Below are 236713 nucleotides of genomic sequence, written 5' to 3' on the forward strand. Positions count from 1 at the left end.
TTGGGAACAATTAAAGGTAGGGTTCATGGAGAGTAGAAAGGCAAAAGGAGGTTGCACGCAGGTCTCCCTGTGCAGAGAAAAGGAACAGTTAGTACTATCATGTTTCCCTACGTCGAGGAGGGAGCACTCAGTTGCATTCCCAACTGCGTCCGTGGAAGTGTTGGCGATGGTGCCATTCAGAAGGTTGAGATACCGCAGGTCGACACATGCCCCTAGGGGATTACAAATCATTTGTTGTGCCCAAATCTGGACCTTGGAGGTGAAGGGGTTAGTAAAGGCGTGACGACATTGGACGAGGTCAGCCCACTGAGCTCCCTCTGAGTAGTTCAGCAAGGGCTTGATGGAGTAGGCGTGAGGGTCGGTGGACCAAACCCACCAGTCATCACCTAGGCGGCGCGGGCGAGGCGAGGACATGCACCGGTGCCACTGAAACTCCTGCATCGTGGTTACCTGAAAAAGGTCATGCTCACATGGGGGGAAGAGGGGGTCGGGAGCGTCCCAGTCTTCAGCACACGAACACACGACGGGTCGGAACCCTGTAAGATTGAGGCATCGCTTTGTCTCGTTTTTTTCCAGTAAGCCTTGACAAGAAAGGGAAAGATCGGTCGCATTGAGGAACTCAAGCAGCACACCTGAAGGCACACGACCACAACCTGTAGGACAAGTCTGGTTAGACCGAGTGGAACAGTTAGCAATGGAGAGGTTGGCAAAAGAGAAAATGAGTGTATCATCGGTAAGCGGAAAGGTCTCATTAAAGGTGAAAATTGACACGTTTCGACTAAAACCCATATGAGTAAGACCGGGCGTATAGGTGCGTGTATAGAATCGGAGGGACATGGGGGAACCCTGTCTGATTCTGGGCGTGGGCGCCCTTGCCCAGTAACATGTCGGCATTCCATCCACCACGCCTTACTGCCGCGTTTCTTGCTGCCTGCTCTTCTGCTAATTCCTCAAACCACGCCTTCCAGTCGATATATCGACCTGGGGGCAAGCAGGCGCGAGCAAGCTGATATATGTCTGCAGGCGTATGGTGTAGGGCAGAGAGGTTCTCGACCATGTTTAGGGTAAAAGGGGCATTTGGGCCGTATTGGTGAACAGCCTGTCTTAATTCTTTCAGAACCTTATAATCATAACCCTCATATTGATTATTACCGGAGGGATTGATAATGACTGGGTACATGGCGGCTGGCTGACTAGCGCTCAGTGCGCTAAAGGGATTCCATTTCCAGAAATGCCTCCTTCTGCTAACCAACGGTGGATGATCTTGGGGGCCTGCGTACGCGGGCGGCGGAGGTAGGCAGAGCGGCCCCTCCTCCGACCAGCACTCGGGGAATTCCGGGTTCCCTTCCGGGTTTTGTAACCGAGGGTCATGGAGGTTACCCGAGCCGGCCACTAGGGGGAGTCCGCTGCAGGGATCAAAGGCGGAGGCATTAAAACTCCTCCCCGGAAGCTTTCGCGCGGTTGTGGGCGCTGGTGGGGCAGAGGGCTGTGAGGGCTTCTCTAGATCAATCAGTGGGGGCTCATCTGGTCCTTCGCTCTCACAATGCTCTGACTCTGAGTCAGAAGTATCTGAGCTAGCATCCGGCTCCAGTGGCTTGCCCTTACACGAGCCGCTCGTGGAGGATGCTGACCGGGACTCTCGTAATGCTTCTCGGGCTTGTTCTAAGACAAGGGTCGGACCGAGGCCCGTCGCGGCCTCTGCCTCAAGACACGCGCGGACGGTTTCCCATATGGGGACTAAGATTGGGTCCATGCATAAGCCCGTCCTACGCGCCCGATCGATATCGTGACCGAGCTTTATCCAACAAGACAAGGTAAGACCTCCGGTGTGCTTAAACCAGGGAGCAAAGGTGGCTACATCCTCAAGAAATCGCAGGAGGGAGCTTTTTCACACTAAAATGCCTCTCTGCTTCAACAGTGTCTTCAAGGGAGATAATAGGGGTGAACTTTCAGACTGCCCTATTCTTGCAGTCGGCGCTAGCTTCAAGCGTGCTCGATGACGTCTATCGAGCCCTTTCCCCGGGGCGGCCTGAGAACCCACGGGCCCTAACCCTCACGTAATAAAAAGCACTCACCCCTTCACGGTGATCAGGCGCGAAGGCCGGCCCCCCCGGAGTCCGTGCACGGTGCTGGAAAAGGGTCCCCGTACGGGCCACCACTTGTCCGGCGCCGTCTCACTCAACTTCCCGTTCCCCGCCGGTAAGGGAGGCGCTGAAGAAACAAACGCGGACACGATACTCACAGTTGTTTGGAATGCCAAGTTTTACTGGGGTTAAGCTTCTACACTCTGTTACAGCTTCCACACAGGGAGGGAGCTCCCTGCGGGGGACAACCTCTATGTGGCCGTCAGGCACGGCTCTCTGCGGGCTGTCTCCTCTCCCCGTCCGGGTAACGCCTTTATATACAAAATCCAAACCCAATGGGCTAACGCCACGTATACAAGGGTGATTGGTAGACAGGGTTGGCGGGCGCGTACGTCATACGCGGAGGCAGGATGCGGGCGCCATCTTGGCTCACTCGATGGGCGGGGGGAACTCTAGGGCAGGCTGCGGCGTGTCCACTAGGCCAAACCCGGAAAGCGGCTCTCTACAATATAGATATCCTTTTTAGTTTGTGGTGTATTGAAGTGGCTGGAGGGAAGTCCCTGAAACTGTTGAGTTGTGTTTCAGTAGCCTTGATTCTTTAAGATGATTGTATAAAGACATAAATTTTACAATGTGACTGTGTGATTGTGAAAACCTTGTGTCTGATGCTCCTTTTAACCAAGGTATGGACAGATGAGCAAAAAAAATATGGATAAAAAATAAATAAATAATAGGGGGGACAGGGGTAAAATAAATTGGGTAGATGGAGATACTAGTGGTCAATGAGAGAGATGGGTAAGAAGTAGGGATGTATGAGTTTTTTTCTTTATTCTTTTTATTTCTTTTTCTGGAGTGATGCAAATGTTCTAAACAATGATCATGGTGATGAATGCACAACTATGTGATGCTATTGTGAACCATCGATTGTGTACCATGTATGCATCGTATGTGTATGAATATTTGTCATTAAAAATATATTTTAAAAAAATCATTCCTTCTTGTGGCTGCTCAATAGTCCTTTGCATGTTTACACCATAGTCCCCCTGTCATCGTACCCTTAGGCCACATGCATCAATTGAGGATCGCAAACAGTACGGGCCATACTCTTATGTGCTGGGTATATGTGCTTAAATGTATGTATGCACTTTAAGGAAAATACGTAATGTTTTTTGCATGTGTTTCATTTGCTTCAATTTACTTACTCAATTTCATACTTTCTTCACGCCATCACTGTTATTAATTTCTATCAGTGTTGCCGTAGGGAAGCCTTGGTGCAGTCATCATTTGCATCCTCCACATTTTATTTATCCACTCTCCTAGTCATGGACACATAGATGTCTTACTCATCCCCTTATGGACCTGTGGGAGAATTTTGTGAGAACTTGCTCTTGCTAAGAAGGCCAGGTGCTTGCAGAATGGCCGCTGCTCCAATTTCTCTCCCATCAGTTCCCCCTGTCTTCATTCACCCTTGGCATCATCCTCTGGTCTTAATTCGAGTTCTCTAGATGTAGACCCTAAACATAGATTCTAGAGAAAGTGGTTTATATGGGAGATGCAAACGCCAATAGGGGGAGGGTGAATGAGACAGGGAAAGGAGGGAAATCAATTAATGGGACGTTATCAAGAAAGTTACCATTGTGGGCGACTGGAGCTCAAACTTTCAGGGGGACTCTGGGAGACAGGATACCATACGCAATTCAGAGTTATCCCACCCGAGAGAGGAGGGAGCTGGGGTATTTATACACCAACTCCTGTCACACACAGGCTGAGAGGATGCTCCGGGAGGGTGTTGATTCCCTTGCATTTGTGGCCTGCTCCATGTATGGGCAGCAAGGGCCCCAGCCACCACAGAGAAACTTCGGGAAGAGAAATTCAGGTCCTGGTAAAGACTGAGAAGACACGGGAGGGACACTGTCAGCATCTGCTACATCTTTTCCCCAAGTTTGCCATTCTGATGGCAAAGGATCACAGATAGCTGAAACATTTCCCTGTTGTCTAATTCCTACCCCCACCCTTTGTTTTTTGCTATTAATACTACAATGAAAATCCTTATATATGTTCCCAAATTGCCTATTGATTTTATTGTGGTATAATCATCATACAATAAAGTACAACTATTATAAATGTATCATTTGATGAGTTTTGACAAAAATACGTACCTGTGTAACACCACACCAATCAAAATATGGAACATTTTCATCACTTCCGAAAGTTCTCACGCCCTAACGTAGGCAACGTCTCTTAATCTGGCTTGAAGTAATCACTGATCTGCTTTCTGTCATTATAGATTAGCTTGGTCTGTTTTTAGAAACTCACAAAAAATAAATCATATGGTATGGACCCTTGTGTATCTGACTTCTTAACTCGTATACTGCTTTTGGGATTCCCCATGTTGGTGAGTGTTCCAAAAACTTTTTCTCCTCACTGCTCAGGAATATTCCACATTACTGTACCACTATTTGTTTATCCACTCACTTGTTGATGAACATTTGGATTATTTGCAGTTTGTGGTTATAAGGATAATGCTGCTTTGGATATTTATGTACAAGATTGTGTTTTCATTTCTCCTAGGTAATTATTTATGTAATTGCTGGATGGTATAGCAAGTGTGCGTAACTTTGTTCACTGCTAAATGGGTTTTCAAAGTGATTGTACTATTTTACATACCTACTAGCAATGTATGAGTTTTAGTTGCTCTACATCTCTGCCAATATTTGGTATTATTAGTCTTTTTAACCTGTAAAATTTAAAAATATTTTCCATTTAAATCATACTTGCATCAAAGCACATGTAATCACTTACAGATTTTCTTCTACACTACCTTACTAGTCTTTGGGACGGCAAGTGTTTTGTCTGTTGGTTCATTCGTTAAGTGTCATGGGGAATATAGTTGACCATAAGAAGTGAGGCTAAATGCTACATCTTTGAAGTCAGACTAGGGTTCAGATCCTAGCACCGATATTTATCAGCTGTGTAATCTTGTACAAATCAATTCACCTCCTTGAGTCTCAGTTTCCTCATTTGTCAATTGAGGATGATAATAGCACTTACTTCAATGGGTCATTGTGAGACTTAAATGTAAGTGCTCAGTGCAATGCCTGGCCCACAGTAGGTACAACGTGATAGATAATTTCATTAGTACAATCTATGTCTGTCTCCTTAAGTCTGCACACTGTTGCTTGGGCAGAGGTTTGAGCATAATTTGGAAGTCATCTCTGATATACCCTGCCTTCTAACCCAAAGTTACAAGAAGGATCATTTGCCCTTAAAAAGAAGATACTGTCTGAGGGTAGTGGACTCTCTTGAATATGGGGTGAAGAGACCGCTGGAACGAGGATTGGACTTTTGCTGGGGAGTGTGCCTTCAGGCTGGTGAACTGAGTGAGTTCTGGGGCAGGGGATTCACCCTGGACCAGGGAGTAACTAGCCGAGATTCTAGTGCCCCTTTCACTTCAAGCTGTGTGGCCTTGAACAAGTCATTTGATCTGTCCAATACTCTCATTCAGACAATTAATTTATGACAAACATTTTTTGAACACCTGTTGGGTGATGGATCTCAAGTTGGGTGTTAGGGGTGGAATAGAGAATGAGCCAACCATAGTCGCTGACACCATGAAGTTTTCAGCTTAAGGGATGGCATGAAGCGAATAGTTACTTGATTAAGAGAATGGCTAGAATTGTTAATAAGTGCCATAAAACGGGGTGGGTGGGTGTACAGGGTCTTTGAGAGTGGCAACAGGGGAAGGTATGGAAAGCTACCAGAGGAGGCAGTTTGAGGAAAGGCCAGAAGGATGAACGTACACCAGCAAAGAAAAGAATTGGGGGGATAGGAACAGCATGTGTGCGGTCACCTGTCTCCCAGATGGCTCCTGGTATTCACGCCCTCGGGTGGTCCCCTCCCACACTGCACATGGCTGATCTGTGAAACCAACTGAATATTGTGGGAATGACGGAGTGGTCACTGAAGACATTGTAGCTTTTGCCTGGCTCTCTCTCTCGAAACATTCCCTCTGGGAGAAGCCAGCCGCCATGCTATGAGGACACTCAAGCAGCCTGTGGAGGGGTCAGCATAGTAAGGAAATGCAGTGTCCTTCCAACAATCAGAACCAACTTGTATCCATGTATGCGAGACACCTTGGAAATGGATCCTGCAACCTCCATCAAGCTTTGTGATGCCTGCAGGCAAGGCCAGCATCTTAACTGCAACCTCGTGAGAGATTCTCAGCCAGAATCACCCTGCTCAGCTACGACCAGGTTTCTGGACCACTGACACTGAGTGCGATAACAAATAATAAATGCTTGTTGTAAGTCCCTGCGTTTTGGGGTAATTAATTGTGCAGCAGTTGATGACTAATACACAGTGGAAAGGTCCTGAGTCAGGAAGGTACTTTATAGGTTCAAAGAACTTCCATGTGGCCAGAGGGTGAGGGGGCCCAAGAAAAGGTCAGGGAGGTTAGCCAGGTCAACCTCCCCATAGGCCTTGGCGAGAAGTATGGACTTTATTCCAAGATCCATAGGAAGCCTGGGTGGTTATAAATGGGAGTGATGTGATTCATTCATTCAACAGATATTTATGGAGCCCTATTATGTGCAGGACACTGTTTTTGATGCTAAGAATATAGTGAGGAACAAAATCAATATGCTGTACTCTTAGAAGTTGCATTCTAGTGGGGAAGACAGACAATAAACAGACGCTGAAATGCATCTTATAGTTGATAAGCACTAGGAGAAGAACACAGCAGGGCAAGGGGAGGGGTCGTGAGGGGCTGAGGAGGTGTGATTTGAGACAGGGTGGCCAAGGGAAGGCCTCTCTGAGGAGGTGGCATGTGAGCAGAGACGGGATGAACTGGGGAAGTGAGCCATATGGAAATGAGGGAGAAGTGTCTTCCAAACAGAAGAAACAGTAAGTGCAAATGTCCTGAGGTGTGTTTAACACAAGGTGGGCTGGGACAGAGTGGACTAGAGGGAGAGTGATAGATGATCTTGATGAAGTACCAGGGTCAGATAATGAGGGCTATGAATATTGGTGTGAATATTACATTTTGGTGTAATATTACATTTTACATTGGTGTGACTATTATATTTTGATTGACAAGCAACTGAAGGGCTCTGAGCAGAGGAATGAGATAAACTGGCTTATGTTTTAAAAGGATCCCTCCAGATGCAGCTGGAAAATGGACTGGAGGAACAAGGAGAGAGCAGGGGCCCCAGTAATCAGGCTGAGGCAGCCATGCAAGGCAAAGTGATGGTTGCTTACACTCTCACATTTAAGGTCAGGTGATTTTCGATGAGTACCTAGACAATTTAATGAGAGAAAGAATAGTCTTTTCAGCAAGTCATCAACAGAATGATGTCGGACCTCTTCCTTACACCACACACAAAAATTAACTCAAAATGGATCGTAGACCTAAATATATGAGCAAAAGCTATAAGACTCTTAGAAGAAAATGTAGAAATAAATCTTCAGGACCTTGAATTAGGCAAAGCTTTCCTAAACACAAGTGTCAAAAGAAAAAAATAGATAAATTGGACTTCAAAAAAATAAAAAAAGTTCGTGCTACATATCATACTGTCAAGAAAGTGAAAACACAACACATAGAATGGGAGAAAATATTTGCAAATTACATGTTTTATAAGGGATTTGTATCCAGACTGTATAAGGAACACTTATGACTCAACAATAAAAAGACAAATAACCTAATTAAAAAGTGGTCAAGGATCTGAACAGGCATTCACCCAAAGAAGATATACAAATGGCCAATAAGCACTAAAAATATGGTTGACATCATTAGTCATTTGAGAAATTCAAGTGTTTCAGATTGCAAATGCTGCCAGAATCCAATATACCAGAAATTGGTCAATTTTTATAAAGGGGATTTATTAAGTTGCAAGGTACAGTTCTAAGGCCCTGAAAATGTGCAAATTAAGGCATCAACGAGAGGATACCGTCTTAGAGGAAAGGCAATGGCGTCTGGTTCTTCTGTCACATGGAAAGGCACATGGCAACTTCTGCTGTCCTTTCCTGGTTTCTGGTTTCAAATGGCCCTCTCTAAGCGTCTGTGGGTCCTCACTTAGCTTCTCCAGGGAAAACTCTGGGTTTCAGCTCTTAACTTAGTATCTCCAAACGTCTGCGTCTTGCTTTCATCTCTCTGCTTTCTGTGTGGGCTCTTTTCAGGACTCCAGTAAACTAATCAAGACCCACCTTGAATGGGAGGGCCTGCATTTCCACATAATCAAAAGGTCTACTGGGTCACATCTCCGTGGAAACAACCTAATCAAAACGTCCCACCCAACATAGGTCTGTCCCCACAAAACTGGATTAGGAAAACAAGTTTTTTCTGTGGTACATAACAGTCTCAAACCAGCACAGCAAGTTAAAACCGCAATGAGATACAACTTCACATCCACTGAGATGGTTATAATTTTAAAAAGCAAATAATAAGTGTTGATGAGGATGTGGAGAAAATAGAACCCTCATGCATTGCTGGTGGGAAAGTGCAGCCACTTTCAAAAACAGTCTGGCTGTTCCTCAAAAGGTTTAAAATACTTACCATATGACCAATCAATTCTGCTAGATATGTACCCAAGAGAAATGAAATATATGTCCACACAAAAACTTGTAAAGTATGTTCATATAAGCATTAGTGATAATAGCCAAAAAAAAAAAAACAAAAAAACTGAAAAAACTCCAGCGCCCATCAACTGAGGAACAATGGGATAATATTTGGCAACAAAAATTCACCATGGATGAGTGGGTGAACAGGTGCTTCAGAGGCAGAATGCTCCCCTTCCATACAGGAGACCCGAGTTCGATTCCTGAACAATGCACCCCTCCCCCACCCCAACCCCCAAAACTCATCATGGATGAGTCTTGAAAACATCGTGCTAAGTGAAAGAAGCCACTCATTAAAGTCCACCTATTGTATAATTCCATTTATTTGAAATGTCCAGAATAAGCAAGTTAGAAAGCAGATTGATTAGTGCCTCCCTAGGGTTGGGAAGGAAACAGGGAATGACAGCGAACAGTTTCAGGTTTCTTTTCTGGGTAATGAAAATGATCTAAAATTGATTGCGGTGATGGCTGCACAACTCTGAATATACTAAAAAACACCATTGCATTGCACACATTAAATGGGGGCACTGTCCTGTATGTAAACTGCAACTCAATACAGCTGCTTTTTTTTTTTAAGTATGTAAAAGGCTATGCATACTGCCTTTTTTCCTTTTAACCTATGTACTGATTAGGGAACAAGTACCAAAATATATTAAGTGCCAAAAAAGAAAAGGCAGCGTGCATAGCAGCTTATATTGTATGCTACTATTTGTGTAGATCAGTTGAACAAATGTGTAGGTATTTGCCAGTATGCTGGGGCCAAGTCAGAAACGTTTCTTCCAGGGAGGGGAACTGCAGAGCTGGGGGACAGGGGAGAGAAGGAGACTTATTTGACACAGTATAACTTCTGTACTCTTTGTACTCTGAGTTTTGAACCGTCCTGTGCTGGTTTGAAACTATGTACTCCAGAAAAGCCACGTTCTTTTAATCATAACCCGATCTTGTGGGTGCAGACCTGTTGTTTGGATGGGTTACCCTTTGATTAAGTTGTTTCCATGGAGATGTTGATACCCAATTGTAGGTGTGGTCTTCTGATTAGATGGAGATGCGACCCCGCCCATTCAAGATATTGATTAGTTTACTGGAGTCCTTAAAAGAGCCAGCACAAAGAGCAGAGAGATCAAATGCTTGGAGACGGACGGAAGTATCTCAGAAAGGAGGCCACTGGAACCAGGAGTGAAAGCAACGAAACCCGGGAGCAAAGGGCCAGCAGATGTTGCCAGGTGCCTTCCCATGTCACAGAAAAATCCTGGATGCTGCCTTTCCTCTGGGAAGGTATCCTTTTGTTGGTGCCTTAATTTGGACATTTTCACAGCCTTAGAATTGCAACTTGTAGCTTAATAATCCCCTCTAATAAAAGCCAATCCATTTTTGGTATATTGCATTCCAGCAGCATTAGCAAATTGAAACACACCTGAATATATTAGTTATTTAAAAATAAACTAAAATCAGTTTAAAAAACAAAATCAGAGACTTCCTGGTAAAGAGGGTGGGGGAATGATAGATGCGAAGGCTCAGAAGCTGGACTGCCTGCCTCTCAGTTGCTATGACTTTGTCGCTCAACCCCTCTGTGCTCCATTTCCACATCTGCAAAGTGGAATGACAAGAGCACCTACGTTACTGAGTCATTGAATTAATGAATATAAAGCTCTTGCTATTGTGTCCTCACATTATCTCCTCTAAGACCCTTGCCCAAGGTCATAACAGCCAGTTATTGGCAGAGCTGGGATCCCAACCCAGATCTCAGTGCCTCCCGGTAACCCAGGCCATTTGCCTCCAGTGTGCCTCAAAGGCTGTTCTCATAATCTCAACGCAAATTGCAGCAGATGTGCCCTGCAGATTGAGGAGCGTAGAGACCCCAAGTGGAGGACATAACTTTGGGCTCAGTCCCAGAGGGAGGTAGGAGGTAGGAAACAATGCAGGCTTCACTTCACAGTGGGTCAGATGCGGGCTCTCTCAATGCTTATTTCCAAAGGCATTTGCATTTCATACATAAAATTCTTTGGGACCACTGCTTATTGTTCTGTATTCAAAACAGGACCACGAAGTGTTTGTGTGTTTGTGTGGGAGAACCACGGTCATTCACCGCCAGTGTTCATTTTCACAGCCACCCTCCCTGGCACAAGGTCACTGCAGGCCCCATTTTCTAGGAGAGGCAAACGAAAATTCGAGAAGACCAGCCCTGGAGGAACTCCTAAAAGACCTTAGCACTTCCCTGAGCCCCCTTTTTAGAAAGTTTTTCCATCCTCCAACCTTTTCTAGTTCCTTGCCCTGCCTTATTATTTTCTGGAGAACTTGTCAACATCAGGCATTATAGTATATACTTATATCTTAACCTGCTTGTTGTCCGTCTCCTGTACATTTTTGCAAGTTCCAGGTAGGTTTTATTTATATGCTCATTTTACAAACACGGAAATCGATGCCCAAAATTATGAATAGCCAGTGAGTGGTAGCACTGGGATCCAGTCTTTCATTCATGCAAGGGGCTGAGAGCACAAAAATGGAAAACATGGTCTTGGCCTGAAAACAACTTCCAATCCAATCAGGGAGACAAATGCTTAAACCAATAACTGAGATACAGAAGGTAGCATCCTGAGATGCTGCAATAGAGAGAGAGGCCTGTGAGAGCTCAGGGCCAAGCAGGAGGGGTATTGAATCCAGCCTGGGATGCACTGAAGAGGACTTCTTAGAAGAAATGATATCTGAGTTAAAACTTAAATGACTCTAGGTGAAGAGCAGGACCAAGGGCATTCCAAGCAGAAAGGACAGGCTGATAAAGGCCCGGAGGGAGGATCAGACTGGCCTGTTTTAGGAATTACAGTTCCAAGTTGTTGGTGTAGAAACCTCAGCCAAGGACAGGGGAAGAAGTTGGAGAAGGTGGCAGCAGCTGATCAAGGAGCTGGTGCTTTATCATGTGGGTGTTGGGGAGACTGGCCAATGGGTATCTTTGAAGCTTACCTATCCCAGGTACCCTCCTAGAAGCAGTTAACTTCTTGCTCAGGGGCAGGACAGACAAGAAGGGTGGGGGTTGCTGGAGATGCCTACGAAGTTGTTTTTCTGGTCCCAGCTGTTCGGCTGCCTCCAGCTGATGGGTCCTCCTCAGGGGGGATGGGAGACCGTTGGTTTCACAACCCTTCCCCTGGCTTCCCCAAGTGTCCCCAGAGGCTGAGAAAAGAGGAAGCCCTTAGAGTACTTCCTCCTGAGCCTGGATGTCTGAATCCAGACTGGTCCTCTTGGGCGGGGGACAGGAGGGTCAGGGACAGACCTGCCAACCAGCATTCTGTACTGTCCAGAATCCACAAGAATAAAGGACCAGGGCCTGGGTCTGGCCCCCTATTCAGTCTGGCCATGCCCAAGCGGGGTCTTCCAGGCCTAGGAACGAGGAGACAATGGGTTAGGGTCCCAGCTCTTTTAACTTGGTGTGTGTCCTGAACAAGTCCCTCACTTTCTGAGCCTGTTCCTTGGCTGAGAAAACATATCCTTACTCAGCAATGTAAAACCAAGGTGATGTGCATATGTATCCCCAAGACATAGTTGCAGACTATGGCATAGCTGCTATCAGCCTAGTCTGCCATCATCTGAAAGCTTGACTGGGGCTGGAGGATCTGTTTCCAAGATGGCACACTTACAAGGCTGTTGACTGGAGGCCTCGGGTTCTCACCACGTGAACCTCTTCATAGAGCTGTTTGAGTGTCCTCACAACAGGGCGGCTGGCTTTCCCCAGAGTGAGTGACTGGAGAGAGCAAGGTGGAACATCCCATTGGTTACACAGGTCAGCCTTGTTCAATGTGGGAAGAGTCTATCCAAGAGCATGAATATCAGGAAGCAAGGGTAATTGCGGGTCATCTTGGAGAAGTGGTCCAATATGACTATGCATTCAAATTTCCCAAGCACGTGCTCTTCTGTGTGCCATCCTGGTGCCGTCCTGGGCTCCTGGGAGTCCAAGAGTGAGCAGAACCAGCCCTCCCCTCACAATATCTGTGTGGATGGGGAGGAAGGTCAGACATTCTTGAAAACAGATGGTGTCTATAGAGTGTGATGCATACTCTGTTAGTGATTTTTTTTCAATTTAGATATATTTATAAAGGATATATCTTCCTTCCTACCTTACATAAGACTCCATTTTCCATACTTGAGTGAGAGACTCTCCTTGCTGGCTTGCTGAAGTAAGGGCTATGTAGGAAAAGCCCCCATGCAAGGAACTATGGGTGGTCTCCTGGAACTGTAGGTGACCTCCATGACCTGAGGGCAGCCTCACCTGACAGCCAGCAAAAAGCCAGACCCTCAGACATACAGAACAAGGAAATGGATTCTCTCAACAACCTGAGTGAGTTTAGAAGTGGATTATTTCCAGGAGAGCCTCCAGATGAGACTTGTGACACCCTGAGCAGAATCCAGCTAAGCCATGCCCAGTCTACTGACCACAGAAATTTGAGATCATAAATGCCCATTCTTTCAAGCCACTCACTTTGGGGTAATTTGTTACACAGCAATAGATAAGTAATATTCCAGGCAATAACTGAACCTAGGTTAAAACCAACTTCTAGCCTACTAGTACGCTAATTCTACATCTACTAGAAAAGTCATTCAATTGAGTTGACTTAGTTTGACTTAAGCCATAATCAGAAATCTCAAATGGTGAACCTACTCTGCTTTCTTACCAGGCTGGTTTTTCAAGTTTCCATGACGTATACTAGTATTTTTAAAAAATTGTTTTGTTGTAATTAATGTTCATGCACAAAATTAAGACACATCATGGAAGGAAAATCTCCTTCCTTCTTTGTTCTACAGCCACAAAGTTCTCCAGCTCAGAGGTAACAGCTGTAACCTAGTTTGTGGATTCAGAACTGTTCAACACACGTAGATGTTTTCCTTCTTAAAGAAAAAGTTTGTACTACCTAAAGGACATGATTCTGAACCTTGTTTTTTTATTTCTCATTATTCTGTCACAGAAATACTCCCAAATCAATACATAGAGAGCTACCTAGTTATTATTCATAGTTGCATAGTATTCTATTCTCTGCACGCACACACAGTTGATTTAACCAGTCCCCTATCAATAGGAATTTGGGTTATCTCTAATTTCTTGTTACTATAGGCAAAGCTACAAAGATTTTCCTTGTACATCCGTCATTTCCACTTGTGTGAGTAAAAATGCAGGAGAAATTCATGGCAGTGGAATTGTTGCATTAAAGGGTTCATGCATTTAAAATGTTGGTAGACATGTCAAAAAGAGCTTGTATCAATTTAACCTCCCACCCTCCATGTGTGAGAATGCCTGTTTCTTCACACCTACACCCACATAGTAAGTTATCAAACTCTCCAAACTTTGCCAGTTTAGTAATTGAAAAATGGTTTTTCAGTGTAGTAGTAATTTGCATTTCTGTTATTATGAGTGAAGTTGAACATCTTGTCACTCATCTCAGAGTCATTTGTATTTTCTTTCCTGTGAACTGTCTGTATAAACAATTGGCCCATTTTTCTACTGGGCTGTGGGTCTTCATTACTTTTTGTAATCCTCCTCATACATCAAAGCCACTATTTCGTTTGCATTATAATCTTCAAAAACAATTTTTGAGGGGAACAGGTTGCTTTTAAACAGAAATGAAAAGTTTCTGCAGGTCACATCATTTTCTGCATATGACTGCAGGGCTGCCCAAAAGGGCTAAGGGAGCAGCTGTGCTAGAAGGCAATGCTAGGACCTGGCCCCATGGTGGTGGTTTGGGGGGGAAACTTGAAGGGGGGAAGGGACATTCTAAGGAGGCAGCTGCTAAATATTTCAGTCTGAACTGCCAAAGATGGAAGGTATTGTCACAGAAGACATTCATCCCTGTTCATAGGAAATGCAAGACAGACTGGCCTGGTTTTAAGGCTCCTTTCCCCTCATTTGAAATGCCTGAAGGTGGAGAATAAGTCAGAAGTTGGGAGGACCCACCAATGGGATTGCCAATTTCTGGTCTTTCGGGCCAGGCTGGGTGTTTACAGCATCTGGAGGCTCCAAGTAATATATTTAAAAATATATTTTTATAAAACTCCTTAGAATGCTTAACTCCGTGAGAGCAGTGCTCAATAAATGGTTGTGGAATGAAAAAATGAATGGATGACTGAAGGAATTAATGAGTCCAATCAAAGGTTTCTAGAGGCTCCTTCTGAGCTGCTGTTCCCCCTTAGTCCTTCCCTCTCTCTCCCTCCTTGAACTCACTCTCTTTCTTTTCATTTCTCTTGCCCCATCTGAGTCAGGCATTTCTCACCTGGTCTGAGACTGCCCCATTCCCCCTGCTTCCTGGTTCTCCTCTGCTCTCCAATCAATCTTCCTCCCAAAACCAGACTTGTTTCAAGAAAATATCAAGTCCACAAGGTCACTCCCCAGTCTCTAGCCTGGGCTGCAAGGGTTTTCTCAATCTGCCCACTTTTCCAACTTTCTCTCCTACAAGTCCTGCCCTTCTGCCTTGTCCTCCACCCCATGCAGCCCATGTGCCTCCAGCAGTAAGAATAATGGCCACGTTTATTGACCACTTTCAATATGTACTTTAACATGGATTATCTTCTTTAAGCCTCATAATAATCTATGAGATCTATGAGGGTGATGCTATTATTAACCCCATTTTACAGATGAGACCAAGACCCAGAGACATTTAGTTACTTACCCAAGGTCCCCCAGCTAGCCGTTGACACAGTTGGGATTCCAGACCCCTCAGTCTGAGTTCAGGGCCTGAGTGTCTAATCACTGCACCAGTCCTAGTTGACCACTAATTTTGGACCATGCCAGGCTCCTTCAAGCTCATGCTGAGCCCTGCCTGGTGGGTTCTCCATTCCATTGTCCACCTGCCCAAATCTTGCTCATCCTTCAAGGTCTCACTCAGTTTTCCCAGACAGAGCTGGTTTCTCACTCTGATTTTATATTTTGAGAACCTTGCATTGTGATTATCTGGGGGCTTTTCTTGGACCAGATTGTGATCCCCCCACCCACAGTGGACAGGGCCCAGGCTGCGTCTGTCTTAAGTGTGTCTAGCGTAAAGCCTGGCACACAGGGGTGCCCTCTAAACCTTTGGTGGCTGAATGACAGTGCATCTGAAGAACGCTATCCACGAGTGGTTGTGAAAGACTGCCAGGAATCTCTACTTGGAAGCTGGGGGGCAGTAAGGAGTTACAGGACCCCAAACAGAGAGGCCTCTTTGTGGAGAAAAGTTGGAGACAATTTCACTAACTTCACCACTCACCCTTGGGTTGGTCCTGTGTCCAGGAGACTGAGCTGGTGGGGAAGTTCCATCCTTGCACCACTCGAGAGGTCCCTGGGAACCAGCTGTCCTGCCCTCCAGGGGACTTCCCTCTCTAGTGATGCCAGGAACTGAACCGTGACGGGAAACAACCTCGTCAGGGTCTCTGGGCGCTGTGAGAGAAAGTGTGGCCAGAGTACCTATACTTGGTACCTGGGCCCCCCACCAGGGCCCTTTGGACCTTGGAAACTAAAGGGTTATATGGCTTTGGCAAGAGGGTAGTTCCGGGGTGGGGTGGGGACTTCCTCGGGGCGGGGCATGAGGGAAGTTGCCCCATTGCGGAGATGTGGGGTAAGAACGGCCCGGGCGCCTCTCAGCTGTGTCTTGTTACTGTGCCCTGAGTAAGGACTGGGGGCAATTTCTGGGCTTGGTCCTCTTATAAAGCCCTCCAGGTCTTTAACAGGAACTTCTATATCTTTGACCCCTGCCCATAGCCAACCAACTGGTCCCTCTAAGGCTGCCTTGTTCAGAATTTTTTTTGAAAACTCTCAATTTTGATATATTTCAAATTTACAGAACAGTTGCAAAAATAATATAAACCTTATACACACAGACACCCAGGTCCACCAATTTTCACATTTTGCAATCTTTGCCATATATTCTATCTATCTATTTATCTACTTATCTATCTTTCTAAGCATATGAGACTGCGTTACACATCATACTCCTTGAACATATAATACTTACATGTAGATTTCCTATGAACAAGGTTATTCACTTATGTACTTACCTTAAGTCAAGTGCAAGAAATTTAACATTAATGTAAAGCTTACATTCCATATTACAAGTTTCTTTTGTGTCCGATAACGTCCTTTTAAGCCCTGTTTTCCAGTATCAGGTATTGATTGCATTTAAACGTCATTATCTCTTTAGTTTCTCTTTTTTTCCTTCTTTTAATTGTAGAAATATATATACGACATAAATCTTCCCATACCAACTCCTCCCAAGCATATCATTAAGTGAGATTAATCACATTCAGTGTTGCAGTGCCCTCACCATCATCCATTGTTATAATTTTGGATTATAACCCTATAATCCAATTTAGAAACCCTAAATTCATTTTGCCTTTACTCTCCATTGCCCCTGTTCCTTACTGCGGGTAACCTGCACTCTACTTTCTGCCTCTGTGAGTTTGCACAGTCTCAGATATTTTCTTTGGGCTTATCAAGGAGCTTAAATTTAATATCCTAAATCTATAACAATATTTGTTTGCTTTGACACCCACTGAATAACTTCAACAGCATACATAAACTATGTCCTTATACCCCCCCACCCTACCCCCCACCTTTAGCTGGTTCTTGGCACAAATTACATGTTATACATTATGTATCCCCAACCATTGATTTATCATTACATTTCATGCATTTACCTTTTCTATTCTGTAGGAAGAAAAAGCGTAGTTAAAGAACAAAAATACAATAGTTTTGGAAGTCTTGCTTAGAATTACTAAGGCTCCCCAGAGCCAATGCCTCAGCTTGTGAATACTGCATTCCCCAAACTGAGAGATGGAACACCATGGGCTTGGGGAGGGGGGGTAGCTACATATATGGGGTCAAATCTCAATTAACTGTGTGACCTTGGGTCATTCACTTCTCCTTGAACTCTGGTTCTCTTTCCCCTAAAATGAAGATAAATAGGTTTGGCAGCATCAAAATTAAGGATTTGTTCATCAGAAGGCAACCATAGACCAGGGGTTCTCCAAGTGTGGTTCCTGGACCATCAGCATCATCTGGTCATTTGTTAGAATTGGAAATCATTGGTCTCACCCTTATTCTAATGAGGCAGAAACTCTGGGGGGTGGGGTCCAGCGATCTGTGTTTAAGCAAGCCCTCTGGAAGATTCTGATGCACACTAGAGTTTGAGAACCAATATCATAGGCAACATTAACAGATGGGCAATGTATTTAAAAGATATGTGAACCATCAACCACTAAGAAAGGATTAATATCTAAAACTTATAGGTTACCCCTGCAAACAAGAACAATACAGGAAACTCAACAGAAAAACATATAAACAGACAATTCACAGATGGAGAAGCCCAAATGCCTGACAAGAAGAACGTTTTGAATCTTAAGGTTAGCAGAGAAATGCAAGTTAAAACAATGAGATGCCATCTTACATTCAAACTGATGGGTGAAAATTGCAAAGTTGGAAAATAGAAAAGCTGATACAGATGTGGGGAGACAGGATCCCTCACATACTGCTGGTGGGGTCTCTCTGAAAATGAAAACATGCATATCCATGTTCTAGTAATTCCACTCATGGGCATAGAGCCCAAAGAAATTTTCACACAGGGCCATGAAGGTCATGTGCAAAATTGTTCATCATAGTGTTGCTTGTGGTAAGAGGGAATTGGAAACAACCTAGGTGTCCATCACTGGGGGAATGATAAATAAAACATAGCAGATGCTCAGCTTGGAATATTTTGCAGTAGCTTGATGCAACAAACTAGTTGTTCCCACAGCAACACGGGTAGATCTTAAAAACATTACGGAAGTGAAGAGAAGAAGCCACAGAATGAGGTCCTTAGATTAATACCATTAGTATTTGATACTACACACATGCAGTATAAAGACATACACAAATTACCATGATTTTTTGTCCTGGGACATATATTAACACATAAGGGTATGTTCCCAGAGTGGAGAAGGGAAGGGGTGGGGATGTGGGAATGAAGGAGGAAAACAGAACATCAGAGGGGCCTTGCATGGGCCAGTGATGATGAGATGTTCATCTGCCACAAACTAGACATGAGTCATAGAACTTCACGGATCTGGAGTCCTAATGACAATACTTTTAAATTGGTGATAATAGTACATACCTCAGGGTAAATACCATGTACACGTCCATGGAATGCTCTGGAAGGGTTACAAATAAATTTAGCTTTTCTATGCAAGTCTCTGGCCTGTTCCCCTTAGCCTCTGAGCCTTTGCTGAGGCTGTATCTTTTGTGGTCATATCCTACCTCACTACCTCTCCAACTGCCCTCCCCATCCCCCCCATGGCTGTGTGTGGTGTCTTGGTTTTTCCCATTTGGGCTTGATCACAGAGCTAGGCTGTAACAGAGCTCTGTGCTCTCTCAGGGTCTCCTTACACCTCACCCCTACCTCAGTCCCATCTCAGTGTACTCAGACAAGACAGGTAAACCGAGTCAGAGAATGTCTGGTGTGGAAGGGATCACCATTTATTGAGTACCCGTCACATGCTGGATGCCACAAAGGTCTTGACTTTCATTAACCCCCACAACCTACCATTGTGGGAATTAATGGGAAGTAGGATGATCCTCATTAGATGCAGATGAGGAAGTGGGAGGCACAGAGAGGCTGGGACACGAGCCAGAGGGGAGCCCTGGGTCTGCTGCCTCCAAAGCCGAGATCCACTATGGGTGAAGCACTTGTTCAGATGGGTGAGCCCAGATCACAGGTCTCTGAGTCAGTCCTCAGCTGAGGAAAAACTGGTCCACTCTGATGTCCCACCTCCTGCCACAAGCAGAGGAGGCAGCCTTAAATAACCATCCGTACTACTTAGTATGCTCAGCTCGAGGGATGTCTGAGGAAAATCAGGAGATTCCACCTCCTGATCCGCCCCCCTCTATTGAACCTCAGTTTCCCAAACTGGAAAAGAAGACTAACCGAGGCCTCTGGAGTCTAGGGATTCTTTTCTCGGTCTACCAGCAGGTGGCGCCTGCTGCGGAGTCGCGGGGTACGGGGTGGGGGGTGGGGGGAGGATGTCCTGGGGCCGGTGAGCCGGGCCAAACAGGCCCTCTACCCCTCCCCAGGCCGCCAGTAGGGCTTGCTGAGTCCCGGGGACTGGCCGATGTCATGGTCATGGCCAGGCTTCGCCCGCCCCCCGCAGGACAGTCTCGGTGTGGCAGGGCTCGCTGCCCGGGGGGTGCAGACTGAGCCCTGCTGGGAGTGGAGGCTCTGCTGGGAGTGAGGGGGGGGGGGGTCCTGGAGGTGAGGGTCCACGGGCACGAGCGCGTGAGGCTCAGAGCCAGGGTCTTCCGCATGGGGGCGGCTATAGGTAGTTGTCCTCGGGTGCCTCGCCCCTGCCCAGGGAGCCCCGGGGCTCCTCGGCGTCGCCCTCCTCGTCGTCATCGGGGGCCAGCGCCTCGATGTCGTGCGTGATGTCGGCCAGCAGGCGGTGGAAGGCCTGCGCCTCGGGCCGCTGGGCCGCGCCGCCGTAGCTGCGCACTGCCGACGCCGATGTGGAGCTCATGCTGCGCTTGATGCGGCCGAAGCTGTCGGTGAGGATGCCGCCCTCGCGGATGCCCACGCCCTCCAGGAAGCCCTGGAAGTAGCCGATGTCCTGGTCCGGGATGAAGGGCCGCATCCCTGCGGGGCGGGCGGCGTGTTCCTAGGAGCTCAGCCCCTTCCCCTCCCGCGTAGTGAGCACCCGCGCCGGACAGCGAAGTCCAAACCCCGCTCTGCCGCTCACTGGCTGTGTGGCCTCATGCAAGTTCCTTAACTTCTCTGAGCCAGATACTAATGACATAAGGCTCAGCACACAGTAAATGTCCAGTACATGTTATATGCTGATGGGGAGGATTATCATTACCTCTATTACCATTGTTATGTTTCCATTTGCTAGCTGTGTGGCTCCATCAAATACCTGCCGAGCCTCGCTTTTCTCACTTATAAAATTGAGATAATTGTACCCAATCTCCTAGTAGGAATGTGAGGGTTAAATATCAAGGTATGTGGCACACTGAGCACCCCATAAAAGTTAGCTCGTTTAATTTCCATCCCTACTTACTAGCTACAGGACTTTCCCACTTCATTTCTCTGAGCCTAAGTTTCCTCATCTACAAAATGAGGGCAAATAATGATATCTGCTTCCCAGAACTGTGAGCATTTAATGAGCTGATACTTAGCACCCTGTACCTGCCAGGTATGTGTTAGCTTATTGGTACTGTTGTTTCAGTTGTTATTATGAACCTTCCCTATCAGCTGTGTGACCCTGGATAAGTTCCTCAACCTCTCTTAGCCCCAGTACTGTATAGGGTAAAATGGGGAGAATCATCACCCTCCCCTCGCCCCCCAGCTTTGCTGTGAAGATGAAATGGCTACACCCATGCTCTGTTCTCATTAACTCTGCTTCCTGGCACTGGGACTGACTGCAGGCAAGTCCCTTCCCCTCTCCGCACCTCGGTCTCTTCATCTGCCCCACAGATTTCCCAATCCTGGCCTTATCCACAGCTGTGGGGAGGATGCAGGATAAGGAGGAAACACTCCCAACCTGGTGCCTGACCAGGACCGGCATGGAGGGTGGAGGAGCCTCGGCCGACCCCTCGGGAAGAGGGCAGGGGGCTCACCAAGGAGGAGGAACTTGCGCCGATCTCCGTAGAGCTTCAGCAGGCCTGCGCAGTAGTCTTGGATGGGCAGACCCAGCCGGTACTCCCGCAGCAGCAGGGCAAACTGCTGGATCTCGGGGGGCCCCAGCTTACTCCGCAACTGTGGGGGACACCATTCAAGGTCAGTCCCAGGGAGCAGCACCTACCCACCCTCAACCTGGACACCTCTGACCTAGCCCCCTCGGAAAACTATTCCGTGGCCTAACCTGGGAGAATCCAGACCCCTTGGGCTGTATCCTAGGAATGGAACATGAACTCAGCTGCCTGAGTTCAAATTCTGGCCCCTTCGCTAATCAGCTCTGTGATCTTGGGGAGGTGACAACCTCCCTGACCCTTGGTATCCTCATCTGCAATGAGGACAATGATGGTACCTCCCTTGTGGCATTGCTGTAAGGGTGTAAAGAGAGGATGCATGAAAGGGGCTTAGAATGGTGCTAGAGGGCATGTTGTAAGGCCTCCCACAAGCCGGCCTCAGTTTACTCTGCTAACCTCTTCTTCCATCCTGACCTCTGAGGTCTTATGCTTCAGTTATATCATTCATGATTCCTGAAACATTCCCATGTCTTCTGCAGCCTTCAGGCCTTTGCCTGGGCTGCCTCCACTGCCGGCCCCAGCTCACCGTCACCATGTAATCCTGCAGCTGCTCAAGGCCCAGGCCACTGTGGTCGCTGCTGCTGCAGTGGGAGCCATGGAAAGAGGGCGTGGATGTGCCGCTGTAACATGCTTCAAAGGTGTCCTGGGAGCCATTGCTGCAGGTGAAAAGGGGCCCTCACTCACCACCCCCCAGCTCGTTTCCCTGGGGGCAGGCTGAAGGTGGGAGGGCACAACTACGAATGCTCTGGGCCTGTGGCCTCATCCCAGCCTCTTTGGCCTTCAAGACCCTGCATGATCTGGTCCCTCACCATCTCTCAAGCCTCGGGTCTCACCATGCTCCCCCTCGCTCTTTGTGCCCTAGCCACCCTGCCTTCTCCTTTTCCCTCTATAATGCTTCATGTACCTTCTCACTTCTGGGCCAGTTCCCTTCCATGCTGTTCCCTCTGCCTGGAATGCCTCTCCCTACCTTTTGCTCAGCTCTTACTCATCACTCAATCTGAAATGTCATCTCAGGAAAGCTTTCCCTGATCACACTAGACTGAGTTAGGCCCTCTCTTAAATGTGGTCTATACATGACATTTTGAAATGCCCCCACCCCAACGTTCTTTCCAACCACTCTTTCCTTCACACTCTCTGCCACAGCCACAGTAGCCTCCTGGCTGCTCCTCAAACACACCCAGCCGTTTCCTGCTTTAGAATCCTTGCACTTGCTATACCCTCTACGGAGAAGGTTCCACTCCCTTTCACTCTCCAGGTGTCACGTCCTCTGAAAGACTCTCCTAACTCCGCAGAGGTGGTGGGGTTCCCTTTTCTCTCACAGCATCCTACACTGCTCTTTTGTGCTTATTGCCATAAAATAGTGATTTCATTGGCCCATGCTAGATTGTAAACTCTGCAAGAGCAGGCACCCTGTTTTTTTTTTTTAATCTGTGGAATGCTTACTGTGTGCCAGGAATGGTTCTTAACCTTCTGTCTTGTTCCCTACTGTACACCCAGCACTCAGCACAGTGCCTGGCACCTAGTAGGTACTCAACAAATATTGTTTAATAAATAAATAAGTCAACCTTGGGCTCTTGCTTCTTGGTCTCTAGAGTTGTTCTAGAACCTTCTTCCACTGTCACCTACAGGGAAGCGGTATAGTTTAGTGGTTAAGAGTGTGGATTCTGGTACCAGCCTGCTTGAGTTCAAACTCTTGGCCTATAATTACTAGCTGCTTGACTTTCGGCAAGCTACTTAACTTCTCCACTCCTCAGTTTCCCTAACTGTAAAGTGGGATTATTAAAATCATGAGAATTAGAGGAGTTAATATTTATAAGGCCTTAGAGCCATAAACTATAAGCAATAAATAAACAGTACCAATTGTAAAGTTGCTGTGTTGATTTTTAAAAATAATGTACACAACAGCACACAGCAAGTTCAATACAGGCGACTCCTGATGATGATGATTTTCATTTCCAGCAGATACCAGGTCCTATAAAGATTGGCCTAAAGACACACAGTATTAGGAAGGCAAATCTATTGCTACTAAAATGGAACAAATGTAGATGTAGAATAAATATCACTGGCAGAGTCTGTGAATTGCCTATCCAAAATCCTTAATAACAGAATTAGGGTGACCAACTCATCCCAGTTTGCTCAGGACATTACTGATTTTAGCACTGGAAATCTTTCATCCTGGGAAAACCTTTAATCCTGGGCAAATAGGGATTGTTGGTCACCCTGAACAGAATCCTGAAAAATGTCCCCAACTGAAAAAAAAAATGGTTAAAGCTATATTTTCTAGCCTTGCCCGCTGCTAGTTCTGGCCAAGTGACCAAGTGCTGGCCAATGAGATCTAAGCAGAAGTTGTCAGGTGTGAATTCCAGCAAAGCTCTTTAAAGAGGCCCCTGACATGTCACTGTGATAGCTGGAGCTGTAACCACCCTCTTGATCTATGAGGACTTAAGCAGGTGCCAAGGAGGGGAGGGAAGGAAATGAGAAGTCTGGGCCCTGAACAAGCTACCTCCTGGTTTATTTTACGTGAGAGTGGGGGGAGAGAAACCTTCTATCTTATTTAAGCTACTTTTCATTAGGATTTTCTGTTAAATGGAGCCAAACCTAGAGTAAACGAAAATTCTTTTTTGGCATTAGCTGTGATTTTGGTTTCTGCAGGACACTGTGCTTGGATGACAGGGAGGGAACCTCAGGTCCACATGGACCTCTTTCTGGGTTCTGGATGTCCCCTGGGTCTCTCTCAGGGATCTGAAGCCTATAAGCTCAACAAAGCCTGGAGGGCTCAGTTTATCTCTCACACCCAGTGTCCAGTATCTCAAATCAGGGTTCGGTCACTTTCTCCCATACTCTTTTGCCCAAGGAGCCCAAGAACAGTCGGAAGAAGGACCCTGTTTGTGCACGGTGGGTGGGGAAGCAAGAGTGGGGTCCCTGAGGAGGGCAGTACCCACAAGGAGCTGCAGCAGCTGAAGTCGGCGTCATAGGCATAAGTCCCATCCGTGCGGCAGCTCTCACCTGGGGCCAGCAGACAGAGGGGCTGTCAGAAGGTGGTAAAGCAGGGACCTGCATCCCTGGTTCCCCAAGGCTCCAACCTCAGCCCCACCCTGAGGTCTAGAACTGCCCTGGCACCAACACACAGCTGAACTTGGACAACTCACCTCCCCTCTACTGGTCCTCAACTCCCCGAAGTCAGGACAATACCACCTCCCTGCTTACCTCCCCGGGTCTTGCAAGAGCAGATGGGGGAACAGGTGTAGGAGTGTTTTGTAAACTGTGTGTGTTAGTGGCAAGGTAAAAAAAAAACTCTATGAGGGGGAAGGAATTCAAAATCTTAAGAAGAAAGAAGCACCATTCACAGAGAACTCGTCCTGCTCCTAGCTCTGCTCTCTATTAAGCTGAGTTATTAACCTCACTCTTCAGATCTTGGCTCACTCAGTGTCAATTTCTCATGGATATTCCCTGGACTAAGAGGCGAGTCCAGTTCCTCACTCTGTGTACTCACAGCACAGTGTGTGGGCATATATTTATTTGTATAATTATTTAATTATTGTTGACTAGCCTCAGCAGATGGAAGCTCTGTGAGGGCAAGGGCCACATCTGGCTTTGCTCACCAGTACATCCTGCTGATTAGTTCTGGATCTGATGCGCAATAGGTGCTCAATAAATATCTGTTGGATGAATGAATTTGCTGAAATATTTGCTGAATCATTTCATTTATTTGCCCATCAGCTCTTTGGGAGCTGATTAACTCTCCCAATTTCCCAACAAGCACAGCTTCCAAAAATGGCAGTGCCTCCAGCAGGAAAGAGCCAGCTCCCTGTTGCCAGAGCTAGGCAAACAGGAACTTCATGGAGGCTCTGTGGATGAGGGAATCCCTCTAATGGCCTTGAAGGCAGCACAGGGAGGAGGTTGTAGCAGACAGAAGCTTTAGAAACAAACAGACCTGGTTCTGCCACTTATCAGCTGTGTGACCTTGGGCAAGTCTATTGACTATTCTGAACCTTAATGTCCTCACATGTAAAACTGGAATCATAAGCCCTCATGGAGTTGTTCCATCCACTCAAAAAATACTTCTTAAGCATCTATGATGCACTGGATCCATTGCTAGATGTGGGAGATATGGTGGCAAATGGGACAGACAAGGTTGCTTTGAAAATTAAATATCACTTTGCACACTGCTTTTATACTTGGCACAGTCAGTGCTCAATAAATGTCTCTACTCTTCTCATTCTCACTCTAGCCCTTGACTGCATCCAAGTCCCCGTCTGGTAATTTTGGTTTTGACCCAGAGTCTGAGTGGAGCTGGATGCTCAGTAAGGAGACAATGCATGTGCTTAAGTGTCTGCAAAGCAGGGAAACCAAAAACAAAAGAGATAAAAGTTCAGCTTTGTGGGTCTCATTTTGAATTTGATAAACCGAACATCTGTGAAAAAGCTAGGTTCAAGGTTACCATGAAAATTGATGCTTTATTTTAATATATCAGGGGACTCTATTGTTGTGATAGATGTCAGGCCCCCTAAAGATGTTGGGGATGTTTCTTGGGAGGGAGGCTGGGGTTCGGGTACTCACTGCGGCTGCAGAGCCATGGCCGTTCAGGTGTGGAAGTGTAGTGGTAGCCGGCCCGGTCCACGCACTCGATGCTCTGGTCCCCATAGATGATCTGGAAGACCTGACAGATGAGGGCGCAGGACTCCTCAGCAGCATCCTGGCTCAAAGAGGGAGGAGAGAGAGCTTCAGGCTTCACCACCGACCAGGATGCCACCTGCTTTCAAACAAAGTGCGAGGAGGCTCCCAGAACCATACACACACTACAGACCCTTTAAATCTACTTTAAAGACATTTCCCATCAAAATTATATGGCCACTCTCTGAGTCTTGGGAACTTTTTGGAATCCAGTGACAACTCTGGCTCCTCTTCCTTGAAAAATGTACACATGAACCCCAAATTTTGGGGGGATTCATGTACCCTCCTGAAGCTAATCTAAAATAAATCCTTATTTAGTTCAATTTACAGGTATGGAAGCTGAATTCCAGAGAGGGCAAGTGACTATGTGGGGCTAGAATCCTGGTCTCATGATAACCAGTAGAAAGAGAAATTAAATGTACCAAAAGTTTAGATTCATTATAGTTACTGCTACCGGTTGCCGTGGGGTGCTAGCTTTAATCTGAGTGAAATGGGGAGTCATCCAAGAACTGTGATCACTGATACAGTATGACATCTGTGTTAAAAGAACTGCTCTGTATGGGACAGGACTCTCAGGGATGAGTTTGGAATTGGCATCATGGCATTGAGAAGGGCTTCTTGACCGAAGGGGGAAGAGGGAAACAAGACAAAATAAAGTTTCAGCATTTGAGAGATTTCAGACAGAGGTGAGAGGTTATCCTGGAGGTTATTTTAATCTAGTATATAGATATTCCTTTTTAGTTTATGCTGTATTGGAGTGGCTGGAGGGAAGTACCTGAAACTGTTGAACTGTGTTCCAGTAGCCTTGATTCTTGAAGACAATTGTATAACTATATAGCTTTGACAATGTGACCCTGTGATTGTGAAAACCTTCTAGTTGATGCTCGCTTTATCCAGGGTATGGACAGATGAGCAAAAAAATAAGGACAAAAATAAATAATAGGGATAAGAGGTAAAAAAAAAAATTGGGGTAGATTGCATTACTAGTGGTCAATGAGAATGAGGAATAAGGGGTATGGGATATATGTTTTTTTCTTGTTATTTCTTTTTCTGGAGTGATGCAAATATTCTAAAAATGACCATTGTGATGAATACACAATTATATGATGATATTGTGAGCCATTGATTGTATATTGTACGGCGTGTGAAGATATCTCAATAAAAATATTAAAGTAAATAAATAAAAGAGAACTTCTCTGTCTGAGCAAACTGTAAGCAAGGGGCAAGCCGGTGATGAAGTAGATTGCAGTACATCTAGATTGCATGATCTAGATGTGAGATGAGGCACGAACCTGGGTGTAGACAGAGGAAGGTGGGGAAGAAGAGGATATAAATATATGATTATATATTTTAAATAGAACCAATAGGATATGCAGAGCGGATGTGTAAGAGAGAGAGGAGCTGGAGATGATTCAAGATTTTGGCCAGAGCAGTAGAAGGACAGGGCTGCCATTGATGGAGAGGGGAGATGGAGAGAGGAGCAGGTTTTGGAGAAGATCAAGAGCTCAGCTTTGCCTACTTAAAATTAGGCCTAAGAGTCACCCCCAAGAGAATCTCTTTTGTTGCTCAGATTGGCCTCTCTCTCCAGCCAACACAACAATCAAAGTCACCACCCTCCCCCTGTCTACATGGGACATGACTCCCAGGGGTGTGGACCTTCCTGGCAACGTGGGACAGAAATCCTAGAATGAGCTGCGACTCAGCATCAAGGGATTGAGAAAAACCCTAGAATGAGCTGAGGCTGAGCATCAAGGGATTGAGAAAACCTTGTCAACCAAAAGGGGGAAGAGTGAAATGAGACAAAGTGTCAATGGCTGAGAGATTCCAAACAGAGTCGAGAGGTTATCCTGGAGGTTATTCTTACGCATTAAGTAGATATTACCTTGTTATTCAAGATGTAATGGAGAGGCTGGAGGGAACTACCTGAAAATGTAGAGCTGTGTTCCAGTAGCCATGTTCCTTGAGAATGATTGTATAATGATATGGCTTTCACAATGTGAGTGTGTGATTGTGAAAACCTTGTGTCTGATGCTCCTTTTATCTACCTTGTTAACAGACGAGTAGAACATATAGAATAAAAATAAATAATAGGGGAAACAAATGTTAAAATACATTTAGTTTGAAATGCTAGTGATCAATGAAAGGGAGGGGTAAGGGCTATGGTATGTAAAATTTTTTTTTCTGTTTTCATTTTATTTTTCTGTTGTCTTTTTATTTCTTTTTCTGAATGGATACAAATGTTCTAAGAAATGACCATGATGATGAATATGCAACTAGGTGATATTGTGAATTACTGATTATATGTGTAGAACGGAATGGTTATATGTTAAGAATGTTTGTGTTTCTTTCTTGTCACATTTTTTTTAAAAATTTAAAATTAAAAAAAAATTAATAAAAAAATAAGACAACAATAAACAAAAATCTCAGCTTTGGCACGTTGGGTTTATGGTGGTCATTAGACCTTCACATGGAGATGCTGTGTGGAAATGGATGTCTGGATGTGGCAAGAAATAAATCGTGGGAAGCACAATATTCTCAAAGCCATGAAACTAGATGAGATCACCTAGAAATGAGGGTAGATGAAGGAGAGAAGATGATCAAGCACTAAACCTGGGGTACTCCCACCTTCAGAGACTAGAGAGAAGTGAAGGAGCCAGCTCCTGAGAAGGAGCAGCCAGGGAAGTAGGCAGGAAACCAGGAGAATAAGGAGACCTGGAAGCCAAGTGAGAAGGTGTTTGGAGGAGGAGGGAGTCAGTTGCAGTGTTCGAGTTTAATTGATTGTCCATCTCTCTCTAGACAAGCACCATGTCTGTTTTGTCCACCACTCATTTTGTACAGAGGGAGGCAGTGACCGTGGGTCAGAGGAAAAGCTTAGAAGGTTTGGGCTTAAAAGTGTCTGCCAGACTGCGAGCTTCTTAAGGGAGATCACCAAATATCTTGTTTGCCTCTGCATGCATAGCACTCAGCCCAATGCCTAGCACAGGGTTGGCACTCAACAAATATTGTCAAATAAAAAAAAACAAGGATGAATGTGGAGGGTGGGGGAAGTAAAGAAGGTGAGAATGGCAGTAAGGCCTTGGGCAACTGCCACATGTACCAAGAATACAGACAGAACTCCTAGGTTCTAAATCTTGAAGTCAGCATTGCCTGCTGTGTGAGCTTGCATAAGGTACTTAACCTGTAGGACGCAGTTTCCCTCTCTATAGAACGGGGATAGTAATATCTGCCTTTTGGGACTGTTGTGGCTTAAATGAGTTCATGCTATTTCCGTGTCTGGTGGGGGGTGGCACTCCATTAGTGCCATCGTCACTGTTACTGTGGCCGTGCTAACTGACGGCGTTGCAGGCTCAGGCCTGGAGCAGGGCGTTAGATAAAGCCTGCTTTGGCCACTTGAGTTTTCGCCCCAGTGGGAGAGCCCAGGGTAAGGTGTCCAGGACTGGAATTTAGGAATGTTTGTTGTCACAGACACACAGGTAGTACCTGAAGTCTTGAATGGGGGTGAAGGAGGGAGAAGAGGTCGGGGCACCCCCAGGAACCTCGTGAATGGAGGAAGAGACCACGCCCATACTTCCCCCGAGCTCGCCTCGGGGCAATGCCAAGGCGCAGGGTGCCCTGGAGCTCACCCTGTTAGCTACAGCCAGGATGACGAGGTTGCAGTAGGCGTCGGGACTGGGGTCCTGAGGGTCCAGCGGGTTAGGGCCGGGGTGGCGCCGCTCCCAGCTGCCGCCGCCGCCGCCGCCCGCCTGCCTCCGCTCCCAGCTGCCGCCGGCGCCCGCCTGCCTCCGCTCCCAGCTGCCGCCCGGCTTCCCCGCGCCGCCGCCGCCGTGCCGCCGCTCCCAGCTCCCGCTGAACGTCTGCCGCCGCTCCCAGCTGCCCGACGCCCGCACTCCCGCGCGCTGGCGCTCCAGGCTGCCGCCACCGCCTCCGCCAGCCCGGGCCTCGGCGCCCGCGCCCCCACCCCACCCCATCCGCCAGTCCAGGCTGCAGATGGTGTGGCGCCGCTCCGTGGTGCCCACCCGCCGCCTCTCGGGCGCTGCGCCCGGCGGGCCAGGGTCGCGCCCCGCGCCGCCGGGGCTGGCGTCCACACCTGCCGGCACAGGGTCCACGCCCAGACCTAGGAGAGGCCGGGTGACCGTCAACCACAGGTGATCGGGCTAAGAGCTCTCTCCCCGAGCCCAAGGGACGGGGGCTGAACCCTCAGCCTGGAGGTCCCGCCGCACTAGGTCCCAACCCAGGCCTCAGGCCCGCCGGGGAGCAAGAGTAGCACGGCCGCATACGCCCCTAAACCGCTAACATACCTTCGGGCCCCGCCCCCGAGCCTCAGTCCCCGCCCCGAGCCTCAGGCCCCGCCCCGAGCTTCTGGACCCTCCCTGAGCTTCAGGCTCCTCCCGGAGTCTCAGGCTGTGGGACTCGGGGTTGCAGAACTGTGGGGTAGGCTCCGCGCCTAGCCTCAGGCTTCACTCCAGTCCCCAGAGTAGTGAGTCCAGCCCCCCTCTCTCCTAGCTCTTAATCTCGGGTTCCAGCCCTAATTTCAGGCCCCACGCCTACTCTCTGGGTAGCGTGGCCAGGCCCTTCCACCCACCCCACCCCGCCTCCGCTTCCCTCGCCTCAGACCCTGTCTTCTTGTCTGAGGACGGTGGTCAGGGTGTCCCTTCCCTCAGCAACCTGAACTTCCGACTCTGTCCCATTTCAGGACCCCCTCTCGGGATTCCGGCTTCCCCACCCTCCTCAACCTCGCCCCGGGCCTCAGACCCCGCCCCACGTTTGGCGCGGTCGGACCCTACCCCCAGCGCCCCCAGCCTTGAGCGCCGCCCCCTCCCCCGCCCCGGCGTAAGGTCCCCTCCCCTAGCCAGGCCCCACCTAGCTGTGTCCCTAACCTCTGAGGGGAGTGGCCTGGTTCCCTTCATCGCGCCCTTTAACTTCGGGCCCTTCTGGCCTTAGGATTCCGGCTTCACCACTCCCCCCAGGCTCGGCTACCAGGCCGCCCACTTTTCCTCCTCAATCTCGGGCTCCGACTTCTTGCATATGGCCCCGGCCGGCCTGTAGTCTGAGTATTATGGCCAGGACTTCTTCGGCAGCCCTTTCACCCACACTCAGGCGCCCCCGAAGCCTCGGGTCCCGCCCCCTCCCATCATGGAAGTGGTCCTGCCCTTTCCCCGCGCAGGCTGCTTCCCGCCAGGCCCTGCCTCCTGCCGGGCCCCGCCTCCTTCCGGGCCCCGCCTCCTGCCAGGCCCCGCCTCCTGCCAGGCCCCGCCCTCTGTACCGGTCTTGAGCACAAGCAGGTGCAGCGCGTCGTCCTGCAAGTAGGAGGCGGCGGCGATCTCATGCGTGGGGATACGCAGGATGAGCTCCTCGTTGTCGCGCCAGGTGAGCAGCAGGCAGCGGGCCGACAGGCTCAGGATGCTGTCCTGCTCCGCCGTGGTCTTCAGCGGCAGCTCCTTCAGCTGCTGCAGGGTGGGTGGGACCTCCTGAGCCCCGACAGGGCCGCGAGGCGGGAAGGGAGAAGGAGTCGAGGAGCCCCCTCCCTCCCCCTTCCCACCAGAACCTCACCCTGGCGGTGTCCAGCAGCTGCAGAAGTTCGTCCCGGCTGGAGGGGTTCAGGGAGGAGGTCACCCAGGTGAGGTGGCCTAGGAACTGCGTGGGAAACGGGTTGGGTGTGGGGGCGAGGGCAGAGAGAAATCTGAAGCCTTGGAGGAGGACCCTGGCCACCTCATTGACGCTGTATTGGTAGGTTCAGAAATATCTGAATTGATAATAACCTGAGGATAACTTATTGAGCCCTTACTAGGAGCCGGGAACAGTTCCAAGTGTTTTATGTACACAGCTTGAAGATGGGAAAACCAAGGCACAGAGAGGCTAAGCACCTTGCCCAAGATTATACATACATTCAGAAAGGGCAGAATGGACGCCCAGGTGAGTCACCCACTGTCTAGTGCTTACACTCTCAACTGCTAGGACATATTGTCTTGAGACATAGTTATTTAGTCTTGGTAGCTATGCGGTCCCTCCACGGAACAAAAGCCACTATAATTGCACAAGAGAACTGACCTGTAAATTTCCATTTGTCCTGAGTGGCTGTCTCCACCCTCAGCACCAGTGTCAACTGTCTGTGTGAATCCCTGGCCCTCTTTATCATTTTGTTGCAAAAGTCGAATGGGAAGAGGAGAATATTGTATCGAATTCACATAAAATTTTGTCAGAAAAATGATGCCAAAATCAATAAATTTATTGTTCATTCTTAAAGTTAACTAATAGTTGCAATTATAGTTTAAATGTTATTCGTTATAAGAATTAACTGTTTTTGTTATTTTTCACTTTTTATTATTTTAGGCAAAATTCCACCAACCAAGCCTTTTCTCCTCTTTTTTTTTCCAAATGAAATTTTAGTACCCAATTTTTTAGTACATTCATTTACAATTAGCTTTACATCTGCATAGGGTTGCCAGATAAAATACAGGACTCCCAGTTAAATTTGAATTTCAGAAAAACAAGTACTTATTCAGTATTTTTAGTCCCATGCAGATTTTGAATTTGTACCAAAAAAAGTATTCATTATTTATTTGAAATTCAAATTTCGTGGGCTGGCCTGTATTTTTAACATGGGCACGCACCAGGAATCGAACCCGGGTCCTAGGGCATGGCAGGCAAGCATTCTTACCTGCTGAGCCACCGTGGCCCACCCTGGCCTGTATTTTTATTTGCTAAATCTGACAGCCCTACCCCCATATCAGTCTTCCTTGGCTAAATGAGGATCCCCCATTGCTCCCTCAAGGTATCACGAAAAAGAAGGAAAGCCCTTGAGTCATTAATGTCCTTTGTGGCTTGCTGAGATGGATTCTTTTAATTTGGACAATGCCAGAGTAACAACAATGTAACTGCAGTAAAATTTCACCAGATGCTAAGTGAAAGAAGCCCGTCCGAACAGGCTATATACTGTACGATTCCAACTATGGAACATTCTGGAAAAGGGCACAACTATAGAGACAGTAAAAAGATTAGTGGTTGTCCAGGGTTCAGGAGAATGGGGGAGGGATGAAGTGATGGAGCATAGGGCACTTTTAGGGCAACACATCCATTCTGTGTGACCCTGTAACAGTGATGCGTGACCTTCTGCATTTGTGGAAACCATAGAACTGTACAACACCAAAAATGAATCCTAATGTCAACTATGGATTTTAGTTAATAACGATGTATCAGTTTTGGTTCATTTGTAACAAATGTGCTGCACCAATGCAAGATATCAATAATTGGGGAAACTGGAAGAGGGGGAAAGGGAGAATTTAGGAACTCTGTACTTTCCGTGCAATTTTTCTGCAAAGCTGAAACATCTCTAAAAAATGAAGTATTACAGAAAAAGAAGTTCTCACAGGAAGGTAGGACTTCCAATGCAGAGAACACGTTCCAGTCCATTTTCTTCTGGGGGTAGGTCTGGAGACCCCATGTTGAGATGGTACACGGAGGCCCAGTGTGTGAAGGTCACTTGCTGAGGGTATATAGCATGAGGCAGGGGCAAGGCTGACTTGAACCCAGGCCTCTATCCCATGAGCCACAGCTTCCCCTGTATCAGGCAGGGCTGGTTGGGATCGGTGAGGGGGGTAGGCAGGGGAGGTAAAGTCTCTCCTCCAAAATGTTCCACCCCGCCCCCCATCCAACACGCACCTTGACCTCTTTCTCCAGGTAGTCACACAGCAGAATCTGGGGGTCGATTAGGTAGTCGGGGGGATACAGGGGCATCGAGTGCAGTGGCCGGCGGCTCACACTGCTCCGAAAGGCTGCCCTGCGCCCGGCCTTGGGGAACACTAGCCTTCGGATGGGGGACACAAAGCCCTGGGGGGGGACAGAAGAATAACCCTGATAGCGGCAACCGACATTCTTGAGCACTTACTGTGCTTACCGTTTACTTAGATTACCTAATTTAATTCTCACAAAAACGCTGCGGAAGGCTGCTTCAGGGATCCCTGTTTTACAGATGGAGAAACTAAGCCTCAGAGAGGGAACTAGGTGGTGAGATCACCAGCTGGAAGTGGTGATGTTCCACCTGGGCAGTCTGGCTCCAAAACCGCCTTTCTGAGCATCCACGTAAAGGTGCGGCCCCTGCCAACGCCCAGGCCCAGGTTTAAGGGATGGGCCTAGACTGGGGCAAGCACAAAAAAACATTAGGATCCATGGAGGGTGGGTGCACAGGTACTTGTTAGGCTATTCTCTGTGCTTTCCTAAAAGTTGGAAATAATAAGTAAGTGCAAGTATAATCTAAGGGACGTTTGCATAAAAAATGGTCTGAAGTAAGGCTAAAAGTACAGGTTCCAGGTCCCAGCCCAAACCAGCAGAATCTAAATCTCATGGGTTCCACCGTGTCAATCAACTAGTGAGTCTCAGAGTTTACTAGGCTCACAGTTCTGTCTCGGTAGGTCTGGATGGGGGCCCAAGACTGCATTTCTAACAAACCCAGCTGCTGCTGCTGCTGCTGGTGGTCTGCACAACACACCTTGAGGAGCCTGTGTCTGGACCGGCCTGTTCTCAACGTGTGGCCCCAGGACCGCCAGCAGGAGCTGCCCCTGGGAACTGGAAGAAATGCAAATACTCAGGCCCTTCCCAGACTTTGGAATCAGAGATTCTGGGGGTGGAGCCAGTGATTATGTTTTACCAACCCTCTAGGCAATTCTGATGTTTACTCAGCTCAAGTTTGAGAACCAATGTCATGGAACCTGGGTGAGGTATGAGCAAATTCTGAGAAACGGGAGACATACTGCCTGGGGTACAGCATTAGAGGGGCCAGTGAGGATGAGCCTGGAGAAGCATTGTGCTGTCTGTGGGGCTAGGTTATGAGATGGACAAGTCATGAGGCCTTGAATGCCAGTGATGGAGCTGGGACTTTATCCTGTGCATGTGGGTGTGTGGGTGTAGGGGGGGATGGCAGGAGGGAGGGCGACAGTCTGTGGCCCTGACAAAGTGTTTGCCCTGCCCACCTCTCCAGCCTCATCTTACCCCACACTCCTGCCTTCTCCAGCCACACTGAAGCCTTTCAGTCCACCTTCCTTGTTATGTTCCTTCCGCTCACAGGTTTTTGCATATGCTGTTCTGCCTGAAACACCCTTCCCTCCTCTCTTTCCTTTCATTCTTAAAATTTCAACTCAAACTGACCAGGCTACAGCTGGGCCCTAATATACTGTTCCCCAGCACTATGGATGATGCCCTTTTTGCAATTATATGTTAATTTTTTAAAAATTAATACTTGCTTCGTCACTAGACTGTGAGTTCTCAGGGAGGAAGCAAGGACCCTGTCTGCCTTTGCTCACCGCAAAGTGCCCGGCGCATAGTAAGTACCCGATAAATATCTATCACACAAACAAAACAAGAACAAGCATGCACATTTACCTTGGCTTCCTTCTGAGCCCCCCCTGATTCACATGGGAGCCTTTTAGAACAGCCCTGACCCCAGTTCCCTCGGGGAACCATGCTCTGTGGAAATGGAAATTAGAATTTGAGGGGTTCCCTGATTGCCAAAGACAATCAGGTGAAATGTCACCCAGGACCAAACGCGGTCTCAGAGAACCCTAGACCAGAAGCCTTCTCAGAATCAGGAAGGCTGGGGAATGGGGGTGGGGGAGGTGACCCCCCCCAGGCTGAGGCCTTAGGAGCAGGGTCCTTATGTAAAGATGGAGAGGGGACAGGGGTAGACTGAAACATGGCAGGAGATAAGTTTGGATGGGCAGCTTCAGAGCAGCTGGGGAAGAGGGGAACAGAGGAAGGGATCTGTGGGTGTCTGTCCATCCCTCTGCCTTAGAAGCTGCAGGAGGGAACCACCAGGAACACCAGAGAAGCATGTCTGGAGTATCTCCCACACTAAATCTGTCTGACCAAGTTGCTTGGGAAGGTCTCTGTCCATTCCAGGGGTGGCAGAGGCTGCTAAGAGCGGGGAAACAGGTTAAGGAGTTTGGAGCCCCAAATATCTGGCTTCCTGAGAGCTAGAAGTCCTTTCAAGTGAGAAAAAAAGGCCTCAATATTCCACTTGCTGTCCCAGGGCTTCCCCCCCCCCCCCCGCCCCACCTCCACCCCCGCCCCAGGCTGCCCCCTTCCCCAGCTTCAGGGACAGCTTCTGTACCTGCGTGCCTCCCTCCTCCACACCTACCTTCTTCCCTTTCTTGACTTCATATTCCATGGCGAAGCGTCCTCTGTACTCCTGCCACCCTCCTGGCCACCCCTCCACACACCCCCGCCCCCCCCCCCCCCCCCCCCGTTCTTTTGTTCTTTTTCCTGCCTGGTCGGAAACTCCACCAGGCAGGCGGGCTGGGAGTTCCTACACCTCCGGTCTGATAGGCAGCAGAGGCCTGGGGGGTATGGAAGTCGCAGTCTTGGTACCCAACAGCTGAAGGTTGGAGCAGGCAGAGAAACTGTCTTGGCAAGAAAGCCCAGAGGCCTCAAGCCAGAAGAAGTGGTTATTGAGGGAATTTGGCGTTTGGAGTGGAGGCTACATCCCCCATATGGGAGCTGAGAATTTGGAGTCAGAAAATCTCAAGTTCCAGCCCTTCTTCTGCAGTTGACCTCTTTGTGTGATCTTAGCAAGGAAAGTCAGTTTCCCCCCCTCCGAGCCTCAGTTTCCCCCTCCCTCTATACATTGGAATAAACATTACCTCTTTCCCTGGGGCTGCTGTGGTGAGAAATAAATGAAATTGTAGATGAGAAAGTGCTTTATAAACTATAGTATATTGTGTCTAAGCAAGTTATGATTTTTAAAAATTAATAATAGCTATTAAGGTAGGAAACAGGTTGCCTGGGTTCAGATCTTGGCTTTGCCGTTTACTAGAGTTGTGACCTTGGACAAGTCTTGTAACCACTCAAGCCTTGGTTTCCCCATCTATAAAATGGGCACAATACAAGTGTGACTTCATAGTGATGTTGTAAGGATAAAATGCACATAGAAGAGTTCCTGGCACATCATTATGTGCTCAATATATCTTAACTATTTACCCACCTATGTATCTGTGAGCCTTGGGCTGTTTTACCATCTCATAGGAGAATATTAGGGAGGCAAGGCCTCTTTGTGGATCTGTGCCAAGCACTTTACAAATTTTATCTCTTAGTGTTGGAGGGTTATTCTTCTCCCTGTTATACAGATTTTAAAAACTGTGGCTCAACTACAGAGCTTTCCCCGAGGAGACACATAGTAAATACAATGGCCTGGGAATTCTGGCCCAGCTGGATCTAAAGCCCAGTATTCCTTACCTCTAGGTTCTGCGTACCCCATTCCTCCAGGCCAGGTGGCTGGAAAGGTCCTGATTAACCCATCCACGCTCCACCATGACCCCTTGGGTTCTGGAGGCCCAAGGTCTAGAGCTAATTTGCTTATGTAACTTCTCTGGGCTCTGCCCCCTCATCTTCCCAAAGGGGTCTGTCATCCCCAAAGCCCTGCCCTGCTAGTCAGGAAGACACAAGCTATGGTTGAGAAAGAGGTTGTAAATTGTAAAGGGTAGGGCTAATGCATGAAAAAAGAATTTTTTTTTTTGGTACACTGTACGGTGAGGTCACATTTCATTATTTTTCCATGTGAGTTATCCCGTGATTGCAGCACCATTTGTTGACTTTTGTTTGTTTGTTTTGCTTGTTTGTTCATTTTTGGGGGAAGTGCATGGACTGGGAATCAATCCTGAGTCTCCCACATGTCTGGTGAAAATGCTACCGCTGAACTACCCTTACACCCCCATGGAATTGTTTTAAAAGTGATTTGAAAGCATGGGTGTGCTGGGTCAGTGTCTGTGGGAGGCCTGCTCTGCTGCCTTTGGATGTAAGGGCCACAGCAGGTTCCCAGCCATCCACTTTTCCTCTCTTCCTCCTTCCCTCTCTCCAGGGGGAAATGGCCCAGGCTACTGAGTAGCAAGCTCCTCCTGCAGCCAGCTACACATCCTGACAGTTGCCTCCCAGCAGCAGGAAGTGAGATCTCCTCTCAGCCTGCAGGGCCAACAGGAAGAGGCCAGGATGTGTAAACTAATTCCCTGACCCTGCTCCCAGCATCAAAACTCCCACTTAACCCTTTGAACAAGTACAGGATTCTCACCCTCAGAGTGGCAGCAGAGTGTGAAAGGTGGTTTCTTAGCTCTGACACCTCTATGACTGCCCTATGCAAGCCTCTGGCTCTCTCTGGTCCTCAGTTTCCCCAGCTTTAAAATTGGGGCATATACTATTACTGGACTAACTCCAAACATCACTGAACTGCTGGGAATCTCAAAACAATATGTGTTCTGGATGCCATCAGAAGCAGAAGTGAACTCTGTATTCCCCACAGTGCCTCCCCGGGGTGGGGAACAGACGAAGTGCCCAGTGAACTTGAGTTGAAGTGGCTGGAGTCAGACAGACCTAGGTTCAAATGTGCATAACCTTGAACAAGTTACCTGTCTCAGCCTCAGCATCTTCATGTGTCAAGAGCCAGATAATGATGTTGCCTGTCTCAGAAAGGTGCTGCAGTGTTTAATGAGAACAGCAGCACACAGTGATAACATTATTATTTGTGAGCCGAAAAAGAAAGAGAGCGATGAATAAAACAAAGCACCTACTCTCAAAGACTTAGTTGTGGCAAATAGGATTCACCTCTTTTGAGGTGCCCCCAGTTTATTGTCAGGGGCTGCCTGAAGTGCTGTGTCAAGGATTATAAAACCAGATCTATTCCCAGCAGGACAAAGTGATTGATTATCAATGCCTGCCCTCAGGCAGGAGGAGGGGAATGGCAGCAGGTGTGCAGAGCATATGCTGACTCTGATCTGGCTAGAGAGAGAGACCACGTAAGCAAAGAACTTTGCTACAAAGCAAGCAGCTCGTTGGGGGAAGGCAGAATCAAGGAGCCATTCACCAAGCCTGCAGCGTTCAAGCAGAGCCTTGAAGGGTGAGGGGAAGGGTGGTCACTCTAGGCAGAGGGAGCAGCTTGAGAAAACACACAGAGCATGAGTGATGATGCTTTTTTGGCTGCAAGTCACAGACTACCCAACCAAAGGCAGCTTCAACAATAAGGAAAATTCATCTCCCAAGACAAGAAGTTCATAGGTAAGGGGTTTCAGGGTGGCCATGTGCCTAGTGAAAGCATCTATTATAGAAGGCTGAGGGGCATGGGGAACACATAGTAGTCCCCACTGCACCAGAACTGGGTCACAAGCCCTTCCTGCCACCAGTCTCTGGTCAGGGGAATTGTCCTAGACTGATGGTTCTCAAACTTGGGCATGCATCAGAATCATCTGGAAGGCTTTTAAAACAGATTGGTACCCACCCCCCACCCCCCACAGTGGCTGATTCAGTAGGTCTGTAAGTGGGTCTGAGAATCTGCATTCTTATCAAGTTCCCTGATGCTGCTGGACCAAGAATCACACTTTTGAGAACCACTATCTTGGGCTGTTTGAAAGCTAAGCAGGTTTGCTAAAGCTGCTGGAATGCAATATAGCAGAAATGAGTTGGCTTTTACAATGTGGATTTATTACTTATAAGTTTACAACTCTAAGGCCATGAAAATGTCCAGCTCAAGGTATCAATGGGACGATACCTGGACTCTGAAGACAGGCAGCTGGCATCTAGGACACCTCTGTCACATGGGAAGGCACATGGCTGGCATCTACAGGTCCTTCTTTCCTGGGTTTTGTTGCTTTCAGTTTCTGGTTCCAGTGGCTTCTTCTCTGAGCTTCTGTGGGTCCTCTCTTAATTTCTCTGGGGCTTTTCTCAGCTCTCTGGGCTTTTTCTGTGTATCCTTTATCCTCTTATAAAGGACTCCAGTAAGAGGAATAAGACTCACCTTGAATGGGGTGAGTCACAACTCAATTGAAACAACCACCTATTCAAGAGGCCCATCTGCTATACTTTGCACCCACAGGTATGGATTAAAAGAACATGGCCCTTCTCTCTCTCAGCCAATGCAACAAGCAAACTCACTGCCCTCCCCTCTCTATGTGGGACATGACTCCCAGGGGTGTGGACCTTCCTGGCAACATGGGACAGAAGTCCTAGAATGAGCTGGGACTCAGCACCAAGGGATTGAGAAAACCTTCTCAACCGAAAGGGGAAAGAGAGAAATGAGACCAAATAAAGTGTCAATGGCTAAGAGATTCCAAACAGAGTCAAGAGTTTATCCTGGGTTATTCTTATGCATTAAATAAATATCATCTTTTAAGTTAAGACGTAACAGAGAGGTTGGAGGGAACTGCCTGAAAATGTAGAGCTGTGTTCCAGTAGCCATGTTTCTTGAAGATGATTGTATAATGATATAGCCTTCGCAATGTGACTGTGTGATTGTGAAAACCTTATGTCTGATGCTTCTTTTATCTACCTTATGGATAGATAAATAAAACATATGGATTGAAAATAAATAAATAATGGGAACAAATGTTAAAATAAATTTAGTAGATTGAAATGCTAGTGATCAATGAAAGGGAGGCGTAAGAAGTATGGTAGTATGAATTTTTTTCTGTTTTCTTTTCCTGAATTGATGCAAGTGTTTTAAGAAATGATCATGATGATGAATATACAGCTATGTATAAAAAAAAAAGAATACAACTATGAAAAAAAAGAATGTTCATATTGTATATTGACTGGTTTTATCAATAAAAATTTTTTAAAAAAAGATCATGGCCTTATCTGGCACACCCAATTGTGGGTATTTATCTTTAATTAGAGGGAGATGTGACTCTACCCCTTCAAGGTGGGTCTTGATTAGTTTACTGGAATCCTTTAATAGAGGAAACATTTTGGAAACAGCTTCAGAGCCAGGAGAATCAGGAGAACCCACAGAGCCAGAGGCCTTTAGAGCTGAAGAAGGAAAATGCCCCCGGGGGTGCTTCATGAATCAAGAAGCCTGAAGAGAAAGCTAGCAGAGTTCACCATGTGCCTTTCCAGGTGAGAAAGAAACCCTGAACTTCTTGAGTGAAGGTAGCCTCTTGTTGGTGCCTTTATTTGGGTATTTTTATAGACTTGCTTTAATTTGGACATTTTCACAGCCTTAGAACTATAAACTTGCAACTTAGTAAACTCCCCCTTATAAAAGCTGTTCTGTTTCTGGTATATTGCATTCTAGCAGCTTGCAAACTAGAACAACCATATTTCACTTTGTCCTTAGAAATATATTGTTCACTCATTGATTCCTGAATTTGAGAAAATTCATCTAGAATATTGTCATATAAGACGCAGTCTGAGGCTTTGCAACCAGTGTCACTGTTGTCATTTAGAATCTACAGAGCTGTGAGGTATCTCTTTGCATTCATCCTCTGATTTGTTTAATAATTGTTAAACGTTTTCATTTGTCAATTTTTGTCTCTTTGCTTTATGTGCAGAAAATGAAAATGTCTTTATTCTCAATCATATTCATTAAAAACAGAAAATAAGACTAAAAAAAAAAAAGAACATGGCCTTTTCTAGGGTATGTAAGAGCTTCATTCAAACCACCACATAGGCCAATCATTATATACCTCCAGGGGCCTGAACAGTTGGGAGGGGGACCCCTGAAGGAAACTGGAGCTTTATCTGCAGGAAAGAACTGTGAGTAAAAATGGCTGTTGGATAGCAACCCGTAAAGTCTCACAGAAGCAGGAAGATGGGTTTGGCTGTGGCTGTGGCTGTGGCTGTGTCTGCTGAGTCAGCATCAAGCAAAAAGGGTTGACCTTTAGCCTGAAGGTACTGGGGAGCTATGGGAAGTTCTACAGCAAGGAAATGTCATTATCAGATTTGTGTTTCAGGAAGATCTTTATGGCACCAGATGTGGGAGGATACATTGAGGAAGTGATTGTCAAAGTGAGCTCTTCAGGGCGGGCCATGGTGGCTCAGTGGCAGAGTTCTCACCTTGCCGGGCTGGAGACCCGGGTTTGATTCACGGTGCCTGCCCATGTCAAAAAAGAAAAAAAGAAAGTGAGCTCTTCAGACCCTCTTGCAAGGTGTCCCCTGAAGAGCTTTTAAAAGGCAGATTCCCAGGTCTTCTCAGTCTCTGGTCATAGAAATGAAGATCTGCACACACACACACAAAACAAAATGAACAAAAACTCCCAACAAATTCCACCCACCTCCTATCCCCAAGCAATTTGATCTACTTGGAAATTTAAGAGCCACTAGATTGGATGGTGGAAACCCTGGAGGTAGGGAAACCTATTTAGGGGCAATACCCCCTAGACTGTAAGCTCCTTGAGGGCAGGGACCATGCTTGTTTTATATCTTTCTTGTTCACTGTGCTTAGAACAATGCTTGGCACATAGCAGGTACTCAATAAAGATTTGTTTTAATGGTGTGAGGGACTTCAGTCTCCGTTCTGATTCTGCAGTGGATTCATTCTGTGACTTACGGCAAGTCCCTTTCCCTAGAGTCTCTTCTCTATCTGAAAAATTAGGAATTTGGAGATAATCCCTAAAGCCTTTGGTGTTAGACTTCTGTTTGATTGTTTGAGGCTCTGTCCAATCAGCAAGGGAGGTTGTGTAAAATTGGGCCTTGCCCAGCTAATGCCTATCTCTCTTAAAGGAGCCACAGGGATTGTGGCAGACAGTACCCCTCCTCCCCATACCCTCCTCTGTCATCTCCTTCCTCTGGCCCAGAACAGCCGAAACAACAGGACACAAGTAGCTCATACTGAAATGACTTTTAATATTTCATGTCGCAGCAAAATTAAAAATATACAAAAAGTTTGTGGTGTACAAAAGAGTCTCAGTACGGGAAGCCCCAGCTTGGGGCCCCCTCCCCATCCTAGGGGAAGCACAGAGGGGCGAGTGGGGTAACTGGGAATGGCACAGATGTAGTAAATACAAGGAGGCAGGATTGGAAATAGAAAACAAAAATAGGGTGGGGGGCTGACTAGGAAGGGAGGGAACAGGAGGGGAAGTCACCCGGAATTGTGCTGAGGGAGGGAAAGCAGCCCCTCAGCCATGGCTAGTGGTTCCTGGAGGTGGGAGCAAAGATGAGGGGACAGGGGTGTCAGGGCTGGGGGTATTCTGGTGGAACCCCAAAACATCTGGGTTCTGTTCCCTACTCTGTCACCAACACTCAGTGTGGCCTTGGGTAGGTGGCCTTCCCACCTTGGGCCCTTTCCCTTCTGGAAAACAGGATGCTGAATGATTAGTCATTCCCAACTTGAGGCTCCAAATCTGAGGGAGGCAAGAATGGGGGCCCACAAGTGCTTTTGACAGTTTTCTGTTAAATAAGCCAACAGAATACAGGTATTTCCCACGTTCAAGCCCTAGATACTAACTCAAGGCCTTGGCAGCATTTATCTGCCCCAATTGGAAAACAGGATTGTGAGTAGTGTCACTATGAAACCCCCCTACCCTCACCCTGCCCCAATTTGGTAATTTAGCCCAATGGAAATGAGGCAAATTGAGAGGCAAATTAGGCCTTGTTTGGAGTCTGAATTTTGGGTGAGGGAGATGCAGGAATATTTTTTTCCTACCTGGTGCCTTTCTTATCCCCTCTTTGTCCCAGGGTACTTTTCACTCTGGGATTATTGCAGGTCCCTCTGGGGCCCCCACCCCTTCAGCCTGGCCTGGGGTGCCCTTACAGAGATTGTGCATAGAATAAAGGCCAGGGTTGCTGAGAGAGGGCTGCCCCCCTCCTGGATGTGAGAAGCAAAATGGACAGAACCAAAAATACCCAGGCCCAAGGGAACTGTGCCCCTGGGGAGTTTTCTATCTCTGGGAATCAGTCCACCCCTGGGCTGGGTTTTCCTCTCCCCCTGCCACAATTCCCAGCTCCAGAGTTCTCACTCGCCTTTTCTCCTCTTGCAGCAACCAAGAACCCAGGAATGTCCTTCCTTTCCCTGTGCCAACCCAACCGAAATGGCACATTACAGTTCCTCTCCCCCCAGCCCCCGGGTTTCAGGAGCCCTTCCGGATGAGAAGGTAGAATTTGAACCCATTCCCACTGCTGCCCATGCAGCTTGGAACTCCCTCAGTCCCTTCCTCTAAGACATTGCACAGCACATTAGTAACACAAGTTGATAGTTTCTCCTCCCTCAGCTTAATCTTGGAGGGAGACAGCTATCAGCCGGTGGCAGGGGCCAACACAGGGTGGGGGCATGGGTCCTGGCTTTCAGTTCTCATACCTGGACTCTCCCCTGGCCCAGTGCAGAGACCTCAGTCCCTAAACTGACTTGTAGGGGCCTCAAGCCCTTTATCCCCTGATGGTCCCCAAACCAGGGACTTAGGGGCCACCTAGCCCTCCCTCCCCTTTTCAGCAGAGAGGGCACTGGATCAACCCTCAGGTTTAGGGTTGGACTAGAAAAGTCTCAGGGATATCTAGGGCCTTTCTAGACTTTTCAGGGTTCCCTAAAACCTTCACAACATTTTGAACCAAAGATCTCAAACTGTCAGACGTGGACCAAATATGGATGTTTAGTTTAGCCAGCACAGCCTTTCAAAAATTTGAATTGTGGTACCTTTAGGCTGGGTACGTATGCTCTTGTTTGCCAGAGTCCCCACCACTCCCTATTGTCTAGTATCTCCACCACTCCCATTTTCATTACCTGAAGGCATCTGAGTTTGCCTCCCATGTACCCCAGCCCCAGAAAACTTTTTCCCCACTGCCCTGAGGCTTCAGGTCCAGGTGAGCTCCCGTGAAGGAACCATGGAATGTTGGCCCTTGGGCGGGATTGGTTCTACTAGGCAAGACCTTCTCTGGACACTCCAAGCCTCCTTTGACCTTCATCCTGAGACCTGCAGATTCCCCAGGCCTCGCCATCCCTGACCTCCGCTTTCCCTAACCTTCCTGGGTGACACACCTCTGTGGTGTGCTATATTTGCAGGGAGCTGGCTTGGGGTAAGGCAGATTTTGGAGGAGACACAGGAATGTGGCTGATGACAGGGGGACCAAGAAGGGCCCCCTTGGGGAGCCCCATACTGGGGCGGGGTTTGTGGAGGTCTGTGCTGTTTAGCTTGTGGTGACTGTTACAAGGCACATGGTACGTCAGTGCAGGGGACTGTGAGGCGGGGGTGTGGTGCCTGGAGAGGTTTGGGAAGCAGTCAGCAGCCTGGGGGGTTGCAGTTTATGGGGGCACTAGAAGGATGGGAGCTCGAGAAAACTGGGAGGCAGAAGTCCTGGAAGTGGAGATACCCAGAGCAGGGCAGGGTCTGGCATATTTGGTACCCAGAGTGTCCTCTTCTCTGCTGTTCCTGGCAAAATTGGGATGGACCCTACCATCTCTTATCCCCAGGAAAATCCTAACTCTGCCACTCTTGTGCAAGTCTTTGCCCTTCACTGGGCCTTACTTCCTCCTGTATTTTAGGTGTGGGTGGCCCAGGGGTCTCCAAAGGCCACTCTGGGCTGTGATTCTGGACTCTCTCTCTCACTGCAATGACCCTGTAGTGATGCTGAGAAGGACTAAGCATCCAAGCTAGTGTGAGGGATGGGGAATGGAGAGCAGGGGTCAGGGACCTAGGGGGTTCACTTCTGGCAGGGAAGAGAGAGACCAGCTGAGGTAGATCATGTCACAGAAAGGAAAACAAAACAAGGGCTCGAGATGGTGCTCTTCCCCCACCCCCACTCTAATTCCTCTATCCTAGTGAAACAACATGAAATATGGGTCGAGCCAGAAGAGAGGGGAACGTCAGGCCTGGAAAGAATTGGGGTCCACAGCTGCTGGGTGGGGCAACCTCAGGGGGATGAGCTCTCTCCTGAGGGTGAAAAGCAGAAGATGCCTTCAGCACCCTCTCAGACCCTTTGTCTACAACTATTTCCTGTGCTCAGATGTCCTTGCAGGCAGAGGCCCTAAGGGGAAGTTTTTCGGGTTTGAGAAGATATGGGGAGGGGTGGAATTAGGTCTAAAGATGTGGTTGAAGCTTCTCTGTAAGCCTCAAGCCAGGCCTAGTACTGCCAGCTCATTCCTGCTCACTAAGAGTCTCCTAGGACTGTAAGGTACTCCCAGCAACCAGCTGAGGATATTTTAAAATTTTCCTCTAAGATGTTGGAGAATGGGGCAGCCAGATAAGCCATGCTAGGACACTAAGGAGTAAAACAGCTTGCCAAAGGTGACCCTTGTCTGTAAGGATCCGAACCTCAATTTCCTTGTCTGGAAGATGGGCTGATGACACTTCCATTGCAGGGATGATGTGAGCCAGGCCGAGCTTAAGGAGACAGACAACCTGGGATGAAAATTCCTGGGACAAAGTCAGTCCTGGAGAAATAGGTGGATCTGAGTCCATGTCCTCAACATTCCTGTCTTAGAAAAGGCTTAGATGTATGTAACTGACCATGGCATTGGCCTCTGAAGAACAAATTTGGTTAGAGGACAAGGAGGATGGGTGAACCCATTAGAGTGGATCTGGGTCAGCTTTGGCCTCCTGCCTTTCCCCATCATGCTTGAGACCTGGGCTTGAGGCTCCTGAGAGGAGCAGGGGAGGGGAGAAAGAAGGAAAAGCATTCTTTTCGTGTAGTGGGAAGGATGTACACACCATCCAGCCTGTATGGGTATCTGTCCAGCCACCGGTGGTGCCAGGACAGTGGGGTGTGGGAGGACTGTATTACAGGTGTGATGTCTACATGTGTGTGTGGACAGTATGGCCCTCTCTGCCTTTGGGATCACCCTGCACCCTGAGTGCGGCCCTTTCCCTACATCCTCGGCAAATTCATCATCACCATTTGATGGGACCGTCAGGAGTCTGGGACTTTGTAGGGACAGTTGCCTCTCCAGACCTCAGTTTCCCACCTGTAACCCAAGGGAGGCTGAGCCAGCAAAGGCTAAGCACCCCTCTAATTTGCATAGTCTAGGATTCTCATGTTCTACCGCATCTCCCAGTCCAGGTCTGCAACTGCGATTGACATTCCTGCTGTTCCCTCCCAGTAAATGTGCCTTAGTTGGGCATGGGGAGATGGAGCGGGTGTTCCAAGCTCTGCCGAGAGCCTCTGTCCCTCGCCTAACCCCACAGAAACCGCAGACTTTCCTGCTCCCATACTCCATCACCCCACCCAGTATTGGCTGTCCCAGGTGGAGGGGAGGGCCCCTGGCTGAACTGTCCCATGGGTACCCTGGATGTTTGGGCCATGGGAATGGACCATAGGTCCGGAGTAGGGTGGGGTGTGAGTGTCTGATCTGAGGCAAAACCAGACAGCTTCTTAGATGCTGCCCCAGGGAGCCACATCTGCAGGTGACCTAGAGCCTGGGTTCATGCCATGTCTCCAGTGCTAATTTTTCCAACTGGGAAAAAGTTGGCAGCTGAAATGTCTCAGAGGTTCTGAGGACAGTTTCTTCTTGGAAAGATGGCTTCAGACCACCATAGCCTAGAACCCCAACAAGCCCCAGAAGTCTACAGCTAGAATACCCATTCCCTGAAAACTTCACTCACTCTGAGTTCTAGAGCCCCACCCCCACTATGGCAGGAGCTAGTATCCTCACAGCAGGGCAGGGGGGACCAGAGCCGTCCCCCTTCATAACAGAATCCAGATCAAAGAGTGACTCCTTAGGATATTTTATCAGTGAGGTATTCTAAAACTTAATCTGGAACTAAGCATGTCTCTCTAGAACAGTTCCTTTGCTAAATGTGCTAGAATCTTATCTATAATTGAGCCTAGACAGAGTATCTCTCTAGGACATTTTATTTTATCTGCTGAGGGTTCAAGACCTTCATCTAGAAGAAACATTCTAGATGCTCGTCAAGAACAAAGAATGGCTCCTTGAGGCATTTCACCCAAGGTGTCTAGAACCTCATCCCTAACAGAGCCCATGCAAAGGTGTCTCCTGAAGAATTCACTTTTAGAATATCCTCTGTGCTCTGGATTGCGGGTTCCCCTTCCCCCAGTCTTCGACCCCTTCATGCTCCTGCCAGTCTGAACCTCTCAGAGGTCTCAGGGTTCTTTTTCCTGTCTGTCTCCCGCACTGCCCCACCCAAATCCCTTTCCTACCCCTACTCCCTCCTTCAGTATCCCTCCCACCCACCCTTTTCCAGGCTCCAAACGTCAGACCCCATAGAAACTGTACCAACCCTGTCCATAGATACTCCAACCCCATCCCACATGTTTTTCGGCTTCCTCCATCCTTCCGAGCGATCTCCCCGCACCACAGAAGCAGCCACCCCCCACACACAAACACATAACAACCCTCTGAGGTGCACAGGACCCCAGATGGTGACTTTTCTCTGGCAGGTCCACCAGGGTGACATGTGGGCAATGCCAGGCAGGGGAGACATGGTATGGAGGCCCCCAGGAAAGTGGGGCAGCTCATGATGAGTGTAGCACCAGTTGATCCCTGGGCCCTGGTTCAGGGGGAGTTTAGGGGATAGGCCGCAGGGCTGGAAAGGGGGCCTGGGGCTTCTGCAAGGCTGTCCCCTTCCCCTGAAAGAACCTAATGATGAGGCCTCTCTATGCTTGGACCATCAGATCCACTTCCCCTCAGCCCCCTCGGGCTCAACACTGTAGTTGATTGGGGTCAGCCAAGCCCACCCCTTTCTTGGGGGAGACTGTGGCCTACACCGTGGTCTCATACTCCAGCAGCTCCTGGGAGGTGCCCATGCTCCGGTACTGCAGCCGGGGCGTGGCAGGTGAGGAGTACTCCAGCGCCAGAATGGTCTTCCGGAGCCGGCGGTCAATAAAATGAGCGTCCCACGCCGGATACTTCTTACGAGGCAAGTCAATCCGAATCACAGGCCCCTCTGTCCGCACGGTGCGGGCCACCGGCGCGGCGGGCAAGCCAGGTCGCACCTGGAAGACAGGGGGTGTGGGGGTCCCAGCACGCTCGCCCCCCACCGAGGCCCCGTCCCTCTCAGCCCCTGTAGTCCTGGGCAGGGACCTCGGGGGGCTGGTGATAGCGTCGGGGGGCGGGCCGCAGGACCCTCGGGCCTCGCGGAAGATGCAGCCAGGCGTCTGGGGGCCCAGCATGGGCCCGTTGGGGTGCAGGAGGCAATAGTAGACACACATGAAGAATATGCCCAGCGCGAAGCTGGAGGCCACCACGCAGACCAGGATGAGCGAGCGGAAGTCGGTGGCGAAGTTGCGGCTGGAGTACCAGAAGCCCGTGAGCGCCGCGTTCTCAAGCAGCACGATGCAGTAGTAGAGGGTCATGCGGCGGCGGCTGCGGCCCTCCTTGACGTTGAACCAGCAGAAGATGTAGATGACGCCCACCACCATGTTGTAGATGATCTCCTCCCACTTGGACATGCAGAAGTCCGTCTCCCCCTGGATCACCCAGAAGGTCATGATGCACCAGTGGGCCACAATGAAGATGCCAAAGTAGAGCTTGTAGACACTGGCGAAGAGCGCGAAGGCCAGGCCGCGTGCCGCGATGGTGAACAGGTGCCAGAGCACCTGGGCCACGGCCCCTTTGTAGGACAGCGGCCGCTTGTCATCCCGCGAGTCCCGCAGCACCTTCTGGTAGGAGGCCAGCGTCCAGGCCAGGGACACGAGGGAGGCGGAGGTGGAGAGGGCTGCGGAGACAGGGTGGGGGCAGGGGGGGCTGGGTTAGGGGTGGGTCTGGGTGGGGGTCTGGGGAAAGGGGGAGGGTTCTGGGTCAGGAGCTGGGTTCCGAGGTGTGGGGGGGAAGGGTCTCTGGCTCAGTGGGGTGCCGGGATGGTCTGTGTGGGATGGTTTCAAGAGCAGTGATGAGGGGGGAGCTTCTGCCAGGGGGAGGAACAGAAGGGAAACAGGAGGTGGAAGCTTTGGGTCTCCAGAAGGACCGGGTCTAGGTCACTAGAATGGGCTGTTAGGGCTCAGGGCCTGGGTGGGAGGGGGAGGGGAACCTAGGACTGGAAGAGGAAGTGAAGAGGGGGATCTCCATTAGGAGATGGAGGAGCCAGGAGGGGACTATTTGAAAATATGGGTGACCAGGAGGCAGTGGGGGGTGGAGTGGGGTATCTGAAAGCTGAGCTGAGGTGGGCGGTAGGCATGGAGAAACCATCAGGGTGGGGCCTGGAATCCTAGGCAAGAGGCCCCCGGGAAAGCTAAGGGGCAGTCTTTCTGGTTACTGAGGGTAGGTGGGGCTGGGCTTGGGGGGCTGGGGGGGGCATGGGGATGTGGTTTTTCTCTGATTCCGTGGGGTTGGCTTGGTCTGTCAGTTATGGAAGGTGCCAGATGTGTGTTGAGGAGGGCCTGGTGGGGAGGTACAAGGGTGCCAGGCCCAGGGTGGGGAGGGGTTCCAGGGGGCTGGAGATGGACACCACCCTAGGAGTGGATGGCCGGGTACTCTGGGCAAGGAGCCCTGGGGGGCGGGGCGCGGCGGGGGGAGGGGGCGGGGCTCACCCGGTAGCAGGTCGGGCTCGCCGCCGCGGTGCACCATGAGGCTGAGCTGCAGCACCAGCTGCGGCGCGCTGCGCAGGAAGGTCTCCAGCAGGCGCAGCATGCTCACGTCGGCGCTCTCGAACAGCATCTGCCAGTAGAAGTGGCGCTGCAGCTGCTCCCCGCGCCAGCGGCTCTGCAGTCCCAGGTACAGGGTCCGCAGGTACCTGCGGGGGGGGACGCGCCCTCAGGCTCCCGCGCACACGTCCCTCCCCCGCCCTGAGTCAGAACACAGGTGCTCGGCGTGCGCCCCTGGGCAAGCCACACACTGCACTGAGCCTGTTTCCTCAGCTCTGAAGTGTGTATATTGAACGGACCACCTCAAGAGGCCGTTGTTGGGGGCACTGAATGGGCTCATTACCTTAAAACTCTGGCACAAAGCAAGCCCTTAATAAGCATTACCATCATTATTTCTGTGGTGGGTTGGACCTTGCTTTCTTTGCAGGGATCCTGACACCTCACAGGACCCTGTGCTCACAGTAGCCCTATTATCCTCATTTATAAATGAAGAAACTGATACAGAGAGGGTATGTCACTTGTCCAGGGTCACAGAGCTAGGAAGTAGGAGTCAAGATGCAAAGAAGGCAGCCTTGCCTCAGGGTCCACATTCTAACCATTAGACAACACTGCCTCTTACTGTAAGCCATAAAGAGCTTTGCCCACACATGAGTCCTTGCCCCCCAGCTCCTGGTAGGATCATCCTTCAGGGGCAGTCCCTGGGGCCAACCCCAGTTCTTTTGTCACCAGCAGCTTCCTGGCCTGTTCCTGGACCATGTTTGTACTGCCCAGTTCTCATCAGGGCTCAGAGTAGCTACTCACAAATGCCTTCCCCTGGCATTTGAGACTGCCGCCTCATCTCACGCCACTCCTTCCAGCAAACTTCAGGGGCTGTAGCTACTCTGCACAGGTCTCAGACTCCAGAGCTCACAAGGCTCTCCCCTGCCACTGAGCTCTTCCCTCTGCCCGAAACATACACCTGTTCTCCAATCCCAACCCAGCAGCAATTCTTGCTTTTCTTCCAAGGCTCAGCCTACAAACATGACTTCTTCCAGGAAGCCTTCACTGACTACCCATCCAGTGGGTGGGGTAAGTGGATTTTCCCGGGCATCCTTCTAACCCACCCTGTCACAGAGGGCTATAACTGTCTAGGTCCACATCTACATTTGTTCCCCTATGAGACTGTGGACTCTGTGAGGATGACTTGGTGTGATTGTTCACTTTAGTACAACAGTAGAAGCTCAATCCATGCTGGCTGAATGAATGAATGCATGCGTGATTGCGAGTTTGGCAAATTGAATGGAACTCTGGTAACCCTGAAGGTGGTATAGCAGGGATTCTGAAGTTCCAAATTCACGTTCTGGCTTTGCTTCTAGGAGCACTAAACAATCCCTCCTAAGTGGCTTGTAGGAATAAATGGCTGAGAAGATATTTTGCAAAGTGTGAAATGCAGTGACCATGTAGGATGAGACAGCCCCTGTCTGCATAGACCTCTGTGTCTGATTTCCCTCTTTGACCTGGTCCTTGCCCAGCAGCTACACTCTTGGTTGTAGCCAGAGCTCCTTCCCCAAGCCCCCCAAACTCTCTGATTCATGGGGCAGACACACTCTTTGCTGAAACCAGAGAGGGCTTTTTCAAAAGTGATTTCCCAGGAGGGGAGAAAATCCCAACACAGACTCATAGACTCTTTTGCCTACATCTGAAATAGGGGAACCAGGGATTTGGGGCAGTCCCTCCCCAGGTGTGAAGTGCTGGCATTTCTGGGACATTATGGATATTTAACTGTGTGTTGCCAGCTCAAGGGAACAACTACAGTGTATTTGAAACCAGCCGACACCCAGAGTTTCCCCAAACAAGTACCCAGGCTTTAGCAGCTATGTGGCCCTTTCTGGGCTTCACTTTCTCCATCGGCCAGTAAGAGGGCTTGATGACTCTGGAGATCCTCTCAGAGCTAATGTTCTGGGACCCAAACTCTCCCCCCAAACATGGCCAGAAACGCCTGACTTAGGGCCCTCCACCCAGTCCCTGCGACCTCCCAGCGCCAATGGGTGGTGTAGACACACGCTCAACATGACTCACTCCTGAACTGGCTGTCGGCATGGGGAAGGGGATGTTCCCTCAGAAGCTGACTCAGGAAACACAAAGGCCTCCCAGTCCAGCTTTCCATCCAGTGCGCAAATTCCTTCAGCAATTTCCATCCCAGTGCATTTCCTCTTTCCGCTTGCAGGCTCCCAGGCACGGGGAGTTACTGCCTCCTGAGGCAGGGCCTTTGGCTATGGAGTAGCTCCAAGGCTGGTTTGGTTTTCTTCTGATGAGCAGAAAGTTGTTTCCCTGTATCTTCCCATCTTCTGGGCCTTTGCCTCAGAGGCTGGGGTTTATTCTACCTTCCCTGTCACCCTTCACTTAAGGATCCTTGCAGCTTAAGGTCAGAAGCCTTCATTCACTTAGGCAGCAGACCCTGAGCACTGCTCTGTGCCCGTCCCTGTGCTTTTAGGTATCTTGCATTCCCATGGGAGAGAGAGAGAGAGAGAGAGAGAGAGAGAGAATAAGAGCTGAAGTAGGTACTACGAGATGCTTTGGAACCTAGAGAAAGGTAAATTTACCTGGGGGAGAGGGTCAGGGAAGTCTTCCTGGAGGAAGTAGGGGGTAAGCAGGTGAAGGCACACAAAAGGTGGAAAGACATTTCAGGTGGAAGAACGAGCTGATGCAAAGACACAGAGGCATAACAGAATACAGACCTCTGGGGAAATGACCAGAGGTTAGATGGGCCTAGAGGGGAGGGTTTTAAATGGGTAGGGGCATAAGAAGGCTAGACTTGTGAAGGGCATCACATTCTGGGCTTAAAAATAAAAATCATATTTTTTTCCAATTCTGATTTTTTTTTTCCAATTCTGATTTTTTATCACAGATTCAGAGTGATGTGATGAGCTTAGTTGCTTAGAAAGCTCACTCTGGAGGCTGGCTTGGAGGAAAGCCAGGGGAGGCTGGGGTTTGATCCAGGCCCAACATGACAGGGCTGAGTAAGGCAGGGGACAGAGGAGAGGCAAAGAACAGGATTGGAGGTGACCAAATATGGGGTGGGGGTGGGGGTTTGGGAAGAGGCCAAAATGGCTCCAGAGCTTCTGAGGGGCCAGGACACAGACCATCTTTCTCAGCCTCCATCCCCCTCTCCTACTTCCCTTCAACACTCCCACCCAGGAAGGAGAGAGCAGCTGGTCCAACGTGAAGGGGCCTGGGGAGCTGGGGGAGGGTGACACCCTGGAAGTTTCTCTCAGGCTGGAAGACCATCTGTTTCCCGGCCCGGTCAGCATGAGGGAGGCCCGGCCCCGCCAGCATCCATCACCACCTGACAGGCTGCCTGCCCACCTCCCCGCCCACTCCTGCCCCCTCTTCTGCCAGCTCCCAGTCAACTACAGACAAAGGGCTCACACAGCTCAGGGTGACTGTGGCCCAGGACAGGGATGGGGTGAGAAGAGAAAGGAGGCTCGGAGTCCTGGATATAGGAGGTCAGCAGGCAGTGGGAAAAGAGAACGCTGCAGCCTGCGGAGGAGAGGCCTGGGCTCAGCCCTCACTCTGCCTCTTTTGGCCACAAGCCCCCAACAGGCTGGCCCTTCCAGTTGGCACCAATGACTCACTGCCAAGGTCCTGTGAGATTTTCATAGGCCTAGGAAAACGTTTGAGGCCTGGAAAAATAATTGGCTCCAAAACACAGAGAAAAAAAACCCTGCAGAATCAAAATTAATACATGTTTAATTAAATGTCTGCAAAGCAAAACATGATGTCAGTCAGTCAACTGCAATTTGGCTTTTATCTGATCATATACAATTTACATTTGATGCTCAATATAGCTGCATTTTAATATGCTTGATAGATATGGGGACCTCAAAGGTCTTAAAATAGCTCTCCCCAGGACAAGCAGCCTAACTTCCCTGAGCCTCAGTTTTCCCTTCTCTAAAGTGGGGCTGGCACTTACCATCCTGCCTACCTCACTGCCACTGGGGTGAAGATTAGAAAGGCAAGACTGCAATATGTGGGCTTGTGGGTTTCCCTCCCAGTCCTGCCCTGGACCTGCTGTGTGGCTTCGGGTAGTCTCTCTGCCTCTTTGAGCCTCAGTTTCTCTCTTACTGCGGGTATTGAGTAAAGTAATGGATTTGAAAATAATGTGTGAACTGTGGAGGGATGCGCACATAGAGAGGGGAGCATGTGCTGGGTGGGGCCTCTGGCTCCTTCTGACCACGAAGCAGCCTCTCTTGAAACCTTCTCCAGGAAGCATACCCCATCCCGCTGTATCTGAAAGGAAGTTGGAAGAAGTCGCTCTTCACCATGCTGGGGACCAAACACCACCCACAGAGAAGGACCCCAACCTCAGGGAAAGGAATCCGTGCTTGATAGGAGGGGGTGGGGGTGGGGTGGATCTGCTGTTCTCTGAAACACCCCCTGTCCATGCATACTCTCCACTGCCACCACCCTGGTCCAGCCGCCGTCAGCTCTTGCTGGACGGCTGTGACCTCCTCGTGCCTGAGCTCTCTGCATCCACTCCTGCCCCCTACAGTCCATCCTCCATACGGCAACCAGTGGTATGTGCTTAAAACCAGATCAGATCATGTCAGCCAAGGTTCTCCCATCATAGTTGGAAAATTCTCCCCTCTTTCTTCCAAGGTTCTCCCACCACACTTGCAAAAATCCTATACCATCTTGCCCCACCCATTTCTCTTATCTCATTTCAAACCACTTCCGACTTGTTCCCGATACTCCGGATGTACCCAGAGGCTCGTGATCATTGTTGCCAACTCAGGACCTTTGCACATGCCATTTGCTCTGGGGGAACACCCCTCTCCCAGATCTCGTGAGGCGGGCTCTTCTTCAGCTCAGACGTCATCTTAGAGAGCTCCCATCACACGCTTGCACCTCCACCCTCGCCGAATCACTCTCTAGTCTCTCACATCACCCTGCCTTATTTGCTTCTTACCATAATATATCTTATTATTAATTTATACATTTGTTTTCTATTCTGCCACTTGAGTGTGGCTCCATTAGAGCAGAGACCCTGGATGTCTCAGTCACCTCTGTGTCCCCAGCAGGTAGTAGGCACTTAACAAATATCTTGGGAATGAATAACTGTGAGTGCACGTGTCTGCCTCATGAGTCTGCAGAGAGCTAGGTCACCTTGCAGGCTCCTCCCATCCTCTCGGATGTTTTCCTGTCCTTCTTCCTCCCAGAAGCCCTCCCCAGTGCTGCCCCAGCCTGTTTAGAGCTCCCCTCTTCTGACACTCCCAGACTTCAACTGGCTGAGGTCCCGTGTGAGCCTGGCACTGCGATAAGCACTGTCAACCCAGCAGGCAGTTTCTACTGCCCCATTTCACAGGTGAGGAACGAGGCCTAATTTGGTTCTAGTCTCCTGACTCTCAGTCCTGTGCTCAGAGTAGAAGCCCATCGGGGTGTGTGTTATATAATACACACATCGGAAGTGTGTATTATTGGGGTGGGGTGGAGGAAAAGAGAGCCACACCTAGAGAGGAGGAGAGAACCCAGCAGTTAGGGTGGGGAACCCCTCCACTTGAGGACCCCAAAATCTGTCTCTTCTGGACCCCATTGCCTCTGTGAGCAATGAAGCAGATGGGCACCCATTCCCTTCTGCCCAGGCCAGTTTGCCTCTTATGACCTCCCAGGAGCTCTCAGAGCTGGGTGGCTCTCCTCTAAGACAGAAGGAGAGGAAAAAGATGAGGTGATCTCAGCTCCCTGAGAATTCAAGAAGCCTCTGGAATACTCTGTCTCTCTTATCCTGGGTCACCCTGAGTTTTGGATACCAGGTTGGGGTTTCTGGCCTGGACCTCATTCTCCACTTGGATGGTCAGATGTGGGCCTGAGCCTGGGCCTGTTTCCTTGACCTGTGATCCTGGGTCATTGTCTCTAACTGTCCATCTGTGGCTCAGATCAGCCTGTGGCTGGAGGCAGTCTGTCTGCCATGTCTAACCCTTGAATGCAGCGTCAGCCCATTCATCATTCCTCAGTTACTGTGTCAGTTGGTCAATCTATTTGTCTGTCAGTCAGCCTCCCTTTGGGATCCTGGGTCAGTCCAGCTGTCAGTCCATTGGGCTGTGGGTTAACATATTTGTCTTTCAGATGCTAGGTCCATCAGTTGGTCTTTTAGTCAGTCTGATCCTGGGACCCTGGGTTAGCCTGTCTGTCTACCCTTAGAGGCTGGAAACATCAGTCTGCCTGTGCCTTGGATGTGAGGACAGTTTATCTGTCTCCTTGGCTAATGGATTTCCTTTTCTGACTGTCCTTCTGTCTGTCTCTTGGGTACTGAATCTGCCTGTTGGTCTGCAGGTCTGCTTTTCAGGGTCTCGGCTGCTTGGTCCATCTGCTGGTCGGCTGCTCAGCTCATGGCTCGGTGTGACTGCCAGTTTTCCGGCCAGCCTCCCCTGCCTGCTCGTCCTCCCCCTGACTCTGGGTCTCTCTGTCTGTCTGCGTCTCTCACATCCTCAGCTATTCCATCTGTCGGTCTTGGCATTTCCGCGTGTGTGTTCTCGCCCCTCCCCACGCCCCCTCGCAGCTCCGGGCCCAAAACAGCAGCTTCCAGCAGCTCCTTGCTCCCCACTCCTCTCCATCCAGGAACCACCCCCTACCCTGGCTAGTTCTCTGGCCCCCAATGTGGGCTCTGCGGGGACTTCGGGAGGGTAGACACAGCGGGGCTGGGGAGGCAGCAGGGAGAGGCCGGAGGGGCAGGGCTGATGGGAAAGGGGGCAGGGCATCCCACACCGCTGGCCCCACCACGGCTCCTGAGGTCTGTAGTGGATGGTGTGCAGTGCTTAATAACAATGATAATAACTCATGTTTGCTGTGTGTCAACTGTGTGCTAGGCTGCACTAAGCCTGTTTATACATATTAACTCGTCTATTCCTCAGAACACATCCTTGAGGTGTGTGTTAGCCCCATTTCACAGATGAGGAAACTGAGACCAGAAAGGGCCTAAAGTCCCACAGCAAGCTGGTTCTAGGCATAGGGCTCAGACCTGGCTCTCCATGGCCCCCTGCACCAGAGAAAGGACAGAGGTCAACAAGTCTCATCTCTACTCCATCTTCTGATCAGCCTGGCTGCCTGTATGGCAGTTTCAAGCATCAGCCGTATGGAGAGGGGGCAGTATGGCTGCCTGGGATTAGAGAAAAGTGGGAAAGGGGGGGAAAGTGGAGAGTGAGGACGCCCAGGCTCAGGCCCTTCACTGGGTGATCACGGGCCCCTGTGGGCCTCGGTCCTTTTCTACCAAAGGGCCTAAGGAACCTTCTTACTTGCCCCAAGGAGTTTGCATCAAGCTTCCCTCTCCCTGCCCAGGATAACAGCAATTTCTGATGGCTACATCCTGAGTCCAAGGACAACACTTCATCCCAGTGTCACCATTCCGGTCCCACTCCCATCCAAGCAAGCATGGCAGCCTCTCCCGGTGCCCTTGCTCCTGTACTTGCCCTGTTAGCGTTCATTCTTCACACAGCGGCCCGAGGGAGCTATAAAATCCCGGATCAGGCCATGCTCCCAGTACTCTCAGAATAAAATCCTCACCACGGCCTTGGAAGTCCAATATGATCCCACCGTGCCCACCTCGGGGACCTCGTCTCCCTCACATACACCCCTCTGACCACATTGGTCTTGCTGCTTGACTACACCAAGCTCATCCCAGCTTCAGGGACTCCACTTGGAAAGCCCTCCACCAATGGCTGGCAAAACTCATTCTTCCCATCGCAGCTTAGTGTCACCTCCTCAGAGAAGCCTTCCCAGATTGCCCCCTTCCAAAGCACCTTCTATCCACCCCTCTGGACACCATTTTCTTTTCTTTTTTATTTGCCTTGCTCAGTGTACATGATGTGCTCATCTTTTGTTTAGAAAACGTTTAGCCCTTTTTTTTTTTTAAGCATAGCTTCTCTGCTCATTGTTTCCTTCTGGAATTCCTATTAGACATATGTTTGAGTCATTCGATCTAAATCTAACTCTAGACCTGAACTCTTCTTTCTCTTTATTGTTCTAAACTCTGTTCTGCATGAATTCTTCAACACCTCCCTTTCACTCACTTGTTCACCTTTGGTTGAACTTTGGGTCTAGAGTTAATCCCATCTACTGGTTTTCATTTCCATTTTCTTTTCTTGATAACACTTATTACATACACCCTTACATATTTATTGGATTCCTCCCTGCAGAAGCCCGTAAGCTCTGTGACTGCCAGGACTGTGTCCATCTTCCCTGTCATACACCTAATGCCTGGCACAATGCCGGGGGCATAGTTGATGCTCAATACACATTTATGTCTTCAATGAGGAAATGAGTGAACAAATGAATTAAGAGATTGAATGTGCTTGATATGCTTCCTAAGTAAAGGTGGTCAGGTTCAGAAGGAGAGAATCCAGACTTGGGAGGCAGGGATCCCTGAGTTCATATCCTGGCTTAGGTCTGTGCAGCCCTAGGCAAGTCTGTTCTCCCCTCTGAACCCCAATTACTCAATGCCCACCTTGTGGGATAGCAGTGACGTCACAAAGTGGTGCCATTTATAAAATGCCCAGCCCAGTGCTGGGTATTAGAGCAACAGGAGGTTTTAAGGAATTGTTAGAATCAGAGGGGGAGGGGTAAGGGGTATGGTATGTATGAATTTTTTTCTGTTTTCTTTTTATTTCTTTTTTCTGAATTGATGCAAATGTTCCAAGAAATGATCATGATGATGAAGATGCAACTATGTGATGATATTGTGAATTACTTAATATATATGTAGAATGGAAAGAAAAAAAAAAGAATCAGAGGGCCCAGCAGGAAGAAGGAGGACTGGTAGAGGTTTTGATTTCATTTCTAGTTGAACCAATAACCACCTCTAGAGTGGCCTGGTCCTCCTTTGGTGGTCATCAAATCTATCTCCAGGAGTCATAGTCAGAGAAGCCCCTGTGGGATGAGTTCACAGGGAAGCATCTGCTTTCGGGTCTCTCCATTCAACGAATACCTTCTGTATGTTCTTTACTAAAGCCCTCACTGCAGCCTTGTGGGGTTTCTGGGTATGATCCCCATTTTACAGATGAGGAAACTAAGTTTCAGAAAACGGAAAGTTCACCTGTCATTTATTCAGCAACATTTTTGAGTACTTACTCAGTGCCAGGAAATGTGCTAAAATGCTGGTAGATACAATGGCAAGGCAGACCCAGCCCATCTGGAACTCACAGTCTGTTGGGGGGGCCTAAGCATTAAATAAACATGCAAACATATAACAAACATGTTCCATGGGTTCCAAACATGTCTCAAACAGGGTTCCATATTCAGTACCAGAAAAGGACCTGGCTCAGCCTGGGCAGGGCATGGCTGTCAGGGAAAGCTTTCTGGAGGAGGTGATAATGAGTCATGATCTGTAGGCACAGGGTTAACCAGAAGAGGGAGGGAGGAAGAGGAAACAACATGGGCACAGGGTTGAGGTGGGGGGCAGCAGAGCACTTTCAAGGAACAGTAGGGGGGTCAGAGTAGCTACAGCTTAGAGACAGAGGGAGGGAAAGGAAGAGATGAGGTGGGCCATGGTGAAGGCTTTTGGTCTTTACCTTAAGAGTGATGGGGAGCCACAGAAAAGTTCTAAACAGGGGAGTGATGAGAGTCAAACTCCACATCTGCATTTCAGATGGAGTACTCTGGCTTTGGAGAACAAATTGGAGGGGTGCAAGGATGGAAAACATACCAGGTTGCCAGATGAGAGGAATGCCTGGATGGAAAGGGATAGATTCTGGATACATTTAGGAGGCATCTGGAGAAATGACTTGCACAAGATCAAACAGCTAGGAAGCACCAGAGTTAAATCTCACATCAGAGCTGCCAATTCCTCTGTTTCATTAGAGGACACAGATCAGGCTGAGTGCAGCCTCAGGGGCCCAGGCCTCAGAAATGGTCTGTAGGAGGGTTTTCTTGGAAACCCTGGGCCCCTTGCTATACAGTCCTTCCCCTGCAGTGGGACCCAGGACGTTCTTGGAGCAAGGGGGTGGCTCTGTGGACCCTTCCCACCTGCCCGTCCCTAGATGCTGAACGCCCCAGCAAGGAAGCAAAATAGGGCCTCCTGGGGTTGGCAACCAAAATGAGTCATAAATGTCAGTAAAGAATGTGATTTTACACGTTCGGTTCCCATTTCATGTAATGCTAGGGAGCTGGGCTATCTCCCTCCTTCTTAGCAGCCCCCTAGAGATCATGTCATCTCTTTTTACTGGGTGAGGCCAAACATTTTCCAAGCCACTATTTTAGGCTCCATCTGAAGCCAAGACCCTCTCCCACCCCACCCACTCTCATAAATTCCCAGCTAAGTGCTCCTCTTAGCCCCCAGCAGAGACACAGGCAACTCCTTTCTACCAAAAATTTAGAGCCTGTTTCTGGTATCTTCTGTCTCTCACTATATGAGTGCAGACAGCTCTCCTCCCCTCTGTTGGCCTTAGTTCCCCCATCTGTGAAATGGGTTGGTGGTAGAGAAGAAAGTAAGACCCAAAGATCCCATTCTCTAGCCTAAGGCTCTTTCTCCTCTTGATATCCCCTTGTGGAGCTGGGGCAGCATGAGCCAGTGCAGAGGTTAGAGGGTAGATTATAGTTTCCTAATGGCATCAGAAGGTACCTGGTGGTCGAGGCAGGGAGAAAGCATCACTTCTATCTCTTCCTTGTCAAGGTGTGAGATACTAAGTAGTAGAGTCAGGGTCTCAAATTCCAATGCTCAGAGGGGACAGGGCTGATAGTATGAAGGAAGGAGGCCAAGTGGAGGCACTGGGGAACTGTAGAGAGCTGCCCTTTCTAAAAGGGTGGCTGCCTCTCAGCTCCAGCTGATTGCTGTTCTGGGAGAATGTGAGCCCAGCGTGGCCGAAGTTTCCAGTTTTCCAAGAGTAGTTGGAAATTAGGTTATTTATGCAAGAAAAAAATTGGAAATGTTGGCAAGTAATTAAAAAATACCATATGAGTTTTTAAGAAGTTATTATTCCTTTTTTAAGGTGTGATAACTGTATTACATATTTTAGTCATGTTTTTAAAAAATCTATATTTAGTGATGTACTGACATATCTATGAATACAATGATATGGTGTCTGGCATTTGCTTCAAAATACAGAAGGGAAGGAAACGGAGTGGGGTCTAGACCTGTGCTGTCCATATGGTAGTTGCGAGTCACATGTGGCTATTTAAATTTAAATTAATTAAAATTAAACAAAAGTTAAAATTCAGTTACTCGGGCACACTAACCACATTTCAAGTGCTCAGTAGCCCCATATGGCTACTGGCCGCTGTCTTGGACAGTGCAGAGTCAGAGCATTTCCATCATTGCAAAACGTTCTTTGGATAGTGCTGTCCTAGATAAAGCAAGGCTGCCCAGAAGTTAGTTATTGCAGCTGGGTGATGGTGCATGGGAGACTCTTGCCCTATTCTCTCTACTTTTGTGGATGTTTCAATTTTCCCATAATAAAGGTACATCAAAAAGTAGTGAAAAATACCACACAAGCCAATTACACATACATTCCCAGGATGGACCTGGCCCTTGGGCAGCCAGTTTGCAGGCTGGTCTGGCAGTCAAGTATCATGGAATTGAGCATGGTGAAACCCCAAAGAGACTCTCAAAACTGTAAGAGGTCTAGAGATCATCTAGTTTACTCCAAACTGAAGCAGATGTCCCTGTCCCTGCTACACCATCTCTGTCAAAGCCAGCCACTAGCTACAGGTCTCTAGTGAGAGGTAGTCCACGCCCTCAGGGGCAGCCCACTGTGCTTCTGGGCAGCTTTGATTGCCAGCATGTTCTTTCTTTTATTCACACAAGCTCTGCCTCCCTTTAACCTTCACATGTCATTGGTCCTCGCAGTATCTCTGGAGTCAGAGCACAAGTCTCTTACCTCAGTAGGGGGTCAGTGATTAAGGGTTAGTGAGCATTAGGACCCCATGCCCTTTTCCTGTGTTCTACCTTGTACTAAGCACGTAGGATGGTCTCCTAATTGGGCCAATAATAATAGTAATAGTAGTTAATATTTTTGAGCATATACTATATGGCAAGCCCCACGCATTTATATTTATCTCAAGACATCTCCACAGGAACCTTAAGAGGAGGGTACTATATCATTATGCCCATTTCACAGATGAGACTGGAGTCTGGCTGGTGAAGCAACTTGTCACCCAACTGGGAAATACAGAGCCATGATCTGCGCCAATGCCCCACGCTCCCAGCTGCTCTGCTCCTTTGTCCAAACTCTAGAAAAACTCACCTACTCAAGCCTCCAGCTGGATTTTAAAGATGGTATAACTGAACCCCAGGCAGTGAAGTGACTTGCTCAAGATTCTGATATCAAAAATTCTGTCTGAAAAAAATCTATCAGTTTGCATCAGTATTCACTGAGTACCTACTATATATAAGTATACGGGAACTCTAACTTCCTTCATCTCCTAAGTCAGCCACCTCTGCATGCTCCTGGGAACCCAGCCCCAGGGTTGCTTCTGCTATATCTTCTGCATGGCCCTTAGCCTGCATTTTGTCCATTGACAGTTCGGAAGGCTGAGGATGTAGGCCTAGCAGACCTCACTGCTATGTCCACAACTCAAAGGGCTCCCACACTGCTTTAGCGCACCCCCCCGCCCCCCCCCCCCGCCTCCTGCCCCATATCAGCCATGGATCCAAAGCCTGCTTCAAAAGACTTCATGTTCCAAGGAACTGCTTTGGCCCTTGGCTGGGTGCAAGGCCACCGACAGCAACAGAAGGTCTGCTGTGGACCAGTCACATGGGGACAGAGAAAAGAAAGGACAAGGACCTAATCCCCGAGAGGCTTGTGATCTGATGGGGATGCCAGCCAGGTGGGCAGACGATCCCAACAGAATGTGATCAGGGCTGTGGGGGCTGAAGAGGGATGAGTAATTATGCCTGGGGGGAAGTCTGACAGGAAGAACTCAAAATGTTAATAGTGGATACTTTATATTAAAATAAAGCTTTAAAGATATTTCAAAATTTTTCTGCTTCTAAAAGCAATACATGACTGATTACTTTTTAAGAATCGGAAGACACAATGATTCTTCACTAGCAGAAGGCATAACTTCAAACTCTGGCTCTGTTCTTTATTAACTGGGAGGCCGTTACCTCTCTGTGCCTCAATTTCCACATCTGCAAAATGAGGCAAATAATGCTATCTAACGCTAATTGAGAACTCACTATGTGCTGAGTCCTATTGCAAATCATGTTCCGTATATTAATTCAATAAACCTTTACAACAGCCATTTGCACAGAGACTGTTATTATCCCCGTTTGGGAAATGAGGACACTCAGGCCCAGAGAGGCTAAGTTACTGTACAGGGTTGCACAGCTCATAAGTGGCGGAGCCAGGGTTTGGACCCAGGTGTCTGGCTCCAGAGTCTCATTCTTCATCTCCACCCTTCCCACCTGGCAGGATCGCCATGAGGATGAATGACCTAATCTAAACTTCAATACATGGAAACTCGTTTTCTTGATTAATTAAAAACCAGAGATACACATGTGAAAGAATGAACATGGACCCTCATCTCTCATTACATATAAAAATGAACTCAAAGTGGATCAAAGATCTAAATATAAGAGCTAATACTATAAAACTCTTATAAGAAAACATAGGGAAACATCTTCAGGACCTTGTAGTAGGCAATGGATTTTTAGGTTTTACTCCAAAAGCATGAACAACAAAAGGAAAAATAAATAAACAGGACTTCATCAAAATTGAAAACTTTTATGCATCAAAGGACATTATCAAGAAAGTAAAAAGGCAACTTAGAACGGCAGAAAATATTTGGAAATCATACAACTGTTAAGGGTTTAACATCCAGAATTATATAATCACAACAAAGACGGTCCCAATTTAAGAATGGACCAAGGATTTGAATAGACATTTCTCATAAAGAAGATACTCAAATGGCGAATAAGTGTACGAAAAGATGCTCTACATCAGTAGTCTTTAGAGAAACGCAAACTAAAGCTGCACTACATTAGGATGGCTATTAATTTTAATAAAACCAAAAATAACAAATGTGGCTCAGGATATAGAGAAATAGGAACCCTCGTACATTGTTGGTGGGAACGCAAAATGGTGTAGCCGCTGTAGAAAACAGTTTGATGTTTCTTTAGAAAGTTAAACCCAGAATTACCATATGACCTGGCAATTCTACTTTGAGGTATATACCCCATGGAACTGAGAACAGGAACTTGGACAGATTTTGTACACCAGTGTTCATCGCAGCATTATTTACAATAGCCAAAAAGCAGAAGCAACTGAAATGTCCATCCGCAGATAAATGGGTAAGCACAATGCGGTTTATCAGACAATGGAAAGAAGTGAAGCGCTGGCACCTGCTCCAACATGGCTAAACCTTGAAGACATCATGTTGAATGAAATAAGCCAGACACAAAAACACAAATATTGTATGGTGTTTCTTATATGAAATATTTAGAATGAGCAAATTCATAAAGACAGAAAGCAGAATAATGGTTTCCAGGGGTGAAAAGAGGGGAAAACAGGAGTAATTGCTAAGAGAGTAGGAGTTTTCATTTGGGATGATGAAAATAGCCTGGAAAATAGTCATGAGAATTACGTAGTATCATCAAAGTACTTAATGTCAAAGAACTGTCCACTCAAACGGCTAAAATGATAGTGATGCAGATTTATCACAACTAAAAATAATTTTAAAAACCAGTCATACAATTTTCAGACAATACAAGAAATATCTAATCAGTAAGTGGACATTTCCACCAACCCCACCCCTCTGCCCCCAAAAATAATGAGCAGAAGGACGTATTTCTTCTTTACATCTTTTCTGTACTGCCTGAGGTTTCAGCAGTGAGCGTACAGTTCTTTTATAAACAGACAAAACAACCAAGCAATTTCCATTTTAGATTTTAAAATGACTTTTGCCTGCTCGAGGAAGTGGGAGTGAGGTTCAAGGGGGGGGTGGGGGTGGGCAGCAGGTGGCATGCGTCGGATTTGTTCAGGGAAAGCTTTCAGGCGAGGTGGCATTTGAGCCTGGCCTTGAAGGGTGTGCCCGTGGGACTGCAGGCAGCCGCTAAGGGGCGAGAAGTGTGTGGCTTATTTTTGTGGGGTAGGCAGCCAGGCCACCGTTGGACTAGAGGAAAGGGCAGGGGCAGAGGGGCTTACTATGAGACTAAAGCCTTTGGATTCGCTCTAGGAGGCAGAAGGAAGTCAGGGCTGGCTCCGGAGAGGCAGGGCCAGGTCTGAGTCTTAGCCCCGTTGTTCTGGCTGCAGGTGGAGCCGGGATTGGGGTGGGTGGTGGATCCCAGAGGCTGATAGGATATCCCAGGGGAGGAATTCTGAAGCCATAAAAGAGGCTGCCGGGGGCGGTGCGGAATGGACAGGCCAGCATACATCCCAACCCCGCCTCCCTCTTCTCCCCAGGGACCCTCACTCCAGCTGCCTGGGTTCAAAGCCATTTCCTAGCAGCCCTCCTCCCCAGGCCCCATGGCCTCTCCTGTGCTCCTGTGTGGTCTTTATAGATCAAACGGGACGCTGGGCCCAACTGCCGCTGCGGTGTCCGTTAGAAGACGCGCTAATGGCCGTTGCTGCCGATGGGCAGTGGGGAGGAGGTGGGGGGCCGTGGAGAGCCTCCTGCAGAGGGGGCTCCCAGGAGGTGGGTGGTAAGGCTGGGGCTGGAACAACCCTGCAAAGTCAGAGCAGGGTGGAAGCTGAGTTCAGGGGGATGCGATGTGTCAGCTGTGGGACTAATTATTCAAAGCAGAAGCTCAGATAACGTAACCAACATTTCAAAAAAAGAAACTCAGAGATACTCAGGTTGAAATGATGGTGAGAGGGTCATGAAATACTCATTGAAAAACATTCATGGAATCTAACCCCTGACCCGTTTAATGCATAATAATACAAGTAACAATGACTAATGATAGTTACTGAGCCCTTCTGTATTTCAGGCACTAAATTCCCATATGTTATTTAGTTTGTGACTCCCCCAAGCCACATGAGATAGGGGCTATTATTAGAATGCCCCTTTTTGCAGATGAGAAAAATCAAGGCACAGACTAGTTATGCCACTTGCCTAAAATCATAGAAAGTGGCAGACAGAGGATATGGCTGATCCCAGAGCGTGGGTTCTTTTTCTTTCTTTTTCTTTTTTTGCATGGGCAGGCACCAGGAATCAAACCCGGGTCTCCGGCATGATGGGCAAGAACTCTGCCTGCTGAGCCATGGTGGCCTGCCCAAGAGCTTGGGTTCTTAACCATTAACTCTCTGGTCCAGGAGGGGAAATTGAGAACCAGAGAAGGAAAGATGCCCTGTCGGAAATAGACATCCCCTAACCCCATTGCTACTACCGGGGTCCAGCCCCATTGTCTCTTGCCTGAATCATCGTGCAGCCTCTTCTTGGGCCTCCTGGCTTACCCTGGCCTCCCGACTTACCCTGACCTCCCTCCAGGCTATTCTTCATCCAGCAGCCATAGTAGACATTCTACAACATTATGAAACATAGACAAGACCCCACCACTCCTCCGCTCAAACCCTGCCAGGGTCTTCACATTGCCCATTTCATGCAGAGTAAAAGTCCTCAGCTCAGCCTATTAGGCCCTGGGTTATCTGATCCCTGCCAACCTGCTCACCCTCACCTCCTACCACTCTCCCCCTCATTCTCTGCTTCTGCCACTCCAGCCTTCTCCTCCCTATTCTCTTTCCTTTGCCTGGAGCACCCATCCTTCCCCAGGCTTCAACAGAGCTCACCCTCACGTCATTCAGACCTCTACCCATCTGCTGCCTCTTCAGAGAGACCTGCCTGACCACCCCGTCTCAAAGAGCTACACCTCCTGCTTGGCACTCATAGCCCCCTTCCCCATTTCATCTTTTTCCATAGCACTTACCACCATCTGACCCACTATATATTGTACTTTTTAATCTGTTTATTGTCCCCCCCCATTAGACCACTAAATTTCATGAAGGTAGGGGCTTTGTCTCTCTTGTTCACTACTCTGTTCCCAGCTCTTAAAACAGTGTCTGTTATACGGCAGGTGCTACATAAATATCTACTGAATGAATGACTATGGATTAAATAAATGGCTGCCATGTCCCTATGACTTCAAGGGCCTTGAAGCCTCCTTGCTCAGTGAGCAAACCTCCTTCCACAGTTCCACAGGGGACAATTCATTGTCAACAGTTTTTGAGTGCTTAATGTTGGGTCAGCCTTTTGCTATACCCTTGGGGTACAACTTCTCATTAAACCTTGAAACAACCTAAGAGATGAGTACCGTATGATCCGTAGTTTACAAGGTAGGAAACTGAGGCACAGAGAGATTATGTGGTTTGTCAAGGTCACATATAGAAAGAGCTAGGGTCAGGATTTGAACTGAGGACATTTGAATCCAGAGTCCATGCTCTTAACTATGATGCATAGAAGATAGCTTCCCAGATGGTAGACCTGACCCCAGAGCCTGACTTTCACATCAAGTGGATCACAAACTCATTTCAGAACCTCTCTTGAATGCAGGGACTGTCAGGAGGACGAGGGAGCAGTGCTGAGGGCTTGGACATTGAGAAGGTCTTAGAGGGAGAGCCTCTGAAGCCGATTTGCTTCCCACCCCATTTAAGGATCCTCAGATCCTTACAGCCTGTGAGGAGTCCCAGGCCAAATCCTCTCCCACTAATTGGCTTAACAAATGATGCTTATCCAGGCAAAGCTGGGGCCCAGTGAGTTTAAGATTAGGGAAAACAGGATTCATGGCTTACTGCTTTGCTGCCCATGGGGTCAGAGCAGGCAGGGTAAGGGCTTTAATTGGTTTAACAACCCTGAATGGCTTAACAGCTTGAAGAACTGAGGGTTGGGGTGAAGACACAGGTGGGTGCTCAGCCCATGGCCAGCTTCATGTCCTACCCAAGGACCTGCTTGGCCTTATCTCAGTAATTCAATCTCTCTCTCTGCATGGGAACATTGCTCTGGGATCCCCCCCACACAGCCAGCAGGTGGTATAGGGATAGAGCTTGGGCTTGGAAGTTGGACAAAGCTGGGGTGGCACCTCACTTCTCCCCATTTCCTCAATGGGTGACCTTGGGCAAGTTTCTTGACTTCCCTAAGCTTCACTTTCCTTTTTGATAAATGTGTATATCAGTACCAATGCAGGGAAAGTTTCCGGGTAAAACAATTATATACTTAGAATACCTTGCATGGGGTTGGCAGGGACATGGTGGGTGTGCAGTGTCTGTGAGTTCCTTCCCCTCCTCCCTCTCCTCAGAGACTTATTTGATGTTTAAAACCATAATAACAACCCCCATCTCACAAGATTACTTGGGAAAAGAATAAGATCGGGTGTGTGAAAGGGCCATCATGAAAAGCTGAACCAGAGACTGCAAAGAGGACAGGCCCACAAATGCATTTCATTTGGTGGACATCATTAAAAAAAATCTTAGTAGTTGAAAATTGGGAAAGTGCAGACAAAAATCCCAATTTCCCATTTCTCCGAGAAGCCAAGATCCCAGACAACACCAGACCCATGACTTCTCATGGCACCCTCAGCTGGAACTGGGTAGTAGCTGTCGCTTCTCTAGGATGCTGCTTCCCCCATAATGTCATTTCTCCTAATACCGCATGTACTTTATGGTTTGTGTTATGTGCTTGACTCCTCAAAGCATTTGAGCTTTTAACTCTATACTGTACAAGCATGAAAAGTTACAAGATATCCTTATGATTCAAATTATTACTCCAGAATTGGGGGCATGGGACTAGGAGGTGACCAACTGGCCAGTTTTGACCCTGGGGGGTTCAGACACTCATCTCCTCCTCATCACTCAGGCCCCACAGGCCAGAACTTCAGCATCTAGTCCTGCTGCACAGTGAGCGTATTTACTGTGGGAAAATTTCATGTGGTAAAAAAATATGCTATGCCAACATTGCTTAATTTCTAGGAAAGCCAGCCCCAGTTGCATCTCTATAGCTTTTCTGGATTTTACCCCATTTAGCCAGACTCTCAGCAATCTTAGAATCCAAAACCAACTGACTTTTCGGACAGGACCCAGATGGAGTCCAGGGGACTTTGGCTCTGGCAACTAGACCCATAATCAGAATCTCAGAAAAAGGAGGGCTTTTAAGGTCATTAAATCTAATAGTCTCATTTCACACACAGGGAAACTGAGACCCAGAGGAGGGAAGAGCTTGCCCAAGGTCACCTAGCAAGCTAGTTTCAAACTAGGATGAAGATGTAGGGCTTCTGGCCCTACTCCATGTTTCCCAATCCAGCACTTTCCCTATGGTACACCTTGTCCCCATCCTGACCCAGGAACGTGGCTCGACTCCCTCCTCCTCCTTCCACATTCTTATCTCAGTGCAGCAGCAGCCTTGACTTTCAATCACCCTGGAATCCTGGGATCTCAGTCTCATACTTCTTTAAGCTTAGGGGATACTTTTTAGTGGCAGTATTGCAAAGTGGATAAATCAAACTCAGGCTTTGAAGGCAGAGAGTCTTGAGTTCCAGCTCTTCTACTTCCTAACTGTGTGACCTTGGGCAAGGATGCTCCCTCTCCGAGCCTCAGTCCCTCATCTGTTAATAGGAATTATAATACCAACCACATACATGATTATTAGGAGGGATATAGGAGCTAAAGCAAGTAAAAAGGCAACCACTAGGTTTGGCACAGAGTGCGTGCGTAACAGAATGTAATAATGGTTATAGAACTGTAAATTAGAGTCTCAAACTCAAATGCTTAAGGGAAATGGGCCAGGTGGGATCAAAGGGAAGGAAAAAACTGAACAAACCAGAGCATATATACCTTGTCTAAACTGTTACAGGCCTGATAATGCTGGATCCAATTATTTTTTTCAAGAGAAGCTAGAACTCTGGGTTTTTTAAATACTATGCAAGCCAAACAAAACACTTTTGCAAACCAGATTCAATCCAAGGATCATTAGTTTGTTATCTTGATAACATCATCTTATCCCAACTCCTTCATTTTACAAGTGAGGGAGAGTGGAAATAGCTAGAGATTCTGTATAACAAAATGTGAGCTCAGTGGACCCTCAGTCATCTCCAGACACGTCTCTGAGACCTGCCCCCCCCCCCCCCGCCGTGGCTATTTTTTGCCTTATCTGAGGGAAAACAGTTTAAGTTCAAGAACAGAGAGAAGTAGTAGTTTCTTGAGTGAATTCTGACATGGAAGTGGCCAGGAGAGGGGGTGGGGCTTGAGATTCCCACTGAGTTGAGGGGAAGCAGGTTCACTTTAGGCCAAAGAGAAAGGGGAATAAGGCTTTGGCTACCAAGAATAGGAAGTTACCACTTCAGAATCTAAAAATATCTTTCACCATCTGTCCACTCAGGCCCAGAATGATAAATGCAGATTAGTTCCTGGATATATACATGGATATTTTTATGTGTCAAGCTAATGAAAATAATACCACCTTGTGTGTACAGAGCTCCATTCCCTTTTTCCCCAGGGTGAGATAAGTGGAATATACACATCATCTTGGCAAATGTAGAAGGGGAAACCAAGGCAGAGAGAGATTCAGCAACACAACAAGGGTGACACAGCAAGTGAGCAGCTGGGACAAACCCTGGGAGTCCTGTTTCTAATCCTCGGCCCAGAACTGAATCTTCTGAGGTAGGCAGACTGCATTAACCAGTAGCAAAATAAATACAACAATATTCACCCTTTATAGTGACTTTTTCCATGCTTTCCCAAATCTGTTATAATCATGATAATCCATTACATTCCTATAATATGTTACAGTCTACAGGGCCCTCACGCAGACCTCCTCTCATCTGACCATCCCAAGGGTAAGAAAAATATGATGGTAGATCAATGAGATGAGAGGAGTAGGGAATCCTTCTCCTCCATTTCTCAGATGAAGAAACAAAGGTCTAGAGGGAGGAAGGGGTTTGCCCAAGATCATAGCAATAGAAAGTCCATCCTTTTATGAGATTAATGGCAGTGGACAGTAGCACCTAAGCTACTAGAGCAATTCTGATTCAAGGGGAAGGTTTAGAGTTGCCAATCTCTCGAGCATTAACTCAGCACAGCATGCATCCTCACTCCTGGCAAGGAAGAAACCTGGAAGTGGCCAGCTTGAACAAAGCCTTGGTTTTGTCTTACTCTCCTGGGATTAAAGGGCAGTTAGTGGACATCTAATCTCTGACTCAAGATCCCAAATCCCCTTAGCCCTATTGGTGTGGGATGGGGGTTGGGGGAGCCCTAGGAAGCCAAAGAAGCCAGGGAGCTTCCCAGCTGGGTTCAGCACACCTTTCCCCCAAAAGTCTGAGAAGTTTGGGTGCGATATTCATTTAGCCACCTCAAATGCCATCTCTCCAAGGAGTCTGGGAATGGGCTACAATTCAGAATTCAGAATCTATGAGAGCAGGAAAGGGCTTCTGAGATTTTTCCTAAACCCAGGCTCAGCAGTCAGGCAGAAGTAGTGGGGTCAGGGGAAGGAAGCCCTGTGTCCCTGTTTCAAGCCTCACGACTCATTTCCATCAGCTTCAGCCGGCCTCACTCTCTCACCCCTGAGAATCTCTTTCTTTCCCACCTTGCCCCCATCCCCTCTCAACCAGAGGCCCGATTAGAGAGGATGGCCCTGGCGTTGGCCAGGGTTTGAGGGCAGAAGTCTGGGAGGAGCTGGCAGAAAAGAAATCAGAGATGCAGTAGGGTGGGGCGGGGCAGAAGTCAGAACAGGATGGGGGCCAGGAGAGGTCTAAGGGAGACTGAGGCATCAGGCAAACCCCGGGAACCCCAACTCCTTGGACTCTGCTCCCTCCACTTGCGCCTCTCCTACCTCCAGACCTGGCCGAGCTGCAGGAGATGGACTAAGGTCTGCAGCAGCCAGACGCAGAGGCGGCAGCAGCGGCGGCGGTAGGCGCTGGCCGAGGAGGGCGCGGGCCGGGGGCCCAGCTCGGGGCTGCCCTCTTTGGTCCTGAAGGCGACGGCGCTGTCCTTGGTGGCGATGGCGGACCCGCCTATGCTGCTGTCCTTGGTGCTGACGGCGGGTCCCGGGGACGCTGCGGGCTCCGTGTAGTCGTAGACGAACCAGCGGAAGCTGAGGAGCTGCACCACGAGCGAGGGCAGGAGCACGAACAGCAACGTGAGGCCGAAGTAGGTGCGCTGGCCCTGCAGGTAGTAGGAGGCCGCCAGCCACAGGTCTGTGGCGCCGTCGGAGAAGAAGACAAGCAGCGCGCACAGCACCCAGCAGCAGTCCCGCAGCTCGTAGCGCGGCGCCGGGCCTCCGCTCCCGGCCGCTGCGGGGCCTCCGGCTGCCGCCGCCGCCGCCTCCCCGCGCCCGCCCGCGCCGCCCCGGGCTTCTCCGGCCGCCCCCTCCGGCCCCTGGCCGGCCGCGGCCGCCGCTCCATCCGACTTCGCGGCCATGTTGGCGGAGCAGGAGGCGGGGAGCGACTTCCGGGCGGCGGGGGGGGCGCGGGGGGGGGGAGGCCCCCGTGCAGGCGTCTCCCGCCTCCTCCTCCTCTTCCTTCTCCTCTTCTTCCTCCTCCCCTCTACTTCACTTATTCCGTCCCCTTGGCGCCGCCCCGCCCCCCACCCCACCCTGCCTGGGCTGTGGCCGGATTGGGAGGGGGGCAGGGAAGCCCCCCCGGAAAGGAAGAAGGGGCCGAGGAGGGGGGCAGCCCAGGTCACTCTCTTCCCTCCTTCCTCAGAGGCGGCCACATGCTTTCTGCCCCTCGCCCCCCTCTACTCTACTTCCTCCTTTCCTCTTTCCTTCACTGTCTTCCTCCCCATCTCCTCGTCGGTTTATTTCCTCTGTTTACCTCCCTTGGGTCTAAAGGCGTAGGGGACCAGGGACTTGGAAGTAAGGGGTCCAGGGACTGTCCCCCCAACAACCCTGTAGCAATCACTCCGTGCTAACACACGGCTTCCCAGTTTCCCAAATGCTTGATCGGTATTCCATCCCCTCCTTTGATTTTGAGAGGCCCCTCTTTTATTGTCTTCGTTTTGAAGCTGAGAAAACTGCAGCTCTCCGAGTTGCTGTCTCTACCTCACTCTCCCCTTTCCCTCCCTCAGGGACTGCCTTTGTGGGGTCACAGCCCTGGAAGAGTGGGGGGAGGGAAGGGGACCACACAGAGAGGAAAAGGAGTGAGGAAAGCACCAGGTTGAGAAAATAGGAAGTGCAAAGGCCTGGAGGCCTGAGATTGGAGGGCATGTTTTCAAGGAAGTCTGAATCACCCGAGCAGGGAGGTGGGAGGCAGGGAAAGGTGGGGCTGGGGAGATGCTAAAGGACCAGACCTGAGAAAGGTGGAATGTTACCCTGGAGACAGTGGGGAGCCACTCCACAGTTTGAGGAGGGGAATGAGGTGGACAGGTCAGGATTTGGAAAGAAGACCCTGCATTCAGACTAGAGAAATGATCACTGGGAGGCCATCTGGGGGTGTGGAGACCAGGCAGAGATTGTAAGGGTGATTCAGAAGAGGAGGTGGGGCCTTCACACAGCCAGCTCATCCCGCCACCTTTTGCTCAGATTGGACATTCTAGCCAGCCTCATCAGGCAGGGCGTTTATTTGACAAACCGTTGTAGCAACTTCTCTGCCCTACGCTGTTCCCAGCACTTTACACTTACTCACTCCTTCTAGCCTCACGACAATTTGAGAGACCAGTTTTACATTTTTTTCTCCCATTTGGCAGGTGAGGAACAGTCACAGTGAAGTGATGAGAGTAGTAAGTGCTAGAGCTGAATTCAGGCCCATCATCTGGCTCCAGAATAGGCTTTGCTACTTCCAAAAAGAGAGGAGGGGATGAAGGCAGGAGGGGAGGAAAGGGGATGAGGAGGGCAGCTGGGTGAACCACCCTGCCTCAGAGCAGCAAGAAAGGGAAGATGGAGGGAGACAGCTGCCCTGGGTCAGGAAGGAGCGGCCATCTGCAGTCCTGCAGGCCACATCCCATTTGTGTCCAGGACCTGTTTTGGCCCCAGTAATGCTCAGGAGGTTAGGGTGCCAGCTGTTACCCAAGGCTGAAAACAGAGAGGAAGAGAGGAAGAATTAAGGTTTTTATGAAGTTTTCCAAACTGGATTCAAAGCTGACAGTCCCCTATCCACAGACATACGTAGGCTAGAGGAGTTTTAGTGGGTTGGGCTGCAGGCATTCTGAATTCCAAATTGATCTAAGAAGGAGCAGCATCTCTGCCTTTTCTTTCTCTCTTATAACCCTAGGCAAGGAGACTCATGGAGTGGAAGCCCTGGAACCAATAGCCCTTATGGTTCTGGGCCAATTCCTGCATGTGTCTGGACCTCCTGCTTTCCTACAGGTGCCTGGGTGGGGCCTGGCAGAGTTAGGTTCCCGCCTTCGGGCCTTACCCTCCTCGAGGCAGTCTCTTTACCAGCCACATCTCTCCACACCTGAGGGTCAGCCTATTCAAACAGGCAGTAGGGGACAGGTTTTTACATCTGAGACTCTGGAGCTGAGAAACATGGGTTTGAAAACTACCCACTCCTTTCTGGCTGCATGGCCTTGAGCAAGTCACTCAATTTCTCTTAGTTTCAGAGAGAAGTAAAATGGGTGGTACTCAGTGCCTTCCTTCAAGGACTGTGGGGAGGATAATTAATGCTAATTAGTTGTGGGGGGTGATGCTACCTACAAGAAGCCCTCCTGGATCTCTCATTCAGCTGTGCCCTGCTCTTTATCTCTCAGAGGAGTCTCCCTCATGCTTCTCTGTTCTGAGCATTTATAATTCTCAGAAAGACTTAATACTTTCCTTCTTAACATCTGTATGCTGGTAATTTTGTTATTTTGTTTGTTCATTTGTTTGTTCATTTATTTTCTTGTGCAGGAGCTCCATGAGGGTGTGGACAACTCATCTATTTTCATCAAATCAAATCCTCAGAGCCCGGCACAGTATTTGGCACCCAACAGGTCTTCTACAGAAATCGTTGAATGACTGAATGAGTGATCAATTTTACAAAATTCGTCCCATTTTTCCTCCCATTTTACAAACGAGGTAACTGATTCAGACAAGGTCAATAACGTAGGGAATGTGCCAGGAGCTATGCTAAGTGCTTTACTGATATTACCACGTATTAGCCTCACACAAGCCATTTTCAGATGAGTTAACTGAGACTCAGGGAGGTGCTGTCACTTGCTCAAGTGGGAAGTAGCAGTTGGCAGTCAAGTCCAGCCCTCTGTGCTAGGGTTCAGGCAACTGGGGGAGGTGATGGAGAGGAAAGATTTGATGAGGAGTCTGAAATGCAGGTCAATTTAGGGGTGACCCATCTATCAGTGGTGCTATAGATGGGACTCTGCCCTGAGGGAGTTTGGACTGGTATGTGGTAAGTGTCCTGCAAGTTCAGAGATTCAGACTAGGACCAATAAGGGAGAACAGGGGCGATGCTCCAGGGTGGCAGGGGCAGAGGGGCGAAGGCTTTGCAATGGGACTGAGCCACATTGGGGCTAAGAAGAGGCTGAGTCTGGCTGGTGTGGAGGGAGGAGATAGACCACGGCTGGTCAGAACTAGACAGGGCCCTTTGAGATCTCATCCAGTTCCCTGAGCTCCTCTCCCGTTTTAAAGGAGCTACTGAGGCCCAGAGAGAAGTCTCATAGCGAGCAAGTGGCAGGAGCAAATCTGGGAGGTGGCCCTTGCTCTAGTCCCCAGTGGCTTGGTGTCTGAGCTCTGCTGGTCACCCTTGGCAATAGCCCTCATCAAATTTTCTCGCTTACCTCACTGAGGGATCTGCTGAGGGCCCAGCCCATGCCTACTGTATCCTCTTCTTGGACCAGTTTCTAATAATATTCCTTTGGTGCCAACTGAAATATTTGCACCTGTGTAAACTATGTACAAGATAATTGATACAACACTGGTTATAACTGCAAACTACTGGGAACAATCCAAATGTCCATCAATAGAGAACTGGCTAGATAAATCCTGGTTTCCTGATGATGGAATGGCCCATGCAAAGGAGGTAATGAATATCTTCATGTCTTCATGTCCTAAAATAGAAAAAGGCCTTTTTAGGAGGGAAGGGGCAGTTCAGGGGATGCAGCTGGGTGAAAACAGGGGAATAATCTATCTAGCTACATTTTGTTCTGATCTCCATTTTTTATTCCATAAACGTTGGAGCATTTTTTAAGCTATGATCCAGTGAAGAAATAAGCTTCGAGGTATCCAGCCCTTCCTTACTGGATCCACATCAAGGTGTAACTTGATTTCAGGTCTTTTAAAGTTTGAGATGTAGATTGAGCCTGGTGTCGTGGAGCATTATTATGTGTTTGCTGGGATGTATGTGGACTTTCTAAGAACAAGCCAAGATAGGTGTGGGAGGTACTGCCCTATTGGCACCTGAAGACTTGTCCATGCTCTTGACCCTGTAGAGGACACCTGTATGTATAATCTATATTTTCATTTGTATTTGTACAATATGAATATTATATTATATTATATCAATATGTAAAAAGAAACTTTGGGCATTTACATAAGGAAGTAAGAAGAGACTACTGAAGGGGGCACTGGACAGAGTGGGGACAAAGATGGGAAGCAGACTTCCTTATATACCTATGTATAACTTTTTTGAGTCATGGGAATGTACTTACCTATTAGTAAAGTGAAATAAGATAATAATGAGCAGCTGCTACTCAGGTCCAGCTGAATGTTATCATGTGGGAATGGGGGATCAGTACAGTTAGATTTTCTAATTATTTAAGAGAAGTTAGGAATCTGGATTTTAAGATAAAAATCTCTTGATTTTTAAATATTGGCTCCAATTTTTCTCCAACACTTTTCAGGCCAAATAAATAGGACAGTAGGTCAGATGTGGCCTCAGGGCCACCAGATCTGGAAAGCAGAGAGGGATTATGAACTCTCTGATAATTCCCTCCTGGGGCCCCTGCAGACAGCCAGGCCCAGCTGTCTCCTGCTGCCCACCCATCTGTCTCTGGGAGGTGGGGACAGGAGTGGGTTTGCCAGTGATTGGGGCTGAGTGGGGGTTCCTGCTCTGAGTCTCAGATCATCAGGCTCTGTTCAGACCCAGAATCTAAGAGGGAAAACCTAGAGATTGTGAGAAAAGAAAAATAGAGGACTGGTTGAACCTGGCTGGTATGTACTGAGCTAATTCACTAAATTATCAAATGCTAGAGCCAGAAGGGTTCTTAGGGACCACCTCGTCCAACCCCCTAACTGCACAGATGGGGAGATCAACTCTACTCCCAACCACTGCCCCAGGCCAAGGTCCTGTCCCCCTCCTTGGACAGCTGCACCAGCCTCCTTACCAGCCTTTCTTTTCCCTCCTAAAGGTGAATCTCCACATTCAGCCAGAGGAGCTTTTTTAAACAGGAAGTCTGATCAGGTCCCATGACTACTCAGCATCTTCTGACGGGTTCCTAACTCACTTTGAGCCAAAGTTCTCAGCCCAGCTCACAGTCTGGCGCCAGAGCAGCCCTCCAACCTCATCTCCCACTGTCTTTCCCTCACTCATCCTGTTCCATTGCATTGGTGTCTTCACTGTTCCTCAAAAACACTAAATTCCTTCCTTCCTTAGGCTTTGGTTCCTGCTGTTCCCCCAGGTAATCACATTTCTCTTCTCTGAAATGTTGCCTCTTCAAAGGGGTTTTTTCCTGATCATTTCTCCCTGACACTATTTCCTCGCCTGCTTTTATTTTTCATTCATAGCATTTATCACCACTTGACACTATAATACATAGTTATTGTTTATGATCTAGAACGTAAGGTCTGTGAAGGCAGCAAACGTGCCTGTATTGTTCACCACCGTTTCCTTGGCATCTAGTGGAGCTTGGCACAGCGCAGGCGGTCAGTGACCCTGAGCCAACTGTGGCACAAAAGGGCACAGGCCTACAATTCATGCGATGGCCAGTCCTGTCCCTGCCAACCAATGAATATTCAATAGTAAATAACATAACTATGTTTGGTTAAAGGACTTTTAGATTCTATAGGGAAGAGACATCAGGACAGAGAGGATATCCCAGGATTGTTGAGTTGGAAGATGTCTTAGTGAAATTCTAACTAGAGTAGTTAGACAAGAAAAAGAAATTAAAGGCATCCAAATAAAAAAGGAAGAATAAATTTTCACTATTTGCAGATGACATGCCCTTATATAGAGAAAGTTCTAAAAAACGAAAAAGCTACTAGAGGTAATAAATGAGATCAATACTCAAAAATCAGTAATGTTCCTATATATTTGTAATGAGCACTTTGATGAGGAAATCAAGGAAAAAATTCCATTTACGATAGCAACAAAAAGAATAAAATATCTCGGAGTAAATTAACCAAGGAAGTAAAGAACTTGTACAGAGAAGATTACAAAACATTGCTAAAAGAAATCAAAGAAGATCCAGATAAGTAGAAGGACATTCTATGTTCATGGATTGGAAGATTAAATACTGTTAACATGTCAGTTCTACCCAATTTAATTGACAGATTCAATGCAGTCCCAATCAAAATTCCAAAAAATTCCATTTCTGCAAAGTAGGCTTTTTAAAGCTAATTAACAAATTTATTTGACCAGGTAAGGGGACTAATGTCCATAGCATCATTATTTACAACACCAAAAGATGGAAACAATCCAAGTGTCCACCAACAGATGAATGAATAAGCAAAATGTGGATATACATATGACAGAATATTATGCAGCAGTAAGAAGAAATGACGCCATGACAATGTGGATGATCCCTGAGGACATAATGCTCAGACAAAAGGATAGATACTGTATGATTTCACTAATATGAGCCCTCTGAAAAATATAAACTCAGAGTCTTAAAATGTAGACTGTAGGGGACCTAGAGATAGACAGAAGTTAAAGAAGGGGAAACGGTTACTAGTATGTACAGACTAGTTAAAGAGATTGAACTAAAAAGTCTGGGAATAGATAGAGGTGATGGTAATTCATTAGTGGATTTCTAAGTAATAGTGCCATACTGAAGGTGAATATGATTGAAAGGGATTGTTTAGAGTTATGTACCTTACCAATTAGCACTGCAAATATAAATAAGTTCTTGCATGAACTACTTCAAAGGTATGACACTTGTATAAAGAGTTAATAATAAATGGGTATATGGAAAAATCTACTTATCAAATGCTAGGAATGGTCTAGGAATATGTCACTAGTACCACAACAATACTAGGGGTAATTAATTGGGAAGGGGGATAAGAGTTAAGGGAAGTTTGGGATTTTCTGTTTGGTGTGGGTGTGTCTATCTGTTATTTTTCTCTTTGGAGCAATGAAAATAGTCCAAAATTGAGGGTAATGATGATTGTACAACTAAGTGAGGATACTATAAAGCATTTATTGTTTATTTTGTATAGAATGTATGCTATATGAATGTATCTCAACAAAATCTGGAGATTCAAAAACAAATAAACAGAAAGAGTCAAGTGCTATGGAAAATGTGGAGAGAGCGATATAGTTGTTCAGTGTTGGTAGGGTAGCAGAATGGAGCAGCCCCTCCAGAGGGTAATGTACTGGATCCACAGGAAGCTAAGTATAGGGTTTCCATATGAGTAGGCAATCCCGTTACTGGAACTCTACTAGAAAGAACTGAAAGCAGGGACTCGAATAGACATTTGCACCCTGATGTTTATGGTAACATTATTCTTGATACCCAATGGATGGAGGTGTCTGAAGGGTACATTGACTGAGAAGCAGAAGGGCAAACTGTGATGCATACATATAATGGAATATTGTGCAACTACAGCAACTGTTAAAGAAGCTGAAACAGAGATCAGGCTTTAATTAGAGATTAGAACAAAACCAATCTGGTTAGGACTAAGGTAAATTCGAATAGAGGGTAAAGGAAGATATTTTCTGTATTTTAGAACTTGACATAATGTATGATACCAAAGGAAGAGAGGTTTATTTTGTCTGAAACCTAAATTTTCTGTAGTATACAATCTAACTTAACCTGTCTGGCCAGTTCAGTTAAACAACCTAATCACATGAAGCCTAGAATTGGGGATGAGGTCTTGCCATTCTGTATAGCTTAATGTAATACCCAGAAATATTCCAGAGTATGTTGGGAAGATAATTAAAATGTATTGGCAAAGTCCCTTGATGGACTAGAGAAAAAATATGAAACTATTAAACTTTACCACCAGGGAAACCCCTGATACTCTCTCAAACATTAGGGGCTCCCAAGTTAATAGGCTAAACCCTTGATCTTGAGACTTGCTCTCATGAAACTTATTTCTGTAATGAGGAAGCTAGGCCTACCTATAGTTATGCTTAAGAGTTACTTCCAGAGAAACTCTTTTGTTGCTCAGAAATGTCCAATCAAAGGCATCCATCCAGGGAAAGGTACCTTGGTTCAAGAAGGCTGATGAAGTTCAGGGTTTCTCTCTCAAGTGAGGAGGCACATGGTGAACAGTCAGGGCTTCTCTCTCAGCTGGAAGGGCACATGGCGAACACGGCATCATCTGCTAGCTTTCTCTCCTTGTTTCCTGTTTCATGAAGCTCCCCAGGAGGCGTTTTCCTTCTTCATCTCCAAAGGTCACCGGCTCATGGACTCTCTGCTTCATGGTGCTGCAGCATTCTCTGCTCTCTCTGAATCTCTCATTCTCCAAAATGTTACCTCTATTATAGGACTTCAGAAACTAATCAAGACCCACCCAAGTGGGTGGAGACACATCTCCCCTAATCCAGTTTAACAACCACTCTTGATTAGGTTACATCTCCAGGGAGATGATCTAATTACGTACAGCATTGAACAGGGATTATTCCATCTCTACGAAATGGGATTTTGATTAAGACATGGCTTTTCTAGGGTACATACATCCTTTCAAACCAGCACAGTAACCTACTCATTAGGAGAAAATATTTGGAACCACGTATCTGATAAGGGTTTAGTATTCGGAATATAAAGGAAATCCTTCAATTTAACAATAAAAAGACAACCCAATTAACAAAAAATGGGCAAAAGACTTGAACAGACATTTTTTTCAGAGGAAATACAAATGATTAAAGAGCACATGGAAAGATGCTCAACATCACTAGTTATTAGGGAAATGCAAATCAAAACCACAATGAGATACTGCTTCACACCTACTAGAATGGCCACTATTAAAGAAGAAAAACAACCACAAGGGCTAAAGAGGATGTGGAGAAATAGGAATATTCATTCACTGCTAGTGTGGATGTAAAATGGTACAGCTGCTATGGAAAACAGTTTGGCAGTTCCTCAGAAAGTTAAGTATAGAATTGCCATATGATCTGGCAATCCCGTTACAAGTTATATACCCAGAAAAACTGAAAGCAGAGACTCGAATAGACATTTGCATACCAATGTTCATAGTGGCATTTTTCACAATTGCCATGAGATGGAAGCAACCCAAGTGTCCATCAACTGATGAATGGATAAATAAAATGTACACACATATGATGGAATATTATGCAGCTGTAGGGAGAAATGAAGTTCCAATGCATGTGACAACATAGATGAATCTTGAGGACACAATGCTGAGTGAAATAAGTCAGACACAACAAATATTGTATGAGCTCATTGGCATGAACCAATTAATTGTAATAAGTAAACTAATAGAGTTAGAATCTAGAACATAAGTTACCAGGAGATAGAATGGAGGTAGAGAGTGGGGAGCTCATGCTGAATTTGTACAGAATTTCTATTTAGGTTGATTGTAAATGTTTGGAAATGGATGGTGATGATGGTAGCATGTTATTGTGAGTGAAATTCACAGCGCTAAATTATGTTTGTGACTGTGATTGAAATGAGAAGTTTTAGGTCATGTATGATACAACAAAGAAAGTTAAACAAGGGGCTGTATAACACAGTGAACCTTGTCGTGGATGATGCTGTGATTAACAGTACAAATGGAATGTTCTCTCATGAATTATAACAAATGTACATCACTATTACAAGGTGTTAATAATAGTTTAGTGCATGGTAAAATACACTTAATGTAAACTATAGACCATGGTTAACAGAATTTTAACATTCTTCATCAATTACAAAGGCAACACACCAATGAAAAATGTCAACAAGAGGAGGGAATATGGGAATGTTGTATTTTTTATGTAACTCTTATGTAATCCTACTGCTTCTCTAATTAAAAGTAAGCAACAATAAACAAACAACAACAACAAAAAAACAGTTTGCCAATATCTACTAAAATTGGACATACCCAGCAATTCAATTCCTAGGTATACACACAGTAGAAATGCATATATATATATGTGCATCCAAAAACACATACATGAATGTTCATGTGACATTATTTGTGATATTCCCAAACTGGAAACCATACACCTGTCCATCAGTGGTAGGATGGATTGTGTTGTAGTCAGAAAATGGAATATTATTGTGTATTGAAAGTAAACAATCTACAACTATACACCACCACAATTCAGATGAATCTAATGAACAAAACATTGCGTGCATTAAGTTAAAAAATGGGCAAAACTAATCTATGGTGTTATATGTCAGGATGGCGGTTACTCTTGGAGCAGTGGCTGGGCAGGGCTTGAGCGGGGTGCGGGTGGAGGCTGCCCATGTTCTTATCCCTGATCAGAGCGCAGGTTGTGAGTTTATTCAGTTTTTGAGTGTTCATGAGCCGTACACTTATGATCTGGAACTTTTCTGCTTGTGTGTTGTGTGTTTACATCAGTGAAAATACCTAAATATTTATAAAACAACATTTTGCATTTTGTAGGAAATCCCACATTTTTAGGGACATATAGCAAACACAGTAGAGAACGTTCCAACGAGGTCAGAATTAAGTGGGGTTGGCAGAAAAGGAGAAAATAATATTGAAAAGAGTGGGATCTTGCAGAGACTAAATCATGACCATGCTAGGAACCGACAGGTAGTGACGTCAGACAGCCGGGGGAGTTTTTGGAGAAATCGAGGCATCAGCCAAAGGCTGGCACCGTGAGGGTTCTTGACTCAGCCGCAGGAAAGAACCTGAGGGCTAGTCCGCATGTACAGTCTAAAACTCTGCATAGAAGTGGGTGGGCGCAGGCATTCTCCAATGAAGGAGAAGCCCTCTGAGGTCGGGATCCTTGCATTATAAGGACTTGGAGGGGCCTTTTCCCCTCTGGTCATACTAATAAGAGATTGATGAGCTGTATTTATTTATTTATTTAAAAAATTAACAACAAATGAACTAAAATATTAACATGTGATCATTCTGTTCTACATATATAATCAGTAATTCACAATATCATCACTTAGTTGCATATTCATCATTTTTAGGACATTTGCATCAAATCAGAAAAAGAAATAAAAAATAAATAAAAAGACAACAGAAAAAGAAATAAAATGAGAACAGAAAAAAAAGATTATACATACCATACCCCTTACCCCTCACTTTCATTGACCATTAGTATTTCAAACTAAATTTATTTTAACATTTGTTCCCCCTATTATTTATTTTTATTCTATATGTTCTACTCATCTGTTGACAAGGTAGATAAAAGGAGCATCAGACACAAGGTTTTCACAATCACACAGTCACACTGTGAAAGCTATACCATTATTCAATCATCATCAAGAAACATGGCTACTGGAACACAGCTCTACATTTTCAGGCAGTTCCCTCCCGCCTCTCCACTACATCTTGAACAACAAGGTGATATCTACTTAATGCGTAAGAATAACCTCCAGGATAACCTCTCGACTCTGTTTGGAATCTCTCAGCCATTGACACTTTGTCTCATTTCACTCTTCCCCCTTTTGGTCGAGAAGGTTTTCTCAATCCCTTGATGCTGAGTCTCATGATGAGCTGTATTTTTTATCATTCTTTTTGGACGACCTGAGTGAGGGCTAGGTGTGTGAAGGGTAGGTTTATGGACACCAAAAGGAGCTTCTTATTATAGGTCTTAGGGTGACTTCCCCTTCCCTTGTTCTCTATCTAATTTGCCTCAATAGGATTAATCCAACTTTGTACTTTAGTGCATAAAAAATTTAAAAATTAATTTAGAAAATAGATAGATGAATTATAGTGCTTATACACTATGGAAAATTTTGCAACTGTTAGAAAATAGAAGAGAAGTCTAAATACATAAACCAGAGATGCCCAAGAGAAAATTGGGCAAGAGAGAACAATGCATTTGCAGGCTATGACTTCCAACCCCCTTCCTATCCTGGGGCACACACAATAGTCCTCTGGGTTTGCAGCTAAATCTCTAAATCCATATCATAGTTTTAAGGACACACTCAAATTAGGACTCTGGGAGGAAGTGAGATAGGGAAGCGGGCTCTCAAAAAGGAGCTTTAGTTTTATCTGTAATGTCTTCATTTTTGGTAAGAATCTATTCATGGAATTTTAAATGAATGAATTTAGTATTAAGGGTGGTATTAGAGATGAGCTCAGGGAAGCCTGGAATGTCCTGGGATTGCATTCACTCTGGGGTCACTTACGATTTTTCAAGCCAAGCCATCGGGCCATCTGTTGCCTGGCGTCCCCATGTGGCGGCGTGACCTAGGGAGGTTCCATCCCCTTTCCGGGATTCAATGTCCTCCATCTGCCAAAGGGGAATCAGATTTCTGCCTTACCCAAGGATGTGGGAGGATGAAGTAAGGGCCATAAGGAGAATCGCATGAATGTAAGGGATTATTCTCTGGGTCAGGGGAAGAGAGGGAGTGGAGGCCTCCCCTCCACCTGACAAGCCCACAAGGGCACAAAGGAAGCAGAGGGAGGAGCGGGGGACCACCCAGGCGAGCAAAGAGCTCATCTGCTAGACAGGGGCATGTTGTCCGCAGCTGGGAAGCCCGGCCTGGACCACTCTCAGGCCAGAGCTGATGGAGCTGCCACCCAGGCTGCCCGGAGAATCTGGACATTGAGCTGGTTTCTCTTACTGCTATCAAACTCTGTGCAGCTGCAGCCCATCATCTCTCCAAGCCTCCATCATCAACCTCACCTGCTCCCCACCCCACTCCCATTCTACCAGTACAGCCAGCAGCTTTCACAAGGTGAATCAAATCATGTTTCGTGCTTGCTCGAAACCCCTCAATAGCTTCTCAACTGATGTGGGGACAAAATCCAACTCCCTTATCTTAGTGGACAAGACCCAGCCTTATCTGCCGCTACCCCCACCTCTCACTCACTGTAGCAAAAGGGTTAAGATCCTGGCCTTAGAAAGATTCTGCTTTGGTTAGAATCCTGACGCCACTCTTCACTTATTCATTCATTCAAAAATGTCTACTGAATGTCCACAGAGGGCCAGGCACTGATCTAGGTATTTAGGAGACATCAGTGAACAAAGGAAACAAAGATTCCAGCCATCTGGAGCTTCCTTTCTAGCAGAGGGAGTTTAACAATAAACATAATATGTGAGTATATTGCATCGTATATTGGAAGGTGACAAATGCTATGCAAAAAAAAGGGAAAAAAAATAGAGCAGTGGGAGGGGATCAGGAGTGTAGGAAAAGGTGGAGGTTGTGTTGGAAATAGGGCAGTCAGAGTGGGCTCATCGAGAAGGTGACATCTGAGCAGAGCCATGTAGCTATCACGGGAAAGCGCAGGAGAAGGAGTAGTCAGCGCAAAAGCTCTGGCAGAGCCACCCCTGGCTGTCAGGGAACAGCAAGGTGAGGAGATGGGAGAGAGGGGAGACCCTCCAAGAGGTTCCAGGGAGGGGCAGTTCAGGTCATACACAGCTTTTTGAGGAGTCTGACATTTTTCTAAGTGAGCCTTGGAGGGGGTCTTATCAGGAGGAGACAGAACAAGGAAGGGGAGGAAGTTGAGCAGGGCCGCAAGCTCAGGCGAGGGGCAAGCTTCAGCCTGGTTGGAAAAGGGAACTCTGGAGTGAAAGTTATGCCTCAGACCTATAGACACACATCTTGCCCCCACCTCAGCCTGGAAAGGGAGATGGGCTTTCATACTTCTGAAAAGCACCCACTCCACCACCACCACCAAAAGGCTCCAGTAGTCTAAAGGCAGTCCTCCCTAAAGAGAGGTGGAAGAGATGCAGGCTGGTCAATGAGACATACCAAAACAGGGCCACAGAAATGGTCAGAAGGAATCCAAGGGGGGTGAGTGGGAACCAGTCCCCAAACCCAAGGGCCCCGGCAGCCACATCCCTTTCAGCCCAGGTTTGGGGTGGCTAGGGATGGGAATTATGCTCCAGTGCCACCAAGTAGTCACTTCCTGTTTAGAAAAGACTTTAGGATCAGCCTCCCCAGAGCTCGAATCCCTCTGCAATGACGTGGCAGTCCAGCCTTGACGTACAGGCCTCCCATGGTGGGGAGCTAATTTCCCTTGAGTTGGCTCTGTTCATCTTTGGATACTTTGGATTTCAGAAAGTTCTGTCTCATGGTGAATCCACTCATTCATTTCATTAACATTCACCAAGTACCTACTACAGCCAGGCACTATTATAGGTTCTGAAAACACAGCAGTAAACAGACAGACAGGGTTCCTCCCTTGCAGAGCTCACAGCCGGGTAGGGAGATAAAGGAAAAAGAGATGATGTGTAAGTGTGGAGATAGAGGAAAACCAGAAAGCTGTAGGAGCCCAGAGGGGTTTCAACCCTTGGGAGGGAATGACACCAAGTTGAGAAGTGGGAGGTGTGTGGTAGTGATGCACCTGCAAAGGCCTGGGGGAAAGTTAATCCAGGCTGATAAGAAGCCTGGGCAAAAGCCCTGAGGATGGGAGCATTGCTTATCTAATCCTGTGACCGTCCTCTCTTTCCTGGATCGTTGCAGCAGCTTCCTATTGGGTCTCCCAGAGATAGGCAAGAAAGCTGGTGAGTGCATCACTAACCCCTCTCTTCGTGGTTGAGGGTCACTCCTGTGGTCATTAACTCCCATGGCGTTACCCACGTAGCCTGCATGTTTGCGCAGAGAGAAACAGGAAGCCACAGGTATTGTCTCCAGGTGACCTCCAGGGTCCTCCAGCCTATTCTACCTATGGGTATGTTCAATGCCACCTTCCTCTCTCTAACCTCATCTCTGACTCCTCTCCCCACTGCTCATTCTGTTCCACCTATATTGACTTCCTTGCTATTCTTTCAACTTGCCAAACAAAGACTCACCTTAGGACCTTTGCATTTGCTATTCCCTCCACTGGAACACTCTTTCCTCCAATATCCCCATGGCTCACCTCCTTACATTCTCCACATCTTTGCTCAAATGTCACCTTCTCAGAGAAGCCCTCTGTGACCACCTTATTTCAAAGTGATGCCCCTCCATCACTTCCTATCCACCTCGCCCTGCTTTATTTTTCTCCACAATACTTAAACTCACCTGACTTAAGATATATTTACTTGTTTATATGTTTAGTCTGTCCCTACACCGGACTGGAAACTTTTTGAGGATAGGGACAATGTCTGGTTATGTTCATGGCCGAATTTCCATCTTAGGGTCTAGGCAATCAAAAACACTTTTGAAATAAATGGTTCAGAAATATAAGTGATCTGCAAGAGTCCTCTCAGTGCTGTCTGTCTCAATGTCTTAGATATGATCCCCTCCCTAATCCTTCAAAGGCCCAGGGGTGCCCTCTAAGGGCCAGTCACAGCAAAGAAGCAGCCAGCATGGGAACCTCCCTCATTCCCTCCTTTAAGGCCATTTGGCAGGGGTCTGGGTCAACCTAATCTGGCCATCACTGGAGACCCAAGATGAAAGAGGCCCAGTCCTGTTTCCCAGCCTCCAGAGATGCCTGTTGAGCCCTGTCTCTCCTTTGGCAAATGTCCCCCTTCCTTTGCAGGGCCTCTGTCTGTGTTTCTGAACCAGAAGGTGTTTACACAAAACATCCTAGGTTTGGTTACAAATTCACCCTCAATGAGGAATCCTTAATGATCTCCCTCCCTTCCCATGCCAGGCGGCTGCAGGGAAAATAAGCTCTGCCTCTGGTGGTTGAAGGCCCGGCAGAGAGAGGAGAGAGACACTGCTGAGACTTCTGTGGCCACAGTTTGGGGGAGGGTTTTTTCCAGGGGGGCAGAGACTGCTGTAATAGGGAGCCAGAGTGATTCCAGACCCAACGAATTGTGGACGTGGTGTGTGACAAGGCACCACCTTTCTTCTGGCAGCCATAAAATAGGGCACCAATAATCCCATCCATACAAAGGTCACTGCAGGTTCAAGGTAAGGCAAGGAATGAGAACGGGGCCAAAAGGGGAGAATAAAAAGCTGGAATTAGGGAGGCAGAAGCTCAGAGCTGCAGTATCAGGATTGCTGTTGACTTTCCGATGTCCTCACCTCTGTCTTTGCCTCAGTGTTTTCAGCTGTGCAATGAGGGGGTTGGACAGGAAGACCTCTAGGGAACCTCTGGCTCTGATGGGCAGCACTTTCCATCAGCCTGCCTCCTCTGGCACGTTCTCCCAGATCCCACAGCCCTTACTGATTTCCTTTCTGGCACACAAAAACACTTCTTTCCCGAGCTGGTACTTCGTGTCTGGCTGCACATAGTTTTCCAGCTCCCGTGGGTCCAGGTCTGCTGCGTGGGCTTTAGGCCCAACTCAAGGGCTCAAGGAACACTGGCCAAACCGAATAGAAAATGATTTCTGCCTTCTTCCCATCTTGTGGATGGATGACAGGGGATTTTTTTATTCACCCCCATTTTGTAAATTGGAAACTGAAGATATCAGAGGTTAAAAAAATAAGCCACAGGAGTTCCGGGCCAAGATGGCGGCTTAGCAATGTGCGCGTTTTAGTTCGTCCTCCAGAACAACTACTAAATAACTAGAAACAGTGCAGAACAGCTCCTGGGGCCACATCAGTGACCAGACACACAGCATACCCCAGTCTGGACCAGCTGGACCGGCTGCGAGCCCCCCCAGAACCGTGAGTTCCCCAAGCCGTGGTGGCCGGCACCCCTCCCTCACAGGCTGCTTCCCAGAGGGAAAAGGAAAGAGACTTTACCAGCAGCAGGGGCTGAGCCCAACCAAACACGAATTGTGGCATTAATTAATAAATTCTGACTACTAATAATAGGCCCACAGCTCAGGTGAACCTGGTCAAAGCAGAGGTCGCTCATTTTTGCCCTGGTGCCAAGGGGGCAGGGCTGACCGAAAAAGAAAAAAAAAAAAGGAAACAGAGGTTTTTGTGGCTGTGTATCTACAAAAGCTTGACTGCCTTTGGATATAGCAGCAGGACTTCTCAGGCTGCAACTGCCCCAGCCATAGGCAGAAGTGAGCTCTTTTGGGGGCTTGTCTGGAGCCTGTGCCTTCCCCAGGGGAGGGGTGAAGCCCAACTCAGGTGGAATCCCTCCCTCAAGGAATTCAGACACCAGGGCTTGGTAATTTGAAGCCATTAAAACCAGACTCCAACCTCTCCTCTGTCTCCACCACGTCCCCAGCCAAAGTTAAAGGTACTGCATCATCTAATGGTGGTGGGACCTGCAGGCAGACAAGCATCACATACTGGGCAGGATAAGAAAAACAGAGCCCAGAGACTTCACAGAAAAGTCTTTCAACCTGCTGGGTCTCATCCTCAGGGAAAACCGATGCAGGTGACTCTTTCCTCCTGATAGGAGGCCAGTTTGGTCTGGGAAAATCCACTTGGGGTCTATAATACCTACAAAAACCCTCCTGGGGTAGGGGGGGAGGCACCATACAAGCAGGGCAAGAAACAAGAAAACAAGAACTGAAAAATTCTCCTCTTTTAAACAAAACCTAAGCTAGAGGTCCAGAAAAAGCTGAATTGAATGTCAAAGAACAGAGAGACAACAAATTCATCCAGCAAGAAAACCCTAGGTAAAAGAAGTGAAAGCAATCTCCAGAATAAACTAATTAAGGTAATTAAATGCTTAGATGCCAGCAAAAAATAACAAATCACACTAGGAAAATTGAAGATATGGCCCAGTCAAAGGAACAAACCAACAATTCAAAGGACATACAGGAGCTGACACAATTAATTCAGAATATACGAACAGACATGGAAAACCTCATCAAAAACCAAATCAATGAATTGAGGGAGGATATAAAGAAGGCAAGGAATGAACAAAAAGAAGAAATCAAAAGTCTGAAAAAACAAATCACAGAGCTTATGGGAATGAAAGGCACAGTAGAAGAGATGGAAAAAAAACAATGGAAACCTACAATGGTAGATTTCAAGAGGCAGAACATAGGATTAGTGAACTGGAGGATGGAACATCTGAAATCCGACAAGAAAAAGTAAATATAGGTAAAAAATGGAAAAATATGAGCAGGGACTCAGGGAATTGAAGGGCAATATGAAGCACACAAATATACGTGTTGTGGGTATCCCAGAAGGAGAAAAGAAGGGAAAAGGAGGAGAAAAACTAATGGAGGAAATTATCACTGAAAATTTCCCAACTCTTATGAAAGACTTAAAATTACAGATCCAAGAAGTGCAGCGTACCCCAAAGAGAATAGATCCAAATAGATGTACTCCAAGACACTTACAAATCAGAATGTCAGAGGTCAAAGAGAAAGAGAGAATCTTGAAAGCAGCAAGAGAAAAGCAATCCATCACATACAAGGGAAGCCCAATAAGACTATGCACAGATCTCTCAACAGAAACCATGGAGGTGAGAAGACAGTGGGATGATATATTTTAATTATTAAAAGAGAAAAACTGCCAACCAAGAATTCTATATTCAGAAAAATTGTCCTTCAAAAATGAGGGAGAAATTAAAACATTCTCAGACAAAAAGTCACTGAGAGAATTTGTGACCAAGAGACCAGCTCTGCAAGAAATACTAAAGGGAGCACTAGAGACAGATACGAAGACAGAAGAGAGAGGTGTGGAGAAGAGTGTGGTAAGAAAGACTATGAGTAAAGGTAAAAAGAAGGAAGATTAGATAGGACATATAAATCCAGAAGGCAAAATAGTAGAAGAAAGTACTACCTGTGCAGTAATAACACTAAATGTTAATGGATTAAACTCCCCAATCAAAAGACATAGACTGGCAGAACGGATTAAAAAACAGGACCCATCTATATGCTGTCTCTACTCAAAGGACACGAGGCCAAGGACACAAACAGACATTTACACACCAATGTTTATAGCAGCATTATTAACAATTACCAAGAGATGGAAACAGCCAAAATGTCCATCAACAGACAGGTGGCTAAACAAACTGTGGTATATACATACGATGGAATATTATGCAGCTGTAAGACAGAATAAAGTTATGAAGTATGTAACAACATGGATGCACCTTAAGGACATAATGCTGAGTGTGATTAGCCAGAAACAAAAGGACAAATACTGTATGGTCTCACTGATATGATCTGACATGATGAATAAACTTGGAGAATTTAATTGGTAACAGAGACCATCAGGAGATAGAAATAGGGTAAGATATTGGGTAATTGGAGCTGAAGGGATACAGATTGTGCAACAGGACTGAATGTAAAAACTCAGAAATGGACAGCACAATACTACCTAACTGTAATACAATTATGTTAAAACACTGAATGAAGCTGTATGTGAGAATGATAGAGAGAGGAGGGCTGGGAGCATAAATGAAATCACAAAGAAAGATAGATGATAAAGATTGAGATGGTATAATCTAGGAATGCCTAGAGTGTATAATGATAGTGACTAAATGTACAAATACTAAAAAATGTTTTTGCATGAGGAAGAACAAAGGAATGTCATTACTGCAGTGTGCTGAAAATAGATGGTAATTAATATTTTAAAATTTCAACTTATGTGTGAGACTAAAGCAAAAAATGTTTATTTGGTACAAAATTTATATTTTGACTAGTGCATTTCCTAATATAACTTATGTAGATAGCTTGGTTGAACAACATAAGTACATGGAACCTTGGGTAGGACATGAGATTTTGTTGGTTTGTCTATAGTGATGCCCTGATGAATCCCAGAGTGATTTGATCAGTGAGCGGGAAAGTATTTGCAAAGTCCCCTTTGGGGAATGGTGAGAACAGGGGAAAATTCAATCTCCTCAAGTTGAATTCTTGATATTCTCACAAGCAGTGTGGACAACCAAAGCTATCAGCTGAGCCCCCAGTCTTGGGGTTTGTTCATATGAAACTTAACCCCACAAAGGATAGGTCAAGCCTACTTAAAATTAGGCTTAAGAGTCACCCCCAAGAGAACCTCTTTTGTTGCTCAGATGTGGCCTCTCTCTCCAGCCAACACAACAAGCAAACTCACCACCCTCCCCCTGTCTACATGGGACATGACTCCCAGGGGTGTGGACCTTCCTGGCAACGTGAGACAGAAATCCTGGAATGAGCTGAGACTCAGCATCAAGGGATTGAGAAAAACCCTAGAATGAGCTGAGACCCAGCATCGAGGGATTGGTAAAACCCTCTCCACCAAAAGGGGGAAGAATGAAATGAGACAAAGTGTCAATGGCTGAGAGATTCCAAACAGAACAGAGAAGTTATCCTGGAGGTTGTTCTTCTGCATTAAGTAGATATCACCTTGTTATCCAAGAGGAAATGGAGAGGCTGGCGGGAACCACCTGAAAATGTAGAGCTGTGTTCCAGTAGCCATGTTTCTTGATGATGATTGTATAATGATATAGCTTTCCCAATGTGACTGTGTGATTGTGAAAACCTTGTGTCTGATATCTACCTTGTCGACAGATGAGTAGAACATATGGAATAAAAATAAATAATAAGGGGAACAAATGTTAAAATAAATTTGGTTTGAAATGCTAGTGATCAATGAAAGGGAGGGGTAAGGGGTATGGTATGTATAATTTTTTTTGTTTTTATTTTTCTGTTGTCTTTTTATTTCTTTTTCTGAATTGATGCAAATGTTCTAAGAAATGATCATGATGATGAATATGCAACTATGTGATGATATTGTTAATTACTGATTATATATGTAGAATGGAATGATCACACACACAAAAAAGCCACAATGCCACTCGGGGTTCCTTGGTGTTGCTCAAACAGGAGAAGAATGATTCACGTTTCTCTGAAGCCCTTATCATTGCCTGCCGTAGCATATAATTTTTGTCGGCGGCGTTTCCAAGGAGGATGAAGTTCCATGAGGGAAAGGGCTTCGTTTTGTTCACTGCTCACCCAGAATACCAGTATCTGCCACTAAAGGACGCACTTAAGAAATATCTGAAAAGAGAGAAACGGGGTCAACACCCAGCTGCGAAAGGCACTCAAGGAGCCTACGAGGCGAGCTCCAGCCCCGCCCCCACGTGATGCCCCGCCCCGCACTAGCAAGCGGGCCTACGCGCTGACGCGCGTGCGCAGAAGCGAGCCTGCGCAGGAGCCTGCGCACCGGCGACCCTCCTTTCATTGCGCCTGCGCGCTGGAAGGCCTGTCTGAGGGATCCTTAGGCCGCACATTCCGAACGGAGCCAGAAGGAGTTCACAGCTGCGTTGCTGCGGACCTGGAGATGGCGGGCGCCGTGCTGTCACCGGAGGCGGAGCGGGTGTTGCAGTACCTGGTCGAGGTGGAGGAGCTCGCCGAGGAAGTGATGGCGGACAAGCGGCAGGTGGGAGGCCCGTCCGTGGCGTTGGGACCTGGGGGAGATAATTGGGGCCTGGCGGCGAGCGCCGTATACAGAGCCGTGTGGGGCCGGCATCTAGCTCTACCACGGGTTCGCTGTGAGTTGACCTGGACTGGTGATCTAGGGTGCCCCACACCAGTCAAGGCCTTAAGGAGAGACGAGGAACAGAAGAGAGGCTTGAGTGGCCTTCTGACAAAGGGCCCTGTGGACCTGCTTAGGGAGTTCGTAAGCGGTGGGGGTAGGTCGCAACTGGATTTAGGTTTTAAAAGGAGCCCTCTGGCTGCAGTGAATATAGAATATATGGAATATAGAGGGGCAAAGGTGGAGGCAGGAAGAAGCGAGGGACCATTGCTATGGTCCAGGCAGAGGTGGGTTTGGACCAGAGTGCTGGTGATGGAGAGAAGTGAAAGGGTGGGAAATATAAATTGGAGATGGACTCAGTAGGACAGGATGGTGTTTACATATAGAGGTGAGTGAATGGGAGGCAGGGCCAAAATGACATGAGTCTCTCTCATCTCCCTTTAGAATGATTGGATGGTTGGCCATTATTTACTGAGAAGAGGAAGACTTGGGGAAGAGCCTGATAAATTAAATACTGTATCACCATGTGGATGATAATAGCAGAAGTTAAAGTTTATTAAGGGCCTACTATATATCAGGCACTGTACTAACTAACTCATTTAGTTCCTGGTTCAGTAACCTGTGAGGTTGGTACTTTCACATCTCCGTTTTTCAGAGAAGGAAACAGCACTGGTAGGGAACAGCAGGATTCAAATCCAGGTATTCTGGCTCCAGAGCCAGTGGTCACAAGCAGCCTTCTGTACTGCCTCCTCGCTTCTGTAGCAGCTCTTATGCTGTTACCGTCTCAGTGCCTCCACCCCTGTTGTCCAAGTCTGGCATTGTTGGATTTTTGCATGTTAGGTCAGAGTCAGCTATTAGAGCTTGTTCAAAAGTAGATTCTTGGACCTGCTTCATCCTAGTGTCTAGGAGACAGGTTTGTGCATGAGCATTTTAAACATGTTCCCCTAGTGATTCTGACATACAGTTTGAGAGCTGATGTTCCAGTGGATGGTACAAATTATCCATTTAGTCAGCAGACATTTCCCAGCAACTTCTCAGGGGAAGATATGTGCTTACAGTATTGTCTTTAAGAACCGGGAAGCTGAGTGGGAGAAGAAACATGTTCACACATCAGTATCACACAGGTTGTTGAAAGAAACCAAGGAATGACGTCTTACCATCTCTCTAGCCCCTGGTCTGTTGGGACGTGACAGGGTTGGAACAAGAGGTGGCTAAGTAGCCCCTTGCCCCTGCTTTTTAGATTGTGGACCTGGATACTAAAAGGAATCAGAACCGCGAAGCCCTGAGGGCCCTGCAGAAGGATCTTAGCGTCTCTGGTAAGTTGCAGTTTCCTCATTGTGGTCCTGGAGGTCAGTTCGGTTTTCCTTGTAAGGTCCTTGCCTTATCCATGATAGAGACCAGGCAGGAGGCCACAGACATATGATTCTTCAGCTTTATGGGGAATTAATACAGGCCGTGAGGATAGGGGAGAAAATGTTACAGGGTCTGACACAGACTGGAGCTCGGGATTTCAGCTGCTTTTCTTAGTGACAAGCTGTTGGCTCCTGACTCAGTGATGGCAGACACTCCCAGAAGTGCTGGGAACGTATTAAAATGATGTGGTTCCTGCCTTTGTGCACTAACACGTGAGTAAAACCACATAAAATACACAATAGACAATTGTGAGAAAGTAAAGAAAGGAATTGGACATGGGTTAGATGTTGAGAAAATCCGCAAGGGATTGAGGGTTAAAGAGATTGGGTTAGAGTGGCTGTGGTAGAATAAGCAAGGGGAAAGGGACATGAGATGAGAGACTAGACAGATGGGCGGAGGCCAGCTGTAACGAAGGGTGTTGGGGCCAAGGGAAGAAGTTTGAGTTTTGTTTAAAGTGCAGCAGAAAGTATAAAACCTTCTAGTTGTGCCTCATAAAAGTAAAGTCTAGAGTCCTGCAAGGCCTCACATAGTCCAGCCCCCAAGATCTAACATCATCTCTACACTCCCCCTCACTCATTGACTCCAACCATACTAGACTCCCTGCTGTTCCTGTTCCCTTTGCAGGTTCACTCTTCCCCCGTATGTGTGCAGGGCTCACACCCTCACTTCCTTTGGGTCTCTGGCCAGATATCACATAATCAGTGAGGCCTTCTCAGACCACACAGTATAAGTATCAAGTCCCTTCTCTACTCTGGCATTTCCTATACCTCTTACCCCGCTTCATTTTTTTCTACAGCACTTATAAGAGCCTTTTCTTTTTCCTTCACTATGACATAAGCTATTTGAGGACAAGAATGTTGTCAGGTTCTCCTGTTTTTAGCATGTAAAAAACATGGCAGGTAGTAGGTGCTCAAAAAATACTTGTTGAAGAAATGACCATTTGCCATTTCAGAAGATGTGATGGTTTGCTTCGGGAGTATGTTTATCAAGATGTCTCACCCTCAGACGAAAGAAATGATTGAGAAAGGTAAGATGTCCTGGGGATGGGTCAGGAACATAGCTGCCCTCCTGTCAGTCTTGGTTGTAGCCCAGAATTGAAGAGTCAGGCTCTGGGCAGCTTAATGGGAGGCAGCTGTGTTACAGGTTCAGCCTGATATAGGTTGCCTTTTTAAAAAACTTTTTAAACTTTTCATTTTGAAAAACTTTCAAACTTACAGGAAAATTACAAAATTAACATAAACCCCATACAGAGTACATCATACCACCACCCTCTTAGATTCCCAGATCTCCCTAACATTTTGTCAGATTTGCCATATCATTTTGTCAATTTGTCTACCAATCCATTTTCTGAACACTCAAGTGTAGATAGTATATATCATGCTCCTTGAATACTTAGTACTTCATATACATTTCCAAAGAACAAGAATATTCACTTATGCAACCACCTCAAATGCAGTTAACAAATTCAGTAAATGTAACATTGTTATAAAGCTTACAGTCTTTTTTTCATGTCTTTCATTTGTTCCAATACTGTCTTTTTGAGCCTCCTCCCCTCTCTGTTGGCTCCCATCTGGGATCACATATTGGATTTAATTGCCATTGTCTCTTTAGTTGATCCTTTTGTGTGTGTGTATGAACATATATATTACATAAAGTTTCCCATCTCAGCCACTCCCAAGCATACCATTCAGTGGGATTACTCATATTTATAATGTTGCAATACCCTCATCACTTTCTATTACTAAAACTTTCCATCTCCCCAAATAGATACCCTACATTAATTATACATTAACTCCCCTTTCCCCCTGCCCCTTGTAACTGTACACTAATTTCTGTCTCTGTTAGCTTGCATAATCTCCAGTATTTTCTTTGTTTAACATCCTAAATCTCTGACACTCTCATTTGATTAGATAACAACTTCAGTGGTTTACACAACTATGTTCCTATACCTCTCCATTCCCCCATCCTTATGTAGTTTTGCACAGATTGCATGTTTATGTATTATGAGCCTGTCTATCATTACATTTTATGCATTTGCCTCTTAGATTGTGTAGGAAATAGAAAGTGGAGTTACATAGCAGAAATACAGAAGTTTATATTTACCCATGCCCTTACCCTTACCAGAGGTCCCTATTTCTTCCTGCAGCTTCAGCTTTTGCCTGTTGTCCTTTCCTTTCAACCTGCAGAACTCTTCAGCATTCCCTTTTTTTATACAATTTTATTGAGATATATTCACATAGCATAAAAACCATCCAAAATACAGTCGTTGGTTCACAGAATCATCACATGGTTGTGCATATAGCCCCATGATCAAACTTAGAACATTATCATTACTCCAGAAAAGAAACTAAAAAAACCCCAAAAACCCTAATCCTCCCACACTCTTATCCCCAATTATTATTGTTTCTTAGTGTTGGTGTGGTACATTTGCTGCTGTTGATGAAAGAGTATTAAAATATTACTGTTGATTGTAGTCCATAGTTAGTAATAGGTACGTTCTTTAGCATCTCTTGTAGGACTAGCCTAGTAGTGACGAGCTCCCTCAGCTTTTGTTTACCTGGGAATGTCTTAATCTCCCTCATTTCAGAGAGTTTTGCCGGGTACAGAATTCTTGGTTGGCAGTTTTTGTTTTCAACACTTTAAATATATCATCCCACTGCCATCTTGCCCCCGTGGTTTCCAGTGAGCAATTAACATTTAATCTTACTGAGGCTCCCTTGTAGATGACATGTTGTTTCTCTTCTGCAGCTTTCAGAATTTTCTCTTTATCTTTGGCATTTGACAGTTGATTTATTAGAGAATACCTTGAGGCCAAAGTGTAGGGGCTGTCCTAGTCCTTTCTCTTTATGCATCTTGTCTTGTCTTAGGCATGTGTGTGTGGCCCTAGGACTTCCCCCTTTACGTGAATACAAATGTCCCCTTTTACCTAGAAACAGTCTTCTTATGGTCCTAGGCGCTGCACCATATGTCTTACAGCCAGCAGTCCCTTTACCAGGCAGCCAGCCACTTGACTGCTCTCCCAGAGTGTCATGTAGGAGAGCTCGGTGTGCTGTCTTCTACATGAAAGGCACATTCTAGACAGTGACTGTGTGATTAGTGTCCTGTTTCAGCCCCTTACGCCACCATCAGAGAAATTGGGCAGGACATACATACTCCCAGTATGTTCACAAGGTCACTCTGCTTCCTCTGGGACTGGGACCATGGCTGCTTGTTGGAAGTGAGGGCCAGCTCTGTGCTGGAGAGGGGTGGGGGCAGAGCCAGCCAGAGTGCCACATGATCCTACCACTTTTAGGTAAACTTTTTTCATGATTCAGTGCCTGCCCTATTACTACAGTCCTTTATCTGTTTTCTGGAACTTTGAGAAAGATGTTTCTGCCATTCTTGCTGGTTCTTGTTCAAAGCTTTTTTGGTGGGACAGAGCCCTAAAGCATCTCCTTCTACCATCTTGATAGTGATGGGGTCCTGATATGGGTTTTAACCCCTATTTTGCCACTGTGAGTTGTTTGTTCATCTCTAAAAGTCGGATATACCTCCGTAGCAGTTGTGAGGTTGAGACAACAGTATATGTGCCTAGCATAGTACTCGGATACCAGTGAGTAATGAATTGATAACAAACAACAGAAAAGTCAACAAATTGAGGCTTAAGAAAACAGGGTTCTATTTTTCTTATATAAGAAGTTGTCCAGACCAGATGGATCCCTGGTCCAGATAAGTCCTGAAACCTAGCCCAGCCTCTGCAGACCATCAGATAGTTCCATCTCCCTACCCCATATTAGTCATAGACCCTTCCAATATCGAAAATTTAGAATTGCCAAACAACCCTAAAGAGGTATAGAAAGATCAAAGGTAATAGTGGAATTATACACAGAAGATAGGACTTAACAAATGAATATAAATGCTGAATCATTAAATTGATATCTGTTTTAGTCACCAGTATATTAGAGCAGCTAGAAGTAAAATCATGAAATTGTAACCCATGTCAAACTCTGAAATATGTTCTACAACTAATTATGGTGCTGTGCTTTGAAATTTATAGCTTTTTTTGTATATATGTTATTGTTCACAAAAAAAAAAGAAGGAACAAAGTTGATTGTGATGATAAAAAAGATTTAAGCCCTCTAGCCTCCTATATTCTGGAGCAGCTAAAAGGAAAAATACGAAAGGATGGTATGGTAGCCCATGACAAACTCTGGGATCTATCCTATAACCACTTTTTGAAGAGTGCTTTGGAAACTATTGCTTTTTTATTTCTTTGCTTTGTATATATGTTATTCTATACAATTTAAAAAGTTATAAAAAAAAAAGAAGTTAGAATGAGCATCACCCAAATACTCCTACAGAGTGTGAGAACAATCAAAGGTGATGGTGGAGTTATACAGAGAAAGTTGGGTTTAATAAATGAGTGCTGAATCATTTTACTAATATTTCTTCTAGCTTCCAGTACCTTTGGGCAGCTAGAAATAAAAACCTAATATTGTGGAACTGTAACTCATACCAAATGGTGAAATCTGTTCTACAACTATTTGTTGTGATGTACTTTGAAATGTATTGCTTTTGGGTATATATGTTATTTAAAGAGGAGTATAACAGAGAAGATAGGATTTAACAAGTGAGTATGACTGCTGAATCAATATATTGACATTTCTGCTGGTCTCCAGTATCTTGGAGGTGCTAGAATGAAAAACCTAAAATTGTGGAACAGTAACCCATATCAAACTGTGAAATCTGTTCCATAACTACTTATTAAAATGTACATTGAAATTTATTGCTTTTTTTTTATATATTTCACAATTTAAAAAATGTTAAAAAATAAAATACAAAAAAATAATAAAAAATTTAAAAAAAGAAGTTGTCCAGAGTTGGGACAGTCTGGTGTGGATATAGTGCCCCATGGAGTCACTTTAACATATTCTCATGGCTATTCTGTAATACTCATGGCTATTCTGTTATTACAGGCCTCATGTCTTTGTGCCAGGTGAGGAAAGGCAGACGGCTCTCTCCACATGTGACCTTGCTCTCTAGAAAGGCATCCTTCCCAAAGACCTCTGCCATCATCACATTGACCAGTATAAGTCTTTGACCACCCAGAGTTGCAAGGGAGCCTGGGAAAGTGAATTTTTAGTTTTCATACCCTCTGCAGTAGAGATTGGGTTGAAAATGGAAGTTTAGGGAGAGAATTGCTAGGGTCTGCCACAGCCTGGGAATTCAACATACTCAAACTTCCACCACCATTATCTCTGAAGCTCTTTGAAGAAGCATCATAAAGGCCTAAGTTGGACTGCACATGAGTCCTTGACTGGCAAAAGGGCAAATTAGGCATATTTTCTCCTCCCTACCCTTGAAAATATGACCAAGAGGACCAGCAAGGTTGGCTCAGACTCTGAAGACAGGATTTATCCATGCCACTTGAAATAAAAATTCTAACAGAAGAAATGAGATGCTCCCAACTGTTCTGTTGAAAAATACATCATGGTTCTAAAATTAAGAGTTGCCTTTGCACTTAAGTGGTAGACTGGAGGCTGCTTGCTCCTGGTCAGGATCTGTTCTCTGCTCTGGTGGCCCACAGAGGCAGTCTTTTCGCCTTACCCAGAGGGCTTCTGGGGCACCATTAGAGTTGCTGGGATTGATGGAAGATGGATAACCTCATGAGAGGTGGGATCACTCATTTGCAGTGAAAAATAGACACACTCCCAGGTGGAAACCTTGGCTCGTGGGGGATTTTCCCCATCAGAAAGAATGTATGTCTGTGGGGAAGGGAGGCTGGTCAGATGTCACTCGTGAGCAGGTGAAACAAAGCAGGTGGGGTGGTTGGGTACTGAGTCCGTTGTATCATGAAGCTGTGATGGCTATCGTCAGGCCTCCCTCTGGTAATATGATTTGTCTTCAAGCACAGTCCATGATACTCAGGATAACTTTTTCACCATGGTTTATTGGTTAAGCTTGAGCATTGGGCTTGCCCTTGATTGTGTAGGTTACGTGTTGTCATAGTCATCCTTTTCTAAAAACCGGTCACCTAAATGGGTTTGTGAAACACCTAAGCCACCATTTCCTAACCATTTCTTAGGTTGGGCCAGGTCTGCAGGTATTTAACTTTGTTGTTACATATCACTGTGGAGAATACTCTGAAATCCTGATGTTGTCTTCCTCATTCAGTGATACCTCATGGTACTTTGCATAATAAAAAAAAGATCAGTGAACTGGGGGTCATGAGATTGGTGTGCTCAGCCTGTCCGGAGTTCACTGAGTAGTCTTGGGCAGGTCACATCCCTTCTCTAGCCCTTAGGCCCTCATTTGATCTCTGGGGGCTCCTTTTGCTTCCCAAATGCTCAGAGCCCTAGCTGTCAGGGTTGCTGGGAGAGGCTGGCATCCCTGATGCCCTTGGGTTAGTCTATCTGTGGTATAACTTCATCCTCTGCTTTTCTTCCTTCTTTTTTCAGATCAAGATAATCTGGATAAAGAAATCGAAAAACTCAGGAAACAACTTAAAGTGAAGGTCAACCGCCTTTTTGAGGCCCAAGGTATCAGCCTCGGGGGAGAACTATCAGCAGGACTTTGAAGGGCAGGGGCGGGAGGTCTCAGAGCTGGGCAGTGTTCTGGGCAGATGTGAGTGGCACTGAAGGTGGGGGCAGTGGGCAGTGGTTGTCTCTAGTCACCCAGAAATGGGAATGGGCAAGGAGGTTTGTGGGGTCTTATTCCTGCCACAGCTTCTTTTCCAGGGTATGGTGGGGAACAGATGCAATGTGCAGTCCAGAGTAGCTCTGACTGAGGGAACTCAGAAGCCTGAGTCAGGTGGTCAAAGTTGGTGCTGAATTTCTGAGTAAGCCCCAATATTCCACATTGGTCACAGGTCTGGCAAAAAATCTGGAAGTTTCTGGACAATAGAGTCATGACTTTGCAGGTTCTTAGAGTGGATATTGTCATATGTAATCCAGTGCTTTGCAGAATTTGAGGCCTATCCCTGTCAGACCTCAGGGCCAAGGGTTTGGCAGCATTAATGCAGTGTAAGCCCTTTCCTGGGCCTGACTCCAGAGCCAGCAGTAAGCTGGGTAACAGAAGGCCTGACCTGATGATGGATTGTTTTCTCTCCCTAGGCAAACCAGAGCTGAAGGGTTTTGAATTGAACCCTCTCAGCCAGGATGAGCTTAAAGCACTCAAGGTCATTTTGAAAGGATGAGGCTCAAGAACTGATATGGAGGCGGGCCTCAGACCAACATCGCCCCCACTCCCAGCCCCCCTACCCCCAGGATCGTGGAAGACCAGATCCTCCAGCTTTGTAGCATTAAAGGACAGGATCTGCCCTGTCAGGGAGACAGTCTTCTGGAGTCTGATCATGGCTGCTGTAAGAAGCGCTCTGTCTGTGACACGTGGCTGCTCTGTGAAGGCAGGAGGGGCCCCTCAGCCTGCCAGTGTCTACTGGGCCTGACCTTCAGGGCTGGGTGGACACAAGATCCATTGACCAGCTCTGGCAGTTGCCAGTGGGTGGGTTGCGGCAGGCTTGTGGGGGTGTGCAAATGACTGCAGCAGGCACTTCTCAACAATTGCCTGTTGTCCAGATGGACCCCAGGAAGGCAGGGGGAAGAGCAAGAGCTTGATTCCAGCATTCCTCTCACAAAGGGAGAGACATATTTTCAAGCAGTGTGAGAAAAGAATTGGAATAAAGCAGGAAGGCTCAAGGTGGTTTCTGAATGAAGGGCAGACATCTTGGTGCTTTGCAGTTCTCCACAGCCACCTATGGGCAGACATAACACATTTCTCTCCTACTGCTTCCCTTTTACCCTTTTTCTCTTACTTGCTCCCAGGACTGAGCTGAGAGGAAGTGCTGCTTATCAGCCCCCTCTGGCTGCTGTTTAGTCAGGAAGGCCTTATAGAGTACCGTACAAGGTGGGTGGGTGGGGATGCTAAATCTCTGCACATGTCTAAGGATGCCCTCCCCTGCCTCTGAGAGCAGGGCCTGGCCCGCACTGCTCAGAGTTCTCTGCCTTATGTGCATGTGCTGTGAGGGCAAGATGGTCTTGCCTATTCATTGAAGGCTCAAAAATATTTCCTGATGAATGAATAGCAGGTTTTCCCAGTCTTTCCCTCATTCAATCCTTAATTGAGCTCTAACACCCCAGTTAGCCACACACTGTTTTAGGATACCACTGTGAAGTGGAGCTGGCTCTTGCCTTGGTGACAGGATTTCTGTCAAGAAACACAAACTCAGATATGTACAGAAAGACCTGGGCAGTTGACAACTGGGTAGAGTGGACAGAGCAGGTGAGACAACACAAAGCAGTGGGGTCTGTGGCAAGATGCAGAGGGCACACCTCCCCTTTCCCCTTGCAGGCTTGTATGGCCAGATATTAATGTTTTTTCGAGAAGAGCTAGAAATTTGGATTTTAAGGTGAATCTCCTGACTTTTAAATATTGCCAACTAATTCAGAAAAATTTTGAAAATACCTTATTACATAAGCCAGGTTCAGTTCACACCTACAGTTTTGCATCCTCTTGAGTTTTCTTGTAGAAAGTACTGTGTTCTCCCCACTATAGCCCTAAATATTAGGGACGTGGAATCGGAAAACAAGCCTAAATGGCCATCTACAGGGGACTAGTTAAAGGAATCATTAACTCCAGATAGTAGAATAGCATGTAGCTATAATCAAGAAAAAGCATGCTCTTTGAGCACTAATTTGGAATAAGCTGCAAGATATATTAAGTGAGAAAAGCAAGGGGCAGAACAGGTGTCTAATAGCTATCATTTGTGTGTAAACTAATTACATGGGACAAAAACTGCAGGGCTGGGGCATAAGAATGGAAAGGAAAGACACATCACTATATATTTTGTATATATTGCATATTTTAAGTAAAGATTTTTAAAAGGAGTTGTGGAATTCAATTTGTTATGTGCTGTCTGGTATGAGTGCCTGGCTCACAATTGCTCAATGAATATTGCCCCTTCCTATCTAGCAGGGTGGATGCTAGGCTGAAGATGTACCAATCAGATTCTTTGTCCTAGGAATTTGGAACCTGGATCCTGTGCCAGGGGCTGTCTGGCTTTGCCTGAGTTTTGGGAATGGAGGGAAGACCCTTGTCTCAAGGCAGGAGGTCCAGAATAGCCTGGCTTTGGCCTTCCCAAGGTTGGCTGGTTCCCTTTTTGGATTTACCAAGACCCTCAGTGTTTTCCTTACTCAGATCTTTCATTTGGGCTTAGCCTAGACAGTCAGCCTGCCATTTGCAGCTGGAAGAACTGCCCTGAACACAGTAGTCAAGGGAGCTGCCTGGGGTCCCATGGTAGGTCCCTCACGGAGCAGTTAACAATCCACCAGCCCACTCTTGTTGCAACCCTTCTGGGGTTTATGAATACAGGAAGTGGAAAATGCAGAAATTTTCACTCATATCCAGTTCCTCAGATCATCTCCTTGCCTACCAGTCCAAGGTAGTCCAGCTACTTACTCAAAAGAAAGGCCTAGGGAATCCCTTGATTTGTTTAAATCACCGAGCTGACTTAGATAAAAACACCTTTGTTGGGACCCACCCTAGGCAGCTCCTTTCCTGATCCTTAACTTGTCCATCTGAGAAAAGAGGATGGTGATTTTCAATTCATGGTCAGGGGAGCCCCTGGAGTCCTCTGACATGCAAGGTCATGGTACCATAAGCAGAGGTGGGTGTTTTAGGGCTCAGCCTTTCCCCTCCGACTCCCAGTAAATACAATTTAATAACTGCTTGCTTTGCAAACACAGCTTAATGACAAATTCCCAAGCTCCAAAACTTGTTCCTGAAGGACCTTTTCAGCATTGACCTGAGAAACATCCAAGGGTCAAGAGTCAGGGGGACTGGGTTGCAGCCAACAGCATTCCCTGAGCCAGGCCCAGTGTGCAGTGACTCGCCAAGTAAGGCCTGTACTCGTTTATTAGACATGATCTCTCTGGAGTAGCAGAACTTGCTGCACTTTTCCCCTTTGGGCCAGTCTGTCAAGGTTAAAATCCATCCAGCCCCAGGGATTGGCCATCTTCTGGTGCAAAGATGCCCGGGGTGGGGGAAGAGAGGGCCCAAGCCAGGAGACCAGCAGTGGCTGCTGAGCCAGCAAAACTGCTGCCAGGCTGGAGGGAGGGAGGCAGATGCTACCAGGTTCCCTGTGTAGGAAATTGGGAGCTGGGGAGAGAACTGGTGTATCACCTCCCAGGGTCTCTTTCTTTCAGGTGGCTGAGGATTAGCTGGAAGCTTTCTTCTGGGCTTGAAGGGAGCGGAACAGCTGCCTCAGCTGTTTTTTCCGATCATTGATGCAACCTGGAAGAGAGGAGGTGTGCATGCTGGGAGTGCCTGTCCTTGATGAAGGGGGTGTGGAAGAGCTGCTGAGCCTGTGCTCCTGCTGCCTGGTGAAAGGAGGGGACAGCAGGGCTTGTGCAACCACGGATGGCTTCTAGTTTGCATCCTGGCTCCACTCCAGAACTGCCATAGCTCTCAAACAGGCTGTGTACCTCTTTTTGAGCATTAGTTTTCTCATCTGTAAAATATAGGATAATGATACCTACCCTATGGAGTAACAATAGATAACACTAATTCACTGCTTACCTCAAGGCAGGGACTGCTGAATGTGGATTAATTCCTCGAGTCCCTACATGCTTGGAGAGGTTAAGTAATTTGCCCCAAATCACACAATAAGTTGAAGTGGGATTTGAACTAGGCTTAGTTCCAGAGCTTAAGAACTTAACCACTATCCCAAACTGCTTTTCCTTGTGGTTTTTCAATGAAAATATATTTCATGCCACCACGGTGCCTGGTACATAATAAGCATTCAGTGTATGTTAGCTTTCTTTCCTTACCCAACCCTGTGTGCCAGGCATGATCTGCTAAACAACAAATCAAATATAGATCTTCTCCTCAAGTGGCCCATAGTCCCCTGGAAGTGTGTCCCAGGCGGTCCGTGCCAAGAGGCTGACATGAGTTGCTGAGATGCCTCCTCTCCCACCCTGACCAAGCATGGTGTTACCTGCTTCCTGTTTGCTCTCTAAGCTGATCTTGAGGCAACTCCGTGGGTCATTCCACCTTGTGCCAGGCACACTTGATGGCACTCACAAATACTGCCTGAATGAAGCAATCCCTGTGCCCGCAAGTATTGACCTAGAGATATTTGCCTTCTTCCTCAGCTCCCCCATACTTCATAGCTGCCTCTCTTAAACCTCATTCACCAACCATCAAGACTTCACTGAGCTGAGAGCCCACTCTATGCACTTCCAGGGTTTTCCAAAATAAGTTTCAAGGACTACTAGCTTTTAACTGTAATTGGCTCATTGATTACTCCCAAAGCTCTTGGAGTTCTACACTTGTCTCTGAGTATCTCCTCTTCTTTCCCTGGATATCCTCAGGCACCTCAAACTCAACACATCCTAACTCATTTCATCAGTACTCTTCCTATCCCAACCAGCTCCTTCTGTATTCACCATCCTCCTCCCAGACACTCAACTGGAAACTTAAAAATTATTCTAGAGAATTTGAAGGCAGGAGTTCTCCACATAGGCTACATATTAGAGTCATCTGGTAACTTAAAAAAATACCGATGCCCAGACCAACCACATCATTATCCCTGACAGCATCCATATTTTCTAAAGCTCTCCAGATGATTCCACTGTGCAGCCAATGTTGAGAACACCTATTCATTTTTGCTATTTAGACAGCATCCAGGAACCAGCAACATTGATGCCTGTGGTGGACTGTTGGCAAAGATGGCTACAACAATCCCTCTCCTTCCCATATGCATGCCTCTTTGCAAGGGGACTTTGCTGCTCCTTCCATAAAGAGGTGGAGGTTATTTCCTCACACTGAATCTGGGCTGGATGAGCAACTTCCTTTGATTAATGGAATGTGATGGAATGACAATGCGTGACTTCTGAGCCTAGGCCTCAAGAGGCTTTACAACTTCTGTTCTTGCCCTCTTGGAGCCCCGAGACTACTAGATGGAGAAGCCAGGGCTGGATCACTGGAGGACGAGAAGCCACATGGAAAGATGGGCTCAGCTAACAGCCAGCACCAACCAGCACATGTGTGAATGAGCCCTTCCTAAGCTGTCAAGCCTCAGTTAATGTGCTAGGAGCCTGCGGCCCTGAGTGATCCCAAGCAAGACCTGAAGAATCATGAGCAAATAAAATTATTTCAAGCTACCAGTTTTGGGGAAGGTTTATTACACAGCAATAGTTAACTAGTAGGTCATCACACAGGAACTTGTTAGAAATGTCAGAAATGAGGAGTCTCAGGCCCCAACCCAGACCTGCATTTTAACAAGATTCCCAGGTGACTGCATGCCTGTCCAGCTTGAAAAGCACTGTATAGTCAACCTCATCAAAGCAATGTGGCAGAAACCAGGGATCTGTTGTTGAAAGGCCATTCACAAACCCCCTCTCCTTAGCATCTCTGAAGGCCAATGAGAGGTCAGCAGAGGTCTCTGGAAGGGTTTCCCTTTTGGAATAGGGTCAAAACCTCGAAGAAAAGGCTTTAGCCCTTGGACCTTCTTGTTTCTTCCTGTCTGGGACAAGAACTCTGTCTGGAGGTGGAGGGCCATCTTATAGCCATGAGCACCAAGCATGGGCAGCAAGGTGATGCTAAGTGCGGCAGAGACTTCCTGAGGCCCAGGACAAGTCACTCCCTCTCTAATTATTTGTTGACTTTTCAGTTAATTGTAGCCAAACCTAATCATAAATCATAACAAACCCTAAAAAAAGACTTAAAGCTAATTTGCACTTAAGGCATCACAAACAAAATTTAAAAAGCAAATAAGGAAAATGTTTTGCAATAAGTTTGACAGAGAGGTAATATCCGTAATGGAGTACTATCCAAACCTTTGTAACTTTAACAAGCCATAGAAAAATGGATAAAGAGTTTAGATGGCTTACAAGAGAAGAAACATGCATTTAAAAAACTGAAACCTCACCAGTAATCAAATGAACACACATAAAAGAACGAGTTAGTGCTTTGTAAACCTACCAAGTTGGCAAAGTTTTTTTTTTAATAAAAATTCAAAGCAAAGTGGTGTAATCTTCCTGGAGAGCAATTTAACTGTAATAACTGCCATCCCTTTGACCCAGTAATCCTACTTCTAGGAGTCTGTCCCCAGTGTACGTTCATCCTGGCATTATTCATAAGAGTAAATCATTGAACTCTGCCAAATGTCCATGAAAAGAAATTGGGTTAGTAAGTTTTGGCATATATACAAGCATATATATAAAATACTTCAGCTTATGATAATTTTGTTTTTAACTCTGGGAAGGGGCAGGAGAGCCTAGTGGTTAAGTGTTCAGGTTTTGGAGTCAGACCCAAGTTCAAGTCCTGGCTTATCACTCACAACTGGGAGGTTTGGCAAATTACGTAACATGTGGATATCATTTTCTCATCTACAAACGACAATAAAGCTTCCTAAAAATGAAATGTAAAATATATACTCCAGGCCTGGCCAAAAAGTGCTTCTAAAATGGAAACTCTTATTAATGTTGAATGATATGGGAAAGCGTTACAGGGAAAAATGGAACTCAAAACTCCAGCCAGGCACCAATTTTGTAAAAGAAAAAGTACGAATATATGCATTTTTAAAAAAAAAAAACTGGAGAGAAATACAACAAATTGTTAAAGACAATTATGTCTGGATGGTTTTTTAATTTCCTTCTTTAGTTTTCAAATAATAAGTGTGAATTATTTGTATAATTGGGGAAAATTGTCACTTTTTATAACCATTTCAAGTGAAACCCTGAAGTCCTTAATTTCTCTTTTAACATATTATGTGTTTTTGTTTGTTTTCCACCCAAGCCTTTTGAAATCCACTTCACTTCCAGCTGACCGATTAATAATATCTCTTACTAAGTGCCATCACTGTTACAGGTGTATATTGCGACAGAAACTATTTAGTCTCCATTTCACAGATGAGGAAACTGAGGCGCAGAGAGGTTGCCCACAGTCACCCATGTGGTAAGCAGCAGATTGATTCACGTAGCCTAGCCGCAGGGCCGGGCTGCCCCCTGGACTAGCTAGCACCTCCCATAACGTCCCCTCACCCACTCCCCACCCAGTCCCACATACCGAGGTGGGTGTTGGTCACAAAGTTCCCCATGCCTGACAGGTCAGGGGTCCCCTCCTCTCTGCTCACGGGGCCGTCATTCCACATGAGGTCAAAACCCCCAACTCGCTTCTCTCTTCCCGTGAGCCTAGATGGGCAGGAGACACAAAGGATCAATGAAAGTACACCTGGAGGAGCCCAGAACTCAAGCCAGGTCCTTGGCCCTTTCCCCCCACACACACCTGTGCACACCCTCTCGGGATTCCCTCTTTTGTCCATTCACTGGACGTGTCCTTGGTGCCCATGCAAGTCTCACTGGGGCCATCCATTTCTGTCCCCAAGGCTCCCATATAGCAAGCACCTATTTGTGATTTCTGGTTTAAAGCCTGCTCTCCTCCCAGACCTTGTATGCCACAAAGGCAGGGACTGGGCCTGCCGTGTTCTTTACTGCATCCCCAGTGACTGGCACAGTGTCCAGCACACAGTAGGGGCTCAGGGGCTGGTTGAATGAATCAGTGACAGCAGGTGTAGTGATCACGTGAGGTTTCTGCCTGCTCAGCATCCTTTTCACCTTTCAGCCTATGGGTACCTCTGTTTTTCCTTTGAGAACCAGTCCTTCCTCCCTCACCCTCAGCCCATGTGACTCAGGTGGGGGGTGATCAATCAGAGTCCCTATGATTGGTTCAGGGATGGGCAGGTGACCAATCCACAAATGGGAATCAGCCCTATACTTTTGCTGGGATAATTGGGGAAAAGCTAATACAGAGGAAAGAAATGAAAGACAAGAGAGGGAGCACAGATAAACCAACCACCACTGATTCACCACCTGGATTCAGCTACTCCTGGCTAGGACTATCAATTTTTCATTATAATGATAAATAACCCGTCACTGTGAGCATTTACTGTGAGTGAGGCCCTTTACTAAGAAATAATCTTGCTAAATTAGCCTAATAACCCTGGGAACTAGACATGGTGGTTCCTATTTTAGATGAGGAAACTGAGGCTCAAGAGGTGAAATGACCAGTCTAGGGTCCCACAGTCAGGTAATTTCCAGGAAATCCTGCTGGGCTGAGTATGGGAAAGCTTCAGAAGGCCTCACTCTGCCCTGAACAGGCTGAGTCCTTGGGCCAAGACCTGACTCTGTGTGGACATCTCTTTTTCCAGTTGTAAAATGGTGGGGCAGCCACTTTGCAGGTGAAATCATTGCCCTCCCCGCTACGTGTGACATGACATCCAGGGGTGAAAGTCTCCCTGGCGACATGGAAGATGACTCCCAGGGATGAATCTAGACCTGGCAACTGTGGGATCAACAATCCCATTCTGACCAAAAGGGGAAAAGAAGTATAACTAATAAAGTGTCAGTGGCAGAGAGAGTTCAAATAGAGTCGAGAGGCTACTCTGGAGGTTGCTCTTATGTAAGCTTCTGTTAGAAGTTGTTATCTATCATAACCTGCCAACCCCCAACCAGGACCATTCCAGCTAATTCTAAAGAACACTAGGGCAATATGTAAGATTCTACAAGGGTTCTATGCACCAGAGTAACTTTCCAGAAACCTACATCCTTCAGATGGGTCCCTGGTCCAGATAAATCCTGAAACCTAAAGGGCCCAGGCTCTCCAGAATATCAGACAGCTCCATCTCCCTACCCCTTATTAGTGACAGAGCCTTCCAATATGTAAAAGTTAGAATTGCCATAGTCCAAACACCCCTAAAGAGAAGGATAGAAAGATCAAAGGTGATGGTGGAGTTATAGAGTGAAGATAGGATTTAAATAATGAATATGAATGCTGAGTCATTAAATAGATATCTCTTTTAGTCTCCCGTATCTTAGAGCAGGTAGAAGTAAAAACCTAACACTGTGGAATTATAACCTGTGTCAAACTCTGAAATATGTTCTACAACTAATTGTGGTGCTGTGCTTTGAAATTCATCACTTTTTTGTATGTATGTTATTTTTCACCAAAAAAAAGGGAAAAAAGTCTACTGTGATGATAAAAACGACTTAAGCTTTCTAGCCTCTTATATTTTGGAGCAGCTAGAAGGAAAAACCTGAGAGGATCGTATGGTAACCCATGACAAACTCTGGGATCTGTCCTGTAACTACTGGTTGAAGAGTGCTTTGAAAACTATTGCTTTTTTATTTCTTTGCTTTGTATATATGTTATACTATGCAATAGAAATTTTTTTAAAAAAATGGTGGGGCAGGCGGATCCTGAGTAACCCGAGGGCTACTCCAGCCCCAGGGTGCTGGGTGGTCCCCGAGAGCGCGGACGGCAGCCCAGGGGCCTGCGCGCAGCTGCCCTCCCGCACCTGGCCTCCATGTCCACCACGTGCAGCGTGTCTTCCAGGAGGCAGGTCTTGAGCTCATAGTCCTCCTGGCTGCTGGCCGTGAGCGACGGGGACGCATTCACCTCCAGGAGCCACCTGGCAGGAAGGGCAGTGGAGAGCCTGAGGGTTACCTGGGCCTCTGGGGTTCCCCTGAGAGGGACCTCACCCGCAGTTCAGCCAGGGCTTTCCCCTCCACTTTTCCATTTTGGGGAAAACTTTCAGCAGCTAGGACTTTCTGAAGACGATTGTCACAAGCTTTAAATTCCCATGGGGACCTTTAAATGAGGGAAGCTGGCAGAGTGGAAGAATGATTATGGTGTTCTCAGGCTCTGATATTGTTTTCTCCCTCTTCTGATAGAAATGTGAGTACAGGAAAAACTTCCCTTTCCTCTTAATTCTACCACAAGAACAACAGTGACAGTGCACCTGTAAATGGTCACAGACTCACCGTGTCTGGGGTTGGGGAGACAGCAGGGAGGGGTGGGAACTGTGGCAGCATGGAAAGATGCGTTCCATGTTTGAAGGGGTGCCCCGGCCTTTTGGGAGGAGGAATTAAGAACTGTGAGATTCTGAGAGACTCCAAACAGAGTCGAGAGGTTATCCTGGAGGTTATTCTTATGCATTAAGTAGATATCACCTTGTTATCCAAGATGTAATGGAGAGGCTGGAGAGAACTGCCTGAAAATGTAGAGCTGTGTTCCAGTAGCCATGTTTCTTGATGATGATTGTATAATGATATAGCTTTCACAATGTGACTGTGTGATTGTGAAAACCTTGTGTCTGATGCTCCTTTTATCTACCTTGTCAACAGACGAATAGAACATATGGAATAAAAAGAAATAATAGGGGGAACAAATGTTAAAACAGATTTAGTTTGAAATGCTAGTGATCAATGAAAGGGATCAGTAAGGGGTATGGCCTGTAAAATTTTTTTTTTCTGTTTGTTATATTTTTCTGTTGTCTTTTTATTTCTTTTTCTGAATTGATGCCAATGTTCTGGGAAATGATCATGATGATGAATATGCAACTGTGTGATGATATTGTGAACTGCTGAGTGTATGTGTTGGGAATGTTTGTTTCTTGTAATTTTTTTTAATTAAAAAAAATTAAAAAATAATAAATAATAGAGGGAACAAATGTTAAAATAAATTTAGTTTGAAATGCTAGTGATAAATGAAAGAGAGGGGTAAGGGGTATGGTATGTATAGTCTTTTTTTCCTGTTATCATTTTATTTCTTTTTCTGTTGTCTTTATATTTCTTTTTCTAAATCGATGCATATACAACTATGTGATGATATTAAGAATTACTGATTATATATGTAGAATGGAATGATATGTTAATGTTTTTGTTTGTTGTTAATCTTTTTTAATTAATAAATTAAAAAATTTTTAAAAAAAGAACTGTGAGATTGATGTTTCCAGAAAAGCCAGAGATCCAGATTTTTGTGTAACCATCTCCCAATTTTTAGAAATTGTCAACAAATTCAAATTAAAAAAACAAACCAACAAAAACATTCTGAGGGCCAAACTCAGTGTGTCTGCAGGGCAAAAGCAGCCCCAGGGCCTCTAACTTGCAACCTCTGGTTTTGTGCAACCCCTAATTTTAGACGGAAACCTGGGGCACAGAGCGGGTCAGGGAAGAACAGGGTCCCCAAGTGACCTTTCCACTCTGTGTTGCCGCCTCCCTAGCCTGTCCCCTGCCCCGGCCCACCGTAATGCCCTGCAGCCACACCTTGCTGTGGGGGGCAAAGCAGAGGAACCCGCTGGTGCCGGAACCCATCCCTTTAGCCAGGGCCTGAGTTCAGTCTTGCTCCAGGGCTCCCACATTTGGCTCGGAAAGCCCCTCAACCCCCCTGCAGTGAGCCTAGGCAGGGGGTTGGGTCCTGGGACTGCAGTGCTGCGGGAGCAGCTCAGCCCCGGACCCTGGGCCTGGCTCCGCCCCTGGCTTGCAGCACATGCTCAAGGTCCCTGAACAAGCCCATGGGGCTTCGCGTCCTGGGTGTCATGGGAGGGCCCCTGGCAGCTCAGGCCTGTTCGACCCATCAGCTTAACCTCCTCCACGAGCACTGTGGGAGTCCACCCAGTTCTCGGCAGGGACAGACACGTGGCAATGTCCCCTTACAGGGCGCTCTGCATCCTCAAAGCACCGGGGCTCTCAGAGGGAAGGTTTCTCGCCTGGTACTGGGGCAGGGTCCCCTCACTCAGCAGATGCTTCGGAAGGGCCTGTTAGCCAGGGCTCAGTGCCTTACAGACCGGACCTTAGTCCTTCCCTAAGACAACCCTGTCAGCCCAGGTGCAATGACCACCCCCTCCCTCACAGGTGGGCAGGCGGAGCGCCCATGGTTACGCATGTAGGGAGCGGCAGAGCTGGGATTCAGACCTGGGAAGACGGGTGCAAAGCCTGCAAGCAGGAGCCCCCCGCCCCCCAACTCCCACTCACGGCTTGAGATCCTGGTCAATGAGGATGTCGTAGCCATAGAGCTCGAAGCAGTGCTTGTCGCTGATGATCACCTTCTGCACGCTCTGCAGGCTCTTGACAAAGACGTTGTCCATGTCGCTGAAGAGCGCCTCCACCGCCTCGGGCCCGTGCTTGGAGGCCAGGTACTGCCGGAAGCGCTGGAGCATCCACTTACAGCCCTGGGGGGCAGGGAACAGGGGACCTCAGCTAACGGGAAGAGGGGGCCTCCACTAACGGGAAGAGGGAACCTCAGCTAACGGGAAGAGGGAACCTCAGCTAACGGGAGCCGGGCCAGCAGGACCCTCCAACCACTGCCGTCAGCACGGCCCTTGGCCTGGGCCTGTGGGTCACAGCCCTGAGTCCTGCAATTAGGATGCCAGGTGTGCCCATCACGTGGGCCAGAGACTCTGCAGGGCCAGAGGCAGTCTGCCCACCCAAAGCCTAGGCCGCTCCCTCCTAGGCCACGGCCAAGGTGCCCAGGGCCCCAGAAGTGCCGGCCCAGATGGCCTGTGTGGACTTCCTCCCCGGGCCTGTCCATGCATGTACTCCAAGGCCCGAGGAGTGGCCAGTGGACCTCTGTGAGTGTGTACCTGAGGCCCCTCCCTGGGTAGGACGGAGTCAGGGGCGGGAAAAGCAGGGAAAGGAGGAGGCAGGCTGGGAGCTGGGGGCCAGCTGTCCCCAAGCCCACCCCATGCTGACCCTTAACGCCCAAAAGTCTGAGGATTTGGAATTTGATCCTTGCATTGCAGGTTATTCTCTAAGTATATTTGTCAAGGCCGGAAGATGGAATATATGTTGTTGAGCAGCGTGTTTGCTTGATTTGTAGCTTTTGAACATTAAGATATGGTAGGTGGGTCTCTATTTGGACTCTGGACCCTACAAATGTAAAAAGGTGAGCCTGACCTCACTGGTGAAGCAGGAGACCAAGACAGTCCTGTCTGGGCTTTCTGCCACCCACCCTCCCCTCCACCCCCCACCTACACCCTGGCCCAGTCTGAGAAGGCTGGACCCGTGGGCAGCAGGAGCCCGACTTTCTCACCTTCTCCGGGTGGTAGTCTGGAGACGTCTTTTGTACAGCGACGTTGGTGAGATGGACATCTGGTAGAGGCTGGTCAAGGGCCAGTGTGGACAGGAAGGGCCACCCTGCTCCACATAGCCCAGGGACTGACCTAAGATCCTTGCCTGGGAACTGATGGGGGAAACCTACAAAATAGCCTGGAGGTCACAGGTGTGGGCTTTGGTGTCAGGGGGCCTGGATTCAAATCCTTCCTGCATTTTTAATAGCGTGGGACCTTGAAAAGTCACGACCTCTCTGAATCTGGCCCCCCACTTTTAAATGGGGGTACACAGTAGTATATTTACCTCCCAAGATTATCTGAAAGATCAGGCAAACACTGCATAGAAAGTACCTCTCACAGTCCCTGTTATAGCTGATATCACACGATGACTTTTCAACTTGGAAGGTGAGAACACCTTCTCACACACGCAGAGGGACCGGATAGAAAACAGCCACCTTAGGACACACTGAGCTCCCTCCCTGTCACTATAGGGGCTGTGGCTGAGTGGCCACATTGTAGGAACATTGCAGATGCGCTTCCAGCATTGGGGTGGGGTCAAGTCGTAACCCTGCCAGCCAGCATTTTGTCATCATCTCCATCCCTATAGCGCCACCGATATCATCAGCAGTACTTCACAGCACACAGAGCACATTCGCGTGAGTCACCTCGTTTGTTCCTCAAACTATCCCCGTCTCAGAGATGGAACTTTTGATGCTCAGAGAAATGAAGTGACAGGCAGTCAGAATATCCTTCCCTCAACATCCTCCCTGCAGCTAAGGAGATGGATCCCTTGACCTATTTGGGACATTTCACAGATGGAGAAGACAGGGCTCTAGGTCACGGGTCTACTCCAATTCCCCTAAAACGTAATTCTCCAGTTTGCGGCATATCGGACAGGGTACAGTGGCTTCAGCCTCCCTGGGGAAACTTGATAGGCTCTCCCTCATCTTTTTTCTGGAATGTTTGCTTTCAAGCTTTTCAAATACTTTTTTTTTCATATCTGAGATCTTTTCTACCTTAATTTCAAAACAATAACCATATTCAAACCCACTAAGCAGGAAAAGATCCTTCCCATTTATGTGCAATTGATTTTTGACAAACATGACAAGGCAATTCAATGGGGGAAAGTATAGTCTTCGACAAACAGTGCTTGGACAACTAGCTATCCATGTGCAAGAGATTGAAACTGAATTCCTACTTAATGTGGTATACAAAAATGAACTCAAAGTGAATCAAAGACCTAAATGTGTGAGATCTAAAACTATAAAACTCTTAGAAGAAACATAGGAGTAAATCCTCATGACCTTGGATTTGGTAATGGTTGCTTAGATATGATACAAAAAGACAAGCAACAAAGGAAAAAATAGGTAAATTGGAGTTTGGACTCCAACAAAATTAAAAACTTCTAAGCTGCAGAGTACATTGTGAAGAAAGTGAAAAGACAATTCACAGAATAGAAAATTTTGCAAATCATATATACTAGAAGAGATTAGTATCCAAAATATATAAGGAATCCTTACAACTCAACAATAAAAAGGTGAATAACTCAATTTTTAAGAATGGACAAAGGACTTGAATAGACATTTCTCCAGTGAGAATATATGAATGGCCAATAAGCTCAAGAAAAGATGCTCAACATCATTAACCATTAGGGAAATGCAAATCAAAACCAAATGAGATGTCACTTTATACCCACTAAGATGGCTATTAAAAAAAAAAACAGATAAAAAACAAATGTTCTCAGCCCATGCACCCACCCACCCCCCAAAAAAGAAAGAAAAAACACAAGTGTTGGTGAGGATGTGGAGAAACAGAAACCCTCATACAATGCTGGTGAGGATGTAAAATGGTGCAGCCATTTGGAAAACAGTTTGGAAGTTCCTCAAAAGGTTAAGCATAGAGTTACCATATGACCCAGCAATTCTACTCCTATGTTTCTACCCAAGAAAAATGAAAATACACGTCCACACAAAAACTATGTTAAGTTAAAGAAGACAGGCACAAAAGACCATTTGCTGTACAATTCCATTATATGAAATGTCCAGAATAGGCAAGCCTAAAGAGCTGGGGGGGAAGGTTGGGGGACATGGGGAGTGACTCCTAATGGGTGTGAAGTTTCTCTTTTTGGGTGATGGCTCGGTTCTCACCTTGACTGTGGAGATGGTTGCACAACCCTGTGATACTAAAAACCACTGAATTGTACACTTGGGTAAATTTTTTCTGGTATGTGAATTATATCTTTTTAATTTATTATTATTTTTTAAATATAGCAACAAACAAATGCAAACATTCTTAACTTATGATCATTCCGTTCTACATATGTAATCAGTAATTCACAATATCATCACATAGTTGTATATTTATCATCATGATCATTTCTTAGAACATTTGCATCAATTCAGAAAAAGAAATAAAAAGACAACAGAAAAAAATTCATATGTACCATACCCCTTACCCCTCCCTTTCACTGATCACTAGCATTGCAATCTAAATTTATTTTAATATTTGTTCCCCCTATTATTTATTTTTATTCCGTATGTCTTACTGGTCTGTTGATAAGGTCGATAAAAGGAGCATCAGACACAAGGTTTTCACAATGTGAATAACAAAGGTGTTACTAAAAAAATAGAAGAGAGGACATTTGGGTAAAGTGGGTTATTGTCTTAAGAGTGGCAGTTGCTACCCTCGGGTGAAGACGGAAGCCTGGTTCTGGCACTGAACACTGCTCCTGCCTGCACAGCAGGAGGAAGCAGGGACTTCTCTGGGACCAGAGGAGAAGCAGAGGTGAAAAGAGGAGGGAAGGGTGGGTCTGCGGACCTCAGAGCGCCCTCCACCCCACCCCACCCCCAGAAGGACTGGAAATCAGGCACTTGGGGACCATAAAGGCAAGTAACAAGGAGTAAGTAAATAATCAAAACCAGTCCATAGGATAACAGCTGGTTCGTTCTGAGAACTGTTGAGGGAAAAGAAGGTTCTTAGCTTAGTGGGAGTCACAGATGAAATCAATGCACAGAGGTCACGATGTAAAAATACAAATGATCAGATATCAGGGCAAAAATGAAAGACAAACGTGACTAGAGAAAAGGTTTGAAACAAATATGACAGGCTAATGTTTTTATCACATGAAAATCCCACGTAAGTGGCTAACTAAAACTTTATGTCCCTAATAGGTAAATAGATAAAGGATATGAAAACATAAAAGAGAAAATATAACTGGTAAAAGACCATCTGGGAAACTACACAAAGTTTCTAGTAATAGAAGACACGGGATTTAAAAGGAATGGAAAAGGAAACAAAATGCAAATTGAAAGGAATACGAATTCTGAAGCAAAACTCTATTTCCCCATCAAGCCAGGTACGCTTTTGATTTTTACCTTTTTATTTGTAAATAAACATACTGGAAGTGCAGAGCTGGCAAAAAAAAAAAAAAAAAGAAAGTAGTAAAATGTATTCAGAAGGGTCTAACCTCATTGAAACACGCAAATACAACAAACATGAAAAAGCAACCTCAACTAGAGCAGAGACTTACTGGACTTAATTTCAAGGAAATTAAGGCAGAGCACAGGGTGCGAGGGTAGCCCAGTGGTAGAGTTCTCACCTGCCACGTGGGAGACCCAGGTTCGATTCCTGTCCCATGCGCTTCCCAAATAAAACAAACAAAAAATTCAACAGAAAATTTCCATTCAAATGGAAAAAGAATGAAATGTAACTCCCACCATACAGCATACAAAAAAAGTGAAATTAAGGCAGAGCGATGTAAATTGGCTAAAAACATTAGCTGGATTGGCTAAAAACATTAGCTGGATTACCCACGCCAGAAGCTTGGCATTTTTCCATCTCTCCTATTTGCAGGTATCCAGGCCTGCTGATTCATCTCCTAAATATTTCAGTATTCTTTCACAGTTTTCTTCTGACACTCAGGGCTCAAATCTTTTAAATTTTTCTTATATTTACATTTTGACCAGATAATATATTAGTTTTTGACATGGTTCAAGAGTCAAAATGTATGAAAGTATATATCGGAAAATATCTCCTCCCCATCCCTGTCCCCAGCTACCCAGTTTTCTTCCCAAAGGTAACCTCTTTTCCTTTCTTGTATGTCTTTCTTGAGAAGTCTGTGAGTAGATAAGCAAATGCATAAATAGAATTTTAACATGGATAGGCCCATCATTTTCACATTGTTCCATATTTTGTGTTTTTTTTTTTCGATAACATCTTGGAGATTGTTTCATATCAGTACCTAAAGTGCTTCCCCATTCCTTTTAACTGCTACATCATATTCCATTGATTCATTTCATTGTTTCCCACCCATCCCCTCTTTTTTGCTCTCACAGTGTGGCGCAGTGAATAGTCTTTTAACCTGTTGTCTCCTATATGTCAGAGTCTACGTGCAGGAGGTTTGTGCATTTGTCTTTTGATAAATATTTCCCAGATTGCCTTCCCAGGTTTGTACCAATTTACATTCTCATCAGCAACATACGCTTTCCCCAAGCCTCTTTTACCAAATGTTTAGTCTCTGCCAATCTGATGGGTGAAAACTGGCACTGCATTATAGCTTAAAAAAAAAAAGACATCTTTATGGAGATATAATTCACCCGTAAGATTCACCCATTTAAAGTTCTTTGGTTTTTGGAATATTCACAGAGTTGGGCAACCATGACACAATTTAGTTTTAGAATATTTTCATCACCCCCAAAAAGAAAGCCTTTATCCACTAGCAATCTCCCTCTCTTCCCCAGCCCTAGGCACACTGCATTATAGTACTAATTTGGATTTCTCTTATTGTGAATGAAGTTGAATATCGTCATCAGTTTAAGAGCTATTTATTTGTACTTCCTCTTCTGGGAACTGTCCCACAATCTCTGCTCAACTCTCATGATAATTGATTGGCATCTGTACAGAGACTGCTAGAGCATCACCAGAATCTATTTCCCCTTCTCTCTGGGCACACATACATTTCTCAGCCTCCTTTGCAATCAGCTGCGGCCCTGGGACTGAGTTCTGGTCAGTGGGACGTGGGGGGAGCATTGGGCGCGACTTTCAGGCCTGGTCCACAGAAGCCTCCCATCATCGGTCGTTGGGACAACTTTGGACAGCAAGACAAACCTTCTTCCGAGTGACTGCATGGAGCAGGGCACCCCCACCCCGCCCCACTGCGAACGATTAGACTTCACGCAAGAAAGACAGACACTATGTGTGAAGCCACTGAGCTGTTGGATTTATCTGTTCAGCTGCTGACATTTCCGTAACCAATAACACCTCCTAAGTGGCCTCCCCCCACCACTCTCCCTCCAAGTCAGACCCCAGAAGGATCGTTCTGCATTGCCAACTGGATCACATCCTTCCATTCTTGAAACTTTCCCCAGGCTTCCCACGGGAAAGGTGTGAGCTCCGGAGCCGGTCTCATGCCCTGCACAAGCCAGGCACCCTGACAGCCTCACCAGCTTCAAGCTTTCCCACTCCACCTCTGCTCACACCTTCCCCTCTGCCTGGAGCCCCCTCCCCTTCCCTCCTGCATCCCACCTCCCTTTGCCTGGCTAACTCTTCCTCATCATTTAAGACTCCTTTCAGGTATGGCACCTCCTAGGTACCTCTCTCTGGTCCTCTTCCCCCGGGGTCAGGTGTTCATGGAAGACGCTCCCCTCCCCTCGTCTCTGGCTCCCAATGTAGTTGGGTCGACATGGTCAGTTCATTCTCTTCTCGAGGGTATAAGACACAGGCCTGTGTCTAATCCGGCCTGTCCACAGAGCAGAAGGCTCGGCCCACATTAGATTCCGAGCACATCTGGCTGCAAGAGTGGAGTGAATTTACCCACGGATCAATGAAGGAGTGAGTGAGCCAGTGAATAGGCACGAAAGAAAAAGATGCCTAAAAGGATGCAAAAGGGCCCAGAAATGTCAGATCCTTCATGAAGAAATGTGAATGTCAGGCACTCTGATAAGATGATCATCTGGCAAAGCAGTTCAGGTTGAGTGGGTCTGAGCAGAGCTGCGCTGCTCGCCACAGATCACTGGGGGACCCGGCACCCCCACCACCACCAGCTTCCCGAGGGAAGGGGCCAGGCGCCCAGCGGGCACTCGGCAAACATGTGTGGGGTGAATGCGTTCACTGCCCCCGCTGAGGGAGAGGAAGGAGCAGGGTGGGTGGGGGGTGACCAGGGGGTTCCCAGGATACACTGGTCATCGATGCTGCTCAGTGTGAAGCGGGTGTTGGAGAAGCGGGCGAAGCCGTCCCGGTACAGCCAGGCCCGCAGCGGGATGTACTGCGGTGGAGGTGGCAGCAGCGCAAGGAGAAGGAAGGGAACATACACAGGCCCTTTCACCTTGCGATCAGTTCACACCATTTCCCCCTGGAATGCCCCTTCGTTCTTTCCCATGCCGTCCTTCGAGGATCTGCTCAAACATCAGCCTCCTTTGATTCCACCCCCTCCCTTCCCGGGAGAAGGTGCAGGGCTGAAGGGAACACAATGAATGGGCCCTTCTGTGCTGTGCCCACCGCACGGTTAGCCCCCAGCTCAGGGTGTGTACCTATCCTCCACCAGATGGTCAGCTCCAGGAGATCAGGGGTCAGGCCTGTCTTGGACACCCCCAATCTTGTGTCCAGCACAGAGTACCGCACCCATGAATATTTAAACGTTTACTAATGAAGGACTGAATGAATGGACGGGTGGAGAGTATAGCAGACCGGTTAAGAGAGCAGGCTCTGGGGTCTAATCCCAGCTCAGCCAGTTATTAACATTGGGACCTGAGGAAAGTCACTCAGCCCCTTTGTACTTGTTTCCTCAATCTGGGTCATCGGGAGGGTTGAATGAGATCAAACCAGCTAAGTACCAAGGCCTGGGATTAGTAGGTGCTCAATAAATGTGAGCTGCAGTCACCATGGGTGGCTGAATGGACAAAGGACAGGTGGAGGGCAAATCGAGTTGCTGAGCCATCCAGAACGGTGAAAGCTGGGTACAGCTGTCCACCCCCACCCCACCCCAGGGGCCTCCAGGACACCTCCAGGCAGAGACAACCAGACAAGCCTTACACAGTGGCTGCAACGGCCTATTGTCCCTGGTCTCCCACCCCAGCGGCCCCTCCGCACTGCCGTAGGAGGGCCGGGGCTGAGTTTCTCACCGACATCACCAGCACGTAGACACGCAGGTCAAACTTGCGTCCTGCCAGGCAAAGAAAGAGGCCATCTGTGTAATCCATACTGAGTGCCAGCCACCCTGCTAGATCTTGGGGATCCAGCAGTGGACAAACGGATATCAATCCCTGCTTTCAGGATGCTCACAATCAAATTGCACAAAGGTATGAGAAGAGAATACCGGGGGTGGGTGGGGAATATTGGGGAAAGGCTTGCAACAAAGTGGTCAAGGAAGGCCCGGTGGAGAACATTTGACCTGAGACCTCGAGGATGAGAAGGAACCCGCCAGGCCAGAGTAGGGACAGAGCCTTCTGGGCAGAGGAAGTGCTGGGGCCTGGGCTTGCCGAGGGCAGAGTGGAGGGAGAGGAGGTCGGCAGGGCCCAGCTCACTCACTCCAGCCCACGGGAAGCCCCTGCGCAGTCCCGCCGGCTGCTGTGCCGGGGGTGGAACAGGCTCTTGCACTGAGTAGGCGCTTGGTAAATATTGGATAAATGAATGAATGAATCAATTCTTGGAGAATGAGGGGGATTTCGGTGAACCACGAAAGTTCAGGAATAGAGCCCTGGATAGACAAAGGGTGGGAGGTGGGAGAGTGCAGGATGGGTCTCTGTTCCTTGCCCCCTTCATGCCTGTGGTCAGGCTGGGCCCATGATTGTCTGTTGGTCAAGGCTTGTTGACAGACTGACTGACGGTTCAGTGGAGGTGGCAGGGCAGGGCACGGAGAGAACAACTCACCTCCTATCAGGTAGGGGTTTTCGATGTAACGCTGAGCTACGTAGTTCTCCACGGGAATCTCATCTTTCTGGTCATCAGAGCTCCTTGTGTCCTGCTTGTAATAGTAATAAGTAACACGTATTGAGCAGCTTCTGTGCACTAGGCATTGTGTGAGGTATTCTACTTGGAACATTTCATTTGACCCTTAAATCACCCTATCAGGTAAGAACTGATGTTGTCTTCATTTTACAGATGAGAAACTGAAGCACGGAGGAGGGGGGTGGCTTGCCCCAGGTCACACAGCTGCTGAGAGGCCCAGCTGGATGTGGCACTCAGTCAGTCCGGCCCCAGCACCTGGGCATTTAACCTCTTAAGACCTGGGCTAGAAGGGAGAGATGTTTATTTGGTGCAAAATTAGTATTTTGGGCAGCGTGTTACCTGATTTGACTTGTATGGTCAGTTTAGCTGAACACTGTAAGTGCATGGTATCTTGAGTAATTTGAGCAGTAATAAAGGGCGACTTTATTGGGCGCCTGGGAAGAAAGGAGGAAATACTCAACTTCTCCACTTGGAGAATTTCTGATATTCTCATGGGCAGTGGGGACAACCAAGCCAATAGCCTGGGCCCTCGATTTTGGGGCTCACCCCTATGGAACTTATTCCTGCAAAGGATAGGCTAAGCCTATTTATAATTATGCCTTTGAGTCACCCCCAGAGAACCTCTTTTGTTGCTCAGATGTAGCCTCTCTCTCTGAGCAAACTGGGCAGGTGAACTCACTGCCCTCCCTGCTACATGGGACATGATTCCCTGGGGTGTAAATCTCCCTGGCAACGTGGGACAGAACTCCCGGGATGAGCTGGGACCTGGCATCATGGGATTGAGAGGGCCTTCTTGACCAATAAGGGGAAGAGAGAAATGAGACAAAATAAAGTCAATGGCTGAGAGATTTCAGAGTTGAGAGGTTATCCTGGAGGTTGTTCTTATGCATTGTATAGATATCCCTTTTTAGTTTATGGTGTATTGAAGTGGCTGGAGGGAAGTACCTGAAACTGTTGAGCTGTATTCCATAGACTTGATTCTTGAAGACAACTGTATAACTATAGAGTTTTTACAACGTGACTATGTGATTGTGAAAACCTTGTGTCTGATGCTCCTTTTGTCCAGGGTATGGACAGATGAGTAAAAAAATGTGGATTAAAAAATGAATAAATAATAGGGGGAATAAGAAGTAAAATAAATTGGGTAGATGGAAACACTAGTGGTCAATGAGTGGAAGGGGTGAGGGGTATGGAGCGGGTAAGCTTTTTCTTTTTTCTTTCTCGTTTCTTTTTCTGGAGTGATACAAATGTTTTGGACAGTGATGTGTTTTCATGTGTGATATTGTGAGCCATTGATTGAACACCATGTATGAACCGTATGTGAGTGAAGATTTGTCAATAAATTATGTTAAAAAAAAAAAGACCTGGGCTGCCCAATTCAGTAGCAAGATCCACCTGTGGATTTCTATTTCCATTAAAATCAATTAAAACCAAATGAAATGGAACATCCAGTCCTCAGTTGCACTAGATTAATTTCAAGTTCTCAATAGCAACACGCGGCTAGTGGTTCCTGTACTGGAGAACACAGATATACACCACTGTCGTCACTGCAAAAAGCTCTGTGGACAGCACTGTCTAGACCTCCACAGGCCCCCTCTTCTACTTTCCAGTCCTTTCCAGGCCGGTCCAGCTCAGGAAGACAGCAGTGCTCTCTCACACGTGTGCACAGTCCCACCCATCGTCCCCTCGCATGTGAAGAAATCGAGGCCCAAAGACATGTGTTTTGCTGAGGCCTCATGACAGGCTGTGTGCTCTGGGACCCAGGGCTTCTGGCTCCAAGGGTAGAGTTTTCTGCACCCATCATCAACCCCATCCCCAGCTGCTTCAGGACAGAGGCAACCAGGGACCCCAGCCCACCCTCACCTATACTCACGTGGTTGCCGGAGGGATTGACGGCACTCCGCGCGGGCTGGGCCTCCAGGCTGGTGAACTTCTTCCCGGCAGTGCCCTGGTGGTTTTACAGGAGGAATGGCGACACATGGGCGGGGTTAGATGGGATAGGATTCATTTATTGAGCACTTGCCGTGAGCCTAACAGTGAAGGAGGTGCTGGTCATGTAGGAGTTCAATCATCCTGATCCTCCCACCCATCCTGGCCTGTTACTGCAGCTAAGATTCAGAGAAGTTCAGCATTTTCCCAAGACCACACAGCTACTGAGTGTCAGAGTCAGGATCTGAACCAGGATTTTTACTGCACCATGTCCTGGGACAAAGATTGGGTAGAGGAAAAGAGGGTGCTACTTCCAAGGCTCCGTCTACGACCTATGGAAAGAAGACCTTAGCCAAGTGTGTAGAAAACCCAGATAAAGAACATTTCTTGAGATCTTACTAAGTGCCAGGTACCGTTCTCAGGATTTTACACATGTTAACTCATTGTATCTTCAGCAGGTACTATTACTACCCCCATTTACTGAGGCACAGAGAGGTAAGTAATTTGCCCAAGGTCACACAGCCATGAAGTAGCAAAGTCAGGATTTGAACCCAGACAGTCTAGTTCCAGAGACCCCACTCCTTCGGGCAGACCCGTGGGCAGAGCTTCTCCTCCAGCCCTCAGGGCTGCAATGGAGTGAAGAAGGGGTCCTTCTCCCAGGGAGAACAGAGAAGGGGATGGGGAAGGGGGCAGGCTCACCTTCCTCCAGTCCATGATGTCCTTCAGCCTGCGGAAGAGGAAGATGCCCTTCCCCTGAGATCGGGCTACCTGGATGGGGTGGGGTGCAGAACGAGGGCTCTCAGCAGTGTGTGCTTCCTCGTCGGTCCCTGTGGCTGGAGGCCCCTCCCCGGCATTCCTCTGTCTCCATCTTCCCCACAGGCCCCTGGCTGGCCCCAGGGGAATGGCCCAGCCCACCCTGAGGGGGCGGGGATACCAGGTCCCCCCTATACCTGCTAGGCCCCAGGACACAGCCTGGTTGGGAGGGCGGCACAAACCAGCCCTCTCTTTTCTCCTGCCCCAATTTCTCAGCGTGGGGAATGGAGCCTGCAATCCAGCCTGCATGGAAGGAGGCTGTGAGGATGAACAGACCGCTGACTATCGAGCATGCCGACAAATGCACAACCTCACAATTAATGCCAGAAATGCAAATCGATGCAAGATGACCCGTGACACATGCTGGAGTGGCAAAAATTAGAAAGCGCTGGTGAGGAGGTGGGAACTGTGCCCTGTGATGGGCACACGGACGGGCACAGCCATCCTGAGGGCCAGCTGGCATCTCAGGGAGACATGTTTGTGTACAGCTTCTGCCACAGCGATCCCACTCCCTGTCTGTTCCCCGGGGGACTGTCACATAGGGCCAGGTGGGGGCATGGCAAGGGTTCTGCTGCAGTGTTGATATGGAAGTGCTGATGGAAGGAACCTGAGATCTGTCCTTGGGGACGTGGCTCAGTAAAGCCTGTGGCTGCAGCATGAAACCGTCTGCAGCTGTCAGAAGCAACTGGAAGGATTTGCGACAACAGGGATAGATCTTAAAAATATGGTGTTAGAGGAAAAAAGTAAGAAATAGAACCAGATTACTGCACAGTAATACAGACCCACAGGAGACACACACACACACTCACCTCATCTGTTACACCAGGAGCATGAAGGCCAAGGCCATGTACCTCCTGGACCCAATTTCTTAGGCTAAAACACCTCCATCATTATCTGCCCCTTATCAACAGCCAGCCTGCTCCTTCTTGGAGCTAACTCTGTAGATGTAACAGGCAACCTTTTACACTGGTTTTTTTTTTTTAAAGTGATGCTTTCATGTGGCTAAACATACAAAGAGGGAGACAGCAAAACTCTCTCACCACCTTGCTCCCACCACCCAGATCCCCTCCCAGGGCCACTGCAGTTAGTGGCTTCCTTTGGCTCCTCCTGGGCAATCTATGTATATGACACCAACACAAGCACCCACCCACACACTTCTGTACACAACTGGTTAGATTCCATAACACTGTTCTGCCTCTTGCCTTTTTCAGTTAACATATTCTAGAGATTTGTCCTTCTAGGTCCCTTAAGCACCATTTATATCTTTTTTCACTGCTATATAGTATTCCACCAGGGGGCTGTGCCATGACTTATTCAAGCAGCTCCTCACTTTCAGACATCGAGGTTGTTTCCTCTGAGGTTGTTTCCAGTACGTTGCGACCACAAATAACGCTGCAGTAGTACTAACACAAATAGCCAAGAAATGTGCATCCTTTCAGCAAGTGCAGGACAAACAGGTCTTGATCATCCCCCCTCCACCTCTGGCCAGGGAACCTCATCCTCACCCCGCCAGGTCTACCTCCTCCGAGAAGCCTTCCAAGACCAACCAGAGTTGAGCCCAAGGGTTTGCTAAAGGGCTCTCATCTGCGTTCCCACTGCCCCATGCTCAAGGCTGACCTAGGGAGGGTCTCAGATGAGTGAGTCTCCCCTGTTAGACTGTGAGCAGCTTCTGGATAAGAACCCTAGATCTTGTCATCCCCATGTGCCCGGTGGAGGGCCTGGGACAGAAAAGGCCCTAACCATGGTGAGAGGGAGAGAGGGAAAAGGGAGGGACATGGGAGACTGACTTGGCTCACAGAAACTTTCACAATCACATGAATAATACAAAAGAACACGATTAAAAACACATTTCCAATAGTTCTGGGAACATATCATCCAATTCTTTTTTTGGAAATCAATTTGCCTTACTAATTAGGTTTTGCCTCGGCTAATACTTGAAATCAGGCTGCCTTTACTGAACCTCAGCATGGATAATTCATAGCCTCACAGAGTCTAGGGGCTAAGAGAAGCTTCACCGTTGTGCAGTGGGCCTCACTGGAGGCATTACTCGCAGCCTGGCCTTGCTCACCTGCTGTGCCAGAGATCTCACTACCCCTCTCTGAAGCAGCCCGTTTCACTGCAGGATTGCTCTACTGAGCAGTCATCCAAAAGGTATACATTAGGTGCTTACTGTGTTCTGGGCATTATGCTATAGCAGTAATGCAGGCCCCATGGAGCTTCCACAGACTGACCTGTATTGAGCTAAAAGTTCCCAGCCTGGCTCTGCCTTCTAGGGCCTTCTAGAATAAATCTGATTCCTGGGTCCCAGAACAGCCCTTTGGTTATCTGCAGCCACTGAGCAGACCCCCCTGAGTCATCTTCTCTCCAGCACAAATGTGCCCAGCAAATGCAAACTCTCATTTCCCTCTGTTCTCTGAGCATGGCCCTGCTGGTCAGTGTGAGTCCCTTGCTACAATATAGGGACAGGCAGAGCAGCCAGCTATGGCTGTACAGTTTGTTCGCTCTATGAAGGGGGTTGAAATCCAGGCCCTGCTCTGCCTACCGTGCTGTGTAGCCTGGCTCAGGGACGCATGTATTCGGAAGATGGGGTGCCCAACAGGCTCTGGGGGGCACTGATGGTGGCTCAGGAGCAGCCAAAATTTGCACAGCCCTTTTGGAAAGAAACTAATCAGTATGCATCAGAAGCTCCCAAAGGTTCAGGATCTCACAAAAGACAAAAGGCACCTCAGACAAGAACGTTACCAAACACAAACATTTGAACAGGCACTAAATTTTTATCAGTCATCAGAGAAATGCAAACTAAAATCACAATGCAATACCACTACACACTTCCTGAGGACACCTAAAATTAAAGACAGACAATATTAAGTGTTGATGAGGATTTGGAGAAATTGGAACTCTCACATACTGTTTGGTGGGAGCGTAAATCGCTTGGAAAGTGTTTGGCAGCATTCATTAAAGATGAACACAGACATTCCTTATGACCCAGAAGATCCTCTCCTAGGTACCTAACCAACAGAAATATGTGCACGTATGCACCCATGGACATGCATGGGCACGTCCAAAGCAGCACTATTCATAATCATTCCACCTTGAAACTTCCAAACAAATAATATCCATTCAATGGAATAGTACACAACACTAACAATTAACCCACCCCTGGAGCCATCCCACTTCCTCTTCTTCCTTGCTGGCAAAGCCCATCTCTTATGATAGAGGGAAACGTCAGATACCTTTCCCAGCTTCCCTTGCAGCTAGTGGAAACCATGTGACCAGTTTTCGTCACTGAGACTTGAGACAATTTGCAAGGGGGTTCCGGGAAAGATTTTCCTGCTTGTTCAAAAAACCTACAGTGAAAGAGACCAATTGACTGACCTGGGAAGAAGTGCCTGGCCCGTGTCCGATTTCTTTGAATGTGTTTGCCTGAGGAGGTGATGCCACAACTGCGGCAGCCATCTCATGTCCATGAGGTTACAGGTCTAACGACAGAAAGCTGAAAAGCACTGAGGATGCAAATGACAAAGAGAAGGAGCCTGGGCCTTTAAGATGTCATTGAGCACATCCTGGAAACTGGAATTGCCCACCTCCACTTGTCTTGTTATATGAGATAATGAAATGTCTTTATTGTGTAAGGCGTTGTTAGCAAGTGACACATTCATTCCAGTAGATGCCTTCTTGAGAGTATAATCCTAAAGAATGAAAAGGAAAATTCCTGCACCATGACATTTCAGTCTTATTAAGGCAAGGAATCACCTAATATCCAATTCTGGCAGATTGTAGTTGCCACAAAAATTGCAATAATATTTCCAGTCCCATGTGTTTTTTCCAGAATTTTGCCACCCCCACTCCCCATCAAAAGGTAAAAATGTCCCTTCCCTTGCATCAAGATGAACGTTTGGGATTGTCTCAATTAATCGTGTATGACAGAAGTGACATTATATGAATTCCAGTGGCAGGTCATTGTGCTGGTTTGAAACTGTTATGCACCTCAGAAAAGCAATGTTCTTCTAATCCAACTTTGTGGGTGCAGCCCTACGGTGAGTGGGACATTTTCATTAGATTGTTTCCATGGAGATGTGACCCTGCCCATTCAAGGTGGGGCTTCATCCTTTTACTGGAGCCCTTTATGAAGAGAATAAAAGACAGACGCTTGGAGACAGACTAGAAGCTCAGAGGGGAGGCCACTGGAACCAGGAGCTAAAAGTAACAAAATGTGGGAGAGAAGGACAGCAGTGCCTTCCCATGTGACAGAGAAACCCTGGACATGATCAGCCTTTCTTGAGAGAAAGCATTCTCTTATTGATGCCTTAACTTGGACATTTTCACTGCGCTAGAATTGTAGCTTGTGACTTAATAAATCCCCTTCATAAAAGACAATCCTTTCTGCTATATTGCATTCCATCAGCTTCAGCAAACCAAAACAGTCATAAAAGGCAATTCAGCTTCCACCCAGCTCTCTTTGGGAATAGTTGCCTTTGAAACCCAGGCACCATGCTGGAAGGAAGCCCAGGTCTCATAGAGAGACCCCAGTGGAGAGCAAAGCTGAGTCTTCCAATCCTCAGTCCTGGCTGAGCGCCCACAGCAAACTGCCAGCACCAATTTGCCAGCCAAGTGAGTGAGCCAGCCTGGAGGCAAATCCTCCAATCCTCAGTTAAGCTGCTGCAGTGGAGGCTGGGGCAGAGATGAGCCTTCCCCAAACTGGAGATCCATGCCCAAACCAGAGGGAGTCAGAATGCTAACTTCAGGAGAACGGGTCACAATAATGGCAATACCAGTCAGAGGCTTTACTGTGTGCCAGGCGCTGGCATTTGCCCACGTGACCTCAGGAAAGCTTTCTTTTTTGTTGCTGCTGTTGTTGTCCCCACGGCTTGTGAGAATACCCAGAATTCTCCACTTGGGGAAACTGAATTCTCCCCCTTTCTCACCATTCCCCCAAGGGGACTTTGCTTTCTAAAAACCTATGATGTAGCATTAATATTATCCCCATTTTGCAGCTGTGGAAACCCAGGAACAGAGAGGCCAAGCACTTTGCCCAAGGTCATCCAGCCAGGAGATGACAAATCCACGGTAGTTAATCAATCTGTGCCTCACAAGCTGGGGTTCATGAACCTCTGGCGAGGTGCCAGGGGTACACAAAGCCACGCGATAAACACGGCGCTGCTCCAGGAGTACCGAGCTGACTCAATGATCAGGAGGAAAATATTTTTGAATTAAAACGTTTTCTAAAAAGTTTCATTATTGATCAGAAAACAATATTTGGGTGGATAATTAAAATGAACCAGACTTCCATTTTGCACCAGCTGTGCCCACTGGATACACAGAGGGACAGGCAGACGGGCCCTGTCTGTCCCTCACGGCCTAGCAAACCTGAGTTGGTAGAAGGGGAAAAGGCTTAAGTGGGAAAAAAGTTTGGATCAATGCTGCTTTTACACTAGGCTGGACTTTGTAATGCCAAACCCGAGGGCCTATTCTTCTGTTACCCGAGAGTGACAGCAAAGCTCCAAGATGGGACTCAGGTGGGGTGGGAAGAGGGGATCCCACAGGGCCGTGTGCAGGGGGCAGCCCCTGCTTGGGCTGCTTCTCCACCACTGAAGGGGAAGAGAAAGGCTCAGCACGCCCAGGGGAAATGGTCCTAGGATAAAGGGCAGGCCTGGTGGCCACGTGGCTGACCGGCCACTGCAAACCGTGCAAGACTCCTGCCTGCAGGTGAGTGGGGATCAATTGGGTCACAAAGGAAGAATCTGTTGTGAAGAGTGGAGGGATTTTTCCAATTTTAGGGTAATGTCCTTTTTTATTTTATTTTTTTTAAACAGCCCACCCTCCCAAGGAATCCAAGCATTAGGACTGCAGACCTAAGAGTCTAGCCCAGTTGTTCTCAAAGCATGCTACCCAGTCCAGCAGCAGCCTCGTAACTTGGGGACTTGTCAGGAAGGCAACGTCTCAGGTCCCACCCCAGACTTACTGAAGGTGAGTCTGGAGGGTGGAGCCCAGCCATCTGCGCTTTCACCAGCCTCCAGGAGACTCTGGGAAGCCCTGCTCCACAGCCTCGCTATGCCAGTAGGGTCCTTGGAGCAGCAGCCGCAGGAGCCTTCTGGGAGCTGGTTAGAAATGCAGAGACTCTGACCTGCCCAAGTCAGTCTGCAATTTTAACAAAACCCCCAGGTGACCTGCGGGCACATGCGAGTATGAAGGGTACCGACCTAGTGCTTCTCAGGGGCAGGGAGAAGTGCGGATGTTTCCTGGCATCTCAGAAATAACAATAAAGATGTCAATTACTGAGCACCCAAGTGCCAAGACCTTTACATGTATAACTCCACTGAATTCTCGTACAGCTCTGTGAGGTAGGGACATTCGTTAATTCTATTTACAGATGAGGAAATGGACTCATCTGGGCTGAGCAACCTGCTCAGGGTCATCCCTCCGCTGTGAGTGGTGGATACAGAATGAGAACCCAGGTCAGTGAGACAAGAAGCTCCCGCTCTCCACACCCCACCCCAGCCCGGGCAGGGTGACTCAGCCATTCGGAGGAGGGGACAGGCACACACACAAACACAGCCAAGATTCCTCCTCTTAATTACAGCTGTCGTCTGCTGTTCACAAAGGCTGTGGGCTGGGAAAGGAATCAACTTAATATGCGATTGCTCGTTCCTAATTAGCACTAATTACCATTTGTCTGAGAGGATAATGCTGGGAGCTGGAACCCGCCCCTGTGGCTGCAGTGCTCACTTCCCTAAGCCCCTTCGCCTTGCTCCAGCGCTCCCCCAGCGAGGTGGGGGTGGGGGTGGGGGGTGGAGGGACCAGGGAAGGATCAGAGAGCCTGGGTGCAAATCCCACCTTAGTCCCCACTGGGAGCAGCCAACTGGCTGCATCTGTTCTTCTGATAGCCCCACACTCCCTCCAAGCACCCTGCCATCAGCTGAGTCTGCACTGGCCAATACCAGGGCCCAGCCTGCACCTCCCCAAGGAAGGGCTGCTCCCTCCTCCCTGCCCCCCAACCCCCTCCCTGCTGTTCCCTCCGCCAGCACATCCGCCTTAATGACACTTAATCACCCACTTGCATCCTCTTTTTGCTCATTGTCTGCCCTCTGGGAGGGCAGAGACCCCCGTGTGACCTGCTGAGCGCTGTTTTCCCCAGCCCCCAGCTCTGTGCCTGGCCCATGGCAAGGTTCATTAAGTGTCTGTGGACTGCTTGAATAAATTATCTAAAGATAGTCCCTTTATCTTCAAAATGGGGCTAGTAACACCTTCCCCCAGGGGCCACCATGAGAATCGGGGTACTCAGATAAAGCACTTGGCAAGGCGGGGCACTAAGTTGAGAATTGCTTGTTCATTCAGTAAAAACGTCCCGTCCCGAGCACCTGCTGAGTGCCGGCTGTCAGGCTGTCACCGCTGCTCTGTCCGCTCTACCGAGAAGGGGGTATCAAGTCTACCTTCAGGGGAGGCAGACAGTGCAGCTAAAGCTGAATTCCCAGGCAGAACCGTGTCCCCAGATGTGCCAGAACACATGGCCGCTCTGACCCTCGAGCCCCTTCCCCCTCCTTCCTGGCGCTGGGCACTCACAGGCTTCATGATCCAGGTGATGCCGGGGTTTTTGCGGAACTCCTCCACGAACAGGTGGTACTCGCAGGGCAACTCAAAGGTCTTGGGGAAGAAGTCGCACCTGGCTGCCTCCAGCTTTCCCACCTCGCGCTCCAGCTGCTTCCGGAACCGCTTCAGATTCTTAACCATGTAGTTCTTGCGGGTCAGCTGGGCGGGAGGATGGACAGGCAGGGTCACTGGCGCTCGTGTTCACTTGTCCCATTCCACCTCCCAACCCCAACCATCCCACCAACCACCGCCGCCTCCCACCCCCAGCCTCCGTTCTCTGTCTCACAAAATAACAACACAGTAGGAGAAACTTCCACCGAGAGACTGATATTCTATAATTATCCCCATTTTACAGGTGAGGAAACTGAGACTGAGAAAGGTAACTCGGTGCCCCTGGCCCCTTCCACATTACAGTCCATGTGTTTAACCACCGAGCTGCACTAACCTTCTAAGACACCCCGCAGTTGGCTCCTCCAGGCCTGTGTTTGTGGTTCAGCTCCCCACCCGGGCCCATCTCCAGACCCCGAACTTTCCACCCTGAAATCACCATAATCCCCAGGAATCCTGCTCTGCTGCTCCTTGTCCCCACACCAGGCTGTCCCCATCGCTCTGGGGCAGCCCGCCTGGGACCTTGCATCTCCATCCCAAACCAGCCTGTTCCTCAGCTCTTGGCTCCCGACACCCTCAAACTATTCAGTTTGTCCTAAATCCAGGCCACATATTCCCCACCTGGCACGCACCCCCAAATTCCCTCACTTCCTCCTCCTCTGGTCCTTATACTCTCCCCCACCCCCTGCCCCGACCCCAAGCCAGCTCCTGCCCAATTCCACGCCCAGTGGGCCGGGCCACGGGCTGGTGCCCCCACACCCCCGGCTCACCTCGTAGTGGTTTCGGAAGTGGCTGATGCGCACGTGCTCGCCCATGTAGGTGTGGTCGAAGTTCTCCCGGAGCCAGCTGACATCGCACCAGTAGAAATCCCACTCCCCTTCGCTGCGGGTGGCAAGTGGGACCAGGGTCACGGCCTGAGGCCCAGGGAGGTGCAGCTGAGGGGGCTCGAGGAATGGCAAGCAGCAGGGTCGCCAGCGAGGTCTCAAAGGGGTGGCTGCCCGCCCAGAGCGAAAACTTAGGGAAATGTTCCCCCCAAAATCAGATTCCTGGTTTCCGTCCAATAGTCAACAGATCTGGCCGCATTGAGCCCACAGTGCCTGCAGCAACTGACGATGGGACTTTGGAGTGACTGCCCCTTTAGACAGCGCGGCACCCAGCCTGCCCACCGGCCGCATCACCCGACGGCCCCTGAACTCCCAGGCCACATCACCGAGCCAGGGGACTGGGTGGCATCTGCCAGCCCCTCCTGTTCACAAAGCCCTCCTCTTACGAGGTCCTCAGAACAAGGACAGGAGGTGACCGAGACCGTGCCCCGAGCTCTCAGATGTGGACAGCCTCGCCCAACAAGGACACAGCAGGGACAGGATTCACACCCTGGCCTGCCTGACTCCCAGTGCTGACCCTGCTCTTCTCACCAGCCCAGGGAGAGGGACCGGAAGGCAGATTGACCTCCCGAGCCTGGACACCAGAGGTGGGTGCAGAGAGGAGGTGCTTGGAAAAGATGTGACGGGAGATACAGTAATACCACCAGGGTTGCTTCTGAGCTTTCTTAAGTAAAAAAAAAAAGAGGGATTACAGATATAACCAAAGGGCCCCGTCTATCCTTGTATGATTGTATCTTCCTCTCTCCTGCCCCAAAGCCTGGATCTGTCGTATTTTATTTCTATGCACATCCTTACAGTTTTACTATGCATGTGTGCATTGTACACGCAATTGTTTTGCATGTTTTCAAACTTTCTCATTGCCAATACTTCCATATCGCTTCCCACTTGCCAGACACGGTTCTAAGTGCTGGATGAATATCAGCTCATCTATTCTCACAGCAACTCCACGTGGTAGGTTCTATTATCAGGCCCGTTTTTGTAAGTGAGGAAACTGAGGCACAGAGCAGTTAAGGAACTTGCCCAAGTTCATTCGGCCAATAAGGGGGAAGCAGGGCTTCAATTCAGGCCACTGGGCTCCAGAATCCAGGCCCTGTGGTAGAGCCACTCCTGTCTGTTTCCTTTCACCACTTGCTTTTCTCACTAATCTTTTGTTTTTGAGATTTATCCATCTGATGCATATGGACTTAATTTACTCATTAACTCATTTTAACTGATTCTATTATGTAAACACACGACATCGTTTTCCCATTAAGAGGTGTTTGGATGGTTTCCTATTTGTTGTTGTTGTTACAGACAAGTGGGGAGTTTTGTGAAATATCTTGGGAGAGGTTTGAGGCAGAAACAGAGAAATTAGCTAACCTTGGGATGATGGATGAGTAGGATTTGGGTGTGACGGAACAGGGAAAGCATGCTGTGATGGACTGGATTTTAAAAATATGCTTGCATTTTATCTCCCATCCCAGAGGCTGCCAGGCTGTGAGGGCACAAGGAGAAGCCACAAGAAGCTCCTCTGGGCGACAGCCCGGCTGAGGTCACAGCAGACAGCCGGCATCAATTGCCAGGCCTGTGAGCGAGGGGCCTCAGACGAGTCCTGCCACCGCGTGACAATTAGCCATTGACTCTGCCCAGCCAAGTCTCCAGACACCACAGAGCAGAGACCATCCATTCCCTCTGTGCCCGTTAGAATTCCCGAGTCATGGAGACTATGAGCGTATTCAGATGGCTGCTTAATGCAGCTAAGTTTGGGGATTTGTTACAGACAGCAGTAACTGGGACAATGGCCAAGATGTTTGGCCATGTGCTGTGGATGCAGCCCCTGCCCCTGTAGAATTCTCAAGGACCCCGAGAAAAGATTTAAATTGCTGCTCAATTCTTTGTAGCTGCTGGATCAGGCGTTTCTCCTGAATGCCACCCTGGCTTTAAGGCAGGGAGACAGATCCAGCCATATCCAGAGGAGGGGTGGGGGGGGTGCTCCATCCACCTGGGAGCCCACAGGCCAGGGGGCTGAGCCAGTCTGAGGGGTGTGGGGGCACCTCTCAGCACGGGGATTTGCTACCTCCCATAAACCTCACAATCCTTTCTCTTTTATTTCTTGTATGCTGTATGGCGGGGGTCACATTTAATTTTTTTTTTTTTTTTTGCATGTGAGTATCCCATTACTGCAGCACCATTTGTTGAATTTTTGTTTCTTTGGTTTTTTGTTTGCTTGTTTTGGGGGGAAGTGCGTGGGCTGGGAATCGAACCCAGACCTCCCACATGGCAGGCGAGAATTCTACCACTGAACTACCCTTGCACCACCCTCACAATCTTTTCTAATAGGATACAGATATTTAGAAAAGTCTAACAGTTGCATACTTATTTTTACGTTGTTTGGGGAAAAAAAAACATAAATAATGAGACAAAGCCATAATTCTGCAGATATCGTCATAGTGATATATGCATTCTTTCTCAAATGCATTTATCTAAGCAAAAAAGGAGAGCAATCAATCGTGAGGAAAATACAGACAAACGGCACATGTGGTGCACGGACGCGGCAATAGTGAGGAAATGTGGTAGTGGAGTGGCAATGGAACCAGAGATCACTGGTTTTGGAATTTTGTCTTGAGTCAATAATGAAAACCTAGGGCCTGGCCCCTGTCTAAGCCTTCCTCGGGCCATTGCCACACTCACACTGATAGAAACCCACTGGAGAAATGGCTGTGCATTTTGTAAACCCTCAGGCAGCACGGGAGATGCACATCGGGGCCTTGTCCAGTTGCCTTGTCCCTCTTATTTTCCCCTGATGTTTGTACTGAGCAGCGCCATGCAGTGCAAGGAGCCCCAGGCCAGGAATCATGAGCCCTGTTCTGGACCGGCTCCTGTGACCTTGCTCTCCTCTCTGGGCCTCAGTTTCCCTATCAGGAAAATGAAGGAGTGGAGACTTCTGTTCAAGGTGGTGTACTCCAGTGAACCAGGCTAAATAAATCAGGGGTGGAGGGAGAAAAAGTCTTCTTTATAGAAGAATGCTGCCTAATAAATATAGAAAGGATAAGAGAGAGAATCATCTTTTTTTTTTTTTTTTGCAACTATTGGAATAATAATAGATGTAGCCAAGATACTTCAGTGGATGCTGAAACCATTGTGGGAAAGTTTGTTGAGGACAGAATATTTGCATAGTCTCAAGGTATTGACCCACAAAATAGTTATTAATCGCAAAGCATAAAAGAGTAACTTAAGAATGGAGAACTCCAGCAGACACCACCTTGTCTGAGTGATCAGGACAACATCACCCACGCTAAGACACAGCTGTGTCATGCACCCTTGATGCGATGCTCTGGGAAAGGTAGAACATCACGTGATGTTCTCACCGAAATGCATAACCTCATGGTGAGGAAGCATCAAACAAACCCAAATTGAGGGACATTCTGCAAAATAAATGTGTCAAGGTTATAAAAGATAAGACGGAGGAACTGTCACAGATAAAAGTACATGAAAATGACCTATCTGAGGTGACAACTAAGGAAAAAGTTCCATTCGGAATAGTGACCAGAAGAATCAACTATCTAGGAATAAGCCTAACCAGGAATGTCAAGGACTTATCCACAGAAAATGACAAAAAGTTGCTAAAAGAAACTTAAAGTGACCTAAATAGATGGAATGATATTCCATGCTCATGGTTAGGCAGGTAGAATATCATCAAGATGCCAATTCTGCCCAAACTGATCTAAAGATTCCGTGCACTATCAATAAAAATCCCAACAGCCTACTTTGAAGACTTGGAAAAATTGGTTATCAAATTTATATGGAAGGATTGTAAATCTTGACAAACAAATTTATATGGCAGGGAAAGAGACCTTGATTAGCTAAAGATATCCTAAAAAGAAGGGCAAACTGGGAAGTCTATCACTTCCTGACTTTAAAGCTTACATAAAGCCACAGGGGTCAAAACAGCATGGTACTGGCACAGAGACAGAACGACTGACCAGTGGAATAGACTTGAGAGTGCAGAGACTTACCACCAAATTTATGGACATTTGATCTTTGATAAGGCCCCCAAATCCACTGAATTGGGACAGAATAGTTTTTTCAATAAATGGGCATGGGGGCGGGCCACAGTGCCTCAGCAGGCAAGAATGCTCGCCTGCCATGCCAGAGGACCTGGGTTCGATTCCCGGTGCCTGCCCATGTTAAAAAAAAAAACAAAGAAAAAGAAAATGAAATGGGTATGGGAGAACTGGATTTCAATAGCTAAAAGAATGAAAGAGGACCCCTACCTTACACCCTATACAAAAGTTAATCTAAAGTGGATCAAAGAATTAAATGTAAGAGCCAGTACCATTCTTGAAAAAAATGTAGGGAAACTCCTTCAAGATATAGTAATAAGAGGTAGCTTCTTATGCTTTACATCTAAAGTGCAAGCTGTGAAAGAAAAAATAGACAAATGGGAACTCCTTAAGATTAAAAGCTTCTGTTCCTCAAAGGACTGTTAAAAAGGTGAAGAGGCAGCCAACTCAATGGGAGAAAATATATGGAAACCACATATCGGATAAAGGCTTGATATCCTGGGTACATAAAGGAATTATACAGCTCACCAACAAAAGAACAAACAACCCCATTATAAAATGGGCAGAGGAAGTGAACAGGCACTTTTCTGAAGAGCAAAAAAGCACATGAAGAGCTGCTCATCTTCACTGGCTATAAGAGAAATGCAATGAGATATCACCTCACACCTATAAGAATGGCTACTATTAAACAAACAGAAAATTATAAATGTTGGAGAGGATGTGGAGAAATTGGGATGTTTATTCACTGTAGATGGGAATGCAAAATAGTTCAGCTGCTGTGGAAATTAGTTGGCGATTCCTCAGAAAACTAAACACTGAGTTGCCCTATGACCCGGCAATACCAATACTCTGTATATACCCAGAAGAGTTAAGAGCAGTGACACAGACATTTGCACACCGATGGTCATATTGGCACTATTTACGGTTGCCAAGAGATGGAAACAATCCAGGTGCCCATCAACAGATGAGTGGATAAACAAAATGTGGTATTTACATACAACAGTATATTATGCGGCATTTAGACAAAATGATGTCCTGAAACATATGACAACATGGATGAACCTCGAGGACATAATGCTGAATGAAATAAGTCAGACACAAAAGGACAGATATCGTAAGATTCCATTATTATGAGTCTGATAAAGCCACCAGTGTTTTGGAGCAGCTAGAAGGAAAAATCTGAGTTGAGGGCATGGTAGCCCATGACAAACTCTGGGAACTGTTCTGTAGCTGTTTGCTGAAATGTGCTTTGAAAATTGTTTTTCTTTCTTTTCTTTGTATATATATATATATATATATATATATATACACACACACATTATTCTTCACAACTAAAAAATGGTTAAAAAAGAACTATTGGCAATTATAGTAATATTAGATAAAATAAATTCCTGAATAAAATAAATTCCTGAGAGGCTGGAGGGGACTGCCTGAAAATGTAGAGCTGTGTTCCAGTAGCCATGTTTCCTGAAGATGATTGTATAATGATATAGCTTTCACAGTGTGACTGTGTGATTGTGAAAACCTTGTGTCTGATGGTTCTTTTATCTACCTTGTCAATAGATGAGAGGAACATATGGAATACAAATAAATAATAGGGGGAACAAATGTTAAAATAGATTTAGTTTGAAATGCTAGTGATCAATGAAAGGGATCAGTAAGGGGTATGGCCTGTAAAATTTTTTTTTTCTGTTTGTTATATTTTTCTGTTGTCTTTTTATTTCTTTTTCTGAATTGATGCTAATGTTCTGGGAAATGATCATGATGATGAATATGCAACTATGTGATGATATGGTGAATTGCTGAGTGTATGTGTTGGGAATGTTTGTGTTTCTTGTAATTTTTTTAATTAATAAAAAATTTTTTTAAAAATTCCTGAAATCAAAAATTTGAAAATATTTAGTAACATAGCTCACTACTGTAGCAAAGTTGATATTTATAATAACTTTTTACTTGATATTTTGAGAATGCATACAGTTTTGATAGTTCATCAAATGGTATTTAAGATACTGTTTAATATTTAGAATTCAAGTAACTTTCATATCTGTATTTATAGATTTTTTTTCCTTCCTTGCTTTAATTTTAAATCGGTTTATGAAACATATTGTACAAACAGGATTTATGATGATTACCTACATTTTTTTTAACATGCCTATGGATAAGCTAACTAAGATATCCATTTTAGGTGGTTAAGATTTCCATATGTTAATTGTAAAAATATTTATATCTTTATATTCTCCTGAAGTAAGGAAAATATTTAGTAACATAGGTCATTACTATAGCAACACAGATATTTGTAAGAACTTTCTACTTGATATTTTTAAAACATTCACAGTTTTGCCAGCTGATCAAAATGGTATCTAAGTTCCTTTTTAATACTTAGGATTTAAGAACTTTTGCTATCTGAATATATAGACTTTTTTCCTTGTTGCCTTCATTTTAAATTGGTTTATGAAACTTACTGTGCAAACACAGGCTTTACAATGATTAGAATGAATTCTTTATTTAAACTGCCTATGGTTAAGCTAACTAAGCTATCCATTTTTGGTGGTTCTAAGTGCATTGTTTATTTTCTTTAATAAAAAATAAATAAAGAGAATATGGGAAAACAAATCAGAAAAAAGGCACATGACAACTAAATGCAGTAGAAAATACTGGATTGGCTTCTGGATAGAGAAAAAGAACATTAATGGAAAAAACTGTTAAAGTTCAAATAACATCTGCAGTTTTGTTAATAGTATTGTATCAATGTTAATTTCCTGGCTTTGAAAATTGCACTATGATTAAGTTGCTAAGAGAGGAAGCTGAGTTAAGTATATGGAGAACTGCTTACTATTTTTACATTTTTTCTGTAAGTTTATAAAGATTTCTAAATAAAAAGTTAAAAGATATATCTAAAATGTCAAAGCTGAACCCCTACCTCACACCACATACAAAAAATAATTCAAAATGGATCAAAGAACTATATGTAAGAGTTAAAACTGTTAAACAAGAAAACAGGAGTAAATTTTCATGAGTTTGGACATGACACCAAAAAACAAAAATAGGTAAATTGGGCATCATCAAAATTTAAAACTTTTGTGTTGCAAAGTACATCAAGAAGAAAGTGGAAAGGCAACCCATACAATGTGGAAGAATTCACAACTCATGTATCTGATAAGGGACCAGTATTCAGAATATAAAAGAATTCTTACAACTCAACCATTAAAATATAAACAACCCAGGGTGCATGGGTGATTCAGTGGTAGAATGCTCACCTCATGCAGGAGAACTGGGTTTAATTCCCTGACCATGCACACACACATGTACATATACAAACAACCCAATTTAAAAATGGACAAAAGACCTGAATATACATTTTTTCAAAAAACATACAACAGTGGTAAACAAGCACATGAAAAGATGCTCACCATCTGTTCTAGTGTGCTAGCTGCTGGAATGCAACACACCAGAGACGGATTGGCTTTTAATAAAAGGCGATTTATTTCATTAGTTCTTCAGAGAAAAGGCAGCTAACTTTCAACTGAGGTTCTTTCTTACACGGGAAGGCACAGGGTGAACTCTGCTGGCCTTCTCTCCAGGCCTCTGGGTTCCAACAACTTTCCCTGGGGTGATTCCTTTCTGTATCTCCAAAGGCCTGGGCTGAGCTGCTTTTTGCTGTGCTACGTTGAGCTCTCTCATTTAAGCACCAGCCAATTAAATCAAACATCATTCATTGCAGCAGGCACGCCTCCTAGCTGACTGCAGATGTAATGAGCAACAGATGAGGTTCACACGCCATTGGCTCATGTCCACAGCAACAGAACTAGGTGCCTTCACCTGGCCAAGTTGACAACTAAATCTACCACACCATCATTAGCCATTAGGGAAATGCAAATCAAAACCACAATGATGTAACACTTCACACTCACTAAGATGGCTATAAAAAAAAAGATGGACAAGAACAAGCATTATAGAGGATATAGAGAAGTTGGAACCTTTATATACTGCTGATGGGAATGTAAAACAGTGTAGCACTTTGGGAAACAGTTTGGCAGTTCCTCAAAAGGTTAAACATAGAGTTACCAGACGACCCCAAAATTCCACTTCCAGGTATACACTCAAGAAAACTGAGAGCGTACGTCCACACAAAAATTTGTACATGACTGTTTATAACAGTATTCTCTATAATAGCTAAAAAGTGAAAACAACCTAAATGCCAATCAACTGATCAATGAATTTAAAAAATGTGGTGTGTCCATCCAATGAAATATTAACTAGCCATTAAAAGGAATGAAGTTCTGATACATACTATAACATGGATGAACTTTGGAAACATTAAGCTAAGTGAAAAAAGACAGATAAAAAAGGCCATTTGCAAGAAAGGGGGAAAATTCAACTTCCCCATGTGGAGAATTCCTGATATTCTCACAAGCAATGGGGACAACCAAAGCAATAGGCCGAGCCCTCAATCTTGGGATTTGTTCATATGAAATTTATCCCCACAAAGGATAGGCTAAGCCTACTTAAAAGTAGTCCTAAGAGGCACCCCCAGAGAACCTCTTTTATTGCTCAGATGTGGCCTCCCTCTCTCAGTCAACAGAACAAGCAAACTCACTGCCCTCCCCCTCTCTACGTGGGACATGACTTCCAGGGGTGTGGACCTTCCTGGCAATGTGGGACAGAAATCCTAGAATGAGCTGAGAGTCAGCATTAATGGATTGAGAAAACCTTCTCGACCAAAAGGGGGAAGAGAGAAATGAGACAAAATAAAGCGTCAATGGCTGAGAGATTTCAAACAAAGTCGAGATGTTGTCCTGGAGGTTATTCTTACGCATTATATAGATATCACCTTTTTAGTTAATTATATAGATTACACCTTTGTAATGGAGAGGCTGGAGGGAAGTGCCTGAAAATGTAGAACTGCGTCCCAGTAGCCATGTTTCTTGAAGATGATTGTATAATGATATAGCTTTCACAATGTGAATGTGAGATTGTGAAAACCTTGTGTCTCATGCTTCTTTTATCTACCTTATCAACAGATGAGTAAAACATAGGGATTAAAAATAAATAAATAATGGGGGGGGGGACAAATGTCAAAATAAATTTAGTAGATTGAAAAAAAAGTCCATTTGTATGATTCTTTAATCTCATTTATATGAAATGTCCAAACAGGAATATCCATAAAGGCAGAAAGTACTGATATCAGGGTCTGGGGGAAAAGGTAGTGGAGAATGACTGCTGATGAGTACAGGGTTTCTTTTGGCATGATGAAAATATTCTGGAACTGGATAGTAGTGATGGTTGTACATGTTTGTGAATATATGAAAAGCCAGTAAATTGTTCACTTTAAAAGGGGTAACTTCATGATATATGAATTATACCTCAACGAAAATAGAAAGGGAAAAATTAGTTGGATGTGAAGTTTGTTAAAATGATCACATCTAAAAAGACAGCAGTAGAGTATATATTCCAAATTGAAAAAAAATTTCAAAGAGATAAAGGATGGAGCTGGAAAAGGCTAACACTAGATCTCCTAACTTGGACTTTCTCAGCCATCACCACCCTGGGGTCTGCAGCCTGACCAGGAAGCCTGGGGAAGTTGGTTATGTTGGTTATAATTTAAGAGTCATTTCCTGAGGTTCTGTGTTCATTAGAAAATAGCACTGGATTTTAAGCATCATGAGGGTGGAAACTGGGTCTGATGCATTACTACTCCCCTAACAACCAGCAGAGGGCCTGTTTATTGAGTGAATGAATCAACAAATAATGAGTTATTCACTCAGTCAGTCATCGAACCGAGAGGTACAGAGGTTGACTCCATGTCAGGCTCACTGTTGCGTGCCAGAGAAACAAGGGGAAACATGGCAGTCTGCCTGGGCAGATGGTGCATACAGTCCAGTGGGGAAGATTAGCAAGAAGCAAGACAACAGATAACCATACAGTGAGGAATTGTAAAAAGTGCCCATGTAATCCAGGAGGTGGCCAGACACAGGGCAGCTGAGGGACCTGTTTTGGATGGAGATCACCACATGTGGAAGTGACATTTCAGCTGAGATCTTGAGGGGTAAGAAGGAGCAGCCAGGTCAAGAGCAAGGGGGAGAGGGCTCTAGCAGAGAGAAGGGCAGAAACTGAGGCTGTTCGGTTGGAAAGTGCTCAGCATGTTAAAGCACATGAAGAAAAGCTGGGGTGAAGGAGAGAGGTTAGTGATGAAGCTGAAGAGTTTGGTGGGGCCCAATCTAGCAGGGCCTTGGTTTTGCATTCTATTCTAAGTTCAAAAGTTCACTCACTTATACACCATCTTCATGATTTTTGTCAAAGTGAAGTCATCCTTAAATCTCCTAGGAAAACATTAAACTGCTCAACAATGCCAGCAGGAACCCACGTTCCTTCTCCCTTCACATTTTGCCATCCTTAACATGTTGCCATCATACTTATTGCCTCAGGTTCACAAGATGGTTGCTGGAGATCCAGGCTCTGCATCTGCTTTCTCAGTAGGAAGCAAGGAAAGGAACAGCTCTAGCTACGTGCCAAACTCTGAACTGACAGCCTGACAGTCAGAAACCTCAGGTTAGATTCTAAAGGATGAAGCCTCAGAGACACAGAGCCGAGTCTGGCCAAAAGGCCCTTCCTCATTGAGGATTGCTGAGGCAATATGAGCCCAGCCAGGGAGCAACCTGCTTCATGAACTTCCACATCATTGGTGCCAGGCAAGCCGTTAGAGCATCTTCTACCTGATCACTGAGGAGAGAGGAAAGCTGAGGTTGAGAGGGGGCAGAGAGTGGCCAAAGGGCAGATAGCAGGTCGGAGGTTAGGACAGTGCCCTTTCCCATATACCTCCCCTACCTGATGTTTCCTCACTCTCCTCTAACCTACTCCAAACCTCTCCCCACCTTTCCATTATGGCACTGGTTCCTCTGGATCCAGGCAAGGAAACCCCCCCCCTTTTTTTTCTATTAATTTTTAAATTTTTTTAAAAATATAGCAACAAACAAACACAAACATTCTTAACTTATGATCATTCCATTCTACATATATAATCAGTAATTCACAATATCATCACATAGTTGCATATTCATCATCATGATCATTTCTTAGAACATTTGCACCAATTCAGAAAAAGAAATAAAAAGACAACAGAAAAACATTCATACATACCATACCCCTTACCCCTTCCTTTCATTGAGCACTAGCATTTCAATCTAAACTTATTTTAACATTTGAGGAAACCCCATTTTGATACTAGTGTGGAGCATGGGAGACCCACAAAGGAAAATCGTTGGTAGCCACCCTCATCAATGTCAAAGAGGACTCTGCTGGATTATAGCCAACTCCTAAAGTTTTTTTGTGGGGTGACTGGATTAAAGTCTGTCTCCCCAGGCAATGGAAATCATGGATTTATCCACCTGCCATTTTCTCATTTGTTCCTTTACCTATTGAGAGGCTGCTAGAATGGGGCAGAGATGAGCCTTTGACTCTACAGACAGACTAGGTTCAAACCCTAGGCCAAGCCCTTATAAGCTAAGGAACCAAAAACACATGTTTTACTTCTTTGTGCTCAGTTTTCTCATTGGTAAAATGGAGTTGATAACAGCACTCACCCAAAAGATCTGGGGATGGTTTAACCAAAATCATTTCCATCAAGTACTGAGACAGTGTCTGGCAGCCTTAGCTATTGTTATGCAACACTTTACTGAGCAGGAAAGCAGAGTAGCCGGTTGCCCCTCGCATCTCATATCCACTTTCCCCTTTTACTGCAGTAATAGAATTCCCAACATTTACATGTAAAAATAAAGCCTACCTTTTCCATAATAAAGACCACATTTTCCAGTTTCAGTGTGACTACGTGGCTAAGTTCTGGCCATGAAATGTGAGCGGCCTCCAGGTGTGTCCTTCATGGGAAAGGCATACCCTCCTTGCTTCCTTCCCACACCCTGCTGCTTCTAGTGTGGATGTAAGGCTGGAGCTCCCCTGTGTGCTGAGGATGAGGGTCTCACCCAAGGGACAGCAGAGTGCAAAGATGGAAGTAGATGGGTCCCTCTTCTCAGTGGAGCCCCCATTCCATCTCTGAACTTCTTATATCTGGACTTAAATTTAAATGTAAGAGAGAAATCAATTTCCAGCCTGTTGAAGCTTCTTCTGCTTTGGGTCTCTGTTCTACATCCACACCTTAACCTAACTAATATCAGCTCCTATTACGTGCTAGGCACAGTATGCTTGTTCATCTCAGCATTCCCAGAGCCCAGCGTAGAAGAAATGTTGGCCTAAGGTCAAGTAACATGGTCAAGGTCACAGAACTAGAAGTGGTCAGGGGAGAGCAATCCCGGGCCTGGATGTGACCCCACTGGAAGATTCGAGCCAGTGGGTGGGCGATGGCAGCCTTCCTTGATTCTTCTGAGAGCCAGAGGAACATGGGCTGTGGAACAGCTAAGTTGAACCTGGGCTTGAATCCCACTCTGACACTGATGTGCTGCATGACGTTAGGCAATTGGCTTAACACCTCTGAACATAATCAATCGTACTGGATAGTTGTAAGGTTTAAATAAGATGGCACCAGGAATGTGCCTCGTACATGGTAAGCACTGAATAAATGCTGGCCCCTGTCAATCCACTTTGGGATAAGTCCCTGTGGCCACCCAGAGGAACTGGGAGAAAAACCAAGGGAACAGGGGCCTCTGAATCAACAGGAAGGAGGGACTGTGAGCAGGGGTGTCTTACTCCTTCACTTCCACCCATCCTGGTCTGTGGCGAAGGACGTCCATGAGAGTGGTCATCAGAGTGGTCTTAAACCGGATCGATGCTCTCTGCTCTCTGCAAGGCAAGACAGTGGAACGCTTGGTCAAGACCAACTGTTTTCTGAGGATGGCCCAGGGATAGGGGAGAAAGGGGAAGGAAGAAAGGTCAAGTTGCATACATAGGAATTCTAAAGCTGGGTGTTCTAGTCTGCTAGCTGCAGGAATGCAATATACCAGAAACGAAATGGCTCTGAAAAAGGGAAATGTAATAAGTTGCCAGTTTACAGTTCTAAGGCTGAGAAAATGTCCCAATTAAAACAAGTCTATAGAAATGTCCAATTTAAGGAATCCAGGGGAAGATACCTTGGTTCAAGAAAGCTGATGACATTCAACATTTCTCTCTCAGCTGCAAGGGCACATGGAGAATACGGTGGTGGCTGCTGGCTTTCGCGTGGCTCTACCAAAAAGGGATTCTCTCCAAAATGTTTCCTCTTTTAAAGGATTCCAGTAAGCAACTCCACCTCAATGGGTGGAGACACACCTCCATGGAAATCATCTAATCAAAAGTTACCACCCACAATTGGGTGGGTCACATCTCCATGGAAACAATCAAAATGCTCCCACCCAGCAGTATTGAATGAGGATTAAAGGACATGGCTTTTCTGAGGTCCACCACAGATTCAAACCGGCACACGTGGAATTACCAAATCTCAGAATTTAACATCGTAGCAGGACAACACTTAAATAATCAAACTAAAAGTTATGCAATCTTTAAATCATTGAAAAGTAATAACAGTGGGTCTATAAGTAATATTACCATATTAAAGGTGAACACGACTGAAAGGGGTTGTATAGACCTACGTGTCCCACTGATGAACACTAGAAATATAAATGAGTGCTTGCAAGAACTACTTCAGAGGTATGATTCATGGACAAAGAGTGTTTAAGTCCGGGGAACAGGGAGAAACCTGCTGTTGCATGCTATGGGCTATGTTCAACAGGAAAACATCAGCACCACCACAGCAACAGCAGGGGTGAATAATGGGGGAAAGGACAAGAGTTAAGGTGAGGTTTAAATTTCCTATTTGATGAAGGTGTGTTTATTGGTTACCTTTCTGTTGGGAACAATGAAATTATCTAAAATTGAGAGTGTTGATGGACTCTGGACTTTGGACACTATACATGATGCTTAATGAATGCAGGTGCCTGAAGGATGCACCAGCTGAGAAGTAGATTGGCGAACGATGGTGCATACATCTTACCGAATATTGTGCTACAACAAAAAGGAACGAAGTCGTGAGGCATGCAATGATGTGAATGAACCTACAGGACACTTGGTGAAGCAAAATAAGCCAGAAAGAACAATTATTTTATAGTCCCATTTAGAAAATGTTTATGAGAAAACAGGAGCCTAGATTATAAGCTCTTATACCAGACACATTTAGTCCAGAGTGGTGATTATTATTTCTGGATTTTGAGAGGCTGTTTTATATCTATAACCTATCTTATCTCTATAGCTATTTAGAGATAAGAACAAATCCGATCAGGACGGGATTAAGGAATTTCAGAACACAGGGGTGAGGAAGACATTGTCTATATATATATTTTTTAAACTTTTTATTAATTAAAAAAATTAACAAACAAAACATTTAGATATCATTCCATTCTACATATACAATCAGTAATTCTTAATATCATCACATAGTTGCATATTCATCATTTCTTAGTACATTTGCATCGATTTAGAAAAAGAAAGAAAAAGACAATAGAAAAAGAAATAAAACAATAATAGGGGGAAAAAAAAGATTATACATACTATACCCCTTACCCCTCGCTTTCATTACCACTAGCATTTCAAACTAAATTTATTTTAACATTTGTTCCCCCTATTATTTATTTTTATTCCATATGTTCTACTCTTCTGTTGATATAGTAGCTAAAGGGAGCATCAGACATAAGGTTTTCACATTCACAGAGTCTCATTGTGAAAGCTATATCATTGTTCAATCATCATCAAGAAACATGGCTACTGGAACACAGCTCTACATTTTCAGGCAGTTTCCTCCAGCCTCCGCTACATCCTGAACAACAAGGTGATATCTACTTAATGCGTAAGAATAACCTCCTGGATAACCTCTCGACTCTGTTTGGAATCTCTCAACCATTGACACTTTGTCTCATTTTACTCTTCCCCCTTTTGGTGGAGAAGGTTCTCTCAATCCCTTGATGTTAATTCTCAGCTCATTCTAGGGTTTTTCTCAGTCCCTTGATGCTGAGTCTCAGCTCATGACATTGTCTATATTTTAGAATGGCATCTACTCTTTGAGATCAAAGGAAGAAAGGTTTATTTTGTCCAGAACCAAATTTTCTGTGCACATAATCTAACTCAACCTGTCTGGATAGCTCATTTGAACAACTGAAACACAGGGAGCCCAACATAAGAGTGAGGGCCTTAAATTCTATATAGTTTAATGTAATGCCTGGATACATTCTAGAATATATTAAGCACATAATCAAAAAGTATTGGAAAAGTCACTTGAGGGATGGGAGAAAAATGTAGAACTATTAAACTTTACCATCAGGGAAACCCCTGATACTGTGTCAAACATAAGAGGATGGGCCATGGTGACTCAGCAGACAGAGTTCTCGTCGCCATGCTGGAGACCCGGGTTCGATTCCCGGTTCCTGGCCATGCCAGGAAAAAAAACAAAAACCATTAGGGACACCCAAATCAATAGGCCAAGCCCTTTATCTTTAAAAAAATATATTTTTATTAATAAAACAATATAAAAACATACAAACATTCTTCACATACAAATATTTTATACATGGTATGCGACCAATGGCTCACAACATTATCACATAGTTGTGAATTCATCACCAAGATCTTTTTTTTAACATTTGCATCACTCCAGAAAAAAAGAAAAAAGAAAAAACTCATACATGCCATACCCTTCACTCCTCCCTCTCATTGACCACTAGTATTTCCATCTACCCAATTTAAGCTTTGTTCCCCCTATTATTTGTTTATTTTTTATCCATATTTTTTACTCATCTATTCAAAGCCTAGTTAAAAGGTGCATCAGACACAAGGTTTTCACAATCACACAGTCACATTATAAAAGCTGTATCATTATACAATCATCTTCAAGAAACAAGGCTACTGGAACACAGCTCTACAGTTTCAGGTACTTCCTTTCAGCCACTCCAATACACCTTAAACTAAAAAGGAGATATCTATAAAATGCATAAAAATAACCTCCAGGATAACCTCTTGACTCTGTTTGAAATCTCTCACTTTATTTTGTCTCATCTCTCTTTCCCTGTGGTAGTTAGATTCAGTTGTCAACTTGGCCAGGTGAAGGTGCCTAGTTATATTGCTGTGGACCTGAGCCAATGGCATGTGAATCTCATCTGTTGCTGATTACATCTGCAGTCACCTAGGAGGCGTGCCTGCTGCAATGAATGATGTTTGATTTAATTGGCTGGTGCTTAAATGAGAGAGCTCAACATAGCACAACAAAAAGCAGCTCAGCCCAGGCCTTTGGAGATGAAGAAGGAAAATGCCTCCCGGGGAGCTTCATGAAACAGGAAGCCAGGAGAGAAAGCTAGCAGATGATGCCATGTTCACCATGTGCCCTTCCAGATGAGAGAGGAACCCTGACTGTTCGCCATGTGCCTTTCCAGATAAGAGAGAAACTCTGAACATCATCGGCCTTCTTGAATCAAGGCTATCTTTTTTGGGATGCCTTAGATTGGACATTTCTATAGACTTGTTTAACTGGGACATTTTCTCAGCCTTAGAACTGTAAACTAGCAACCTATTAAATTCCCCTTTTTAAAAGCCATTCCGTTTCTGGTATATTGCATTCCGGCAGCTAGCAAACCAGAATAGATTTGGTACCGGAGAGTGGGGTGCTGCTGCAGTTTGCAAATGGATATGTTGGAATGGTGTTTTGGATGGACAAGGGGAAGATTTTGGAGGAACTGTGAAGAGAATGATGGAGAAGTCCTGGAGTGCTTGAAGAGATTGTTGGTGTAAATGTCCAATCTGGACAAAGGGGGACACAAAAGGGACAAATTGGAGTTTGCAGAGTGAGAACCATGGAAGCTCAGGTCTGAAGCCAAAAAACCTTGGCCAGGAGAGTGGACCCACCCATATACGTGGAGAGGGTGAGTTTGCCATGAGGGCAGAGGATGAGTCTCCCACCTCGTTGCAGTGGAAGAGTTGTGCTGCCTCAGGCCTTGGAGAAGGTACAGCACACTCTTTGGGGACTGGGGAGAGCCTGGCTGCCATTACATGGAGGGGTTGAGCGTGTGTCCCAGAGATGGCAGAGAGCCCAGGTGTGGCCCCAATGCCTGGAGACAGTGGAGCTGAGAAAAAGGTGGTCTCCTCAATGTTCCCCGAGGTTGATTTGGAAAGAGGCAACCCACTGAATAGGCCCTTGGAAAGGGTGGGCCTGCCACTTTCTAAAGCCGAAGGAGGAATGACTTTCAGACTTTGAAATCCAATAGTGTTTGCCCTGCAGATTTTACATCTGTGTTACTTCCAATTTCTCTCTATGGAAGTGAAAACTTGTATCCTGTGAATATTCTCCTTTGCATATTGGCACCAGACAGCTTGTTTTGAGATTCACAGGTCCACAGCCAGAAGAGAAGTTTTTGCACCTTAATATTGCTTAAGGTGATGTGTGTAGTTGACAAAGGGTGGACATGTGGTAGTTAGATTCAGTTGTCAACTTGGCCAGGTGAAGGTGCCTAGATCTGTTGCTGTGGACAAGAGCCAGTGGCATGTGAACCTCATCTGTCGTTGATTAATCTGCAGTCAGCTAGGAGGCGTGCCTGCTGCAATGAATGATGTTTGATTTAATTGGCTGGTGCTTAAATGAGAGAGTTCAATGTAACACAGCACAAGCAGCTCAGCATACCTCATCTCAGCACTCGCAGCTCAGCCCAGGCCTTTGGAGATGCAGAAAGGAATCACCTCAGGGAAAGTTGTTGGAACCCAGAGGCCTGGAGGGAAGGCCAGCAGAGATCACCCTGTGCTTTCCCGACTAAGAAAGAACCTCAGTTGAACGTTAGCTGCCTTTCCTCTGAAGAACTATACATTTTGAACGAAATAAATCCCCTTTTATTAAAAGCCAATCCATCTCTGGTGTGTTGCATTCCAGTAGCCAGCAAACTAGAACGTCCCCCTTTAGGTCAAGAAGATTTCCTCAATCCCTTGATGCTGGGTCCTATCTCATCCTGGGATTTCTGTCCCACGTTGCCAAGGAGGTTTACACCCCTGGGAGTCATGTCCCACATAGAGAAGGAGGTAAGCCCTTGATCCTGAGGCTTATTCTTGTGAAGCTTATGTAGGTAGGAGAGAAGCTTAGCCTAACCTATAGGCTGCCTAAGAGTTACTTCTGGAGGACCTCTTTTGTCGCTCAGATATGGCCTCACTTTCTCTAAGTCCAACTCTGCAAGTGAAACCATTGTCCTCCCTGATATGTGGGACATGACATCCAGAGGTGAAAGTCTCCCTGGCGGCATGGAAGAGGACTCCAGGTATGAGTCCAGCCCTGGCACCGTGAAATCAACAATTTCATCCTGACCAAAAGGGGGGAAAGAAGTGTAACTAATAAAGTATTAGTGGCTGAGAGAGTTGAAATAGAGTTGAGAGGCTATTCTGGAGGTCACCCTAATGTAAGCTTCAGTTAGACCTTGCAACTTATCATAACTTTCCAGAAATCTACAACCTCCAGATGGGTCCCTGGACCAGCTAAGTCCTGAAACCCAGAGGGCCCAGCCTTTCCAGAACATCAGCTAGTTCCATCCCCCAACCCCATATTATTGACAGACCCTTCCAATTTGAAAAAGTTAGAATGGCGTAGCCCAAATACCCCTAAAGAGTGGGATAGAAAGATCAAAGGTGATAGTGGAGTTATAACAGAGAAGATAGGGTTTAACAAACGAATACGATTGCTGAATCATTGATATTTCTTTTAGTCTCCAGTATCCAAGAGCAGCTAGAAGTAAAAATCTCAAATTGTGGAATTATAACCCATACCAAACTCTGAAATGTGTTCTAAAACTAACTGTTGGGCTGTGCTTTGAAATTAATAGCTTTTTTGTATATATATATTTTTTTACAAAAAAGGAGGAAAAAAAGTCGATTGTGATGATAAAAAAATATTTATTCCTTCTAGCCTCCTATATTCTGGAGCAGCTAGAAGGAAAACACTGAGATGATGGTATGGTAGCCCAGGACAAACTCTGGGATCTGTCCTATAACTACTTGTTGAAAAGTGCTTTGAAAACTATTGCTTTTTTTTCCTTTGCTTTGTATATATTATATTATACAATTTTAAAAGTTTTTAAAAAATAGCAATCATTGATTCAGTGCCTACTGTATGCTGGGCACAGGCTGTTGGCTTCATGTGTGCCATGCTGATGCCTACCTTTAATGATAAGTGCCTGTAGATCCCCTTTCCTGACACTCCTTGGGGGTCACTTTTCTCTATTCTTCCCACTAAGAAAAATAAAAAATCCTGGACACTATATACACAGCAAGCATAAGAAGACTTGAAGATGGAAAGATGCAGGTGACTGGCTAGGGACCTTTGGACCCAAAGGACAACTTGCTGCTGAATTCCACAGGTTTTCTTTTTCTTTTGCCTCATTTACCCCCCAACATAGAACCGAAGGAGCCGGCAAGCCAGAAATACCAATTGGCACAGACAAAAACTCCAACGATAGTCTTCTCTAGCAAAAGAACCAGGAAAAGAGCAAGAGAGAAATCCTTTAGAAAATAACCACTCTCCCCCAGCTGAACACCCCAGGAAAAAAACAGAAATGAGAAACTGTGGCCCACCTCCACCTATGCCAGTAGAGGCTGAGCGGGGAGCCTGGACTTCTCACAAGGTTGTGCTGATGCAGCCGGAACATCACTACCGGAGTGGTGTCAGAGAAGGCCAAAGATGGAGCTGGACTTTCATTCCTGCTGGGTAGAAATGAGCCTCCCACCCCTGCTGGGTCAGTGGAGACCATGTGGGGAACCGGACTCCCACCCCCACCCAGCTGTAGTGAGCTGCACTGTGTTCCTTCCAATTTCTCTCGATGGATATGAAAACCTGTATCCTGTGAATATTCTCCTTCGCATATTGGCACCAGACAACTTGTTTTGAGATTCACAGGCCCACAGCCAGAAGAGAAGTTTTTGCACCTTAATATTGTCTAAGGTGATGTGTGTAGTTGCCAAGTTGACAAGGGGTGGACATATGGTGGTAGATTCAGTTGTCAACTTGGCCAGGTGAACGTGCTTAGATCTATTGCTGTGGACATGAGCCAATGGCACGTGGACCTCATCTGTTGGTCATTACATCCGCAGTCGGCTAGGAGGTGTGCCTGCTGCTTGCTGGGGTGACGTCAGAGGAGGCTGAAACAGGGCTGACCTCTGTGTGGTGTTGGTGCAGGCCAGGTGGGCAACAAGGAGCTCCTGCTCCTCTTAGCCAGGGTAGGGTCAGCGGGAGCCCAGTGGGGGGCCAGAGCTCTGCACCCACCCAGCACTAAGGAGGATCCTCTCTTCCTTCGGAGTCAGCAGAGGCAAAATGGGGAACCTGAACTTCAACCCCACGTGGCAGGAATGGCGCAGCTCCACTCACTTTCTCCTGCAGGAGCAGCAGCAGGGAGAGTCGGCTAGAGCAGAAGCTTTAAATAAGATCCAGTGGTTTTGATAAAAAAAAAAAAATCACCCGCATACCAAGAACCAGGAAAATCCCAATGTAAATGCTGACACTGAAATGGCAGAAGTGTTTGGATTATCTGACAAATATTTTAAAGCAGCCATCATAAAAATGTTTCAATGAGTAATCACAAAACGTTTAAAACAAATGAAAAAGTTAAAAATCTCAGCAAAGAAATTGAAAGGCTCATCAAAGAGAGAAGATTTAAAGAAGAACCAAATGGCAATGCTAGAACTAAAAAACAATAACCTCAATTTAAAAACTCAATAATTCGGCTCAACAACAGAGTGGAGAGGGCAGAACAAACAATCAGTGAATTTGAAGACGGAACAGTAGAAATGACTCAATCTGAACAGTAGAGAGAAAATTGGCTAACAATTCCTAATTTCTAGACTTACCAATTGAAATCACTGCCGCCTCCACTATGTGGGACATGATTCTCAGGGGTGTAACTCTCCCTGGCAACATGGGACAGGACTCACGGGATGAGCCAGGACCCAGCACCATGGGACTGAGAAAACCTTCTTGACCAAAAGGGAGAAGGGAGAAATGAGGCAAGATAAAGCTTCAGTGCCTGAGGGATTTCAGAGTCGAGAGATTATCCTGGAGGTTATTCCTATGCATTATATAGCTATCCCTGTTTAGTTTATGGTGTATTGGAGTGGCTGGAGGGAAGTACCTGAAACTGTTGGACTTTGTTCCAGTAGCCCTGATTCTTGAAGACAACCGTATAACGATAGAGCTTTTACACTGTGACTGTGTGATTGTGAAAACCTTGTGTCTGATGCTCCTTTTACCCAGGGTATGGACAGATGATTTAAAACATAAGGATAAAAGATAAACAAATAATAGGTAAGTAGTGAAGGGTAAAAAAAATGGGTAGATAGAAATACTATGGTCAATGAGAGGGAGGGATAAGGGGTATAAGGTTATGAGCTTTTTCTTTTTTCTTTTTATTTCTTTTTCTGAAGTGATGCAAATGTTCTAAAAATAATCATGGTGATGAATACACAACTGTGATGCTATTGTGAGCCAATGATTATTGATTGTACACCAGGTATGGACTGTATGTGTGTGAAGATTTCTCAGTAAAAATATTTTTTTAAAAGACTTACCATAGGGCCGCGGTGGCTCAGCGGGCAAAGTGCTTGCCTGCTATGCCGGAGGACCTCGGTTCGATTCCCGGCCCCAGCCCATGTAACAAAAACGGAGAAACAGAATACAATAAAACAAGAAAATGTTTAAAGATGTTTCCCTTTCTTCCTTCCTTCCTTCCTTCTATCCTTCCTTCCTTCTCTCTGTCTTTCCTTAAAAAAAAAAAAAAAAAAAAAAAAAAAAAAAAAAAAAAGACTTACCATAAAGCTACAGTGATCAAGACAGTGTGTTATTGTGGAAGAACAGGTAGCAGATCCATAAAACAGAACAGAGAGCCCGGAATTAAACCCACACAGATAAATTCAACTGACTTTGACAAAGAAGCAAAAGCAGTTCAATGGAGAAAGGACAGTCTTTTCAACAAATGGTACAGGAAGGACTGGATGTCAACAATGCAAAAGAGTAACTCTAGACACAGACCTTACAACTTTTCACAGAAATTGACTCAAAATGAATCACAGAGCCACATTAAAATACAAAATTATAAAACCTCTAGAAGGTAACATAAGAGAAAATCTAGGTGACCTTGAGTTTAAGGATGACTTCTCGGGTATAACACCAAAAGCATGATGCATGAAAGAAAAATTTGATAAATTGGACTTCATTAAAATTTAAAAACTTCTGCTTTGCAAAAAACAATGTTAAGAGACTGAAAGACAAGCTACAGACTGGTAGAAAATAGTTGCAAAACAAAGTATTTATATCCCTAATATATAAAGATCCCTTAAAACTCAACAGTAAAAAAAAAAAAAAAATCAGCTGAGACTTAACACGGAGGGATTGAGAGAACCTTCTCAACCAAAAGGGGGAAGAGTGAAATGAGACTAAGTGTCAATGGCTGAGAGATTCCAGAGTCGAGAGGTTATCCTGGAGGTTATTCTTACGCATTAAGTAGATATCACTTTGTTGTTCAAGATGTAGTGGAGAGGCTGGAGGGAACTGCCTGAAAATGTAGAGCTGTGTTCCAGTAACCATGTTTCTTGATGATGATTGAACAATGATATAGCTTTCACAATGTGACTCTGTGAATGTGAAAACCTTGTGTCTGATGCTCCTTTTATCTACCATGTCAACAGACGAATAGAACATATGAAATAAAAATAAATAATAGGGGGAAAAATGTTAAAATAAATTTAGTTTGAAATGCTAGTGATAAATGAAAGCGAGGGGTAAGGGCTATGGTATGTATAATCTTTTTTTTTTCTGTTATTGTTTTATTTCTTTTTCTGTTGTCTTTTTCTTTCTTTTTCTAAATCGATGCAAATGTTCTAAGAGATGATGAATATGCAACTATGTGATGATATTAAGAATTACTGATTATATATGTAGAGTGGGATGATATGTTAATATTTTTGTTTGTTGTTAATTTTTTAAATTAATAAATAAAAATAAAAAAGTGACAGGAAAAAAATCAGAACATGGCAAAAGATATGAACAGATATTTCACTGAAGAGGTTACATAGATAGCAAATGAGCACATGGGAAGATGTTCAACATATTAGCCATGTGGGAAATGCAAATTAAAAACACAATGAGGTATCACTATACAACTATTAGAATGGCTAAAATAAAAAAAGAGTGACAATGCCAAGGACTGACAAGGATGCAGAGAAACTGAATCACTCATATACTGCTGGTGGGAATATAAAATGGTACAGCGACTCTGGAAGACAGTTTGGCAGTTTCTTAAAAAAACGTAGCATGCAGACACCACATCACCTGGCAATTATACTCTGGGGCAAAATGAAAACTTATGCTCAGCAAAAATCTGTACACTAATGTGCACAGTAGCTTCATTCATAATATCAAAAAACTGGACACAATCCAGATTTCCTTCATCAGGTGACTGATTATACAAACAGTGATACATCCATACCTGAGAATATTAGTCAACAATAAAATGGAATGAACTATTGATAAATGCAACAACTTTAATGAATCTCTAGGGAATTGTCCTCCATGAAAAAAGCAATTCTAAAAGTTTACATCCTGTATGATTCCATTAGTATAAAATTCCTGAAATGACAAAATTATTGAAACCAAGAACAGATTAGTGGTTGCCAGGCATTGAGGAGGGAGAGAGGAAGAGGAAGGTGAGAAGTGGGTGTGCCCATAAATGGGCCACAGAAGGGACCCTTGGGTGATGGACGTGTTCTGTATCTGTGTCAATATCCTTGTTGCGATGTTGTGTTATACTTTGCAAGATTTGCCATGAGGGAAACTGGGTAAAGGGTATGTGGGATCTCTCTGTATTATTCTTACAATTACATGTGAATCTACAATTAACTCAAAGGCAAAAGCTTACGTAAAAAATTTAACACATCCTTGAGACCAAAGGAAAAGATGTTTATTTGACACAAAATACATATTTTGGGTAGCACATTACCTAATTTAACTTGTATGGTCAGTTTAGTTGAACACCGTAAGTACATGGACTCTTGAATAGGGCTTGAGATTTTACTGGTTTGTTCAGGTTAGTGTGACGCCCCAATATATCCCAGAGTAATTTGGGCAGTGAATAAAGAAATGTTTGCAAAGTACCCTTGGGGGACTGGGGAGAAAAGAGGAAATATTCAACTTCCCTATTTGGAGAGTTCCTCATATTCTCACAAGCAGTGGGGACAAGCAGATCAATAGGTCAAACCCCCAAAACTTATTCCTACAAAGGATAGGCTAAGCCTACTTATAATTATGCCTAAGAGACACCCCCAGAAAACCTCCTTTGTTGCTCAGATGTGGCCTCTCTCTCTAAGCCAACTCGGCAGGTGAATTTACTGCCTTCCCTCCTACCTGGGACATGACTCACAGGGGTGTAAACCTCCCTAGCAATGTGGGACAGAACTCCCAGGATGGGCCAAGACCTGGCATCAAGGGATTGAGAAAACCTTCTTGACCAAAAGGGGGAAGACAGAAATGAAACAGAATAAAGCTTCAGTGACTGAGAGATTTCAAGCAGAGTCGAGAGGTTACCCTAGAGGTTATTCTAATGCATTATATAGAGATCCCCTTTTTAGTTTATGGTGTATTGGAGCAGCTGGAGGGAAGTACCCGAAACTGTTGGGCTATGTTCCAGTAGCCTTGATTCTTGAAGACGATTGTATAACAACATAACTTTTATAATATGATGTATGATTGTGAAAACTCTGCGTCTGATGCTCTTTTATCCAGGTTATGGACAGATAAATTAAAAATATATAGATAAAAATAAATAATAATACAGAGTAAAATAAATTGGGTAGATGGAAATACTAGTGGTCAATGAGACGGAGAGGTAAAGGGTATGTTATTGTGCTGATTTGAAAGGAAGTATGCCCCCTAAGAAAAGCCATATTTTAATGTAAATCCTATTTCATAAAGGTAGAATAATCCCTATTCAATACTGTATATTTGAAACTGTAATGAGATCATCTCCCTGGTTGAGGTGATTTAGTCAAGAATGGTTGTTAAACTGGATTAGGGGATGACATGTCTCCACCCATTTGAATGGGTCTTGATTAGTTTCTGAAGTTCTATAAAAGAGGAAATATTCTGGAGAATGAGAGATTCAGAGAGAGCAGAAGGATGTAGCTATGAGATGCAGAGAGTCCACGAGCCAGCAACCTTTGGAGACAAAGAAGGAAAATGCCTCCCGGGGAGCTTCATGAAACCAGAAGCCAGGAGAGAAAGCTAGCAGATGATGCCGTGTTCGCCATGTGTCCTTCCAGCTGAGAGAGAAGCCCTGACTGTGTTCACCATGTGTCTCCTCACTTGAGAGAGAAACCCTGAACTTCATCGGCCTTCTTGAACCAAGGTATCTTTCCCCGGATGCCTTAAATTGGACATTTCTATAGACTTGTTTTGATTGGGACATTTTCTCGGCCTTAGAACTGTAAACTAGCAACTCATTAAATTCCCCTTTTAAAAGCCATTCTGTTTCTGGTGTATTGCATTCCGGCAGCTAGCAAACTAGAACAGGTATGTATGAGGTTTTTTTTCTTTTTGTTTTTTTTCTTCTGGAGTGATGCAAATGTTCTAAAAATGATTATGGTGATGAACACACAACTAGGTGATAATACTGTGAGCCACTGATTGTACACCAAGTATGGACTGTAGATATGTGATCTGTCAATAAAAATATGTATTTTTTTAACTTAACACATCTTTCAAAGTCAGGACAATGGCTATCGTGGTGGAGGAGTGATTGGAAAAGACATGAGGGACACTTCTGGGATGCTGGTGATGTTGTTTCTTGAAGTGGGTGCTTCTGACAAGAGTGTATTCAGGCTGTGAAAATTCATACACTATGAGACATGCACCTTTCTGTATAGAACACAACTCTGTGACAATAGATACTACAAATACAATTAAAGGACTATTATTAGTCCACTCATATGAATATTTAGAACACACAAATTCATAGAAGCAAAAAGTAGGTTAGAGGTTACCAGGGGCTGGGAAGAGGGGATTTATTGCCTAATGGGTACAGAGTTTCTATCTGTAGATGAAGAAGTTATGGAAATAGTGTTGATGATTGTGCAACATTGTGAATGTAATTAATGCCACTGAACTGTACACGTAAAAAGGATTAAAATGGCAAATTCATATCATATATTTTACAACAATAAAGTTTTTAAAGGCTAAATATTTTTTTTTAAAGCTAAAGGACATGAAATAAAAAACCGGCAAATGTTCAATAACAGGTCATTACTATAGCAATGCTGATTATTGTAATAACATTCCACTTGATATTTTGAGAATGTTCACAGTTTTGATAACTAATCAAATGGTATTTAAGTTAGTGTTTAATATTGAGAATTTAAGAAACTCTGATATCTGTATTTCTGGATGTTTCCTTGTTTGCCTTAATTTTAAATTGGTTTATGAAACTTACTGTATAAACAAAGGCTGTATATCACTCATTTGGAAACTTTGTTTAAGTATGCCTATGGATAAGTGTGCCAGTTTGAATCTGTTGTGTACCCCAGAAAAACCAAGTTCTTTAATCCTCATGCAAGATTGCTGGGAGGGATCTTTTTTATTGTTCCCATGGAGAAGTGTCTCCACCTCCTCACGGTGGGGTTGCTTACTGGAGCCTTTTAAGAGGGAACCATTTCAGAAAATGCTGCAAATCCACCAGAACCAACAGAGCCCACAAATAGCCAGAGCCCAGCAGAGATGAAGGTGGAACACAGTCCCCAGGAAAGCCGTTGAAGAAGCCTAGAAAGAAAGCCAGCAGGTGCCACCATGTGCCTTCCCGGCTGAGAGGAAAACCCCAAACACCACTGGCCTTCTTGAACCAAGGTGTCTTTCCCTGGATGCCTTAATTTGGACATTTTCACAGCCTTAGAACTGTAAACTTGCAATTGAATAAATTCCTCTTCTTAAAAGTTAAAAAGAAAAAGCTAAAGATAATATAGATTGGGAAAAGATATTTGCAACGCTTACAATCCATAAATTACATAAAGAACTCCTACAAGTCCTTCAGAAAAAAATCAGCTCAATAGAAAAATACTTTAAGGATATGAACAGGCAGTTAATAGCAGAGGCAACTTAAATGGCCAATAAACATGTTAAAAAATGCTCGACCTTACTAATGAGTAAAACAGATTAAAATACCAATGAGAGGACTTCTGCTCCCGGTTAAGATATAAAAGGACATGAAAGACCTTCACTCCTATAGTAACAAGAAAAAAATATATAGAATAAAAATCATACTTTTCCATGGGGTTGGCAATGGATCAAAGGAACCTTGATGAACTGATTCCAGAGAGAAACAACCCTTTATGGGTGGGCAGCGTGATGCAGCATTTTCAATATCTGGGGTGGGTGCACCTGAGAATGGGCATATGGAATAACAAGCCCACCATAGCAGAGACACTTGTCATGGATAAGGAGAAATCATCTAAGCTTAGATAATAGGTAGGGTGGTAAAACCAATCAGAATCTGGAAGAGCCCCTAGTTTGCTAGTGCTGCCAGAATGCAACATATCAGAAATGAGTTGGGATTTATTAAGTAACAAGCTTATAGTTCTAAGGCCATAAAAATGTCCAAACTAAAACACAAGAAAGATACCTTGACTCAAGAAAGGCCAATGGCATCCAGAACACCTCTGTCAGCTGGGAAGGCACATGGCTGGCATCTGCTGGTCCTTTGGCTTCTAGTTTCAAATAGCTTTCCTGGGGGCATTTTCTTTCTGCATCTCCAAACATCTCTGTTTGTGTCGGCTCTGAGCTTTTTCCAAAATGCTTTCTTCTTAAGAACTCCAGTGAGTGGATTAAGGCTCTCCTTGAATGGGTGGAAATACATCTCATGGAAACCACCTAATCAAAAGGTCTCACCCACAATTGGGTGGATCACATCTCCAAGGAAACAACTAAAGGTCCCATCCAAACAATAGGTCTGCCCTGAGAAGACTGGATTAGGAAAAGAACATGGGTTTAATGGGGTACATAACAGTTTCAAACCAGCACAGCCTCCCACAAAAAAGGTTGTGTCAAATTTTCATAAGAAAAAAGCAGTAGAGCAAACATGTTTTGCACGTCCACGTGGCGCTTGCACTCTGGAGGCCCTGACAGGGTTGACTCCAAAGGTCAGCAACCACAACAACAATCTGAAACTGTAGCCCAAGCCCTTCCCAGCTCAAATACTAACAAAATCAAAATGGCAGTACAGCAGGGTGGGTTTGGGAGAGGAATTCAACCTAATTAAAGCTGGAGCCCAAATGCTCAACTAAACTTTAGAAGCAATCTGAACTTTAACTGCCAGTCAGAAGAAAGAGCTGCATGCTCTGGTGATTTTTTTAATGAAATATACATATATATATTAGTCTCCACTGTTCTTTTATGCACAATGTACAGAGTATAATAAAAGATATATGAGTCATGCAATAAAATAAAAAATAAAAGAAAATGTAATGCATAATCAAGAGGAAAATATCAATAAAATAGATCCATAAATGACCCAATTATTGGAATTACCAGATAAAGAATTTAAAACAGATATTATAAATATGTTAAAGGAGCCGTAGGAAAATTTGGATATATGGGTAAAAAGATGGATTTTTGCATAAAATAAATTGAAACTCTAAAGAAGAACCAAATGAAAATTCTAGAACTGAATTTTCAGTATCTGAAATTTAAAATTTATAGGAGGTGAGGCAGGTTAGAACAAGGAAAACAGGGAGAGGAAAAAAACAAAAACATGCAGGAGCCCTTAAGCAAAGACGGTTAATCAAGGTCAGGAGGGCCTGTGTCTGGCACAGACACCCAGCCCAGGGGCCACCCACTTACACGACACACTGGGCAGCAGCTGAGCCAGCTAAAGCCAAAGGATCCCCACCTGAGTGAGTCATCTACAGAGACGAGTGAGACCAGTGGGCTCACCCCAATGCGCTATCTACCACCAGGCACCACCCTGGGGAGAGGGGAGGGTAGAAGAGTGAGCCCCAAACAAGGAAAGGGAAGGGGGAATAAGTAAAGCTAACCTATAAAAGCAAATAGCAGAGGGTACACGGGTGATTCAGCGGCAGAATGCTCGCTTTCCGTACAGGAGACCTGGGTTTGATTCCCGGACCATGCACCCAAAAAAAAAAAAAAAAGTAAAAGCAAATGGTGGTAGGGGTGCAAGGGTAGTTCAGTGGTAGAATTCTCGCCCGTCATGTGGGACACCCGGGTTCGATTCCTGGCCCATGGGCTTCCAAAAACAAACAGGTAAGCAAACAAACAAAACAAAAATTCAACAAATGGTGCTGCAATAATGGGATACTCACATGGAAAAAGAATGAAATGTGACCCTGCTGTACAGCATACCAAAAAAAAAAAAGATGGTCCCCCATTGCCTATTGCCTCTTGCCCTCCATCTTCCTTCACTTGTGAGAGTACCTGCATGCTCCTTTTCTCTGCTTGTTTACTTAATGCATTTCTTATTTACTTGCTCTATCTGTGCTGTGCCTCTGGATTCTTTCTTATGGCACAACCAAGAACCTGGAAACCAAAATCCAGTAACAGGAGGGACACCAAAAGCATACATAAACTGGACTTCGTCAGAATTAAAACTTTTGTGCATCAAAGAAAATGAAAAGACCATCTACAGGATATGAGAAAATACTTGGAAATCATGAATCTGACAAGGGACTAATATCCAAAATATATAAAGATCTCCTGCAACTCAACAACAAACAGACAAACAGTTTTCTCTTTTAAAGGTCCACAAAGTCCTCTCTTTTCTGTAAACACTGACTACGGCGGTTTTAGTAGTTATTGTAATGGTTCCTTCAGCTTATTTCCATTCCTTTACTTGATATTATAGATAGTGGCTAATTTATGTTAACTGAGTGACTTTCCATAAAAACCTTAAACTCTTTAGACTTTAGGAGACAGGATTAAGCCAGGAGCTCCTGTCTCCATGCCAGTCGACTTGCATTAAAGCTCTTTGTTTTCTCAAATTCCCAATGTCACGGCACTGACTCCTGTGCACATGAGGCATGAGCTGAGCCCTTCCTCCCTCCCTCGGTAGCAATTCCAGCTACAGATCTTTGCGAGGCTGGATTTTCTTTCTGGTCTTCAACGAGAACAACATACTGCAACAAATTGAAAGCAGAAAACAATTTGAGAAGCCAACCATTTCTATTGAGCCAGACCTCCAAGAGAGTCACAACATGTAAAACAATTACTACCCATCTCCGTAACTTTTGGAGGAGAAAAGTAGAGTTGCTGGCACCAGTTGCAAGTGTCACCCTCCCTGCACAGGGATGTAGCGTCACAATCAGGGAAGCACTCCGTGGCTTCCGGTCCAGAGTTCGGGGTCTCATTACATGAGTATGGCTGATAGAATTAAAATCCACATGGCTGAACTCAATCTGCAGCCCACATCACCTCCCAGAGGCCAGGAAGGTGGGCTGATAAGACATGGTTCAAAGCCCCAACCCCCTAATCACAAGGTTGGTCTTTCTGGTGGGACCAGCCCCCACCCTAAAATTGCAGGTGTGGCTGTCCCCTCCCTGCCATCTGTAAGCATACTAACTATGGGTTGTAGTCCTGTGCAACTATGAATAACAGAAGACACTCCTATCACAGGAAATTCCAAAGATTCAGAGGATGCTTCCTCAGGAACTAAGGACAAAGACCGGCTAAATGTTTCATTATACTGCTAGAGGTATAGCTAAAAGCCAATAGAGGAGATAAAATGGAGTACTAAAAAACATTCGATTAATACAACACCCAGAAAGAGGTTCAATTTCAAAATCCATCAGGTTAGAGAAAATGTTTAAAAGCAGGCAGATATCAAGTGTTGCCAAGAATGTGGAGAAACAATAATTATCCTACAAAACTCATGGGAGTGTAAATCGGATAAACCACTTTAGAGAGCAATTTGGCATATTGAAACTATCAGATACTATGCCACACCCATTAGACTAGCAAAAATATAAAAGTTCAAGTTTTGGCAACAATGTGAAAAAAATAGGCACTCCTCCACTGTTTGGTAGACTGCACTTTGGAGACACACAGAGCGGTATTTCATAAAGTTGAATATACACATTTCATAAGCCCAGCAGTTCCATCCTAGCTCTATAGAGAAACTCTCGTATCTATGTACCCCAAAACATGAGTATAATGTTCATTTGATTGTTCATAGTTTAATGGAAATTGCATGTAGCACCCACTGCTGGTGGTCCACCTATAACACTTGGGCAGTCGCCATTCCCGTGTAAGCCAATGAGAGGCCTTCCAACTGACAGCACCTGCGATTTTTTGCCGAGGGTTTTTCCTGGCCCAAGTCAGTGCTTGGAGCAGATGTGAAGTACCAGGGAGTTAAATGCCTCTCCTCCAAAAGCACCTAACCAACAACAACCGGAGTCAGTGGATAAATACTCTAGCTCACTCGTCACTCAGTTGGGATTGGTTTGGGTGTGCTCTATCCTGTCTCCTAGAAATCCCCACTGGGATTGAGTCCAACCTACTTACAGCAATAACCTGTCCATAATGAATCACCCTTTATTGGTTTCCTTCCCTTTATTGTCTCACTTCCTTACTTCACCGCCATTGCTTACTGGAATCCCCTTCCAAATAAACTACTTGCTTCCACAGTCTTGTCTCAGGGAAGCAAATACTAAGACACCACCTAAGCACTTTCAACAGGAAGTTAAATACATAACTTGTGGTATATAAAGGACCACATAGTGCAGTTATAATACATCCAGAATTACATGTACAAGCATGGATAAATTCTGAAAACAATTTTATGTGAAAACTGAAGGATGCATAATGATAATAGCAGTATAACACCACTCAAGTAACATATTCCCAGCCACCCACGCAGGTTGGGAGGCCCAGGTGACATAATTCTGATCAATAAGAAAAAAGTGCAAGACTATTGGGGAGGGTGGGTTCTGAGGAAGGTTTTGTCCTTATGAGATATGACTTGAGTCGTCCCTCTCCCCTTCTTTCTGTCTTGATCATGACATTAAAGCTGGAGCTGGAGCAGCCACTTTGTGTGCGTGAAGAAAAGTTCAATCATGGAGAGTCTGGTTCTGACATTGTTGAATCGCTGCACCAGCCCTTCAGGCTCTTTGTTATGTAAAGAAAATATATAAAAAATGTTTTAAGCTACTATGGCTTTATGTTATTTTTAGCTGAACACACTTATAATCGGTATCTACCCTAATTAATCAGATGGGTGGTTCCTGTTAACTGAAGCATTTTGTTTGTTTGTTTTTCTCGGGGGCGGGAGGGGGAGGCAAGTTTAGAGCCAGAACTGGGGCAGAGCTGAATTGCTCTGCATAAGGGAGTGACAGATTTGAAATGGTGGGATAGAATCAGTATGACAAGTAAGAAGGTAAAGAAGCTGGATCCTCCATGAGAGAAGGGCCAGAGACCACGCATACCCTCCCCAGTGGTGATACGGAGAGGAAGAACTTTAGAGAGACCATACATATGTGGTGAAGATTTAAAAACATTAGCTACAGTCTGCAATGTAGACTACGCCCTCTGTCTCCCCAGAAAATCTCCAGTGAGGTTCCTCAGACCTGCTTTTGTGTAAGTGTGTCCTGTTCAGGCAGTCCAAAGAGGTGCTGAGCTGCACCCAGGTTAATGGTGTGAAGGGACGCAGAGAATCCGGGCACAGCTGGCTTCTGAGTCATCAAGTCATGGTTGTTGATGGAAGCGGGACACAACAAGAGTCATGGAGTCCAACGAGCTCTGCCACCAATTGACTCTATGTCTTGAGCAAGTTATTTAGCCTCTCTGAGCCTCAGTTTCCCATTTATAAAATGGGCACAATCATAGTATTTACTTCAAAGCTGTGTGGTGAGGATACAGTGAGATAATACAAGTAAAGTGACTAGCCCAGGGCCTGGTGCATGATAAGTGTCCAATGATTGTTTTTCATTATTATTATTATTGCTAAAGTAAAGAAGGGAGGAGGGGATGAAGGGACAGAGGGAAAGAAGGAAGGCAGGGAAGAAGGGAAGGAGGAAGAAAAGAAGGGTATTCTGTTTATTGGATTATGTAGGACCACTCACCGCTCTTTTCCCTTGGATAATCCATGGCCCTTGTAATTCTGATTCTGTAGTGAGAAAAAGAAATTTATGTGGCTGATTTTGCATATCCAGCCTGCCTTCCACAGTTTATCTTATTGCAGATATTAAAATGCTCACACTGTCAAATACAACACTGCCCAGGTCCTGAAGGAAGAAGGTCCAGCCTGGCCAGCTTCTTATTGGTCACCATGTACCCAGCAACTTGGTCCAGAATTTACCTGCTATCTTTGGAACGAATTCCAAAGTAGTCAAACGCCCACCCTGCTGTAGACTTGTTCCACATTCATGACTAATATAATGAATTAGCCTGGTCTTTAATGCCCCAAAAGTCAACCGTGAACTCCAGTGTTGAGGACTGAGCATTCAGCAGGCTCTGTGAGAAGGAGCTGGACCTTCTACTCTAACTTAAATGTTTGATTAGACCCAGGGTCTGGGAGGGGGCTGGGACAAAGCCCCAGAGCAATGTTAATTCCTCCCATACAAATGGACCTTTCAAATCCTCAAAGGATGGTGGCTATTATTCTGTTCCAATTACATCCAAAATAGCTTGGCCCTCAGTCCTAACACTGTTCTCTAAGGCACATATGAAAAAAAAATTAAAATAGGTCCTATGCAGGATGACCTTGCAGCTTGGGATTGTTACCTGCATTAGTTTTCTATTGCTGCACAGCATAAAAAATTAGCACAAACTTATTGGCTTAAAACAATGCAAAATTATTATTTCACTGTTTCCATGAGTGAGGAATCTGGACACGGCTTAGCTGGATCCTCCGTTTGGGTCTCATAAGGCTGCAGTCAAGATAATGACTAGGGCTGTGGTTCTCATCTGGGGTTTGGGGTCCTCTTCCAAGCTCATGCAGGTGATTGGCAGAATCCAATTCCTTCCAGATGTAGGACTGAGGTGCCCAGTTACTTGCCAGCCATTGACTGGGGAACACTTTCACTCCTAGGGACAGCCTGTAATTTCTTGACACATGGTCCCACAGGCAGTTCACAACATAGTTATATGCTTTCTTCCAGGCCAGCAGGATTATATCTCAGTGAGTGTTCCCCCTAACTTACCCTTCCAAATATGCTACAATAGGAATAGTATTTAATGAAACATAATCACATAGTGACTATTCAAATCACCATTTTCTGTATAACGTAACCTAACTAAGGGAGTGATGCCCTATCATATTCATAGATTCCACCTTCCCTCAAGAGGGAGTTATACAAGGGTGTAAACCAAGGGGTGAGTTTCTTGGGGGCCATCTTACAATTCTGCTTACCCCATTATCTTATCCCTCAAAGAGGTGGTAGAATGGGATGGAGGATACTGCTTTGCAGAAGTTAAGCCCCCTCATGAGAAGAAGAGAAATCTTATCCCCCTCTTCCATTCAAGCCCCCCAACTCCCACAGCACTAATCAAGTGTCCTAATTTTTCTTTAATTTTGTATCTTTTTTCCCCTTTCATGTTTTTTTAATTCCATTTTCCATATGTTTTTCCAGTTGCTTCAGAACATTTGGTTGAAATTTTTTTCTTTCCTCACTCAATTGCATCGACACTTCTGTCAAAAATCACTTGACTGTATATGTGGGATAATCTCTGGACTCCATATTTTTTCCATTTACTTATTTATCTATCTTTACACCACACTGTCTTACTAGTAGCAAGCTTTCTGGTAAGTATTAAAATCAGTTAGGGCAAGTCCTCCAACTTTGTTTTTACAAGATTGCCCTTGCAATTTGGGACCCATTTGCACTTAAATATAAATTTTAGAAACAGTTTGCCAGTATCTTGGGATTTTGGCTGGGATTGTGTTGAACATACAGATCATTTGGGGAAGAAGTGACATGTAACAGTAGTAAGTCTTTCAATCCATGAATATGGTCTACATTTCTACTAATTTAAGTTTTCTTTCATTTTTTCCACGATGTTTACTAGTTTTTAGTTTTGAAGTCTTGCACATTAATTTATTCATAGGTATTTGATTTTTTTGGTGCTATATTTTAAAAATTAATTTTCTCTTAAGACTGACATTCACATTCCATCTTTAAAAAGTTCATACTTCCAATTCCCCCTGAGTCATTTGAAAGGAAACTGGAAGTCCCAAGTCAATATGAAGGCAACATTTGCCTTTCTCTCCAATAACAACAAAATAAATAGTGTCACATAGAAGCACATGGCAACGTGGGTCTGCCAAACTGGTTTTCACAGCATGGGCTGCTGCTAACAGTCAGAGAATCCCTTAGCAATATGCGGCTGATCCCTCCCATCAGTCAGGTTGATTAAAGTGAATATTTCAATAGATGTATATTTTTTGCTTTTATAATACAACCTAAGGAAGTAAGTATCCCAGTCTGTGTGTTTAAAGTGTACTATTTTATTTCCCTTTTAAATCACATTCAGATTTATGTTTTAGTTACTGTTAATTATATTCCAAATGGTGGGCTAATCTCACCACTATCCATTATCAAAACATCTCCATCATTCCAAATAGGAACCGTATACATTTTTAAGCCTTAATTTCCTATTCCCTATCCCCCCTTGTCCTCTGGTAACCTATATTCTAAAATCTGACTAAATTATTTCAAACCAATGAGATCAGTCACTATTCTTCCTTTTGTGTTAGGCTTATTTCACTCAACATGATGTCCCTGAGGTTCATCATGTCATTGCAAGTTTCAGGACTTCATTCCTTTTTATGGCTGAATAATAGTCCACTGTATATTGTCCCAGTTTGAAACTGTTGTGTACCCTGGAAAAGCCATGTTTTAATACTGATTCAATCTTGTGGGAGCAACCGTTTCTTTTAATCATGATTAAAATATTGAATCATGATTCAATATTGCATGTAGAAGCTTTTGATTAGATTATCTCCAGAGAAGTGGCTTGCCCGATTGTGGGTGTGAACTTTGATTAGGTGAAGATGTGACTCTACCCATTCCAGGTGGGTCTTGATTAGTTCAGTCAATCCTTTAAAACAGGAAACACTTTGGAGAGAGTCAGAAATGACAGAAACAACAGAGCTAACAGAGGGAAAGCCAAAGAAACTTCAGAGCTGACAGAGAGTACAGAGACATGTATGTCTGGAGATGCTTGGGGCCCAGCAGACATTGCCATGAGATGTTAAGCAAGCCAGAACCTGGAGAAAGCCAAGGGAAGCCAAGAGATTCAAGCCAGCCCTGGAGAAACCAAAGTGAGGAACCCCAAAAGGAACAGAGGCCTAAGGTATCAGAACCCAGGAGGAAGGGACAAGCAGATGCCAGCCACGTGACTACCCAGCAACACAGGTGTTCCTGACCTATCAGTCTTCCTTGAATTAAGGTATCTTCAACTGGATGCCTTAGTTGGACATCTTTATAGGCTTAGAACTATGAGCCTATAAATTATTAAATTCCACTCTTTAGAAGCTGTTCCAGTTCTGGTATGTCACGTTCCGGCAGCTTTCAAACTAACACATATGTATATACCACATTTTATCTATCCATTCATCGGTTGATGCACACTTGGGTTGCTCCCATCTTTTGGCAATTGTGAATAATGCTGCTATGAATACTGGTGTGCAAATATCTGATCGAGCCCTGCCTTCAATTCTTTTGGGTATAAACCTAATAATGGATTGATGGGTCATATGATAGCTCTATACTTAGCATTCTGAGGAACTGTCAAACTGTCTTCCACAGCAGCTGTAACATTCTACATTCCTACCAGCAGTGCATGAATGTTTTTATTTCTCCACATTCCCTCCAACACTTGTTATTTTCTGTTTTGTTTTGTTTTTTAGTAGCAGATATTCTAATGGGTGTGAAATGGTATCTCATGTGGTTTTGATTTGAAATTAGTATTTTTTAATTGAGATTGGATCATGATTTATTTGTTGTAGTTGAGATGGAGAAGAATGGATTTAACCTATATTTAGAAAGTTGAAGGCGGAGTCTGTATTGGATAAGGAAAGTGAGGCAGATGGAGTAGTCAAGGAATCCCAGGTTTTTGGTTTGAGTAATTAGGTGGATGTTTCAACAATAGTCATTCAATAAGCATCTACTGAGTGCCTGCCATATGTCAGCTCTGTGCTGGGCACTGGGGATAAAAAGAAACTAATCAGACTAGATCCCTGCCCACACAGAGCGCACAGTCTAATAGAGCAGACAGGTTAAACAAATAATCACGTGATTAATGAATCGTACAGAGCGAAGATCAGGGCACTCTGAAAGCAGAGAAACTCATTTTGGGGGGAGAATTAAAGAAAAAAGGTGCCATTCATGAGAGGTAGAACATGGATAAGAAGCAGGTTAAGAGGGGGCTAATAATTTTCCTTCTTTGGGTCTCATCTTCTCCGCTCTTGAAAGGGGTAGTCGCCCCGTGAATTCTTAAAAGTAAGGAGATTGCCTGGTTCACCTCTATGTCCCATTGCCCACCCCTGGGGTTGGCTTGGAAAAGCACTAATTAGCGTTTTCTGGATGGATGGATAGGCAAGCAGGAGGCGGGATGAATGGATCCCTAAGATATTTTCTATCTCATGAAATCAGAAGTTCTAAATTATCCCAGAGGTCGCATTCATCTCTATATTCAGTTTAGAATCCTAGAGTTTTTGTAAATTTCCCGCCAGCCAGGCCGGCTCGGAACATGCGCAGTAGCTCCAGCGGCACGCAGCATGCCGGAACTTGTAGTACCTCATTTTCTTCTGCCACTATCCGAAATCCCTCCGCAAAGACCGCCCCTCCCCCATCCCACTGCCCTACATCACCACCCCTGAGCCCTGAGGCTCAGACTCCCTTCCTTCCCTCTCTCTAAAGACGATGAAAGTATCTGGATCCGGTGCCACTCCTACCTTCTGTCGCGACATGACACGATATCCCCTAGGGCCTGATCTAAACCGCCGCCGCCCCCTGCGCCAGCCAGTGCGTCCCGTTGCCAAGGCGACAGAGCTGACCCGCCTCTCTGATTGGATGAGCTGAGGACACGCCCCCCCCGGCGGAGTACGCAGACTCATACAACCCGAGGCGCTGGTAAAACCCAGCTATCCAACCTCCTCGATTCCCGGAATATTCCCCCCCCTTGGAACCACGGCTTCACAGGGCTTGGGCACACCCGGTCGCAGGCAGGCTGCGCACCTTAGGCACTGCCTGCCGAGAACCGCCTCCAGTCTCAGTGCTTCTCACAGCATTGCGTCTGAAAAATTGTCAAATTTTGAGCAATGCAATCATACTGTTTCCTTACTCGGTCCTTCATTAAGTCATCAGGTCGGTTGGCTAGTCTGTAACGCGACCACCCAGTGATCTCTTCTCTTCCCCAGTCATTCACTAAATTCTTATGCACCTGCCCTGAACGCCTGTAGCAGCCTCCTGATCAGTGTAGTAGTGCCCGCTCGTGCCCTATGTGTTCCAAACCATTCTCTGCACTGTAGCCCCAAGAATTCTTCAAAATACACATTTGACCAACCTCTCCCCTGCATACAACCTTCCATGGCTCCCCATCACTGTTAAGATAAGGACTAGATGGCATTCTCCACCTTGACCAGAAAGCCATGCCTGGTCTGCTGCCTGAGGACGTTGCCAGCCTCATCTCTCCTGTTTGCCCCATGCTCTCTCTGTTCCGGTTTCTGACCCTCTTCGGTTACTGGTTTGACCCTTATCCCCCACCTCCACATACCACACACACACACACACACACACACACACTTCAAGGCCTGTTACGCTGGAGATTTCCTTTGCTGGCAGCTCTTTTCATCTCTGCCAGCAGCTTGGTTGAGCACCATATGTGGGCCGATTAGTGGTCCCCAAAGATAACCACAGCCTAATCCCTGGAACCTGTGAATGTTACCAAATATGGCAAAGCCGACTTTGCAGATATGATCATCTCCCCTGAGATGGGGAGATTATTCTGGACTATCTGGGTGGGCCTTAAATGCCATCACCAATGTCCTTATAAAAGGAAGGCAGAGGGAGATTTGACAACTGACAGAGACAGAATTAATGCAAAGACTGAAGAAGATGCTATACTGTTGACTTTGAAGAACAAGGAAGGGGCCAGGAGTCAAAGAATGCAAGGAATGCAGCTCTAGGAGTTAGAAAACACAAGGGCCTAGGTTCTCCTTCAAAGCCTCCAGAGGGAGCACAGCCTTGCCAACAACTTAATTTCAACACACTAAAACTGAATTTGAACTGCCAACCTCCAGAACTGTAAGATAATAAATATGTGTTATTTTAACCACCAAGTCTGTAGTGATTTTTTACAGCAGCAATTGGAAACTAAAATGGTATGAAAAAAATTAGATAAAAATTACTTTTAAATCCAAGATAAGACATCAATAAATTGATAGACCCAATGTGTGTGTGTGTGTGTGTGTGTGTGTGTGTGTGTGTGTGTTCTACATCATGACCAAATAGGGTTAGTGTCAGAATGCCAGGATGGTTCCAAATCAGAAAATACATAAATCTAATTAATTTCATTAATGAAGGAAAGGAGAAAAACGGAAATATCTTAAAAGAGAGCAGAAAATATCAATTAAATGCAACTTTCATTCATAATATTTTAAAAAGATGAAAAAATGAAGTACTAAATCATGAATTGGAGAAATTAACTTAACCTGATACTGGGTAGCCATTAAAACCTCACAGCATGAAGAATCACTTCTGGAATGGCAAACCAAGGGCCTCCAAAAATCCATTCCTCCATAAAAGTAACAAGAACACTGGCAAAATGGTCGAAATCTACTTTTTCAGGACTTTGGAAATTAACCAAAGGTTTACAGATTTAATAAATCTGAGAAGTATTTATTAAATAAACAACCAAACTTTGGTGAAAACAGTGAACTTTGTGGCTGTGGTAAACTGAATCATGTCTCCCAAAAGCTATGTTCAAATCCTGACCCGTGGTCCTGAGGTGTGAGTATGATCCTATTTGGAAGAGGCCAAATGAATCAGAGTCAACCTTAGCCCCCTATGCCTGAATTCCTTATAAGAAGAGGAAAGTCAGACACAGGAGTTCGGAGAAGCCTGAGAAGGATACAGAGAGTGCCATGCGATGGAGGCAGAGAAGCATCTGCAAATCAAAGGATGGCAAGCCATCGCTAGAACACTACAAACCCTGGGAGAAAGTGCAGCCTGGCAAGATCTTGATTTTGTGCTTCAAGCCTCCAAAATTGTGACACAAAAAATTCCTGTTGTAGGACTGAACATAAAAACTCAGAACTGGACAGCACAATATTACCTAACTGTAATACAATATGTTAACACACTGAATGAAGCTGCATGTCAGAATGATAGAGGGAGGAGGGCTGGGGCATAAATGAAATCACAAAGAAAAATAGATGATATGGATTGAGATGGTATAATCTAGGAATGACTAGAGTGTATAATAATAGTGACTAAATGTACAAATTTTAAAAATGTTTATGCATGAGGAAGAACAAAGGAATGTCATACTGCAGGGTGCTAAAATAGATGGTAATTAATATTTTAAAATTTCACCTTATGTGTGAGACTAAAGCAAAAAATATTTATTTGTTTCAAAATTTATATTTTGACTAGTGCATTTCCTAATATAACTTATGTAGATAGTTTAATTGAACACCATAAGTACTTGGAATTTGGGGTAGGACATGAGATTTTGTTGGTTTGTCCAGAGTGATGCCCCGATGAATTCCAGAGTGATTTGATGAGTGAGTGGAAAAGTATTTGCAAAGTCCCCTTTGGGGAATGGTGAGAACGGGGAGAAATTCAACTTCCCCAAGTTGAATTCTTGACATTCTCACAAGCAGTGTGGACAACCAAAGCTATAGGCTGAGCCCCCACTCTTGGGGTTTGTTCATATGAAACTCAACCTCACAAAGGATAGGTCAAATCTACTTAAAATTTAGGGCTAAGAGTCACCCCCAAGAGAGCCTCTTTTGTTGCTCAGATGTGGCCTCTCTCTCCAGCCAACACAACAAGCAAACTCACCACCCTCCTCCTCTCTACGTGGGACATGACTCCCAGGGGTGTGGACCTTCCTGGCAACGTGGGACAGAAATCCTAGAATGAGCTGAGACTCAGCATCAAGGGATTGAGAAAATCTTCTCGACCAAAAGAGGGAAGAGTGAAAACAAAGTGTCAATGGCTGAGAGATTCCAAACAGCATCTAGAGGTTATCCTGGAGGTTATTCTTACGCATTAAGTAGATATCACCTTGTTATTCAAGATGTAATGAAGAGGCTGGAGGGAACTACCTGAAAATGTAGAGCTGTGTTCCAGTAGCCATGTTTCTTGATGATGATTGAACAATGATATAGCTTTCCCAATGTGACTGTGTGATTGTGAAAACCTTGTGTCTGATGCTCCTTTTATCTACCATGTCAACAGATGAGTAGAACATATGGAATAAAAATAAATAATAGGGGGAACAAATGTCAAAATAAATTTAGTTTGAAATGCTAGTGATAAATGAAAGCAAGGGGTAAGGGGTATGGTATGTATAATCTTTTTTTTTTCCTCTATTATCGTTTTATTTCTTTTTCTGTTGTCTTTTTATTTCTTTTTCTGAATTGATGCAAATGTTCTAAGAAATGATGAATGTGCAACTATGTGATGATATTGAGAATTACTGATTATATATGTAGAACGGAATGATATGTCAATGTTTTTGTTTGTTCTTAATTTTTTAAATTAATAAATAAATAATTTTTTAAAAAATTTCTGCTGTTTGAGCCAATTAGTTTGTGGTATTTATCATAGCAGCTTTAGCAAACTAAAACCGTGGACTTGTCCTAATCCCATCCCACTCTTCCCAGCTCCATGGTAGATGTAAAAAAACAGCAGCCTTACAGTCAGTGGAGGGGGCAGAATTGGCTTAGCGCTCCCTCAAAAGTGTCCTGTGCCCATAACTGTCACTATTTGATCTACCTGGCAGCTCAAAGGAAAGGCCCTTCCCAGGGCTTGCCTTTATTTGACCTGATTCTGAACTTACTTAACGAGAAAATACCAATCCCTAGAACAATTTTTAATATCACAGCTGCTTGTGGAAATGATACCAGTTGGAAAAAACAAACAGCTGGTGGAGAAACTTAAAAGGAAAATCTGGATAATGAGATACCCGTAAGGGGCTCTGTAAAACTCCAACACATTCCTGGGGATCTAGAGGACCATGCACATATGCAGGTATATGTGCAGGCCCAGGAAATACTTCATAAAACCTTAGTCTCGCACATCTAGTTGATCTTGAGGCTCCACACAAGAAGGAAGTGATCGCTAATGCAGAGTTGCTCACCAGTGCTAGGGCACTGAAGGTGTGTCCCAACACAAACACAAAGCACCTTAGCAAAGGCCAGGAGATTTATTGACTCAAGGCATTCAAGGAAATTTCTGTCTAATCAATAGCTGACCAATACGAAAATTGAGCAGAGACTTCAGTGGCCACAAATTACATAGAATACAGGCTTTGCAGAATTAGTCCAGCAACATCACTAAACAAAAAGCAGCAAAACAACAACATGGGGGTGGTGTGAGTCCCAGAAATGCCTCATTTTATTATTTTAAATGTCAAGTTTTCAACAAAAAATTACTAGACGTACAAAGAAACAGGAAAGTATGACCCATACACAGGGAAAAAAAGTAGTCAGTAGGAACTATCCCTGAGAAAGCCCACATGCAAGGCTTTTAGCTTTATATAAGCTAACACAAATATATTCAAAGAGCGAAAAGAAAACTATAAAAGTCTTAGAAGAAAACATAGAAGTAAATATTTGTGACTTGGGTTAGGCAATGATTTTTAGATATGTCAACTCAAGCACATAGAAACAAAGGTCTGATGAATGAATAAATAAAATGTTGTATATCCATACAATGGAATATTATTCAACATTAAAAAGGAATGAAGTACTGATTTATGCTACAACATGGATGAAACTTGAAAACATTTTTTCTTTAAATCTTGAACAAATGCCCAGTATGGGTAAAAGGAGAGCTCCTCTGGGGCCCAGAGCTCCTGCTCGCCAACTGTCCTCCCAGACCCGGGTACCATGCCTGCAAAGGCCTCAACCAAAACTCACCCATCATAGAGTATCACCTGCTTTAAATTCTAATAATAAAAGGAGAGTTTCCTTTAGAGGCATTAAACCATTACTTAAAAATAAAAAATTTTTTAAAGAAAGATAAACAGTCCAAATAACCCAATTAAGAAATACAGGCAAATTATATTGATATTTCTGTTGGTCTCCAGTGTCCTGGAATAGCTAGAAGAAAAAAAGAAAAATCACGGCACCATAATCCATACCAAACTTTAAAATCTGTTCTATAACTACCTGTTAAAATGTACTTGGAAATGTATTGCTTTTTTGTATATATGTTATATTTCAAAATTTAAAAAGTTAAAAAAAAAAAGAAAGAAAGGCAGAATACATGAATAGACATTTCACAACAGGGAATTACTAAATAAAACCACAAGGAAATGTTGGCAAGGGCATGGAACAACCAGAATGTTCATACATTGCTGGTAGGAATGTCAAATAGTACAGCCACTTTGGAGAACATTTAACTGTTAAGCATAAGCTATTCATAAAGTTATACAAATAATACATAAAAGTAAACATGTACTTATCATATGACCCTGCAAGTCTAAGAGACATAAAAATTCATGTCTACAAAAAGTCTTGTACAAGAATGTTCCTAGAAGCTTTTATCAAAATAGCCAAAAATGTGAAAAAGCCCAAGTATCTATCAATAGGAGAATGGATTAAAAAACTGATATAGCTGTACAGATGCATAATACTCAGGAATAAAAAGAAATGAGCAATTGATACACGGCAACAATATTGATGAATCTCAAAAACATTAGTTTGAGAGGAAGAAGCCAGATGCAATACATACTCTATTATTCCATTCATATGGAGATCTGGAACAGTCAAAACTAATCTATGTTGATAGAAACCCTATCACTGGCTACTCAACGTGGCTGGGAGTGCATTGGCTAGGAAGTTCATGAGGGGACTTTCTGGGGCAATAAAAATTTTTGTGTTTCCTGATAGAGTTGTGGGTTACATGAGTAAATGCATTTTCAAAATTGACCGAACTGAAACTTAAGATCTATGCATTTAATTATATATAAATTATACCGCAATATTTTTTAAATAGAGAAAAAAACACAGCAAAATCATTCCCTCTAATAGAAAAATTTTAGCATCGTCAATAAAGTCAGGAAAAAGGCATGAAGGCCTATTATCTCTACTATTCAAAACTGTACTGGGAGTACTGGTTAATGCATTAGATTAAAAAAATGAAAAAAATTGGTATGCGTTTTGAAAGAAGGAGACAAAGTTATTATTTGCAGATGGCATGAGTGATGTACTTTTTGGAGTTCTTAGTCACAAACCACAGAAACTAGCTGGTTAACTAAGATAGAAATGGAATCCACTGGGAGCATATATTGAATGGGTCAGAGTGGACAGGAAGCCTGCAAGTGAATTTTAAAATGGGGCAGGAATCAAGGGAGACTAGCTGATTAAAATTACAGTCAAATCATGGCTCGCAGAAAGTCTGCTCGGGATGCCCTTGCTGACCACTGCTGGACACTGGAGACTGCTACTGGCATAACTGCTGCAAAAAACATTGGACACTGGAAGTTACTGCTGACACAGGCACCTCTGCTCAGCAGATACCACTGCTAGGGCTGATGGAAACAAAATGAATTCTTAACTGATACCTGCTCCATTGTACTACTAGCTTCAAATTCAAAGTTCTTTAGGGTGAGAGTATCTAGTTGACTGTGAGCTGAGGTCCACAAATGGTGCTTTAGCTGCCAGGATCAGAGTGCATAGCCTTGCACAGCAGCAATGCGGAAGATGCTGCTAGTGGCCTGCATCCATTCTTTCCTTCCTCTAAGCAGATGTCCACTTGAATTGTCTGCATTAAAAAAATCCAAGAGAATCTACAGAAAGATTATTAGAACAAATCAAAGAGTTTTTTTTAATGCAAAATAGCATGAATATGTCTATATATCAACCATAGTTGATTAGAAACTGTAAAGAAAAAATTATACCCACAAAAATATAAGATCTCTTTCTATGAAAAGAGCTAACAAAATACATTCAAGACATTTCATCAAATAACAAATACTTATTAAGGCTCTATTCTCTGTTATGTGGTGCCATATCTTATTCTTGACTCTGGACACACAGCAGTGAACAAACCAGATAAAGAATCTGCCCTTGAGGAGTTTATATTCTCATGGTGAAAATCACAGGACATTAGTGAAGGACAGAAAGGAGGGCTGAATAAGTGGAGGCATAGACCGGGTTCACAGATGGGAAGACACAATCGCATAAGCATGTGGATTTTACCCAAATCCAGTCAGGCTTTTTGGTGGGCCCGGTCAAACCAAAGGAACAAAGTGTTTGTATTGAGGCAGGGGGGCAACTTTTCTGCTTCTCAAGCACTGTGATGACGCAGGGACAGAGAAACACCAAAGGAATAAAATGGGGAGCTTAGAAAAAGATACAAGGGTGTAAAGGCGTGTGTGCTTACCAGATGTATGATGCAAGTGGCATCATAAATAAGTGAAGAAAGAATGGAGGACAAAGTTAATGGCACCAAGAAACTGGCTTTCCATAGGGGTAAAAAACCAGATGCCCAATTCATGTCGATTAAAGACTAAATATGAAAACAAATATTTCAGACCATTAGAAAAATATATACAAAATAATATTTTTATGATCTCAGGATGGCTAAGAATTTCTTTGATAAGCAATAATAAAGCACAACTCACAAAGAAAAAACGGTGTGTGTGACTACCTCAAGATGTAAACTCCTATATAACAAAAGGCATTATAAATTTTATTAACAGACAAGCTACATGAGCAAATGGTATCTAAGATAGTGTTTAATATTTAGAATTCAAGAACTTTGCTATCTGAATATGTAGATTTCTTCCTTGTTGGCTTAATATTAAATTGATTTATGAAACTACTGTGCATACACAGGCTTTATGAAGTTTATATGGATATTTTATTTAAATATGTCTATGGTTAAGCTAAGTCATCCATCTTTGGTGGTTCTAGCTATATTGTGGGTTTTTTTCCTAAAATAGAAAGAAAATTCTAAAAAATAAAAAAAAGTTTTAAAATGTAATAACAACAACAAAATAGACAAGCTACAGTGCTCGCTTCCGCAGCACATATACTAACATTGGAACAAAACAGAGAATATTAGCATAGTCCCTGAGCAAGGACATATGAAGCGTTCCATATTTTTCTACTTTACACCTTATACAAAAATTAATTCAGAATGGATTAAAAACCTAAATATAAGAGCCAGTACCATAAAACTACTAGAAGAAAATATAGTGAAACATCTTCAAGACCTAGTAATAGGAGGTAGCTTCTTAAACTTTACACCCAAAGAACAAGCAATGAAAGAAAAAACTGATAAATAGGAACTCCTTAAAATCAAAAGCTACTGTGCCTCAAAGGACTTTGTCAAAAACGTGAAGGGGCAGCCAATTCAGTGAGAGAAAACATTTGGAAATCACATATCAGATAGAGGCTTGATATCCAGTGTACATAAAGAAATCATACAGTTCAACAACCAAAGAACAAACAACCCAATTATAAAATGGGCAGAGGATATGAAGATACACTTTTCCAAAGAGCTAATACAAATGGCTAAAAGGTACATGGAGAGATATTCATTTTCATTAGCTATAAGGAAAATGCAAAGCAAGATGGCAATATGATATCACCTCACACCTCTAAGAATGGCTGCTATTAAACAAAACAGAAAACTACAAATGCAGGAGAGGACGTGGAGAAATTGGAACACTTATTCACTGTTGGTGGGACTGCATAATGGTGCAGACGCTGTGAAAAACAGTTTGGTGATTCCTCAGAAATCTAAATATTGAGTTGCCCTATGACCCAGCAATACCACTACTCGGTATATACCCAGAAGAGCTGAAAGCAGTGACCTGAACAGACATTTGCACACTGATGTTCATAGTGGCACATTTCACAATTGCCAAAAGATGGAAACAATCCAAGCTGTCCATCAACAGACAAGTGGATAAACAAAATATGGTATATACATATGATGGAATATTATGCAGCAGTAAGATGAAATGAGGTCCTGAAGCACATGACAACGTGGATGAACCTTGAGGACATAATGCTGAGTAAAATAAGTTAGACGCAAAAAGACAGACTGTATGATTTCGCTATTATGACTTTGGTAGTCTTAGAGGTTACATGTAGAATACAGCAGACCTAGAGGTACGCAGAAGTTAGAGACAGGGGAAAGACTACCCAATGTGGTTGAACTTAAATAAATGCAAGGGAATGGAGAGAAGTGATGGTAACTAATTAGTGGGGTAACATTGCCGTATTGAAGGTGAATATGATTGAAAGGGGATGGATAGTGCAATGTATTCCGCTGATTACATCTACAATTATAAATAAGTTCTCCCATGAACTATTTCAAAGGTTTGATATTGGACAAAGAATCAATAGTAGAGGGATATAGGAGGGAAACTAAAATTGCATGCTATGACCTGTAGTTAACAGGAAGATATCACCAGTACCACAGCACTATCAGAGGCAATTACTAGAGGGGAGGGACAAGAGACAATGGGGTAGTTTTGATTTCTTATTTGGTGAGGCTGTTTGGTGGTTCTTTGGTGCTTTGGACCAATGAAAATTGTCTAAAACTGAGAGTGCTGTTGATAGTACAACCAAGCGAGGACACTGTAAGACATGGTTTGTTTATTTGGTACATTATCCATGATGCTCAATAGATGGAGGGAGCCAAAGGGTGCAGTGACTGACAAGCAGAATGGTGAACTGTGATAATTTTATGTGATGGGATATGCTGCAGCTACAAAAAGGAAGGACGTCGAGAGGCACACAAAGAACTGAATAAAACTTGGGAATAATGTGTTGTGCAAAATAAGCCAGAGCCAAAAGAACAAATACGCTATTTCTGTTTCAGAAAATACTTATAAGAATTGGAGTCTAGGGCGGGCCACGGTGGCTCAGCAGGTAAGAATGCTTGCCTGCCATGCCCGAGGACCCGGGTTCGATTCCCGGTGCCTGCCCATGTTAAAAAAAAAAAAAAAAAAAAGAATTGGAGTCTAGACTGTAAACTCTTATAACAGGCACACTTAGTCTGAAATTTTAAGTGTATTTCTAGATTCTGAGACAAAGGGCTATATGTGTATCAGCTGGCATTTCCCTGGAACTTTGAGTACCTCTGTGACAGCTAAGATTCAGAGCTGGCTTTCTGCAGCTCTGAAAGACAGCATTGCTACACACAACAGTTAAAGGAACTGAAAAAGAGTTCAGGCTTCAATTAGAGATAAAAATGAAACCTATCAGGCTGGGACTAAGGTAAATCAGAATACAAGGCAAAGGACGATAGTGTATATACTCTAGAGTGTCACCTAATGTATGAGACCAAAGGCAGAGAGGTTTACAGTGTTTAGAATCTAAATTTTCTGTAACACACAATCTAAATCAACCTGTCTGGATAGCTCAAACAATCCAAACACAGGGAGCCCAGAACAGCAACGAGGCCTTGTAATTCTGTATAGCTTCATGTAAAACTGGAGACATCCCAGACTATGGTGAGCTGAAAATTAAAAAGTGTTGCTAGAGTCCCTTAACGGACTAGAGAAAAAATATGGAAATAGTAAATTTTTTCCATCTGGGAACCCCCTGGTATGCTCTCAAACATTAAGGACCCCCCCCCCCCCCAAAAAAAATAGGCCAAGCCCTTAATTTTGAGGCTTTCCCTTACGAAACTTATTTCTGTAGCGGAAGAAGTGAAGACTACGTATAATTATGCCTAAGTGTTGCTTCCAGGAAACTTGTTTTATTGCTCAGGTATGGCGCTTCTCTCTCTAAGCCCAACTCTGCAAGGAAAACTATTATCCTCCCTCCCAGGGGAGGACATTGCCAGGGAGACTTTCGCCCTTGGATGTCATGTCCCACAAAGGGGGAAAGGTATCAGGGGGTTCCCTGGTGGAAACGTTTAATAGTTTCATATTTTTTTTCTCCAGTTCCTCAAGGGACCTTGCCAATACTTTTTCATTATCTGCCCAACATACTCTGGGATGTATCCCGGTATTACATTAAGCTATACAGAATTACAAGCCTCTGGGGCAATTTTGCATGTATACCGTGGCGTCCCATTTGTTGAATGAATGGATAACTCTTCCTTCATTTCTGTGGCACACGTTTTGCAAGGCAGAGAAACTGGCCTTTAGTCTTACTAGAGTTACTAGAAACTCTAGTCTTACTACAGTTCCTTCCTTTCCCCGTAGCCAATCTATCTGCAAGTCCCGTCAGCTGCACTGCCAAGATATTAATATATGCTGAGTGCATCCTCATCATTCCACGTTCTCGGCTCCTACTCTTTCCCAGGATACTATCTCTCTGTGCAGTCACCCCTCACTGGTTTGCCTGCTTTTCTCCCCTAAACCACGCTCCAGAGAGGGGCCAAACTGTTCCACTTACAATGTAAATCAAACGGCATTGCCTCCCTGGTTAAAATTTTCCCATTGGCTTTCCATAATAACCAGAAGACAAACCTAAACTTCCTGTCAGGACCTTGCCGGCCCAGCTCCCCCCGCCTCCTCTTTAGCTCCATGTCTTATCACCCCTTTGCCTTCCTTCACTCAGCCCCACCGGCTCTTCACAAAGGCCAAGCTTTTCTTGCGTTAAATGCCACAGAATGGGTTTGCTTAACCACCAGAATGCACTGGCTTTCATTTCAGGGGCTAGAAGGCTTGCTTCCTCCATAGGTCCAGTAGCATTCTGGCTGCCCGGAAACCCTCGGGTTCCTTGGCTTTCCCATCACACACGGTGATATCCTCTCCTTTCTCTTCCCAGTTCTCACCGACTTCCTGTTTCCAGCCCCTCCCCTTCCTGCCTCTGGCTCCTCCTCCAGCAATAGGATTAAGGGCCCCTCCTGGTTGGACAGCCGTACCTTAACTGAAAGCAACATCTTTAAAAAGTCCTATTTACAATGGGTTCACACCCACAGGAATGGGATTAAGAGTAAAATCATGTTTTTCTGGGTTGCATAATTCAATCTACCCAGCTGCCCTGTTCGTACATGTCAGGTTTCAGCTCAAATGTCACCTATTCAGAGAGATTTTCCTTGCACCCTCCCAAGACCCCTTTTTTTTTTTCCTTCACAAGTGTGCTGGTTTGAAATTGTGATGTACCCCAGAAAAGCCATGGTTTCTTTTCTAATCTAATCTTGTGGGGACAGACTTATTGTTTAGGGTGAAAACTTTATCGATTGTCTCCATGGAGATGTGACACACTCAACTGTGGGTGTGACCTTTTGATTAGCTGGAGATGTGACTCCACCCACTCAACGTGGGTCTTGATTAGCTTACTGGAGTCCTTTAAAGGGAGAAATACTTTGGAGAGAGCCCAGAGTTGACAGAGACCCGGACAGTTGGAGATGTTTGGAGTGCCGACAGAAAGAGCAGCTGCCTAGGCACAGGCAAAGTCCAGCAGACATCACCATGTGCATTTCCCATGAGATGCTAAGCAAGTAAAAACCCAACGTTGTGTCCCAGAGGGGTGAAGGCCCATAGATGCTTAGAGAGAAAACTGGCATCAGAAGCTGGAAGCAATGGAACCAGGGACAAGGACCAGCAGATGCCAGCCACATGCCTTCCCATGTGACAGAATCTGGCCTTTCTTGAGACAAGTTGTATTTCTCTGGATGCCTTAGTTTGGACATTTTTAGGGACTTAGAACTGTCAACTTGTAACTTAATCTCTTTTATAAAAGCCAACCCACTTCTGGTATGTTGCATTCCAACAGTATTAACAAATCAAAATAACAGGAAACTGAACATTTTTAAATGCTTTATTTGTCTATTTGCTTATTTGGTCTGCCTCTCCTTCTAGACCCAAGTTGTCCAATCTGGTTATCAAGCACTCAAAATGTGGCTAGTCTGAACTGAAACATGCTGAAAACGTAAAATCCGACATCAGATTTCAAAGATTTAATACAATAAAAAGAATGTAAAATATCTCATTAACAATTTAAAAATCTTGTTTACATGCTGAAATGATAATATTCAGGATATATTGAGTTAAACAAAAATATTATTGACAACTAACCTAGTTCTTTTTACTTTTTTAAATGTGGCTCCAAGAAAGTTTTAAATTACAAATGCATCTCGCATTATGTTATATTTCTATTGAGCAGTCCTGGTGTAGACAGTAAGCCACTGAAAGTAGAAACTATTTCTGCCTTGTCCACTGCTATATCCTTAGCAGCAGGCATACAATAGGTGCTCAGTAAGTATTTGTTGAACAATTTGGTTTTTATGACAACCCCAGGCACAGAGCTGAGACAGGAAGCCCCATATAACTGTGAACTTGAGAAAGGAAGAAACATGAAAGAAACACTTTTATTTTTCTCTGATCAAAGCATTTCCAACAGGCTGTGTCAACCCTCCCTGTTCTGCTCCGTAGGATATTCCCCTCTCCCACCCCCCAAACACCTCCACTACAGATGGAGGGTGGAGGGCCAGGGCTGGAGGAGCAAAGCTGGCCCAGCTGCTTCTGTGCCAGACACATAGCAAGATGTTTAGGTCCAATTAAATTATGCTCTTTGGCTTTGGTCCTAGTAGCCACAAAGGGCTAAGACTCGGTAGCTGGGGTCCCAAGGGGACTTGCGCAGAGTTACCCAGCAGCACAGAGGTAGGATAGGGCCTGGAACCTTAGTCTCCAGACTCCTCTTCCAGGAATCCTGCCTCTAACTGGGATTATGACCAGAGCCGGCCACCACTTTCCCCTCCCCAGTGCACACACATATTTTTCCCTGACTCCTTAGGACTCCTAACTCCACTTATGCCTGGTCCAGAGCTGACCCTGAAGGCGACATCCTTATAGGTGCCGAAGTGGATGGAAATAAAGGATGGGAATGGGAGGGTGGGTGCCTGGAACGATGGGCATATTGGGGGGGAGTGAAGGGGGGTTGAGGGAGGGGAGGGAGGGGTTGCAGATGTAACAGATGGGAGGAATTCACCACTCTTCTCGTCCCCTGCAAACAACCTGAAGAGCAGAGCGTCCTTGGCCATCAGGGTCCAGCCGCGCACCTTACGTTTCCGCTAAAAACCCTAGACTGAAGAAGCTGGGTGCCTGGCCCCGGGGCCCTCTCTGCTCCACCGCCCCGCCCCCTCGCCCGCGCCTGCCGGTGCCAGGGGGGGAGGTGCGCCCCGACCCCCCGCCCCCGCCCCGCCCCCACGCCCGGAGGTGGCGGCCCCACGCGGCCCCAACAAGCTGCCGTTGTCCCGCGGGCCGTGGGCCCGGCACACTGGGGCTTTGTCCGGCCCCCCGCCGCGACCCACGGGCCCGCACATGACCGAGGGGGTAGGAGGAGCCTGCGGCGGCGGTGGCGGCGGCGGCGGCGGTTCCACCATTCAGTCCCTCCCGGGCCCCGGGTCGGCGGGCGGCGGCGGCGGCGGCGGCGGCTGGGCAGGGCTGGGCAGGGCCGCGGCCGCGGAGCCCCCCGTTCCCCGCCCGGCTGCAGACGCCGGGCCTGGGCCGTCAGGGCAGCTGTGAGCCGAGCGCTCTCCGGGCGGCGAGCAGGGGGTGCGCCCGGACCTCCGTCGCCGGGATCATGGGGAATGGCATGACCAAGGTAGGGGAGGCGGGGACCGCGCCGCCCGCACCCGGCCGTCCCCAGCGCGCCGCGCCGCCGGCTCTTTCTCGGTCTGTCCGGCGCTCTGACCTTCTCCTATCTCGCGGTGTGTCTCTCGGGGTCTTTACCTCTCTCGGACTCTGTATCTCTGTGTCTGTCTCCGTGCTGTCCCTGCCTCTGCTTCTGTCCTCGCCGGCCCTGTGACTCTCCTGCTGTGTCTCCCTGTCACTCCTCGCCTCCCCCCACCCCGTGGGAATGTGCGTGTCACTGTCTTCTTTGACTCTGTTTGACACTGTGAACTCTGTCTCTGGCCGTGTTTCTGCACCCGTGTCAGGTCTCCTGTCCCTCTGCCCCTGCCTTCCCACCCCCCTCCGTCTCCCAGCCCCCCAACATCTCCCCACTCCTCCCTAAGTTCGCCTCTGTCCTTGCTCCCCCTTTTTCTCCTCTATCCTGGCCCCCTATGTCTTTCTGCCCCTCCGTCCTTCTGTCTCTCTCCTGTCCTCTCAGGCCTCCTTCCTCTTCCCTCCTCACCCCTACCTAAGTTGGCCCCTCTTGCTGGTTGGCTTGTCCCCTTCCTGTCCTCCCAAAGTCCCAGAGCCCCTGACAGGGAGGGGGTTGCTTAAAGTCCTGCGGTCCGGACACCCTTCGTGGGACTGAGAACAGGGGTTCTCACCCCATCTCCTGGGGGAGGGGAGGGGTTCAGCCCCTGCCCTGCTGACGCCCTGCCTGTCCTTCCTGTAGGTACTTCCTGGACTCTACCTCGGAAACTTCATTGGTGAGCACTGCCCACTCTGTCCCAAGGCCGTGGCAGTCTGCCCGTCCCAGGCTCGTGTCCACCATTCCTGGTCTGGCCCACGCGTCTTAGACGGGCTCGGGAATGGGGTGGGAGGGCGAAGGGCTGGTGGAGGACAAGGGGGTGTGTGGTGGGGGGAGGGTGTGCGCCCCAGGGCTGAAGGGGCAGGTGGAGAGCATCAGGGGCCTGGCCCCCTCCCCCATCCCTGCTCTCCCCATTCACCTCCCCATCAAGTTCCACCAAGAGGTCAAAGGGACAGAGCAAAGGCTGTGGACACTGGGCCGGGCTGCCCCCACCCTGGGTGTCAGTCTCCCCTCAGCACGAGGCCCCCCAGGTTCTACAGATTCTTCCAGCCCTGAGGGCCTGGGGTGAGGTCTGTTTGGGGGGCCTGCTTCTAACTGGGAAGCTGGGGTCCCTTTCTCCCTCCTTCTCCTCTTTAGAAGAAGGGTCTCGGGAACTGGGTTTGGACCTTGTCACCCACTAGAGTCCCTGAGATGAGCAGCTGGGCAGCCTTGTGCCAGAGGGGGTGGCAAGCTTACAGACCCACTCGCAAAGCTTTTTCATTCCTTCTCTCATCCATTCCTCCCACAAGCTCCAGTTAGAGGGACACAGATGTACAGACACTCCATCTCTGCCCTCGGGGTTCGAGTCTGATGGTGGGGACACAGATCTGAACACATGCTAAGAGACGGGCTGGTCAGGGGCTTGAGGGACCCAAGGTGGGAAGAGACACTTGCATCTGGGAAGTCAGAGGAAAGGGCGTTTGAACTGGGCGTGGAAGGGTGAGAAGCCTCCCCCTTGCACCGCCTCCCACACTGGGCTCTGCTTCTCCACCTCCTAAACCCGGGTCCCTTCCTTCCTGGAGGTGACCTCAGTGGGTCATGCCACAACTGATTTCCGCATCTGGCTGAAGTCTGACTCTTCCTCAAGTGTGCGTGCTCCGTGAGGACAGGGGCCACGAGGATGATGACCCCATACCCAGTGCCCAGCAAAAGGCTGTATGCAGTAGGCACTCAGTAAATGTTTGCTGTTTGAGAATGTGAACATGTGCAGATAAGGGTGGATACAGGTTTTTTATTCTAAGAGAAGTCATCAAAGGAAATGCAGCCCCAACAGATGCTACTGTTAGCAGGTTGGGCTATCTCTTTGTAGATAGAGATAACATATTAAACAAAAAGGAAACATCTGAATACTGTAGCCTGCATTTCCCAATTAATAATATGCTTTGGACAGCCTTGCACATCAGCACATAGAGATTGCTTTAATAGCTATACAGTATTCCCAAGTATGGATATATCACTATTTATCCAGCCCCTTCTTTGATGGGCATTTGGGTTGTTTCTATTCTTAACTATTCTGGTGTGCTTACTGTTACAATCAGTACTGCAGAGAACATCCATCCTTTACACACAGCAGCTGCTTCTGTGGACGAGGTGCCTGGAAGTAGAATTGCTGGGTCAAAGGGTACGCCAGGGAAGGGTGTTTGGGATGGAAGGAACATGGGTTAGGCTTGGGAGAAGCAGGGCTGTGATTTGTGGATGCCCCTCCAGCAAGACAAAGGCCTACAGCCCTGGGGGGGGGACCTGTAAGGCCTGGGAGCAGGAGGTGGGGAAGGAGCAGGGAGCCGGCAGAGGGCAGGGAGGGAGCTCACTGTCCAACTCTCTTGGTCATCAGTGACAAATAAGTCACACCTGCCAGATTGGCACATGCACCCTGTTTCTTTCAGATGCCAAAGACCCGGATCAGTTGGGCCAGAATAAGATTACACACATCATCTCCATCCACGAGTCACCCCAGCCTCTCCTGCAGGTACTTCTTACCCCAGCCCCAGAACTGCAGATAGGAGATGGGCAGGGAAGGGGGGAGTGCTGCAGACCCCCACAGTACTGTGGGCCAGGCCCTGTGCTGCCCTTTTGACCACAGTAACTCATTTGGTCTTTCCCACTGGCCTCCGTGAAGGCAACTGAGGCCCAGAGAGGTAAATTAACTTGCCTAAGGCCAACCAGCCAGTGGGTGGAGGAGCTGGCATTTGAACACAGGCCATCTGGCCTCAGAGGCCTCACCCTGAACCTTGAAAAGGCCCCCCCGTGAATTTTCCATTGCTCAACTGGATGAAAGATTCCAAATGGATGATTCTGGGCTCAGGATGCCACTATGTGACCCTGGGCTGTAACTTCACCTCGCTAGGTTTCTACTCCCTTGGCCCTGTCTGCTTCTGGGAGGTTGTTTTGAGGATCCAAAAGGCCTGGAGAATGGTGATGATGCTGTGCACCTTGGAAAGCACGGCCCATGCTGGAAGGGTTGGTGCCAGTATTTTCGAGTCTTGGAAAGGGGCATTATGTCCCAGAGAAGGAAAGTAGAAATCCAGTCCACGTATGCTAGAGTTCAGAGTTCATACTGTTACTCCCTTGTGACCCTGAGCACAGGATGTCACCTCTCTGAGCCTCAATGACCTGAGCTGTAAAAGGGGGAATTTACAATAGCACCTATCTCACTAGCTGTTGACAGAGTAATTGTGAAATGACAGCCAGATAGTGGGTCCTCAAGAAATTACACCTGCTATAATTAGGTTCATAATATTCTTATCCCATACACAGAGGTCCCTCCTCCTGGTCTGTTAGAGTCTCTGTCATCCACTCTGCTCACTAAGGGAACAGGCTCTGCCACAGATTTACTGAGTGACTGGGGCAGGTCTCTAGGCCTCAGCTTCCTGATGTATCCAACGAGGGGGTCAGATTTGATGATCTCTTTTAAGAGCAGTCTCCAACAATCTGGGGTTCTCAGTTTCATCCAAAGAAGAAATTTTGAAGCAAATGGAATTTGATTTTGCCTTAAGGGCAGCCCTGTTTGGCGTATTCGGATTGTGCCGTCACTAGATTGCAAAAGGAAGGTTGTCAGATCATGAATATATTTGCTAATGAAATGACTGCTTCCAAAATGAGTCTCTGCTCCAACAGCCCTGCCCTCTTCTCACGAGCATCCCGCCCTCCCCATCCATCAGTGAATTCACCAGTAAGGTGTTTGATAATTCTGCGAAACTCAAGGCCAAATGCATTGCAATGTGGAATTGCAAACCTTGCAAAAGATGCAGGATGTGTGTGTGTCCTTGGGGAAAGCAATTTGGAGGGAGAACCAGATGGGATCTCACAAAAAGCCATTGGCAAATGAGGACCCAGCGTCAGGGGTGTGTTAGCCTCTGGCCAGTGGTGACTCGGCACAGGTCCATTTGAATATCAAAGGATTAAGGGAGGCCCTGGAGAAAAGCAATGAGATGCTTGGAAAACGTGAGAGAAAAATGATCTTAAGGTCTTGGATGAAGGTTAAACATGAAGCAGTGGATGTTGTAGCAATTTTGTTGGAAAATTACTGACAATTGATTCCTTGATTATTCCACTAATTAGTGCATAGTTTTATAATCACAAGTCATGAAATAGACGCTTATTTTTATCATTTTTGTTTCTTTTCAAGATAAATCTGTTTTGCCCTGTTTAATATGAAATTTTGATCCCCAGTTGGAGAGGAGTCCCTTTAAGTAGCCGTTTACCAGCTCGTAGATAAAAGGGCCCTGGGTCCTTTTTCGTCAAGTCCTCGTGCCCAGCTCATCTCTGGAGTTAGGATACATGGCATCTGCTCAGAAAATTCTGGAATCGCAGACAACCAGGACTGGGTGGCCCTTAGAAATGGCATCTACCGTCTTTGAACAAAAAGGACAATAGAGGTCCAGAGAGCCATGGGAACTGACCTGGGGCCACAAGGCACTTAGGTGGACCAGGGGTCCCCCTGCCCCCAAGGCCCACATATGTTTTGTACTTGCAGGACATAACCTACCTTCGCATCCCAGTGGCTGACACCCCTGAGGTACCCATGTAAGTTGCCCTGGATGGACACACAGATGGACAGACGGCTGCCCCCTGTGGGGGTGGGGGTGCCATGAGATGGTCTGAGGGAGGCCATAGAGGACTCAAGCCATAGCGCTGTCCTGGAGACCCAGCCACAGGCAGTCACCCAGACCCAGGTTTGACTTCATCTCAGCCATGCCCTTGCAATGAGCGCCCGGCCAAGACTCTTCACCTCCCTGAGTCTCCTTCTCCTCAACTCTGACATGGAGAAAGTATCCCATCTCTCGGGATCAGATGCACCAATAGATTTGAAAGGGCCAGATCCAGCCTGTCCCTGGCCTTGGAGTTAAGACATCTGAGTCCTGGCCACGCTTTGCCTTTTATCTGCTGTGCTTGAACAAACCATTTCCCCTCTCTGAGCCTCATCTGTAAGATGGGAGTGAGATCCACTTCAAGAGGGGGTTTTCAAAGACCAGGTGACATGGTTGAAGATCAAGGGCAGGCCTGGTGCATTATGGGGGCTCAGGAAGAGGAATCTTTGTTATTAACAGCACCCTGAAAATCCCAGCCCCTCGGGAATCTTGCCCCCAGCTCCATTGCTGACCGTCAGTGTTCCCAAGTGCTCTGATCGCAGACCCCAGAGGAGCGGGACTCCTGTGTCTCCTACCTGAGACAAACCATCTGTGAAAGTAGGATCTACAGGACCCACTGGGAAGGGGCTTCAGGCTCAGAGCTGGTCCTGAATATCTGGCGGGATTTGCCACGACTTACCTTGCTCCCTGCTGAGTGACACCCTTGCCATACGTGTACCCCCACCTTGTGCTTTAGTTCTGACCCCTATTCACTGCACATACGAGTTGGCCTGAGTCCCCCTGTGCTCCCTTTTACTTGTTATTCCATAAATGGGGAGGGGACAACTCCTAGGAGATCTCCCTCACCCCTAACACTCCCTACCTTATTGCTTTCTTTTCCAGCAAAAAGCATTTCAAAGAATGTGTTAACTTCATCCACTGTTGCCGCCTCAATGGAGGGAACTGCCTTGTGCACTGGTGAGTTAAGAGGGGAGTTGGGAGAGTTGGGGAGACAGCAGCTGCCCTCCCACCCAAATACACACGAATCCTATGGGGAGGGGAGAACCTGTCCAGCCAGCCACATGCCTGACAGTCCACCATTCATTTGATAGAGGCCAACCGGGGTCTCAGATTCAAACTCTGCTCCCTACCAGCTGGATGGCCATAGCCAAGGAGCTGGCTCTCCCTGTGCCTCAGTTTCCTCATCCATGAACTGCAGAAGAAAATGCCAGCCTCACAGGGCTGTTGGGAGGGGTAGCTGAGGTCATGTGGATGGGCCAGCCTCTTCCTGGCTCTGGCTCCCCACCCCCCTCCAGGCTAGGAGACTGGACTCCTGAGTTTTTCCCAGGTGCCTCTAATCCAATTAATGCCATTCATTCCATAACTTCTCACTGAGTACCCCAATGAGATGGGCAATTAAAATATTGGGTGATAGGTGCTGCCTTCAAGGGATGGATGGGGCCTTCCATGGCTGCAACTCATGATGCCCTCTGCCTCAAAGCCCTCCTGTGGCTCCCCGGCCCACACAGGGTCAAACCCAAACCGCACACCGCAGCCCACAAAGTCTGGGCCCTCCCTACCTCTCAGCCCTGTCCCCTACTCACTCCTCCTCCTCCCCCTGCTCCAGCTACGTGGGTCTCCTCCCTGACGTTCAGACCCACCAGGGCCCCACCTCAGGGTCTTTGCACCCAGTGCCCAGACATTTTTGAGTAACCCTTACTCATTTTCAATGTTCAGCTTGACAGTCACCTCCTTGGGAAACCCGTCCCTGATCCTCCCCACCCCCGCCCACCCCACCTAGATTAACACCTCTTCTGATAATCTCCCAGCCCCCTGGAGCCTCCTTCAGAGCACGTACCGCCACCACCTAGAATTCTTTCTCTGCTTACTGCCTGTCTCTTCCACCACACCACAAGCTCCAGACGGGCAGAGACTGTATCTGTTTTATTCCCCACTGTATCTCCAGAACCTGAAAAATAATGGATAATGGAGACATGTTCGTTGAATAAATGAATGGAGTGAATGAAGACCTTGGATGTGGGGGAATATCGGGGGGGTGGGGGGGGATACTACAGGCAAAGGGAACCACCTGGGCAAAAGCCTAGAGGTGGGAAGACAGATCCTGGCAGGTTCATGGTTGGAGCTCAGAAGGTGAGGGTGGGAGGGCTGAGGTAGGGATAGGGTGCCTGGGGCGGGGGGGGGGGGGGAAGGCACAGGAGGGATTGGTGGCTCACCTGAAGCCTGAGGGGTGGCCCCAGCTTTGCAGGCATCTCCCGCAGTACCACCATCGTGACGGCGTATGTGATGACTGTGACGGGGCTGGGCTGGCGCGACGTGCTTGATGCCATCAAGGCCACCCGGCCCATCGCCAACCCCAACCCAGGCTTCAAGCAGCAGCTTGAGGAGTTCGGCTGGGGCAGCTCCCGGAAGGTAGGGCAGGGGCGGGCACTGGAGTCTCTTCCCGCTTGAGCTGAGCACCAATGGCAGGATTTAGTCTGTGCCTCAAAACCTGGCAGAAGATTTTGCTGGGGTCTCAAGCTCGTGGTCCGTGAGCTAATTCAGCCCCCCAGGTGTATTTTGTTGGCCAGCCATATCCCCACTGGGCAGATGGCACATGGAGATATCAGGAACCGAGGCCTCTCTGGAAAGAGAGACAGAGACAGAGAAAGCTTGAGGGCAAGGGCTGGAAGGCGCTTAGCAGATGGCAGACTGGTACCAGAGGCTTATCTGTGCGTCTACATTAGAAAAGAGGCGGGCTGAGGAACAGGCCCTTTCCTGGTACAGTTGTGGCCACGGATGTAAATTCAGGGAGAGTGTGGGGGTGGGTGGGTGTGGGTGTGTGGGTGTGAGACGTGGCCCTCACTGTGCAGGTGGGGGTCATTTTAGCAGGTCTGGAAGGGGTCTCAGAAGGAGTAGTGGGGTTCAGAGAAGGGGGTGGTGATGATTCAGGGAGAGGAACGGGACTGAGATGGGGAGGGAGCTCAGGAAAGAGAGGGATTTGGCAAGGCCAAGGGAGGCTCTTGGGAAGGGCAGAGGTTGGGAGAAATTGGGGGTGGGGGTGGGGGGAGCGCGGCTTGCCCAGATTTCCTTAGCCCACCTGAGCTGGGTCGGCGGGGGCTGGGTGCCTTAACCCTCCCCGTGGCCGGGCATTGACCCCGCCTCAAATCACAGCCCACCCACCCTCACCCCCCGCCGCAGCTCCGCCAGCAGCTGGAGGAGCGCTTCGGAGAGAGCCCTTTCCGAGACGAGGAGGAGCTGCGCGCGCTGCTGCCGCTGTGCAGACGCTGCCGCCAGGGCTCTGCGACCTCGGCCGCGTCTGGCCCGCCGCCCCCGGGCGCCTCCGAGGGATCTCTGCAGCGCCTGATGCCACGGACGCCCCGTGAGGTTCACCGGCCGCTGCCGCTGCTAGCGCGCGTCAAGCAGACTTTCTCTTGCCTCCCGCGGTGTCTGTCCCGCAAAGGGGGCAAGTGAGGATCCCATCCCGACGTGGCTCCTCTCTTCTTCCCGACTGGACCTCTTTCCAGACTGAGCCTCCCACGGCCTCAAGGACGGACCCAGAGCCCGTGGGAACCCCGCCACGGCCTGCCCCCCACCCCACCCCGTCCCTGCCCCCCATGCCTGCCTTGCTTGTCTGCAGTCAGTGTGTCCTCCATCTGTGCGTCTCTGTGTCGGCCTACTGCAACCACCTGGTGCCTTAGTCCTTGGGCTGGGGGAGGGGGTGCCCAAGCCTCGACTCCTAAAGGTGGGGTGGGAGGGTGGGGAGGAGGGTGGGGGTTGGCTGGACCTGGAGGATATTAAAGAGACACGGAAGCTGCTTGTCTGAGTGCCTCCAAGTCATTCAGCAAAGGCAGGGAAGCCAGGCTCAGCCAGGGAACAGGGGCCAGGGGGGTGCAGGAATGGGTTGGGAGGTTGTGTGCATACCTAGGGGCTCCCGGAGTCTGTCCCAACCCACCTCAGACTGTAGTCTGCAGGGCTAAATTCTGAAACTCTAGCCCTTCGCTGACCACCCTACCCCTTCCCCACCCCTCCCCTACCCCATCCCTTCCTGGAGCCCTGCTCTCATGAGAAGGCTCCTGAGTTCCACATTCTCTCTAAAGGCCCTCCTACTCCCCGATTCTCCTCCTTCCTGAGACACCCTCCCCTCCTTGAGCCCCCTTCCTTCTCCCGGGCTCCCTCCTCTTCCCTATTCACAGATACTAACTAATAAGGTAAGTAAGGTAGTGAGAACCAAAAAGGTACCCACAACTGACCTTTTACATGCATGAGTTCACTTAATCATCAAGAGGAAAACAAGCTCAGAGAGGTCAGGCAGATTGCCTGAAGACACACAGCTGGAGTAGGGGAGGCTGCATTTGAACCTAAGCAGTCTGAGTCCCATGATAGAGTTCCAGACAGCTTGTTAGGAAGCAGCTCCTTCTGGTGCTGGCGAGGAGGATCCAGCCCCAGCCAGGGATATGACCCTTCCCACCGAGAGTTTAAAGGCCAGAAAAGCCTCTGACACAGGAGGACCCCAAATCAGCTCAATAAAGCAGCTACGAACTCCAAGAATGAACAGAGAGGTCATCAGAGCCAATTTCTAAACTAAAATGAGCCTGAAGCTGAGAGGGGCTGAAATAGCTATATCCTATTATCGTATAAGCTTCTTAAGCACAGTGCTCAGGGATGTGGGGGGGTGTTTCAGTTCGCTAAAGCTGCCAAAATGCATTATACCAGAAATGGATTGGCTTTTACAATGGAGATTTATTAGCTTACAAATTTACAGTTCCAAGGCCATAAAAATGTCCAAATTAAGGCATCAAGAGGAAGACACTTTCTCTGAAAACAGGCTGTTGGCATCCGGGGTTCCTCTTCACATGAGAAGGCACATGGCCAGCATCGGCTGGTCCTTTGCTCCCTTGCTTTCAGCTTCTGATTGCAGTGGCTTTCTCGCTGAGCATCTGTAGGTCTTCTCTTTGCATCTCTGGGGCATTTCTCTCTCTCTAAGCTCTCTCCAAATGTCCCTGGGTGTTTCTCTCTTATCCTCATAAAGGACCCCAGTAAAGGGATTAAGACCTACTTTGAATGGACTAGGTCACATCTCAATTGAATCAAAAGATTCCACCCAGCAATAGGTCTGACCCCACAGGATGGATTAAAAGAACATGGCCTTTTCGTTCTGTGCTTCACACCAGCACAGAGAGCCATAGCCTCCAGCATTGGATAGGGGTGGGGGTAGAGGTAGGTTATATGAAATAAACGTCTCCTGCTGCCCTTTCACTCCTCATTCCTTCAACAATCACTGAGCGCCTGCTGTGTGCCAGGCATTGTGCTGGGGACACAGCAGTGAATAAAACAGACAAACCTCTGTGCTCATGTCACTGACATTCTTTGGCAGGGAGAGAGTCAATAAACATAAAAGAAAAATAGGTCAAGTGGTGAGGGGGTGAACCATTTTGATATCTGCAGGGAAGCAGGCAGAGGAAGTAGTAAGTGAAAAGGCCCTGTTTTAGTTTCCTGGCTGCTAAAATAAATACTGTATGATGGGCTGGCTTAAGGACAGGAATTTCTTGGGTCACGATTTCAAAGGCCAGAGGGGCTGCGTCCTACTGAGTTTGGTGACTCTGGCTGGCCGGCAATCTTTGGGGTTCCTTGGCTTTTCTGTCACATGGCAATGCACATGGCAGCGTCTTCTCCTTTCTCTTCCAGGTTCTGTTGATTTTCAGCTTCTGGCTGCTCCCCATGCTCCTGTGCCCAGTGTCCTTTGTTTATATGGACTTCAGCCATATTGGATTAAGGCCACCCTCATTTAGTTTAGGCACACCTTACCTAATAACATCGTGACAGGATTAGGGGTGAGGACCTGGACATGCCTTTTGAGGGGGATGTAATTCCATCCCCAATATCCCGAGGTGGGATCGTGTGCAAAAAGCAAGGCAGCCAGACTCATTGGAGCATGGTGCTCCCCCTGGCTGATTGGGGCACCATCACCACCTGGTTTAAAACAATTCTATTTCTGATGGCATCTTCTCCATCATCCATGGGGCAAGACAAAGCACCTTGGGTAGGTCCTTCCCAGTACCCCCTCCCCTCCAGCATTACTTTCATCAGACTCTAATTCAACAACAATACCATCCATTTATTGTGCACTTACTATGTCTCAGGCACTGCACTAAGCACTTGACTTGCATCTTATTTAATCCTCAAGCAACCCTAAAAAGTAAGGGCTGTTATTTAACAGATGGGGAAACTGAGGCTGGTGCATGGCTAGCAAACTGTGAGGCCAGGATCTAAACTCACGTAGTCTGGCTGCAGAAACCTGCCCTCTTAATTACTGCCCACTGCCACCTAGGAAAATGAAGAGATCTTCTGACACACTCAAGACCTCTGCTTGGATGTAATTATTACTCTTTTACTTGATCATATGAAATGCTTTGTGCACCACTGGAGCACGTTGGGCCTGAGTTCGGATCCTGACTATAACTGTAGAAGTATCAGAACCAGGTGATTGTTGGGATGTAGGAGCAGAGGGTGGGGGAATGCAGATGAGGGATGGTGCTGCCAGCCTCTGGTCAAACAGAATAGTCACTCAGCTCTGTGTCCCCTGTTGTGGGACGCATTCATATCACCTTATTCATATCACAAACCCCCTTTGATACACTCCCCCCAAAAAATGCACAGGCATGAAAACATTTACATTTATTTTCAGGAGGGTCACAGAGCTCTCTAGAGTCCAAAAACTTGAGGCATAGCTGTTGGGAGGCAGTGTGAGGCACTCTTTAGACTGTGGGCTCTGGGGACAGAGAGACCCAGGTTCTAATCCTGGCTCCCCTTCCCACGTGCTGTGTGACCTTGATGTAAGACCTTAACCTCTCTGAACCTCAATTTCCTTAGTGAAATTACTAATTATACTCACTTCATATACTGTTGTGGGAACCAACTGAGAGCTGCAGGAGAGGGCTTAGCCAGGCCCAGCAGTGGTAAACTGACAGTAAACGGGGACACCCAAGATTTCGGGAACGATTTTTCCATATGTGGTCCACGGATAACCTGCACAAAAACCCGAGGGGGAACTCGTTTTAAAATGCTGGTTCCTGGGCTTCCTGCCCAGAGTCTGATTCTGCAAGTCTGGGATGATGGGTAGAAGTGTGTATTTTAAACCATTCACTATTTCCCCCATTCGGATGGGAGTTCAAGGTTGACAAGCCCTTTGTCCTCCCAACCTGGACAGAATGGGTCCTGACAAGTTTCCTGGTAGGAAGCAAAGAGCAGAGAAAAGGCGCAGGGATGGGGCAGGGGCTTCTGGGGGCGCCCGTCGCGGGCCCCCCTGGGGACAGGCAGCGCCCAGGGTACCCCACCTGATACTCTCCTGGCTGGCCTCAGTGTCTCAGGGCACCTCTCGCCGGCACCTCCCCACCACCACCCCCACCCCCACCCACGTGGCCTGACGCCCTCCGGGCCACGCTGCCACGGGGTGAAAGGAGAGGGCCTCCCAGGCGAGGGGAAAAAAGGAAAGCGAAACCCGCTGGCCTAGACTTTCGCTTTCGCCACCTCGGGGCACAGCGCACGTCGCCCCGAGCCCCCCAGACGCGCTCGCATCCAAACGCCGCCGCACGCCGGGGACACGGCCCCCGGCGGAGGGAGGAAGCGAAGGGGGCGTCGCATGGGGGGCGCTGAGGGTCCCATGCGCCTCCGCGACTGGCTGGTGGCGCAGATCGAGAGTGGGCGCTACGCGGGGCTGCGCTGGGAGGACGCGGGGAAGACCCTCTTCCGCATCCCCTGGAAGCACGCTGCCAAGCACGACTACCGGGCGCCGCGGGACGCCGCGCTCTTCAGGGTAAGGGGCGGGGGCTCGGGGACCACCCGACCCTCCCACGCGCGCCCCTGCTCTGCCCCTGGGCCTCAGTAGCCTCTAGGTGGAGGGGCGTTCTCTCCAGGTGTGCGAGACCTCAGACACCCTCTTAGAACACAGTCACCACGAGCCACCCTCACCTGCGCCACCCCACCTCCCAGGGGGCCTCTCCACGGGCGAAGTTAGAGCCACCCCATGGGAATTCCCACTACTCCCCGCCCCCACCCCAAACCGCAACCCCGGCAGCTTGTTATAGCAGCCCCTAGCAGGAACTTCCTCCTGTTGCCCTCCCTTTTTTTTTTTTACCTTCAGCCTTAACTTCCTCCCAACTGGTTCCTTCCCAGCAGCCTTTATACTCTGGAATATCTCTCATCAGTAATAAACCACCCAACCACACACTGGGCGGCCAGTGCCATCCTAAACAGGGCGCCTGCCTCCAGCTCCCCCTCCGCTGGCCTGGGTTCTCCTTCTCTCACAGCCTGAGGCTCCTGGGAAGTCTCCTCATCAGGTCCCCTCTCCTGTCAGCCCTGCTCCCACCTGACTCTAGTTCCCTACCCTCTTGCTAACATCTCTAGAAGTCAAATTGTCGTCTTCCTTGACCTCTGGGTGCCTCTGGGCCTGACAGACCAGCCCTCCGTGAAATACTCTCAGCTGGTTTGCATCTGGTTTCTGGAATCTTTGCTTACCCCTTTCCCCCATTTTCCTTTTACCTCCCTGGCTGCTCCTTCTCAGCCTCCTCTCCACCCCCTGACCTCAGTTGGGGTTTCCAGCCCTCCTCCGGCCTCAGCCCCTCTCCCCCCTGCCATGGCCTCGGTAAGGAGAGGCAGCTCGTAGCCCCCCACCTGCTGCTCTGGCTGGCTCTCTGATACACTGTCTCTTGGATGGCCGCAGTCCCCTCAAACCCCTCATATCCCCATACCACACTCATCAGCTCACCTCCACAGGCTTTTATGCTTCCCCACATCGAAGATGGTACTGCCTACCAGTCTTCAGAGCCACCTGTCTCCTGCGGGCTCCTCCCTTATCAGACCGCACATCCACTCCATCACCAAGCCGGCTGGCTCTTCCTCCACAGCCTCTCTTCCGTCCATCTACTTGGCCCCAGTTCCACCATCAGCTACCAGGACAATTGCAATGACCTCACTGCTTCCCTTTGTCCCCCAGCATCTAATCTATTCTCTCTTCAGTTTCCCAGTGTTCCTTCTTGCATTTCTAAAATGCAAACCTAGTCTTGACACTCCCATTCTCAGAATCCTTTCATGGCTCCCCATTGCCATTGTGATAAAACCTTGAAGCCCTGTGTGATCTGCCTCTCCCTGGCTCTTTTCCTTTCTCCATTCAACTTTAGATTTGGCCTGACAGCTCTTTCAGTTCTAAATGCTTCATGTGCCTTTTGCCATGAAACTTTGCACATGCTGTTCCCTCTGCCTGGAACAACTCCTCTTCACCTTCGCCTGATAACTCCCATGATCTTCAGCTTAAACATCTCCTCTTCTGGAGAGCCTTTCCTGATGCCTTCAGGTATTTCACACACTTACTAAGCTCCAATTTAGTCTTCTCCCAGGTCATCCCCGACTCCCTCTGCTTCCCCCATTGGAATACCTTTCCGTCTAAATTAAAAGTGCCTAGTTTGAGGACTGCTTGAGGGTGGTGACACTGAGAACAGTGCCTGGCACACAGTAGGTGCTCAATAAGTGTTGAACAAGTGGTTACATGGCCTGCCCCTTAAGGTTTAAGTGCTGTTGTTCAGAGGAGGCTGGTTCCTGAGGGCTGGCCCTCCCCCACGTTCTGGTTGCTCTGACCCAGCCCTCAACCCACCATTGTCACACACACCCTCCTGGCACCCCTAAACCCAGAGGCTGAAGCTGGGCTGCCAAGGACATTCGTGATCTAGCTCCACCCTATTTCTTCCTCCTTAATTCCTCTGCCTCTCCCCCTGACCACATGCACAAACCCCCAGGCCCACATTCCGAGCTCTAGCTGCACCTGGTGCTTGCTGATATCTGGATGCATCGTGTCTTCCCACACCTCAGGACCTTTGCTCAAGCTGCCCCTGCTGCCAGGAAAGTCACTCCACCGGGCAACTTCCTTCTCATCTTTCAAGACCCAACACAATTCATTCAACCAATATTTCTTGAGTATGTCCTGTACCATTCTAGGTGCTCAGGGCACAGCCCTCCAACTGTGGAGTTCATACTTGCACTTCCCCTTCTGGAAATCCTTCTTCATCGCCACCCAGGCTGAAGTAATAGCACTCTCTGCCTTGTGCCCACATCCCCCTCAAGAGTATCCTAAACACGGTGAATACAAGCTGCAATGCATCAGCGCTGATTGTTCGCTAGATGTTATGCTGGGCATTCCATACGCTAGTTGGTCTGACACCCCCCAACCCCATGAGGTCAGGTATTATCAGCAGTTTACAAAGAAATCAAGCTTCGGAGTTCTCACTGCTAGCAAGTGACACCAGCATGGGAATGGGGCACTTCTGTTTCTGTGTCTGTGTTTCCTACAAGGCCAGGGGTCTCAGAGGGCTGTGAATGAATGACGTCTGTCAATTATATCCACCTCTGCCCCGAATATGGTAACTGGAAGCAACATATCTCTCACCACCCTCCCCTTTTACCTTCTGCTCCAGCCACACCAGCCTTCCTTGAATTTATCAACCTCCATCCTACCTCAGGACCTTTGCACTTGCTGTTCCTTCTACCAAGAACACAATCTTCCCCCGGCTCTTTGCCAAACTGGGTTCTTCTTTTCACTTGGGCTTCAGCTCACCTTGTCAAAGAGGCCTTCTCTGATCACCCTCTCTACGGTGGTCCCTGGCATCTCTTATTTATTTAGAATAAATACCTCTACCACAGGGAACAATCATTCTAACATGTTTAAGGCATATCTTTTGGTTTTTGTGTGTTCCTGAAAAGTGGGAGTTGCTGTTTTGTGCATAGTCTTACCTTACACGCACGATACTGTGCTGTAGCTCTCATTCTGTGTCTTACTCTTTTTTTCACCCAGGTCCATGCTTTGGAGTTCTATTCTTGGTAAATCTAATCCGTTGTTTCTAGATGCTGTATAGACTCTACAGCGGGCATCCATAACACACACACACACACACACACACACACACACACACACACACACACACACGCATTCTCTTTCCCAGGGATTGACACAAATTTATTTCCAACTCCCACCACCAAAAATAATGCAGTGAATTTCCTTACGCAGTACCCTTCTGAGCCTCTGTGAGAAATCCTTGGGCCTACGCTCCTGGGATTGGGCTTATCTGAACAGGTGTGCTACATCACCATCCAGCGGCACTGCCCCCGTTACACTCCCACCAGCAGTGTCCGCGTCCCCGCCAACTCCTGGCATTACCCAGCTGTTAAATGTTGTCAGTTTATATGTGACATCTCATATTTTTATTTGCAATTCTCTGATTACTAATGAGTTTGAGTAACTCTTCTGGTTTCCTCTTCTGTAAACCCCCAATTCCTGTCCTTTGACAAGAATTTTTTCTTTAGGGGATGCTCTACTTGTTGATTTTGCAGAAGTTCCTTTTATGTTCTAGGTATTAGCCCCTTGTTGATTTCAGACATTGTAAAGCTTTCATCCTATTTTCATACCTTTGAAGTTTTGTTTAAGAAGCATTCTCTGCCCCTAGAATATATTCTTCTGCATTATCATCTATTACTTTCATAACTTTATGTCTTACATTTGTTTTCTTAATCATCTGCAATCCATTTTGTATTTGGCAATACGTAGGAATTTAATTTTATGGGTCTCCACAATGGAAATTACTACCATTATTTTCTATTCCATTGCCAGATTTATTATTATGTTTTTCTAGCATATATCACAATCTGTAACCGGGGATGTAGTCATTCCTGTTTACCTCTTTGCAGCCATCTCCTCCTGTTACACTGTGAGAGAAGGAGGGAGGATGGGTGGTGGGCAAGGCGGTCCCTCATCCCTCTGCCTGGCATCAGCCCCCCCTAGCCCAGGCTCTTCCTCCTCAAGTACCCCTGCCCACCCCCAGGCCTGGGCCGTGTACAAGGGCAAGCACCTGGAGGGCACTGACAAGGAGGACCCCTCCACCTGGAAGACGCGGCTCCGCTGTGCCCTCCACAAGAGTGCTGACTTCTGTGAGGTGCACGAGCGCAGCCAGCTGGACATCTCCAATCCCTACAAGGTCTACCGGATTGTGTCCGAGGATGCCCGTGGCCCAGGTACCATCCTGACCCCGGGGGTAGTGGCCCGGGGTGGCTCTCTGGTCAATAAGGGTCTCACTTTGCCCATCTGTAAAATGGGAAAGGGTGGACTTGTCAGGTTTAAACTCATGGGTTGATGAACTTAGAAGAACCCTTAGACCACCCAGTTTGTCTTCTGTTTGACAGGAGGGAAACTGAGGCTCAGAGAGAGGTGGGCCTTGCAGCTGGGGTGAGCTAAGGTGATTGTCTGGGGTCACCACTGTTGAAGGGGTGCTTCTTAAGGCCTGGGGGAAAACAGGCTGCCTCACCTTCCTTGCAGTGACCAAGGCGTGTGCCCTCCCCGAAGAGGGCAGTCCCCCAAGCCAGCAGGAATGCCCTGGGGGAGTGGCAGAGTTGACCTGCAGGACAGACCAGGTCAGTGTGTCCTTCTAGTACTCCACTCAGTCACCTCTCACCCAAAACAGCCATCAGCCCTTCCCTCTCTGTCTCTATGATCTCCAGCACTATCATTTATCTCTTCCCCTCCATCACCTCCAGCTCCATCACTGGGTCCCATCAGCTCTACCTCTTGTTATCTCAACTCCATCTCTTCCATCATTTCTGGCTCCACCATTCTGTTTCCTTCACCTCCATCAGCTCTAGCTCCCTCCCTGTTTCCATCAGCTCCATTGTCTTCAGTTCCATCACTCTGTCCGCATCAACCCTGGTTTCTCCACCTTCATCGACTCTCCACCATCACCCCATGGCTCTAGCTCCATCACCTCATCCCCTTCACCTTCATCACCTCTAGCCCTCTCACTGTTCCTATCATCCCCTTCTCCATCACTCTGTTATCTCCATCCCAATCACCTCTCCCCCATCCTTTGTGGCTCATTGCTCTGTTCTTAGCCCACCCTACTGCCATCAGCCTGGCTCCATTCCACTGTCCCTAGAGCCTGCATCAATATCAGGTCCATCACTCTTTCCCCCTATCTGTCTTATCTCCAGCACCTTCACCTCTCTTCCCATCTCCTTATTCACCACCAGCATTTCTCTCCCTATCACAGTGCACTCCATCTCTGACCCATTACCTCCAACTCCTTCAACTCTGTCTTCTGTTCTAGTGATCGGCGGTGGGGAGAGGGGGGGGAGGTTGTTGAATTCCGAAACCTCGAAGATCCTATCCAGCCCCAGTTGGTGTTCAGTCTGCCCAGACCTCTCTCTCTGCCCCCATGGGGACAGCCTGAGAACTTCTGTGGCCCATAGGTCTCCTCTCTCACCCTCGTGGCCTCTCTCCCAATGCTCAGGGTGCCTCTGATGCCTCAGAGAATGGGAACAAGGAGCCAACCACCAGGCTGGCCCAGCAGGCCTCCCCGCCAGCTGCTCTGCTCCTAGGCCCTTCGGCTGACCACAGTAAGGATGGAATCTCCTCACCCACTCTCCCTTCTCCACCGCCTCCTCAGGGACCTCAACCGAGGGGTCCAGGGTGAGGTGATGCCTGATTGCTTCCCATCTTCCCCTAGGATACCAGGCGCAGGACCCCACCCACCCTTGGAGGCCCTCGCACTCCGAGGGTTTCGGCCATCCAGGTAGGGAACCTAAAGCCCTGCCTGCTGACCAGTGTGCAGAACCGGGGAGGGCCAAGGGCTGGGGCCGGCTGAGCCTCTCCCTGTCACCCAAAGCACGCAGCCCAAACCCCCAGTGACAACGGCAACAACAGCTAACATTTGTCGAAGTTAGTTTATGCTACGCATCCTTCTAAGCGCTCCCCACAGCCCTGAGAGAAAGACACGGCCATTAGCCTCCACCGTTTTACAGACACACAATCGGGGACACAGGTTAAGAATCTTGTCCAAGGTCACACAGCTAATAACCCTGGGAAAATAGTATTACTAAGTAGCAGTGAAATATCAGCATCCAAGGCCCTGGCTGCAGATCCCGCAGCCTTAACCATTGAACTTTACAGCTGGTTTCTCAGTTGGGTCGCTGCTATCTTTAGTCTTAGTAGTAATAGTAGTAGCTACTATCACTTCTCGAATTATTATCATCATTGATTTGGGAAAGGGCACGAAAATTTCCCGTGGTGGAGACGGGGGAGGGGGCGGGGGCGGGGGTGGAGGTAGAGGGGCGGGCCGCGCCCCCTACGTCCCGCCAGCGTGCTTCCTCTCCCGCCGGGGCAGATTGCTGGCTGCACGTGCGTGTGTTCTATGGCTCGGCGCTGGTGTACGAGGCCACGGCTCGCACGGCCGAGGGCTGCCGTCTGAGTGCGCGCCTCGCGGCTACGGCCGCCACCGAGCGCCTGCTGGGGTCGCCACCGCGCGTCGCGCAAGTCCGCTTCCCGGAGCCGCCGCGGGGCGCCCGCGCGCTGCAGAACCTGCTGCAGCACCTGGAGCGCGGCGTGCTGCTGTGGGTGGCGCCCGAGGGCGTCTTCGCTAAGCGCCTATGCACCGGCCGCGTGTACTGGCGCGGCCCGCTCGCCCCGCACCGCGCGCAGCCCAACAAGCTGGAGCGCGAGCGCACCTGCCAGCTCCTCGACACGCGCCGCTTCCTCGGGGGTAAGAGCGCGGCAGCCGGGCCGCGGGCGGGGCGGGGCAGTGTGGCCTGGGCAAGGGGGGGCTTAAGGGTGCGGAACATGGGGTGGACGTGGAAGCAAAGGGCTTGGCGCAGAAGCCCCGGGAGTGGACGCAAATCTGGGCGTCAGGAAGGTTGGGCACGGGAGAGGCATGGGGTGCGGCAACAGACATGGAGTGGGTCAGAAAGGCACAAGCAAGGGGCGTGAGCACTGGAAGTGGGCACGGATGTGGGACGCGGGATAGGCATAGGGGCATGGAAGTGGACGTACAGCGCGGACACACAACGGAGATGTGGCTTACAGGACGTGGGCATGGGATATGAGCGCAAGGGTGGGCACCGAGTGGCATGCCCACCCTTGGTCCAGACCGCTTAAGTCTCCGTGTCCTTAGAACTGCGCGCCCACCTGCGCGACAGCAGCCCGGAGCCCGAGTACCAGATCCGTCTGTGCTTTGGTGAGGAGTACCCGGGGCCCCCGGGCCAGCCCGAGGAGCGGCTTGTCATGGCCCACGTGAGTCACTCCTGCTCCAGCGGGAGCCACCGCCTCCTCTTGGCTCTTCACCCACTCCCTGCAGTCCCGGATCCGCCCGACCTGCTGAATGACCCTCTAGTTTCTTCCATCCCGCTTGTGGGTGTGGGAAGGTGGCTGTCACTCGGGCTGTGAATGCCCAGCGGGAAGGTGGGGGGCGGGAAGGGTGCAGCGGGTTGACAACCGCATCCGCCCCCTGCAGGTGGAGCCGGTGTTCGCTCGCGAGCTCCTCCTGCATTCGAAGCGCCTTGGCCCCCGACCTGGCGGGTGCCCAGCTCCACATCCCCGACCGCGTCTCCCACCTGCTGAGGCAGCTGAGTCAGCCCTGAGCAGCCTGCTTCCTCCCCCTTGTGTCCCCTAAAGCCAGCCCCCGCCTGCCCCCCCCACCCCCGTCCAGCGCTGCCCACGCTGAGCCAGGGGCCCTGGCGTCTGCGGGACAGCGGGAGCCACACGCAGCCGCGGTGAGGAGCCCCAGAAGTCCACTTGGGGGCGACGGCCTGGCTGCTGTGGGCCCGGGGCGTCCGATGGCGGACGCACCATGCCCACAGTGGTTCTTAGAGCCGGCTTGACCTGCATTGAGTTGGTTATAAGGTTTTCTTAAAGCAGATTCTCAAGGATGCTTTAGCGTGGGGACAACCAATAACAAAATTACTTGCCCTCTGAGGGGTTCTAAATTTCCAGATTCTTCCACCCAGCTGCCACCACTGGTCTCTCTAAAACAGAGGACCTGGTCCGAACCCTGAGCTTTGGGCTCTAACTCCTGACCTACTAGCACCAGTAGGACACTGTCTTTGGAGAAACTGAGGCAGGCCCCCAGACACGGCCTTAAGGCAGAGGCCAAAATGGGAGCTACCAGTCCACCCCCTCGGCAGGTCCCACTAATCTATGCAAACTATGAATTGTAGGGAATCCTTGAGACTTGGGAGGTGACACCTGAAATCTTAGTTGCTCCTGCCTTGTTGGTAAAGTAACACATATCCACCCAAAGAGCAGACTTTTTTTCCTTTTCAGATATATGAGTTTGTTTATAGGAATCCTCTTACACATCCATCATAATAAATCTCATTTAGTGATACATTAACAATCCACTTTTATTGGGAGAGGGGGAATGACATAATTCAACAAACAACAGAAGTAAATCAGGTAACTTTTAAATTTAATTCAGCAACCCAGTTACCCAGTTTATTGAGCGTCTACTCAGTGCCAGACCAGTGCCGGACACAGGGAATAGAATAAAACAGCGTGGTCTCTACTTTTCTGGAGCTCATGGCCTGTTTTCCAGTGCCCTCCTCTTGCCCCTCACTCAGAAGGGATAAAAGTAAGGAGTCACAGAATCAAATCCCAGCTCTGTCATTCACTAGCTGTGTGACCTCAGGCAAGTCACTTAACTTCTCTGATCCTTAGATTTTTTTTTTTCATCTAATCAAAAAGAAACTACAAAGTCCCCTGGAGCAGGGTTGGTCAGAGGAGTAAATGTAAAGGGAGGGGAGCTGGCCTGGCACAGGGAGTGGCACCCAATAGCTGCCCACTGACTTGGTTACTTGGGGGTGGGAGATACAGAGAAAGCTGCCCCATCTCCTGGAAGGCTGTTTGTCCTAGACTTCACTGTACCCCTAGCCCAAGGCTGGAGGTGGGCAAAGTTCAGTCCAGAGAGAGTCCACAACCATTCCTGAAACCCTGAAACACCACGGTAGCGCACCACCCCACCCTGGCCCCCCAAGGATGCTGGATTCTGGGCAAGGTGGGGTGGGGGTGGGGGGTGGGGTCTCTGCCCCGCTGATTGTCCTCCCCACATCGCTCACTAGAGGGCGCCAGGGGCACAGCAGAACCAGGTTTCGTGGGTCTTTGTCACCTTCCTAGGCACCCCTCCCCATGAGCACGCCAGGCCTAGGAGGGCAGGGAATAGTGTGACCCTGAGGGCTCTGAGCTGCAGGGAGGAGAAATTGGACCACAGGCGTGGGAGGAGGAGAGGAAGGAAAGGGATGCGGGTTGGGACCAGAGAGGTCCCTGGGCTCTTCTCTCTCTGCCTGCATTCGTGGTTCTCCAGCTTAGGCCCTCCGTCCCTTGGCTACCTCATCGCACCTCTCTCTCTCTCTCCCCCTCTCTCCCCTTCTCTCCCTCTCTCTCTCTCCCTCTCTCTCTCTTCCTTCTCCTTCTCCTCCTCCTCTCTCTCCCCCTCCCCCTGCCACCCCACTTCGGTAGAATGCTTTAATTTTTACTGTCTCTTGCTGTGATTCTAACTTTTCGGCAAACCTTGTGTCTGTTTGTGGCTCTTTCTGACTGTCCCTTTTTTCTTATCTTGTCTCTGCCTCTCTTTCTTTATGTCTCTGCCTCTCCCTGTCTCTCTGTGTTCCTGTCTCTCTCTCTGTCTCCGTTTTTTTTTTCTCTGCATCTATTTTTGTTCTCTGTCTCTGCCTCTACCTCTTTTTGTTTGTTTTCTGTCTCTGAATTTCACAGCCTGCCTTCCCCAGCCACCATCACCCAGCCCATGTGGGCTGAGGGTCTCAGCCCCTTCCCTCCCATCTCCCACCCCTGGCAGCTGCTCACAGCTTCCCAGTCCCGGCCTCTCCTGCCCGCCCCTCTTGGGCTTTGGGGAAGGGGGGCCAGGGAGGAAGGGAGGGCAGCCTGGCGGGCCCACCCCTTTTTGCCTTTCCAGGCGGGGAGGCCGGGCCAAGGGCCCTTTTAACCAGCCCAGGCAGGCTGTGCTGGATGCCCGCCCTGGACACGGTGCCTGGCCCTGTGGTCCCGGCCGGCCGCCGCCAGCCCAGACAGCCCCGACAGCATGCAGCAGCAGCCCCCAGCCGGGCCCCTGGCCCCTGCGGCGGAGTCGACCAAGCCTCCCTACAGCTACATAGCGCTCATTGCCATGGCCATCCAGAGCTCCCCGGGCCAGCGGGCCACGCTCAGCGGCATCTACCGCTACATCATGAGCCGCTTCGCCTTCTACCGCCACAACCGGCCCGGCTGGCAGAACAGCATCCGCCACAACCTGTCGCTCAACGAGTGCTTTGTCAAGGTGCCCCGTGATGACCGCAAGCCAGGCAAGGGCAGCTACTGGACCCTGGACCCCGAGTGCCACGACATGTTTGAGCACGGCAGCTTCCTGCGCCGACGCCGACGCTTCACCCGGCGGGCAGCTGCAGAGGGTCTCAAGGGCCCTGCCAGGACCCACCCTGCCAAGGCTCACCGTGGACCCCTCAGAGTGACCAGCCAGGACCCAGGAGTTCCTGGCACTGCAGCTGCTAGGCAGTGCCCACTCCCACCAGAGCTGCCAGAGCCCAAGGGTCTGAGCTTCGAGGGTCTGGTGGGGGCTTTGCCAGCCAGCATGTGCCCAGCAACCACCGATGCCAGGCCTCGGCCGCCCACGGAGTCCAAAGAGATGCCCACAGCCAAGCAGGCAGGCCCAGGAGAGCTCCCCATGGCCGCCTCGCCCTCCCCGAGCCCAGCATTTGGCTTCCCCGCAGGCTTTGCTGAGGCTGAGGGTTTCAGCAAGGCCCCTACGCCCATTTTGACCCCCGAGGCGGGCCTCGGGAACAGCTACCAGTGCCGGCTGCAGGCACTGAATTTCTGCATGGGGGCTGACCCAGGCCTTGAGCACCTCTTGGCCTCGGCAGCCCCCTCACCTGCACCACCTACCCCTCCAGCCTCACTCCGGGCCCCACTGCCCCTGCCAGTTGACTCCAAGGAACCCTGGGTTACAGGCAGTTTTCCTGTCCAGGGAAGCCCTGGCTACCCGTTGGGGCTGACCCCCTGCCTATACCGGACGCCAGGAATGTTCTTCTTTGAGTGAAGGCAGCCTGGCCTCAGGCAGTCCCTGCGGGACCCCTGCCAACTACTGCCCGCCAGACTGTGCTGGCTCTAGGACTTGGAGAGTCCTCGAAGGACCTGGCCCTGGCAAACCAAGGATAACTGGGACAGAAAGCCAGGATCGGAGCAGCGAGTGCTCAGCCCGGCACCCAGGGCTTCAGGACAAACTTGGGGGTGAGGGGAAGCAGGGCCCTTGGGGTTTACTCTGTGGCTCTCAGGGCCAATAAAGCAGTGTGATGATGAGGCTAGCTTACTGCATGGCCGGGGCCCGGGATGCCTGGCTGTGGGTGGGGCGGCTGTGGTCGTGGGGTGGGGTGGCAAGAGCGGGGGATCCTGGGTTGAAATGTCCCCTGTGAGGTCATCTCCTGCCAGGGACTTTGTCGGGGAGTTTCCCAGAAAGACAGAAGAAGGGGAAGCAAGAATGGGGAGGGAGAGAAGGGGTGCAACCAAGAGAGGCCAGGCAGGGGTGAGGCTGGGGTGGCCTGGGGGCTGACTCTCCGACTCCAACCCCTGTGACTCATAGAAGCCATGACCACTGGTGTCATTTATTCAGTCCCGGGCTCGCATATATTATCTCACTGAATCCTGTGTGTTGTGGAATGTAAAACCATTTTACAGTGGTGGAAACTGAGGCTCAGGGAGTTTAGGGCTCAGAGCTCCAGATCATGATGGCAAATGAGGGGCAGCGAGGAGTTCAGTCTGGGCCTGCGTGAGTCCGAAGGCGTGCTCTTACACACCGCGCCAGGCGGCCTTCACTCTCCAGCCTCCGATCTGCCTGCGGGTGGGACACGGAGCCGGCGCAGAGCTGGCTGCGACCCCAGAGGATGGAGGGCTTCTTTGAAATCCTAAAATTCCAGAGCTAAGACGACACTCCTTACTCATTGCAGAGACAGGGCCCCCGAAGGCTGTAAAGACAAGCAGGTACCTCTCTCCTTCCCCTGGATTCTCTGTATGCAGGGCCTCCCCTGGTGACTTAAGAAAGCATTTCTCTCATGGGGCGAGGCAGCTGTCCTGGGTACAGAGGAGAACTGGCTCAGCCCTGACCTTTGACCTTCTCTAGCTGCCCCCTGGGGTGGAAGAAGAAATGGTGGCTTTTTCATGACCCCCATCCGAGGAACAGACATGGAGACCAGACACCTCACTGTCCCTACACATCCCAGGACCGGGGGAGCCGAGGCAAATGGTTTTTTTTTCCCCCCGAATCTCAGTCTTCCCGTCTGGATCATGGGTGTCAGGAGAGAAGAGAGAGGACCCAGTGCCGCTGAGGGAACCCCGTTTTGGTCTTGGTGTCAGCATCTGGAGGCCTGGAGGGTCTTAGGACCCACAAGGGGAAAAGGACTCTGGACACCCGGCGGGGTTGAGACCCCTTCGCCGGGCAGGCAGCCTGGTCCCCTCGAGAGGCCCTCCCTCGGGCAGGCGGCCACACTGACTTCAGCCTCCGCTGCTCCTTCCTCCCCCGGCCGGTCCCCTGGGGCCTGGGAGGAAGCGAGCCCGGCTGGACAGCCCGGGCCGTCTGGTTCCCACAGACTCTAAAGCAGGGTGGTGGTGGTGGGGGACCTGCAGGGTGGGGGCTCACTGTGCCGGAAGGGGTGGGGAAATGCCTGGCCAGCTGCGGGACCCTTCCCCACTGGGCCTCCTGACCCCAGCCCTGAACCCATCAAGCAGCGGGAAGGAGTGCGGGTCCGCCCTGTCTCATCTGGGCAGCCGCGGGGGGCAGGGGGCTGCGAGGCGGATGTCCTGTGTGTGTAAGGGGCGTGGCTGACCAGGAGGTAGGGGGCCCATGTGTGAGTTTTTACCATGGTGCGTGCCTGGATGGGGGGGTCAGTGTGAGTCAGGGCGTGTGTGTGTGTGTGTGTGTGTGTGTGAGTGATGGAGAGAGATAGACAGCTAAAAAGGACAGACAAACCTCTTTCTTGGCTGGGTCAGGGAGTAAGGCTTCTGCTGGGCACTGATCCCTGGCGCATTCTTGTGGAGACCTGTGACCCCGGCTCCTTCCCAGCCCATGTCCTGGGCTAGTGGGAGGATGGAGAGGCAGGCCCGGCTGGGCTCCCAGGTCTGTGCCCAACATCCTGCCCAGCCCAGCCCTGAGGAGGTTTAATATCTGAAATGGGGTGGGGGCCTTGGGGAGAGGAAGGCTGAATGCCCTGCCCTCCTGCCCCCTGAGGGAAGATGCAAGAGGGTCAACCAAACCCAGGGGCAGACTTGGCTCTGGGTATGAGTCGCCTTTCCACATTCCTTTCTGCCCCCCCCCCCCAATGTAAGCAAGAAGTGAAGACAAGTTCCTTCACCCCCAATCCCCAAGCAGGAATCCTGGGCTTAAGATCTGCCTCAAACTCGCTGTGTGACCCTGGACCAGTGCCCACCCTCTCTGGGCCTTGGATTCACTCCCTTTGCCCAGTGAGAGGGACTCTGGGCAACTGGACCCTCTGGGTCTGGGTCCCTGGAGGAGAGGGGCGGTGTGGCCTGAGGGGGTTGGGGGGGCACAGCCTGGAGAAGGGCCCAGACCCAGAGGTGTTGAACTAGGAGGCCCAGACGCCATGATCTCATCTTGCCCTCTGCTCATTGCCCAGCCCGGGACCCCACCCACTGGGCCTCCTGCCCTCACATTTTTTCCATGACCAACAGACACCCTCTGGCTCCCGCCTGGCCACCCCCACTTGGGGCGGGGTGGGGCAGGTGCTCGGTGGAGATTCAGATTGCCTGAGCTGGGCCCACCCGGAGAGAGCACCTTGGCGCAAATGGACAGACTGAGGCCCGAGAAGGCAAATGACATACCCAAGATCACACAGCAAGGCAGAACTGTCTTCTCAAGCCTCCGTCGTACCCCACCACTGCTGCCTTAACTGTCTGCTGCTCTCGGGGACAAGGCGGGGCAGGCGAAGCATCTGGCCGGGCCTCGCTGGAGGCTTGGCCGTGTCTGGAAGGCCCTTGGCCTCCCTCTCAGCGGGTTAGAGCAGCACGAAGGCACTGAGTCGGCTTGCAGAGTTAGGCTAAATCAAATCCTAAAATGGTAGAATTGGGGGCATTCCAGAATATTCTCAGGTTTTTTATTCACAGCAGCTCAGATTCTTGGCACGTCAGAGTGGAAAGGGCATCTCCGGCCAGATTTCTGAATCCCCGCTAGGACAGCAAGTCCCCCCAGGAAAGGGGACCCCACCACCTTCAGAGGCGACCCCACCCCCACCCCCAACCTTCCCCGTTTGGCAGCTCTGAAAGACTGTCAGGAAGTTCTTCACCCGCCGGTCCTTTGATTTTGCTCTCCCAAGGACGGAGATGACCCACTGACCCCAAGGAGGCCACCCCCACCCCAGGGCTGGGCCTTCCTCTGCCTGACTCCCCCACCCCCCACCGCTTATCTCCACCCCCCCACCCCCCGCCCACCCACTTCCTTCCCTGGGTTACGGCATTCCTCTGCCCGTAGCTGGACACTCCTTCCCACACCCGGACACTGCCTAGGCCAGGGGTGGGGAGACCCTCACCAGCGGGGGGGTGGGGGGGAGTAAGGGGGGGTGTGCTCCGAGGCTGCCAGGGAGGGAGTGGGGCAGCAGTGTTCGCCAGCCTGGCACGTCGGTGTAGGGAGCATGGCACTGTAGGTGGCCGCCAAAGCATCCCCTCTCCACCCCGGCTCCTGGCGCCTGCAGGCAGGGCTGCCAGAGGCAGGCCGTGCGGCTGCTGGGAGCCCGGCTGCCTGTGTCCACATCCCAGCTCGGCCACTTCCTAGCTGTGTGACCTCAGCCAAGTTACTCGCCTCTCTGTGTTTCTCTTGTCAGTAAAACAGGTACACTGACAGTACCTAACCTACCTCCAGGGGTTGCTGGGAGGGTCGCCTGTAAAGTGCTCACTACAGGCCCTGGCGCATGGGATGGGAGTGTGTTTGTTAAATAAATAGTTTGGCCCCCTGAGCACGCCCTCCTTAACCTGACATACTTCCAAGGCGATGTCCTGCTGTAGGGCGTAAGGGAGCAAGTGGGGGCAGAAGGGGAGAACGAGGCTTAGGTTCAATTCCTGGCGTCTGTGTTTTCTTGCTGTGTAACCTGGAGCAAGTGGCTTCACCTCTCTTGAGTCTCAGTTTTCTCATCCTTCCAGTAGGAGTGATGATTCCAACACCCAGGGCTGGAGTGTGGGGAACCTCACCCTGCAGGCTCTGTACAAGTCAGTCAGCGGGCGTGAAATTTGAATAGAAAATAGCCCCTCGGGAAGGCCTCGTCCCCACAGCCCGGACCTCTCTGCCTCTTCCTTTTGCACCCGGCAAAACCTCCATCCCGCGGGTCCAGAGGGACTCAGGGAGGCAGCGGGTGGGGCAGAAGAAAGCAGTTCCATGGCTAAGAACAGCCCCAGGGTCCCTTTAGTCATGCAGTCAGCCGGAACCCCATCCCATACCCTCCCAGAAGCCAGGGCTGCCTCCTCCTCAGGCTGCCTGGCTCGCCCTCGGCCACAGTTGAAATAGGCTGACCCTCCTGCTCTCTTAAGACAGCTGATTCCCTCAACCGGTCTCTTTTCCCACTCTAGGCCTTTGCGCTGGCCGCTCCCTCCCACTGGGGATGCCCCCTCCCCGCTGGCTGGCTTTCCCCCTCCCCCCCCCCCACATCCAGACCCCAACTTCAGTGTCACCTCTGCAGCGGCACCGCCCCCACCCCTCATCTGCTTAGATGCCCCCTAAGCGATACCCTGCCCCATCTCAGCAGCCTGTTTCCTTCTCACGGCACCTGTTGTAACATGCAATTATGCATTTCTTTGTCGGTATTACAGTTCTTTTCGTCTCCCCCTTACGATGTCACTGGAGCAGGACGTGGGCCTGAGCAGTCTTCAGCTAATATCCACAGGGCTCCCTGCCTCCCTCCCTTAAGTCTCTGCTCAAAGGTCCTCAGAGAAGCCCTCTGGCACCACCTCACCCTCATGCCCTAAATGTGTGCATTTAGGCACATTCTCAATTCATTAGTGCCAGCCAGCCAATACCTGTCTCCCCCTTGAATGAAGCTCCACAACGGGAGGGCTTTTTGTTCTACTCTCTGTTTGTCCCCAGCACCTACAGCAGTGTCTGGGACATAGTAGGGGCTTAAGAAATAGTTGTGGAACGAACATACCCTCAGCAGCATATGCTACATTATTTCAGGTAAATTTTGGGTTGGCCTTGGGAAGCAGGTACTGTTATTACCCCATTTTACAGGAAGGAAAACTATGCCTCAGAGAGGGTGAATATGTAAATCTGAACCCCACTCTGTCTGATGTAGCACCCAATCTCTCCATCATCTGCCTGTTTTCCTAAGAGATATCTGAGATCTGTGCCTCCTGCCTCCCAGCCCTGCAGCCCTCACAGCCTCTCAGCAGACAAGGCCCAACCTCTCCCTGGTCTCCCTGCCTCCACTCTCCCTTTCCCTCCTCACTGCCCTCCCTGGCTGCAGGTAGTCTTCTAAAGCACATCTCCCTCTCTTGCTCAAAACCCTTCTATGGCTCCCTATTACCTCAATTCAACCCGGCATTCAAGGCCCCTGCCAAATTCTCTAGATTTATTTCCTGCTAAAAGCCCTCCTGGAATACTCCAAGACAAACTTGTTCCTAGCTCCAAGTCTTTAGGCATGCAGGCCCCTCTGCCTGGGACACCTTCCTCACTCTTTATCTGGAAAACCTTTCTCCTTATTTGGTGCCAGCTTGGATGCTGCTCCCACTGGAGGGAAGACAATAGGGGTTAGTGTCTCCTTCATGTCCTCATGGTTTCTTGGATACCCCGCCGCGCCCCCGCCCCCCCTCCCCCGGCCTTCATCCTGATTCTCACCTTCCCACCGGGTCCCAGAAGCTGTGAGTTTCTTGAGGGCATGGGTCGTGACTAATTCATCTCCAGCTCTGACTTGGGCTCAGGCCAGGCAGGGGCTCAATGTTCGGGAATGACTGGATGTGCCGGAAGTCAGATGGCTGGCTGTAAAACTCCATTTACTGGCTGGAAAACCATGGGCTTGCCCCATAAACTCCCTGTGCCTCAGTTTCCTTATCTGTGAATGCAGATAATGAGAACACTCCTTCACAGGGAGGGGATGCAGTGAGGCAATACCTGGGAAGCACTTGGTGCCGTGCCTGGTACATAGTGAGTGCTCAATAAGTGTTACCTACTAGAGCTAAGGAAGGGAGCAGGGACAGGTGTGTGGGTGCTGTTTTGGGGGGAAGCTTGTCCGGGCGGGCACAACCCTCAGAACAGCCCTGGCTGCTTCACCCCTTGGTGGTGGTTGGGGGGGGCCCTGTCACTGGCTGAATCTTTTCTCACCACTGCCCTGTTGGGCCCAGGGTGGCCAGTGGAATTCAAGGCCACTGGACCCAGACAGGAAGAGGCAGCGTCACCAGCCCTGGTGTAATCCAAACCAGATGTGGCCTCAGTGGCTCCCAGGCCCATGGGGGTGGTCACTGTGGGCCTGGCCAAGACCCAGAGGCAGGAAATGGTCTTGGAGGAAACGTCTCTGGGCTGGGACAAGGCGAGAAGAGAAGAATTGTCCCATTAAGGGTATTAACCCTTCTTAGTCTACAAGAAAGGCCCAGTGCAGGGGAAGAACATGTGGGCGCCGAGCAGCTTGTGGGGGAGGTGACGGCATCGGCGCTGGGATGGGCCTGGCACAAGAGGGGACCGCTGCCCCGGTGCAGGGATGCGCTGAGGGAACATGCAAATGCAGAGCAAGCTCAGCGCCCTGGGGTGCCCTGACACCCCCAGCACCCTGAGAATCACCCTGAGAGTCTGCACAACTCTGGACCCAGAGCCCTGGCCCTTACTCAGGTATAGCTCAGGTTTAGCAACCCCAAACCGGCTGTGACTCACTCCTTCCATCGCGGTGGTGCCTACGGTAAAAAATCTTTTTCTTTCCCCACAGGAGCCAAGGGATGGGAGCTGAAGTGAAAGCAATGGACATGGGACCCAGGCCTGCAGACAGGCCAAGACCAAGCTTTACGCAGGGTGGGGAGCCACCCCAACTTTGCCTGGGGTGTACTCTGTGGCCCCGGGTGGTAGAAAATCTCTCTGAACCCCCGTTTTTCCATCCATATTGTTGAGTCTCTATTTCCTGCCTCCAGGGGCCAAGGAAGTCCCAGAGGAGGCATCTGATGAGTCAAAAGGAGCTTCCTAAGATGTGCTCCTGGGAGGGAATGGGAGTTGAGGTAGTGGTCAGCCTGGTCCATGGTTCTGGGTGGGCTTCCTACCCGGGACACGTTAATTTGCTGTGTGACCTTGGGCAAGTCACTTTCCCTCTCTGAGCCTCTGTTCCCTCATGTGTAAATTGTGGTGAATGATCCCTGCTACTCCATCTCCCGAATGTCGTGATGGCTCAGGAGGGGCTGAAGGGAGCAGAGCTGAGGCTTTCACTCTCATGTTATAGAGGCTTGGGTTGGGAGTCAGGAGTACTAGGACTGGAACCATTACTGTTTCTGCTCAGAGCCCTTCCCCATTTTGGCCTTGGTTTCCCCTCTGGATCCCAAACCTGGATCTCTGCACTGTCTGGACCTCATTCTCTCCCCTCCCCCTATAGCAATGACTCATCCCTCATCATCACACTGTGTGGCCGAGGCTCAGCCTGGGTGGGGGCCAGCGAGGCCGAGAGAACCACTCCAGGGAAACCACAGGCCTGGCCCAGCTGGCAGGTGGCAGGCGGGTGGGCCGGCAGGCAGGGTCCATGACTCTGGGGACTTTGCCCATAGCACACCTCCCACCTAGAACCCAAGTCAGGCTTCCCAGGCCCCTCAAACCCCAACTGTAAGGGTCAGACGCAGGCCCGGGGGTCCCCGCACTCCACCCCAACTGTAAGGGTCAGACGCAGGCCCGGGGGTCCCCGCATCCCACCCCATATGTAAAGGTCAGACGTAGGCCCAGGAGTCTCCCCATCCCACCCCATATGGCACCAGGTGCAACGACGCGCTGCAGTGGCACTCTGCACCCACCTGGTAGAACAGGGCAAGGCAGAGGGTAAGGATCCCAGCCTCACCCTCCAGGCCAGTGTTCATGGAGGCAGAGGAAAGAGGGGATGAACTGAGGAAATCTCAGTCTATAGGCAAGTCTAAGGTCTCTCTGAGGAGGCAGGCAGGGTCTGAGCCCAAAATCTTGGCTCTGCCACCAACTAGCTGTGTGACCTTGACCGCGTGGTTTCACCTCCCTGAGAAAAGATACCCCACGACCGCCACCGTGCAGTCACTATAGCCGTCCGTGTGGTCAGGATCGCAGAGTGCTCGGTGCATGTTCACTGCTGTCGCCGCTGTGCCTGCTGGACCCTGAGTGCCACTTTACTCATCAGCTGCTCCGTCAGGACCAGGTCCACTTCTGACTCAGTTGGCCTCATGACCACAAGGGCTGCGCCCTACTAAGGTGCCCCCTGGGATGACCCCTCCAGCAGATGGAGTGCCCCCGCTGCCTTGCAGGCCTGGGGTGAGGCCGGCTGGGGACCAGAAAAGGGCAGGGAACAGTGCTCTCCCTCAGGACCTCCTGGGAGACCCCGTCACTGCAGACCCCACAAAGCCATCACAGGCCTGCCTGTCCTTCTGGCCTCACCTAGAGCCCCTGCTTTCAGCTTCCACCTCATTCTATGAGAAGCAGGTGGGGTCACAGGCAGAGTCTAGCCCTGGGAGACAGAAGTGTCCATTCTGAGCCTCAGCCCTGAAGCCTCAGGCTTCAAGTCCCTTCCCCTCTCTGTGCCTCAGTTTCCTCATCTGTCGAATAAGGATAAGACAGCTCCCTCACAGCTGGTGTTCCTGTGTTCCCCGGGCTGAGCACAGCCCTGAGCGCTTTACCTGCACTGACTTGTGCAACCACCACCCGATCCTGCAGGAAGGGCCCATCACTGCTCAGTCTCCCCCTGGCAAACATGAATAATAACAGTATCTACCCCATAATATTGTTGCAAGGATTAAATGAGGTAATATAGGTAAAAGTGTGTAAATAAATCCTGGCACACCATAATCACCCAATAAATATTGGCAGTTATGACCTCCTTCCCATAGATGAGGAAACTGAGGCACAGAGTGGGGAAGCCACTTGTCCAAGGTCGGGCACTAGGCATCTGGCTCCTAAGCTGGCTCAAGTGCCAGGTATACAGTAGGCGCTCGGTAAACAGTGGTCATTTGTAACTTCACACGAGTCTGTGCACACGCTCACAGAGGGGAGGAGGCCGCATCTGACCTGTACATTTATTTACAAGGCACAAGCTGTGAGCAGGTTGGGGGCTGCCTGACGGCTCCCCATTCCTCCTGAGCCTACTGACCCATCATCCGAGGGCCCTTCCTCTGTGGTGGGTGATTCCTTGAGGGGCCTGGGGTGGCTGGACCAGGCCTGGCTTGGCCCTCAGGCAAGCTCGGGGCAGCCTCCTGTGTCCCCCAGGCCTCGCCCCCACCCCCAGGCCTGGGCTGGGTGCCGTCTCTCACACAGAGTTCCTGTGTGTTGGTGGTCGCAAGGAAGGTGGGCGGGGGCCAGGCCCAGGCCAGATGGTGTGTGTTAGGCCTTATCTGTGGGGAGTGGGGAGGCGGGCGGGGGCACGGAGGGCCTCTCTCACAAAGGCTGCTCTGTCTCCCCTGGCAGCTGGGCCTTAGGAATCAGCGTGGCTGCCTTCCTGCCCCCTTCGGAACTTCCCGTCCACAACTGCAGAAGCCCCACACTCCAGGACCCCCACCTATCCCGCTGCAGCTAGGAGCAAGCCCAGGCCAGGATGGCCCTAGATGGGGCAAAGCAGGGGTCACCAGGGCAGCAGTTCACAGAGGGGGACTTGGGGGGAAACCGGGAGCAGCCTCACAGGGACTCCGTGGCCTGTGGAGCCCGGGCTGGGGCCGGAGGGCCGGAGCCCCATCTGGGGAGGCACCAGCAGGACGAATCCAGGCCACACTCCGAGGCGGCTCACGTCAGGCAAGCGGTCACTGCGCAGGGGGCGTGGGAGCCCCGAGCCTCCCAGCCTGGTGCAGCCTTGTCCCGGCCAGCCCCGGGGGTCTGGCTGTCTGCTCTGGCCTTCCGAACCGTGGTGGTCTCAGCCCTGACCACAGTGCGGCTGCGTCCAGGCCTGGGGCGCTCCTGGGGCTCAGACCCCCAGAGCCATCAGCGCCCCTGAGCTGCTGATCTTCTTGAAGCGGTTGGCGGCACTGACAGCGATGAAGTTTTTCTGGGGGATGAAAGAGGGGATCCGAGTCAGCGCCAGAGCAGGGGAGAAGCGATGGGGGGAGCTTAGTGTTTTCTCAAGGTCCTTCATTGCAAGAGGACCAGGAACAGGGTCATGTCCAAAACGGCCACAGGAGGCACCATGACACTGCCTCATCCAGGAGTCCTTCATTCATTCAACACCTCTGTAAGCCAGGCTGGACCTGGGAGTCACTCTGCTCAAAACTCCCCGAGTTTCACCCCTCCTCGTGTCCTGCAAGTCCCTCCAGCCCTGGCCCCTGCTCCCCTCCAACCTCACCCTCCCTACCCCCTCGCTCACTCACTCCAGCTGCCCCACTTCCTATCTGTTCCTCAAGTCACCAGCCATGCTCTGCCTCAGGGTCTCTGCATTGGCTGTTCCCTCTGCCTGGAACACTCTCCAACCCCCCCACCCCCCACCCCCAGACTGGCACAGCTCACTCCCTCACTTCCCTCAAGTCTTCGTGCACGTGCCGCTTCTCAGGGACCCCTACCCCACCACCCTGTTTAAAAGTGCAATCTCTCCCCAGGCACTCTTGACCACCTTTTTTTTTTTTTTGTCCCCTGGAAACTGTAACCCTTCATAATAATTCCTTCCCATCTCCACCAAAAGTAAGTCCACGGACTGGGATCCTTGTCTCTTTTGTTCACCACTGTATCCCCAGTGCCTAAAAGTGTTTAATAAATATTTGCAAAATGAAGGAAGGAAGCCTGTGATGGGGGCAAAGGTCTTTTCCTCAGCCTGAGCCCCAGATGCTCCAGCCCCAGGGGTTCCTGGCCCAGTGGAGGGGCCCAGTGGAGGGGCTGGGTGGAAGACACTGTTCCAGAGAGGACCAGCCCACGGCAGTGAGAGAAAAGCCAACCTGCCATTTTCCCAGATCAGTCCAGGCCTGGACGGCAGGGTGGGGCCCCGGCTCTGGCGGCAGGACCCCTTCCCACCCCTGGCCCGCTGGTACCTTCCAGCGCCTCTTCATGAGGTATTTCTTAAGCAAGATCTGGGACTTGAGGCGTCGGTTACAGCGCTTTGCTTTCTCTGCCAGGTTGTTGAGCCAGGGGTGGGCAAGGCACTGGGCAGCGCTCATCCGGGCCCTATGCGAAGGGGAGCAGCATGCAATGGGGCGTGCACCAAGGAGGCAGGCCTCCCAGACCTGCTCCTGCCCAGGGGACACGCACAGGGCTTGTGTCACGCGGTCAGCCTTACCTCTGGTCCTTGACGATGAGGTTGGAGACAAAGTCTTTGGCCTCATCAGACACGGCCTCAAAGGTCTCCTCATCAAAGTACCAGTTGGAAGATAGAACATTGTTTAGCGTCTCTGTGTCATCATCTCCCAGGAAGGGGGAGAGTCCGCTTAGCCTGGAAGGGAGGTGGGCAGAGGGCAGGGAGGTGAGACTGCAGATGTTGAGTCCCTTCAGGGGTCAGGAGATGGCAACCAAACCGAGGAAGTAACACCATATGCTGCAAAGACCCCCAGCATCTCAAGTGGGACAGACCTGGGTTTGAATCTGGCTGGGTGACCTTGGGCAAGTCATTTCCCCTCTCTGAGACTCATTCTTCTCATCTGTAAAATGGGCATAACCATCCCAGCTTCCCAAGGTTACGGTGAAGATGAGGAATGATAAGTGCAAGGCACACGGCAAGTGCACCAAAAAAAATGTCCACTTCCCTGATGCCCCCACCTGGGGTCATCAGAGATCTGTGTCCAGAGCTCAGAGCGAGGACATTTATGCCCTTGAAATACATGCATTTGGGGGCCTTGGTTTTTCCATCTATAAAAAGGTATGAAGGTCCCCTTCTCCGGCTCTCCCTAGGACCCCCAACCCCACCCCACCCCACCCACCCCAGCACACCCCTGACTGAGGGAGCAGGGAGGTGGGACCAACTCGCCAGGACCCAAGGCCGATCTTGGCCATGGCTGCCCACCCCTGTGCCCCTCCCCATAAGCGCCACCCGCCCGCGGGGCTCACAGCATGTAGGTGATGACCCCCATGCTCCACATGTCTGTCTTATCGGAGATTTGGTCGTAATTCACCACCTCAGGGGACAGGAACTCTGGGGTCCCAAAATTCACCTTCAGCTTCTCATTGGGGTTATACCTGGGGGTAAGGCCGAGAGTTCAGAGTGTAGCTCCCGGGCCTCCCCAGGGCCTCCCCCCGTCCCCTCCCCAGGTGGTACCTCCGTGCCAGGCCGAAGTCGATGATCTTCACCAGGTGGCCCGTGGTGTTGACGCACAGGATGTTCTCTGGCTGAGGAGAAAGGGGGTGGCCTGGGGTCCCAGCTCACCCTTCTCACCCTATTCAGGCTCCCCTGGGACCCAGGTCCCTCTGCAGAGGCCCAGGCTGCCTGGATGTGCAGACCACTGAGAGCGTCCGGACCTCCCCGCGCCAGGGACCAGAAAGGCCGCTGGCCCAGAGGGGGAGCAGAGCTGGCTCCCGGCCTCCCGGAGGGGCCGCAGGGGCTTTCCCTTCATTTAAAGCCACAAAATACAGGGTTGTTCTGGCCGTTCTGAGGATGGGGAAACGCGGCCTGCAGAGGAGAAGAGGTGTGCCCCTTGGGTGGGGGGCCGGTTCAGGGCCACCAGCAGATACGCAGAGTTCCAGAGACCAGAGAAAGAGGATCCTAGCTCAGGGCTGCTCGGGAGCAGGGGCACTCCCACTGTTTCACGTCCTCTCTAAGGCGCGCTTAGCGCCCACAGCACCTTACGATATGTCAAGCCTCGTGTCATCCACTTCCCACACGCTAGCTCAGCAGTCATCCCAATAACCCTATGGGGCAGATACACTTACCATCCACCCCATTTTGCAGTTGAGGAAGCTGAGGCTCAGGCACAGAAGTGACTTGGCCACAGTCACCCACCACTACCTGCCTGGCTCCAGTGGCTGCCTCTCGTCCCCTTACCTGCTGGCCAGCCAACAGGAACCGCCGCCCATTCTACGACTGGGAGCTGGAGCAGCCATGGTGCCGGCAGGTTGGTTCTTCCAGGGTGGGGACCACCTTCTCCTCACCTCCATTCCCCCCACCCCACCCCATCGCATACACATACCCCAGCAGATACTCAGTCAAGACTCAGGGGACACCCGTGCCCCTAAGCGCAGGCGAATCTGGGGATGAGGCTACAAGGCCAGCTCCTCCCACTCTGCACCTCTGTTTCCTCCTCCCCATCGCATAACAGAAGGGCATGGACCAGCCCTGGGATTGCAGAGTGTATACGTTTTCAAAGTAAGTAACAATGGTTAAAAAGCAGGAGATTTTGCACGCCAGTGCTGATTTCCAGCACCTCTTAAAAAACCACGTGGAAGTCCTGACCCCGTGAGCCACACAGTCGCTTGGATGAGTTGTCACTCACCCCTGAGGACCCAAAGCCCCTCAAGTGGTCCAAGCTCTCCACCGGCTCCTGACCCTGCCTGTTTCACCTGTTGCTGTTTCTGTCTGGGCTCTACAGGCATTTGATTTGAGGCTCCAAACAAAATGCTTGCTGGAGGTCCTTTTAGAACTGAAACATTCACTCAGAGCAGGATGCCAGTGACTTGAACAGCTCACCCTGGTGTCCCACCAAAACAAAGGGAAGGAAAGAAGACTCCACACGAGGGGTCCTGAGAGCTCGGAGCTGAGAGCCCCATTTACCAGCTTCTCGACCATGGTTCCCCCAACTGACCTGACTGTAAAACCTTTTTTTTTTTTTTTTTTTGGTGGAAACTATATTACCAACCTGAAAAATACACATATTACCAACCTGAAAAATACACAATACCAACCTGAAAAATACCAACCATGAGCGTGGGGCACTTGGGGGGACCCTTTCCCAACAAGTGCTCAGTACTAGAAGCTCCATGAGAGGTGAGACCCTGTCTTTTTTCCCCCCCTCTATTGAGTCACCAGCTCCCGGCACTTAAAGTTGAGCTTCTCCCCACAGCCTTGCTGTGGAACTGTGCTCTACCCCAAGGAAATTGGTTTTCTTGGGGAAATGGCAGGTCCCCATGCCACCAGGCAGGCACTGGCTGGCCTCCCACCAGCTCCATGAAAGGGACGCCAACCACCTGGATGTCCAAGCCAGAAACTCAGGCGTCACCCCTGAATCTTTCCTTTCCCTAACCTTCCACTCCAAACCATCAGCAAACCTGAGTGGCTCTCTTTAGAAAATGTATCCAGCACCTGACCATGTCCTATCCCCTCCACCCCTGCCATCACCCCCCTCGTGGGATTACTGCATCAACTTCTTCAATCCTCTGCTTCCACTGCCCCCCCACCCCCCATTTAAACCCATCTGCTCACCCTCCTTGTTTTCTCATCTGTCAGCGGGGGTGCCACTAGCACTCCTGACTCCATGGGCTGCTGTGACAATCACACCCTCAGACCCGGTGTGAGGCCTGGGGGGTGCCGTGAAGGTGTGAGCCTGTGGTCGCAGCACCACCCTCTGGTCCTTGCTCTCTTCTCCAGTTTCACCTTGGTGATTATGCCTTGGCTGTTATTTTATGGATGCACCCCCACCCCCACCCCACTAGCCTGCAGACTTCCTATGCTCCACCTCGCAGGTAGCAGGTACCCATTATTTATGAAATGAATTCATGAAAGTACTAGCAGCTGTGCCCAAGGAATCCGGCCCACCCACCTCAATGCTACATTTAATCTCCATTGGCCTTGCTAATTATCCAACCAGCATTAATACCTCCCATAAGGATGGCAACTGCCTGGCACTCGCGGTGCCCCTGCCTACTCCGTGCCATGGCAGGTGTTGCGGAGCGCCAGGTGATAGGAGGTGGCATAATCCATAAAATCTGTTTGCTCGGCCTGACCTGCCAGTGTGCCTGGTACTGAGCAAGGTCAGAGAGGGACAGAAATCTCCTTTCCACAGACATCTTTATTCGCGTTACCATGTGCCTGTTGCTGCGATGACACCAGACGTATTTGCTTTTCTGACTCTTACTCTAGAACATAATAAGCTCACTGCGAATTGAGAATTTCTCAATTCTCTTCTCCACCTAGAACATTGCCTAGAGTATAGTAGGCTCAATACATATTTCTTGATTGCTGAATAAATTATCAGACATTCATCAGTGCCCATCCCAGAGCAACCCTGAGGCAGGTCTCTGTGCAACACTTATTAGCAACATCTCTGGTGAGACCTGGAGCGTGGGGCGCGTGGGGGACCCTTTCCCAACAAGTGCTCAGTACTAGAAGCTCTATGAGAGGCGAGACCCTGTCTTTCCCCGCCCCCCTCTATTGAGTCACCAGCTCCTGGCACTTAGCATCCAACCCTTTCTGAGTCTGTGGCTGAGAGGAGGGATGGAGGGAGGCGCACGGAAGGGATGGCGGGCACGCCTCTGGTTGGGGGCCGCTCCCGGCCTGCCCGGGGGTCCCGGGCACGGTACCTTGAGGTCCAGGTGCAGCACCCTCATCTTGTGCATAAACAGGATCCCGTCGCAGATCTGCCTGACGAACACCATGGTGTCCACCTCCGTCAGCTGGTAGTCCTCATCCACAATCCTCTCGAAGAGCTCGCCGCCCTCAATGCTGTGTACACAGACCACCACCCCCAAGGGCTTGCTTCTGGGCCCCCCGGCACCCCCAGCCAGCCCCCCGGCCCCCCGCTGCACTCACTACTCCATGAACAGGACGATCTCGTGCGAGGTTTCGATGGCCGTGTAGAGCTGGATCAGGTTGCGGTGGTTCAGCTGGTTCATCACCTCGATCTCAAGCAGCACCATTTCCTGGGGACCAGGCACGTCCGGGCACGGAGCCGCTAAGCCCCATCACTCCCCGCCCTCCACCCCCCAGACCCGTGGTGGGCCTCATTGGACCCCCACCCAGGCTCCTCCTCACTGGTCCCCCCGCTCCCCGGCCCCTCCTTCCCCGCAAGTCTGTTGTCCTCACCACCCCCAGGAGTGAGCTTTCTATCCCCATAACACCCTGTCCTTCCCCTAGCTCCGTCCTCTCTTCCCCCTGGGGCCTCCAGAACGTGGTGCACACCCCTTACCGAGGGAGGGGGCCTCAGCCCCCTCCCTCGGTACCCGCTCCCCTCCTCCGACTGGAGACTGGAGTGCCCCAGGCTCCTCTCTCCTGGGGCATTCTCACCAAGTCCCAGGACTTTCACCACCCAAATATGACTGAGTCTCAAACATAGACCTTCACCTCTGAGCTCTTCCTGGCCCTCCAGACTCCAGTATACCCACTGCCTACCTGCCCTTTCCCTCGGATGTCAAATGGGCCTCTCAAATCCATCATGTGCAAAACGAAACCCTCAATACACTCTTCCTTACAACTGAACCACCCTCAGCTTGTCCTTCAAGAAAAGGACCCCTCTTTACCCAGGTGTGTGGGACAAAAACGTGTAGCATCATCTTTGATCCCGTGCTCACACTCACTTCCTCACACCCATATCCAATCCACAGTAAATCCTTTGCCTCTACCCTAGAACCAGTCCAGTCATTCCTTGCCTCCCCCACCACCGCCTTCGTAGTCTATGCCACCAGGATCTGTCACTTTCAGAAAGTTTTCAAGCCAGTCGTCACATTGGTAGCTTGAAATTGGCTATGGTAGAAATATGTACACCATAGAAATTGGCAAATGCTACAGATCAGGCCTCCCCGCCCATCCAGAGCCAGCTATCAGCAGGGGCCATTGTATTCTTGCCTGATTCACTCCTCCTGCCCCTCTGTTCTGCCCCTTCATTCACGTCTCGCCTCACATACCACTGCAGAGAGGCCCCACCTCATGGCCTATCGAAAATGGCTCCATTGGCTCCATACTCTCTATACCTCACCCGGCTGTATTTTTTGCCCTAGGATTTCTCAGTACCTGGCACCAGGCTTTTTGTTTTGTTCTTTAAGTTGTCTGTCCCCACTTTCTATTATCTCAGCTCCATGAGGGCCCCTGGCACAGTGCACAGCCTATGAAAGGTGCCCAATAATCAACTAATCAAGAGCTGATGCAAATTCACTTATACTTCATATGTATTTTGCACCTATGCTGAGTCAGGTCCTGTGATAGAGACCCGGGGATGGAGCCCAGCCCTGTCAGGTGGCACATAGAGACCTATCTATAGTCACATAGAGAAGACACTCTAGTGAAGACACTCTAGAGAAGACACCTAGTCACATAGAGAAGACACTCCTGACAAATGCGTTCAGAGTTATGCTAGGAAAATACAGGGCTGCAGTGATTCGGAGATGCTTCAGGATTGGGAGCTCTTTCTTGGCTCTTGGCTTTGTGTGTGCCTTGGTCTCTGCCTGCAGTGGCCATGACCTCACTTCTCCAAACTCTCTGCCTTAACTCAGTGGGTTCTGGAGGTATCTTCTGCTTCTGGGTCTCAGGCCTCCCTCCCACGGTTCGCTCTTCCTGAAACTCTTTTCCCTGCCTTTTCCACTGGGAAATACCTCCTCACTCTTCCAAGCCCTCAGCTGGCAGCTAGTCCAGGCTTCCGTGGCCTCTCAGGCTGAGTGAGTCAGGAGCACCCCCTAATCGGGCCCACACGTTCCTGAGCTCCAGCTCTGATCACACTGGGTTGCTAGGTTGTCATTGCTTCCCCACACACCTGACTCCCTCACCCCAGGTGTGCCCCTGCCTACGTTCATTCATTCTGTGCACAAACACTGCTGAACCAGGCCTGAGCCTGGGTGCCAAGAGGCAAAGTTCTAGGCCGAGCTTGTTTATCTTGGTGTCAGCTCGCTGAGGTGGGGCCATATCTGCTTCCCTCTGACACCTCCAGTGGCCAGCACAGGGCCTAGCCCAGAGCAGCGCTCATCAGTGTTTGGTGAATGGAATCAGAGGGCACAAAAATCCGGAGCCTAAAAGAGGAAGTCCCCAGGGCAAGTTCACTGAAGAGGGGCCTGGGTGATCAGGTCCCTGCAGCAAGACTGTCTGTCTGTCTGTTCTTGTCTTTATTGCAACAAGGTGTGAGTGAAGGAAGGTAAGAAGTCCCACCCGAGGAACCCCCCGACATAGCCAGCGCCCACCCCTCATTACCTTGTCTTTGGGAGTCTGTTTCTTGATAACCTTGGCTGCCAGCTTGAGGCCTGTGGCTTTCTCCGTGCAAGTACAGACTGCTCCAAATTTGCCACTGGAAAGAGAAGAGGGTGGGATGAAGGAGTTCCAAAGGGCACAGGGGTGAGGATGCACTTGTGCTCTGTTCCTGTCGTGGCCCCAGACCACTGGGTGCCTCGCGATCCTCCTCCGTGAGTGGGGATGCTCACCCTGGCCAGCCTTGCCTCCCTACTGGGGCTGCAAAGTATGAGGCTGGGGCAATAAGTGAAATCACGTTCTTTGAACCATGTGCACAGGAAGGGTAGATTCACAGAACGGATAGCTCAAGACTCGACAGCCCTGCCAAGCTGGCTTATAGAGGCAGGAGACCTGGCTGCTCAGGTACAGAGAGGAAGGTACTTTAGAGGTACAGGTCTGTGCCAGCGCTCTGTACACAGCAGGAACTACTATGACGAATTGAGGCACACCGTATAGGCTTGGGGGTGTCTGGGCCTCTCAGGGGGAGGCTGTGAGCCCCCGGGGTCTGTGCGCACTCCCGTCCCGGGTCGGGGGCTTGGGGTCCCAGCTCTCACCCTCCCAGCGCCTCCTTGGAGTTGATGCTGAATTCGCTGTTGACGTTTCCGGTCCTCAGCTGCACAATGCGGTGGGGGAAAGGAGCAGGGGGTGGCGGGCAGTCGTCTGGGGAGGTAGAGCAGAGTTAGACCCGTCAGTGCCGGGGCTGCTGAGGACCCGCTTGCCACCACCCCCTCCTGCTTGGCCTGGACCCCATCCAGGGAAGTTCACCGAGCGATACCTGGGGAGATGGCCGACCCCAGGGTAGGCGTTGGGGGCCCCAGTTTCCAATTTCAGCCTTGCCACCAACACACAATGTAGTCTTGGAGAAGTCTCTGCCACTCTCGGAGGGGGACTCAGCTTCTCCCCTCGGAACACTGGGGAAGCTTATTGGACTTCTTGACCCCTCCCACGGTTTTGAGGATCAAGGCTGCCTCCCAAGCTATCTGTACTTCCATTGAAAAAAAAAGCATCTTTAATGGTGGGATGCCGGACATTGGAGTTGCTGTGTCTGGATGAAGGTGGTGGGAACAGCCTAGCATCCCGTCTAATAACATCATGACACCAGGCCAGATTTGAAAAATGTCCAACCTGGGCATCGCCCATTGCAGGGGAGGGGCAGGGGTGGGGTGTTTGGTAGGGAGAGACCGCCATCTGGTGGCAAATGTGGGGATAGCGGACCCTGGCGGCCGGCAAGCTGAGTCATCGGGAATGGAAACCTCTTTATAAATAGCAAGAGGAGGCAGGGAAGCCGCGCTGGTGATAAATCAGACGGCCCTTGGAGGTTGTTCAGGTCCCGTCACCCCGAGGATGTGATTTCTTGGCGGGGCAGGACGGAGGTCTCTGCAGCTACGGGGTGGGGGAGGAGGCAGGGTTCCTGGCGCCAGCCCAGCCGCCAGGTCCTCCCGCCCTGTCTGGATGGCGCTGTGCCGCTCACCAGGCAGGCTGGCCGGTCTCCCTGAGCACCTCGGCGGGAGGAGGAGGGGTGTCAGGACACTCTGGGCTCTCCTGACCCCGTCTCACCCCACCCATACTCAGGCCCTTCTCCTAGACACCTGCTTGCCAAGCTCGCTCAGGCTCCATGGCTCCCTGCTGCACACTGCACAAACCTCGGGTTCCTTGTCTGATCGGCGGTGAATCCACACCACAGTCCTGCCCCATCTCACTTGTCCAGCTTCCTTGGTCACACGGATACCTCTAGACCTCAGCTCAAGAACTCCCTATGGCTCCCATAACCCCCTGGGTGTCATTTAACTACCAAAACTCGACATTCGAACCCTGCTACAGACTGATTCCAAATTCCTCCCTCTGGGCATTTGTGCTGTCCCTGTGGTCGGGCTCTCCAAATAATCTGCCTGATTTTTTTTTTTAATCCCATTGCTGCCAAAGTAGAAGAAAGTCAAAAGTGAGTTCTGGATCCAGGCTGTCCTGGGTGCACTCCATTTCCTCTTCTCTGAGCCTCTGAGTCTTCATTTATTAAAAGAGAATAGTAACTATGATTTCCTGGGATTGCATGACTCTTAGATGATCGGTGTGGATGAGGCACAGCTCAGGGCAGTTCAACCCTCTAAATGGGGAGACCTAGGACCGATGGCCCCTTATCTCCCTTCCCAGCCCCAGGGCAGTCCCAGCCCCCACCTGCCCCTGTCCTACCCAAAATCTGGAAGCAGTCCTCCTCCCTGGCCGTGAGACCGAGGGCCTGCCCCGCCTCCAGTCGCTCTGAAGGAACAGCCTGGAACTCGATTCCTCCCAAGGTATCCCCTTGCGCCTTAGCCTGGCCAGCCTGGCCTGGGGCTTTCTCTCCTGCTTCCTTCCGGCTGTCTGCCAGGATGTCCTTCCCTCCTTCTGCTGTCTTGGCTGGCCCCAGATCCATGGGGCCAGGGGTCTCGGGCACCCCTTCAAAGACGAGCTCCTGTGCCCCACTGGGGGGCTTCTCGGCCAGCAACTTCTCAGGGCTAGAAGGTGAGACACAAAGGTGAAGCTCTCAGCAGCCACAGCCCTGCAGCCCCAGACAGGTCTCCATGCTTCCCGGGCCTCATCTGCAGCCTGGAGATAACATGAAGCTGCCCCTCCACCCTTAGGCACTGGGGCCACTATCCAAACTCAGTTTGTACAAAATCACCTATAAGTGGCTGCGGTCATTATCTTCACTGTCAATGCACTCAGAGATCATAAATAGCAATGAGTTGGATTGTTGGTATGTTAATCAGCATATGGATGCAATTAGGGAGATTGATACGTAGCTCTTACTTCATAAAAACTGTGGTGATATAATTGAAATTAACAGAGAATTATCAAATTGATGTAATGAATAGTATTGCGGTTTACAATGATCATTAATGACCTCATTAATGTGCTTAGCATTAAGGTGAGTATAACTGGTAGGTACATATAACTTATAATAAGACTTGTGCAATATTATGGTTATGAAAGTACTGGTAATGATCTTCCAATATGGTCATCAATCATCTTTTCATATTATACCAATACTTATATCAAGAAGAAGGATCACCCTTTGCTCCTGACATCTCAGCCCTGCCCCTTTCCAGACCCAAACTTGTGCAGGAAGGGGAACTCTGGACCCCAGATGTCTAGAGAAGAGGAGTTCAGCCTCACTGGTCTTTGGGGACCTCTTCTGCCTGACATTTTAAGCTTCTAAGAAGCACGCCAAAGGCCTGGAGGGATAAGGTAGTAAGACCAACATCCAGGACAGGATTTGCTGAATGTCTAAATTACCCTCATGATGACCATGACGCCTGGGACAGGGGAGTGAACAACAACCCCTCCGGACAGAGCTGCAGGACCGCTCCCCACTACCGAGAGGGGGACATTCACCTTGCAATGATGGCAGGACAGCTAGGGCTGTGCAGAAAGGCCGGGGAGCCCCTCCTGGTCGCTGCTTGACCATCTACTGCTTTCTTGCCCACCTTGGGCTCTCCAGGCTCCTGGCTGCCTGAGGACCCCTGCTTAGTCTTGGGCTTCTTCACATTGGCCTCCGTCGTTGTCGTCGACTGGGGCAGGGCTACGGGCTGCCCAGCACTGCCCTCCGCAGGCCCCCCACCAAGATCACCCTCTCCCTCGGGGTCCTGGCCGCTGGTTAAGGGTTGGGCCAGGACACCACCCACTTTCTCTGGGACAGGGGCTTCAACGTCTTTCTTCAGGGTGGGTGGGTCAGGTTCTTTCTTTGGGTCCGGAGGACCAGGATCTTCTTTAGGGTCTGGGGGGCCAGGATTCTTCTTTGAGTCTGGGGAACCAGGGTCTTCCTCTGCAGCTGGGGATCCCACGCCTGCTGCACCTTTAGGTACCTTGTCTGCAAAGGAGGTGACACCAGTCAGGATCCACCCTCCACACACCCACTCTCTCCCAAGCCAGGGTGGGCCAAGAGCAGCTCTAGGTCCAGGTCTCCATCCAGGTAACAACTTGCAAATTCTTGTCCTACAGAGTCTCCGGGGACTTAAGAGGGCCCTAGAGATGGGCTACCAGGACCTTGGAGTTCTCTGCAGGAGGCTTCTGATCCTTTGGAGGTGGACCCTAATGCCCACCCCTGTCCCTTTCCAAGAGTGTTTAGATGTGTCCTCCTCAGCCATCTATGGAGGCTTCACATTTCCCCAGTCTCTCCGGGAAGGGCTTCATGCAGGACCTGGACCCAGTCCAACCCGGCCCAGAGATCATTCTGATTTCCAGGTCCCCCATACTCCATGCAAAAAGGACTCCAGCACAGAACTTCACTGAAGACTGCCCAACCCCGGATTCAAACGCCCCTTCCCAAGCTCCTCCCTCCATCTCTTGCCCCAGCTTGGCACCTGTTGATGGGCTCTGGATTCCCAGCTTCACTGTTCCGTTTTCTGCCGCCATGAGGTAGGGAAGCGTGGGCTTCTGCTTGTCTAACTTAAGTCTTTCAAGGTGCAGAAAGAAGAGTGAGATGTGTCAGGCTGTCGATTCCTCCTCTTTCCTGGCTGTGGAGAGAGGAGGCCAGGGCTGGGTGGTTAAGGGGAGAGAGATACCTGGAGTGGAGAGGGGCAACCTGGTGTCTGTGTGTCTCGCAGCGGCTGCCCAGGAGCAGTCCTGGGCACTTGTAAGGGACTGGGCCGGGTGGGCAGAGGTGGAGGCAGGGGCGCGGGCAGGGGAGGCGGGGACGGAGGAGAGGATCTCTTACACCAGGGGCCATGCAGCTCGGACTGCCACCACCTGTCACTATTGGCCCCCGTTCAGAGGACACAGCATTCTTCCCACGGCCTGACTGGGGGGAGAATGGTGTTGGAACAGCAAGCAGAGGCAAGAGAGGAGGAATCTGGGCTGGGGGGTTGGCCCTTTTTTCAGGCCTTGCCTAGGATCCCTGGCTTGGACAGGGTCTAGGAAGGGGCCTGGAAGAGGGGGGTGGGGGGATCTCAGGCAGGGCTGAAGGACTAGACTGAGCCCAGACTGGGCCCCAGCTCTGCCTACCTGCCATACCTCATCTCTGGGAATCCCTCCAGAACCTGGTTAGAGCCAGCAAGCCCAGGGTTGGTTCTCCCAACCACGGCACCCAGCTCTGGGCCCACGATCCCTGCCCCTGGCTTCTGGACCTTCTTGGATCATCTTTGGGTAAGAAATCGGCTCAGGGGCATTTGCTGAACATATTCATGGGCCTGAAAGCCATTTCTTCTGAAAATGTCTTCTTCTTGGGCTCCTGGGGAGATGGGGGCTGCTCCAAGTGGCTGTGGGAGATGGTCAGTGCTCTTGGACCCCCTCACCTGAACCCATCTAGTTCCATCCAGGTTCTCTCTAATGGCCTGCTTGGAAGGAGGGGGTTGGTGGAGAGTTTTTCCCCAGGGCCCTCCACACAATGACGGCTCAAGGACCACTCCATCCCAGAAATGCTCCAACCAAGACTGGATGGGGAAAGCTGTGATTCAAAGGCCCTCTATCACCTGGGGGCTGTCTGCCCAGAACCTTTCTCTGAGAACTAGCCAGATATGAGTGCATAGGAAATAGCCCTAGAGTAGGTGTTTGGGTTCAGGTCCCGACTCTGGTAATCCATCCAGTCTTCTACTCCATGACCCAACTCTTGCGACTCTCCAATCGGGAAAACCCACCACCGCCTTTGGAGGAGAAAACAACAAGAATGCAGCATGTCTAAGCAGCTAAGTAGCTGTAAAGAAGATTGAGGAAGCCGTTAGTGAACTGATATGACATGACCTATAAAGTGGGGGGGGGGGGGGCAAGGTGCAGAGAACAGCATATAGAGTGTGCTGCCATTTGTGCAAAAAGGGAAGAAAATAATCTACACATTTTCACTTGTAAAAGAAGTTTTTGGCAGGAAATGCAAGAAACTGGGGAGCAGGGGTGGAGGAAGATGTCACTGTGCCCCCTTTTACATTGCACCTTAAGCCATAAACTACGTGATTATCCAAAATGAGTGATTTTTTTTTAAGGGAACAAATGTCAAGCCTTCTTGATAGAGGCTAGTAAAGGCCAGAGTTGGCACTCCTTTCCCAGTTTTGACTATGGGCCTGCCTGGCCCCCCTTCTCCTTCATTTTTCCCCTTCAAGGTCCTGTTGACCAGCCTGGAAGACCTGACCTCTTCCACGAAGCAAACATAATTATTAATTCATGTGTATACAGGACTCGACATGTGCCAGGCCCATTCTAAGTGCTTTCATGTGGATTCACTCTGTGATCTAAGAACCCAGTTTTGTAGGTACTATTAAAGATGGGCACGGGCGGTTAAGTAACTTACCCAAAGTCATACAGCTGGTAAGGGGCTGAGAAACCAGGCTTTCCTAAGAAAAGGGAGCTTCCATACATTGAGCATCTGCTATTAGCTTTATCCATGTGGTCTTAAATCATCAGCTTGATAACCCTCGTAGGGAGCATTTCTGGATGAAGATGTGGATGTTCAAAGGAGTGAGGGATATTGCCCAAAGTCACTCGGGGAGGAAGGGATTTGAAGCAGGACTGTCCTTCTTTAAGGCCCAAAGTATCCCTTTCCTTTCTAATAGGTCCCAGCCCGGGCCTCACCTCCTCTGCCTGCTGGGTGCCCTCTTTGTGGATCTTCCAGCATTCCACAGGTTGAAATGCCTCCTGTCCCTGTTTAACATCTTCTGGCCCTCTGTTTGGTCTCCCCCACAGCATGTTCTGTTTTAAATTGAAATGTTGGACACCCCTCCTCTGGCCTCCCTTAGCACCCTGGGCTGGTGCCACTGTTGACTGGCATGGTCTGGGAGCCCCTCAAGGGCAGGGACCGTATGATGAGCACGTGCGCTCACAGCACAGAGTGTACTTGCCAATCAGTGTTTGACGAGTAAATAACTGAGTGAGTAGCAGGGCTGTGGACTGGGGTTTGGGGTATCACCATACTGTGATGGTCGTTGGTGACACCACTTGCAATTATTGAGGTGATCGAAATCAATCATTTATCACGTGCCCACCAGGGCCAGGCCTGGCTGTGCCAAGTGCTTTTCCCAGCTCAATGGATTCTCACAAGGCACTCTCAAGGGCAAGTGTTAGGCCATTTTAAGGTGTGGAAACACGTTTAGAGGGTCAGTGCTCGTCCCCAAAGGCACATAGCTAGTGAGTGGCTTCAAACCACCCAAATTCAAATCCAGCTCTACCTCCCAACGAGGTCAAAATCCAGGCTGGGACAGGATAAGGGATTGTTACTTTTGTTATGGTTATACTTGCCAAATATTAACAACCAACATTTATCAAACTCTTACTAAAACACATCAGGCACTGGGGTAAGCAACTTTATGAACGTCATCCATTCAACCCCTTACAACAATCCTACTGTGTAGTGATTAGGAAAGCTGCCAGTGAACTCTGTGACTAATAGACAGTGTAACTTGGGCAAATGCCTTTACTTGTTTCCTCATTTCTAAAACGAGCCCCTACTTCACAGGGTAAAGAATATAAAGCATTTAGAACAGCGTGTGGACTCGTAGCGAATGCTATATAAATGTTAGCTATTCTGTTCCCATTTTATTGATGTGATAGGAAAACAGTCCCAGAGAGGCAATATTAGAGAGTTAGGATGAAACTCAAGAGGTGTGGCTCATTGCCACCCTAACCACTCTTGTTGCCTCCCTCTCATGGGGTAGCTGGATGCATTTAGTGAACACTCCACATAGGATGCTTATGGGGCACCCCAGGTTTAGGGCTCAGCTGATCTTCCTGCTGGGATGGAGGCTGGACTGGTTAAGGACCCACAGGGTTGCCTGCAGCTTGCTTGCCTGTCTGCCTGCATGGGGCTGAGCTCAGCTCCAGCCAGCTGCTCCTTGGGAGTCCCCAAACTTCTTCCCCAGCACTTCCTTGGAAGCAAAGAAGTGGGGCATGGAAAGCCTCCTCCACCCAGCTAGGGATTGCCAGAACCCCTGACCACCCATAAGAACGGGCTTCCCCGCCTTACACCAGCTGTGCAGCCACCCTCTTTGCCTCTACAGGGCAGGGCAGGAAGTGGGGCAATGCCAGCACCAATTAAACCTGCCAGGGGAATTAAGGTCAACAGG

The 236713-nt window shown here is 47.8% G+C and overlaps 8 protein-coding genes and 1 pseudogene across 16 annotated transcripts; 5 read left to right on the forward strand and 4 right to left on the reverse strand.

Moving 5' to 3' along the window:
• Positions 1-19139: 19139 nt before the first annotated feature.
• On the reverse strand, positions 19140-36292 carry CCM2L (CCM2 like scaffold protein). Of its 2 annotated transcripts, XM_077111804.1 has the most exons (10): positions 36221-36292; positions 33751-33918; positions 31642-31725; positions 31355-31538; positions 29715-30205; positions 25978-26113; positions 24360-24423; positions 21944-22073; positions 21286-21424; positions 19140-20305 (listed from the first exon to the last, which is right to left on the reverse strand). In XM_077111804.1, the coding sequence occupies exons 1-10, from the start codon at positions 36248-36250 to the stop codon at positions 19989-19991; spliced, it is 1743 nt and encodes a 580-aa protein (XP_076967919.1). In that variant the 5' UTR covers positions 36251-36292; the 3' UTR covers positions 19140-19988. The 2 variants fall into 2 exon arrangements, with proteins under 2 accessions (XP_076967919.1, XP_076967927.1); XM_077111812.1 differs by lacking the exons at positions 19140-20305; positions 24360-24423 and having other exon boundaries at positions 21314-21424.
• Positions 36293-48446: 12154 nt separating this feature from the next.
• On the reverse strand, positions 48447-72614 carry XKR7 (XK related 7). Its single transcript, XM_077160025.1, has 3 exons — positions 72028-72614; positions 50254-50456; positions 48447-49442 (listed from the first exon to the last, which is right to left on the reverse strand). Exons 1-3 carry the CDS (start codon positions 72612-72614, stop codon positions 48487-48489), a joined length of 1746 nt encoding a protein of 581 aa, XP_077016140.1. The 3' UTR covers positions 48447-48486.
• A 20696-nt stretch (positions 72615-93310) lies between these two features.
• PDRG1 (p53 and DNA damage regulated 1) lies at positions 93311-102360 on the forward strand. The gene is made up of 5 exons (XM_077111867.1): positions 93311-93536; positions 94873-94948; positions 95998-96072; positions 101483-101563; positions 102137-102360. The coding sequence occupies exons 1-5, from the start codon at positions 93438-93440 to the stop codon at positions 102217-102219; spliced, it is 414 nt and encodes a 137-aa protein (XP_076967982.1). The 5' UTR covers positions 93311-93437; the 3' UTR covers positions 102220-102360.
• Positions 99980-172248, reverse strand: TTLL9 (tubulin tyrosine ligase like 9). Of its 4 annotated transcripts, XM_077111834.1 has the most exons (16): positions 172147-172248; positions 167312-167355; positions 146915-147007; positions 134061-134172; positions 133156-133341; positions 125482-125550; positions 124727-124801; positions 122776-122869; positions 122028-122068; positions 121084-121171; positions 114891-114949; positions 113834-114030; positions 111376-111489; positions 109089-109213; positions 105201-105311; positions 99980-101493 (listed from the first exon to the last, which is right to left on the reverse strand). In XM_077111834.1, exons 1-15 carry the CDS (start codon positions 172159-172161, stop codon positions 105235-105237), a joined length of 1389 nt encoding a protein of 462 aa, XP_076967949.1. In that variant the 5' UTR covers positions 172162-172248; the 3' UTR covers positions 99980-101493; positions 105201-105234. The 4 variants fall into 4 exon arrangements, with proteins under 4 accessions (XP_076967949.1, XP_076967957.1, XP_076967942.1 ...); XM_077111842.1 differs by lacking the exon at positions 99980-101493 and having other exon boundaries at positions 104830-105311; positions 122776-122866; XM_077111827.1 differs by lacking the exon at positions 99980-101493 and having other exon boundaries at positions 104830-105311.
• Positions 172249-180442: 8194 nt separating this feature from the next.
• LOC143653519 (U6 spliceosomal RNA) lies at positions 180443-180538 on the forward strand (annotated as a pseudogene).
• A 6022-nt stretch (positions 180539-186560) lies between these two features.
• DUSP15 (dual specificity phosphatase 15) lies at positions 186561-197248 on the forward strand. Of its 5 annotated transcripts, none has more exons than XM_077111908.1 (7): positions 186561-186677; positions 187690-187723; positions 189468-189550; positions 191558-191607; positions 192555-192629; positions 193910-194081; positions 194850-195431. In XM_077111908.1, the coding sequence occupies exons 1-7, from the start codon at positions 186666-186668 to the stop codon at positions 195120-195122; spliced, it is 699 nt and encodes a 232-aa protein (XP_076968023.1). In that variant the 5' UTR covers positions 186561-186665; the 3' UTR covers positions 195123-195431. The 5 variants fall into 5 exon arrangements, with proteins under 5 accessions (XP_076968023.1, XP_076968022.1, XP_076968024.1 ...); XM_077111907.1 differs by lacking the exon at positions 186561-186677 and adding an exon at positions 186810-186948 and having other exon boundaries at positions 194850-195422; XM_077111909.1 differs by lacking the exons at positions 186561-186677; positions 187690-187723 and adding an exon at positions 188727-188746 and having other exon boundaries at positions 194850-195631.
• Positions 197249-199114: 1866 nt separating this feature from the next.
• Positions 199115-207095, forward strand: LOC143642892 (interferon regulatory factor 4-like). Its single transcript, XM_077111880.1, is given in 9 exon segments — positions 199115-199464; positions 203516-203705; positions 204007-204101; positions 204974-205079; positions 205190-205255; positions 205847-206221; positions 206630-206748; positions 206969-207045; positions 207047-207095. Coding segments are annotated over 9 exon segments (1251 nt in total). The 5' UTR covers positions 199115-199290.
• Positions 207096-207164: 69 nt separating this feature from the next.
• Positions 207165-210821, forward strand: FOXS1 (forkhead box S1). Its single transcript, XM_077111892.1, has one exon. It carries the CDS (start codon positions 209549-209551, stop codon positions 210554-210556), a length of 1008 nt encoding a protein of 335 aa, XP_076968007.1. The 5' UTR covers positions 207165-209548; the 3' UTR covers positions 210557-210821.
• An 8861-nt stretch (positions 210822-219682) lies between these two features.
• On the reverse strand, positions 219683-233288 carry MYLK2 (myosin light chain kinase 2). Its single transcript, XM_077160033.1, has 12 exons — positions 233030-233288; positions 232062-232536; positions 230880-231181; positions 229247-229352; positions 228657-228750; positions 226293-226402; positions 226064-226205; positions 222870-222940; positions 222662-222790; positions 221898-222050; positions 221653-221785; positions 219683-220682 (listed from the first exon to the last, which is right to left on the reverse strand). Exons 1-12 carry the CDS (start codon positions 233079-233081, stop codon positions 220602-220604), a joined length of 1848 nt encoding a protein of 615 aa, XP_077016148.1. The 5' UTR covers positions 233082-233288; the 3' UTR covers positions 219683-220601.
• Positions 233289-236713: the final 3425 nt, after the last annotated feature.

Source organism: Tamandua tetradactyla, chromosome 1, assembly GCF_023851605.1.
Source record: "Tamandua tetradactyla isolate mTamTet1 chromosome 1, mTamTet1.pri, whole genome shotgun sequence".
NCBI lineage: Eukaryota > Metazoa > Chordata > Mammalia > Pilosa > Myrmecophagidae > Tamandua > Tamandua tetradactyla.

Bases quoted from the DNA above. Each gene is read 5' to 3' on its own strand.
- TTLL9 (XM_077111834.1), bottom strand. The intron at 133,342-134,060 runs GTGAGCCGGGGG...CCTCCCGCCCAG, and splicing joins ACTTCCGAAACCACTACGAG to CTGACCCGCAAGAACTACAT. The intron at 122,870-124,726 runs GTGAGTATAGGT...TACTATTACAAG, and splicing joins TCAATCCCTCCGGCAACCAC to CAGGACACAAGGAGCTCTGA.
- DUSP15 (XM_077111904.1), top strand. From the start codon at position 189,064: ATGGGCATTTGGGTTGTTTCTATTCTTAACTATTCTGGTGTGCTTACT. The intron at 191,608-192,554 runs GTAAGTTGCCCT...TTTCTTTTCCAG, and splicing joins GACACCCCTGAGGTACCCAT to CAAAAAGCATTTCAAAGAAT. The intron at 194,082-194,849 runs GTAGGGCAGGGG...CCCCCGCCGCAG, and splicing joins GCTGGGGCAGCTCCCGGAAG to CTCCGCCAGCAGCTGGAGGA.
- PDRG1 (XM_077111867.1), top strand. From the start codon at position 93,438: ATGGCGGGCGCCGTGCTGTCACCGGAGGCGGAGCGGGTGTTGCAGTAC. The intron at 96,073-101,482 runs GTAAGATGTCCT...TTCTTTTTTCAG, and splicing joins GAAAGAAATGATTGAGAAAG to ATCAAGATAATCTGGATAAA. The intron at 101,564-102,136 runs GTATCAGCCTCG...TTCTCTCCCTAG, and splicing joins CCGCCTTTTTGAGGCCCAAG to GCAAACCAGAGCTGAAGGGT.
- FOXS1 (XM_077111892.1), top strand. From the start codon at position 209,549: ATGCAGCAGCAGCCCCCAGCCGGGCCCCTGGCCCCTGCGGCGGAGTCG.
- CCM2L (XM_077111804.1), bottom strand. From the start codon at position 36,250: ATGGAATATGAAGTCAAGAAAGGGAAGAAG. The intron at 33,919-36,220 runs GTAGGTGTGGAG...GTCCCCCCCCAG, and splicing joins AAGTCAAGAAAGGGAAGAAG to GGCTTTGTGTCCCCCATCCG. The intron at 20,306-21,285 runs GTGAGCCCCCTG...CCCGCCCCGCAG, and splicing joins GCGCAAGTTCCTCCTCCTTG to GGATGCGGCCCTTCATCCCG.
- XKR7 (XM_077160025.1), bottom strand. From the start codon at position 72,614: ATGGCCGCGAAGTCGGATGGAGCGGCGGCCGCGGCCGGCCAGGGGCCG. The intron at 50,457-72,027 runs GTAGGAGAGGCG...CCCCCCCCGCAG, and splicing joins CAGCTCGGCCAGGTCTGGAG to GTACCTGCGGACCCTGTACC. The intron at 49,443-50,253 runs GTGAGCCCCGCC...CTGTCTCCGCAG, and splicing joins CGAGCCCGACCTGCTACCGG to CCCTCTCCACCTCCGCCTCC.
- MYLK2 (XM_077160033.1), bottom strand. From the start codon at position 233,081: ATGGCGGCAGAAAACGGAACAGTGAAGCTGGGAATCCAGAGCCCATCA. The intron at 222,941-226,063 runs GTACCGTGCCCG...CTTTCTCCTCAG, and splicing joins TGCTGCACCTGGACCTCAAG to CCAGAGAACATCCTGTGCGT. The intron at 222,791-222,869 runs GTACCACCTGGG...CCTTACCCCCAG, and splicing joins GACTTCGGCCTGGCACGGAG to GTATAACCCCAATGAGAAGC.